This window comes from Felis catus, chromosome C1 (genome assembly GCF_018350175.1).
Source record: "Felis catus isolate Fca126 chromosome C1, F.catus_Fca126_mat1.0, whole genome shotgun sequence".
NCBI classification, from domain to species: Eukaryota; Metazoa; Chordata; class Mammalia; order Carnivora; family Felidae; genus Felis; species Felis catus.
In genome coordinates this window covers 110,579,880-110,796,522 of record NC_058375.1, presented here as the reverse complement: position 1 = coordinate 110,796,522, position 216,643 = coordinate 110,579,880, and the positions used below count along the sequence as shown (strand labels likewise).

Below are 216,643 nucleotides of genomic sequence, written 5' to 3'. Positions count from 1 at the left end.
CTGGTTTAATGCACTCTCACACTTTCAAATACCATTCTTGAAAATGACTCAAAATCTTATCTACACAATGTGACTTCTCTCATAGTTGTACACTTACAGGTCCACAAATATGTCTTACAACCCCCTGAAAAGTAACCGATAGAACACCTTTATTGATTTGTCTCATGTATGTACTGCTGATTTCTGGGTTTGATGAATGGCATCACCATCCTCTCTGCCTGTGGTTTTATTGTTGTTATTTTCCACTTTTCCATCTCCTAACATCACCATATGTACCTCTATACCCCTTTTCCAATGGTTACCATAGCCTTGGCTCAAGCTTTCACTATTTCTTGTCTGGATTAGAGCAGTGCTGTAATGAGTGCCCCCATGTGAATCTCATCCTGCCCCCAATCTGTCCTCCACAGTTATTTTTCTAAAACATTAATCTGAGTCCATTCTTCCCATCCTTGGCGTTCAGTAACTTCAGAATAAATCTCTAAATCCAGTATTCAAGGTCTTAATAATTTAATCCCTCCTACCCAAACATAGGATACTCTCTCAACAGTAGTTTCCACCAAATTTCCATACAGTTTGACTTCCAGAGTTTTGCTCAAGGCTGACATGCCTTCTATAAAGGCCTCAACCTTCAGTGATCATCCGGTAGAGTCCTGCCGATTCTACGCTACCTAACTGGAAAGAAAAGGATTTATTATCTACTACAAGCCTTCCCTGAATTCCTCTCCTCCCTTCTCCTCCACAGGATACTTCCTGGAACTTCTTCAGTACCTCTAATATAGCACTGTCTACTCTGTATTTCTCCTGGAGTAGGCAAAGAAACCACTGATCTTTATATCTCCAATAAACAGGAAGAATTCAATAAATGTTTGCTGAGTCTAGTCACAAACAAGTCAGAGTACATGAGTGAAATCTGAGTTTTCTTTAGTTACTAGGGATAGTCTCTGCTGCTGTATTCATGCATATCTCCAATCCTTCATATCATGTACACTTGAAGGAAAATCCATGGTTGTGTTGCTAGGTTTTAGAATCCCCATCTACTGGGCTTGGTGTGCTGAAGACAACCTCCTGGTGCCCTGGCTGGGATGAATCTTCCATATATCTCAGGTATTCAAGCCCCCTGTCAGTTTCAGGGACTCATTACTCTCTTGGATTCTTGAAAATGATGTTGCCCATACAAGAGAGTTTTGATGGATTGAGCAAAGACACCAACAGGTATGCACCTACTAGGTGGTTATCTAAAGAAAGGGAAGTAACTACTCCCCTTTGCTAACAAAGGGCACAGGTTCTCAATGCAAGTGTCCTGTGGTGGTCAGTCAAGTGTCAGCAGGTGGCCTATAGGTGTTTGTGAAGTAAACAATGCCTTTGGCACTGGACCCCAATGGTTCTCAGTCTGTAAGAGCCTCAGTGGTCCAATGATACTCTTTGCAGTTCCTCTAAGTCCAGAAACTCCCATTGGCCCAGCTCTTCATACAGAGAAACCTAGTCCCTTCTGGTTTGCTCATCTGTAAAGGAAGAATACCGTTAACTATCTCTATCTTTTTGTATAGATTAAATGAACTATAGATATAAAGGATGTGATGTTTTTGAACTTTCTTATATCCATTGTCTTTATGACCTTCATCTGTTTATTACTGAGGCCAGACTCAGCATCTGTCTCCGCCTGGCACCACATTCTGTTCCACTGTCCCTACCCCAAATGCATGTATGCTAGGTGTGGTGGGCAGACACTAGAATGACCTCTCATGATCCTCCTCCTGGTGTTTACCCTTGTATAATTCCTTTCCCTTGAGTATGAGGAGGACCCGTGATTTGTTGTAACCAATAGAATATGACAAAGGTGACGAAATGCCACTCCATGACATGTCATATTCTATGAGACTGTCTTGCTGCCACACCTGATCTAGAGGCTCCTACCTGGGCTGATGAAACAGCCAAGCGACATGGCAAGGGACTGTAGGTGGCTTGTAGGAATTGTAAGCAACCTCTAGGATTTGAGGGTGGCCTCCAGAAAACACTTGCAAGGGCTTAGACCTTCAATCCTACACACCAAGGGAATTAATTCTGCCAACAACCTGGGTGAGCTTTGAAGCTGATTCTTACTTAGTCAAGCTTCTGGATGAGAACTTAGTCCAGTTGATACTTATAATTGTAGACTTTGAAACTATAAGCAGAGAATGAAGCTAAGATACACCTGGGCTCCTGACCCACAGAAGTTGAGATAATACATGTGTTGTTTTAAGCTGCTGAGTTTGTGGTGATTTGTTATTCAGCAATAGCTAACACACTCAGAGTAGAGTGGCGTCTGATCCTAGGGCATCTATTCTATAAGCTGTCCTGAAGGAATATACTGTCCAAACTAGAAGGAATGTAATTGACCAAACTTCTCAATTCTCCAGAATTTGAAAGTAGAATTTGAAATATATAGAAGAAGAGAAGGAACAGAAGCTGAAAAGCTTGAGCATTAATGAAAACCATAAGAAAACTGAGCCAGAAACAGGCTGCAGCCATAGACAGAAAAGAGCAGCATAGAGTTCCCAAGGACAACTGGAAGTCGGGAGAAACCATAGAAGCAGAAACAGATAAGGGCCAATTCATTAGGCAGTGGGTGGGAGATGGACAATTACCTCTTTGAAAGCCAGAGCAACCAGAGCTCCTGGGTGGCTCAGTTGGTTAAGCGTCTGACTCTTGATTTCAGCTCAGGTCGTGATCTGACGATCATTGAGTTCAAGCCCCAGCACTGGGCTCTGTGCTGACAGGATAGAGCCTGCTTGGGATTCTCTGTGTCCTTCTCTCTCTGCCCCTCCCTGTGGTATCTCTCTCTCTCTCTCTCTCTCTCTCTCTCTCTCTCTCTCTCAAAAATAAATAAATAAACATTAAAGAAGAAAAAGAAAGCCAGAGCAGCCAGAGCAACCAGCTGACTCAGTCTCTAAAACTGACCCAGAGGAGGTTTGTGTGTCTTCAACTACAGCATCTGCATATACAGATGAGCCAGAGTGAACCCATCTTCTTTACAGCCATGCCCAACCTGTTGATAAGTTCACATTAACTTGAGTGAGTCTCACTGTAGCAGCCAAACCCTGTCAAGGTGAGGTGTGAACCTGAAGGCAGGCAGTTGAGAGGTGATACAGTGGCCATGCCATCTACAAAGATCCCAGTTGCTGTCTCCTGCTTTGCCAAATTTCATGATCCAAGTTGGCAGCACCAGCTCTAGCCATCTATTACTCTGGTTCCACCCCAGCTGGTCTAGTGCTAAGTGGACTGCAATTCAGTCGAGACACTAACCACCCATTAGTGTAGGCCTCCCCAGGTTGGGGGCAGGGTCCTCCCCAGGCTGCCCTCACTTATTGCCCCCAGCAATAAATTTCAGGGGGTCCCCAGGCCACTTGTACCTCTGACTAATTGGCTACAAATTTGGGGGGTTCCCACAAATTTGTTTAAAAACTCACCAGAATGACTCATGAAACTCAGGAAAGCGCTATAGTTACAGTTTTATTGTCAAGGACACACATACGGTGAGATCTGAGAGGAAGTGCAGATCTTGGATGCCCTCTTCTCACAGAATTGGGGTGCATCACCCTCCCAGTACATCAGTGTGTTCATCAGCCAGGAAACTTCTCTGAACTTCAATGTCTAGAATCTATAGTCGTATTTCACTATGTAAGCATGAGCAATGAAATCATTGGCCGGATGACTGAACTCAATCTCCAGCCCCTTTTCCAACACCAGAGCTGAAAGTCCCAGCCCTCTGCCCCCATCCTAGAGCTATCTAAAGGCCCACCAGGAATCATCTCATTAACATAACAAAGTCACCCTCCTCATCCAGGAGATCCCAAGCTTTTTTGAAGCTTGATGCCAGGAACCCAGCACAAAGACCAGACAAATTATTTATTGTACCACACCATCACATCTGTATTTTAGCCAGGAGTAAGGAGCAAAAAAGGCCCCATCTTTACTGGAAGCTGCACAGGACTATTCCACTAATATCTCAGTGGCTGGAACACAGACACTGTGTTGCAAAAGAGTCTGGGGACTGCAGGTGTTTTCCTTGACAGAAATGTGTCTAGCTAAAAATTGAAGACACCATTTTTAGGAAGGAAGGGAAGATTGGTCATTCAGTAGGCAACTAGTGGTATTTCACAGAACTCATGCAAAGGGTAGAGAGAAACACAAAAGGCAGAAAGAATGTTTTTTTCATTTCAGCCTCTGTGGGAGGTTGAGATGTCAAAGAACCACTAACACAGCTGTGAATAGTTTCCATAGTAACAAATGCCAATGTCATGGCCCCCCAACCCTGAGATCTCGCAGTGGCTGCCAGGAGCAGAGCTGTTAATGTGCCCACATTAGAGGCTAGGTTACTGTCTGTGGTGTTACAAAGGACAAGAGAGATCACCCTGGCAGCCAGAGGAGAAGACAATGGCACATGTCCATTGGACATGTGGACAGACAGGAAGAATGGCCTATGGAGCAGACAGGAAGAATGGGCCACTCATTCCACCAATAGACTAAGTGACAGGCACTCCACAGAGGCTAGTTACACAGAGCCCAATGAAACACTTCCATCACCACCCTCAGAGAACATTATATAAATACAATAAAACTTCCCTGCAGAAGGCTAGGGGCAGAGTCACAGAACAAATAAGTGGTGACCATTATTATGACAATATCTTTACTCCCAGGCCTGTGTGACCATAGAAATCCCAGTGAAGAACCATCATTCAAACACTTTTTATAGAAGAATGTGCCTGAACACTGCCAGTGAGCAGCTGGTGTTTTGGCTAATCCATAGTCCTTCCTCTTAGGAAAGACTCATCTCCACAACCCCACATATGGTGAGGACAATCACATGGTCCTGTCCCCTGACCACCAGGATTGGTATGGGCCCTGCTGGAAGAGTGAATTCTCTCTCATGAACTGGAAACTTATGTGGAGACATGGCAGACATTGAATGAGAATGGAGCCCAGTTATCTCATGGCACCCTTCAAGGTTCTGGTACACAGGATGCCAGAGATGTCTGGGCTCCCACCCTTTCTGGAGTCTGCTCTTTGGGCTCTTCTTTGGGTGCTGTGTGCCTTTGAGTATGTATCTGAATTAGTTTTCTGTGGCTGTTACAAAAAATTACCACAAACAGAAAGAACCCACATTTATTGTCTTACTGTTTCTCAGCTCATTCGTCCAATGTAAATCTCACCTGGTGTCAGGCAGGCTGTTTTCTGGAGGCTTTCCTTGCTCATGTGCCTTGTTGGCAGAATTCAGATCCCTGCGTTGGTAGGACCAAGGTCTTCTTTTCCTACTGCTGTCAGCTGAGGGCTCACATTTCTTGGATCTGGGCTCTTTCTTCATCTTTAAAGCCAGCAATACAAGGGTCCCGCTCATGTTTTGAATCTCTTCTTCTTCTTCCATTTCATCTCTCTGAGCAAGCTGGGAGAAGCTCTCTGCTTTTAGAGACTCATGTGATTAAACTGTACCCACCAGAATAATGCAGGATAATCTCCCCATCTCAGGATTTATACCTTTAATTACATCTGCAAATCCCCTTTTGCCATGTAAGGTTCTAGGGATCGGAGGGTGGGCATCTTTGGTAGGCCATTATTCTATGTACCACGCTACATGTCTAATTAAGTCCTGGGGTTTGGGGATCTGATTTCTACCCTGACTCTGCTTCTAGTCAGCTGTCCGACACCAGACAAGACATTTCCTATCTTTATGCTCTCAGGTCACACCAGGAGTTCATGTTCTGGTAAGCCATGTTGGCAGACCTGCCATACAGGCTGACACAGGGCAGATGGAACAGGTCAGCTCCCTGGAGGAATCAGGGTAGATTGAGTATGAGGGTAAAAGCAGAGTTGCTCCCGAGGAGCCATGGGGGCAACTGGAAAAGCCAGAGAGGAGCAGAAGCATTGGAGCTGGGACATCTCCATTGAGGAAGGAAGAAGCTGGGGTACACCAAAAACCATAAAATACCTAGGAATAAATCCAACCAAAGTGGTGAAAAATCTATACACTGAAAATTATAGAAAATTATAGAAATTGAAGAAGACACACATAAGAAAAGGAAAAATAATCCATGCTCTTGGATAGGAAGAACAAAGATTGTCAAAATGTCAACACTACCCAAAGCAATCTACATATTCAATGCAATCCCTATCAAAATAACACCAGCATTCTTCACAAAGCTAGAACAAATAATCCTACAATTTGTATAGAAGTAAAAAAGACCCCGAATAGCCAAAGCAATCTTGAAAAAGAAAACCAAAGCTGGAGGCATCACAATCCCAGACTTCAAGCTGTATTACAAACCTGTAATCATCAAGACAGTATGGTACTGGCACAAAAACAGACACTCAGACCAATGGAACAGAATAGAGAACCCAGAAATGGACCCACAAATATATGGCCAACTAATTTTTGACAAAGCAGGAGATAATATTGAATGAAATAAACACAGTCTCTTCAGCAAGTGGTGCTGGGAAAACTGGACAGTGACATGCAGAAAAATGAACCTGCTCCACTTTCTTACACCATACACAAAAATAAACTCAAAATGGACAAAAGACCTAAATGTAAGACAGGAAGCCATCAAAATCCTCGAGGAGATAGCAGGCAAAAACCTCTTTGACTTAGGCTGCAGCAACTTCTTACTGAACATGTCTCTGGAGGCAAGGGAAACAAAAGCAAAAATGAACTATTGGGACCTCATCAAAATGAAAAGCTTCTGCATAGAGAAGAAAACAATCAGCAAAAGTAAAAAGCAACCGACGGAATGGGAGAAGATATTTGCAAACAACATATCAGATAAAGGGTTAGTTAGTATCCAAAATCTATAAAGAAGTTATCAAACTCAGCACCCAAAAAACAAATAATCCCATGAGGAAATGGGCAAAAGACATGAATAGACACTTCTCCAAGAAGACATCCTGATGGCTGACAGACACATGAAAAAATGTTCAACATCACTCATCATCAGGGAAATACAAATCAAAAGCACAATGAGATACCACCTCATGCCTGTCAGAATGGCTAACATTAACAACTCAGGCAACAACAGATGTTGGCGAGGATACAGAGAAAGTGGATCTCTTTTGCACTGTTGGTGGGAATGCAAACTGGGGTAGCCACTCTGGACAACAGTATGGAGGTTCCTCAAAAAATTAAAAATAGAACTACCCTATGACCCAGCAATTGCACTACTAGGTATTTATCTAAAGGATACAGGTGTGTTGTTTCGAATGGACACATGCACCCCAATGCTTAGAGCAGTACTATCAACAATATCCAAAGTATGGAAAGAGCCCAAATGTCCATCGATGGATGAATGGATAAAGAAGATGTGGTACATAAAGACAATGGAGTATTACTCGGCAATCAAAAAGAATGAAATCTTGCCATTTGCAACTATGTGGATGGAACTGGAGGGTATTATGCTAAGCAAAATTAGTCAGTCAGAGAAAGACAAATATCATATGACTTCACTCATAATGAGAACTTTAAGATACAAAAAAGATGAACATAAGGGAAGGGAAGCAAAAATAATATAAAAACAGGGAGAGGGAAGAAACATAAGAGACTCTTAAATATAGAGAACAAAAAGAGGGTTACTGGAGGGGTTGTGGGAGGGGGGATGGGCTAAATGGGGAAGAGACATTAAGGAATCTACTCCTGAAATCATTGTTGCACCATATGCTCACTCACTTGGATGTAAATTAAAGAATAAATTAAATTTTAAAAAAGTAAGCTATAAAACGACTTTAGTTTGATATCTATTGGCAATGATAACCCAATAAATTTTTTAAAAACCAAATTCACAAATACATATAGGAACATACCTTAGAGACATTGTGGGTTTGGTCCCAGACCACTTCAATAAAGTGAGCATCTCAATAATAAAAAAAAAAAAAAAAAAAAAAAAAAGATGCTAGGCTACTATGCTGAGTGCCAGTACAATGTTAGTGGGAAGTCAAACAGTATCAGGGCATAGCCATCCTGACAGGCTGCAGAATCAGATATCATACCTACTCCCTCTCCCTAAGGCCTCTTGTGGACTCCATGGGCCTTTTTTTTTTTTTCAACGTTTATTTTATTTTTGGGACAGAGAGAGACACAGCATGAACAGGGGAGGGGCAGAGAGAGAGGGAGACACAGAATCGGAAACAGGCTCCAGGCTCCGAGCCATCAGCCCAGAGCCTGACGCGGGGCTCGAACTCACGGACCGCGAGATTGTGACCTGGCTGAAGTCGGACGCTTAACCGACTGCGCCACCCAGGCGCCCCATCCATGGGCCTTTTTTTCAGATGCTCAGTCTGGACCCTTTTGACTCTTGGTGGCCTCAGACCCTCTGAAAAGTTGGCATATGATTCCATTCCTGGACACATTCCCTACCGCCTCTTTCACCTGCCACACAGAAGCCATGGCCATATAAAAAAGTCCAGTGGGCACTCTCTCCAGGTGCGGAGACTTGCTCCAGGCCCGCCTCCTGCCCCTTCTACAAAGCTTTGTTTGGCAAATCCCCTGGAGTCCCCACTGCTTAACTACTTCCACTGATAATACCTTTGATCAGCTAAGCCAGTTGGAGTCCAGCCCCTTCAGGAAGGAGGTGATCCACAAAATCTACTGGGCCACTGCAGCCTCTCTTGGATCTGGAATAGGGAAAAGCACAGGTGGCTTGCCAGACCTGTCTGGGCCCTTTTTTCCTTCCTGATCCACACATCTCGAAATCACCTGGCTTTCTGTCACACTAGATTGAGCCATCTAGCTCAAAGACCTCTGTTCTAGAGCCTTTTTCCAACAAGCTGGCCTTGAGAAAAACTATCTGCTTTGGGAAAAGGAACTCTTCACCATAGAGGTCACCTTTGGAGGCCTGACTCTCTGGAGTCTAGCATCCTTGTGAAGAGTCCTCAGATGGCTCTAGAGCTGGCAGTCCTGCTTTTCAGCATTTGAGTATACTTCCCTATTTGCTTTCAATCATTTAAAGTTGAAAATTTTAATTCCACCATAGATAATATATAGTGTTATATTGGTTTCAGGTATGCAGTATAGTGATTCAACCAGTCCATACATTACTCAGAGCTTTTCAAGATAAGTGTATTCTTGATCTCCTTCACTTATTTCACCCATCCCCCTACCCACCTCCCCTCTGATAACCATCAGTTTGTTCTCTACAGTAAGAGTCTGTGTTGGTTTGTCTCTCTTTTTGTTCCTTTGTTCATTTGTTTTGTTTCTTAAAATTCCATATATGAGTGAAATCATATGGTATTTGTCTTTCTCTTGACTGGCTTGTTTCACTTAGCATTATACTCTCTAGATCCATCCATGTTGTTGCAAATGGCAAGATTTCCTTCTTTTTTATGGCTGAATTATACTACACTGCCTATATATACTATATCTTCTTTATCCATTCATCTATTGGTGGGCACTTAGGTTGCTCCCATAATTTGGCTATCGTAAACAATGCTGCAATAAATACAGGGATCCATGTATCCCTTTGAATTAGTGTTTTTGTATTCTTTGAGTGCATACCCAGTAGTATGATTACTGGGTCACCGGGTAGTTCTTTTTTTTTTTTTTTTATTTTTTGAGAAACCTCTATAATATCTTCCATAGTGGCTGCATCAGTTTACATTCCCATCAACAATGCATGAGGGTTCTATTTCTCCACATCCTCACCAACACTTGTGTTTCTTGTGTTGTTGATTTTAGCTATTCTGACAGGTGTGAGGTGAAATCTCATTGTAGTTTTGATTTGCATTTCCCTGATGATGAGTGATGTTGAGTATTTTTTCATGTGTCGGTTGGCCATCTGGATGTTTTCTTTGGGGAAATGTCTCTTCATGTCTCCCACCTATTTTTTAATCGGATTCTTTGTTTTATGGATGTTGGGTTGTATAACTTTAAAATATATTTGGGATACTATTTGCTGTGCAGGAACTTTTTATTTTGATGTAGTCCCAATAGTTTGTTTTGCTTTTGTTTCCCTTCCCCCAGAAGACATATCTAGGGAGAAGTTGCTATGGCCCATGTCAAAGAGGTTACTGCTTGTGTTCTCCTCTAGGATTTTTGTGGTTTCAGGTCTCACATTTGGCCCTTAATCCATTTTGAGTTTACTCTTGTGTATTGTGTAAGAAAGTGGTCCAGTTTCATTCTTCTGCATGTTGCTGTCCAGTTTTCTCAACACTATTTGTCAAAGACACTGCCTTTTCCCCCACTGCATATTCTTTCTTGCTGTGTTGAAAATTAATTGGCCACATAACTGTAGGTTTATTTCTGAGCTTTCTATTATTATGTTCCATTGATCTATGCATCTATTTTTTTGTGCCAATACTATTTTGTTTTAACTACTATCGTTTTGTCTGGAAGTCTGAAATTTTATCATGACATTTTAATCTATGTCAATAAGAGCATTTTTGTGGATATAAACAGCTAATTCAGGCATTGGTCAGCTGTTCTGTTTACCCTTCTTGACTTAGTCTCTCCTTTCTTCACTGTTCCTTCGTTATCCCTGATGCTCTTCTGATTCCTCTTTTTCCCGCAGCTCTGACAATGTCCCAGGCCCTCCCATCTACTGTGCCCTTACTCCACCACCCCTCCCCCAAAAGCTGAGCAGGGACCTGACAGACAAGTCTTCTGTGCAAGAAGAATTATCAGAATAATCACGAGCGAGAATATGTCCCATGTTGGCAAGAAAGAAATGGAAATTACTTCAGTTTTGTCCTTGGCCGGATTGGAGTTGCCACCCTGAGGTAGTGTGGCACCAAGGGAATCACAGAGGGAGAGGCAGAGAAGACCTCTGGACACCAGAAGTCACAGCTCCCAAGGGTCTCCTGGATAGAGAAGCTGAAGTAAAAGGAAATAGAAAATTCCAGAGGGGTCAGAGAGACATTTAAAAATATTTCCAAGTGTTGATATTAAGTTTTTTTCTTATTTTATGAATTCTGTGCAGTTAAACAGTTCTAACACAGGTATTCCTGTCTGATCCCAAATAAAAGTGACAATACTGGACTTACCATCTTGTTCCACTATTGCAACCACTTTACCACTACAGCCTTGAATAGCTGAGATGCCTGTAAAGTCAGCACAAATGGGACTAGGAATCTGCCTCTTTCAGGTATCTTTGGACAGTGAAGGAAAGTCAAATGGGCCTATATCCTGGAAAGCTAGAGAACCAGAGAACAACAACAACCAAGTTAGTGAATGTAGCAAGGTCATAGAATATATGGTCAATATATAAACATCAATTCTGTGTCTATATAATAGTGATGAACTTTAAGAAAATGAAATTTAGAAATAATACCATTTATGATAGCAACAAAAATAAAATACTTATGGGTAAACTTAACAAAATACGTATTTACAAAATACTGTATATAAAAAATCTCCAAAGATTGCTGATAGAAACTGAAAAATGAAATAAGTGGAGATACATGCCATGAGTTTGGATTAGTAGACTAAATGTTAAAGGGACAATTTTGCCCACATCAATCTATGGATTCAACATAATCCCAATCAAAATCCCAGCAAGCTCTTGCAGAAATTGACAAGCTGGTTCTAAAGTGTACAAAGAGATACATATGTTTGTATACACATGTAATGGATATACACATTTTAGAATCAGGAGATGCAAAGGACCTAAAACAATCTTTTTTTTTTTTAAATATGCATTTTTGAGAGAGAGAGAGAGGGAGAAAGAGCATGCACATGCACGTGTGCAAGCTGGGGAGGGGCAGAAAAAAGGGGGACAGAGGATCCAAAGCGGGCTTCATGCTGACATTAGAGAGCCTATGTAGGGCTTATACTTGCAAACCATAAAATCATGACTTGGGCCAAAGTTAGATGCTTAACCAGTTGAGCCACACAGGGTCCCCAAGACCTAAAACAATCTTAAAAACAAAGGGTAAAGTCAGAAGACCTATACTACCTGATTTCAAGTCTTTCAAGACTTAGTGTAAAGCTACAGTCATCAGGACAATGAAGTATTGCAGTAAGGATAGCTATGTCATCCAATGGAACAGAATAGAAAATGTAGAAACAAATCCCCCTTCTGTACAATAAATTGCATTTCCAAATTGTGCAAAGGTAATTCAATGGGAATATAATTATCTTTTCAATAACTGTTGTGAGAGCAGTTGCATATTTGAATGGAAAGAAGAATGTTCACTTTTACCTGAAAGTACATGTAATAATTAACTCATGCTGAACTTATAAAAAAGCCCCTTAAATGTGTTCAAAGAAATAAAAATGAAATAAAACTATTATTCCAATGTCTTAGTTGTTATATAAATATTAGTGAAAATGCCTCAGTGTCATATTTAATGGCATATTGTGTGTCAAAGAAGAAGACATTTAAGAAATACTCACCTATCATGCATGGATATAGAATATGTTGTAGTTTTTAATTACAGTGTAGTTGACATATAGTATATTAGTTTCAGGCATACAAAATATAGTGATGCTATAATTATGTATACTACAAAATGGTCACCACAATATAGTTACCATCTGTCATCATACAAAGTTGTTACAATATTATTGACTATATTCCCTATGCCATACTTTTCATCTTTGAGATTTATTTATTTTTGTAACTAGAAGTTTGTACCCTTTACCTACTTCACCTATACACCTATTGCCCATTTGGCAACCATCAGTTTGTTTTCTGTATTTATGAATCTCTTTTCTGTTTTGGTGCTGGTGGCGGTGGTGGTTTTGTTTTTTGGTTCCCACATACAGGTGAAATAATCTGATATTTGTCTTTTACAGTCTTATTTGTTTCACTTAGCATAATACCTTCTAGGTCCATCCAGGTTGTCATGAATGACAAGATTTCATTCATTTTTATGGCTGAGTAATATTCCATTGTGTATATACACCATATCTTCTTTATTCATCTGTTGATGGGCACATACGTTGCTTCCATATATTGACTCTTATAAATAATGCTGCAATGAACATAGGGTTGCAAGTATCTTTTTGAGTTAGTGTTTTCATTTTCTTCTGATAAATACCCAGAAGTAGAATTTCTGGGTCATAAGATATTCTATTTTTAATTTTTTATTAAAATTTTTTTAATGTTTATTTATTTTTGAGAGACAGAGCATGAGCTGGAGAGGGGCAGAGAGAGAGGGAGATACAGAATCCGAAGCAGGCTCTAGGCTCTGAGCTGTCATTACAGAGCCCAACGTGGGGCTTGAACTCACAAACCATGAGATCATGAGCTGAAGTCAGACCCTCAACTGACTGAGCCACCCAGGTGCCCCTATTTTGAATATTTTAAAAGTTTATTTATTTATTTTGAGACAGAGAGAGAGCACGGTAGGGGCAGAGAGAGAGAGGGAGAATTTCAAGCAGGCTCTACACTGCCAGCACAGAGCCTGACGCAGGGCTGGAACTTACAAACCATGAGATCGTGACCTGAGCCAAAATCAAAAGTTGGATGCCTAACCGACTGAGCCACCCAGGCGCCCCTGTTTTTAATTTTTTGAGGGACCTCCATACTGTTTTTCGTAGTGGCTGAAGCAAATTACATTTCCACCAACAGTGCATGAGGGTTCCCCTTTCTCCACATCCTCACCAACACTCTTTGTTTCTTGTGTTGTTGATTTTAGCCATCCTGACAGATGTGAGGTAATATCTCATTGTGGTTTTGATTTGTATTTCCCTGATGAAAGTGATGTTGAACATCTTTTCATGGGTTTGTTGGCCATCTGGATGTCTTCTTTGTAAAAATGTCTATTTATGTCTTCTATTTTTTAATTGGATTATTCGTTTTTTGAGTGTTGAGTTTTGTTTTTAAGTAAACTCTACATCCAATGTGGAGCTCAAACTCAATACCCCCACGATCAAGAGTCACATCAGCTACAGACTGAGACAGCCAGGTGCTCCTGGGTGTTGAGTTTTATAAGTTCTTTATATATTTTGGACACTAATCCTTTATTGGGTATGTCATTTGCAAATACCTTCTCCCATTCTGTAGGCTGCCTTTTAGTTTTGTTGTTTCCTTCACTGTGCAGAAGATTTATTTTTTTATTAAAATTTTTTAAAAGTTTATTTACTTTGAAAGAGAGAGAAAGCAAATGAACTGGAGGAGCAGAGAGAGGCAGAGAGGGAGAGAATCCCAAGCAGGCTCCATACTGCAAGCACAGAACCCTATGTAGGGCTTGAGCCCTTGAACCATGAGATCATGACCTGAGTTGAAATCAGAAGTTGGAGGCCCAAGCCACCCAGGTGCCACAGAAGATTTTTATTTTGATGTAGTCCCAATAGTTTATTTTTGCTTTTGTTTCCTTTCCCTCAGGAGACGTATCTAGGAAGAAATTGCCAAAGCCCATGTCAAAGAGGTTACTGTCTGTGTTCTTTTCTAGAATTTTTATGTTTTTAGGTCTCACATTTAGGTCTTTCATCCATTTTGAGGTTACTTTTGTGTATGGTGTAAGAAAGTGGTCCAGTTTCATTCTTCTGCATGTTGTGGTCCAGTTTTCCCAACATCATTTGTTGAAGAGACAGTCTTTTTACAATTGGATACTCTTTCCTGCTTTGTCAAAGATTGATTGACCATGTATTGTGGGTTCATTTCTGGCTTTCTATCCTATTCTATTGATCTATGTGTCTATTTTTGTGCCAGTACCATACTGTTTTGATTACTACAGTTTTGTAATATAACTTGAAGTCTGGAATTGTGACGACTCTGGCTTTCCTTTTCTTTTTCAAGATTGCTTTGGTATGCAGGGTCTTTTGTGGTACCATATACATCTTAGGATTGTTTATTCTAGCTTTGTGAAAAATGCTCATGTTATTTTGATAGGGATTACACTGAATGTGTAGATGGCTTTGGGTAGTGTAGACATTTTAATAGTATGTTCTTCCAACCCATGAGTAAGGAATGTCTTTCCATTTCGTTGTGTCATCTTCAATTTCTTTCATGAGTGTTTTATAGTTTTCAGGGTACAGGTCTTTCACATCTTTGGTTAGGTTTATTCCTAGGTGTCTTATGTTCTTGGTGCAATTGTAAATGGGATTGATTCCTTAATTTCTCTTTCTGCTGCTTCATTATTGGTTTATAGAAATGCAACAGATTTCTGTATGTTGATTTTGTATCTTATGACTTTACTGAATTCATTTATCAATTCTATCAGTTTTTTGTTAGAAATTTTCAGGTTTTCTATGTATAGCATCATGTCACCTGCAAATAGTGAAAGTTTCAAACTTCCTTGCCATTTTGAATGCCTTTGATTTTTTTAAATGATTTATTATTTCTTAAGTTATTTTTATTTTTTTAAAAAATTTTAAATGTTTATTTATTTTGTAGAGAGAGAGAGAGAGACAGAGTGTGAGTGGGGGAGGGGCACAGAGAGTAGGAGACACAGAATCTGAAGCAGGCTCCAGACTCCAAGCTGTCAGCACAGAGCCTGATGCAGGGATTGAACTCACAAATCATGAGATCATGACCTGAGCCAAAAACAGATGCTCAATCAAGTGAGCCACCCAGGCACCCTTAAGTTATTGGGTTTTTTTTTCATTTATTTATTTATTTATTTATTTATTTATTTATTTATTAGATTTTGGTTTTTTTTACACACAAGAAATAATTCCTTCTAACCACCCACTACTGTGACTCAACTTGTCTATTACATTAGAAATACTGTATTAGTAGAAAGAAAGGGAGAAATTCATTTGGACAATTAGCTAACAATCATTATACTAATCCATTTACACAAGCCTTTATAATACATCTTAAGATATCCCCCACAGAAGTACACCAGAAATTTGGGCTACAAAACAAACATTTATATTGATGCCATATTTTTTACTAATCATCCAGAGTTTTTTTTTTTTTTTTAATTTACATCCAAGTTAACATGTAGTGCAATAATGATTTCAGGCGTAGATTCCAGTGATTCATCCCTATGTATAACACCCAGTGCTCATCCCAACAAGTGTCGACCTTGATGCCCCTTACCCACTTAGCCCATCCCCCCCCCAAAACCCCTCTGGCAAACTTCAGTTTGTTCTCTGTATTTAAGAGTCTCTTGTGTTTTGTTCCCCTCCTTGTTTTTATATTATTTTTATTTCCCTTCCCTTATGTTCATCTGTTTTGTATTTTAATTTCCACATATGAGTGAAGTCATTGATATTTGTCTTTTTCTAATTTTGCTTAGCATGATATACTTTAGCTCCATCCACTTTGTTGCAAATGGAAAGATTTCATTCTTTTTGCTTTCCAAGTAATATTCCATTGTCTATATATACACCACATCTTTTTGTTTTAAATTTATTCATTTTTGAGAGACAGAGTGTGAGCAGGGGAGGGGAAGAGAGAGAAAGGGAGACACAGAATCTGAAGCAGGCTCCAGGCTCTTATCTGTCAGCACAGAGCCCCATGCGGGGCTCGAACCCACAAACTATGAGATCATGACGTGAGCCTAAGTCGGACACTTAACTGAATGAGCCATCCAGGAGCCCCTATACCACATCTTCTTTATCCTTTCATCAGTTGATGGACATTTGGGCTCTTTCCATACTTTGGCTATTGTTGACAGTGCCGTTATAAATATTGGGGTGCATTGCCCTTTTGAAACAGCACACCTGTATCCTTTGGATAAATATCTAATAGTGTAATTTCTGGGTCGTAGGGTTCTACTTATTTTTTAATTAAAAAAATGTTTCTTTATTTATTTTTGAGAGACAGAGAGACAGACAGCAAGAGGGGGAGGGGCAGAGAGAGATGGAGACACAGAATCTGAAGCAGGATCCAGGCCCTGAGCTGTCAGAACAGAGCCCGTCACAGGTCTCAAATCCATGAGCTGTGAGATCATTACCTGAGCCGAAGTTTACTGATGCTTAACCGACTGAGCCACGTACCCCAGGGTAATTCTGTTTTTAATTTTTTGAGGAACCTCCATACTGTTTTCCAGAGTGTCTGGCTGCACCAGTTTGCACTCACACCAGCAGTGCAAAAGGGTTCCTCTTTCTCTGCATCCTCGCCAGCATCTGTTGTTGCCTGAATTGTTTTTTTTTTTTTTAATTTTTTTTTTCAACGTTTATTTATTTTTGGGACAGAGAGAGACAGAGCATGAACGGGGGAGGGGCAGAGAGAGAGGGAGACACAGAATCGGAAACAGGCTCCAGGCTCTGAGCCATCAGCCCAGAGCCTGACGCGGGGCTCGAGCTCACGGACCGTGAGATCGTGACCTGGCTGAAGTCGGACGCTTAACCGACTGCGCCACCCAGGCGCCCCTTGCCTGAATTGTTAATGTTAGCCATTCTGACAGGTGTGAGGTGGTATCACATTGTGGTTTAATTTCTATTTCCCTGTGATAGGTGATGTTGACCATTTTTTCATGTGTCTGTCGGCCATCTGGATGTCTTCTCTATTCGTGTCTTGCCCATTTCTTCACTGGATTATTTGTTTTTTGGGTGTTGAGTTTGATAACTTCTTTATAGATTTTGGATAGTAACAAAGGTATGTGTCATTTGCAAATATCTTCTCCCATTCCATCGGTTGCCTTTTAGTTTTGCTGATTGTTTCCTTTGCCATGCAGAAGCTTTTTATTTTGATGAGGTCCCAATAGTTCATTTTTGCTTTTGTTTCCCTTGCCTCCAGAGACATGTTCAGTAAGAAGTTGCTGCGGCCTAGGTCAAAGAGGTTTTTGCCTGCTTTCTCCTCGAGGATTTTGATGGCTTCCTGTCTTACATTTAGGTCTTTTGTCTATTTTGAGTTTATTTTTGTGTATGGTGTAAGAAAGTGGAGTAGGCTCATTTTTCTGCATGTCACGGTTCAGTTTTCCCAGCACCACTTGCTGAAAGAGACTGTCTTTATTCCATTGGATATTCTTTCTTGCTTTGTCAAAAATTAGTTGGCCATACGTTTGTGGGTCCATTTCTGAGCTCTATTCTGTTCCATTGATCTGAGTGTCTGTTTTTGTGCCAGTACCATACTGTCTTAATGATTACAGCTTTGTAATGCATCTTAAAGTCCAGAATTATGATGCATCCACCTTCAGTTTTCTTTTTCAGGATTGCTTTCGCTATTCGAGGTCTTTTCTGGTTTCGTACAAATTTTAGGATTGTTTGCTCTAGCTCTGTGAAGAATGCTGGTGTTATTTTTATAGGGATTGCATCAAATATGTAGATTGCTTTGGGTAGTATTAATCTTTAACAATGCTTGTTCTTTCAATCCAGGAGCATGGAATTTTTTTCCATTTTTTTTGTGTCTTCTTCAATTTCTTTCATAAGCTTTCTATAGTTTTCAGTGCATAGATTTTTCACCTCTTTGGTTATGTTTATTCCTAGGTATTTTATGGTTTTTGGTGCAATTGTAAATGGGATCAATTCATTGATTTCTTTTTCTGCTGTTTCATTATTGGTGTATAGAAATGCAACCGATATCTGTGCATTAATTTTATATCCTGCGACTTTGCTGAATTCATGGATCAGTTCTAGCAGTTTTTTGGTGGAATCTTTTGGATTTTCCACATAGAATATCATGCTGACTTTAAAGAGTGAAAGTTTGAACCTTGCTGACTGGGAGGCCTTTTATTTCTTTGTGTTGTCTGATTGCTGAGGCTAAGACTGCCAATACTATGTTGAATAACAGTGGCAATACTGGACATCCCTGTAGTGTTCCTGACCTTAGGGGTAAAGCTCTGTTTTTCCCCACTGAGGATGATATTAGCGGTGGGTCTTTCATATATGGCTTTTATGGTCTTGAGGTGTGATCCTTCTATCTCTATTCTCTCGAGGGTTTTTATCGAGAAACGATGCTGTATTTTGTCAAATGCTTTCTCTGCATCTATTGAGAGGGTCATGTGGTTCTTGTCCTTTCTTTTATTAATGTTATGTATCACATTGATTGATTCATGGATATTGAACCAGCCCTGCATCCCAGGTATAAATCCCACTTTATTGTGGTGATTAATTCTTTTACTGTATTGTTGAATCCAGTTGGCTAGTATCTTGTTGAGAATTTTTGCATCCATGTTCATAAGGGAAATTGGTCTGAGTTCTCCTTTTTAGTGGGGACTTTGTCTGGTTTTAGAATCAAGGTAATGTTGGCCTTGTAGATTCAGTTTGAAGTTTTCCTTCCTTTTCTATTTTTTGGAACAGCTTCAAAAAAATAGGTGTTTGACTAATTTTTAAACGTTTGGTAGAATTCCCCTGGAAAGCCATCCGGCCCTGGACTCTTGTTTTTTGGGAGAGTTTTGATTACTAATTCAATTTCTTTACTTGTTATGGGTTTGGTCAAATTTTCTATTTCTTCCTGTTTCAGTTTCAGTAGTTTATATGTTTCTAGGAATTTGTCCATTTCTTCCAGATTGCCCAATTTATTGGCATATTGGCTCATAATATCTCATTATTGTTTGTGTTTCTACAGTGTTGGTTGTGACCTCTCCTCTTTCATTCTTGATTTTATTTATTTGGGTCCTTTTCTTTTTCTTCTTGATCAATCTGGCTAGAGGTTTGTCAGTTTTGTTAATTGTTTCAAAGAACCAGCTCCTGATTTCATTGATTTGTTCTATTGATCTTTTGATTTTGATATCATTGATTTCTGCTCTAATTTCTATTATTTCCCATCCTCTGATGGTTTTGGGTTTTATTTGCTGTTATTTTTTCAGCTCTTTAAGGTGTAAAGTTTTGTTGTGTGTCTGAGACCTTTCTTTCCTCTTTAGGAAGGCCTGGATTGCTATATACTTCCTTCTTATGATTGCCGTTGCTGCATCCCAGAGGTTTTGGGCTGTGGTGTTATCATTGTCATTTTATTCCATGTACTTTTTAATTTCCTCTTTAAGTTCTTGGTTAACTCATATATATTCTTTAGTAGGATGTTCTTTATTCTCCAAGTATTTGTGGTTTTTCCGAATTTTTTCTTGTCATTGATTTTGAGTTTCATAATTAATTGGTTTATATATTTGGGTGTCTTCATGTTGGGGACATAAATGTTTACAATGTTAGATCTTGGTGGATAGACCCCTTAATTATGATATAATGCCCTTCTTCATCTCTTGTTACAGTCTTTATTTAAAAATCTAGTTTGTCTGATATAAGTAAGTATGTCTACTCCAGTTTTCTTTTGGCGACCATTAGCATGAGAGATGGTTCTCTGTCTCCTTAATTTCAATCTGAAGGTGACTTAAGGTCTAAAATAGGTCTCTTGTAAACAGCATATAGGTGAATCTTGTTTTCTTATCCATTCTGATACTCTATGTCTTTTGATTGGAGTGTTTAGTCCATTGACATTTAGAGTGAGTACTGAAAGATATGAATTTATTGCCATTGTGTTGCCTGTAGAGTTGGAGTTTCTGGTGGTATTCTCTTGTTCTTTCTAGTCTTTGTTGCTTTTGGTCTTTTTGTTTTGTTTTGTTTCATCTTTTCTTCCCTCAGAGAGTCCTCCTTAAAATTTCTTGGTCACAAACTCCTTTATTTTTTGTTTGAAAATCTCTTTTTTTCATTAAATTTTTTAAAAAAGTTTGTTAGTTAATTTATTTATTTTTGAGAGAGAGAGAGAGAGAGAGAGAGAGAGAACATGAGCAGGGAGGAGCAGAAAGAGAGGGAGATATAGAATCTGAAGCAGGCTCCGAGCTGTCAGCATAGAACCTAAAGCAGGGCTGAAACTCACAAACTGAGATCATGACCTGAGCCAAAGTCAGATGCTTAACCAACTGAACCACTCAGGCACCCCTTGTCTGGGAAACTCTTTATCTCCCTTCTATTTTGAATTATAGCCTTGCTTGATAAAGAATTCTTGGCTGCATATTTTTCTGATTCAGCAAGTTGAATATATCCTGCCACTCCTTGCTGTCCTGCCAAGTTTCTGTGGATAGTTCTGCTGTGAACCTGATCTGTCTTCCCTTGTATGGTAAGGACCTTTTTTCTTTGTTGCTTTCATAATTCTTTCCTTGTCTGTTTATTTTGTGAATTTGACTATGATATGTCTTGTTGATGGTTGTTTTTTGTTGAATCTAATGGGAGTTCTCAGTGCTTCTTGGACTTTGATGTCTGTGTCTTTCCCCAGATTAGAAAAGTTTTCAGCTGTAATTTGTTCACATAAACCTTCTCCCCTTTTTTCTCTGTCTTCATCTTCTGGGACTCTTATGATTTGGATGTTATTCCTTTTTAATAAGTCACTGAGTTCTCTAATTCTTGTATCATGTTCTTTTGCCTTAGTTTCCCTCTTTTTTCTGCTTCATTATTCTCCATAATTTTGTCTTCTATGTCACTTACTCGCTGCTCTGCTTCATCCATCCTTGCCGTCGTGGCAAAAGCCCCTATCTTTGATTTCTTTTGTTGTCTCTTGTGGGTAGGACGTCCAGCACTATGTTGAATAAAAGTGGTGAGAATGGACATCATTCCTGTCTTGTTCTTGACCATAGAGGAAAAGCTCTCAGTTTTCCTCCATTTAGTATGATGTTACCTGTGGGTTTTTCATATATGGCCTTTATTATGTTGAGATATGGTCCCTCTAAACCTACTTTATTGTGTTTTTTTATCATGAATGAATGTTGTCCTTTGTCAAATGTTTTTTCTGCATCTATTGAAATGATCATATAGTTCTTATTCTTTCTTGTATTAATGTGATGTATCACATTGATTGATTAGCAAATATTGAACCTCAATGGCAACCCAGGAATAAATCCCACATGATCATGGTGGATGATTTTTTTTAATGTATCGTTGGGTTCTGTTTGCTAGTATTTTGTTGAGGATTTTTGCATTGATATTCATCAGAGTTATTGGCCTATAGTTCTCTTTTATGTGTGTGTGTGTCTTTATTTCGTTTTGGTATCAGGGTAATTCTGGCCTCATAGAATGAATTTGGAAGTTTTCCTTCCTTTTCTATCTTTTGGAATAGTTTGAGAAGAAAAGATATTAACTCTTCTTTGTTTTTTATGCTTTTATTTGTTTATTTTGAGAGAGAGAGAGAGAGAGAACATGCAAGTGGGGGAGGGACAGAAAGAGAGGGGAATAGAGAATCCCAAGCAGTCTCTGCATTGACAGCACAGAGCCTGATGCAGGGATTGATCTCATGACAATGAGAGCATTACCTGAACCGAAATCAAGAGTTGGACACTTAACCCACTGAGCCAGCCAGGAGCCCCCGACTTTTCAAATGTTTGGTAAAATTCTTCTGTGAAGCCAACTGGTCCTGGACTTTTGTTTGTTAGGTGTTTTTTGATTACTAACTCAATTTCTTGCTAGTTATTATTCTGTTCAAGTTTTCTATTTCTTCCTGTTTCAGATTTGGGAAGTTATATGTTTCTAGAAATTTACCCATTTCTTCTAGTTTGTCCAATTTGTTGGCATATGGTATTTCATAATATTCTCTTATAATTGTTTGTATTTCTGTGGTGTTGGTTGTTATTTCTTTTCTCTCTTCTGTTGGTTCCTTTCTCTTTCCTTTCTGATAAGTTTGGCTAGAGGGCTATCAACTTTATTAATTTTTTCAAAGAACAACCCCCTGTTTCATTGATCTGTTTTATTGTTTTTTAGTTTCTGTATCATTTGTGTCTTCTCTAATATTTATTATTTCCTTCCTTCTTCTGGCTTTAGATTTTGTTTTTCTTTTTCCAGCTCCTTTAGGTGTAAAGTTAGGTTATTTGAGACTTTTCTTGCTCCTTGAAGTAGTCCTGTATTGCTCTATAATTCCCTCTTAGGGCTGCTTTTGCTGCATCCAAAACATTTTGGATTGTTGTGTTTTTTATTTTCATTTGTTTCCATGTATTTTTTCATTTCTTCTCGTATTTCCTGGCTTACCCATTCATTGTTTAGTAGCATGTTATTGAACTTCCATGTATTTGTGGTCTTTCTGGATTTTTTCTCGTGGTTGACATTTAGTTTCATAGCATTGTGGTCAGAAAAGGAACATGGTAGAACTTCAATCTTCTTATATTGCCTAAGGCCTGTTTTGTGACCCAATATATGATCTATTCTGGAGAATATTGCGTGTGCACTTGAAAAGAATGTGCATTCTGCTGTTTTGGGATGGGAAGTTCTGAGTGTATCTGTTAAGTCTATCTGATCCAGTGTGTCATTCAAAGGCATTGTTTCCTTGCTGATTTTCTGTTTAAAGATTTTCCTTTCTAAATTTTTTATTTTTATTTTTTTATTAAAAATTTTTTTAATGTTCATTTATTTTTGACAGAGAGAGAGAGAGAGAGACAGAGCATGAGTGGGGGGGGGGAGGAAGGGGCAGAGAGAGGGAGACACAGAATCTGAAGCAGGCCCCAGGCTTTGAGCTGTCAGCACAGACGCTGACACGGGGCTCGAACTCACGGACTGCAAGATCAAGACCCAAGGTGAAGTCGGACGCTCGACCAACTGAGCCACCCAGGCGCCCCTCTAAATTTTTTTTAAACGTTTATTCATTTTTTGATACAGAGAGACAGAGCACGAGTGGGGGAGGGGCAGAGAGAGAGGGAGACATAGAATCTGAAACAGGCTCCAGGCTCCGAACTGACAGCACAGAGCCCCACACGGGGCTCAAACTCATGGACCGCGAGACCATGACCTGAGCTGAAGTTGGATGCCCAATGGCTGAGCCACCCAGGTGCCCCAAAAGATTTTACTTTAAGTAATCTCTACACCCAACATGGGGCTTTAACTTACAACCTGAAGATCAAGAGTCGAATGCTTTACCAACTGAGGCAGCTAGGTATCCCTGATTTTTTGTTTAGATGACATGTCCATTGATATAAGTGGTGTATTAAATCCCCCTACTATTATTGTGTTAATATCAATTAGTTCCTTTATGTTTGCTATTAATTGTTTTATATATTTGAGGGCTCTCCTGTTGGGTGCATAAATGTTTACAATTGTTACATGTTTTTGTTGGGTTGTCTCCTTTATAATTATATAGTGCCCTTCTCTGTCTCTTGTGATAGTCTTTTTTTTTAATTAAAAATTATTTTTACATTTATTTATTTTTGGGAGACAGAGAAAGACAGAGCACAAGTGGGGGAGGGGCAAAGAGAGAATGAGATACAGAATCCAAAGCAGGCTCCATGCTCTCAGCTCTGAGGTTACACTTTGTGCTTTTTTTCTTTTTTCGCATAAAAACATATCCTGGAAATAACACCAGCATTCTTCACAGAGCTAGAGCAAATGATCCTGAAATTTGTATGGAACCAGAAAAGACCCTGAATAGCCAAAGAAACCTTGAAAAAGAAAACCAAAGCTGGAGGCATCACAATCCCAGGCTTCAAGATGTATCATAAAGCTGCAATCATCAAGACAGTATGGTACTGACACAAAAACTGTATCTAAAGGAACAGAATAGAGAACCCAGATAGGGACCCACAAATGTATGGCCAACTAATCTTTGATAAAGCAGGAAAGAATATCCAATGGAATAAAGACAGTTTCTTTAGCAAATGATGTTGGGAAAACTGGACAGTGACATGCATAAAAATGAATCTGGACCACTTTCTTACACCATACACAAAAATAAACTCAAAATGGATGAAAGACCTAAACGTCAGACAGGAAGCCATCAAAATCCTAGAGGAGAAAGCAGGCAAAAACTTCTTTGACCTAGGCTGCAGTGACTTCTTACTCAACATGTCTCTGGAGGCAAGGGAAACAAAAGCAAAAATGAACTATTGAGACCTCATCAAAATGAAAAGCTTCTGCATAGAGAAGGAAACAATCAGCAAAAGTAAAAAGCAACAGACGGAATGGGAGAAGATATTTACAAATGACATTTCAGATGAAGGGTTAGTGTCCAAAATCTATAAAGAAGTTATCAAACTCAACACCCAAAAAACAAATAATCCCGTGAGGAAATGGGCAAAAGACATGAATAGACACTTCTCCAAGAAGACATCCTGATGGCCGACAGACACATGAAAAAATGTTCAACATCACTCATCATCAGGGAAATACAAATCAAAACCACAATGAGATACCACCTCACACCTGTCAGAATGGCTAACATTAACAACTCAGGCAACAACAGATGTTGGCGAGGATGTGGAGAAAGTGGATCTCTTTTGCACTGTTGGTGGGAATGCAAACTGGTGCAGCCACTCTGGAAAACAGTATGGAGGTTCCTTAAAAGATTAAAAATAGAACTACCCTATGACCCACCAATTGCACTACTAGGTATTTATCCAAGGGATACAGGTGTGCTGTTTCGAAGGGGCACATGCACCCCAATGTTTATAGCAACGCAATTGACAATAGCCAAAGTATGGAAAGAGCCCAAGTGTCCACCAATGGATGAATGGATAAAGAAGAAGTGGTATATCTACACAATGGAGTATTACTCGACAATCAAAAAGAATGAAATCTTGCCATTTGCAAGTACATGGATGGAAGTGGAGAGTATTAGGCTAAGTGAAATTAGTCAGTCAGAGAAAGACCAATATCGTATGAGTCCACTTATATGAGGACTTTAAGATACAAAAAAGATGAACATAAGGGAAGGGAAGCAAAAATAATATAAACACAGGGAGGGGGACAAAACATAAAAGTTTCTTAAATATAAAGAACAAACTGATGGTTGCTGGAGGGGTTTTAGGAGGGGTGATGATCTAAATGGGTAAGGGGCATTAATCATCATTACACTGTATGCTAACTTGGCTGTAAATTAAACAATAAATAGATAACAAAATATATTAAAAAATAAATCTATACTAAATAATAAGGTCTATTAATTAAAAAATAATAAGGCATCATTTTGGCTAATGTTAAAAAAATTTTTTTAATGTTTATTTATTTTTGAGACAGAGAGAGACAGAGCATGAACGGGGGATGGTCAGAGAGAGAGGGAGACACAGAATCTGAAGCAGGCTCCAGGCTCTGAGCTGTCTGCACAGAGCCCGACGCGGGGCTCAAACTCACAGACTGCGAGATCATGACCTGAGCCGAAGTCGGACGCTCAACCAACTGAGCCACCCAGGCGCCCCTATTTTGGCTAATGTTTAACAAAAGACTAATGTCCAAATATTAGCTCCACAATATCTAGCATTAAATGTGACCAAATTTGAGTTGTAAATGCAATTTTACTCCTGTGGCTGTAAACTAATGTTTGACTAGGCAAATTAAAATGTCACATTTGAAAAATAAATAAATAAATTCTCTATCAGTTATGTTATTTATATCTGTTTTGCTTGGATCTCTGGCTGTGATCTTATAGTGTTTTTTCATTTGGAATAAATTCCTCTGTCTTCTCATTTTGTCTAAGTCTCTGCCATCTTCTCTGTGTTAGAAATCCCAGTTATGTCTCCTCTTCCTGAAAGTAATGGCCTTATGAAGAAGAGAGCCTGTAGTGTGCAGGGTCTGGCACTTCAGGAAATGCCTCTAGCATGTGTTACATGGGCTCTGCTGTTGTGTTCTGGCTGCTCTGTCCTCCAGGCCAGTCATCTGCAGAGGCTCTCCCTGCCTGCTGTGGGCAATGCTTGTTCCTGGCCTGGATGTAGTGAGTTTTAACTAGGTATGCTATGGTCTGCTTGTGAAATGAGACCTGTTACCACCTCTCCTGGAACTGAGGACCTGCAAAACTCTGTTGTTAGGAGACGTGTTGTGGGCAGGAGTTTGTGTGGTCTTCTACAGGAGGGGCCTGCCTTGCTGGGACTGAGCAGGGCAGTTCTATCAGAGCCCAAGGCAGTGGGACTTGGTGTAAGCACATTAGGTAGCCAATGTCTACACTGTGTTGCTTCCTGCAGGTGGATCTGCGTTTCTGTTGAGGGCCATCAGAGAAGAATGGCACTATTCAGCTCCCTTGTTCCCAGAGAGGTGCCTCTGTGAGCACTGCCTCTCAGGGACACTCTCCAAGAAGAGAAGAATGAATAATCTCTCCACTGTGTGTCCCATGTGTTCTTCAGATGGATGTTTCCATGCTGTTGTCACCCATCCTCCAGGGTTGTTTGCCTGCCTTCTCTGTAAGAGCAGTGCAGTGCCTGCAGGGCTCAATCCCAGCCAAGTCTGGGGACCTTTACTTCTCCAGGCTTTAAGCTGCCCTATTTGCAAGGAGGCATGAAATTCAGCCCCTCTTGCTTTCCAAGCCAATCGCTATGGGGAAATATTCTCCCTGTGTATTCGCCTGTGTGCTTTTCACTCTCGCCCTTCTATGTGACCACAGCTCCCCTCCCTCAACAGCAGCCAGGATCCATCTCCTCTCTAAGCTGCTTCACCATACTTTCTACCTTCTTCAATGTGGACTCTTGTCTCCCTTTAGTTCTGGAGCTTGTTCTGTCAGTCTTCAGGCTGATTTCTGGGGTATTTAGGATGATTTGATAGTTACCTAGTTACATTGGTGGGATGAGGTGAGCCTAGGGTCCTCCTTGTCTATCACCATTTTCCTCTCTGACTAGGCTTATTGGGATTTTTTTTTCTCAATTTCTTTTCTGCTACTTTGTTATTAGCATTTGGAAATGCAACAGATTTTTATAGATTAATTTTGTATCATATGACTTTATTAGTTTTAATAATTTTCTTTGGTGGAGTCTCTAAGGTTTTCTACTTCTACTAGCGTGTCACATACAAATACTGACAGTTTTATTTCTTCCTTAACAATTTGGATACTTTTATTTCTTTTTCTTGTCTGACTGCTGTGACTAGGACTTTCAGTAGTATGTTGAATAAAAGTGGTGAGAGGGGACATTCTTGTCTTGTCCCTGACCTTAGGGGAAAAGCTTTCAGTTTTTCACTGATTTTAGTTGTGGGTTTGTCATATATGACCTTTATTATGTTGAGCTTGTTCCCTCTAAATGTGCTTTGTTGAGAATTTTTGAATTTTTTATTATTTATTATTTTTTTAAAACATTATTTATTATTGAGAGACAGAGAGACACAGAGCGTGAGCAGGGGAGGGTCAGAGAGAGGGGGAGACACAGAATCTGAAGCAGGCTCCAGACTCTGAGCTGTCAGCACAGAGCCTGAGGTGGGGCTCGAATTCACAAACCCGAGATCATGAACTGAGCAGAAGTCGGACGCTTAACCATCTGAGCCACCCAGCTGTCCCGAGTTTACTTTTTATCATGAACAGATGTTGAATTTTGTCGAAAGCTTTTTCTGCATCTGTTGAGATGATTACATGATTTCTATCCTTCATTTGTTAATTGATTTGCTGATGCTGAACCATCCTTGCATCTCTGGAATGGATCCCACTTGATTGTGGTGGATGACTTTTTAAAATGTATTGTTGAATTTCATTTGTTAATATTTTGTTGAGGATTTTTGCACCTGTGCTCATCAGGGATATTGGCTTGTAGTTTTTTGTTTTGTTTTGTTTTTGTAGTGTCCTTGTCTGGTTTTGCTATCAGGGTAATGCTGGCCTCCTAGAATGAATTTGGAAGTTTTCCTCACTCTCCTATTTTTTGGAATAGTTTGAGAAGGAGAGGTATTAACTTATCTTTAAATGTTTAGTAGAATTCAGATGTGAAGCCATCTGGTCCTGAACTCTTATTTTTGTTTGTTTATTTATTTAAAAAAATTTTTTTAACATTTATTCATTTTTGTGAGACAGAGAGAGACAGAGCATGAGTGGGGGAGGGGCAGAAAGAATTCAAAGCAGGCTCCAGGCTCTGAGCTGTCAGCACAGAGCCCAATGTGGGGCTCGCACCCATGAACTGTGAGATCATGACCTGAGCTGAAGGCAGACGCTTAACCGACTGAGCCACCCAGGTGCCCCACTGAATTCTTGTTTGTTGGGAGTTTTTTGTACTGATTCAATTTTGTCGGTAGCAATCTGTTCAGATTTTCTTTTCTTTTTTTTTTAACGTTTATTTATTTTTGAGACAGAGAGAGACAGAGCATGAACGGGGGAGGGTCAGAGAGAGAGGGAGACACAGAATCGGAAGCAGGCTCCAGGCTCTGAGCCATCAGCCCAGAGCCCGACGCGGGGCTCGAACTCATGGACTGCGAGATCGTGACCTGAGCTGAAGTCAGACGCCCAACTGACTGAGCCACCCAGGTGCCCCCAGATTTTCTATTTCTTCCTGATTTAGTCTTGGAAGATTGTGTGTTTCTAGGAATTTATCCATTTCTTCTAGGCTTTTATTTATTGGCATACGATTTATCCTAGTAATATCTTATAAAACTTTGTATTTGTGTAGTGTTAGTTGTAATTTCTCCTCTTTCATTACTGATACGATTTATTTTGGTTCTCTTTCTCTCTCTGATGAATCTTTCTAAAGTTTTATCAATTTTGTTTATAGTTTTGAAGAACCTCTCTTAATTCTAGTGATTTTTTCTATTTTTTTTTTTGTTGTTTCTATTTAATTTATTTCCACTCTGATTTTCATTATTTTCTTCCTTCTGTTAGCTTTGGCTTTGTTTGTTCCTCTTTTTCTAGTTACTTTCGGTGTAAGTTTAGATTTTTTTTGAGATTTTTCTTGTTGCTTGAATTAGCCTTCTGTCACTATAAATTTCCCTCCTAGAATTCCTTTTGCTGTATCTCAAAGATTTTGAACCAATGTGTTTCCATTTTCACTTCTCAAGGTATTGTTCACTTCCTCTTTGATTCTTAATTGATCTATTGGCTGTTTAGCAGCATGTTGTTTAGCCTCCATGTGTTTGTGTGTGCGTGTGGTTTTTTTTTGCTTTAGGATTTCTTCTTATAATTGATTTCTAGTTTGAATCTGTTATGGTAAAAAAGATACTTGATATGATTTCAATCTTTTTATGGAGACTTGTTTCATCTTTTTATGGAGACATGTGACCTGCTCTGGAGAATGTTCCATGTGCACTTGAAAAGAGTGTGTATGATGCTGGTTTTTTGGGTGGAATGTTCTGTATACATCTATTAAATCCATCTAGTCTAATGTGTGATTCACAGCCACTCTTTCGTTATTGATTTTCTATCTGGATGATATATCAAAATTGATATGTGAGGTGTTAGAGTCACCCATTATTATTGTATGACCGTCAAGTTCTCCCTTTATGTCTGTTAATAGTTGCTTTATGCATTTAGGTGCTTTTATGTTGGGCGCATAGATATTTACAATTGTTAGATCCTCTATTTGGATTGATTACTTTATCATTATGTATTACCATTCTTTGTCTATTGTTAGCTTTTGTTTTAAGGTCTATTTTGTCAGATATAAGTTTATCTACCCAAGCTTTTTGTCACTTCCATTTGTATGGAGTAGCTTTTCCATCTCTTCTCTTTCAATATGTGTGGGTCTTTAGGTTTGAAGTGAGTGTCTTATTTTTTTTAATTTTTTTTATTAAATTTTTTTTTAACATTTATTTATTTTTGAGACAGAGAGAGACAGAGCATGAACGGGGGAGGGTCAGAGAGAGGGAGACACAGAATCTGAAACAGGCTGCAGGCTCCGAGCTGTCAGCACAGAGCCCGACACGGGGCTCGAACTTACGGACCGCGAGATCTTGACCTGAGCCAAAGTCGGCCGCCCAACCGACTGAGCCACCCAGGCACCCCGAAGTGAGTGTCTTATAAACAGCATAGAGGTGATTCTTTTTTTTTTCTTAATCCATTCAGCCACCCTATGTTGTTTTTTTTTAATTTTTTAATGTTTATTTATTTTTGAGAGAGACAGAGAGACAGAGTGCAAGCAGGGGAGGGGCAGAGAGAGGGAGACACAGAATCTGAAGCAGGCTTCAGGCTCTGAACTGTCTACACAGAGCCCGACTTGGGGCTCGAACTCATGGACTGCAAGATCATGACGTGAGTGGAAGTCAGATGCTTCACCAACTGAGCCACCCAGTCGCCCCCACCCTATGTTTTTTGATTGGAACTTTTAGACCATTTATATTTGAATTAATTATTAATAAGTATGTACTTAGCCATTTTGTTAATTGTTTTCTGGTTGTTTTTGTAGTTCTTCTCTATTCCTCTCTTCTTGCTCTTTTCCATTGTGATTTGATGACTTTTTTAGTGTTATGCTTGGATCTCTTTCTTTTTATTTTTGTGTGTATCTATTATAGGTTTTGGGTTTGTGGTTATGATGAGGTTCATATATGATATCTTATGTATATAGCAATCTATATTAAGTTGATGGTTTTAAAATTTTGAATTCATCCAAAAAGCACTGTATTATTACTCCCTGCCTTCTACAAAAGTACATTTTTTTAGTTGAATAGAAATCTCACTTAGAAAAAAACATTTTCCAAATGTTTATTTGTTTTTGAGAGAGAATGTGCACACATGTGCATGCAAGTGGGGGAGGGACAGAGAGAGAGGGAGACAGAGGATCCGAAGCAGGCTCTGCACTGATAGTAGAGAGCCTGATGTGGGGCTTAAACTCATGAACCTTGAGATCATGACCTGATCTCACTGCACTGGTAGTGTGGAAGTTGCTTGGGATTCTCTCTCTCTCTCTCTCTCTCTCTCTCTCTCTCTCTCCCACTCTCTCTGCTCCTCCCCTGCTTGTGCACTCACTCTCTCTCTCTCTGTCTCTCTCAAAAATAAATAAAATAAAAATAAATAAATAAACTAAGTTTGAAACCAGAGGAGAAGCATGATTTTAACACATTTAGGATATTGAAGTGTTCAAAAGACATTAATGTTATAGCAAGTAAAAATAAAGTGATTGCCCTAACTACAATATGAAGAAAATGTTACAATGAAGATAGTTTGAACAAATGCTATTGGAGGTATTGTTATATCTCACATTCTGTATCTCAAACTTATGTTCCTTATTTGCCACAAAAAATTGAAACAATAAAGAAATGTAGTTAGAGAAAATATACATGTGCTGATAATTGAATTAGACTTGAAGCTTGAAGAATGATCTGGTTTCTCCTTTACATTGAAGGATGATGATAAGATATTGAGATGAAGACAATTCATTTGTCTAGGAAAAGGAATGTATTGTTTCTGTAATCACAGTTCTATTGGTGTGAACTACAATTCGCAATCCAGACCTAATAAAATTCAAAAGACAGACTTGAATGTGAGCTAGCTGTGCACACTGCATTGTAACTTGTATTTGAAGCCATCCTAAACCTACAACTAGCAAGCACACACATTGCAATGTAGTCTTCTTAATTCTGGCGGGAGGGTTATGTGTTACATTTAAATATTAGCAAATAACATTTTAGGAAAGCGTGGTTATGATTTTACTTTACTATGTGTTATGGGCCGATTTGTGTCCTCCACCAAATTCATATATCTTGGAGTCTAAACAGCCGGTCCCTCAGGATGTGACTATATTCAGAGATAGGGTCTTTAAAGCGGTGATATTGTTAAAATGAGGCCATTTAGGGTGGATTCCTGATCCAGACTGATTGGCATCCTTACAAGAAGTGGGGATTAGATCAGAGACACCAAAGGTGCAGGTGCACTGAGGAAAGTTATGTGAAGACACTTCTGCCACCCAAGGGGAGAGCCTTCAGGAGAAACCAAACCTGCTTATACTTTGATCTTGGACTTCCAGCCTCCAAAATTGTGAGATAATAAATCTCTGCTATTTCATCCCTGACGTCAGTGATATTTTGTTTGGCAGCCCGAACAAACTATATACAATATATACATAATAGGTGGTAGAGTTCGTGAAATTTTAGTTTCTGTTGCATGTATGGGTACTGAGTCTCAATGCAAGATGCATTTCTTATTATGGGTTATAGGTCAAAGTGTTGGAAAAACATTGAATTAGAAGAAATGAAGGATTGTTGCCTCGCAGCTCTGAAACAAGCCAGTTAGTTGAACCAGAAACTTGCACTATGCAGACCTGGAGAAACTCTGGCCCTGCCTTTCACAGGGAGAAGCTTAAGTTAGAGAAATGGTCTCCAAAGCTTTGTGCTTCTTCCAAAAATAAGTCTAGAATAGGTTTCCAGGGTGGAGTTTGGGGATGGAATTCACAGGGCCTGTGAACTTGGATAGAAAAAAGATACATATTTATTTTCACTAATGTGTATCTGAAAATAACCTTTTCTATCAATTACAGATGGAAGCAACAGATTTCAGTAATATTAGCAGTACTGGTAACTTTGTCACCAATTGAAATCACCCATGTTTCCACACCATGTCACACAAACTGAACCTTGATATATAGACTACAACCATCATTATATCAAAAGTATATGGGTTTGTAGGTTATCTCCCTGGATCTCGGCTTTCCCTTCTGCATTTGCTGGCTGGCTCTTACCCTGTGATGCCGGAGCAGGCTACAACTTGCTCCTGGGCTCTGTCTGTAGCTGCGTCGTTCGAGGCACGCCTGGTCCAGGCGTCATCCTGAAGAAGGTGCTGGAGGCGCTTAAGGATCTCATCAACGAGGCCTGCTGGGACGTGAGCTCTGCACAGCCTGGACTCCTCCCACGTCTCCCTGGTGCAGCTCACCCTGCCTTCTGAGGACTTCAACATGTACCCACTGCTACCGCAACTTGGCCTTGGGTGTGAACCTCACCGTCATGTCCAAAACACTAAGATGTGATGGCATTGAAGACATCATTACCCTAAGGGCTGGAGATAATACGGACACCCTGGCACTTGTATTCGAAGCTCCAAACCAAGAAAAGGTTTCAGACTATGAATGAAGTTAATGGATTTAGCTGTTGAACAACTCGGAGTTCCAGAACAAGAGGAGCTATGTAGTAAATACGCCTTCTGGTGAATCTGCAAGTGTATGCCGAGATCTCAGTCATACTGGAGATGCTGTTGTAATTTCCTGTGCAAAATATGGAGTGAAGTTTTCTGCAAGTGGAGAAAGAGGAAATAGAAATAGTAAGTTGTCACAAACAGGTAATGCCGATAAAGAGGAAGCTGTTACCATAGAGATGAATTAGCCTGTTCAGCTAACTTTTGCACTGAGATACCTGAACTTCTTTACAAAAACCCAGCACTCTCTCCTACAGTAACACTCAGTATGTCTGCAGATGAACCCCTGCTGCAGAGTATAAAATTGCAGACATGGGACACTTAAAGTACTATTTGGCTCCCAAGATCGAGGATGAAGAATGATCTTAGGCATTCTTAAAATCCAAGAAAATAAAATTAAGCTCTTCGAGAACTGCTTCTGAGATGCCAGCACGTACTCAAGTCTCTTCTGTCTCCGAATTTGTACCTCTCAGTACATATGTAGATATTTTATGTAAATAACCTATTTCTTCCTCCATTCTTTACAGTTTGTTTAAAGAATAAAGTCCGAAGTCAAATCTGGTCTTGCTAACCTAGAAATATCTCTGCCCTAATCTAGAAATACCCATGATTTTCATAACAAAAGGGTTTTGACTCTAAATGCAGTTTTAATTTTTTCAATTTAAATAAAAGTTGTTTGAATTTCAAACATCACAACACAGTGCCTCCATTTGGACCATGGCTGTTGCACGTATCCTAGGGAATTCAGTTCAAGCTACTGTTTTCTAGAAATGTGTTTATTTTTTCTGCCTAGAGGAGCCTGATAAATAATACATTAGATACGGCATTAAAAGTATTCCAAATACAGTAGGTGACAAGATATCTGGGGGGAGAGGATTCATTTGCCAAAATTACTTTGGTGTTCTTCTATCTTTAACTCAAGAAATGAACAGAAGTATAGACCAAATCCTATATATTTAGTTATTTTGCCAATTTTGTTAGCAAAACTAAAACTTTAAGAAGCTTCATGAACCCAAAGCTGTGTGTGTTTTAGAAGCCTAGCAGTGCTATAGGGCAGTGTTTCTTTAGCCTAGGGAACCTTTTCAAAGAATCTTGAAAGATTTAGTAGATATGAATTAAGGCCCAAGGAGTATGTTTGTGCAAAAATAATTTTTCTAGGATAACTAGCCTTTTTGGGGACTTAATCCTAGCAGTTGTGAAACAGATTGTTGAAATGTTCTTACTAATGGTGCCACAAGGCCACAAACTGGCATACTACATATTGAGAATTGCTTCATTAAAGCCTTTTTCCCTGTGTATTTTGGCCTTTGTGGTTTAAATGACTGGTTTCTTTGGTGTAATACCTGGAAGAACTCACAATCCAGTAGGTTACTGTTCATTACCTTCTGTGTGCCTGGGGGGTGGGGAAGGAGATGGAAAAGGGGCCTGATGGGAGTTTTGGGAGTGATGTAACTAACGTATGTAGAATGTGGTGATGGTTCCAAGACTATGCACTTGTCAAACTCCTCCAATTGTACTTTATTGTATGTAAATTATACTTTAATAAATCTGGCTTTTGAAAAGCTTAAAAAACAAAGTATATGGGTTATTAGATTTACTGATTGAACTTGTTATTTAATATATTAATAAAGAAGCACCTATATTACTATGCACAGATTTTAAAAATACATTTTGATAATAACCATATTTGTATATAGTTTGCTCCCTTTGGAGCCCTGTGCATTTTGTCTTAAACCATTTAAGAACATTTTTCTGGCAATGCCCTACAGGCTTCATGAGACTGTCAAAGGGAATCTGTGGCAGATAAATGGTTAAGAAAATCTTCTCTACAGGTATATTCTTTTTTTCTTTTAAGTTTATTTATTCTGAGAGAGACAGAGCATGAGTGGGGGAGGGGCAGAGAGCGAGGAGAGGGAGAATCCCAAGTAGGCTCCATGTGGTCAGTGTGCAGAGGTCCAATTAGGGACTCAAACCAACAAAACCATGAGATCATGACCTGAGCCCAAGTCAAGAGTCAGACACTTAACCTACGACAGGCGCCCCTACAGCTATATTCTTATAGCCTCACAGCCTCCCTGCTACACTTTCCCTGAGTCTTTTTTCATCTGTTTCTTTCAGCTTCTACCCTTTTGGTTACCACCAGGTCTCTCCTTCTGACCAGTTTCTTTTAACCGAGTACTTCCTTGTTCTAACTTTGACTTGATGTCTTCCCACAGCCTGCCTCTTCATTTGCCACCTCTTCCAGTGCAGCTCTCGGGTAGTGTCCTGAACTGGTAACTGGGCCAGGAAACTGACCCCCGGACTGTAACTTCAGGATGGCTGAGCACCTGCCAGAAGAAGGTGCCTTACTCCCAGGGCCAGAAGGCCACCCAAGGAGCTGATGGTCATTTTGAAAAACAGCTAATATTGTCAGCAGCACAAATGGAAACCCTTCTGTTCCAGGCCCCATTGACCTGTTCCTGCCTCCTGAGGATGTTTGGCTTACTTTTGTGGCTTCCCTGATCACATCATTTCATGTTTAGGCACCACCTCCCCCACCCACCCCAACTCTAGCTCATGACCTGAATGTGCAGCCCCATCCATAGCTCTCTAGACTCCGGATGTCCACATTTCCATGGCTTACTTGCATCATCAGTGGCCATATAGAGCGTGTCCATCTCCCACAATGCATCCTTGTACAGCCTGTCTGCCAGTTTCTAGTAATTTGGATCTTCAGCCTCTGGGGTTTCCCTCTGCATACAGCATTTCTGTTCTGGCTTGCCCACCTGACCGACACGTGGTGAATTCCACATTGCACAAAGAACAGAGTGATACCTTCTAGTGGTATCAACCGCCCTCTTTGTGGGAGAGAAGGAGGGCAATTCTACTCCTGCACCACCCCATGTGTAAGTGGCACACTCTGGCCTCTAGAGGGATCCCCATGAATGAGGGAGAGGAGGAGAAGCAGCCTGAGCCTTCTGGGAGTAAGAATCTGGAACATTGAATCACTAGCTGTTTCGGAGAATGGGGCTCAGGTCTTGGCGACATATCCTTATTTCATCGATATCCTTTAGTGTCATCGATATCCTTTACTTGATGTCACCTGTCTGGTTTGTCCTCCCACCAGCCTCTGGCCACTGTCGACATTTATCTATGTGAGGGGCACAGTGTAGATTCTTGATGGCTTAGGCTCAGCCTGGCCTAAGTACCCAAGTACTTGGTACTCAAGGATTCCCTCAACGGAGACTCCAGATTGTGGTCTATAGGTGTCATGGATGTACCAAGAAAGCAACCAGTCAGAACAAATGCATATCCTTAGTCTCATCTGGGCTTCCATCTGGCAATAAACAATGCTCTGTATCATGTTTAGTTGTGTTTTCCTTTTACACTGATTATTAAAAGCACTTTAATATATTATTTTTTTCTCACCTTTTCACTCAGAAATCCTTCAAACACACAGAAGAGTTGAAAGAGCCCGTAATGAACAGCTGTATTCCATCCACCTAAATTCAAACAATATTTAACATTTTTGTAGGACAGTTTTTACCTTTCTATTGTCTTTGCTCCCTCAACCATCCCCTTGTTTGTGGGTGAGGGATTGTGTTTGCTTGTATACGCCCACTTTCTTCCCCCTGGACCATTGGAAGTTAAGTTCAGACATCAAGATACTAAATACTTTATCCTAAAATACTTCCTAAAATACTCCATCCTAAAATACTTCAGTATGCATCTCCTAAGAATAAGAGCTGTCTCTTACAAAATTTCTAAACCATAAAGGTTGCTCTGATGAGCCCCATATCCCCAAAGGACCCAGGCCCTTTGTTATTCGGTAGGGAGACTGGTTTTCTCAGAGGCATGTCAGCATTGGTGGGCCCCAGGTGCCAGGCTGTTGCCTCTGGTTGCTCCCAAGGGCCAGGCACTGGGCCTGACTTTTATGTTCTCTTGGTCCTGGTCCTGATTCCGATTCAGAAGCCAGACACTCAAGGTCTGGGTTTCCCAGGCACAAATAACCCACCCATCCTTCTATCTTATGTTTTAAATGTTATCATTTTGAGTAGGAAATACATTCACATGTTGTAAAAGGGTGAATAGTGAGAAGTCCCCCCCTCTCTTGTCCAATAACCTCTCTATGCTCCTCCCTTGAGGGAAGCAATCTTATCAGCTTCTTGCAAGCCTGTCCCCAGATTGCTTATATGTTTATAAGCCAATATGTGTATATCAGTGGTTCCCTTTCATTACAGAAATAACACATTATGCCCACTGCTCTGCACGTATGTTTATCAGTAACTCTGAAAATATATAATTAAAAGATAAATACAGCCTTAGTTTTTTGAAACCTGTGCTTAAATTCAAACTGCTCTGCTGTACTCAAGTGTCAACAGTTATGTATCTGTAAATATGACAGAGAGTGGTGTTTGCTCAGGGAGCCTTCACCTTACAAAAGGTTTTCCCCAGAGACTCCCGCCAAGCACCACCAATAGAAATCCAATCTCTATCTAATATGAAAGACAATCCTATCTAGTTCCAAACATAATCCTAACTAATACAATACTATCTGTTCCTAGCATGATATATACCACATTAGGTACCCTTTCTAATATGTAATTTAACATATTAGAAGTAGTAGTAGACAGGTCCTACATTTTGGAGCCTGCTGAAATTATTTAAATTTGAAAATCCTAAGCCTGCTTAACCTGCTTACCCTGACTTGTTTCTTCTTTCCCTGGAAACCACAATAAAAGCTCTTGTCCAGGTTTCCCTCTTGTTCTCTTTGAGTCCTGACTGACCTCGTGCTTCCCACATGGCCCTGGAGGGCATAGCATGCTCCTTCCTCTTGGAAACTATAAGAAACTATCTTTTCAATGGTAATAATTTCCTGGTCTGTTGGCCTCACTATACCTAAATAATATTTAAACTTTCATTACAAAAAATTTTTTTAATGTTTATTTATTTTTGAGAGAGAGAGACAGAGAGCAGAAGAGGGGCAGAGAGACAGGGAGACACAGAATCTGAAGCAGGGTCCAGGCTCCAAGCTGTCAGCACAGAGCCCTATGCGGGGCTTAAACTCACAACCGTGAGATCATGACCTGAGCCAAAGTTGGACACTTAACCTACTGAGCCACCTAGGCATCCCTAAACTTACATTTTAAAACAAGTGTGAGGTTTATATAATTAAAGGAAGGCATGGTAACATCTCAATTGAATGTTACTTAGAAGTTATATATCTGTGTAGGTGGGGTACAAGGGAGAATTGCAATGGCCTGTCAACGTATTCGAGATAAATTAAGTTAGATTATTCCCAAGACAAAATGGCAAAATGAGATTCAAAGTCAATGAATCTAATTCATGCTGATTTATCAGGTAAACTGGTCATTTAAAATTGAAAAAGCAGAACTAACCAATTGATTTCTTTTCTCGTAGAAGGGAAATTTACCTATTTTTCTGGTAGTCTTCAGACATTCCTTCTGTTACAGGCAGTAAAGAGCATGGCATCTAGTTTCATCTAGAAAAAGGTATAACTTACAGATTCAACACAGTCTCTATCAAAATCCTGGCTAGGTTTTTTCAGAAATCGACATGCCAAAATTTATATGTAAATACAAGGGGCTCACAATATCCAAAGCAACCTTAAAAAGAACAAGGCTAGAGGACTTGCATTTCCCTATTTTATTTATTTAAAAACAATTTTTTAACGTTTATTTATTGAGCACGAGAGAGAAAGGGCCAGCTGGGGAGGGGCAGAGAGAGAATCCCAAGCAGGTTCTGCACTGTCAGTGTAAGCTTGATGCAGGGCTCAGTCCCATGAACCACAAGATCATGACCTGAAATCAAGAGTCGGATGCTTAACAGACTGAGCCACCCAGATGTCCCTGCATTTCCTTATTTTAAAACTTACTACAAAGCTATGGTGATCAAATTGTGTGGTATTGGCTTAGGATAGGCATATACATCAACGGAGTAGAATTGAGAATCTAAGAATGACCCCTTTCATTGTGGTCAGTTGATTTCTGAAAAGGAAAAGGATGCCAAGATAATTCAATGGGAGAAAGAATAGTCTTTTCAACAAATGGTGCTGGGACACTGGATACCCACATGCTAAAGAATGAAGTTTGGACCCTTTGCTAATATACGCAAAAATTAACTCCCAATGGATCATAAGGCTAAAACTATAAAACTCTTAGATGGAGAGGTCTGAGAAATATAGAAATATGGCTTCATGACTTCAAACTAAGCAAAGTCTTCTTGGGTGTCCATTAGAAAACTAAAAAGACAAGAGCCTAATTAAAAAAAAAAAAGGAAGTAAAAGACGACCCACAGAAATGAAGGATATATTTTCAAATTACAAATCTGATAAGGAACTTACATCCAAAATATGTAAAGAATCATATCTCAATAATAAAAAGACAATCCAATTAAAAAAATAGTCAAAAGATATGAATAACTCTTTTCTAAAGAAAATATGCATGTGAAAAGATACTCAGCATCATTACTCATTGGGGAAATACAAATCAAAAGCACAATGAAATACCACTTTACAACCAGTGTAATGGGTATAGTAAAAGGAAACATAACAAATGTTGGTGAGGATGTGGTGTAATTGGAACCTTCATACACTGCTGGTGGGCATGTAAAATGATGCAGATGTTTTGTAGAAAGACTGTCATTTCTTGAAACAGTGTTATCATATAAATGGAAATTCCACTCTTATGTATATGCCCAGGAGAAATGAAAATATATGTCCACAGAATATTTGCACATAAACTTTCAGTGTTATTCGTAATAGCCTCAAAGTGGAAACAACACGAATGTCCATCAGCTGATAAATGGGTAAATCCAATCTGGTATAGCGATACAATGGAATATTTTTTCAGTTATAAAAAGCAACGAAGTACTACATTTAATGCAATGAAATACTACAAATGGAAGAACCTCAAAAACATTTTTTCCAAGTGAAAGAAAGCAGTCACCAAAGACCACATATTTTATGATTTCATTTATAAGAAGTGTCAAAAAGAGGCATGTCCATGAAGACAGAAAGTAGACTAGTAGGGATGGGAATAAAGAGTTGGTGGGAGATGGGAAATGACTGCTAACAGGTACATTTTAAGGTGTACCATTTTAGGGTGATAAAATGTTCTAAAATTGATTGTGGGTGATGGTTGCACAACTCTGTGAATATACCCCTGGACTGCACACTTAAAGGTGAATTGTAGTCTATGTGAATTATATTACAACAAAGCTTTTTAAAAAAATGTGTAACTTACTTATTTTAGATGCATGAATAAAATATTCATGCCAAAGGGCACAAAACTTCAATTGCATGTTGGAAAGAATGTTTTAAATCCAGGGTAGCCCTTAAGGTTTCATATCACTTAAGTTTTGTATTAGGTTTTATGACATAACATATACTTTATGATATAAAAATAAATAAAAATAATAGGTTCTTGAAAAAAGTTATTCACAGTAGCTTTTTTTTTTTTTTCAGGAGAAACTGAACCTTCTAGATCTTAGTGTCTATCTAGTCCAAATCTATTAGCATAAGTCATTAATCAGTCTTTGTTTTTGTTAATAAAACAAAGGGACCATTTTCTAAGTCCCAGACAGGTCTCTTCACTTAGAATATTATGGGGGGGCAGTGCTTCCCCTGAATCATCACTGGCTTGGTGTTTTCCTTTTTGTCCGTGTTAGTTGTCTTACTCTCTTTATTACAGTCCTCCATGTAAATGTAAAATATCCGTTAAAACCATCTTCTGTAGCCTGTGGAATGGAGGCAGCCTACAGAATGGGAGAAGTTATTTGCAAATGACATATTGGATATCCATTTGCATATTGGATAAAGAACTAATCAAACTCAATCCCCACAACACAAACAATTCAGTGAAGAAACGGGCAGAAGACATGAACAGACACTTTTCCAAAGAAGATATCCAGATGGCTAACAGACACATGAAAAGAAGCTCAACATTACTCTTCATCAGGGAAATACAAATCAAAACCACAATGAGATACCACCTCATACCTGTCAGAATGGCTAAAATTAACAACTCAGGAAACATATGTTGCTGAGGACGTGGAGAAAAGAGAAATATTTTGCACTGTTGGTGGGAATGCAAGTTGGTGCAGCCACTCTGGAAAACAGTAGGGAGTTTCCTTAAAATGTTAAAAATAGAAATACCCTATGACTCAGCAATTGCACTACAAGGTATTTATCCAAAGGATACAAAAATGCTGATTCGAAGGGAAACATGCACCCCAATGTTTATAGCAGTGCTATTGACAATAGCCAAATTATGGAAAGACCCCAAATGCCCATCAACTGATGAAAGGATAAACATGTGATATATATATACAACTGAATATTACTCAGCCGTCAGAAAGAATGGAATCTTGCCTATTGCAACAACGTGGATGGAACTAGAGTATATTATGCTAAGTGAAATAAAACAGTCAGAGAAGGCAAATACTATATGATTTCACTCATACGTGGAATTTAAGAAACAAAACAGGTGAATGTAGGGGAAGGAAAAATAAGATAAAAACAGAGAGGGAGGCAAACCATAACAGACTTTCAAATACAGAGAACAAACTGAGGGCTGCTGGAGGGGGGTTTGGTGGGGGCATGGGCTAAATGGTTGATGGGGCATAAAGGAGGGTACTTGCTGAGATGAGCACTGGGTGTTAAATGTGTGATGAATCACTAAATTCTACTCCTGAAACCATTACTACACTATATGTCAACTAACTTGGATTTAGACTAAAAAATAGTATAAAAATAATAAAAAATGAAACAAAACAAACCATCTTCTGAGAGCTGTAGGAGCAGGAAGTTCTGGAGAAGGAATGTCTAAGACAGGAATATTAGCTACCAGAATGTCTTTGAGTTTCTCTACTTGTGCTGCACACTTCTTCAAGGGAACTTGAAAAACCATTTTGAATTTGCAGTCTTGGTTGCCTGCTCTTCTTTATTATTATTTTTTTCAGGGTTTGCCTTGAGGAAATGGTGTTGTTGCTCATTCTTTTTATGAAGCAAATATAGTAGTGAATTTAAGTCCTAAATGAAATATAAGTTATTGTACCTTGCACTTATAAGAGTCATAGCATTTTGGCAGGCCACTTTGGATTGATTCTTGAGGCAACATATACATTTGAGTGTGTTGTCTGACCATTTACTGAGTAACATATAATCTTTCAGTTTTGAGACAAAGCCAGAGCAAGAGAAGATACTGTAGTTGATTCAACTTTATCATTAGCTACTCTGCCGCTTGAGACTTATGACCCAGCAGATTCAGTGGTTCCCAAAGTATTTCTGATATTTTGATGGATATGATGGAGATTCTGGAAAATCTTAATAAAGAATTTCAGCTTAGACTTCTAGGATTTTAGGCAAAGCAATGCCATCTTGTGAAAACAGATATTCTCTTTTTGAGAAACAGCTCCTGGTTTACTTCTTAGCTTCAGTAGAGACAAAAAGGAAACTCAATTATCATCTGACCTCAGTTTCTTATCCTGATCTGAGTGTTACTGGATCCTTGAGGCCAAAAGGTGTACTGATAATTCAACATCAAGTAGAAATAGAATATATGAGATTGTGCATGAACATGTCCTGAAGGCACAAGTGAGTTGAGTGAGCAAATGGCTTGGACTTGCATGACAGCTACTCCTGCTCTACTGATACCTTTATTTCAACCCACATTATGGCCTTATGTGGAGTTTCCTATAATCAACTGACTGAGAAAGACTAGTTTCCTTCTCAGGACTGGTCTATGTATGGTTCTACATGATTTGCTAGTAATGATTTTAAAGTGTATTTGTTAACGTTAACCTTATAATTTAGACTTTACAGTATATCAAAGGTGGACTGTAATTGATTTAGAAAAGGAAGTGAACATCACCTAGAGAGAGATACAATGACTTCTAGGAGTCAAGGTCTCCTCTTCTTAGGGAGAGCACAGGAGCATCTCTAATGGTATGAGGGCTAGTAGCAGTATGTTTGGCAGATCCAGGATGATGGAATTATTACTATTTCTTGGCATTTTAAATATGAGTGGAAGAGTAAGCATGAATGCCAAATTTTTATTTTGAAAAGTTTAGACTCACAGAAATTTGTGAAAATAATATAGAGATCACATATACATTTCATTTAGCTTCCTTAATATTAACAACCTATATAATGATAGTATAATGATCAAAACCAGGAAATTAAAAATGGCTAGTTAGTAAACCATTGACTTTTCTTAAAATCCCGGCAGCTTTCCCCTAATGTCCTTTTGATGTTTCACGATCCAATCCAGGATCCCACATTTGCATTTACTGTTTGTATCCTTTCGTCTCCTTCAATTTGTTTCCTTATTCTACTCCAATTAATTTCCTTGTCTTTCATAACCTTGACACTTTCCATGAATATTGGTCAAGCATTTCATAAAATATCTCTTGGTGTAGGTTTGTTTGATGTTTTCTCATGATTAGAGTGAGATTATGCATAGGTTGTTGTGCTCTTCTCCGTGCATTGTATCAGGAGGTAAATCATGATCACTTTATTAAGATGGTATCTTCTGGTTTTCTCCAATGTAAAATTACTAAATTTTCCCCTATGTAATTGTTAAACTTCTTGGGGAAGATACTCTGAGATTGTGCTAATATCCTGTTTTGCCCACTGATTGTAGTATTCCTTGGTGAAAATGTTTCCCACAATTATTGCTATGGTATTTGCCTATGGTTATGTAAAACTTTTCTTATTTCCCCTACATTTATAATTGGCATTCTTCCATGAGGAAGGGCTGTCCCTTCTCTTCCATTAATTAATTTATTCATTCATTTATATTAGTATGAAATCATGGATATTTATTTTATTTTGTGAATTATTACCCGATACTATCATTGTTTAGTTTATTTCCCATACTGCCTCAGCTTTGGCCCAAACTCTTTCTGTTTGGCTCTGTGTCCCATTGATATTCCTTCAAATTTATTAAAACACCTCTTTATTTTATCACATCACAACACATTCCATATTCATCCTGTATTTTCCCTTGCATAAGATTTTGAAGGCAGAAGAGATCTATTTCAGGCAGATACAGGGACAATGATGAGTTCTAGACCACTTTGGAGTTGTAGGCAGCTAAGAGAGTCAGTATCAGCCTCCTGGAGGTTCATTCCCTAAGCCTTCCAATAAATGAGGGAGAGAGAGAGAGAGAGAGAGAGAGAGAGAGAGAGAGTGAGCAAGGAGGAGCAGAGAGAAAGGGAGACAGAGGATCTGTAGCGGGCTCTGCTTTGAGAACAGAGAGCCCGATGTAGGGCTTGAACTCACAAACTGTGAGATCATGACCTGAGTTGAAGTCAGACACTTAACTGACTGAGCCACCAGGCACCCTCGATCTTCTGTTACAGAGTCTCTCACAAGGCTGAAATAAAGGTGCTGCTCAGGGCTAGAGTTTCATCTGAAGGTTGATTTGAGAAGAGTCCACTTCCAGGCTCAAGTAGTTGTTGGCAGAATTCAGTTCCTTGTGGCCCGTGGACTGAGAGCACTAATTCCCAGATGACTGTTGGCTGGAGGCCACTGCCGGTAATGTGCCATGTGAACCTTTCCAACATGGCTGCTTATTTCATCAAATGTGCAGAGAAGGCAGTAGAGAGACTCTGCTAGCAAGGTGATGTTACAGTTTCATATAATCTACTCACCAAAATAAACTCCTTTGATGTCCTTAGGATACAACATGCTTCTGTTGCATTCTATTGGTTAGAAGCAAGTTGCTATGCCAGTCCACATTTATGGGAAGGAAACTACATGTGGGTGTGAACACCAGAAGAGGGGGATCACTGGGGCCATTTTGGAGTGTTCTAGCACAGTTGTGTAAACTTCTAATTTTTTTCTTGGACCATCTAAGGTGGAATATTGGTTGACTCAGCCATCTTGTCAGGATCGTATTCAATCCCTTCTGTGAACTAGGAGACTGCTGTCTGGCCTAATCAAAGCTGTGGAAATCATAAAACCTGTAGCGTCCATCTTCATGCATTCAAATAATCTCCCCCAGCAGACCAGGCTGTTTGGACATGCCCTCCACCCCTGAGATTCATCAAGTCTAAGTGGTGTTAGAAGAATTTACTCAAGCCTTTCCTGAGGCCAATTGACACCTTGAGCAGAGTACAGATCAGAGGAACTCTTATTCTACAACTCTAGTATAAGGATTTGTGGGAGATTGATGTTTTCCAAGGGAGAATGGATTTTACCTTCCTCATCCCATCCACACACATTCCCTGACAATAAGGTATGACCTCTAATCTGGAAAGTAAAGAAGAAAGTATTAAACAAACTAAAAAGGGTTTTTTCAACAAATGGTGCCAGGAAAACGATATCCATATTCAGAATAATGAAGTTGGACCCTTACCTAACACCACATACAAAAATTAATTCACCATGTATCAAAGATCTAAATATCATACCTAAGACAATGAAACGGTTAGAAGAAAGCATAGAACAAGAGCTTCACGACATTGTCCTGGACAGGACACCACAGGCACAGTCAGTGACAACAAAAGCAGACAGATTGTACTTCACAAAAATTTAAAAGTTTTGTGCATCAAAAGACGATATCAACAGAACAAAAAGGCAACCCACAGAATGAGAGAAAGTATTTGCAAAACATATATCTGATAAGGGATTAATATCCATAAGGTCTAGAGAACTCCTAAAACTCAACAACAGCAAAACCAAACAACCTCATTAAGAAAATCAACAAAGGACTTGAATAGACATTTCTCCAAAGAAAGACACACAGTTGGCCAACAAGCACATGAAAAGATGATCAATATCACTAATTATCAGGGAAAGGCAAATAAAAACCACAATGAGAATTACCTTCTACTTACTTGGATGATTACTATCAAAAACAAAAGGCAAACCCAATCAATCACAAGGGTTGGAGGATGTGGAGAATTGGAACCCTCATGCAGTGTTGGTGGAAATGTAAAATGGTGTGGCCACTATGGAAAACAGTAGAACAGTTCCTCAAAAACTTAAAAATAAGTGATATGATCTAGCACTCCAACTTCTGGGTATACCTAAAAGGACTTAAAGCAGAATCTCAAGGAGATATTTGTACAGCCATGTTAATGAAAGCATTATTCAGGGTAGCTAAAATACAGAAGCAACCCAAGTGCTCATCAGTGGATAAATGGATGTATATAATGTGGTCTATACATGCAATAGAATATTATCCAGCCTTAAAAAGGAAGGAAATCCTGATATATGCAATAACATGGATGAAACTTGACTACTTTATGCTAAATGAAATAAGCTAGTTACAAAAAAGACAAGTACTATTTGATTCCACTCACATGAAATTCTTAGAATCTTCAAAATCATAGAGACTGAAAGTAGAATGGTGATTGCCAAGGGCTAGGTGGAAGGGGGGAATGGGAAGTTATGGTTTAGGTTTAGGTATAGAGTTTCAGTTTTACAAAATGAAAAGAGCTATGGGGATGGGTGGTAGGGGTGGTTGCACAACATTATGAATGTATTCAATACAACTGAGCTATACACTTAAACATGGTGAAAGTGGAAAATTTTATGTTATTTAGCTCTGTTTCATTAAGGTTTCTTTCTGAGGTTTTAACTTGTTCTTTCGTTTTGAGTATGTTCCTTTGTTTCTTTATTTTGATTGACTCTGTGTTGATTTCTGTGTATTAGACGAAACAGCCATGTGTCCCAATCTTGAAGGAGTGACAGTGTAGCAGATAAAACTTATCATTTAGTCCTGCCCTAGCTCTTGGTCGTTTCTGAAACTTCTATAACTTTTCCAAGCAGTCTGTTTTATTTTTAATAGCTCCCAGTTGTTGAGGGTGTGCTAAGACCAGTGAGTGTCCTAAAGGGAGTATACCATCTAACATCTAGATTCAGGATGTTTGGAAGCCAGATCCTCAGGCAGTAGCTTTTCTTCCTTCCTTCCTCTCTTTCTTCCTTCCTTCCTCCTTTCTTTCTTTCTTTCTTTCTTTCTTTCTTTCTTTCTTTCTTTCCTTCTTTTTTTCTTTCCTTCTTTCTTTTGTAGGCTTCTTGCCCAGCGCAGAGCCCAACATGGGGCTTGAACTCATGACCCTGAGATCAAGACTTGAGCTGAGATCAAAAGTCAGGTGCTTAAACTGATTGAGTCACCCAGGTGCCCCATTCAGGCAGTAGCCTTTAAAGTATGCAAATATATACAGGCCTGTGGGGCCACAAGCATAATTCCTACAGACCACCAACCCAGGTGATCTAGAGATATCTCCTTGGTGGCAGCTGCAAAAATTGGGGCTCTAGACAGGTGTGTAAGTTCCTTTTTGAGAGGTACCAGCAATCTGTAGTGAAGCAGAGGGAGAGCACAAAGATGGTGTCCACTGGCCTAGTTCCCCAAGGGCAGCTCTGTAGCTTCTAGATGCATGCCAGACCTGAAGCCTGCCCCTCAGGCTGAAACTCCTGGGCAAATAAATAGGCTTCTTTCAGAGAAAGAATGGGATTGCATTTCAGTCTGCTGTCTGTGCTGTCTGTCCCGATTGTGGTAGTCTGCAAAAACTGTCTCTCTGATTGTTACAATCCTGTGGGACACAAGAAAGCAAGGAAATTGAAGATGACACAAACAAATGGAAAGCCATTCCATGCTCATAAATTGGTAAAATTAATAGTGTTAAAATATCCATAGTACCCAAAGCCATATACAGATTCAATGTAATCCCTATCAAAATACCAATAGCATTTTTCACAGAACTAGAACAAATAGTCCCAAAGTTTGTATGGAACCATAAAAGACATCAAATAGCCAAAACAATCTTCAGAAAGAAGAACAAACCTGGAGGTATCACAATCCCAGATTTCAAAATTTACTACAAAGCAATAGTATTCAACAAACTATGGCACTGGCACAAAAATAGACACATTAGAGTAATACAACAAAATAGAGAGCCCAGAAATAAGCCCATGCTTGTATAGGCAAGAATACATAATGGGGAAAAGATAGTCTCTTTAATAAGTGGTGTTGGGAAAATAGGACACCCACATACACAAGAATGAAACTGGACCACTTTCTTACACCACATACAGATATAAACTCAAAATGGATTAGAGGCCTAAATGTAAGACTTGAAATTATAAAACTCCTAAAAGAAAACACAGGCAGTAAACTCTGGGCCATCAGCCTTAGCAATATTTACCTGAACCCGTCTCCTCAGGCAACAGAAACAAAAGCAAAATAAACGATTGGGACTACATCAAATTGAAAAGGTTTTGCAGAGCAAAAGAAACCGTCAACGAAACGAAAAGGCAACCTACTGAATGGGAGAAGATATTTGCAAATGATATATCTGATGAGGGGTTAACATTCAAAATATATAAATAATTCATATAAATCAACACCAAAAAACCCCAATATAATTAAAATATAGGCAGAGGACCTGGATAGACATTTTTCCAAAAAAGACATACAGATGGTGAACAGACACATGCTCAACATCACAGTAATCATTAGGGAAACACAAATCAAAACCAGCACCTCACACTAGTCAGAGTGGCTAATCCAAAACTATATAAGAATATACAGCTGTTGGTGAGGATGTGGGGTAAAGGGAACCCTCCTAGGAGCACTGTTGGTGGGAATGTAAGTTGGGTGAGCCACTATGAAGAACAGTATTGAGCTTCCTAAAAAAGTTAAACATAGAAATATCATATGATCCACTAATTCCACTTCTGGGAATTTTCTGCAGAAAACAGTAACACTAATTAGAAAAGATATATGCAACCCTATGTTTTTTGCACCATTGTTTGCAGTAGTCAAATTATGGAAGCAACCTAAGTGTCCACTGATAGATGAATGGATAAGGAAGATGTGGCGTATATATACAAAGGAATGGTACTCAGCCATAAAGAATAGAATCTCGCCATTTGCGACAACATGGATGGAATTCGAGGGTATTATGCTAAGTGAAGTAAGTCAGAGAAAGACAAGTACTTTATGATTTCACTTATATGTGAAATCTAAAAAGCAAAGCAAACAAAACAAAACAAGAAACAGAAGCAGATTCATAAATACAGAGAACACACCAGTGGTTGCCAGAAGGGAGAGGGTCAGGGGGATGGGTGAAATAGGTGAAGGGGATTAAGAGATACAAACTTCCAGTTGTAAGATAAATAATTCACTGGGATGAAAAGTACAGCATAGAGAATATAGGAAATAGCATAATAACTTTGTGTGATGACAGATGGTAACCACACTTATGGTGAGCATTTTGTAATGTATATAATCATTGAATAACTAATATGAAACTAATATAATATTGTATGTGAACTATACTTCAATTGAAAAAATAAAATCTACAATTTAAATAAATGAATGAATGAATAAAGAAACCCCAAACACCCCAAACAAAAATCCAAACTCATAGTTACAAAGAACAGATTGGTAATTACCAGAAACAAGAGGTTGGGGTGGGAGAAATGGGTGGGGAAGAAAAAGAACTCTTTCTCCTTTGGTTGTAGTCCTGTGGAACCCAAAAGTGTGAACCCCACTGGCCATTAGAGCCGGGTGATGTAGAGGTGTCCTCCTGGCAGCAGCTGCAAAAATGAGGGTGCTAGGCAAGTGTAAAAGCTCCTTTCAGGAGATACTGGTGGGGCAGAGCAAGGCAGAGGAAGAGCCTAAAAACTGTGTCCACCAGCCCCTGTCCCCTGGGAGCAGCCCAGGCCCCTGGCTGTTTGCCAAACCAGGAGCTTACCCATCAGGCTGAAGCTTCTGGACAAGCAAATAAGCCTCTTTTAGATAAAGACTGGGGGTGTGTTTCAGTCTGCTGTTTGTGCAGTGCCTTTGAAGTCGTAGTCTGCCCCAAACTCTGATTGTTACAGTCCCAGGGCTCCCAGGATTGGAAAAGCCCTATGGCCTCCAGAGCCAGGCAATCAAGGGGTGTCTCCTAAGCAGTAGCTCCAAAACCAGGGCACCATTCATGTAAAAGCTCTCCTTGGGGAGATCCTGGAGCTCTGGAGCATGGCAGAGGGAGAGTGTGAAGCTGTCTGAATTGGCAGAGGGAGAGAACAAAGATAGTGCCTGCCCGAGAGCAGGCCCCTAGATGTGTGCTAAATTAGATGCCTGGCTCTCAGGTTGACACTTAAAAATTAGCAAGTGAGAGGTGCCCGGGTGGCTCAGTCTGTGGTGTCCGACTTCAGCCCAGGTTATGGTCTCATGGTTCGTGAGTTTGAGCCCCCACATCAGGCTTTGTGCTGACATCTCAGAGGCTGGAGCCTACTTCAGATTCTGTGTCTCCCTCTCTCTGCCTCTCCCCTGCTCACGCTATGTCTCTCTCTGTCTCTCTCTCTCTCTCTCTGAAAAGTAAATAATAATAAAATAAAATAAAATTAGCAAACGAGCCTCATCCACAGAAAGTCTGGATATCTCTTGACCAATTGCCTCGGTGCTGAGCCCTGGGTGAGTCTATGTGAGCCCTTTAAGAGCCATCTCTTAGCTTGGTCTAGCCTTGTGGTTCTTTTGGATATGAGCTTCATTGGTTTTCAAAACTAGATGCTTTGGGGGCTTGTCTCTCAGGTTTAGGTTATAATGATTGGGATACCCAATGTGGGTTCTGAATCCTTTATTCCTTGGGAAGAAGTTCCAGGTTTTGAGTTCCCTCCCTGGTCACTGTGCCAGGGATGGGGTTTATGGTGAGATTGTGCCCCAGTCTCTCCTATCTGTCTCGATGTGGTCCTTCTCTTATTGGCCCTATGTGTAGGAGTCACTCAGTTTCAGGTCTTTTGTTTCGTTTTGTTTTGTTTTGTTTTGTTTTTTCAGAAGAAGATCCTCCACATGTAGCTGTAGATTTGATGTGTCCTTGGGAGCAGGTGAGTTCAGGATCCTCCCAAGTTGCCATCTTGAACCAGAACCTGGTAAATTTTATGTTATATGCATTTTGTCACAATAAAATTTTTTTTGGAGAAAAAGACAGTGACTGCAAAGGAAGGGGCAATGTTCTGTAAGTGTCCTTCATGGGATCTCGAAGTTGCAGAGCTGTGAGGAGCCAGTGCACAGCTAAGGCTGGTTAACAATTAACATAGCTGCCTGTGGATCCCCACAGGACCAGAGGCAGAGCGGCACGAATGCCAGGACAGCATGTTGAGGGCTTGGCAGTGCCTTTGTGGGGACACTTCGACAGTTTCAGCTCTTGCTCTGGAGTAACTGTAGTAGATACGTGGGATGCTCAGAGACATCATGTGAGAACCTCTTATAACAGCCTATGAAGTAGTTGACAGTATCTAATGTTAATGTAACTTCGTAATATTAGAAATGCCCTGGAGCATGTCTACTGTTTTGTATAAGGCGATTCCAGAGAGCCTCTGGCTATGCCTGATATTCCTTTTTATTTCTTTTAATGCTGAAATAAAATTTTAATAAAGATTCTTATTACACTGGGGTACAATAAAATATACCATGACCTTAAGACATTCCAGGAGAGGGGCGCCTGGGTGACTCAGTCGGTTAAGCATCGGACCCTTGATTTTCGCTCAGGTCATGATCTCACAAATTGTGAGACAAAGCCTTGCGTCAGGCTCCGTGCTGTGCAGAGCCTGCTTAGGATCCTCTCTCTTCCTCTTTCTCCGCCCTTCTCCAATTTGTGTGTGTGCACACACACAGGCTCTTTCTCTCTCAAAATAAATAAATAAACTTAAAAAGACAGAGACATTCCAGGAGAAAGAAAAATAAAAGGGAAATTCAGTTGAAGTATACACCTATCACCTTGAATGACAAAAGACAAAGTTCAATTGGCAAGTTAACCTAGTAAGAAGAAAAAGTGAAAACAAACCAACCCCCACCCCAATTCAGTGATTGCATTTATCAAATTAGAGAGAAAGAAAAATGAGGACTCTCAACATAAATACTAGACAGATAAAAATAAGAACCAGATTATACCTTCAAATAAAGAAACTTTTCCAGTGAGGCATGTTTAAGATGGTTTACGCATTCAATAAAGATTCAGTCATATGCACTTTAAACCCAACAGTGTTCTAGGCATAGGAAATACAGTTACAAACAAAACAAATGAAACCCCTGCTCTCAGGGAGGTTAAATTCTTGGAAACAGTGGGTGGAGACATCATATATGCTGTCTAGAAGAAACCTACTTTATTTATTTTTTTTTTCAACGTTTATTTATTTTTGGGACAGAGAGAGACAGAGCATGAACGGGGGAGGGGCAGAGAGAGAGGGAGACACACAATCCGAAACAGGCTCCAGGCTCCGAGCCATCAGCCCAGAGCTCGACGCGGGGCTCGAACTCACGGACCACGAGACCGTGACCTGGCTGAAGTCGGTCGCTTAACCGACTGCGCCACCCAGGCGCCCCGAGAAGAAACCTACTTTAAAGATAAAAGCAAAGTAGGTAAGTTAAAAGTAAATAAAAAAGATTTATGATGCAAACACTAAAAACAAATGGTAAACAAAGTTCCCAGCTGTACCGGCTACATTAAATTAAAAAATAACTTTGGAACAAGGAATATTAGCAAAGATAAAGAGGGATATTACGTTATGATAAGTGGTCCAAGTCACCAAGAAGGCATAACAGTGTTAAGATATCTGTACCTAGCAATGGAAATTTATTATTTTTTTTTAAGTTTATTTATTTATTTTGAGAGAAGAGTGAGAGAGCAAGCAGGGGAGGGGCAGAGAGAGAGAGAATCCCAAGCAGGCTCTGCACCATCAGCATGGGACCTGATGTAGGGCTAGAAACCATGAACCATGAGACCATGACCGAGCCAAAACCAAGACTTGGACACTTATCCAACGGAGTCACCCAGGTGCCCCATAATGGAAATTTAAAATACATGTAAAATAACTAAATAGTGAAATAACTAAAAGAAGAAACAGACAAATTCACTATTATAGTTGGAAACTTTACACAATCCTATCTCAGTTATTGATAGGGAAAAGTACACAGAAAATCAGTAAGAATATAGAAGTCCTGGACACCCCATCAACCAAACTGACTTAACTGAGATTTATAGAATCCAGCAAGAACAGAATACACATTCTTTTCAACAGCACATTGAACATTCACCTCTCTAGATGATATTCTGGGCCATAACACAAACTCTAAAAAATTTAAAACAACTGAAATTATAAAAATTATGTTTTCAAAGCATATTGGAATTAAAGAGGAACAGAAAGACATTTAGACAATCCTTAAATATTTAGAAATTAAAGAATTCATTTATAAATATCCCATAAGTCAAAAGGAAATAAGGGAAATTTAAAAGATATTTTGAACTGAATGAAACTAAAAATGCAAAATATTGAAGTCTGTGGAACGCAGCTAAAGATGTAGCTAGAAGGAAATTTAGAGCATTAAGAAGAAAGGTCTCAAATCAATTATCTAGGCATCTTAAGAAATTAGAAGAGAAGCAAATTATTTAAGAATTAAGAAAAAGGAAATTATTTAAGTAATCTTGACACCTCATGTGGGGCTCAAACTCATGACCCTGAGATCAAGAGTCTCATACTCTTCTGACTGAGCCAGCCAGTCATCCCAAGAAAAGCAAATTAAATCCAAATTTTGCAGAAAGAAGGAAATGAAGACCAAGTTTGAGAGAAAATGAAAATAGAAAATCAATAGAGATAGCCAAAGAAAGGAAAAGCTGGTTCTGTGAGAAGAGCAATTAAAATGCATAAATCTCTAACTAGAGTGATGGGGGGGGGGGAGAGTAAAAAGAGAATACACAAATTACCAATACCAGAATGAGAAAGGTGACATCTTTAGTAATTAAACAGTTATTAAACAGAACAAAAAAAGGACTATTACAAACTTTATGCTTCAAAATTTGACAATTTAGGCTAGAGGTCAGCATGTTATGGTTTCTGGGCTAAATGACCCCATGAGCTAAGAATGGTTTTTACATTTTTAAAAAGGCTATTAGAAGAGGAAGGCAGAGGGGGAGGAGGAGGAGGAAGAGGTGGAGGAGGAGGAGGAGGAAAGAATATGTGACAGAGAATATATATGACCTGCAAAGGCTTTATATTTACTATTTGGTCTTTTATAGAAAATATTTCCTGACACCTGACTTAGGTGAACTAGACAAATTCTTTTTGAAACACTCAAATTACCAGTGATTGCTCAACAAGAAATAGATAGCCTGAATAGTCCTACATGTATTAGGACAGGACTTGTGCTAGGTGAGGTGAGTGAGGCAAAGTGAGGGTGCCAAAGTTAAAGAGGTACTTACTTTCAGGATCTCCCTAATTAAAGAAAGTGAATGCTTCTTAAATGTTGCACCACTCTGGAAAACAGTTTATCAATTTCTTATGGAGTTAAATATATATTTATAATATTATCTTGTAATAGTACCCCTATGTATTTACCTAAAATAAATGAAAACAAATGTTCCTACTAAATGTGTATATGAATGTTTATAGTAGCTCAGTTCATAATCATCAAAACAACCCAAATGCTAAAAAACTGGTGAATGGACAAAGTGTGTTACATCCATTCAATAGAATACTACTGAGTGATAAAAAGGAATGAACTATGCAGGAATGTTTCATGCAATGTGTATGAATCTCACAAAGATTATTCTAAGTGAAAGAAGTCATATTTAAAAGGCTGAATACTGCATGATTTCATTTTTGTAATATTCTGATAATGGCAAAATTATAACGACAGATCAGCAGTTGCCAGAGGCCGAGGTGGTAGGAGGGGTTTGATTACAAAGAGGCAAAGGAGAATTTTGAGGGGCGATGAAATTGTCCCATACTGGGATTGTTGTGGTCATTACACAACTAAATATATTTGTCAAAACACACAGAATTATTTATTAAAATGAGTTAATTCTGCTATATATAAATTATAACAACTCAAAGAAAGGGAAAAATGAGTGAGGCACATATAGAGGATTTCCAGGATATGTTTTTTTTATTATTATTTTAATTTTGAGTATGGTCAGCACACAATGTTAAAACGTTTTTTATCTTTTTTTCCTTTTCAATTAATTTATTTTTAAATTTACATCCAAGTTAGCATATGAACAATGGTTTCAGGAGTAGCTTCCTTAATGCCCCTTACCCATTTAGCCCATCCCCCCTCCCACAACCTCTCCAGCAACCCTCTGTTTGTTCTCCATATTTAAGAGGCTCTTAGGTTTTGTCCCCCTCCCTGTTTTTATATTATTTTTGCTTCCATTCCCATTTGTTCATCTGTTTTGTGTCTTAAATTCCTCATATGAATGAAGTCATATGGTATTTGTCTTTCTCTGACTAATTTCACTAAGCATAAAACCCTCTAGTCCCATCCACATAGCTGCAAATGGCAAGATTTCATTCTTTTTGATCGCCAAGTAATACTCCAGTGTGTGTGTGTGTGTGTGTGTGTGTGTGTGTGTGTGTGTGTATACTACATCTTCTCTATCCATTCATCTGCTGATGGACATTTGGGCTCTTTCCATACTTTGGCTATTGTTGATAGTGCTGCTATAAACATTGGGGTGCATGTGTCCCTTCGAAACAGCACACCTGTATCCCTTGGATAAATACCTAGTAGTGCAATTGCTGGGTCATAGGGTAATTCTATTTTTAATTTTTTGAGGAACCTCCATACTGTTTTCCAGAGTGGCTGCACCAGTTTGCATTCCCACCAACAGTGCAAAAGAGACACGCTTTCTCCACATCCTCGCCAACGTCTGTTGTTGCCTGAGTTGTTAATGTTAGCCATTCTGACAGGTGTGAGGTGGTATCTCATTGTGGTTTTGATTTGTATTTCCCTGATGATGAGTGATGTTGAGCACTTTTTCATGTGTCTGTCAGCCATCAGGATGTCTTCTTGGAGAAGTGTCTATTCATGTCTTTTGCCCATTTCCTCACAGGATTATTTGTTTTTTTGGGTGTTGAGTTTGATAACTTCTTTATAGATTTTGGACACTAACCCTTCATCTGAAATGTTATTTGTAAATATCTTCTCCCATTCCATCTGTTGCTTTTTACTTTTTCTGATTGTTTCCTTCTCTATGCAGAAGCTTTTCATTTTGACGAGGTCTCAATAGTTCATTTTTGCTTTTGTTTCCCTTGCCTCCGGAGATGTGTTAAGAAGTCGCTGCGGCCTAGGTCAAAGAAGTTTTTGCCTGATTTCTCCTCTAGAATTTTGATGGCTTCCTATCTGATGTTTAGGTCTTTCATCCGTTATGAGTTTATTTTTGTGTATGGTGTAAGAAAGTGGTCCAGGTTCATTTTTCTGCATATTGTTGTCTGGTTTTCCCAGCATCATTTGCTGAAGAGACTGTCTTTATTCCATTGGATATTCTTTCCTGCTTTGTCAAAGATTAGTTGGCCATATGTTTGTGGGTCCCTTTCTGGGTTCTCTATTCTGTTCCTTTAGATACAGTTTTTGTGTCAGTACCATACTGTCTTGATGATTGCAGCTTTATAATACATCTTGAAGCCTGGGATTGTGATGCCTCCAGCTTTGGTTTTCTTTTTCAAGGTTTCTTTGGCTATTCAGGGTCTTTTCTGGTTCCATACAAATTTCAGGATTGTTTGTTCTAGCTTTGTGAAGAATGCTGGTGTTATTTCCAGGATATGTTTTTATGTGAAAAACAGAAAAAAAAACACAAAGTGCAAAAGAATATCTATAATATGTCACCTTTTGGATAAAAGAAAGGAAAATAAAAAAATATGTAAGAATACAGAAAACTGGAATAACACTATTAACCAAATGACTCAATTGACATTCTAGAGTGTTCTGTCCAACATGAGCAGGATGTACACTCAAGTGCACCCAGAACATTCACCACAATAAGCTATTTTGTTGTCTGTGAAACAAGTCATAATAAATTCTAATAATTCTAATTGTAGAAAGTATGTTTTCTGACTACAACAGAATAAAATTAGAAATCAATAACATAAAGATATATGGAAAATCTCCAAATATTTGGATATTAAGTAAGTCAAGGAATTTGGGTGAAGTAGTATGCATTTCCAAATCTATGCACTAGTGATTGGCTAAATTTTCCAGGCCTAGAAGGTGGTGCTTGCACGTGAAAGATTATTTGTTAAAACAAAATCTCCCAGATTAAAAAATCTATGTGTAGAAAAGAGAGTAGGGGTACCAGGTGGTTCAGGCAGTTTAAGCATCTGGCTCTTGGTTTCGGCTTAGGTCATGATCTCACGGTTTGTAGGTTCAAGCCCCACATCGGGCTCTGCACTGACAGTATGGAGCCTGCTTGGGATTCTTTCTCTCTCCCTCTCTCTGCACCTCTCCTGATCACTCCTTACCAGAATAAATAAATAAACACTAAAAGAAAGAACAAAGAGTAGAAGGAAATAAATGAAAATTTAGACATGTAGATTTGTTTGGATGATGGAGGTATAGGTTAATTCTGTATCTGAGTTTTCCAAACCTTTTTTTTTTTTTAGCCAATGCGTTGTATTTTTTAATACTGAAAAGCATTACCACAAAAAAGAGAGAGGTAATCAAAGAACTTGTTAGCAGCACTCTGCTGGAGAGGTACCTCCTCCAAGAAGCCTTCCTTGACTCTCCTTGCTGGCTTCATGCCCTTTCTCTGCATACCACCATGGCCCAAGGTGGCCTCTGTCTCAGCCTTTCACCTGTTTTATAATCATCTGTGTCTGTGTCTCTCTCCTCACAGTCTGGTCTCCTTAAGGGCAAAGATTGTTTCAGGCACAGATAAGTGTTTACCAGGTGAAAGAAAGAATGTTACATACACCATTTAACATTAGATATAGCATCTCTATTCCGCATACCATAGATATACCATAGATTTGGTTGGATAAACCATCTCTCCTCCCATCAGGAAACAGGAAATGTGTGGAGAATTCTGTGAGACAGGGCTTTGGAATAGGAACCAAAGGTGTGGCTGCTGGATGTTGGCCACAGAGGCCAGACACTATGTCAAAACCAAGCTTAATCTATCTGATAACAACCAATCAGTGACTTGCTTGATCTGAAAACAAGGGATTTTGGAGGCTTGGGCCATGGATGGCAATTAATAAGTTATAGAGAGTTCCTACAAAGATAATACAAGATGGCCCATGGCCTAAAGGAAGAATCTTTGGGTACTACATAGACAACTGATTTTCCTGTTCAGATCAGCAGGGCCCTAACTGTGCCTGAGCAGGTAAACAGAGGAAGTTCAGCCCAGTCTGATGCCACTGAAGGTGCAACGTGGGTCCATGCTAAGAAAGATTAGTGAGAGTTCTGGAGGGGAAGAATGAGGAATGGAAGAGCTGCCCTGGAATGGAAAAGAACTCAAGTGGTAGGAGGCCCTTCCATGGCCTCTGGCCAACATACTGCATTATTTTAATTCTGTGTGGCCAAAGCTTTTCTCCATCACAGGACACCCACAAGCTGCACCTCAGCGTCACTGCACAGAGCCCAGTGTCAGTTACCCTGGATGCCACTCTGCCCTGCAGATTTGCTCTGTGTCACCTTCAGCTTTTCCTATTCACATCGAACAAACTACAAGTAAAGACTTGTGGGGATCTGTCTGCTTTTCATCTTTAGTATTCTTCTGAGTTTACAACTAGACTGAGTCCTGTGCTATTGTGTGTACCCAGATTTATGTATAAATGTTAAAACACCATCTGGAAAAGCAAATGGCTCTTTGAAGTCTGTGGAGAAGGCACCAGATGGAAGCTTATAAGGCTCTTGCTCCCAAAAGCCCTGCTTCCAAAACATCCTCAAGTATGATTTTTAAAAATATCGTTCAGCAATCCCAGGCTTTGCTATCAATAAAACGTATATGTGGAAGCATGTATCTATGTGTCAGTGTGGAGGGCAGAATAGCAGTCCCCAAATTGTTCGTGCTGTGATCCCCAGAATCGGTAAACATTACCTTACTTGGCAAAAGTGACTTTGCTGATGTGATTAAAGGTATAGACCTTGAGACAGGGAGATTATCCAAATGGGTACAATCTAATCACATGAGTCCTTAAACATTTGAACCTTTCGGGCACCTGGGTGGCTCAGTCGGTTAAGCTTCTGACTTCAGCTCAGGTCATGATCTCACAGTTGGTGAGTTCGAGCTGTGCGTCAGGCTCTGTGCTGACAGCTCGGAGCCTGAAGCCTGTGTCTTTGGATTCTGTGTCTCCCTTTCTCTCTCAGAAATAAACACACACAAAAATTTTCTTTTAAAGTTTGAACCTTTCCAAGTTGTAGTGGGAGAGACACAGTGACAGAAGAGTCAGAGAATGGTAGCATGAGGAGGATTCGGCACCCTGTTACTGGGTGAGCTGCAGGGTGCTTTGTGCATGGACCAGAGAGAAGCCTCTAGCAACTAGGGGCAGCCAGGTGACAGCCAGAAAGGAAATGGGGACCTCAGCCCAAAAGCCACAGGGAACTGAATTCTGCCAAAGCCCGAATGAGCAAGGAAGTGTGTGCTTCCCAGTAGCTTCCAGAGAGGCATGCCACTCTCCCAGCACCTTGGTTTTAGCTAGCAAGACCCATGTTGGATTTCTGACCCAAAGAACTATATGGTAATAAATTTGTGCTATTTTAAGTTTGCGGCAATTTGTTCTCTCAGCAATAGAAAACTAATACAGACTGGGCGCCTGGGTGGCTCATACTCGTGATTTTGGCTCAGGTCATGATCTCATGGTTCATTGGTTCGAGCCCTGCTTGGGATTCTCTCTTTCCCTCTCTGTCTGCCTCTCCCCTGCTTGCGTACGTGCTCTCTCTCTCTCTCTCTTTCAAAATAAACAAATAAATGTTAAAAAAAAAAAGAAAACTAATACAGGCAAGAAATCATATACTGCATTTGTTTAAAAGGTTAAAGCTTCTGAACCAGTGTTTTTCTAATCTGTGGACCACAGCCCATTAATCTTTGGCCTTTACAAGTATTAAATTTTTTGAGGTGTCTTTGTTATACCTCAGTAAAAAAAGAAAAAGGAAAAAATATCACAGTGCATTTCACAGGTTCTTACCCCCAAACTGTACCCATTGTGACAAATATTGGTACCGATTGTGACAACTTAGTGAGGGAGACAGCACAAAGGATGTAGGTGGGCTGCAAATCGTGTGTCCAGCTTCTGTTTACTGAGGCCACTTAATTCAGTAGTAAATAACAACTGGTTTTACCATTAACAAGATGGAGAGAAAGTTTAATTTTAACATTATTGTCATTTATAGCTGTGACACGCAGGAGAATTTTACCTGCAGTTAGCAATGAGGCTTCCCGCTGAGTTTATATGTGAACATCCACATAACTTTTAACCAGATATGTGAGTAGTAGCTTTGTCCTTGAGGGTTCTGCGATGGAATAAATTTGTGAGCAGGAATTAAAGTTATTCCTCATTTTTAGTTTTTGTATTGTTTGTTTTGTTTTTTCTTTGGGTTATATATACATATGAATAGGATAATATTTGACATGATTGAATATGCAAGGGTAAAGTGTTGCTTCACAAAATACTTTCCACTTTTGTAGATATGTTTAACAGTGTTAGGTCATGATGTGAAATGTGTTGCTGTATGTTGTAGTCTGAATACTGTTCTAGGTTGGGCCATTGAAATGCAGTTGCTATGGGTAAAATTTATATCATGATCGAACAATCTGTAGTGTAGGGATTTTTTTTTTTTTTTTTTTTTTTGCTACAACACCGTTTACAAAGGCAAAAATATTAAGAGGAAAAGAATTCCCAGTGGGTAGAGGGTTTTTTTTCAAGGCATCATTGAGGTATAGGCCTCAGGCTACCATGCAGGGTAGAGATTCCTCAGAAACCACATAAAATGATCGTGGAACGTCTGGCCTCCAAATCTCTATTTCTGGTCAGAGTAAGGAGGATACAATTTCTTTCTTTCTTCTTTTTTTTTTAATGTTTATTTATTTTTGAGAGACAGAAAGAGAGAGTGAGAGCCGGGGAGGGGCAGAGAGAGAGAGGGAGACACAGAATCCGAAGCAGGCTTCATGCTCTGAGCTGTCAGCACAGAGCTGGACGCGGGCCTTGAACCCACAGACCGCAAGATCATGACCTGAGCCAAAGTCGGACGCTCAACCAACTGAGCCACCCAGGCACCCCAGGTGGATACAATTTTAGTTGCTCTCTTTACTCCCAGCAAGGGGATCCCTTGCCCATCCAACTTCAGGTCTGCCTGGGCTGGTGTACCCAAGGCCACTCTGTGTGCACTGTCACAGGACCACACTTCTTTGTGGCTTTGGGCTGTGTAAGAAATTACCACAAAACATGGTGGCATTAAAAAAAATAAGAAGTATTATCTTTCATAGTTTCATAGTTTCATAGTTTAACTGGGTGAATCTGGCTTGAGGTCTTTCCCCAGGTCGCAGTTAAGACATGGACAGGGATTGTAGTCATCTGACAACAGGGGGATTGAATTCCAAGAGGCTGCAAAAGCTGATGTTGGCTGTTGGCTGCAGGCCTCATTTCTTGCTCACATAGATGTCTCCTTGGGGTCTCCTTGAGTCTCAACACCAATGTGGCAGTTGGCTTCTCCCAGAGTGAGTAATGCAAGAGAAAGCAAGATGGAAAGTCTCTTATGACTTTACCTCAAAAGACATACTCCATAATTTCCACACTACCCTATTCTTAATGCACTTCATCCATATTCACTACAGGAGGGGACCACACAGGGTGTGAACACCAGGAGGCAAGAGTCCTTGGAGGCCATTTCCAAACCTTCTTACAGACTCCTGAAGCAATCTGATATACAGAGTGCACTAATTTATTTTAGCAGAATAAGGACCTAAATTATAGTTGCCAAGAAGTGATGGAGTTTCCATAAGATTGTAATTCAGATCAGGGGCACCTGGGTGGCTCAGTTGTTTAAGCATCCGACTTCAGCTCAGGTTATGTTCTCCCAGTTCATAGATTCAAGCCCCGCATCAGGCTCTATGCTGATGGTTCTGTGTCTGCCTCTCTCTCTGCCTCTCTCCTGTTCATATTCTGCCTCTCTCTTGCTCTCAAAAATAAATAAAACATTAAAAAAAATTTTTTTAAAAAGAATATAATTGAGATCAGCTTGGGAATGAGAAGATGAACTCATATTAAATTAAACCTATATTAAAAGAACAGTAGGCAATCACTATGACATGGACACCTTATTGAAAAATCCTGGGGCATAGACACGCTTAGAGAAAATCAGGACTTGGAGACCACCCCTCCTACTACAAATGCCAAAGGTGTGAGTGATAATGGTCGGAAATTATACCTCACAGGTGCCATGTGAAAATGCATTGAGCAATAACCTCCGGCTATCGTACCTGCTGCACGTGTACATCTGGCCAAGAAGGATCAGGTGCAGGTAAGTCTCCCAAAGAGCTATTAGTGACGTCTCCCAAGAGGGGTGGGGAGGGAATGGCAAGGAAGAGTCACCTCTGTGCCTGGAGGGCTTGCTCCCTCAGGGGCTTGCGCACACAGGGCATGCCTCCTGCAGAGCTGGTGAGCACCAGGGCTGATCCCTGCATCCTGAGACATGGAACAGCCTTCTTCCCCGAGAACTGTGATTTTTCCCAAAGGTCAGGCTTTCTCTGTAGACCTGAGTGGGCCATGGCTGGTCAGTCTGTGGGAATAGGGCTTCTTATTGGGGGAGAAAGTAAAACTTGTCGGTACCTGTGGACCTCACTACCCACATGCCACTGACCTGTAAAGCAGTCAAGCCAGTGCTCCTGTCTCACAGATGGGGACACGTTTCTAGGTGTTGCCTTTTGGAACTTCATCTGCATTTTCTTATGCCTCTTCTCTTTTCCTCTCCTTTATTTGGCCACATGTTTAAAGTACGTTTTTTTAGAAGTTTTTTTTTTTTAATGTTTATTTGTTTTTGAGAGCGCGAGACAGAGAGCAAAAGGGGAGGGGCAGAGAGAGAGAGGGAGACACAGAATCCAAAGCAGGTTCCAGGCTCTGAGCTGTCAGCACAGACCCTAATGTGGGGCTCGAACTCACAAGCTCTTACATCATGACCTAAGCCGAAGTCGGGTGCTTAACTGACTGAGCCACCCAGGTGCCCCTAAAATATGTTTTGAAAATAAGTTCATTTACTTTTTTTATACAATTAATAGTCATGTGTTTTAAAATTTAAAGGCCATAGAGTGACATAAAAGGATGTAGAGTGAAAGCTTCCTTCCTATCCAGTGGTGGTACATGTCTAACAACTTACTTTCTAAAAATGGTGCCTCATGTAACAATGTGTGTCAACTATACTTAAATAAAAGAAAATTAGAAAAAAGAGGGGTGACTGGGTGGTTCAGTCATGTAAGCATTTGACTCTTTATTTTGGCTTGGGTCATGATCTTATGGTTTGTGAGTTCAAGCCCCACATTGGGCTCTGCACTGACAGTGTGGAGCCTGCTTTGGATTCTCTCTCTCCCTTCTCTCTCTCCTTCTCTGCCACTCACACTGTCTCTGTCTCTTTCAAAAGAAATAACTAAACCTTACAAAAATTAAAAAAAAATCTGTCTCTCCCTCTTCCTCTGCCCTTCCACCATGTGTGTGACCACTTTCCCTCACTCTCTCTCTCTCTGAAAAATAAACATTTGAAAAACAATTATAAAAAGGAAAGAAAAGTGGTTTCTTTCTCCATCAGGATATCTTGGGCTTTTCTGTGTGCAGGTTGGACCCTGAGAGTGAAAGGGAAAGCAGAAATTGCCAGGCCTCTTAAGGTTTGGGCTTGGAAGTCACAGAATGACATGTCCACAGCACTCTCCGGGTCAAAGCAAGTCAAAAGACCAGTCCAGATTTAAGGGGTGAGGTGATAGATTCCACCTCGTGGTGGAAGGAATGGCAAAATCACATTGCAATGGGGAGGTGTGATAGCGGGAGGGGTGGGGCATGCTGCATAAATCAGATGGCCCTGGGTGTTTCTGTTGCCACAGCCCAGGGGCACAGACCTATTAAAAGACTGAGGCCTCATCATAGGATTACAGAACAGATTACAGAATGCTTGCCCTCTCCTTAGTCTTACGACCACATCAACAGGGCTCCTGGGTAATAATGTGGTTTACAGCTAACAGAACTATAACGATCAGACTCTACTTAAGATGCCATTTCTAGGGAAACCCAAAAATAACAGAGGAGAGAAAAACAAGGACACTGGAGGACATGGAGGTCTCTGACATGCACAGCTATGGCAAACAGTAAACACAGCTAACTGCTGGCCAGAAAAACACAAAAGTTCACACTGAGGCCTATTTACCTCATTTCTTTTTACCCGGTACATCATGTGTGGGTTTTAAGCAAAAGTTACAGGCATACAGGCAGATAATTGTGGAATTATCACAATGGGATCCTTAAAGTAACAAGCCAAGGGCTCTAATGGAAAAAGTGGACAATATGCAAGAACTTCTGTGTCCTCATAAGATGTAAAGGCAAGTGGTGCCTGAGCGGCTCAGTTAGTTGAGTGTCAGACTTGGGCTCAGGTCATGATCTTGGAGTTTGAGTTTGAGCCGCGCATTGGTCTCTGTGCTGACAGCTCAGAGTCTGGAGTCTGCTTCAGATTCTGTGTCTCCCTCTCTCTGCCCCTTCCCTGCTTGTGCTCTCTCACTTTCTCTCAAAAAGAAGTAAGGTTAAAAAAAAAAAAAGATGGAAGGGCAAGGGAGCTCTCTGGGGTCTCTTTCTGTAAGGGCACTAACCCCATTCAGGAGGGCCCCACTCTCATGACCTAATCACCTCCCCAAAGCCTCACCTCTAAATGCTATCACACTGACAGTCAGGTTTTACTGTATAAATTTGAGGAGGACACAAATATGCAGTCCATAGCAGATGGTGAAAAGATCAGTGATCTGCTAGGGATTTGGGGGAGAATTGTAGAGGTGAAGCGAGGAGTAGGTTATTATTTTTCGTTAATCTTTAACATTTATGATTTCCCCCTTTTAGATAGATTTGATTTTTAAATATTTTATTTTATTAAAAAATAATTTTTTAAATGTTTATTCATTTTTGAGAGAGAGAGAGAGAGAGACAGACAGACAGAGTGCTGGCAGGGAGGGGCAGAGAGAGAGGGAGGCACAGAATTCCAAGCAGGTTTCAGACCCCCCAAGCTGTCAGCACAGAGCCGGAAGTGGGGCTGAAGCTCAGCACCCTGAGGTCAAGACCCCAGCCCACGACCGAGGCTTAACCGACTGAGGTACCCAGCCGTCCCTACAGAAATTTTTGCACAGCGATTTATACTGGGCAAAAAAATTTTTTTTCCAAAAAAAAAAAAAAAAAAGTAAGCAAATTGCCACTGCCAGTATAATCTAAGCTAAATCGTCTCATAAAACTTAAAAAGTTTTCCTTTTCCCACGCTCCCAGGAACGGTAGTTATCAAAATTTAGGGGTTACGATAGTCTAAGATGCCCAGAAACATTAAGAAATTTTGTGCTTTAGTTGTGCAGCAGTGATTTTAATATAAGGGTTTAAGGAAGTAGCTTCTGAAGCTCCCCAAAGTCCAGGTCGGAAAAAAGGCTGAAACCCCTATTCGGCTTCACCAGCTGGTACAGCTTTGGGTCTCAGCTGTCGGCTCCTAGTCCCACACCCCAGACCGTAAAAGTGCTCTCTTCCCAGCCACACTGCACAGCCAGAGAAAGGAGGGAGGCGGGAACTCCTCGGATACAAGATGGCGACCGCACGACGCTCTAGGCTGCCCCAGCCGCGACTCTGTAGCCGGAAGTCCTCCGGCTCTCGCCAGTAGGAAGCGGAAGTAAAAAGGCAGTAGGCAGCTGGGTTATTGCTTTGCGAGACCGGCTTGTGAGGGGAGCCGCGGGAAAGGCGCGTGTCGGCCGCTCACTGGCGCAGCCGCTGCCGCCGCCGTCACCGCCCCGCCCCGGCGTTGTCGCTGACATCGTCGCGGACGAAGCGTGGCCCCAACATGGGCAGGAAGGGGGACGCGAGCGGCGCGTGTGCCGCGGCTGCGCGGCCGGTGACAGGTACCCCTGGCGTGGCGTGGGGAGGTCTCGTGGACGGGGACAGGGTCTGGGACGTGAGGCGACCTCGTGCCCTGGTCACCTTGAGCTTCCGCTTCTTCCCTGACTCAGTTTCTCCTTCTGTGTACTAGTCCTCCCCCTATTTGTGACTCCTCCGAGTTGCCCTCACTGGTCTTACGGGCAAAGTATAGTTTCTGCGAGAGTGGCCGCGGACTCTCTTGTAGCCCTTTTTGAGCCTTTACTGAAGAGCTTTGAGATCCGTGTGCCCAAGTGCAGAAGGAGGTGGGGGAAGTGCCCTAACTTGAGTTTGGACCACGTCTGACCCTAAGTAGGTTGAGAACCAGCAGTTTGCAGGACTCTGATTGGAGAACAACTTGATCTTTTTGTAGATTTCTGTTTTTTCCCTAAAATGAATCAGGGTGATGCATACTGGTTGCCATTTTCATTTAAGTACGAGGATCTGTTGGCTGGTAATTGGATAATTCGGTTTCACTTTTCGTGTGGGACCTGCCAGAAGATCTGCGTACATCGCCAATAAGTTATGGATGTGAACTGTTCTCCGTTGGCCAAAACCTCTAGATTGTTTTGCATTTCTTGCCAGATATGAGAACTAGCATATTATGTTCATTTGAAGTCTGGGGGTCTTATGTCTTACTGTGAGATACTATATTGGAAACATTCATCAAGCACTTGCCAGCCAGTTTTAGTATGATGTTTGAAGACATTTAAAATAGTTATTTAAGGCCACAAAATAAGGGATGACGGTAGCCTTTCCACTTGACCTGCTTTAGACAAACTTAGTTGGCACTCATTTTTATTAAAGGAAATAAACATTGCTTTGTATAGTTGTGTGGCAGTTGTACAATGCACGCTTACCTTGAGGGGAAGAAATTGAACTATGTAGAAAATTCTTTTAGGTTTTTTTCTGCAGTTACCTGTGATCATTTTCATATCAGATGTATAGTAACTACTTTTATCAAAAATTAGCAAATGGTTTTGCTAATAGCTATAAATACATATTAACTTTAATTATTTGAGAAGTAAAATTATTTCTTGAGGGGTCGTTCCTAGTATTTTCCTCACTGTTAATCTTGTATGTTGATGCTCAGATGGCTATCTATAAACTTGCAAGGTGCAAGTTGGTTTTTTAAGAGATTGTCAGCTATTATCTTCAGTTTAGAAATGGAAAAAGAAAAAGTTGGTGATTTATAATTTTATGCCTCTTTTTTCCAAAAAGTGAAAAGTGTTTGGGGCGCCTGGGTGGCTCAGTTGGTTAAGCGTCCAACTTCGGCTCAGGTCACGATCTCGCAGTGAGTTAGTTCGAGTCCTGGTCGGGCTCTGTGCTGACAGCTCAGAGCCTGGAGCCTGCTTCGGATTCTGTGTCTCCTTCTCTCTCTGCCCCTCCCCGACTTGTGCTCTGTCTCTCTCAAAAATAAATAAATGTAAAAAAAAAGTGAAAAGTGTTTGCCAAACTGCAATTTTTATCAATATTTCCAAAATTTTACTGTAGGTCAGTAAGCAAGAGATAGTCATTGAACTAAGGAAGCTGGGCCACGGACTAGATCTTACAGATATAACATTTGCGCCTAGGACTTATTAAAGAATGTTTTTAATTTACCCATTTTGCCACAAGCATTATAACCTTGGGATTCTGACAACGATTATTTCTTAGACTGTTCATATTTATAAGCAACATTTAAGGACCACTAGGATCGGAGTGTAAGATTCTCATAAAATGAAGGCATTCTCAAACAAAAGGCCGCTTCTGTGAAGCTCTTACTTCTGCTTCTCTAAACAGTCTTTTCTTGTGGTTTTACCTGTTGCATCTAGGCTGCGGGGTCTGGGTAGGAAAGCTCTTCTGTAGTGGCCACTTTCCTCTGTCACCTCCAGCGGTGCTATACCTTGCCCCAAGAACTGTCTCTGTTTTTCAAACAATTCAAGGGGAACGCTAGGCGAGTCTTGGTGCGTAGAATTTTCATTTTAATCTTTAAGTCCTAAGCATCTTTCCTCTTGGTATCAAACTCCTTTCTTTCTATTTGCTTTCATTCATCCTTTAATGAAGACTTTGTTTATTTCATTCTGAGCACCTCCTGTGTTCCAGGCATTATGCTAGGCATTTGACCCTGACAAACAAAATTCCCTGCTTTTTTTTTTTAAATTTATTTTGAGAGAGAGAGAGAGCACAAGCAGGGGAGGAACATAGGGAGGGAGGGAGAGAGAGAGTGTGAATGCACAAGCAGGGGAGGAGGAACATAGAGAGAGAGAGAGAGAGAGAGAGAGAGAGAGAGAGAGAGAATCTCAAGCAGGCTCCTCACTGTGATCCCAGAGCCCGATGCAAGACTCGAACTCCCGAACCGCGAGATCATGACCTGAGCGGAAATCAAGAGTTGGTCACCCAACGGGCTGAACCACCCAGGTGCGCCCCAAATTCCCTGCTCTTGAGGAGCTCACATTCCATCCCCAAAGCCAGCCTGAATACAGATCTGTCAGGCTGGTTGGTCACTTCTCTTGGGTCCCAGCTTCAGGCTGGCATGCTTGGTTTTGGTTTGAAACTGTGCTTTTCTCAGCCACCTGTATCCCAAGGTCTCTGTCCCTAGAAAGTCCTTGGACTTGCCTTGGTTCTCACAAGAAAGCTTTTTGCTTAGTTTGGTTCTGCACAGTATGAATTCTTACCCTTCCAAAGCTTGGGAACCGGGGGAGATAGCATGGTATTGTAGAACTTAAAAACAGGCAGATGTGGGTTCCAAGCATTGCTATTTATTATTTGGGCAAGTTACTTGGCTTCTCCAAGCTTCCATTTTCTTATTTTTAAAGGTGAAATTATAGTGTTTCACCCATTATGCAGCATAGTTATGGAATATCTGCTGTTTGCCAGGTGCTGTGCTATTTGCTGTGGTGAACAAAATAGACATGGCAACCACCCTCCAGGAGCTGCAGTCTCCTGGATAAGTTGTGTGGAAGGACTAGAAGTCATGGTGTATGCAAAGCACCTGACACAGTGCTTGGCCCAGAGCAATTGGTCGGTAATGGCTAATGTTTCCTCAGGGACCTTTTGTCACTTCCAGTTCCCTCACCACTCTATGCATGAAGCCTGCCTGGGGTTACTGACAGTGTTTCAATTTCCTGTCCACGGTCACCTCTTTTGGGACAGCACATGTAGGCCCCTTCAGGAAAAATTGTAAACATAGCTGTAGCACAGTACTGATTGAACGTAGTTCATATATTCTGTCTCCAGTTTAGACGTTTTGTGACTTTTGGGGTTGATTTTTTCCCCCTAATCACAGAATATATATTTCCAATTTTTTGAGACTATGCAGTAACGATGATGTGTTCTTATTCTATAGTTTAGAAGGTGGTTTCTTTTCCTTATAAGAACATGTTTTACTAGAATGGTTAATTCTGCTATAGTACTTGGCACTTCATGAAGTGATTTTCATGTCGCTTTTTCATTCTCACTGTCCAAGTGCGGTAGATACTGATATTCTTATTTCAGAGTCTGGGAGAAGGGCCAGAGATGTTACTAGGGGACTTGCTTATGGTTAAACTGCTAGTAAGTAGCAAAGTCAGTAATTGAAGTAAGTCCCTAACTCTAAACGGTTCTCTCTTTTTCCCAACCATGTTTTTCCGTCATGCAGAGCAGGATTCTGAGGCTGCAGTCTGTGGACCAGTAGGGGAGGGTGTCTAAGAGTTTTTGAGTGGTCTGAAATTGTATCTAAAAGTTTGCATCCTTGCTTGCTCCTCTGCAGGAAATGTCAGTAACTTTTGCTACATTCTGAAAGTCCCCTCCCCAAAATCACTGCTAGCAGGTTTCAGTGTTGGGAGTCTAGTTTGGTTAGCTCTAGTCTTTGCAAATTTTGTGGGTTTTTTTTTTTTTTTTTAGTGCTTATTTATAAATGGGATGTTAATATTTGTTTATATTAATTTGTCAGTCGATTAAATCAATTAAGGTGGCAGTGCCTGAACTAAAGACTCTTAAAAAGCAGCTTTTCTATTTGGTATCTTTTATTTTGCTTTTGCCCATTTGTTCTTTAGAGATATTGTGTGTTATATATGAAGCAGGATGTTGGCACAGATGTTAATGCTTTTTGTAAAAAGAAGATAGTGACTGGTCACCCAGACGATAGCTTTTATAGCCAATATCTCGAGGAATTGGGGTGAGTGAGGTGAGCCTTACCAGACATTAGCATGCGCAAGCATAGCTTTGGCATAGTGTTTCCCACAGATTCATGGCCCCTTTGGGTTCCCATTCAAATGGGTAGAACTTGGATGCTGACTTATATAGCCCACGAAAAACCTGCTAAGGGTTCTGTGAGCAGACTTCTGAGATGAAAAATCAGACCATAGAAGCCCTGCAGCTCGAGGCCTTTTTCTGAAATGATCTAGACACATCAGCATGCTTAAGGACATTGCTGCTGGGAGGTTGGAAGGCCTGCATTGTATGGCCATGCCAATTTACCAGTGACCCCAGCTTCCTTATTTTGTAGATAGGGACCTGTTTAACTTTCCTTCATTCCGGCACTGTTTTATGCATTTACACTGAAGTGTTAGCTTCCTAGGATTGCTGTGACAGTGCATCAAACTGTGTGGCTTATGGCAATAGCAGTTCCTTGCCTTCCAGTTGTGGAGGCTAGACATTCTAAATCATGGTGTCACAGCTCATGTTCTGTCCGAAATCTGTAGGGGAGGGTCTTTCTTTCCCTCTTCCAGCATCTGCTGGCCCTAGGTGTTCTGTGGTTTGCAGCGTGGTTTGCAGCGTGGTTTGCAGTGTAGTTCCGACAAGTGCCTGTCCTCACTGGCACTCTCCCAGTGTCCCTTCACATGGTCTTCCCGCTGTGTGCCTGTCTCTGTGTCCACATTTTCCTTTTTTTTTTTTTTTTAACACCAGTCATATTGGGTTAAGGTTCACCCTAATGACCCAATTTTAACCAGGTTACCTCTGCTAAGATCCTATTTCCAAGTAAGTTCACATTTCAAGGTGCTGAGATTAGGACTTCATAACTTTTGGGGGGTGGGCACCATTTAATACCCATCATTTATGTTTTCATCTAAGCTTTGTTTACTCTCATGCTTCATAAAGTAGAATTATGTGTAAACTGCTGTGCCACCAACTGACTTATACCTCTGTAGAGGCAACCCAGGAAATGCAGTGCAGTCTTTATAGGAAAGCATTCCATGAACTTCACGGCTTTAGTTCTACATCAGTCGCTCAGCAAATATCTGTTGAATTATGGAGATATTAGGTGCTGTTATATTTCAGAAACATTTCCATTTCTGTAATTCTCATGTTATTTTGTGTCTCTAAGTATTAAGATTCAGTTTTAAACATTTCCTGTGGCAAAACCTTTTTTTAAAATTTTCCTTTTTTTAGGAGTTTGCTATAAAATGGAACTTCTGATTGTATTCACTGGACTATGGCTGTTTTCTTCAGTAAAGGCAGATTCAAAAGCCATTACAACCTCTCTTACAACAAAATGGTTTTCCACTCCATTGTTGTTAGAAGTCAGGTAAGAAGACATCTTTTTTTTCTTTCATGTGTTTGAGTAAAAATGTAGGATCTGCTAGTGAATATTCAGGAGCCTTTTAGGCAGCAAGATTGTCATCATCACATGGATTTAGTCAGCACCTCTTTCAGTGTGCACTGTGCTGTGTACTAGTCAGAGGCTGTTATAACACAGAAGCTGTCAGTACCATAGGGTAATCATGATTCATAGAGATACTTAGGGACTTCTTTGGACAAATGTATTGAATTGGTTAAATTATCTTGCAAGAAGGGTATACATGTGGTAATAAAGGAAGAGGGTGTCGTACTTAAAGGAATTTTTCTATTTATTTGAAGAAGGTTTTAAGAGGTGTTTAATGAAAGAGAAAGAAGACAGCTTGGTGAGACGGGAGAAGGAGGGAATGCTCCTTCTAAGAAGCCGGAAGAAGACCTTGGGATAACAAGAGTACAGAGGGGAAGCTGAGGACATAGCTGGGTTTTATCTAAGATGTACATGTTCTACATTTTAACATCTCCAAAATTAGGATGCCTTTTGATGAAATCAAGATGTTACCTTACAAATTAAAATTGGTAGCATTTTCCTTTGTAGAGTTTCATTGAAAACAACGATGTGCCTTAACATCAACAGTGTCTTAAAATTGGTGAAATACAATATAGTCAATGATTTCTTGGGAGATTTTGTATTCCGAATGTACCTTCAAGTTAGTGTTTATAACATAAAAACCAGACACCTCTCTTCGTCAGATTTTTGTTTATAGAGGGAAACTTCTTTTTATTGTATCTGAAATACTATATAGCTAGGACTTGTAGAGGTAGAGAATTGTTCTAAAGCATGAATTTAGGTAGATTGAAGGTCAAGCAGTTGGTAAATCTCACAATTTGATAGTGCGAGAAATTGGAACTGTTGCATTACTTCAGTTAACTTTGGCCTTTCTTTGTACCCTTCAATTTAGAATTAGGTTTTCTGACATTTCCCCCTTAATCCTAGAAAAATGTGAATGAGGAGATTTTGTTAAGATGATTGTGTTGATGAATAGTTGCATCTCCTAAGGAAACGGCTTCATTTGGTATTGATAAGAGGACCTGTGGGAAAGTGGGATGAGTATGAGCCGGTTTTGACTTGCAGAGGAGCCTAATGGATTGTCACTTCTCTGTACCTTCCTTTTCTCAGCAATAAAATGCGCCCCCCCCCCCATTCCTGCTGCATTCATTTCTTAGCAGTGTTATAGTGACTAATTTGATAAGTGGATTGAGCTCCTCCAGTGTCAGAACTTTATTAGATAGAGGGCAGCTGTAAAAGTGAAGTGACTGAAGGTTGTTGAGATCTAAACTGCCTGAGCCAGGACTCTGACAACTGAAATATGCCCCCTCCACCCCTGCCAATCTTATTTTAGATGATTTGTCTGGTATAAATCTAAGTGTTTGAGATTTACTATCATTTTCTAAATAATCTTGTGCAATTAACTGTAACCACTGATATCTTATAATATTCTGCTTGACATTCTTTACTGAGTTACACTCAGTTACTCTCCACACTAATTTTTCAGTTTTTGTGCCTTGTCTCGGAAGATTCTTATGGTGTATACTTATGGGACTTTTGAAAAACTATGTTAAAACTGTCAGCCTTAATTAATCAATTTTGTCCCGTTTCTTTGATCTCTGTGAAGTGAGTAATGTATAATGCTTCCTTCACCAACTTTCCTTTCACAAACATTGCCCCTTTTCATAATTTCCTGGCCATTTGCCATTTTGGTTGACTATTTAGTCCTCTTGTGTGGCTATTTGCAGACAGTTAACCAAGGTAATGGGACTTCTAGGCAACTCAGAAATAAGTTGCACGTATTTGAAATCCTTGATAGTTACCTCCAGAGCTAGCTGAGGCCACCAGTCTTCCCTCCCAGGTCCATGGCAGATATTGATGGCAATCACAGCCCTGTCCATCTGGGTGAGGGTGAAGGGACAGAATATTTCTCTACACATTGAGGCATGCAACTACCACAGATATTTTGCCTTCCTTGCATCTAGTGCTTAGGGACTAAAAATATTCCCGTGTATATTTTTAGACTGGCTTGATCCTAATGAAGCACATGTAGCTTTCTGGTTGTTCATCAATTGATATATGTTTAATTGAAGTAAAACACTGAATATGTTTTGAACAGCCATAGTTACTAACAGAAATACTGTATAAATAAAGTACTATTATTAAAATTGAAACTTATAATCATTTATTGAGTACTAGATAGTGGAATGGCCCAAGAATGTACCATGGTAGAGATATAAATCAAATAGATTTGAGTTTACACTCCAGATTTTTCATTTGCTAATTCTGTGCCCTTAAGCAAATCAATAACCTGTCTGAATTTCAGTTTCTTTATTCTAAAGATGGTTGTAAGTCAGGATGGCTGTGAGGATTTAAGGACATGGGTGAATGTGTCAAGCACAGTGCCTGTCACATAGTAAGCCCTCCTTTTTTTTTTTTTTACATCCTTTTTAAAAAAAAAATTTTTTTTTAAATGTTTATTTCCAAAGGAGAGACAGAGTGTGGGTGGAGGAGGGACAGAGGGAGAGAGATCGAGACATATACACACAGAATCTGAAGCAGGCTCCAGGCTCTGAGCTGTCAGCACAGAGCCCGACATGGGGCTCGAACTCACAAACTGCGAGATCATGACTTGAGCTGCAGTTGGACGCTCAACCGTCTGAGCCACCCAGGCGCCCCTTTTAACATCTTTTTTAATGTGTATTTATTTTTGAGAGAGAGCAAGCACAAGCTGGGGAGGGGCAGGGGAGGGGAGACAGAGTATCTAAAGTGGGCTCTGCACTGATAGCAGAAAGCCTGATGTGGGGCTCAAAACCACGAACCGTGAGATCATGACCTGAACTGAAGTTGGACGTTTAACCGACTGAACTACCTGGGCGCCCCCATAGTAAGCCCTTCTTAAATATTTATTTCCCTTCCTTTTCCTTTTGTTTCTTTAAAAAAAATTTTTTTTAATGTTTATTATTATTGAGAGACAGGGAGAGACAGAGCATGGGCATGGGAGGGACAGAGAGGGGGGAGACACAGAATCTGAAGCAGGCTTCAGGCTCTGAGCTGTCAGCACAGAGCCCGACGTGGGACTTGAACTCACAAACTGCGAGATCATGACCTGAGCCAAAGTCGGATGCTTAACCAACTGAGCCACCCAGGCGCCCCTATTTCCCTTCCCTTTCTAGTTTTGTATGGAAGGAAGACCAATTCTGATCGCCAACAATAACTTTGGAAATCTAGAAAACAAGTTTACTACCAGATTTATGGGCATTCAGGTTGTATATAGTTTTTTTTGTTTGTTTTGTTTTGTTTTGCCATAGATTAAAAACTTTTTATTGTGATGTTTCAGAACATTTTTAAGTAGAATGGTACATTTAATGTGCTCTGCTTCTACCTGTCACCCGTTTTAGCAATTACCAGCTCAAGTCCAGTAACCATCACCACACTACCTTCCTCCCTTCCCCTGCTGGAATATTTTGCAACAAATCCTAGACATCATATAATTTCATCTGAAAAACTATAGATGTTTTACTCAATGGAAAAGGTATAAGAAGCTAAAAACCAATTTAAAATGAAAAGCAAAAAACATAAATGGTAGTAGCATTCCTTTTAATAATAATCTTGTTATTGTCTTACCTTTCTTGGATTAGGTCAGTGTATCTAGTAATTAATTTTTTTAAGATTGTTTGAGAGGCGCCTGGGTGGCTCAGTTGGTTAAGCATCCAACTTTGACTTTGGTTCATGGGTTCAAGCTCTGCATTGGGCTCTGTGCTGACAGCTCAGAGCCTAGAGCCTACTTTGGATTCTGTGTCTCCCTCTCTGCCCCTTCCCTGCTCATGCTCTGTGTTTCTCTGTCTCTCAAAAAAATAAATAAATGTTAAAAAAATTACAAAAGATTGTTTGAAACTTAGATGTTGTAAGACTTATTTATGCAGTGGATGATGAAGAGTATACTTCAAGAAGTTTTCCTGTAATTATATGAAGAACATATATTTATTTGCAGATGGCCTTTGCAGGAAGGTCTTAGTTTTAGTGAATCCTTGTTCTCACTACTACAACATTTGAGTGTATTATCCTCCCCCACTACCTCAAGCATATCTTGTGAATGCAGCTTTAATTTATGAATTCAGGGTTTATTTACATATCATAGTCTGTCTTTGTATATGTTTTCTTAGGCCATAAGTTATTATAAGGTTGTTATGATGCCTATGTCAGTTACTAGAAAGCCTAGAAAAATGCCACATTCAAGGAGGTACTAAATAATTTAATACATTATGATACTGGGTATTTTCAGAAACCTAGTTTCAGAGAGGCTGTGTATTACCAGGAAATGTTTCTTATTTTTCCCATATTTCTGTGTCTAGCTGTGGAGTAGAGTGAGAGTTGTACACCCCAGTGTTGACAAGTAATGGGAAAGCCTTCCTTTGGCTAGGTAAGCTGAGATCAGATGTGTAGTTTGCTTTAAGACAGTGAGAGATCACCACTATGTTAGTATTATGTCTCGGAGGAGAAGATAACCAATTTACATGAATCATTCAGTTAGTAAACACATTTTCTTTTAGGGATTTTAGACTCTTAAATGAAGGGAAATTTAGAATGGCCTTTATTTTAGGTCTGTAGAGTAAAGTCAAGAAAAATTAAGGTGGCATTAAGTTCTAAGACCTGGTTGTTTTTTAGATCAGTGCTAACTTTAAACTGAAATTTGGTGATCTTGAAATTTGGATTTAGGGATGTTAAAAGATTACAACATGCTGCCTTTAGTCTCCTAGAAAATTTTCTAGGGTTCATGTTTTCCTTGGGAGAGGACCTTAGGCAAAACATTTTTTGTTCTTTGTAAGGTCTTTCAGAAAATAAGTGAGCAGAACTGGTACCACAGTTATCAGTTGTTAATTCTACTTCCACTGCGGACAGCTTTTTCACAAATGGGGTTTCATAGGCTTTATTTATATTGGGACTTCCCTGTTACAACATTGTGATTTTAGGTTTCTTAAGGGATACATATTAAGCTATTAATATGAATAAGTGAATAAGCTACTAAGCTAATTAGTTATTAATGGTTAAGCCAGTAAGAGTTATCGTTAGAATATATATTGCTCATGCTTGTGTATAATATAAAGTAAAAGCCAAACTGTTGGCATTTGGACACTTGAAAACCTATTTTTACTCTCTTAGAAATGTAACCTATATTAGAAGATTTTATTAAGTTGTTTCATTTCTGATATTTCCCCCCTTTTCTCCCAGTGAGTTTTTAGCGGAAGACAGTCAAGAGAAATTTTGGAATTTTGTAGAAGCCAGCCAAAATATTGGATCATCTGATCATCACGGTAAAATTGAAGCAGATGCTTCTTTGACTTTGGTATCTGCAAAAATATTAGGAAAAAAAATGGTCTCTTTCACAGTATGTATGGCTTTGCAATTAATGGAAAACATTTTTATCTTTAATGACTAGAGTTGTGATGGTAGCCAGCAGAGCCAACACAAAGTAATACTTTTGAAGCAAAGTTTATTATTTTTTATTTGAAAAATAATTTTTAATTTTTTTTTTTTGAGAGAGACAGAGCACGAGCGGGGGAGGGGCAGAGAGAGAAGGAGACACAGAATCTGAAGTAGGCTCCAGGCTCTGAGCTGTCAGCACAGAGCCTAATGCGGGGCTCGAACTCACAAACCGTGAGATCATGACCTGAGCCGAAGTTGGACGCTTAACCGACTGAGCCACCCAGGTGCCCCTTGAAGCAAAGTTTATAACTTTGCCTGGAAGTACTACCTATGATTTCTTTTCCCCTCTTGTTTTTCTTTTGTGTTGTTTTATTAGAAGTGCTATAGAAATATTGTGTAGAAGTCAAATTCACTCAAAAATCATTTAGTATTAACTTAATCACCATCAGATTTGGTTACTTTTTCTTTTGTTAATGAACTAATTATATAACTGATCTAATTATACAACTGATCTATTATCTATTAGGTTCGTTATCATTAACTAATACCATCCAAAATGTTGCCTGTTCTGCCTGCCAGCCACCTACACCATATACCTACGAGTATCAGGGTGTCAAATTAATGACAGTGTAAACTGTGTTGCTTATTTATGGTTTATAATGTGCATTCACATTTTGTAATTCAATAGAGTATAAACATTACTAGTCAAAGATGCCAATACACAGGTAGCTAAAACCTTGACAGGCCTTGCTGAAAAGGAAATGTGTGAAAACAATGTGACTGCTATTAGTATTTAACTGAATTGAGTCTCAACTGTTGGATTTTTTTGAAAAATAATACAAATTTTAAAAGTCAAGTCTGAATCTCTTTTGTGTGATATTAGCAGAGAAATACGGGACTAAAGAAGAGATGAAATTGGTCCAGTGAGGCATGGGGTAGGGTTTGGGAGTGAGTTTGCAAAGTAGGTGATGTCCTAGCTGAATTCTTCCTGTGGAGGTGGGTAGGAGTTAGTTATCCAGGTAAGTGGGGCAGTTGCAATCCAGGTAGAGGGAATAGTGTGAACAAAGAGAAGAAGAGAGGGGTGCCTGGCTGGCTCAGTTGGTAGAGCATCTGACATTTGATCTCAGGGTCATGAGTTCAGGCCCGATGTTGGGTGTAGAGATCACTTAAATGAATAAAACTTTAAAAAAAAAAGAGAGAGAGGAAGAGTCCAATTAATTTGTGTACTCCAGGGAATTCTAAGCATTTGACAACAGTTCAGGAAGGATAGTGGTAAGATTTTGCTATCATATTCCTTTGTAACACATAGCTTTATACTGTATGAACTATCTTATTTGGATATGTCTACCTGTAGATAATTATTTTGGTTAATGTTCTTTCTTGGCAGGTACTGATTATTCCTATTATCACGCAATATTGGAAACTGCATTTCAGTTTCTGTCACCTCTGCAGCAGAATTTGTTGAAATTTTGTCTATCCCTTCATTCCTACTCGGCTACAATTCAAGCCTTCCAGCAGGTAAGTTCAGTCAGTGCTTACAAGATAATGGTATTTTTTAGGGGTTGTATAACATGATGATTGTTTGTATTGCAGTTATCCTGGCATTGTGTTACAGAGCTGTAACTTTTCTGCCTGAAATTTATGAGGATTTATGATGTTTATAAATAGAAAGCAAAACTGATACTAAATCTTCAGATCTCAGATTTTTTAATTATATAATTTGCGTTTACTTTCATTTAAGAAAAAATAACCACACAAAAACAAAACTATGAGACTTCATTTATACAACATGGCGTAGGGGTAATAGTCTTGCTAAACCATTTGACCATGAATCTGATCACAGCCTGTAGAATGTAAAAGCTGTTCATAGGAAATACAGGGGATGAGAAATATGAAGCAATATCAGAGGGGTAACAGGAAAATCTGGAATGTAGAAAACTTTGTAGTAAAAATAATTTGATTTCTTCAACAAATATAAGGAAAGAAGTAAGGAAGAGCTTCAAGAGAGACTTAAAATATATGTCAGCTTAATGCAATGTGTGGATCTTGTTGGATTTTGAGTTGAACAGACTCCTTAAAAAAAAAAGTAAGAGAATCAAAGATGAGCATACACCCATCATATATTTGATGTGAAAGAAATGTTAATTTTAAGATCACTATTTTATTATAAAGTAAAACAGGCACAGAAAATCATTCACAAGAAATACATGGTGTAATGAACACTTGTAACTTTCGCCCAGGTCATGAAGTAGAACTTTGCCAGGGCCACTGGCAGCCTTTGTGCTCTGTTCTCATGACAGCTGCCTCTCGCCAGCCAAAAAGAACTACTTTCTTAACCTTTGTTGGAATGACTTGCAGTGTTTCTTTATCGTTTTACTGCCCAAGAGTGCATCTCCACACGATAGAATTCAGTCTTGCTGAGTTTTGAAAATTTTGATAATTTTTTGGGGGTGTGGCCCTAAATTCACAGGTTCTAGTTCTAGCGCTTTCTTTTCTTTGAATAACATACACTGTTTGCCCTATAAATTTTTTCACAGTCTGTATTATTGATCACATACTCATGATACAGTTCAACTTTTTCTCTGTCCTCTGTTCCCTGCAAATTGGCAGCTGGATCCAGAGGCAGGGCTTGAACTCATGACCCAGAGATCAAGACCTGAGCTGAGCTCAAGAGTAAGATGCTTATAACCAACTGACCTACCCAGGCACCCACGGTTTTCTTAACTTTTAAAGGCTGGCATGGCTCTCTCTTCTTTTTTTTTTTTTTTAATGTTTACTTTTGAGAGAGAGAGACAGAGTGTGTGTGTGGGGGGGGTGTGGGGGGGGGTGGGGAAGAGAGGAGACACAGAATCTGAAATAGGCTCCAGGCTCTGAGCTGTCAGCACAGAACCCAGCGCAGGGCTCCATCTCATGGACCTTGAGATCATGACCTGATGGCTCCCTCTTCTGTTGATTTTATGTAGTGTGAAAAAAATACGGTGGCTTTAAAAAAACATGGTTGTTTGGTTTTTGAGATTTCCTTTGTTCCTCTCCTGCACTTTCGTTGGATTTTCTCTTTAGTTGTCTCTATATCTCTGTGCTATTCAAATTTTATGGCACCCTGAGCAGTTTCTCCTTACAGTGGGGTCCTGTCTTAGCAGGACTCCAGGCTTATGAGTTTAGAGAGTTGAGAGCAGCTAAAGTGCTGTTCTTTCTTATTTTTTTGTGTTTGTAAGTTTTTATAGTAATTTACCAAAAAATGAAGAATGTAATGAAAAGTTTTAATATCAATTTTTCATAGCAAGTTTACCATTTTTCCACCTCTGAATTATTTTTCTTATGTCTATAGAAAAGGACAATATTAACGTATTACATAAATTACATCAGTGCACACACCAGTGCTTGTCATTATATCCTTTCTTTTCCCATCTGTTTATACTTAGTCTTCTCAGCGTCTCTCATTAAAGCTGCAGATTGACTTGTCTCATGCATTTCACTCTGAACATAAACTCCTGTCTCCTTCAGCCTTTCCCTGGAATATCTAGCTTACTGTGCTTCGTAGATAATTTTACCTTCCATCTATACTCTTTTTTTTGGTCCAGTTGTTTCCTTTTTTTTTTTTTTTTAGAGTCTATGTCATTCTATCTATTTCAGAGAGAGCCTTCAAGTTAATCTGCATATTGTACTTAATGTATGGATATGGACTTAATATACTTAATAGGGATTGTGTAGTTACACTTTGATGCTTAAAATTGATATTTGTAAGCTTGGTTTTCTTTAAGGTACATACCGTATTCCCTGGATATCTTTTGTTCTGTTCTGAGGTAGAATTTTAAAGTTCTGTTTTGGGGCTGGTATGAATACCAACCTCATGCGGTGATATTGGGAGGAGCTAGATGAAATAATATGTGAGAAACAGTGACATGAAAAACTCTTCCTGTCACATTGTAGGAGTTCAGTAGATGTTGATTTTCCTTTTTGTTGATGTCATTTTATTATCATCTAATTACCTGTTTAGAGTATTCATGTCCTTACTCGTCTGTGGTTAGAAATCATGACGAGAGTGTCTTGTGTCTTAAATGGCAGATAGCAGCTGATGAGCCTCCACCAGAAGGATGTAATTCTTTTTTCTCTGTGCATGGAAAGAAGACTTGTGATTTTGACACCCTTGAGACTCTTCTCCTCACAGCGTCTGAAAGGTAAATTGTGTGTTTCTTCACACATACTGTATTTCATTGTGCTTTCTTCCATATCAAGCCCACCCTTCAAATTTCTTACAGGTTTTGTGGTCTGTAGATACAGTGGTTTAGAGTGTGGATTCTGGAATCAGACCAACTAGATTTTTTTTTTTTTTTTTTTTTAAACAAACAACGTTTATTTATTTTTGGGGGGACAGAGAGAGGCAGAGCATGAACGGGGGAGGGGCAAGAGAGAGGGAGACACAGAATCGGAAACAGGCTCCAGGCTCTGAGCCGTCAGCCCAGAGCCCGACGTGGGGCTCGAACTCGCGGACCGTGAGATCGTGACCTGGCTGAAGTCGGACGCTTAACCGACTGCGCCACCCAGGCGCCCCAAGACCAACTAGATTTGAATCCCAGCTCTATCACTTAAAATAGTTTTGTAAACTTAGGCAAATTACTTAACCTTTCTTTCCTACCTCACTTTGAAATAGAGATAATAAGAGTACTTTATGTTCCTGTTATTATTTAGTGATGACTCTCTGTGAGATTACATAGGCTTTGTCATTAGTGTAGTAAAGAATACCCTGTGTATTAAACCAGTGCCTGAAGTAATGATATTAATGATAATGATCTCTCAGAGTATTACTAGTTTCAGACGAAGGAGACTATTTAAAAGATAACAGCAAGCTTAATTTGAATATTAAGTTGGTGATTTAATGGGCTGGCTTTTTGCTTAAAGGTAGGTTTCCTTTGGTGGACAGATATAACAGGTGTCTCTTGCTGTCTGGCTATGGCAGTAACCCCATTGTACCTTCTCTGTAATGCCGTTTTAAATTGGATAACTGACCTCTCTGTGGTGTTGCTCTGCTCTACCAGAGGCCTAAGGGCATTTCAGGTAGGGTAGCTCTTTAGTGAGGTACTCTTCCCAGCACTTGTTCTCTGCCCGTTAAATGGCGGGAGAGCTTTTTACTTAGAATGACAACCAGAAAATGGGGTACGTGTTCCAGCTATGTCCAGGCCGAGGAGTGGACATTGGAGAATGGCTTGCATGGTAAAGTGGTGCTCCCTTGGGGTAAACAAAATTAATTGATTTAAAAAACTCTAACTTGTTAAAACAATAATGCAGACATTTATAAAGAAAAGAATGATGGTGTCTCCTCTTCTGAGAGGTGGTAACTATTTTTAATGGTTTGTCATCATGTTTTAGGCTTTTTTCTGTGGTTATAGATTTATACAGGTAGGTAGGTTTATTTTTACAAGAGGCTTCTTCCCATTAGTACATGTATGTGTACCTCATTATTTTTAATGCATGAAAAATAGCTTATGTAAGAATGTCTCATAGTTTTTTACTGATAGTTTTAAAAGTTGTTTCCTATTTTTTTGTTTGTTATTGTGATAAGGCTATAGTGAATATCCTTACTTCTATCTCTTTACCTTCTGTGAAACAGTTTATTAAGAAATAGTTTATTGTAAAAGGAATGGCAAGTCATAAAGTCTGTGCAATAAGATCTATTGATATCTTGATGCTGATATTAGGGAATTTATTTTGAGGGGCAAGTTTAAAAATTTATGAGGGAAACTTAAATATTAAATCATTTAGTAGGAAGATCATAGTAGTAAAAATGATAGAGGAGGGAGATGCTGTGGTTGGCCAGTTATATGCTTAAAATCATCCTGCCTTTTCACGTTATTTGTGCTTATGTTTTCAGATAGAAGGATAATCTATTTATATAGTAGAATAGCATAATAAAGCCTTAGTACTATGGGATGTGGATATGTATCCTTTTTCTGCCTTTCATCCTTCTCTAGGAATTGGTAACAATTACTAATCAAAGTCTGCATTTTATGGTTAGTATGATGTGCTTTTATTATTTTTAGTCATGAATAAGACTCATATTTGACAGTGTTCTTACTGACTGAAAACTGTTTTGATACTCTGTTTTTAAATTTTTTTTTAATGTTTATTTATTTTTGAGAGAGAGAGAAACAGAGTGTGGGTGGGAGAGGGGCAGAGAGAGAGAGGGAGATACAGAATCAGGCTTCAGGCTCTGAGCTGTCAGCACAGAGCCTGATGCAGGGCTCAAACTCATGAACTGTGAGATCATGACCTGAGCCGAAGTTGGACGCTTAACTGACTGAGCCGCCCAGGCACCCCAATACTCTTTGTATTAAGATGCTTATAATCTTTATTTAAATTATTGCTGCTGTAGCTACATCTTGTACCATTTTTAATTTTTAAGAACTTTTTTTTAAGTTTAAGAGGATGGGTGAAATAGGTGATGGGGATTGGGGGTGCACTTGTGATGAGCCCTGAGTGATTATGGAATTGTTGAATTACTATACTGTACACCTCAAACTAATGTAACTCTGTATGTTAGCTAACTGGAATTAAAATAAAAACCAGAAAAAAAATTAAGCTTCTAATATTTATTTTCAGGCCCAAACCTTTATTGTTCAAAGGAGATCACAGATACCCATCATCTAATCCTGAAAGCCCAGTGGTCATTTTTTACTCTGAGATTGGTTATGAGGAATTTTATAATTTCCACCGCCAACTTATATCAAAAAACAATGCAGGCAAAATCAATTATGTACTCAGACATTATATACTTGTAAGTATTGACTTATGTATGTATTGTGTGTGTGTGTGTGTGTATATATATATATATATACATATATATATATAAAACTTAAAAACATTTTTTTTAATGTTTATTCATTTTTGAGAGAGAGAGACAGCACAAGTGGGGGCGGGGTAGAGAGAGAAGGAGACACAGAATCCGAAACAGGCTCCACAGAGCTGGAACATAGGGCTCACACCCATGAGCTGTGAGATCATGACTGAAGTTGGACGCCTAACCAACTGAGCCACCCAGGTGCCCCTTATAGCTGTTAAAAATCTTGATTTGCCCTGCACGACCTTAGCACATAAGCTAATAATATCCCCCCTTTATAAAATTATTTGATCTACTTTTCATCATATCTGTTATTTGCACATAGGAGGTACTTTGCTTGCCAGTCTGAAGAAATAGGAAATAATTATGCTTAAAAAATGGCTTAATAAAGTGTACATTCTACTTAAAAATGAAACATGTAAATTATATTTTCTAGATTTAATATAATCATCATACTATGGAACTGATTCTTGAATTCCTTTCCAAAAAATTTTTTTTTCCATTCGGAATCTTTTCATTTGATGTAAAAGGGAGGATTTCTAAAGGCATAAAAACAAGCAGAATTGACTAAAATTAAGTTTTTAAAGTCTTTTGTAACATTTAGCAATTAACATATTTATATGTAAACATATTTGCTTTTAAAGTTTCTGTGTCATAATAAGCTCAGTAAAATTGTGTGGTAAGTCCCTATAAGCAAAATACATATTAACAAAATATTTTTTTAAGTTTATTTATTAGGAGAGACAGAGGGAGAGAGGGAGAGCGTGCACAAGCAGGGGAGGGGCAGAGAGAGAGGGGGAGAGAGAGAATCCCAAGCAGGCTCTGTGCTCTCAGCTTGGAGCCAAACATGGGGCTTGAACTCATGAACTGTGAGATTATGACCTGAGCTGAAACCGAGAGTCGGATGCTTAACCAACTGAGCCATCCAGGCACTCCCAAATAAATATTTAAATGAAAATTTGTATGAACAGAAACAGATTTTTTTAAAAAAATTTTTAACGTTTATTTATTTTTGAGAGAGCGAGACAGAGTGCAAACGGGAGGGACAGAGAGAGGGGGAGACATAGAATCTGAATAGACTCCAGGCTCTGAGCTGTCAGCACAGAGCCTGACGTGGGGCTCAAACCCACGAACTGTGAGATCATGACCTGAGCTGAAGTCAGACGCTTAACCAACTGAGCCACTCAGGCACCCCTTGAAACAGATTTTTTTAATACCTAGTTTTGACAACTGCTTTCCAGGCTATATTGCTGTTATTAAAGATTAAAATACCTAAAGCGCCATCCTCATTCAGGATGGTGGTAAGTAAGCCTGTGACAGTTGGTCAGCCCAAACCCAACCTGAAGACTTTTTTTTTTTTTGAAGACATCTAAATTCAATAAAAAATGAATACATCACACACACATAGTCCTATCAAAGTACTTCTGGGTTTGAAACCTCATCGGTATTCCAACCCTGCTTTGTAAGTTCTGGAATTTCCTTTTCTTTTTCTCTATTTCTTCACGTGGTTTGGTTACTTCTGCCCTGTCACTGTCCCTTCATCTGGTTTTGCCTCTGCTTTGGAATTCCCATTCCCATACTTGTGGCAGGATACAAAATCTAAAGGAGGCTGAGATTCCCGTGGAAGTTTTAGCTATATTTTGAATGCATAATCCTAGGTGGTGGCTGTGTGATGTTAACATGTTCACGTCATGTTCATTGTGACATTTAAGAAGCCAGGTGTTAATGGTGGAATACTTACTCTGCTTGCAGAATCCGAGGAAGGAACCTGTTTACCTCTCTGGCTATGGTGTGGAGTTGGCAATTAAGAGCACTGAGTACAAGGCCAAGGATGATACTCAGGTGAAAGGTGAATTTGTGAATTAAGACCAATGTGTTTTATTTTCCTTAAATGTGAGTTAAAGGGAATTTATTTCCTTAATGTAAAAGAATAGATTTAGGAGCATGATGAACCTGTGTTTGAATTCTGGTCCTGTTACCTGTGAGTTGGGTGATAAAGAATAGATTTAGGAGCATGATGAACCTGTGTTTGAATTCTGGTCCTGTTACCTGTGAGTTGGGTGATGTGAAGCAAATTTTGTAGGTCCTAAATTTTCTGTCTGTAAAGTGCAGATAATGGCATGTGCCTCCTAAAGTATTTGTGAAGAGAAAATGAGATGTATAGGTAAAGAATGTAGCATAGTTCTTTGCACAAAAGGTCAATAATTGTAGCTGTTGTTATTGATGATGTGTAATTCACAAATAGCCATTAATTTGTGACCCAGAGTGAAATCCTAAACTATCTTAATGAACAATTTTGTGTTTTTGATTATTTTCCGCACTTGGAATACTTATTGTACTACTCTAGGGTTTTGAATTTATTATTTCAACCACACAAGTTTTATGTGCAGTCTTTCTATTTCTTCCTTGTGAGCTTATTTTATTTTTATTTTTATTTTTTTTTAATATATGAAATTTATTGTCAAATTGGTTTCCATACAACACCCAGTGTGTGAGCTTATTTTAAAGATAAAGACGGTTGGTTTGGGTAAATGGAGGATAGCCTCAACATTCTGTTACCAATAATTATATTTAGGATTAAGTTGCTTAATTGGAAGTTCTTTAGAATTTTGATACTGAAAAATCCACTGTTCATAATTTTAGAGGTATTAATTTTGAGCTTTTGAGATTTTTAACATGTAAAATTTTCCAAAGTTCAAGGGAAAAATACATTCTTACTCTATCCAGGAACACAGGATACATTGAAAAACACATGTATTCTGTCTGTTTAAAAAAAAAAAACACTCTACAAAAGGGTCATTGAGGTATTCAGTGTTTTAAGTAGTATTGTAATTTCAGGTGTTTCTAATTTGTTTTACATTATTCAAATTTTATGAGGTTAATAACATTTTTATTTCCTGTCTGAATGATTAGACATGTATTTGCTTGTGCTTTTATAGGAACGGAGGTAAATGCTACAGTGATTGGTGAGAATGATCCTATTGATGAAGTTCAGGGATTCCTCTTTGGAAAATTAAGGTATGTATATTTTTGGGGGAAATGCCCTTATTCTTTTAAACTTCGAAGCTTCCTTGCATTGTAGGTATCATCTTTCTCATTACTGCCTGAGTTACAGATCTCTCAGTAGTGCTTTATATATGTAACCTGATAGGAAGCAGTTACCACTTAATTTACTGTATAGTTCATGATTTCCAGACATCTGAAGCACATTTTTTGTTTTTTTTTAATTTAATTAATTTATTTAAATTTTATTTATTTTAAAAATTTATATCCAAGTTAGTTAGCATATAGTACAACAATGATTTCAGGAGTAGATTCCTTAGTGCCCCCTCCCTCCCACAACCTCTCCAGTAACACTCTGTTTGTTTTCCATATTTAAGAGTCTCTTATGTTTCATCCCCCTCCCTGTTTTTATATTATTTTTGCTTCCCTTCCCTTATATTCATCTGTTTTGTAACTTAAAGTCTTCATATGAGTGAAGTCATGATATTTGTCTTTCTCTGACTAATTTCGCTTAGCATAACACCCTCCAGTTCCATCCACGTAGTTGCAGATGGCAAGATTTTATTCTTTTTGATTGCCGAGTAATACTCCATTGTATATATGTACCACATCTTCTTTATCCATTCATCCATCGATGGACATTTGGGCTCTTTCCATACTTCGAAGCACATTATTGTTAAATGATATTATGGCTTCCTGCCTATGGCTTTAGTTGATTTTCTTTTCTGGGCCTTGCATTTGATGACATAAAGTTACACATAAAAGGAGACATCTAATTTTTTCACCCAATTTTTCCCAAGAAAATTGACAAAGTATTTTAAAAGGTCATAGCTATTTACTTAAGCTAAACATAGTCTGAAACAATGCAAAAGAGGTGCAGTAGATCTTATACACGTTTAGTTGAAATATATATTAGATTTCACTTTATTTTTTTAATCTTTATTTATTTTTGAGAGAGACAGAGTAAGAGTGGGGGAGGTGCAGAGAAGGGGGGAGACACAGATAAATCTCTGCTGACAGCTCAGAGCCTGACACGGGGCTCAAACTCACAAAACAGCAAGATCATGACCTGAGCCAAAGTTGGACGTTCAATCAACTGAGCCATCCAGGCTCCCTAGATTTCAGTTTATATGAAAGAGGATAGAGATGTTTTCTTGAAGAAAATTTCATAGCCATTTTATGAAAGTTTCAGAGAAATTTATGACTGTAAATTCTTCTTAGTAGTCACTTTAAATGTTGTAGTTATTTCTATTATACTTTGACAATTGTTCAGAGCCTGGACTTCTGCTTTATCTGGAAATCTTAATTAGGACATCTACAGTGGCGTTTTCTCGTTTTTCTTTGTTCGTTTGTTTTTTGTAAAGGAAAGATCATGAAGAAGTATGTGTAGGCCAGTTTCACATACTTGAACTTTAACATTGGGCCCAGTGAAATGACTTAACCAGACTAACAGGTTAGCAAAGATGACTCCGTTCATGTTGAATTTCTGTAGACATGTTGAGTCCATCCCATGCATGGGAATGTTTCATTGTATTTAACATCATTTTGGCTTCATTAGTATGCAGTCAGGTTTCATTTTTATTGGACCCAGCTTTCCAGAATATTTTTTCATATTCATGTTTTTTATGTTTGATTTTTGGATAGCATTATGATCTTATGTATTTAGAGACAAAGGTAGTATGTAGCATATTAAAGACGTTTTCCGTTTTGCACATTCGGAATAGTTATTTAGCTATCTAGAATAATGGGACCATTTTCTGATATGATCATCATGAAGAAGACGTTGTAGTAACTGATTGGAAATGGATTGGTTGGAAGGTGAAGGATCTGAGTAAATATTTTACTTTCTGTATGTGGCATTTAAGAAATTTTTAGTTGCTAGCATTTAAAAGAACAGAATTACTCAACAAGCCATCTGTTGTCTGATCTAAATGATACATATCTGCCTCTGATAACTTCTGTTTTACTAGCTTTAAATAGAATGCACCGTATTTCAAGATAAAACTAAGTGAAACCCAGTGCTCTTGGTTAACTTAAGTTGTATTATTCATGTGATGGAAGGATTTATGGGCATGTAGCTGAAAGAAATCCATCTTGGGACTGGCAGCATTGTATTTCCAGTTTTATTTTGAGAATTTAAAAAGATTGAGGAAAGTGTGGAAAATAATAGAACATATGCATGTGCTCATCACCCAGAATTGATGGTTGTAATTGTACATGCTTTTCTGTTTCAAAGAACTATTTATGAAGTTTTTTTCCAACATATGCCTTCTTTTACTTGAAAGAAATGGTAAAACACTACAGGTAGACTTGGGGTCCCCTTTGTCCCCACTCTCAGTCCCATTCCCTCTCCCTGACATAGAGAATCACTGTAGTGGTGATTCATTTTTTAATCTATAAATTTTATGGTTTAAAAGATGATCATTTTCTGTATTAACTTATTTTTTAAGAAAAATAATTCTGCTCTAATATTTTCCCTTTATTGTAGGAATTTACTTATTGCTAAGGGGAAAATCATGAATATAAAGTTGGAGCCAACTTCTACGTGTGCTTTGAGAAAGAAAAGACATGTTAAAGGACTGATTTTATGTTTCTTTCAGAGACCTGCACCCTGACCTGAAGGGACAGTTGAAGGAACTCAGAAAACATCTTGTGGAGAGCACCAATGAAATGGCTCCTTTAAAAGTTTGGCAATTGCAAGGTAACAAATATGTAGAGGAATCACCGGCCTACTTTTGACTGAATTTTATGGTATTAAAAAACTAATAGAATTTGAATTTAATTTTATTTATTTGCCTGATTCTCAGGGTACCACAGATTTTCAGATAAAGTGATTATGATTAATCAGAAAGGAAAGGAAGTCCTTTTGTAGACAGATTAACAGTATGCAGAAGTATGTATATAAATGAATGCCAGATCTTTCTCTGTGTGAACAGATACTTAAGTTTATAATGTTTGTCTTAGTTTTTCTATTTCTTTATACACATTTCTTGAATAGTGTATCTGTCAAATGTTAAAGACATATTAACATGAAGGGTATGTGTGTTTTTCTGGCCCAAAGGTCTATTTTATCAAACTTTTTTTTTTTAAGCATAATTTACTAAAGACTTTTACTATACTTTGTGGTATATTGTAAATTCATAAAAATGAAAAGGATTTGGGATGGATTTATCCTATGCTAAATGTAAATGTGTTAGTATATCTCTAGTGTTTTATGCAAGTATAGCAAGCAATGTAACAATAAACACTAGGAATTGAACAAAACCTAGAATTAAACCATGGGTGCTCTCTGAAATGGTTGCATTCTAAAACATTCTCAATTGCCAAGACAATAATGAGAAATAAATGTTTTTTTCCCCCTTATTTCTCATTGCATTAGATTAATACACTTAAACTTGACCTTGTTGCAGATCTCAGTTTCCAGACTGCTTCCCGAATCTTGGCTGCTCCTGTTGAATTAGCTTTGGTGGTAATGAAGGATCTTAGTCAAAATTTTCCTACCAAAGCCAGGTAATGAAGAATAAAGCTCTAAGACATTCTTCTCTTTACTATATACCTAATTATCTTCATGTTTACATGAAAAATGAGACAAGTAAAATATGAAAATGCTTAGAAAATTAAAGTTTTAATACCAGCACCATGCCACTGATGACGCTATCTTTCTGGGAAGTTGGCAGTACCGTACACTGTGGGGTTGGAGACCCATGTAGTTGTGTCCTTGGCTCTGCCTTGCTAGCTGTGTGACATTTGCAAATAATTACCTCTCTTCTCATTACCTCACTTCCCCAGCATTAAAATGGAAATAATGATCCCTGCCTCTCAGGATTAGATGAGTTAACAAAATCTGATGTATGCGGATGTAACTAATACAGGGTCTAGCAGCGACTGTGTTTTTCTTCCTGAAGAGTTTTGTATATATCATCTAATTTAAACTCAATGAGGCAGATGAGTTCTATAGGCTGACTTGTTCATGGTGACAGTAAGATTTTGAGTGCAGCTTTTTAAATACTGCTTTCAGTTGTATAATATCCACCACATCTCATAAATCTTTTTAAAAGCCAAATTTTTAGAGACTAACAACTTAAATGGTTGCCAGTGTTTTTCTTGAGTAACTGAATGAGCTGTTTTGACTTCTTATGTGAGATGCTTTATAAATAAGTTTGTTTATTTGGTTAGTCTTGGCAACCATTTCTTAGAAAGACTTATAAATCATATAGTACAATCTCATTTAGTTCAGTATGCTATTGAAGATATACACGTAGGATGCCACCTCCACCAAAAGTGCTTAAGTAGCATGAGCAGTTTGTCACCTTAGTTTAACATTATCCCTTAGTCTGTGAGCAGTAGAGATTGTGTATAGGAATAGAGTTACATATATTTAACCTAAGATCTTTGGAATAACTGCACTTGATTTAAAATGCTGCTATTACTGCTACTTTTCTGTGATGTTGTATGTTGAAGAAAAAATATGTACATCTGAGTGGAGAAATATATTTATTATTTGTAAAGGTGAAGATTTTTTTGTTTTTTTGTATTAAGGAATTTGTTGTTTTACATACAAATATACGGAAATTAACTAAACATCGATAACATTTTTATTTCTTTAGAGCGATAACAAAAACAGCGGTGAGTTCAGAACTTAGAACTGAAGTGGAAGAGAATCAGAAGGTATTACCCAGTGGTCTTTCTGTTTTGTATTGTATTTTTAAAGATGAGGAAATCTGAGTTACATCAATGACATTGAACAAACTTTTACCAAAGATAGTGGTGTTTTATTCATTTCTGTAATCTTTTTTTATGTTTTTAATATTTAAAGTTGAATGTGAATATAATTGAAACATCAGATGGTGCCACCACTTTGTTTAGATAAGCAGCATCCCCCTAACATGACTTACTCTCTGTTTTTAATATGTCTGTCTGTCTGTCTGTCTATCTATCTGTGAGAGAGAAGGAGAGAGAATGTGAGCGAGCAGGGGAGAGGGGCAGAGGGAGAGAGAGAGAATCTTAAGCAAGGCTCCTTGCTCAGCATGGAGCCTGACGTGGGGCTCAATCCCACGATCCTAGGATCATGACCTGAGCCATAATCAAGAGTCAGGTGCTTAACCAACTGAGCCACTCAGGCTTCTGGACTTATTCCCTGTTTTGTCCTCCTTGCTAGAAGCATCTATTTTCAACCCTTAGCTGATTGTTTTGATGTTTATCCCCAGCTTTATCGTAAACTTAAATTAGTGCTTTGTTTTCCAGTTTCAAGTCTTCTGTGTCGGCCTCCTATTACAAGGATGACGTTTAACTTTCTTTCACTGCCCCTCACCCCCAAGTCTGCCACTACTCTGTACTGGCACTTCCCCATCCCTCCACTTTCTCTGTATTTTTATGTTGTGATTTTATTAATTTTTGTTCTGCTCCACTATAGTCTGGTTGTTCTTTATGTCTAGGGCATACCAGTTATCCTGGGACCTTGCTTTAATCTCTTTTGTTGGATCTCCTATTTCTTGGGTTCCTGGTATTCTTTGTTTTTGGTTTACTCCCTTTTTTGGTGCAGTACATCATTCTTCATGAGAAAAGTTGCATTTCAGATTCTGAGAAATCAATTTTCCATTTCTGTTTTTATTGATAGCTTGGCTGAGTATAGAAATCTAGATTGGAAGTCCTTTAGAAGTTTTGTTACTGGACCAAAGTGAGTTGCTTCTTGGTGAGTTACAGACAGAGACCACACCAGGAGGAATTGCCTCACAAGGTCATCTTTATTTGTAGAAATAGGGAGATCACAGGGAATAATTTCCAAAACCATGACTACTCTAACAGAGGTAGGCTGGCTCCTTTATTAGGGCTTGGGATGAATAGTTCCAAGAAGGGGACTTTAACATTGTAATGACGCTGAGGAAGCTGTGGAGCACTTTCTGATTCATCTGCACAGGTGTCATATTTCCTCAAATAGTTTCTTTTCCTTTTCTAGCAATTTGTTAGTTTCTAAGAGATGAACTTGACTGACAGAAACTTTTAGGAATTTCCTGAGTTCAGTGGGTCAGTTTTGAGTTCAGGGGTCAATGGTGACAGTTTGAAGGCATTGCTTCTTAGAATTTTGGTTTCTGTTGTGGTTATTGAGAAGTCTGAAGCCTTGGTATGAGATCTAGTTTTTCTTTCCAGAATCATTCGGGGTGTTGTTTTTGGCTCTAGTAATTTGAATTTTCACAGTGCTATGCCCTTTAAAGAAATCTCTGTACTGTTGAATGGTTGATGGGCCCTTTGAATCTGGAAAATCATTTCCTAGAGTTTTGGGAAGTTTTCTTGATTTATTTCCTTGCATTTTTTCCATCTAGTTTCTCTCTTTTGTTTTCCTGGAATTCTTTATTTTTAAGATGTTGCATTTCCTTGACTAGCTTGGCCTAATTTAAAAAATGTGTATTTTCTTTCCTATTTTCCAATTCTTTTGTGTTTTATTTTAAAACTTTTTAGGGGAGGATTTTCAGCCCCTTTGTTGAGATTTTTTCCTTTAGTTGTCAAATCTTTAATTTCCAAGGGTTATTGTTCTTTGACCTTTTTTTGATGGTGTTCTCATGTCATTTTGAATGTGTCAGTAGTGTATATGTATGTTTTCTTCTCTTTTGTATCTGTTTCCTCTTAAGTTGACTTTCTTTTTGTCTTGGTTTCTTGTCTTTAATGTTAGAGGCTTTCCTCACATGTCTGGTGATTATTGCTCATATTGAAGAGAATGAGGCAGTAGCAGTAAGGAGCTGATGGCAAGCCTTTAGGCTTTTTGACTGTAGGCTATCCTGTTATGGCCATTTCCTAGCTTGTCCCAGTGTGTCAGTCTGAAACTTTTCCTCATGAGCTGTTCAGTCTCCAGAAAAGGATCTTCTGATCCTTTCTTACCTAGAAGGTGAAGTCTGGCTGCTGGAGTGGTAGAAGCCAAGTAGGAAAGAACATTCAGGAGCTTCCACTCAGTCCCCTGTTTTCCATGTGGGATTCCCGCTCTCAGTTGTGTTTCATTTCCCTGAGTTCCCAGATTCTTTCACTCTTTCACAGGGAATGAAAGCGTTCCGTTTTTCTGGAGTGGAGGGACCTTGCTCCGTGAAGTCAACCGGGGAGTCTGGGGGCTCTTATCTTTAAAAAGCTATACATCAGAACTCATTTTTTAGCCTAGTGGTTACCCCCTCTTACCTGTGTTCTTTGTGCTGCCAATTCTTGAGCCTTTTGAGGAGTTCCACAGGGTAACTTGTGGTTTCTGTTGGCTTTCCCCACTGTCAGCCTAGCCTTTAGCTTTCTCAGGGTTGTTAAAACTCTTGCTACTCACATATCTCCTTTCTAGCTTCCAAAATTAGTTGCCCTTTTTCTCTTTTGTTCTCTTTGTTGTTGTGGATTTATAACTCTATAAAAATCCCTTTTTAAAAAACTGACATTTCAATAGAGTTTTAGGAGGGAAAGAAATGCTTGTGTTCAGTCTGTCTTTACCCCAGATTTTTAAAACCTTTACATAGAAGATATTAGTTAAATAGATCTGAGGGGTAAGTAAACCAAATTTATCTCCAATATTTACTAATTTGAAGAAACCTTATTGACATTTTTTATTTACCTTGTTTTTGATTTTCAGAATAGCAATATTAAATATTATCTTACTTTCAGGGCTCCCTCCACCAAGAGGACAAAACATTAAATTACACAGGCTGTAGTACTTCCTAGATACTTTGGGGTTTCTTGATTAAATATTAAAGTATAAAATACAAAAGTATAAAACATGCAAAAATGTGTACAAACATTAAATCTTCAGTGTGATGAATTTTCACAAGTGAAGTTTGCTGTATTACCAGATCTTGAAACGGATATGAGTTATGCTTAGCAGCTCAGAATCTGTGTTTCTTATAGTCAGAGGGTGCTGTACTTATGGCCTGGGTGTGAGTGGACATGGACTTTTTCCTTCCCACGTAAGAAAGGAAATTCCAATTCTGAATTGATGCAGCTTTCCATTTTCCCCTTATTTTACCTGCCATTTAATCCTTCAAGGCAAAGAAGCAAATGTGGCTTCGTCATTGTTTTGTGCTTTACCCATGCAATACTAGACCTTGAAGTTTACTGAGTCTGCAGACTACTGGGACATGAAGGAAGCTCACTGGTCCCTGCCCTTCTTCCCCCAGCCCCATGAGAACTAAAAGTTTAATTTCTGTCCCTAGTATCTGAGTAGTTTCTTCCCTTTGCTGTGTGGAGCGGCTCCCAAGGAAAGAGGAATTAAATGGGAAGGGTAAAAGTCAACAGAGGCTGACACATCCAAGCAGTGTGTCGGATGGGTCGGGCAGGTCTGAAGGGCTGCACAGTCACCTGTGTGCCGTGGCAGCCACCACCTCAGGGAGCAGCAGTTGAGGCGCCCCATGGAGACCAGCGCTTGGAGAGTTAGCTTGCACATAGGTGCTTCCTCGGGGCAGCAACTCAGTTTCTTGATGTGTGTTAGTTTGAAGGTCTCAGGGAGGTGTGGGATTTTGAACCCTTTCAGATTAGGTCTTTGGAGTTCATCAGGAGGCCCAGCTGTTAGTGACTGCTGTTACCACCTTGTTTGGCATCACAAACAGGCAAGAGTAACAGAAGTCTCTTATGAAAAATGATCCTCAGCACTTGGCTTATTTAACCAGTCTCCTTCCTTCTCCTCCTTCTCTGACATTAAACCGTTATATTGATCAAAGTTGGAAGGAGGGAGGGAAGAGAGGTGTATTTTATCACAACCAGCAGTTTCATTACAACAAAATAGATGCTATGAAGGATCTGTGGGAGTACATAAAAGGAAATCTTAACCCATCCTTAGGGTTTCCTATAGTAAATAGGAGGATGCCAACATTTGTACATGTAATAAAGTTAGAAACGTGGAAATTTTTGTTAAACATCCTCTTCTTGCTTCTTAACAATTTTTTTTTTAATATTTCAGTATTTCAAGGGAACTTTAGGATTACAACCTGGAGACTCAGCACTGTTCATCAATGGACTTCACATTGATTTAGATACACAGGATATATTCAGGTATGGATAATGTTTTTCATTTTCTGAAAAGATTTTATAATGTTAGCTTCTTGTGGGGTGCCTGGGTGGCTTAGTTGGTTGTTAGACTTTGGCTCAGGTCATGATCTCATGGCTTGTGAGTTTGAGCCCCACGTCAGGCTCTGTGCTGACAGCTCGGAGCCTGTAGTTTGCTTCCGATTCTGTGTCTCCATCTCTCTTGCTCTCTGCCCCTCCCCCGCTTTCGCTCTGTCTCTCTTTCAAAAATAAATGAGCACTAAAAGAAAAAAAAAATTTATTGTGTTAGCTCCTTGTAACATGTTCAGATTGTGATGGCTTATTACCAGGTGAATGCATTTAGGTAGGCTCATGACTGGGATGGGCAGGATGACACTGTCATTTTTGTTTTAAGTTTATGTATTTATTTTGAGAGAGAGAGAGGGAGGGAGGGAGGGGCAGAGAGAGAGAGAGGGAGAGAGGGAGATAATCCCAGGTAGGCTTCACATTGACTGATGTAGAGCTCAAACTCACAAACCATGAGATCATGACCTGAGCTGAAATCAAGAGTCAGACTGAGCTACCCTGGTGACCCTGTCATTTGATGTATGTTCAAGGTCTTGGACATTTAAGGCCCAAGTCTTTTGAGGGTGCCCTTTTAGAGCTATAGTTTTCCTCTCAACCATAAAAAAAAGAGAGCTCAAGCAGGTTCTTTTACTTCTGGAAACAGTGTGAAGTAGATTTATTCAAAATGCCTATGCATCTGGTGTCTCAGAAGGTGTTCTGTCTTACATATGTTATTTGAGTATCTACCCTTTTTGTGTTGTTAAAATGTGGCTCAGTATTAACTTGTTCTGAATTGGTCTCATGAATTTTTTGCAGGGGGGGTGGGGGAGGAGAGTGGATAGATAGAATTCAGATTTTGTCCTTGGGATTAAGGTTGATACAGTTGACACTGGGTTTCATAATAGTAAAAATAAAAGTTTATTGCTAATGCTTCAGAAGAGCCAGTTCCCACAGTAAGATATTTTTCACATTAATTATTTTCATTGGACTGTTAATGTTCTCATACTGCTTTTTAGAGCTAGTAAAAAGTAAAATGGATGTGGACACTTTAAATAAAGATTGCCCATATATGTTGTTTTTTTTAAATAAAAAATATACACATATCTCTTTAATTTTTCAGGATTTACAAACTGAGTTCTTGCTCATTTAAACAGTTTTAAATAATACCCAGATAAAAGAACTAAGAAAAGTAACATCTTCATCTTTGCTTCTTGTTTCTTCCTCCTCCCCATCTTTTCTACCTTCCCTCAAAAGGTAGAAAAGGTATACCCTCTACATTGGGTATAAATTCCTCTAGACCTTATACTGTGGTCATATGTGTGTGCACCTTGTAAATTGACACTGATGTTGAAGTTTATGTTAAATCTATATAATGTATTTTTTAAAATAGATTTTTAATTATGAGGTAACTGTAGATTTATGTGCAGTTGTAAGAAATACAGAGAGGTTACTGTAGTGTTTTTAAAAAATATGCAGTGTAAAATACAGATGAGGATTATTTCATCCTCAAATTGTGTGTTTATATTTAGAGATAATTTTATACCTGGTATATACATGGATAAGTGTAAATAAACATGCACCAAGAAGCAAGTCCTACGTACTTTGTTTGATGTATTTTGACAAGATGAAGCAAGGGGAAGAGCTCCCTTTTTTGATTTCTTGACTGGTTTGAACAGGGCATTGAGTTTGAATGGATAGTTTTTTCATGGTGAGGTTTTTTTTTTTTTTTTTTTTTTTTTTTTTAAAGCTTTTTCTACTAAATACCTACTTTCCCCCACTCTCCAGTCTGTTTGATGTGTTGAGGAATGAAGCTCGGGTAATGGAAGGTCTGCATAGATTGGGAATAGAAGGTCTTTCTCTGCATAATGTTTTGAAACTGAACATCCAGCCCTCTGAAGCTGACTATGCTGTAGACATCAGGAGTCCTGCTATTTCAGTAGGTATTCCGTTTGAGTGTCCAAGGGCATTCTGGGCAGACATTTTATTATGTCTTTCTCATTTGTGTTTTGTGAGAGGTAAGTTATTTCTATCATCTCCTTTATTGGCATCAAACAGTGATTTACAACAACTGCTTATATGGGACCATGTGTATATAATAGTCTCTCTTTCTTTTTTTTTTTTTTTTTTTTTTTTTAACATTTATTTATTGTTGAGAGACAGAGACAGAGCATGAGCAGGGGAGGGGCAGAGAGAGATGGAGACACAGAATCCGAAGCAGGCTCCAGGCTCCGAGCTGCCAGCACAGAGCCTGATGCCTGGGTCGAACCCACGAACTGTGAGATCATGACCTGAGCTGAAGTCAGACACTTAACTGACTGAGCCACCCAGGTGCCCCAAAGTAATCTCTTAAATGCTCTAAAAGTTGAATTATTATATTTAATGTGGTTAAGACAGTGATTTTTCCAGTTTTGTATCCCCCTAGGATTCAGCTGAACATCTCTTGGGGAAAAAAGAATGCTGAATTTGTATTTTCTCAGTTGCATCCAAGTCTTGTGTAATTTTGTGTAGAATATCATTCTTTGGCTATTATCTTTTTTTTAAACATTTTTTTTAAAGTTTATTTATCCTGAGAGAGAGAGAGAGAGAGAGCGAGAGAGCACGTGCACAAGCAATGGAAGGATAAAGAAGTAGAGAGAGAATCCCATGCAGGCTCTGAACTGACAGTGCAAAGCCCGATGTGGGGCTCGAGCTCACAAACCTATGAGACCATGACCTGAACTGAAACCAAGAGTCAGATGCTTAATTGACTGAGCCACCCAGGTACCCTAGCTAATATCCTTTAAAAGAACTTTGGTTATTGGGGAGCCTGGGTGGCTCAGGCAGGTTAAGTGTTAGGCTCTTGATTTAGGCCCAGGTCATTGTCTCACGGTTTGTGGGTTCGATCCCCGCATTGGGCTCTGCTCTGACAATGCAGAGCCTGCTTCAGTTTCTCTCTCTTCCTGTCTCTGTCCCTCCCTTGTGTGCATGTGCACACACTCCTTCTCCCTTTCTCTCTAAATAAATAAATAAATAAATAAACTTAAAAAAAAAGAACTTTATTTTGTATGTGAAGGATTTATATAGATTTATATCTGCTATATTGATGTCTCCTTGTGCCTGTCCTGGGCACTTGTGGTCAAAGCACAATTAATATTAGCAATGTGCCTGGCCCATCCTGCCTGACCCGTCCTTGGCCCTCCTATCCTTTTTTCTTGGTTTCTATACAGCATTTATCATAGAGAAAGTTTTTCAAAGAAAATTATGTCGAATAAAGATGATCATTATTTGGGGCGCCTGGGTGGCGCAGTTGGTTAAGCGTCCGACTTCAGCCAGGTCACGATCTCGCGGTCCGTGAGTTCGAGCCCCGCATCAGGCTCTGGGCTGATGGCTCGGAGCCTGGAGCCTGTTTCCGATTCTGTGTCTCCCTCTCTCTCTGCCCCTCCCCCGTTCATGCTCTGTCTCTCTCTGTCCCCCAAAAAATAAATAAACAAACGTTGAAAAAAAAAAAAAAAAGATGATCATTATTTGAGTTCTCTCTGGGTAATGTAGGTGTTATTTTGATAAATATTGTTATGTCATTTGTTTTCATGTTAAAAACATTTGAGTTAAAAACAAAGAGTAGGGGCGCCTGGGTGGCGCAGTCGGTTAAGCGTCCGACTTCAGCCAGGTCACGATCTCGCGGTCCGTGAGTTCGATCCCCGCGTTGGGCTCTGGGCTGATGGCTCGGAGCCTGGAGCCTGTTTCCGATTCTGTGTCTCCCTCTCTCTCTGCCCCTCCCCCGTTCATGCTCTGTCTCTCTCTGTCCCAAAAATAAATAAACATTGAAAAAAAAATTAAAAAAAAAAAACAAAGAGTAAAGAGTAAAGACATGAATGTAAGCAACAGCAATATGGCCCATCCCATACTTTCTCTGCCTTAACATTTAATCATTTTGTGTCAAATCTTGTTTTCTTGGAAGAAAACAATGTTTTCATCCAAGTGCTCTTTAGCTCTCTTCCCAGTTCACCGTTTTCTCCCTGCAAGTAATTCCTCTTCAGAAGTACGTATGCATTTCCTACTGTATGTCTTGAAATTTTGAAGAATGCCATGGCAGTATTCTTTGTCCTTTTGTTACTCAGTAGTTTTGTCAGACTTATGAAGGTTGATCCAAAAAGGTTGTTTATCTTCTCATGTTTTATATTTTGCTTATTAAAAAAAATCTTTCATACAGTCACAGTTTAAAATTCAGACATACAAAAGGGTATGTATTGAAAAGTCTCATCACCCAGCTGTTCAGTTTTTGTCCCTAGAAGTAACAGGCATTATCAATTACTTGTGTATCTTTCCTTAAATACTCTATTTACACGAACAAAGTAACATACCCATAGTTTCCCTCCTTGCCCTTTTTGTACAAATGGTACATACTGTTTACAGACTGCTCCCTTTATGGAATTAGGTTGTGCCCAATTTTGCTGCTGTGATAAGCAGTACAATATCTTCTTGTATTTCTCTCTTTGTGCATATATGTGAGAATTTATTTGGAGTAGATGCCTAGAACTGGAGTACTTAGTGGTAGGGTAGTAATAAAGTCTTACTTTATTACCTTGTTTTCCCTAAAGTGACTTTTCCAAGCACCAGTGTTGGGTCAGAGCTTCCATTACTGTATACCCTTGCCTATTGTTGGATATTGACAAACTTTAAACTTTTTCTCAGTTTTTTTTTTTTTTCAACGTTTATTTATTTTTGGGACAGAGAGAGACAGAGCATGAACGGGGGAGGGGCAGAGAGAGAGGGAGACACAGAATCGGAAACAGGCTCCAGGCTCTGAGCCATCAGCCCAGAGCCCGATGCAGGGCTCGAACTCCCGGACCACGAGATCGTGACCTGGCTGAAGTCGGACGCTTAACCGACTGCGCCACCCAGGCGCCCCAACTTTTTCTCAGTTTAATGAGTGTGAAATTTGACTGTGGTTTTAGTTTCTGTTTCTCAGATTATTGGTGAAGATATACTCCTTTCCTTGTATTAATTGCTCTTTTGAATTTCCTCTGTAAGTTTCGTCTCCATGGCTGATTTTCATTTCTCATATGTTGGGGGCCTTTTTTTATTGTTATGTTAAATTTCTATACATTGTCTTGACCCTAGTCCTTTTATTGGTTTTGTAGGTTGCAAATATCTTTTATTCTGTGGCTTGTGCTTTAGTCACTCATTTTTGTACTTGATCTTTGTAATTTTGAAAATGGTGTTTTCCATGTGATTCGTCTTAAAATCATTTCAAGTCTTACGGACAGTTCTAACACTTTTCACTAAGGGCGACTAAAGTGTATGCACCGTGTTTTGTTTTGTTTTTTTCCTCCCTAGTGGATCAACAACCTGGAGGTTGACAGCAGATATAATTCATGGCCTTCTAGTCTACAAGAATTGCTTCGACCCACCTTTCCTGGGGTTATCCGGCAGATCAGGAAAAACTTGCATAACATGGTGAGTAAAACTCATTGTCTAGCCATAAGCTCTGTTTCTCCCTTGACTTCTCCCACTTCTCCTCTACCTTTCAGCCATATAGACTGTTCACTTCTCTCCTATACTAGGTGCTTCTATCACCACTATGACCACTAAATATGTTCTTCTAACTCCATATTAAATCTGAAAGGGTTTTTAAATGTATTTATCACATATAGGGCTGTGAGACGTCACAGTAGCATTACTGCCTCCATCAGGGTGTAAGGAAATGTTACCTTAACCTGAAAGCTTAGGTTGTGTTATTTTAGTTTTATGATAGTTTTACCCAGAAGATGAATATGTTGCTACTCTTTTCCTTTAATGTCTTAATCTCTAAAATTTGATAGTTCAGTTTATTTCCTTAAATAAATCTGTGAACTCCTACTTGTTTTTCTTTATTTCACTGCTTTCAAGAGAGAGAAGAGGTTTCTTAGTTTGCCCTCTTTTTTTCCTCTTATTTCTTCCTTTGCCATTATCTGCTCTTAAAGAGATTAGGGGTCTCCTTCACCAGAACCTGTAAGCGAAACTATCCTCTGGATTTGCCTGACTCTTGAAGCCACTTTTTTCCTTCTCAGTCAAAATTTCATTCTGTTTCTCTTACCCATATATCTGAACTTTATTAAATGAGATTATACATGGATTTGAAGCACATCATGAGACCTTAATACATAATAGCTAGTATTGGGATTTAAAAGTTAAGTTCTAAATGAATTCTTAATTCAGACATGCTTACAATTGAATACACAAAAAGAGGTAATCTCCATTTTCTAAGGTAGGGGAGTTGCTAAAACTTGGGTTTTGTTAGGTGTAGTAGAAGTATGGGTGTTAGGAATCTGGAACACAGTTCCCATGCTATTAGCAGAACACCGTGAGAATTTAGTACTGAATTCTTTGAACATAAAGGAGGGAAACTGCTATTGTGTACCTCCTCTTTTATGTGGTTCAAGAGTAACTCAAAAAGATTACCTTCAAGTGCAAAGAGTAATGGCATTTTCATTGGCCCTGTTACATTTGAATAAATTTCATTTCATATGTTCCTTTCCCCCTTTCCCCTTCACAGGTTTTCATAGTTGATCCTGCTCATGAGACCACAGCAGAGTTGATTAACACAGCTGAGATGTTCCTCACTAATCATATACCACTAAGGTAACACTGGTATTGATTGAATGATATATATCTAATTAGCTGAGGTTTCGTTTGTCATTTTTAAATGCAAGTCTGGTGCCATGGATAATTAATAGTCAGATCATTAATGACCTCTATATCTTTGCTTAGTATGAAGCAGTATCTTTTGAGGCGGAAAATTTCATTCTCAGTGAATAAAGGCTTATACCATTGAATTCTTAATAGCTCATGTAAAAATAATTTGTGGTCTCATCTTGCTTCCCAGTGGAAGGGAGTTTTCCTAGGTAAGTGTCCACATGACAGGGCCTATTTCCCCTTTCGGTGGAGATAAAGAGTTTTGCCAATAACTTTTGTTAGACTGACAAGAACTAAATGTGCATACAGCCTTTTGTAGATGCAGACACATTTATTTCACTTGTGTTGCCAAATCTACCAACAGGGTACTTGAATGGGTGGGTTTTTCACTGTGCTTTTTAAGACCAGTTTTTTAAGGCTTTTACATATACATGCTAAGATATTTTCATTTACATTCCAAATAATGTCTGGGAATTTTATGTGCTGACAAAAATTTGAATTCTTAGAAAACATGAAAATAGAGAAGAAAAGTCTAGCTAACAAATGTTGTGTGTTCTGTACGCAGCACTGAGCTAAATGCTGTGGATAGTATCTAAGCTGTATTCCTACCTTCTTGAAAAAAATACTGTGCATACTTCCAGACTCTTTAAGAAGATATTTGATCAGGGGCTAGGTTGTGTCCTGGTCATAAGTGCTTTAGGATTTCAGGGAAACAAATGATTATGAACTAAGACATTTGGGAGGGGCAAAGGTTTCATGGAACAGTCGGATTTCAGTTAGGCTTTGAAGAAAATAGAGGGGTTTTTTGATGGAAAAGCAGAGATTTTTGTTTAGTGAGATTTTTCATGTAAAACATGAATACCCCCTGGTTTGATGGAGGACTAAACTACTAGATTACAGACAGAGGTGTATTTTGGTTAAAAGGGAAATAAAAGAACACAGAAGTTGGCCCATGTACACAGTGGGCATTAAGTAAATATTTATTGAATTGCATTGAGGGACAAGAAGAGGGAATGAGGTCTTCACGTTGCAAAGGTAGGTGAGAAGTCACTTAACTCATAGGCAGTAGGGAAGCATGCTTGTTCGGTTGGTGGAGAGACCCAAGGCAGAGTGGCTGTTGTTTCAGTCTTTGTCTGTGTTGATGTGGTATACCAGGGCATTGACAGGGGCTGAGGAGAGGAGCGGACAAATCTGGGAGACTCCCTAGTGGTACTTGATGAGAAACTGGGCCTGAGAGAAACAGAAGTCTGCATTTTAGGGCCTAGCTAACAGAAAAACTCTGATGCCCTTTCTAAAAATTGGAAACTTGGAAAGGGGAATTCCTTTGTGAGGAGATACTTAGCCCTTATTTTTGTTTTCATAAGAATTAACAGGTCAATCCTCATGTGATTTCTGTTACAAGTGAGATTTTAAAAAACAAAAACAATTTTCATCTATAAACAAACTCTCTTGCCACTACCATCTACATATACACACACTGTCCACATACCTCAGGAGAGCAGAATGTTTGATATGTGTATTTTCTTCTTCTGTTTTTAGGCTTTACCTTTTTCTCTTTTTAATAGACTTTGTATTTTTTAGAGCAGTGTTAGCTAATTAACTGGTATTAATACATTATTATTAACTAAAGTTCATAGCTTACATTAGGGTTCATTGTTTGCATCGTATATTCCATGGGTTTGACAAGCGTGTGATGACATGTTTCCACCATCACGTAATCATACAGAATAGTTTCATTGCCCTCCAAGTCTCCTGTGCCCTACCTGTTTGTTCTTCCCTCTCAGGCACTGGCAACCACTGGGTTTATTTTACTGTCTCCATTATTTTGCCTTTCCCAGACTCATGATGTAGGTAACTTTATTAGATTGGCTTTTTTTTTTTTCATTTAGCAGTATGATTATAAGGTTTGTTCATGTCTTTTTGTAGCTTGATTCTTCCTTTCTTTTTTAAATGTTTATTTATTTTGAGAGAGAGAAAAAGCAGAAGTGGGGGAGGGATGAAGAGAGGGGGAAAGAATCTTAAGCAGGCTCCATGCACAGCGTGGAGCCTGACTCAGGGCTTGATCTTATGGTCGTGAGGTCATGACTAAAGCTGAAGTCAAGAGTCAGCCACTCAACCAACTGAGCCACTCAGGCACCCCTAGATCATTTATTTTTATTGCCAAATAATATTCCATTATGTAGATGTACTATAGTTTTGTTTGTTTATTTAATCCATTCACCTATTGATAGACATCCTGATTGCTTCCAAGTTTGGGCATTAATGAAGAAAACTGCTATAGACATCTGTGTGCAGGTTTTTGTGTGGATATAAGCTTTCAGCTCATTTGGGTAAATACCAAGGGGCGTGATTGCTTTATCTTAGGGTAAAAAGTATATTTCATTTTATAAGAAATTGCCACGCTGTCTTCCAAAGTGGTTGTGCTACTTTGCGTTCTTACCAGCAATGAATAAGAGTTCCTATAATGAGCTCTACATTCTCTCCAGAATTTGGTGTTGTCAACATTTTGGGTGTTAGCTTTTCTAATAGGTGTGTAGTGGTATCTCATTGTGATTTTATTCTGAAATTCCCAAATGACATGATGTCAAGTGTCTTTTTTTATGCTTATTTGCCAACTCTGTGCCTTGTTTGCTGAGGCGCCAATTCCGATCTTTTGCTTGGTTTTCAACTTTTTTTTTTTTTCAACGTTTATTTATTTTTGGGACAGAGAGAGACAGAGCATGAACGGGGGAGGGGCAGAGAGAGAGGGAGACACAGAATCGGAAACAGGCTCCAGGCTCCGAGCCATCAGCCCAGAGCCCGACGCGGGGCTCGAACTCACGGACTGCGAGATCGTGACCTGGCTGAAGTCGGATGCTTAACCGACTGCGCCACCCAGGCGCCCCACCTGGTTTTCAACTTTTTATTGTGGAGTGTGAAGAGTTCTTTGTATATTTTGGATAACTGTCCTTTGTCAGATATGTGTTTCTCACAGGTTTTCTGTCTGTGGCTTGTCTTCATTCTCTTCTTTCACAGTTTCTTTCACAGGGCAGAAGTTCTTCATTTCAGTGAAGTTTAGCTCCCCCATTTTTTTTTTTTTTTTTTGGTCTTGTCATGGATCCTGTCTTTGCTGTTAGTTCTAGTAAGTCATTGCCCACTTAAGATCACCTAAGTTTTCTGTGTTCTTTTCTAGGAATTTTGTAGTTCTGTGTTTTACATTCATGTTTATGGTCCATTTTGAGTTAATTTTTTGTGAGAGGTATAAGGTCTCTGTATAGATTTGTGTTTTTGCACTGTGAATGTGTCCAGTTTTTCCAGCACCCTTTGTTAATAGACTGTCTGTTCTCACTTCCCTTGGTTTTGCTCCAGTATGTAGGCTATGACTTCTGTATGGGCCAGTGAAAGGCTTTTGGGTTTATTTTTAATCTTATTTTATTTTTGGCCACTTTGTAGATGTGTAATGTATCTTTTTGTGGTTCTTTCCTTTAATCTAAAATTTAAATTGTGATAAACATGAACCTTGGTTGTAGCTTTTTGCCGATGGATAATAGTAAACATTTTCACGTTTTTCATATTGTCTATGTTAAATCTCAAAATCCACTCCCCCCTTTTTATAGATTTTCACATTCTGAAAACATTCATTTCCTCTAATTTTTCTTTAAAAACCATAAAGTCTCCATCTAAAACTAGCAAAACCCTTCACATTAGTGAAGGCCTCATTTCAGTGTGTGAGAACAGTGTGCTTTAACAGTTGAACAGTCCAAGCCACCTTTGGGAACCTCTTTTATTCTGCAAGTGATGAGTGCCTTTACCCGCCATATTAGAGTAGGATGTGAGCCGTGCTTTTCAGTAGAGGAGGTTTTCATTGGAGGAAGCTGCAGTATGTGAATGAGAATCAGAGATGCCATTCCTTTTAACCAGTTGCATTTTTGAGATAAGTTTCTTTTTCTTCTTTTTGCCCTTCCCCCTCTTCCCCAGAATTGGTTTAATCTTTGTGGTTAATGACTCTGAAGATGTTGATGGGATGCAAGATGCTGGAGTGGCTATTCTGAGAGCGTATAATTATGTTGCCCAAGAAGTGGACGATTATCATGCCTTCCAAACTCTGATACATGTATGTTTTCAATCAAAATGGCGAATAATTTTCTTAATCTAACTTCGTCTAAGAAATAGTATGAGTTAAGAGGATTTTATATTTCTGTGAAGAAGTATGATAAATTATTCTTGCAAACTTCATATTTTATATTTAAGGAGTTGTCTTTACTGATTCACCAGTGTTCATAATAGACTGCTGTGGTTTCAACTAAGATAGATTCCTTAGGAGCCCTACTAAGGTATCTTAGTCTTCTGACTTTTGGTAATTTGAAGTCACTAATTTTTTTTGGTAAATGTGATGTTCTTTGCTTGTTTAAAAAAATGTTTGCTTTTCCCCTCTAAGTTCTTTATGATAATTTAATATTCAAATCATAAATTCTGTCTATTTTCTCTATTTTTTTTTTTTACCTTGGAAACTCTGAAATGCCCTGATTTTTATATATACTTAAGATAATTGCTCAAGTTCAAACAAGGAACTCTCTCATTTTTTTCCTGGTTTTGAATATATAAAAAACTTACAAGTAACAATTGTTTTGCTTATAGGTTAGTAGTAATTATTAGAAAACCATCTTTAAAGCATTTCACCTTTTTTTAACCTATAAACATGATGTCAGCATGCTATTTTTTATGTTTGTTGTTTAGAGATTCAGTCCAGAGCATTTTTTATTAAAATGTTCATATATTTATCTGACTATCATATTGAAGACTCACCATTTCCCAGGCCTGGTACTAGCTGCAAGGGATACAGAGAAGTGTAAGACTTCACCCCTGTCCTCAAAGCCCTTACGGTGTGGTGGGGGACACGACCACGCAGATGGTTTAAGCATAGCTCACCCTAGCAACACCACGACTCCCTCCACTAGGGATGTCCTGGTTGTGGAGTGGGAAGTGATCCTAGCTGAGTGCAGGAGGAAAAACAGGCGTGAGTTGAATGATGGCTGCAAATCGGAGGTAGTAATTCCCTGTTGTCAATTCCCTGGGGCTTGAGCAGAGCTGAAAGGGGAACCTAGCCATTGAGGCTACCAGGCCAGGCCATGAGTGTCCAGATTGCAGAGGATTAAACTCCAGATAAAAACGTTCTGGTGCATGTATGTACCATGGGTCTGACCAAGGGGAAAGAAAGTGGCAGGGATACTGGTTGGTGGGCTGTTGTTGGGATCTCTGAGAAGTGATAGCAAGGGGTGCTTAGCAGTGGGGCTACAGAGAAAGAGAAAGAAAGAAAGAAAAAGAGAAAGAACGAAAGAAAGAAAGAAAGAAAAAGAAAGAACGAAAGAAAGAAAGAAATTCAGAAGTTGTTGAGGATGTGTTTTAATGTCTGTTTTTTAAAATTGTGCCTCCCACCTCCCGCCAATATCTGTGTCTATGAAGGAAAGGATAATATGAGTTTTTATTTCTTTTTGTTTATTTTTAATTGCAACAACAAAAATTTTATGTTCATTGTACATAATTTTTGAAAATATTATTAAAGTGAATCGATTTAAAATTTCTCTCTCTCCCCTCTCTAATCCTGTTCCTTTTTTTTTTTTAAATTTTTTTTTTTTAACGTTTATTTATTTTTGAGACAGAGAGAGACAGAGCATGAACGGGGGAGGGTCAGAGAGAGGGAGACACAGAATCTGAAACAGGCTCCAAGCTCTGAGCTGTCAGCACAGAGCCTGACATGGGGCTCGAACTCACGGACCGTGAGATCATGACCTGAGCTGAAGTCGGACGCTTAACCGACTGAGCCACCCAGGCGTCCCTCTAATCCTGTTCCTTAAAGGCAACCACTATTAAAAGGTTGTCTTATATCCTTCTAGGTGTTTAACTATATGTTATATGTATAAAGACATAGTTGTGTTGTTATTTGTTTTATATCTGCTTTTTAAAAACAAGGATTTTTGCTGCATGTATTTTATAACTTATCCCCCTAAACATGATGGCCATAAGTTCGTATTTCAAGGATTATGTAAAGGTATTCAGATTAAAAAAAAATTAACACATTAAAATTTTTTTTAATGTGTATTTAATTTTGAGAGAGAGAGAGACAGAGCATGAGTGGTGGAGGGGCAGAGAAGGAGAGGGAGATACAGAATCCAAAGCAGGCTCCAGGCTCTGAGCTGTCAGCACAGAGTCCAATGTGGGGCTCGAACTCACAAAGTATGAGATCATGACCTGAGCCAAAGTTGGTTGCTTAACCAGCTGAGCCACTCTACATTTGGGCCTTTATGTATGAACTGATTGGATCATTTTAAGAATATATAGTTTCTAATATGAGAAGGCATCTTAAAGAGGTATATGAAAAAGGGATTGCTAATATGTTCCATATGACTTTTTAAGAAAAGTAGCCATATTTCTCTATATTCAGAAATCTTTTGTAATAAACATTCTGAAATTTGGATTTAAAAGTGTGGGGGTTACCCGGTTTTTCTTTCTTCAGATCTATAACAAAGTAAGGACTGGAGAAAAAGTAAAAGTTGAACATGTGGTCAGTGTCCTGGAAAAGAAGTATCCGTATGTCGAAGTGAATAGCATTTTGGGGATTGACTCTGCTTATGATCAGAATCGGAAGGTAAGAACTGCTTTGGCACTTCTCATTGGACCACAATGCTATATTTTCCTTATCTCTTTTTTGGGGGGAATTGTAATTAAAAAAGGTAGTAAAAGTATTTAGGTACTTCTCATTTAACAGTTTAAAAACCAGGTCACTTGTCTGTGTTTGCAAATGAAGTTTATATTTCAATTTTGTAAAGATATCATTGATTTTTAGCTGGCATGTTAACTATTAAATTGAAAAACAAATTTCTTTTTCGCAGTGCAGTGGTAGTACTTTGTGATATATGTAACACATAAAAGCTATTAGAAATATATAATGCATGCTTAGCAGGTTATGATGTATCCTATTGATGTGTATCATTTATTTAGTTGTTTAGGCTAAAGATAAAAATATATTTAGGAATACAATAAACAGAATGGCAAAGTGTGGTAATAAAGATATAGGGAAATATTTTAAATTTTTATTTAAAAATAATACTATTTCTGGGGTGCCTGGGTGGCGCAGTCGGTTAAGCGTCCGACTTCAGCCAGGTCACGATCTCGCGGTCCGTGGGTTCGAGCCCCGCGTCGGGCTCTGGGCTGATGGCTCGGAGCCTGGAGCCTGTTTCCGATTCTGTGTCTCCCTCTCTCTCTCTGCCCCTCCCCCGTTCATGCTCTGTCTCTCTCTGTCCCAAAAATAAATAAAAACGTTGAAAAAAAAAATTTTAAAAATAATACTATTTCTTGTGAGACATGAAATACAGTAAAAGGACCTTTATCGCAAGCAGAAACAAGGTAGTCAGTTTATTGAAAATAAATGTGCAGGCAAGAAATCAAAATACATTTCTGAGATGTTTTATTTAAAAAAAATTTTTTTTAATGTTTATTTATTTTTGACAGAGAGAGAGAGAAACAAAGAGCGAGCAGGGGAGGGGCAGAAAGAGAGGGAGACAGAATCTGAAGCAGACTCCAGGCTCTGAGCTGTCAGCACAGAGCCCAATGCAGGGCTCGAACCCACGAACTGTGAGATCATGACCTGAGCCAAAGTTGGACACTTAACTGACTGAGCCACCCAGGCACCCCTGAGATGTTTTGATTTAAAACAATAAAAGTGTATTTATTTACCAACTTTTTTTTTTTTTTTTTACTTTTGACAAGGCCTTTGGTTCTTTTGTTTGGAGATCTGAGTTGTGATCCCTTTAGAAACTGTACTCATAATGAATTGTTTATACTTTCTTTTTCATCTGGGTACAGAATTCTTCTAGATTTTTATAATCTCCCTCCCAAGTCTTTTATAGTAGTCTTACCCACATCTAGTTTAGCATCACTTATTTTTAGCCTGTCATCTTTTTGAATTTCTAGTCATTTGATTTGTTTTCTTGAGGAGGACCAGCTTTTTCTTTTTGTAATCATATTTTATTGGTTGCATAATATTAAATGATGTTATCTAACTGAGAAAAATATTTGGCTTGGGAACAGATATATCTGATCTTTGGTAAACATTTAGCCCAAATGAGGGGAGAAAAGTGTGTGCATTCTAGAGAGTAGCTCACTAGAGTTAGAGGTCAGCGTGCTTTATTAGCTAGTATTTGTTGCTATTAACTTGGTTAGTTGAGTTTGGTTAAGAGATCTATTCTAAGTTGTTCCAGGTTTTAGAGGGATTGAACAAAACACTATTTAGCAAGAACTATGAGGCTTACGTAAAACATCTTATAGATATAGTGTCTGTTTTATGCAGGTAACAACTTTGATTGCATACAAAGACTCTACCCTTTTTTACTCCTTCCCCATTTGATTTTTTTTTAAGTTTATTTTTTTTTCGAGAGGCGGGGGAGGGGCAGAGACAGAGGGAGAGAGAGAGAATCCCAAGTAGGCACCATGCTTAGTGAGGAACCCCATGTGGGACTCAATCTCGTGAACTGTGAAATCATTTTCTGAGCCAAAATCAGGAGTTGGTTGCTCAGCTGACAGCCACCCAGGCACCCCTCCTGGTTTCTGTTTTTGATGCCACAGTTTATCTCTTTTTATGTTGTGTATTCCTTAACCAAGTATTATAGCTATCGTTATTCTTAATACTTTTGCCCTTTAACTTTTATATTAGAGTTATTAAGTGGTTAACCCAGCGGTTATTAGAATATTCTTTTTGGTTTGTTTGTTTTTGAGAGAGAGAACGTGAGCGTGAGCAGGGGAGAGAGGCAGAGAGAGAGAGTGAGGCAGGGGATCTGAAGCAGGCTTCTTGCTGACAGCAGAGAGCCCAATGTGGAGCTCGAACTCACTAACTGTGGGATCATGACCTGGGCCAAAGTCAGACGCTTAACCAACTGAGCCACCCAGGCGCCCATAGAATATTCTTAATTTAACTATATACCTACCTTTACCAGTGTATTGTATATTTTTGTGTGTTTTTATGTCACTAGTTAATCATCTTTCATTTCACAACTCCTTTCACCATGTCTTGTAAGACAGGTTTAGTGGTGCTGAAGTATCTCACCTTCTGTTTGGGAAAAGTCTTTACCTCTCCTTCATTTCTAAAGGATAACTCTGGCAGGTAGTGTGTTCTTGGTTAGCAGTATTTATCTTTCAGCACTTTGATATCATCCCACTCTTTTGTGGTTGGGAAGGTTTCTTTTGAGAAATCTGCTCCGAGCCTTCCCTGGTAAGGGAAGCATGTTTTCTTTTGCTGCTTTCAAGATTCTATCTTTGTCTTTGATTTTTGACAGTTTTATTATTATGATGTATCTTGCAGAGGATTTCTTTAAGTTGATTTTATTTGGTGACCTATAAGCGTCATGACCTTGATCAAATCTTTCCCTAGATTTGGGGAGTTCTCAGCCATTATTTCTTTAAATAAGGTTTTTTTGTTTTTTTAAAGCTTTTTTCTTAATGTTTGTTTATTTTTGAGAGAGGGATAGAGCCTGAGCAGGGGAGAGGCAGAGAGGGAGACAGAGAATCTGAAGCAGGCTTTTTGCTCTGAGCTGTTAGCACAGAGCCCAATGTGGGGCTTGAACTCACGAGCCATGAGATTATGACCTGAGCTGAAATCAAGCGTTGGACGCTTAACTGACTGAACCACCCAGGTACCCCTGATCTAGTCTGATACTGTTTTTGCTTTTTTTTTTTTTTTTTTGCTTAAATTGTATTTATTTATTTTTATTATGAATAGAATTTATTGTCAAATTGGCTTACATATAACACCCAGTGCTCATCCCAACAACTGCCGTCCTCGATGCCCATCACCCATTTTCCCCTCTCCCCCACCCCCCCCCCCCCCACTCCCCCACCTACCCTCAGTTTGTTCTCTGTATTTAAGAGTCTCTTATGGTTTGCCTCCCTCTCTGTAACTATTTTTTCCTTTCCCTTCCCCCATGGTCTTCTGTTAAGTTTCTCAAGTTCCACATATGAGTGAAAACATGGTATCTGTCCTCTGACTGACTTATTTTACTCAGCATAATACTTTCCAGTTCCATCCATGTTGCTGCAAATGACATGGTTTCATTCTTTCTCATTGCCAGGTAGTATTCTGTTATGTATATAAACCACATCTTCTTTATCCATTCACCAGTTGATGGACATTTAGGCTCTTTCCATAATTTGGCTATTGTTGAAAGTGCTGCTATAAACATTGGGGTACATGTGCCTCTATGCATCAGCGTTCCTGTATCCCTTGGGTAAATTCCTAGCAGTGCTATTGCTGGGTCATAGGGTAGATCTATTTTTAATTTTTTGTGGAACCTCTGCACTGTTTTCCAGAGTGGCTGCACCAGTTTGCATTTCCACCAATAGTGCAAAGGGTTCCTGTTTCTCCACATCCTCACCAGCATCTATAGTCTCCTGATTTGTTCATTTAAACTACTCTGACTGGTGTGAGGTGGTATCTCAGAAAAATCTGGAATGCGTCACAAATTTGAATGTCATCCTTGTGTAGGGGCCATGCTAATCTCTGCATCGTTCCAATTTTAGTGTATGTGCTGCCGAAGCGAGCACTGATCTATTCTGATATTAATGGTATTTCATTTTTCCTTTCATTTGTTGTATTCTTTGGCTCCAGAGTATCTGTTTGGTTCTTTTTTTATGATTTCTCTCTCTTCTTTTTTTTTTTTTTTTAATTTTTTTTAATGTTTATTTATTTTTGAGACAGAGACAGAGCATGAATGGGGGAGGGTCAGAGAGAGAGGGAGACAGAATCCAAAGCAGGCTCCAGGCTCTGAGCTGTCAGCACAGAGCCCGACGTGGGGCTCGAACTCATGGACCGTGAGATCATGACCTGAGCTGAAGTCGGATGCTTAACCGACTAAGCCACCCAGGTGCCCCTGATTTCTCTCACTTCTTGCTAAACTTGTGATTTTGTTTGTGGTTTTTTGATGTTGTTGAATTATCTTCCTGTGTTTTCTTGTAGGTAATTGAATTTCCCTTTAAACAATTTTTTTTGAATTCTTTATTGGGTAAATCACAAATATCTATTTCTTTGAAATTGGTTACTGAAAGATTATTGCAATCCTTTGATGCTATCACGCTTTCTTGATGTTCCTTGTAGTTTTGTGTTGCTTTCTTTGCATTTGAGATAGCAGTCATCTCCTGCAGTCTTTACTAACTGCCTTTGGGAGAGAAGTACTTTCTGTCAGACCTGCTAGGAATTCTGAGGCTTTCTTAGGCCATCTGTGGATACATATGCTCCATACTTGTTCTTTCTTGTACAGAATTCTTAAGCATGTGTAACTTCTCAATTCTACAGTGCCCAAGGCTGGGTGCTGACTGCCTTTCTTTTATTTTCCCCAAGGTGGCCCTAAAGCTCATGTATTTTGTCTGTCTCTGGCCCACGTGTTTGGGCTGGCTTTCTGTGCTTGCTCCCTAGCCATCTGGCAAAATTCACTCTTGCCAACACTGTCAGGAGCATACACATGGAGCTGGCTACAGGGGGAGGGTGAGTGTGGGTGAGGTGAGCCGAGTGCTGTGAGTGTCTGCCTGTAGCCATTTGGTGGGATCTGTGGATGAAGTGTCCACAGTAGCTCATGGGTGGCTTCTTGATGGGAGTCCGTGATAGAGTAATTGGGATCCATCCCCTTTATTTTTTTTATTTTTGAATGTTTATTTCTGAGAGAGAGACAGAGTGCGAGTGGGGGAGGAGCAGAGAGGGAGACACAAAATCTGAAGCAGGCTCCAAGCTCCAAGCTGTCAGCACAGAGCCTGATGCAGGGCTCAAACCCACGAAGCATGAGATCTGAGCCAAAGGTGGATGCTTAACCGACTGAGTCATCCAGGTGCCCTAGGATCCATCCCCTTTAAATGCTTTCTGAGAGTACTGTCTGCAGCCCTCCCCCAGCGTCTTTCTATTCTCAGTCACGCAGCTCACAATTGAGTACTCTCGATGGGGTGAGAGAGAAATGAGCCTCTTTGGCAATGTCCCATATAGCTGGGGAAGTTGAGTGTTTGCTCACTTGTTCTCAGTTACCCCTACAGGAGAAATCATGGGCCCAGTAGATCTCTCTTGCTCCTTTGGCAGAGGGTGGATCTTCTTCTCCAGTGCATCCAATCTCGTATTTTTTTTTGCTCGAGTGGTGTATTGGAACTTCTGTGCTGGAAACCTGGACTTACACAAAGACTGTCTTGTCTGAAGGTGATTGTTTAAGACAGTTTTTTCTAGGGCTCCTCACACTATGGCTGGGAGAAGGTGGAGCCAGTTAATGAGCCAACGTAGGGTCCACAGCTAGGGTTGAAGTCTGTATGCCTGTTACCTGATGCTCAGGTGGGTGAGCCTTCTTCTGGTTTCCTTGGCATATGGTGCTGGATTCCAAGGCTTCCACAAAGGCACTTTTGTTGTGGATAGATACCAAATTGTTGTTCAGGATTGGGGGCCACCAATGAGGGATGTCCTGTTCAGCCACAATACTGATGTCACTTCTGCTTTAGTGTTCAGTCCCCTTGTTTTAAGGTGTATCAGGCCAGGTTTTGGGTTGCAGCTGGTCATGAGATCTACTGAGGGCTGAAGAGCATCCCATTGTTGTATTGCATTCTTCCATTCACTCAGTTGCCTTATGTGGTTTTTAAAATCAAATAAAACTGATGTGGTACCCAGTGATTTTCCAGATAGGCACAAACAGCAAGAGTAGCACTCTGTAAAAAAAGAATAGGTGAAATAAAAGAAGGACCACTTTGGTAATACCAAAGAATTGAGGGAGTTCATGAAGTTTTCTCATATTTTACATTTGGAAAATGTCTAGCTTTATTATTTTTTTTCCCTTAGAGAAATGCTGGATTTTCTCCCAATGTGCTTGCTTGCTTTTTACCACGTTAACATTAGATCTTATGTTGTTTTTTTAAAAAATTTATCTTTAATGTTTTATTTATTTTTGAGAGAGCACAAGTGGGGAGGGTCAGAGAGGGGAATAGAGGATCCAAAGCAGGCTCTGTGCTGACAGCAGAGAGCCTGATGTGGGCCTTGAACTCATGAACCACGAGATCATAACCTGAGCCGAAGTTGGATGCTCAACCGACTGAGCCACTCAGGTGCCTCCAAATTTTTTAATTCAAGTGTAATTAACATACAGTATTATATTAGCTTCAGGTGTACAATATAATGGTTCAACATTACTTGGCGCTCATCATAAGTGATTCTGTTCACCCATCCCCCCACCTGGAAAACGTTTCACTTTAATTTTCTCTCATCCTACGAAGAAGCAGTATATAATTGTCTTTTTATTGTGGATGATTGTATTTTCTTGAAAAATATTAGACATATTGGGAAAAAGGATATTTTTCACATGTGTTGAAATCTTGATTTTACTGAGGAGTCAAATAAATGTATAACAGACCTAGCTCCTCAGTAATTTCCTTAGACTTGGTTCTTTTCCAAGAAAAGAACTGATTAGAGGCCCTTCCCATGTAAGCAGATCATCTTCTTTGTATTTATGCCACTTAATTTCCCAGCTGCTTGGGTAAACATATACTTTCATGACAGGGATGTTGTGAGATTCCCAGAAGTCCTAAGAATCTAATGATTAATAAGATTTTCAAAAGTGTAGGAGTTGTACCTCTGCATATGAAAAAACCCAAGAGAAGATTCTTTTGAAAGTTTTTTAAAGGAGGAATGATTTCATTTAGCAGTTGTTACTACACTTATAAATTTCTGTATCTTTTGTTATAAATCTGAAGCTATGATATCCTCTGTGTATTTGAAAGTGTAATTATTTTTAAAACTAGGCAGTACAATTAAAGTAGAATTTATAAACTGAAGATAAGATAGTCTATAGGTGTATATTTGTATCTTTCAAGCTAGTAAGATAGTGATATTTAATTTCTACCTTATACATAAAGACGTTTTGCATTTGGCATGTTAACTCTGGGTCCTTATTAATCTGTTACCATTTGAATAGCTCATTCATAAGACCTTACCTGTAATTATTAAGGTTTTAAAATTATTTATAATTAACATTTTTAGTTATTGATAGAACTTCTCATATGTATTTTTTAAGTTTGGCTTTTGGTAATTAGGCTACATTCTGTTATTTGGTCTGGTAAGTTATTTATGCTTTGCAGGAAAGAAGGTATATAGTCAAAACATGTCTCTCTCCTGATTTTCACTTAGTTGCCATTTCCAGAGAAAACCAATGTCACTTATTGTCGCTTAGAGTTATAATGTGGGTATTGTTTTGTTTTGTTTTGTTGGGGGGATTATTTTCAAAACTCAGAGTATATTAGAATTGAGTTTTTGATGAATATCTTCGAAATAGTTGAGACATCAAAGAACAGAATTAACATGGTAAGAATTTTGTAAGTGTAAATTTTAAAAGTTTATACTATGGTAGATAGAAATGGCAGAAATGAACCTAGAAGGCCTTTCTCCTTGTGCCATATCAGAGTCCATCTGGTAAGTCTGTCCCATCAGATACTACTGTGGCCAGGTCTGATTAGAAACTAACCAGTCTGTTGCTGCTGCTGATTACCAGTTATCCAGCTGAAGTACTTTTCTATTTGTGATATCTACAATAGAGGCTATATATAATTCTACTATTTTCAGAAAGTATCAGTTAAAAGATGTCTAACAAGAATGTTTTAAGGAATGCTTTTTACATCTTGCGTAGTAATGTGGGTTTTACTCTGGCAAGCTAGTCTTGGGTCTGTGGTTGATATCTAGGGGGAATGAACCTATATTGACAATCAGAGAAGACTCTTCATTGTAGGCTTGTTTGCCTTTTTGTTGGCCTGGCATTTCCCTGGAAAGGAACCTCTTTTGTCTTAGAAGAAGATGAGGTTTAGTATATTTTGGAGCAATTTTTAAGCACTGTCTTCCCATCAGCCTTGTTTTGTTTTTTAAAAGTGTAATTTCTTTGTTAATGACACAGATCCTCTTTAATTTAGATTGGAGTGTAAATATTTCATCTCAGGCTGTCTGCACAGGAGCACTCATAATTTACAGCAGTCTGTCATTGTGCTGCGCATTATGTAGCCTCTAGCCACATGTGGCTTTTTTTTTCTCACATGTGGCTTTTAAAATGGAAATTAATTAATTTTAGGTGCTCAGTAGTTACATGTGGTTAGTGGCTACTGCTTTGGATAGCCAAGATACAGTGTCTCCATCGTTGTTAAAGGGTGTGTTTTTACAATCTTAGCTATAGTATATGTAATTAAGGTTTGGTAGCCTGGACAGCTTCAAAGTACCCTCACCCCCAAATCACTTTCTAATTGGCAAGGTTTTGTGGTTTTACAAAAACTCAATAATTCAATTCCAGATTACCCAGTAGGATATTAATTATGTCACTTCTGACATTTTTAAAATATTTTTAGTTATTTCTTGGTAATTATATTTCTGTTGATTTTGCTTTTTTTGTTAGCACACATATGTATGAAAAATATGCTTTGTTCTGTTTGTCTCACAAAGGACAAAACACGTTGTTTGTGGTCCCTTGTGTTTCAGGAAGCGAGAGGCTACTATGAGCAGACTGGGGTTGGTCCACTGCCTGTTGTTCTGTTCAACGGAATGCCCTTTGAAAAGGAACAGCTAGATCCTGATGAGTTGGAAACCATTACAATGCACAAAATCCTGGAGACCACAACCTTTTTCCAGAGAGCAGTATACTTGGTGAGTGGTATTTCAAGGCTGATTTTGAAAGAGAATGGTTTGCTTATGTTTTTGTAGTCTCTGTAGTAAGCAAGAACATTCTGTAAGTATTTACACCACTTATAGTTGGTTTGTAGACTCCCAGCAAGTTCTGCTATATTGAGAATATTCATGAGACTTTGTGCATTGTATTTGAAACAGCTAAGTTTATTGTTTTCAAGATTAAATGTTTAAATGTTTGTTTAAAACATTTTAAAGTAGTTAGCATTTCTAAGAGACATTTGTTTTACTTGTAAGGAATTTTGACTTAGGAAAGACTCAAATATTTATATACACATACATTTACTGCTGAGACGGGTAATTCACGTGCCATAAAACTCAATCTTTTAAAGTGGAAAGTTCAGTGTTTTTAGTGTATACATAGAGTTTATGCAACTGTCACCTCTGTCTAATGTTAGAACATTATTACCACCCCTCGAAAATCCAACACACTGTAGCATTCACTCTCCCAATTTCCCCTACAGTAGCCCCTGGCAACCACAAATATATTTTCTTCATGGATTTGCCTATTTGAGACATTTAATATAAATGGAATCATTGAATATGTGGTCTTATATGTCTGATTTCTTTCACTTAGCATAATGTTTTTAAGGTTTATCCCTGATGGAGCATGTATCAGTACTTCATTTCTTTTTATGGCCAAATAATAGTTCCTAGAATGGATGTACCACATTTTAAAAATCCATTCATCAGTTGATGTATATTTAGGTTTCCATTTTTTGGCTACTGTGAATAATGCTGCCGTAGACAATCAAACACAAGTTTTTGTGTAGACGTGTTCTTATTTGTCTTGTGTGTCCATTCTACGTAGAAGTGGAATTGCCTATTTATGTAGTAATTCTGTTTTCAACAGTTTGAGGAACTGCTCGACTGTTTTCCAAAGGGGCAGCACCAAAGCATTATACTTTGCTACCAACAATGTGTGCAGGTTCTATCTACTTTTTCCACATTCTAGCCAACAATCGATACTGGGTGTTTCTTTGATTATATCCTAATGGGTATGAAGTGGTATTGCATTGTGGTTTTGACTTGCATTACTCAAACATGAATAAGGTTGAGCTTTGTTTCCCATGTTTATTGAACACTTATATCTTTTTTGGAGAAATGTCTATTAAAATTATTTGCCTGTGTTTAATTGGGCTACTTGTTTTGTTACTGTTATGAGTTCTGTATGTGTTCTGGGTACCAATCCCTTATGTATAGGATTTGCCAATATTTTCTGTAATTTCATGGTTTGTCTTTTCACTTTCTTGGTGGTGTCTTCTAAAGCACAGATGTTTTAAATTTTGATTAGGTCCAATTTGTTTTTTTTTTTCTTTTGTTCCTTGTGCTGTTTGTGCCGTATGTACAAAATTATTGCTTAATTCTGGGCCTCGAAGATTTATCCCTGTGTTTCTTCTGTTTTATAGTTTTTCCTCTTAAATTTAGTTCTTGGATGTATTTTCAGTTAGTTTTTTTATATGGTGTGAGGTAGGAGTCCACTTTTTTTTTTTTTTTTTTTTTAATCCTATCCAATTTGGCATGCAACTGGATGTCTTTTGGGATGATATTCAGTTGTCCCAATACTATTTATTGAAAAGAATACTCTTCTCACATTAAATTGTCATGGCACCCTTGTCAAAATTAAATTGAACATTAATGTATAGGTTTATTTATTTTATTATATTTTTTTAGAAAGAAAGTGCATGAACAGGGGAGAGGGGCAGAGGGAGAGAGAAGCTTAAGCAGGCTCCACACTGAGTGTGGAGCCCAATGCAGGGCTTGGTTACATGACCCTGGGATCATGACCTGAGCCGAAATCAAGAGTCAGGTGCTCAACCGAGTCAGCCAGGTGCTCCAATGTATAGATTTATTTTTGAACTGTCTTGTTTTCCATTCATCTATATATTTGTTCTTATGTAAATACCTCACGGTCCTTTTTTTTTTCCCCCTCACAGTCTTGACTACCATTGTAATCAAGTATGAACTTTCCAACTTTGGGTTTTTCTTTCTCTTTTTTACTTTTTTAAAAGATTATTTGGCTTGTCTGTGTCCCCTTCATTTTTTTTATGAATTGTAGGAGTAGCTTGTCAGTATCTGCCAAAAGGGACCATTTGGTTTTGATAAGAATTGCATTGAATCTATAGATCAGTTTGAGGAGTATTGACATCTTGGCAATATTGAATTTTCTAACCCATGAACCCAGGATGTATTTCCATTTATTTAGGTCTTGTTATTCTTTCAGTGATGTTTTGTAGTTTCCAATGAAGGAGTCTACACTTTTTTCATTAAATTTATTTGTTAGTATTTTGTCCTTTTGATGCTATAAGTGGAATTATTTCCTTAATTTAATATTTTTAAAACTTTTAAAATGTTTATTTTGAGAGAGAGGGAGGTGGGAGGGAGACACTTTGTGAGTTGGGGAGAGGCAGAGAGAGAGGAGAGACAATCCCAGGCAGGCTTCACACTCTCAGCATAGAGTCAAATGTGGGGCTCAAAATCACAGAACCATGAGATCATGATACATGCTGAAATCAGGAGTTGGATGCTTAACTGACTGAGCCACCCAGGTGCCCCTTAATTTAATTTTTGGATCATTCATTGATAGTGAATAGAAATAAAATTGATTTTTGTGTATTGATGTTATATGCTGCAATCTTGTTGAACTCATTTTATTCTAATAGCCTTTTTTTTTTTTAAACTTTCTATGTGGAAAATATTGTCATCTTACAGATGATGACAAAAGCATGTCATCTAACATAGTATTGATTCTTCCTTTTCAATCAGGATGTCTTTCTCTTCTTCTCCTTCTGCTCCTCCTCCTCCTGCTCTTCCTCCTCCTCCTCCTCCTTCTCCTCCTCCTCTTTCTCTTCCTCCTTCTCTTCCTCCTCCTCCTCCTTTTTCTCCTCCTCCTTCTCTTTCTCCTCCTCCTTCTCTTTCTTCTCCTCCTTCTTTCTCCTCCTCCTTCTCTTTCTCCTCTTCCTTCTCCTCCTTCTCCTCCTCTTCCCCCTCCTCCTCCTCCCCCTCCTCCCCCTCCTCCCCCTCCTCCCCCTCCTGCCCCTCCTGCCCCTCCTCCCTCTCCTTCTCCTCCTCCCTCTCCTTCTCCTCCTTCTCCTCCTCTTCCTCCTCCTCCTCCTGCCCCTCCTCCCCCTCCTCCCCCTCCTGCCCCTCCTGCCCCTCCTCCCTCTCCTTCTCCTCCTCCCTCTCCTCCTCCCCCTCCTCCCCCTCCTCCTCCTCCTCCCTCTCCTCCCCCTCCTCCTCCCTCTCCTCCCCCTCCTCCTCCCTCTCCTCCCCCTCCTCCTCCTCCTCCCCCCTCCCTCTCCCTCCCCCTCCTCATCCTCCCCCCTCCTCATCCTCCCCCCTCCTCCTCCCCCCTCCCTCTCCCTCCCCCTCCTCATCCTCCCCCCTCCTCCTCCTCCTCCCTCACCCTTCTCCTCCTCGTCCTCCCCCTCCTCATCCTCCCCCTCCTCCTCCTCTCCCTCCTTACTCCTTCTCCTCTTCTCCTCCTCCTCCTCCTCTTCCTCCTCCTCCTCCTCCTCCTCCTCCTCCTCTTCTCTTTCTCCTCCTTGTCTTTCTCCTCCTCCTTGTCTTTCTCCTCCTCCTTGTCTTTCTCCTCCTCCTTGTCTTTCTCCTCCTCCTTCTCTTCCTTCTCCTCCTTCTCCTCCTCTTCCTCCTTCTCCTCCCCCTCCTCCTTCTCCTCCCCCTCCTCCTTCTCCTCCCCTCCTCCTCCTGCTTCTTCTCTTCCTCCCTCTCCTCCCCCTCCTCCTCCTCCTCCTCCTTCTCCTTCTCCTCCTCTTCTCTTTCTCTTCCTCTTCCTCCTTCTCTTCCTCCTCCTCCTTTTTCTCCTCCTCCTCCTTTTTCTCCTCCTCCTTCTCTTTCTCCTCCTCCTTCTCTTTCTCCTCCTCCTTCTCTTTCTCCTCTTCCTTCTCCTCCTTCTCCTCCTCTTCCCCCTCCTCCTCCTTCTTCTGCTTCTCGTCCTCCCTCTCCTTCTCCTCCTCCCTCTCCTTCTCCTCCTCCCTCTCCTTCTCCTCCTCCCTCTCCTTCTCCTCCTCCCTCTCCTTCTCCTCCTCCCTCTCCTTCTCCTCCTCCCTCTCCTTCTCCTCCTCCCTCTCCTTCTCCTCCTCCCTCTCCTTCTCCTCCTCCCTCCCTCTCCCTTCTCCTCCTCCTCCTCCCCCTCCTCCTCCTCCCCCCTCCTCCTCCCCCCTCCTCCTCCCCCCTCCTCCTCCCCCCTCCTCCTCCTCCTCCTCCCTCTCCCTTCTCCTCCTCGTCCTCCTCCTCCTCCCCCCTCCTCCTCCTCTCCCTCCTTCCTCCTTCTCCTCTTCTCCTACTCCTCCTCTTCTCTTTCTCCTCCTTCTCTTTGTCCTCCTCCTTCTCTTTTTCCTCCTCCTTCTCTTTCTCCTCCTCCTTCTCTTTCTCCTCCTCCTTCTCTTTCTCCTCCTCCTCCTCTTCCTCCTCCTCCTCCTCTTCCTCCTCTTCCTCCTCTTCCTCCTCTTCCTCCTCCTCCTCCTTTTCCTCCCCTCCTCCTCCTGCTTCTTCTCTTCCTCCCTCTCCTCCCCCTCCTCCTCCTTCTCCTCCCCCCCTCCTCCTCCTCATCCTCTTCCTCCTCCTTCTCTTCTTCCTCCTCCTCCTCATCCTCTTCCTCCTCCTTCTCCTTCACCCCCTCCTCCTCCTCTTCCTCCTCCTCCTCTTCCTCCTCCTCCTCTTCCTCCTCCTCCTCTTCCTCCTCCTCTTCCTCCTCCTCTTCCTCCTCCTCTTCCTCCTCCTCCTCCTCCTCCTCCTCCTCCTCTTCCTTCTCCTCCTCCTCCTCCTTCTCCTCCTTTTCTTCTCTTCTCTTCTTCCTCCTCCTCCTCCTTCTCCTCTTCCTCCTGTGTAATTGCCTGGCTAGAACTTCCTAGTAGGATACTGAATAAAAGTACTGTAAATGGACAACCTTGTTTTCTTCCTGATGTTAGGGGGGAAAGCTTTACTTTTTCACCTGTAAGTATATTAGCCATGGGTTTTTGTGGATTCCCTTTGTCAGTTCATGGAAGTTTTCTTCTGTTCTTTGTTTATTGAATTTTTTTAATCATCAAAGTGTGTTAGATTTTGTCAAATTCTTTTTTTGTGGTGATCCTGTGGTTTTGTCCTTTATCTATTGATATGGTATATTATGATTTTTATGTAATGTTTTTATAGTTTTTTTTTTTTTTTAATGTTTAATTTTTGGGAGAGACAGAGACAGAGTGTGAGTGGGGTAGGGGCAGAGAGAGAGGGAGACTCAGAATCTGAAGCATGCTCCAGGCTCTGAGCTGGCAGCACAGAGCCTGTCGCAGAGCTTGAACTTGAAAACTGCAAGATTGTGACTTGAGCTGAAGTCTGTCACTCAATTGACTGAGCCACCCAGGCACCCCTATAGTTGTTAAATTTTTTATACCAACTTAATTTCACTAGTGTACCAAGTCCTTGCTCTTATATAGCTCTGTTTATTCCCCACATTATGTTGTTATTGTCATACAAATTATATCTTTATTATATGCCCATCAGTATCAGTTTATAAGCGTTGCCTTTTATTGTTGTCGCATAAGTGAAATAGAAAAAAGAGTTACAAACAAAAATACATTCAGACCCTTTTTATATTTACCTATATAGTTACGTTTACTTGTACTCTTTTTTTTTTTTTTTTTTTTGGTAGGGATTCAGTTTATTATCTTGTGTGCCTTTTCATTTTCAGGGAATCTCCTTACTGTTTATTTTGGGTTACATATGCCAGTGAAAAATTCTTTGTTTTTGTTTTTCTGGGAATGTGTTTGTTTATCCTTCACTTTTGAGTGATAGTTTGCCTGGATATGGAATTCTTGGTTGACTGTCTCTTCCTTTTAGCACTTTTAATATGTCATTCCATTGCCATTTGATCTCTGGGTTCTCTTGGAAATTAGCTGTTAATCTTATGAGGTTAAGAGTCTCTTTTCTGTTTTCAGGATCCTTTCTTTGTGTTTCACTTTTGACATGTCATTAATTATGTCTAGGTATGGAACTATGAGTTTTCCTACTGGAGTACATTACATTTCTTAAATATCAAAATTAGGAGCTCTCCAGTCATTATTTCTTCTAGTAGTATTTCTGCCTGTAATGACTTCTGACACCAAACTACTCAGAGTTAGGCCAAATTTGACAGTTTAAGGACACAGTTTCCCACAAGCATGCCCTCACTTCAGACAGACAGTGGGCACAAGTTTGGGGGTCCCCCGGTCACCCTTAATAAGTATGAACTGGATAAAAATGCAGGGGTACATAATATCCTCCTCAGTTTTGGTAATTTGCTAGAAGAGCTTACAGAGCTCAGGATAATGCTATGCTTACAATTTGTGTTACGATGATACAGTAATGCAAATGTGAACCAGCCAAAGGGTGAGGTGCATAGGACAAGGTTTGGGAAGGTTCCAAACAAAGATTGTGTTATCTTCTCCCCATGAAGTCAGGATACATTATCCTTCCTGTTCATTGGTGTGTGGTAATGCATGGGGTATGGCCAGCCAAGGAAGCTCAGCCCAGTTTTGGTGTCCAGAGTTTTTACGGGGGCTTCCTATGTAGCCATGATTGATTGTCATTGGCTATGTAATTGAATTCCATCTCTAGCCCCTCTTTGCTGTTGCCGGAGTTCAGACTGATACTATAGCCCCAAACCTCTAATCGCATGGTTGGTCTTTCTGCCTTGGGCAGCCTTCATTGAATTGTTTCATTAGTGTGAACTGTTGAAAGGCCCACCATGAGTCACCTTATTAGTATAAGTCTGAGGGGCCTACCATGAATAACAAAGATGTCACTCCTATTACTCAGGAAACTCCAGGATTAAGAGATTACTTTAACAAGGGAGCCAGACAAATTCTTTATTACACAACTGTCTCTTTCTTCCTTCTTCTCCTTCTGGACAGATAGGTATATTGATACTCTGTAGCATCCCACAAGTCTCTTCCTTTCTGTTCCTTAGACTGGGTAATCTCAGTTGACATATCTTCAAGTTTACTGAGGTGTTTTTTTTTCCCTGTCAGCTAAAATCTGCTATTGAGTCCTTCTAGTGGATATTTAATTTCAGTTATTGTATGTTTAAGTCTGGTTTTTCTATTTGGTCCGTTTCCATAATTTCTTTCTCTTTAATAAAGAGACTCTGGTGAGTCGTAAGTCCCAAAGTTTCCTTTAGTTTGTGAGACAGGATTTCCTTTAGTTTTTTGGATATATTTAAAATAGCTGATTTAAGGTCTTTGTGGAGTAAGTCCAATACTTGGGCTATTTTAGGAACTATATATACTAACTGTTCTTTTCCTTAGTGTGGGCCATATAGTCATTTTTTTTTTTGTATGTCTTTTAAATTTTTGTTGATAACTGGGCATTTTCATTAATATAATGTGACACTTCTAGAAATCAGGGTCTCTGCCTTACCAGGGTCTGTTGTTGGAGTGGTTGTTTTGTGACTTTCCCGTGCTAATTCTTTAAAGTCTGTATTCTTTGTCCCATGTAGCGTAAGTCTCTGCTTGTTAACTTATTGGTCAGCTAATGAATAAACAGAGATTTTCTTAAATTCGAGAGTCTAAGAAAGTCTCCTGTTTTTCCCCAGGAGTGTTTGTATACATGTTGGGGTGCTCCTTGAGCCTTCCCCAGGCAGTTTACAACTCTGCCGTAGCCTTCAGTTCTTGCTTGAACAGTGTCAGGTTAGTCAGAAGTGAGAGCGTTAGGGCCTTCTAAGATTTTTCTTGAGCTTAAACACATCCCTGGACACTGTGCATGTGGCCTTTTAGATTCCAAGGAATATGTGAGAGCCTTTCAAAACCTGTTATGGACATCTCATTCCCAAGCTTTTTCTTTTATGTTTTTGCCACTTCATGTGAGTCCAACGTTTGTCACCACTTCAAGCAACTGAGATATTAAGCAATTGCTCCTGATTCTTTTGACAAAGATACCTAGGAAAAAGCTGTTGGCACAGTATGATCTAATTCAGCTCAACTGGAGAGAGCACCTGGGAATATTTCTAGTCTGCTGGTATTTACATTTATTTCAGAGTTACTGGTTTTCTTGAAAAAAAAAAAAAACCAGCTGGGAGAGGTAGATAGCAATAGGGCAAGTTAAAGTGTCTTGAAGGTTATTTTTGCTACCAGGATTTAGCCATATTTTGAATAAAGGTATTTGGAATTTTGTAAGCCTTTGGTTAATTTCCAGAGTTTGGAAAAAAATTGATGATTTTTTTCTAGTGTCCTTGATGATTTTTTTGTTTTTTGTTTTTTGAGGAGGGGCTTTCAGAGATCATCACTCTATCATTCTGCTGAATGTCACTCTCACATACAGTATTTTTATCGTAGTAAAATATATAAAGCATAAAAGTTTATCATTTTAACCACTTTAAATTATGCATAGAGATATAATAAGCACATTCAGTATCATGCAGCATTTACCAGTATCCATCACCAGAATATTTGATCATCTCAAACAGCAACCGTTTACCCATTAAATAATAATTCCTCATTGCTGGCTTCTGTCAGCTACTGATAACTACTCTCCTGCTTTTTGTGTTTATGAGTTTGCCTCTTCTAGAGGGCATCATAGAATATTTGTCATTGTTGTGTCTTATTTTAAGGTTCATATGTGTTGTAGCATGTCAGAATTTATTTCCTTCCTATAAAATGGAATGATATGTATATACTACATTTTATTTATCCATTCATGTTTTGGACATTTGGGTTGTTTCCACCTTTTGGCTAGTTCACAATGCTGCTGTGAACATTGGTGTATAAATATCTGTTCAAGTCTTTGCTTTCATTTCTTTTGGGTATATACCTAGGAAAATTGCTGGATTTTATGTATATTCTATCTTTTAACATTTTGAGGAACTACTGGACTGGTTTTTATAGCAGCCATACCATTTCACATTTTTACCAACAAATACACAAAAATTTCATTATTTCCACATCCTTACTGACAGTTGTTAATTTCTGTTATTAAAAAATAATGTATTATTTTTTTAATTTAGAGAGAGAGAGGGGTGCCCGGGTGGCTCAGTTGGTTAAGCAGCTGACTTTGGCTCAGGTCATGATTTCACGGTTCATGGGTTCAAGCCCCAGGTTGGACTCTGTGCTGACAGCTCAAAGCCTAGAGCCTGCTTTGGATTTTGACTCTCTCTCTGCCCTTCCTCTGCTTCCGCTCTGTCTCTCTCTCTCAAAAAAATAAACATTGAAAAAAATTTTAATTTAGAGAGAGGGAGCTGGGGAAAGAGAAGAGGGGGAGGGGCGGGGATAAGGGATCTTAAGCAGGTTCCAAGCTTAGCACAGATCCCGAGTAGAGCTCCATCCCACAACCCTGGGATCATGACCTGAGCCAAAATCAAGAGCCTGATACTCAAGGGACTGAGCTACCTAGGTATCCCTACTTTCTATTATTTTGATAATGGCCATTCTAGTTTGTGTGAAGTGGTATCCTATTGTGGTTTTTATTTGCATTTCCTTAAGGACTAAAGAGACTGAGCATCTTTTCATTTGCTTATTGGCCATATGTGTATCTTCTTTGAAGAAATGTCTATTCAAGTCCTTTATTCATTTTCAAATTAGGCTTTTTTTTTTTTTTTTTTTTTTGTAGTTGAAGTGTAGAGTTTCTTACATATTTTGGATATTTACCCCTTATCAGATGTGATTTGCAAATATTTTCTTTCATTCTGTTGTCTTCTTCACTTTTTTGATAGTGTCCTTTGATGCACAAAAGTTTTGAGTTTTGTTGAAGTCCAGTTTACCTGTTTTTTCTTTTGTTGACTGTGATTTTGGTGTGCCGAGAAGTCATTGTCAAATCCAATGTCTTGAAGATTTTCTCCAAAGTTTTCTTCCAAGAATTTTATAGTTGCAGCCTTGATCTATTTTGAGTTAATTTTTGTGCATGGTGTAAGGGTCTCACTTCATTCTTTTGCATGTGGGTATCCAGTTTTTCCAGCAGCACCATGTGTTGAAAAGACCAGAAATATATTTTTAAAAGAAGCTATTTATTGTGCTGATTGTTAGTGCATTTATTAAAACAAGCCCAAAAAACATAAAAAGTGTTGGCTAAATTCTATTACATGTCTCCTTATGAATGAGGACCTATCCTGGTAGTTTACTAGGGAATTTATTATTCATGGAGCTACTGAAATAAAATATGAAAATGTAGTTTTTATTTGAATGCATTTGGCTTAATTTTCCAAAGTTAAGAATAGTCTAGAAGAATTGATAATTACTTTCTTTGTTCAAGTGATATTAATAAAAAGATGAAAGATAATTCAAACATTTTTGTTTTCCGGCATCCACTTAAACCATTTCTTTTACAACATTGTTGGATGTAAAAATTCAGAAGAGTTTTCTGTTTTTAGACACCAACATACCTATTGTTTAAAAGAATGGTCATTTTCAAATATTCCCTTTTTGAATGCTAGTTTTCCTCTGTTTTTCCTTATATTGCCAGTGAGAAGTTTGGTTTGGTCTAGCTAAAGAAAGTTTTGTTTTAAATATTATGACATAAGTCATATGTGCTCCTGTACATATTTAGAAGATACTAAATTGGGGAGAATATTCAAGTGTGTAAAGTAAAAATGAAAGTTCTTCCCTTCATCTCAGTCCTTAGAGAAATAACTCTTTGTGACTTCATGTATGTTGAAATATATGTTTACATTTGTATTTTTTAGCTTACCTTTCTAATTGAATACATTTTAGCTTTGTGTTTCTGAACATACAGCTCTATGTCAGTACTTTTAGATTGCTGCATAGTTTTTTAAGAACGAGCAATAATTGGGGCGCCTGGGTGGCTTAGTCATGTAAGTGTCTGACTTGATCTCAGCTCAGGTCATGATCTCACAGTTCATGGGTTTGAATCCTGTGTTGGGCTCTCCACTGATGACACAGAGTCCGCTTGGGATTCTCTCTCTCTTCCTCTCTCTCTGCCCCCCTCACTTGCATGCTGGCTCATGTGCTCTCTCTCTGTCTGTCTCTCTCTCTCAAAACAAATAAATAAACTTAAAAAAAAAAAAAGAATGAACAATCATTTATTTCATCCCCTGATATTGCACATTGCTTGTAAAGTTGTACTGTTATAAATAGTGCTGCAGCGAATAGTCTCATATGTGTATCTTTGTACCTTATTATTTTTTTTTTTTTGAGAAATATCAATTTTTGGAATTGTTTTGTCAAAGGGTATGATACATTTAAAATTTTGAATTAGAGTCACTGTAAACAGGTACAATATGCAGATGGTATGAAATTCAAAATGTGTATAGAGGTATAAATGAAGAGAAACTTACCCATTCACTCCTATTTGCCTGCCATTCATCTTCTCTTAGAAATAATCATTGTGTGTGTGTGTGTGTGTGTGTGTGTATAGACAGGCTGCATCAAAAGTTATGTACGTTTAAAATTTTGACAGATGTTGCCAAATTGCTTTCCCTCAGCTGGCTAGGCTTCTAACTGGAATCAATTCAGATTTATAATAGAGACCAAAGTTGTATACATGGGGGTGTACATCTCTACTAAGTCATCTAGTACCTCTGTAAGTCTGTTGGGTTGTATGGATGGTTCGTAGACTCATTATTAGTTTATAGTTTGAGAATTTGCATATGATTTCTCTTTCTTGGGATAATCAGTAGCCACAGAAGATGACTGATTGGAGTTTTTTAGACTTGACTGTGTATATTTGATTCACATCTATCTCTTCCTTGAAAATCGCTTTAGAATATGGTTTTGTATGAAATATTTTGAGTGTGAGAACTTGCAAGTTTCCATAGCCATTTACGCTTCTCTTTGAGATCACTTCATGGAGTACAAGTATTTCTGTATATCTGAGAGGCATGAAAAGGAAGAGAAAACGATAAGTGATTTTTCCTCCCTGCTGTGTAATTGTGACTCTGGAAACGTAGCATTACTTGGATGCCTGAGGTTGCAAAAAGCTTGTAGTGATTTTTATAAAATACGTTAAGTGCTTAAGAGAAGGCATTTGCCTTTTTCCTTTGGAGAGAGGCTAACTATGAGCAGATCTTAGGATGGATTTTTTTTTTTTTATGTTAACTTTTATCTAGTTTGTAGAGTTTGCCTATTTCTGGGGGAAGAACAGTGATGTGTGGAGAGACCACAGAAACATGGGTTTGCATTTCATATTTGGATCCCCTTAGCTCTTTGAGTAAGGTATGTCACCTTTCTATACCTCAGCTTCCATCTTTAAAATGGATGTCACTAACATTGGCTTCGTGTTGATGCAGAGTTAAAGGTAATGTACATAAATAACATGTCAAGCTGTGCTTGGCAGTAATAGGGACCTATAACATGAGAACTTCAGTTTTTGGCTCTTACCAGTATAAAGTTAATGCTTTTTAGTGCCTAATAAATGATTATTGCTGTAATTGGTTTAATGCTCGTTCCACTCCCACCAGTTCTTTTTTTCCTTTTAGGGTGAATTGTCCCATGATCAGGATGTGGTAGAGTATATCATGAATCAGCCAAATGTTGTTCCACGAATCAATTCGAGGATTTTGACATCTGAGCGAGAATACCTGGATTTAACAGCAACCAGTAAGGATCATTTCAGGAAGAACTTTGGACCTTTTTTGATTTATGTTTCAGAACCTTTGCATCTGTTGGATTGTAATGTTCAGAAGATAACCTAAGATTGTGACACAATCTTATGTTTTAATTCATAATATTAGCCTCTAAATTCACAAGAATTTTCTCCAAGTTTATATAGATAAATCCTTGTAAGCTTTGAAAAAATCCATTGTCTTTTAAATGCCGGTTAAACAGGCCTTGGGTGATGAGACTACATCTGTATTTTTTTTTTTTTTTTACAGTTGTAGAGCTGTTAAGCAGCTGTCTTTTCTTCATCTTTGTTCTAGAATCAGCCAGCAGTGATGTGGACGAACACCTCAGGTGGTTTTACTCTGAGAAGCTAGGAATATCTGTCTAAAAATAAACCTTCATTGAGACATAGTGTACATGCCACAAAACTCAGCCTTTTGAAAACTTACACATTTTAAAGCACACAGTTTTAACGTATTCTCAGTTGTCTAATCATCACTGTCTAATTTTAGAATATATATCATTGCCCCAAGAAGAAATCATGTAACCATTAGTAGCTACTCTCCATTTCCCCTCACAACCGCTGACCTAGTGTCTGTTTCTAAGGGAGTTTTCTACTGGATATGCCATATAATTCAAGTTTTCTGTGACTGGCTTCTTTCACTCAGCATAAAGTTATTAAGGTTTACCCATGTTGCAGCATGTCTCAGTACCTCATGCCTTTTTATGGCTGATGTTTTCTTATATGGACAGTCCACATTTGGCTTACCTAATCCTCAGTTGATGGATGTTTGCGTTGTTTCCACAAGAATACCTTTCCAGAGGTAGTTGTGTGAACAGTGTCTTCCTTCTGCCTTTCCTTGTGACTCTGAAGGCCACTTCAGCAAATAGTTGGAAATGAGGTGGAGCTGTTGTCACTCGCCCTGGGGATGTCACTGGGTGAGAAAGATAAGCATAACAGAGAAGTCCAAGCCAAGGGCCTTTGCTGCTGTGGTGGGTGTGATGCACACAGCTCCAGGTGTGGTTGTTCCTTTATGGCAGCTGTCTTTAATCAACTTGAAACCAAATTCCTTTTAGAGGAAGAGGGACATCTCTCTGCTTCTGTTTGAAAAAGGAAGTGGTTAGAGAGTGAGATAAACTGTTTCTTCATAGTTAGGTTTTAGCTTTTTACCACAAGTTTGAATAGAGCAAATCAAGCAGTATTATGAGTCTTTGTTCTAACTTTTTGTTGTTTCCATCATTTAAAATTAAACTGTAAAGAGCTCTTTTTGGAGTACTCCTGAATAAGGAGCACAACAGTTCAGTGTTTTGGGGTACCTTTCTCCACTAAATGTTGTAGCGCTCAGCTGTGAAGTGATGCTGGTTCACAGGGCCGAAAATGCAGTTTGCCTCATGAACATGTTGGAGCTGTCCTTGGAGGAGCAGCCGGCATCCTTCTGACCCAGTGGTCCTAGCTCTGTTATTACCTACCCTGCCCTTGGCCTTTGTTGTCCTGGGACCTTCTTAGAAGGATACTAAGTTTCAAGGCTTTAAGTCTTTTGGAGCCTTTTCCCCTCCCCTGCATGATGTCATGAGCTCTTACTTCGCATTTCTTTCCTTTTATTCGAATCCTGACTGGAAGGATAGTAGGCCCCAGGCATAGTTGGTTGAGTGAAAGGACAGATGGTGCATGGGTGGACACACATAGGTGGTGGGGTGGATAAGCCAGCTGTGCTTGGAGGATGGTGAGAGAAGAGTGGCATTTGTGTTGGAACACAGTAATGCAGAAGATTGGGGACATTCTTGGACATAGAGGGTTTATTATACAGAACAGAGACCATTTTGTAGGTAGGAAGAAATTACTGGGTAGTTCAGATCAAATAAATGAGTCGATGAAACTGGGATTTTAGCTAGAGTAACCCAAGGAAAAATGGTTGATAAGAGCAATGGCCAGAGGCCATTAGTTGGAGAAGAGACTTGTCTAAAAAGAATGAAAATGACCTTTTGTTTGTATTAAAGCTAAAATTGTATTATTTTGTTAGACGTGTAAAAAATGAAAGTCAGAGTCTTAAATCTTCTCTCCCATCATTCTCCCTTTTGCCCTCCATCGCCCAGTGGTATGGGGAAGGGCTTACTCAGGTGTGTCCACTATGGAAGGGAGACAAGGAGTTAGGGGATCTTATTAAGAGATTGGTTTCTAGTTGTAGAGTCACAGGGGTGGAATAGAATAAATATAAACCGTTAAAGTGGTGCATGTATGTATATACATACATGAAAGTTATATGGGATGTGTCCATTTTTTATTAACTTTGTGTCTTAAAATGTGATTAATGGGTAGGTGTCTTGTGAACTTGTTCAGTAAACATGAAACAACATATTTCACTTATGTGTTTTTTATAAATCTTGTATTATGGTCAAATCAGTTTATTATTTGAATATTAACATTGGATTGAATTAGGCATGTTAATTATAAATCTGTTTCAATTTTTTTTTCAGATAACTTTTTTGTGGATGACTATGCCAGATTTACTGTCTTGGATTCCCAAGGCAAAACTGCTGCTATAGCCAATAGTATGAACTATCTGACAAAGAAAGGTAATCCATTTCTGGCTTATCTTGGATTCAGCATTTTTTTTTTTTTTTTTTAGTATTTGTAGAAGTAATTGAATCTTTAAGTGTATTGGAGATTCCATAATTTCTTTCATTATTTCTTACAATGATTTGAATTTAGGAAATACCTATTTAAAATTCTTTTGTATGTTTTTGAAAAGTCAAATGTTTTTATAAATTTATATTAGATATTAAGGTTAAATGAAACTTATTTTCGTGATTTTAAAATGAAAACATTTATGATGTAAACATTGGTTAATGGATTACAAATTAGTTTGACTTACCTCTTCAGTGACAACACTGATTTAATTTTTTTAGGGTTTATAGGATAAACTTGGTTCTAGGAATCCTTGTGCATACTTTAAAACTGATTTTAATACGGAATCAGCTAGTTAGCCTAAGTTATGTGAAATGATATTTTAATGGCAGACAGATGTTTTCCCCCTCTAGCCACTTATTACTCCTTCAGAGCACTGACTGTCATTTAAGGCAGCTCTTTTTTTTAAATGCTTATTTATGTATTTTGAGAGTGAGAGAGAGAGAGAGAGAGAGAATGCCCATGCCTATGCAAGCGGGGGAGGACTGGGAGGGAGGGAGGGAGGGAGGGAGAGAGAGAGAGAGAGAGAGAGAGAGAGAGAAGCCCAAGCAGGCTCTGTGCTAAAATTCATAAACTGTGAGATCATTGCCCCTAGGCAGCTATTTTTATCTATGCTTTAGTCTTCTCCTAGAGAGAATTTCTGGCTTCCTAGATCTATGTGAATAAAAACAATTGCTCCATTTGGTTCAAGAAAATTGGTTCTGAGGGGCCCTGGAACAGTGCTGTACCATTAGGGGGACTATGGAGCAGAGAGAAGATTGATCATGTTAGACACTATTTAAAATTTTGACTTTACGGTAGGCATCAGTTATAGCAATGACATTTTCTTCTACTCTTTTTCCTTTACCTCTGTCTAGGAATGTCCTCCAAGGAAATCTATGGTAACTTTAAACTTTAGAATGTTTTGTTTCTTTTCTTAATTATCTTATGTGGTTTCAGGCAGCATTGTGATTTAGAATTTATTGATACTTTATTGTGACCTTTCTAGAACCTGTGGATAACAGTAGATAATTTTTCAAATGCAGACAAAATTTGTGTAAATGTTTGCAAAGAATTCTATTTCAGAAAGTTACAAATCCATATGATTCAAGACTATGATCTGTTACCCACATGTTTCATTGTACATGCTAACAGATGCCTAAACCATAGTAGAATTAATAAGTGCATGTTCCTAGCTTGTAATTAAGCCAATTGGAAGGTTACCCTGCTTTCGTTCTAGTAGAGAAATTTCACTACTTCTGCTTTGTATTTTTATTAAACATCATTTTCTTATTTTTTGCATGGTTTTCAGAAATTATTTGGCTTAAGAACAATACTGAAATGTGGAATGTGCTTTTTTCCCTCCGACTCAGTATGTTGTTTTCTTTTTATACAGATGATTCCTTCATTAGGCCTGTAACTTTTTGGATTGTTGGAGATTTTGATAGCCCTTCTGGAAGACAGTTACTGTATGATGCTATTAAACATCAGGCAAGTGTCTACACCTCCACTCTGTGTACTGATGTTACTGTTCTGTGCGGAAGGCAGCTGTCCTGCTGTCTTAGTGCTTGAGGGAAAGGAGCATTGTTTCTTCGAAGGTCTGTCTTCTGGTGAGAAAAGGGAGGAGACTACAGTGTTCAGACTTTATTTAAGGGAATAGATTCTTTTTTTTTTTTCTTTTAATGTTTATTTTTCAGAGAGAGTGAGAGTGGGGGAGGGGCAGAGAGAGACGGAGACAGAGGATCTGAAGTGGGCTCTGCATTTTCAGCACAGAGCCCACTGTGGAGCTCGAACTCATAGACTGTGAGATCATGACCTGAGCTGAAGTCAGATGCTTAACCGACTGAGCCACCCAGGCGCCCTGAGAATTGAAATTAAAAAAAATATATATTTTAACTGAAGTAAAATATAGGATCAAAAGAAGTGCATAAATCATAAGATACATAGTGTCTCAAAGGGAACACCCAGGTGGCCACCGTCTCAGTCAAGAAATAGAGAATTATTGAATTCCTGAAAGCCATCACCCTGCCCCCTGTTCCCTCTTCTTGATTATTTTTTACTTTATTTAAATGGAATCTTATATATGTTTGTTTATTTTCTTTACTCAGCATTTTGAGATTTATCCATGATATTACCAATAGTGGTAGTTAGTTCTTTTTCGCTGTGCTGTATTGTATGTCTATACCACAAAGTTTTGTTTGTTTGTTTAATCTATTTCATGGACAATGTCATCTTTTTCTAGTTAGGGGCTATTCTGAAGAAGCTGCTATGACTATTTTTGTATTTGTCTTTAGATAACACATTAGTATGGATTTTTGTTGCTTATGGTCATGACACAAGGTTTTATGGGTCCCAGATCTCTTCTCCCAAACGGATTATTGTCTTTTTAATCAGGGAGAGATCAATTTTTACTAGGAATCTGGAAAGGCCATGTGAACAAAGAGGTGTTTGAACAGAAGCCTGAAGATTGGTTTGGGCTGAGGGAAGGAAAGATGGGATAGACTTGGAATTTGCATGCCAACATAAAGCATGGAGTATGTTACAATAATACAAAGTGTTTTGGGGAATACAGGACTCTGATGGTCTGTAATGGAGCTGTATTTTCAGGGATGGTAAGAAATGAAAGGTAGGCTGGGGACCAGTTCATGTAGGGGTTTGAAAGCCTGGCTATAGCATTTTAATTTTATTCTCTGTGCAGAAGAGAACTGCTGAACACTTTTAAGAGAGATTGTATTTGCTACTTACTGGACTATGACTGATGTTAATGCCACTTTTTAATTTTAAAACATCTACCATATAACTCTTATTTCCCCTTTTGTAAATAGAAATCCAGTAACAATGTTAGAATAAGCATGATCAATAATCCTAGTGAAGATATAAGTTATAAGAACACTCAGATCTCCAGAGCCATCTGGGCAGCTCTCCAAACACAGACGTCCAACTCTGCTAAGAACTTCATCACAAAAATGGCCAAGGAGGAGACTGCAGAGGCCTTGGCTGCAGGAGCTGACATCGGGGGGTTCTCTGTTGGGGTAAGTCTTTGTGTGTTGCATAGGGCTGCCTTGTTCTGTTACTTTCCACAGAAGTTCACTCCCGTAGGCTGATGCATCTTGTTCATGATCGGCATTTTTTATTTTAGTACTGAGTTTCAGAGGATTTCTTTTAGTTTGGAAGAATCTTTCCAAGAAATAACAATTCTGCCACATTCTGTTCACTACTTTTAATATTTTTAAATAAAGTTTCATATCTTATATGATTCATATAGGTTTATATTTTATATAGTTTTTAAAAGATGAGCAATGTTTTGATTTGTCTATATAGCAAAATGATTGAAGTTTCTTAAAAGTTAGGGGTTTATGTGTTCTTGATGTGTTCTGATATAGGCCCACATGTATTCATCATGTAAGTTACTTACCTTTTGAACTGTTTTGTAGTTTTCAAAAAAAAAATTTTTTTTTTAATGTTTATTTTTGAGAGAGAGACAGACAAAGTGTGAGCCGGGGAGTGTCAGAGAGAGAGGGAGACACAGAATCTGAAGCAGGCTTCAGGCTCTGAGCTATCAGCACAGAGCCCGACGTGGGGCTCGAACTCACGAACTATGAGATCATGACCGGAGCTGAAGTCGGATGCCCAACTGACTAAGCCACCCAGGCGGCCCTGGACTGTTTTGTAGTTTTAAAATTCTTATAAAATGATGGTGTACTTGATGTTTCAGTCAGAAAAAAGACCCTTGAAATTAGCAAGATTTTAAAATGCAGAATAAAGGTGTGATGAATAATTTGCCAGTTGAACAATCACATAAAAGAATAGGAACAGAAAATAAGCATTACTTGATAAGTGGGAGGGTGGGGGAAAATGGGAAGAGTGAAGAATTGAAACATCATAATGTTAATTATTAAAATTTTGTTCTGACTTTCCATTAAAAGAGTATTTTGTGATTTATTCATTATGATTATTCATTTTTATGGCTTGCTTAATAACAATTACTTTTCCTTAATAACAATTACTTTCCTAGGGCATGGATTTCAGTCTTTTTAAAGAGGTCTTTGAGTCTTCCAAAATGGATTTCATTTTGTCTCATGCCATGTACTGCAGGGATGTTCTGAAGCTGAAGAAGGGACAGAGGGCAGTGATCAGCAATGGAAGGGTGAGGATTTTGTTCTGAGACAAACTTGACCTCAAATTAGATCAGTGAACAGTGTTGGCGGTGTTCCCTGAAGCTAGTAAACTAACTTTTCAAACAGAGTCACTCTTTTCCTGAGGGGAATGGGGCTTATGCAGTGCTGATGATAATTTCTGCACCCTGATTTCAGAGGAGGCTTGCTTTTGTTACAAGTGTTCTTGTGTAAAACCTTCCCACTGTTTATTATGTCCTGTCCTGTGTATAGTGACGAGAGTGTGGTGTCTCTCAGAGAATAAGCTGATAAAGTTTTGATCTGTGAAGTATTCATCCCCTGTGGGGACCGTGTTCATAGTTGTGCAGTCTCTGTGAACTCATTGGTGCAGGCTTATTAGACTCTTTCATGCATATCTGCAGCCATAGACATGAGACTCGGGGGGCCAGGGGGGCATACCAAACTCTTAGCACAGAGGGTGAAATCTCTGCTGTCTGTCACTCACCACACTGCATCTCTTAAAAACATCTTCAAAACTTCACCGCACTGCATTTAGTTTTATTATTTATATCCAGTGAGAATTAATGAAAACTTTATTGCTATTTTGTTTTACTTCAGAGTTGCTGACTAAAAATATTGTGACATATACAAGTGTACACTCTGTGTGGTTGAGGAATTGATAAATAACTGGATGAATTGATTTGGGTTTAATTTTTGCCTTTTTCATTGATTTTATTAGATGTATACATGTCTTGGGTCTTTACCCTGATAGGCTTCTAAGATAGCCAGACGACCACAGAGGGCTTCTTTACAGCTTGCTGATTCTAGCACTGACCATGCTGCTCCTCTTCACAGATCATTGGGCCGCTGGACGACGGTGAACTCTTTAATCAAGACGATTTCCACCTCCTAGAAAATATCATCTTAAAAACTTCAGGACAGAAAATCAAATCCCATATTCAACAGCTTCGGGTAGAAGAAGATGTGTACGTTTTGCCATGGAAGAAATTAATTAGTGCATACCATAGGGGCTGGGTTAATTGAACATTCCTTGTGCTTTCTATTTCATGGTGTTTTATTTTCAGCTTGAACATATAATAATGCTTTTCAGTTCAGGTGTTTACTTTTGCTTCTGTTGAAACAAGTTAATTTATTTAAAGAACTGAAGTAGGTCTCTTCGTTTTGTTTTTTCTTGGTTGTGGAAAATTTCAAACATATGCGAAAGTAGAGGGGTGAGGTGAGGTTTTTTTTTTAGTTTTTTTTTTTTTTTTTTAACCTTGGAATACTTTTGTAAAGAGGTACTTTCCCTCATTTGTTTTATTTTGTTCAGGAAAGGAAAGTAGGCTAAATGCTTCTTTTCCTTTATTTATTAGCATAGAATAATGAGTTGTTTCTCTTGTATCCTGCATAGGTGATGAATTGGTTATTGTGGTTTTTAATATTTATTTTAATTTTTTCAGTGTTCTTGTTAGCTAATGTATTTTAATGAGTTATTTCTCAATGGGAAGAAAATGAATTATTTAACTGGTCCACGTCCCTGGTGTGGACCCATAGGTCCGTTATGGACCCATAACGAGGGCCCATAGGTCATATACACATGGTTCTTGTATTAAATATTAAATGAATGTAGTAGGAGGGATATATTTTATGTTTAATTTTTTGAGGAACCATCATGTTTTCCCACAGAGGACGTACCATTTTACTTTCCCATCAGTAATGTGTAAGGGTTCCAATTTCTCCACATCCTCATCAATACTTGTTATTTTTGGGGTTTTTTTGGTAATACTCTAATGGATCTGAAGTGGTATCTCTTTGTGGTTTGATTTGCACTTCCCTAACAATTAGTGATGACATCTGAATATCTTTGGAAAAATATCCATTCAGTGCTTTGTACCTTGTTTTTTTTTAAGTAATCTCTCCACCCAGTGTGGGGCTCCAGCTCACAACCCAGAGATCAAGACTTTCATGCCCACTGAGCCAGCCAAGTGCCCCTACTTTGCACATTTTTAATTGTGTGTTTTTTTATTATTGACTTATAGGAGTTCTGTGGAAATATGTAAATATTTGGGCTATTGATCTTTTATAGATAGATGAGATGCAAATATTTTGTCCCATTCTGTGAGTTGTATTTTCACTCATTTGTAGTGTTCTTTGATGAGTAGTTGGAGGATACGCAATTTAAAAGTTCTGTTTTTTTTCTTCATCTCTTTCACATACCCTCATGCCACAGGGTTTAAGATACATGTCTTAGTGAAGAACTGACCTCGATAGCTGCCAGAGTAGTCCCTTTGCCAAGCCTTATGTGATAGGGGAAGGAATCTTTTTTCATCTCAGTCAGTAGTGGGGCTACAGATAAGGAGGTTTCCTTCTACCTCAGTGGCTCTTCAGTGATACCCCTTGTTCTGGCCTATGGAACACTTCTCTGATGCAGGCTAGGAGGTGTTCCCATGTCTCGAAGCCATCATGTCACGGGCATAGGCTTGGTGTGGTGTGTCCTTGGACCACTCCCTCTCTGTGTGAAGTCTTTGTGGACTACATGATTGCCAGACTGTGCACCAGAGACTTGCCTTTTACTAAAGAGAAGTGGCTCTGGGTCTCTCCTAGGTGGATTGAGGGAAATAAGGTAGTCCCAGGGCTACCTAAAGATAAACTAAAACTATCTGGGCTCTCAGAATTAACCTTGCTTGCCTAGGGCTTTCAGTAGTGCCATAGCTGCGCCACCTTGGAGTGGCCCGCTTTGACAGCCACACCTTGCACTCATGGCCCAGACCTGCAGCCACAAGGCCATCCTTAGCTTTCTGAAGCTCAGCTCTGGGCTGTTTGATCAGGGTGCTTTGTGAACTTTTAGGGAGTTTGTTGTTTGCCTGCTCAGCCAAGTCCATACAACCCAGCATCCCTTGGCGTGTTTTGTGACAGTGTTGACACATCACAGGAAACAAGTGGCCTGGATTATATGTATTCAGAGTCAGTAGTGAGAAGTACCAGAGAGGTAGTTTGATATAGCTGTTTGGTTCAGTGAGAAAATGTATAGGCTTGATTCCAGTTCACATAGTTACAGGTGTTTTTTAGAATTCTTAGAATTCAGTGCTTGGTTCAGCAGATTTGACCTTTTTTATAAGTCTCCTGATTTAGTTCAAGATCTTTCTTAGTTAGAAATCAACTTTAGAAGGGTCAGGGAAAGCAGAAATACTTTTCTACATTGTTTACTGCAGCGCTGATTGTAATAGTGAAATAGGAAGCAACCTGGATGTTCGCTAGCCAGTTGGTGATTATGACCTATCCATAAACATATTAGTGAAAATATTGATGCACCCTGTGTTTATTAACTAACAAAAATATGTTTGTAGTATATGTTTGCAATATATTGTTAAATGAAGAAGCAGGTTACTAAATAATATAATCCCACTTATGATTATATATGTATTTATATATGTTTAAAAATATAGAAGAATTATGAACCAAAATGTCATCAGTGCTTAACTCTTGATAAGGGCATTATATGTATATCGGTTTTCTCATTTTTTTCTGAATTCTTTCCAGTGAATTGTTACTCTAATAATCATAAAAACTATTAGAGGTATTTAGCAGCGGGTGAGGGAGAAGGTAAATACCACAAACTGACAGTCTGTTATGGGATGGGCCCTGAGCTTGGTGCTTTCTGTTGAGCTGGTGCAATGTTTACAAGAGCCATACCAAGTAGGTACTACTATCCCCATTTCACATATGGGCAAATCGGTGTCTTCTTTCAAGGTTATGAAACTACTCAGTTACAAAATCGTACTTTTTCTCATGCATGCCTGTTGGTAAAAAGTTCGTACATTCTTCAAACCATCTTGTTGGTATTCACTACTTAGGCTGATTATATCATGTTCAGCAATAATTGGAAAAACCTTCGGTGAAAGAGATGCTAAATCTTCACCAACCATGTCTTTCAGGGCAAGTGACTTGGTCATGAAGGTGGATGCCCTCCTGTCGGCTCAACCAAAAGGAGATGCAAGAATCGAGTACCAGTTTTTTGAAGACAGACATAGGTACAGAGTTAATGTTGAATTCATGCATATTCTTGAATAAACTCTTAAGGTTGCCTGTATCTCATCTCCTTTATTTTTCCATGTGAAGTGTGTACATAGTTCTTACTGGAATGGCAAATTTGTCCACTGTGTATTTTTCATATATACGCATTTTCATATGCAGAATTCATAAAGGGATCTTGGTTGCATAAACACTGACGTTTATTTCTAAATCTGAAATTTATTTAGACAGTACCCTTTTAGAAAACAGAAAGCATTTAATGACAGATCAGTTGTAATTTTCTGATAAGAATAAACGCAGGTTGTTGGAACACTTGTATCATTCATCTTTTACTGAAAATGGTTTTGTTTTCAATAAAAAAAATAAGTTTAGTATTATGAAGTTCTTGCCTTTTGTTTTTTTTAGTTTTTTATTTGAAAAGTTTCAAAGCTGCTGAATAGTTGAAAGATTATTACAGTGAACACCCAAATATCTTCAACCTGGGTTCACTGGTTGTTAACATTGTGCCACATTTATCTGTCATCTACCTGTGGGTCGTGTATGTATGTATAGTATATACAACGTGTATGTTTGTGAACAAGCATACATGCACTCACATTTTTCCTGAACCATTTGAAGGTCCGTTTCAGACATCATTACACATCATGTCTGAATTCCTCAGCATGTGTCTCCTGAACACTTGGGGTATCTCTACCATTAGCATATTTCAGAGATTTAGCCTTGATACGGTGATAGTAAGTAGCACACAGTCCTATTCACATTTCTCTAAGGCCCCTGTAATGACCTTTGAAAATGGTTTTGTTCTTTGATTTGGTCCAGATCACACATTGCAGTCCTTTGCTGTGTGTCTCTGTAGTCTCCTTAAATCCAGAACTGTTCCCTGCTTTTTGTTTTTATTTTATTTTATTTTTTGTTGTTGTTTTTTTGTTTTTTTTGTCTCTTATGACCCTTTTTTCTAACAGTCCAGGCCAGTTATTTTGTGGAATGTCCCATAGTCTGGGTTGTTTTCTCATGATTAGACTTAAGATTAACTTGTCTTTAGAAAGAACCTCTACAGTTGATATATGTAGCCAGGCAGGTTATATATCTTGATATATCTAGATATACCACTAAAACCTTAGAGGTTTTAGATACAGATGCCTGCTTCCTGCTCCTTTATGATTCTAATTTAATTAGTCTGGGGTAGATTGGACTTTGGTTTAGTTGACCCATGCTTTCTGATATCCAGTCCTTGTGGGGATCAAATCTGACTGGACTGTTTGATCCAGGCTAGAATGGAGAATCTGTTAGAAACCAGATGATTTCTGAAGCTGGTGCTGCTGGTCTGGAGCCACATTTTGAGAACACCTGTAGTAGAGTTAAAAAAAAAAAAAAACAAAAAACGGTTATTTTAGAATAATTATTGGCGGCTGAAATTGTTAATTTTGTCAAAAATTGAAATTATCTGCTTTGATACAGGCACAAAGCTGTTCCGATGGTTATTTCCAAAACTGTTAGGATTTGAAATAACCTTCATCACCATTTAAATTATACTTACACGGTTTTTTTAGTTAACATTTTATTTTGTACTTTTGTTTTCCTCCCACTGGGTAAATATTCTTGCACAGAATAGTAGTGGTTAGCGCCGGAACTACATTAAAACATTGTTCAGCACAAAGATAGGCACTGATTTGACCAGTTAAGATTTTGGAAAATTGGATGTGTTTTGGAATTCTTTCACCTTTATTCCTTTTCAAAATGTATCAGAAGTTCTTGCTTCTCTTAAGTCATCTAAGTCAATGTGACTTCATAGGGAGGCTGTGTAGCTGGAAACCACAGATGGGAAGATGCAGGTTCTCCCCCAGAAATCTTGGGGGTACAAATTGCAATCTAACCAGCTGCTGTGTTTTACTTATTAAGACAAAATATGTATAACTTAATATCCTTGTAAATTGGCTTAATTCTTCTGAACTTGTGATTAACAGTACATATTATCCAGAAAAATATTTTTTTATTATTTTCTTTAACGTTTATTCATTTTTGAGAGACAGAGAACACGAGTGGGGGAGGGGCAGAGAGAGAGAGGAAGACACAGAATCCAAAGGAGGCTCCAGGCTCTGAGCTGTCAGCAAAGAGCCCAACTTGGGGCTCGAACTCACGAACCGTGAGATCATGACCTGAGCCGAAGTTGGAGGCTTAACCAACTGAGCCACCCAGGTGCCCTGAATTTTGCTAATTTTTAAATGAGAAAACTGGCAATATTTTTTTTTTTTTAAATGTTTGTTTATTTTTGAGAGAGATACAGAGTCGAGTGAGGCAGGGGCAGAGAGAGGGAGACACAGAATCTGAAGCAGGCTCCAGGCTCTGAGCTGTCAGTACAGAGCCTGATATGGGGCTTGAACCCACTAACCGTGAGATCATGACCTGAGCTAAAGTCGGATGCTCAACTGACTGAGCCACCCAGACACCCCATCCAGAAAAATATTTGTGTCCTGTGACTCAGTAATCTCATGTCTAGGACTTTGTTCACTCCAACAAAATTTCCAGTGTGAAAAAAAGTATATGTACGAAGTTACAGGCTGCAAGCCATCTAAATGTCCAGCAATAAGAAATAGCTTGGGTAAACATGGCAGATTCACAGGGTAAATAGAAGATTTTTTCCTATTCAAGATATTTGATGTGTAACAGTATGGAAAAATCATGATAAGGTGGTGGGGGAAGGAAGGAAATTGTTATAAAATTGCTACTATCTTTATACAGGCATTTGAGAAGGTCTACAGAGAAAAATGCCACAGAATGGTTGGGTTGGGGTGGCAAGATTTTATGCTTCTTTCTTTTTTCTCTCACAAGTTTTCTGTAATGTTCTTTGTATTTAAAAAATCCGTTATTTCTTCTCTCCTCATACCCTTCTCGTCAAGAAAAAAGAATTGGCATGTTTGTAATTGTCAAAAACAAACATCAGCTTTTAGCAGTTTTTGGTTAAATACAATTTCAAGCTGGTTTTCCTCTATTAACACATATCTTTTGGTTCATTTTGAGTGAATTTGAATCTTCAGGTTTTGCAAACTTTGAGGTAGATGTAATAACAGAGTTAACCACCATGTAGCCTTATTGTTTTAGATCTAAAGTGTTTTTGGAAATGCTGAGAGGGCTGATAGCTTATGTTGGCCTTAAAAAAACAAAGTTAACTTTGTTTCCTGTTTTCCATGAGATTCACGTTTTGTCTTTTTGATCTCTGTAGTGCAATTAAAATGAGGCCGAAAGAAGGGGAGACGTACTTTGACGTCGTGGCTGTCATTGACCCTGTCACCAGAGAAGCACAGAGACTTGCCCCGTTGCTCTTGGTAGGCATGGCTTCTGAGGCTGTTCTCATCTCTATCTGAAGTGGTCACAGGTCCTGTGACTCTCTGAGAGTCTTATTGTTCCCGTAGTTATCTTCACAGGGCATTGGAAAATGCCACAGGGCATCATGGCAGAGCAAGTGTCTTCATACAAATTGGTAGTGGCTCTGGAAACATCCTTCTAACCTTAGGATGTTGGTACAAGTTTGGTTGGTTTCCTCATGTACTAAAAAAAAAAAAATCCTTTTTACAGCAAGATGTCTTTTTTTTTTTCTTTAATGTTTATTTTTGAGACAGAGAGAGAGCACAAGTAGGGAATGGGCAGAGACAGAGAGGGAGACAGAGAATTCACAGCAGGCTCCAGGCTCTGAGCTGTCAGCACAGAGCCCGACATGGGGCTTGAACTCATGAACTGTGAGATTATGACCTGAGCCAAAGTTGGACGCTTAACCAGCTGAGCCACACAGGTGTCCCAGAGCAAGATGTCTTTTAATTAACTTTATTTATGCCATGTTTTGATTTATAAGGAATAAGAGGTAAAAAGATAAATGAATGTTGCTTTATCATTTTCCTTTTTTAAAACTAGCAATTTAAAAATTGTAGCATGTCTTGTACATTTGTATAAGATACTACAGTTTTAAGAAAATTTAGGAGCTCTGCCAAAAATACAGTTGCTTCAACATTTTTTTTTGAGTTGTATTTCTTTTTTAAGGTAAAGTTTTATTGATGTGTAATCAGCTAACCTTTTTGTGGGTGTGTGTATATATATGCATTTTTCTCACTGTAGTATGTAAACTGCACTGATGAACCTTTAAAATTTTCCTTGTGTAGGGGTGCCTGGGTGGCTCAGTTGGTTAAGCACCTGACTTCAGTTCAGGTCATGATCTCACAGTTCATGGGTTCGAGCCCTGCATCGGGCTCTGTACTGACAGCTCAGAGCCTGGAGCCTGCTTCAGATTCTGTGTCTCCCTCTCTCTGTGTCCCTTCCCTGTTCATGCTCTCTCTCTCTCTCTCTCAAAAATAAATACACATTAGAAAAATTTAAAAATTTTTCTTCTGTAGACAGCTCTCCATTATCCATCAGTTGCCTCAACACATGGGGAACAGTAATTTGCAGTAGCCCACTTGCTATGTTTTTGCCAAATGAAATGTATGTGTGATTTAGATTGTGCCCCAGAGTTGTGATTTCCAGAAATTTCTCCATTGCAGGCTATTATTCTCTTTCTGTCTTTCTTGAGATATTAAGATGTGTTCTCTCAACTCAGTGTCAGAGTGATAAATTTCTGAAGAGAAAATGTAAATATTTTGTCTCAAATATCATTTAGTTTCACTATAGGAAAATGTGTTTTGTCTCTTGTTTGCACTTTTAGGTTTTAACCCAGCTGATCAACATGAATCTAAGAGTGTTTATGAACTGCCAGTCAAAACTTTCTGACATGCCTTTAAAAAGGTAAAACAAAGCTCTTTAAGAAATCAGTTGAAAACGTGGTACTGAATCTGAAAGCTGGTATTGCATGTTAAGGATCAAATGGGCTTATAGCTGGACTTCATGTTTGAAAAGATCATTTACTGAATGTTTAGTTTTGCTAAATTTCTGCTTTAATCAGAAGTTCTGAGAACTTAGCGTGGGCATGGAAGCATTTAGGTGGCGTTAACCCAAGCTACCGTGTGTGCCTGCCTGCCTTTCCTTCTTTCCTTCTTTCCTTCTTTCCTTCTTTCCTTCTTTCCTTCTTTCCTTCCTGCCCTTCCTTCCTTCCTTCCTTCCTTCCTTCCTTCCTTCCTTCCTTCCTTCCTTCCTTCCTTCTTTCCTTCCTTCCTTCCTTCCTTCCTTCCTTCCTTCCTTCCTTCCTTCCTTCTTTCCTTCCTTCCTTCCTTCCTTCTTCTTTCCTTCCTTCCTCCTTCCTTCCTGCCTTTCCTTCTTTTCTTCCTGCCTACCTGCCTGCCTGCCTTCCTCTTTCCTTCCTTCCTTCCTTCCTTCCTTCCTTCCTTCCTTCCTTCCTTCCTTCCTTCCTTCTTCCCTGCCTCCATCCCTCTCTCAGAATTATGTCATTGTTTAATTTTAAACATTTGGATCAATGTAGCTATTAAATTTACCTAGTTAAAAAAATGTGCTGTGGTGCAAGAAGAAACTTGCCTGTCTTTTTTTATCTTAAAAGTGGAGCAGAATTATTTCAAGTTGTAGTATATTTGTCAGAGGAAACTTGGTGAGGTCCATTTGCATGTGTCTTGAGAAGGAGGGCAGGCTTAGCTGTGTGTTGTCTAAACCTTGGAATGGTCATTTATGAAAAAAATTATATAAAAAGCAGTTAATAGTAATAGGGTAGCGTCTTCTGGGTCTGTGGGAAATTCCTTATATGCAAATGTGCTGTGTTTTATAAATTAGATTCTAAGTGAATTCAGATATTGTTTCAAAGTCACTCAATGGCTCTCAGCTTCCACTGTTGTCCTTGAACAGGAGAAATGTTTAAACTATTGTGCATAGTGTTTCCAGGGCCCACCTGAGAACCCAGTCACCATTTAGGACTTTGTGTTTAAGAGAAAAATAAGTGTTTTTCTCATTGAAGGGAAACATGTGCTTAGGAAATCTTGTGCCTCTAACAGCAGCCACCCTTAGCAGTCCCAGAAAGAATGACCTTTCCTCTCATTTGTGACCCTCATGCCCTTATCTTGCATCTGCAACAGCCACAGGAGGCATAATTAGGTCAAGAGATGGTTTTGGAAACACTTTTCCCAGTGTGGGGGGCTACCTTTCCAAATATAGTTTGTTTTGATTTGTGTGGATGCCTGGCAACCTAAGGACCGTGGATATATTAAAAAGGCTCAATTTTTTTTTTCTTTACAATTTCAGCTTTTACCGTTATGTCTTAGAACCAGAGATTTCTTTCACTCCAGACAATAGCTTTGCTAAGGGTCCAATAGCAAAATTTTTGGATATGCCACAGTCTCCTCTGTTCACCCTGAATTTGAACACACCTGAGAGTTGGATGGTGGAGTCTGTCAGAACACCATATGATCTTGATAATATTTATTTAGAAGAGGTAAGAATATCATTGCTTCTATGTATATAATCATGTGTACAACCTTTTTTTAAGAAGTGGTGGTAGTTTCTGACTGAACAGACTGGATCTCAGTCAGGCAGGACTCTGAGATGTCCGTGTTCATGTGTGATTGTATTTTTAACAGCTTCATTGAGATTTTTTCACATATCATAAAATTTACCCTTTTAAAGTATATATAGTTCAGTAGTTTTAGAATATTCACAAATTTTGCAGTCATCACCACTAGATAGAAACTCCATACCCATTAGCAGTCACTTCCCATGCTCCCTGACCCCTGGCCACCACTAATCTACATTCTATCTCTATGGATTTGCCTGTTCTGACTTTTCATCTTAAGAGAATTGTACATTTTTGTGACTGGCTTCTTTCACTTTAAATTATTATTTTCAGGATTCATCAATGTTGTGGCATGTATTAGTATTTAATTCTTTTTTATTGCCAGGTAATACTGTATGGACATACCATGTTCTATTTATCCATTCATTGATAGACATTTGGTTTGTTTCCACTTTTTGGCTATTATAAATAGTGCCGCTGAGAACATTCATGTTCCAGGTTTTTGTAGATGTGCTTTTATTTCTCTTAGAATTGGTGGATCATATGGTAATTCTACGTGTAATTGTTTGAGGGATTGCCAGACTGTTTTCCAAGGGTGACTGCACCATTTTCCATTCCTGCCCATGATGTTGAACATTTTTTCATGTGTATATTGGCTATTTGTATATCATCTTTGGGGAGAAATGTCTGTTTAAATCCTTTGCCTATTTTAAAAAATTTGCTTATGGGGCGCCTGGGTGGCGCAGTCGGTTAAGTGTCCGACTCCAGCCAGGTCACGATCTCGCGGTCCGTGAGTTCGAGCCCCGCGTCAGGCTCTGGGCTGATGGCTCAGAGCCTGGAGCCTGTTTCAGATTCTGTGTCTCCCTCTCTCTCTGCCCCTCCCCCGTTCATGCTCTATCTCTCTCTGTCCCAAAAATAAATAAACGTTGAAAAAAAAATTAAAAAAAAAAATTTGCTTACCATTTTGTGGAGGGAGTCATAAGAGTTCTTTGTATATTCTGGAAACAAGTCCCTTATCAAATATATGGTTGGTAAATAATCTCTTTCATTTTCTTAGCTATCTCACTTTCTGGAAAATGTCCTCTGAAGCACAAATATTTCTAATCTCAATGAAATCTAAATGACCTTTTCTTTTGTTGCTTGTGCTTTTGGTAGTATACCTAAGAAACCAACACTTAACCCCAGGTGACAAAGATTTACTCCTGTGTTTTCTTATGAGACTTTCAAAGTTTTAAACTCTTACATTGAGGTCTTTTATTCATTTTGAGTTAATTTTTGTATATGATGTGAAGTACGGTTATAGCTTTATTCTTTGCGTGTGAATATCCATTTGTCACAGCACCGTTTGTTGAAAAGACTGTTCTGTCTCCACTGAATAGTCTTGGTACCTTAGCCAGATATCTGTTAGCCCTAAATATGAATTCAATTCTGGACTCTCAGATCTATTTCCTTGATTTGTGTGTCTGTTCTTAGGCCACACTTGTCTTATTGTAGCTTTATTGTGAGTTTTGAAATTGATAAGTGAGTTTTCCAGTTTTATTCCTCATTTTCAAAATAGTTTTGACTGTTTTGGGTTCTTTGTATTTTGGAATCAGCTTGTTAATATCTGTAGAAAATGCTGTTGGGATTTTGATAGAGAGTGCATTAAATTCCTAGATCAATTTGAAGAATATTACCATCTTAACATTAAGTTTTCTGATCCATGAACATGGGATGTCTTTCCATTTATTTAGGTCTTTAATTTCTTTTAACAGTGTTTTGTAGTTCTTATTATACAAGCCTATAAAAGATCATGTCATCTGCAAATAGAGGTAGTTTTATTTTTTTCTTTCCAAACAAGATGTCTTTTAAATTTTCTTGCCTAATTGGGAAATATTTAAGTTACCAGTTCAGTCTCTTTTTGTGGATTTGTTTAGATTTTCTATCTTGTCTTAAGTCAGTTTTGTGTCTCAGGAATTTATCCCTTTTATCTAGGTTACAGCTTGTTGGCTTACAGTTGGTTATAGCATTTTCTTACAGTGAGCTGGCTCTTCCTCTCTTTTTTTGTGGTCAGTCTCACTAAAAGTTTGTCGGTTTGTTGATATTTTTGAAGAACCAGCTTTTGGCTTTGGTGATTTTTCTGTTTTCCTGTTCTTTTTTTCACTCATTTTCATATAACTTAAGGTAAGTGGTCCTTTTCCCCCAGTCCATTTTCAAAGACCGAGAGCTCACAAGAGTTGTTTGCTGATGTCTCTTCATAGCCCTCACTCTCTGTACCTAGTTCAGAGTGTATTAACGAAGGAATCAAAACATATGGTCTTTACTTACAAGGAGCTTACAGCATCTCAGGGCCTCCTTCCTTTCTAAGACATCTGTCTCTGTGTCTACCCTAAATATATTCTACAATTGAAGCCTGTTTGCTCATTCTGTCTTCTTCAGAATTGGGAGAACAGGAACTCGAAGGTAGTTATTAGAGAAATTCTCAGCCCTCTTATCATTAGAGTGAAGAAGAATCCCTCAGGTGCTAAGTTAGGGGTGAGTGTTGTGTACACACTTGCCTTATTCCCTGCCTCAAACTTGTCTACCATATTTATAACAAACAGGAAGTGGAGTTGTTGCCCTTGAAGAATGAACTTTTGCTGAGAAGATTATAAAATGGCCACAAAAAGCACTAAAGAGCAGTGCAAGTAGGCACAGAACAGATGCAGAGTAGCTCTCTTCCATGTCCTTAGAATTTTTGCTGTTCTTTCCTAGACTTTCTCTGGTTTCTCTGTATCCACTAAAAACACAGAGCCTAGGACTTGGTGCTTTCGTGGAGGTGTACTCCTTAGCTTTCCTTATTAAACTTTTAGAATTTAGTGTAGCAGTAATATTAAGCTCCAAATAGTGTGTTATTAGCATTAGATAGGATGACAGAGCCAAGTCTGAACCAGCTTGGGATAAAAAAAATCCTTTCATCAGCCAAAGCCAGGCTGTCCCAAACCTTGCAATTATATATTCTGCAAGGAATCAGTAATAATTTAGGCAGTTGGTGTGGAACATGAATTTTATGCCATTATGGAGCCCTCAAATACATTTGGATATTTGGATTTAGAACAGCAATATTTTGGGGCACCAGAGTGGCTCAGTTGGTTAAGTGTCCGACTTTGGCTCAGGTCATGATCTTGCAGTTTGTGAGTTCGAGCCTGGCATTGGGCTCTGTGCTGACAGCTCAGAGCCTGGAGCCTGCTTTGGATTCTGTGTTTCCCTCTCTCGCTGCCCCTCCCCTGCTTGTGCTTGCTCTCTCTCTCTCCCTCTCAAAAAAATATTTTTTAAAAAATTAAAAAAAAAAATAGCAGTCTTTTCAGCTATATCCTAAAGGCCAAGATAAATTTACATTTTTTCTCTGCGGTTTCTGTTTCTCATTTTTTCATTTTCTCATGGAAGTTAGTCCTGGTAGTATTCTTTTCTGTTTTCTTTATTATTTAGCTTTTAGATCTGTTCATTCTTTTGGCAGGTTTTTTTTTTTTTTTTTTAACATGCTTTTACCAATACTACCTTCCTAGATGGCAGTCTTATCCTCTCATCTGTACAAAAACCTCCTTATTGTGTTTTTTTTTCCTCTTTCCAGCCCATCTGAGTTTTGAACATTGTAAACAGTTGTTGACCACCAGCACAGTCAAGATACAGAGCATTTCCATCGCCCCAGAAAGTTCTCTTGTGCCCCTTTGCAGGCAGTCCCCTCCCTTTCCTGCCACTATAGTTTTGCCTGTCCATGAATTTCTTAGAAATATGACCATAGAGTATGCAGCCCTTTATGTCTGGCTTTGTTCACTTTGCACAGTGCATTTGAAATCCATGTTGTTGCATGTGTCAATAGTTTGTTTCTTTTTATTGCCAAGTAGTTTTCAAGTGATTTAATTCTGCTATTGCAGGTGGATAGTATAGTGGCCGCTGAGTATGAACTGGAGTACCTCTTACTAGAAGGTCACTGCTATGACATTACCACAGGCCAGCCCCCACGAGGACTGCAGTTTACATTAGGAACTTCGGCCAACCCAGTCATTGTGGATACCATTGTTATGGCCAATCTGGTAAATAATCATCAGTACATCACATGGTGGTAATTGAGTCATGCTAATTTGGGCAGTATGATTTATGATGGAGCAGTTTGCATTCTGAACATAAGTGGGATTAAAGTTCATAATTGACAGTTTGGTCAATATAAAAATCATAAGTTTACTTAAATTTATACATTGGAATTATATGTCAGCCTAAAAAAAATGCTAACATATTCTGAATGTTCTGCTCTAATCAAATTGGCCCCTGCAAATGCATAGCTTATGAGCTGACAGCATTTTTCTTGGCTTTGGAGCTTTATAGCTTCTTCATACATGACACATAAAATATAAGTGACTGATACTTCAGAAAAGGAAGTAACTGTTCCTCAGAAATAGCATTTTGATGAGAACTAAAATTTGTCTTTCTTCTTACCCTAGGGCTACTTTCAGTTAAAGGCCAACCCAGGAGCTTGGATTCTCAGATTAAGGAAGGGTCGTTCTGAAGATATTTATAGAATATACAGGTAAGATTAAGTGATGGAGGTGCTTTTTTTTTTTTCCCAGAACATTTTGCAGAGAATCAGCTTCAATTGAGTTCTACACTGGCAGTTAGCCAGGGAATAAGAATCTAATTTATGTGTGATGAAACAATGTTTTTCTGGGAAATTGAGTATAGAAGAATTGGCAGGGTATGATTAGTTAATAAGTTGTATAAACAGTAATAAATATAGCTAAGTTTCACTCTTTAGTCTTTCCCTTGTGCTAGCGGTATCTCCGAATCAGATCATTCTGTCACTGCGATGAAAACCATATGTAGATGAGAAATTGAGTCCTTTCGAAAAAAGAGAAAAGAAATGACGAACAGTTAAACTTTTTTACCTAGACAGTGTATTTCTCCACGCTGGGTGAGTCGCAGATGCACAGCATGTGTAAGGTGTGACTGTGAAATCTGGGTGCCAGCGCTGGCTTTCCTGGTCTGTGGTAGTAAGGAAGTACTTCCAGAGCATTTCCTCAGTAGCCAGGGTTCTACCTTTAGGTTTGCTATAAATGGCTATTAGTTTAAAAAAAATTATATAGCCTTTTAAAAAGTGTAATCTGAATTTTGCTAAATACAATTTAAATTAGTTTTAAGCTCTGTGAAGAGACTTTGTGTCAATTTTTTAGGGAGGGATTTCCATTAGACTGTACTTAAAACACCCTCTTGTTGTGTCATCTTAGTTTTAGAAGATTTACCCGACATTTGTGAAAGCAGTGTGGATTCTTGAAGCTATTATAATAACGTATTCATTGTAAATACCATTCCTCTAAGTAATGTTTTCTCCACATATGGTTTTGCAGAATTTAATCCTGTCATAAGTTTACTTGTTCTTCTGAACCTTGTCCCTTCTGCCTTCTGTGTGCCCTTTCCCTAGCCATTCTTTCCCCTTCTCTTGGAGTGTGGAGACCTCCTCTCTTCCTCCTGTCTAGACCTCCCTTCCTCTTGGATATTCCTAGTCTCTGGAGCATTTCATGCTCCCCCATGAGAATCTTACCTTTCCTGAGAACTCTGCTCTCTGTGGGATGACAGTGAATGCAGTGAATTTATATTTTATCGTGGCTTTCTGCACTTAACATCTTGAAAATTGGTACCTGGAAGTTCTAGGCATTACAATTGACTGGGGATATTTTATTTTTAATTTAAAGTTTTTCTTCTTCTGCCCCAGATCTGCCTGAAAATAGCTTTTTATAGTTCTTCCTCCAGAGTATGGGCCCCAGATGGAGTTACAGGGCCTAGACTTGGCTGATTGTGTACCTCCAGGCAGAAGGATAGAGTAGACAACTTTACAGAACTCTGAAGTAGAGCCATGCTTTGTCACCTGTCCATGAAAGACTAGAAGTGATGTGTTTCCAGTGATGGTTCAGTGGCTCATGTCCCTGGGCACTCCTTTATTGCTCGTGGTGAGCATGGCTCAGACTTAGTAAATACAGGTGTTAAGTGCGCCAGCACTGGGAGCCTCTCACTCTCTGAAAGGTAATTTAAAGGGGAGACCCAAGAAGAAAGTCTGGGCTGTGACGGATTGGAATGCTCAATGTTTGAAGGATAGAGGTTCTGACAAGTGCTTCTGTGTAGTTTGAAGGGACTTGCTACAGTTTGCGGGAAAATAATTTGTTCTGAAAAACTCCTTTATGATAAAGATGATGGACAAATATGGCATTTTGATATCAGACTCCTTACTGCATTTCAAGAATTGTGATTTATAACATCTGCCTTACTCTTTCCCTTTGTTTTCTCTCGAAGCCATGATGGCACAGATTCTCCTCCCGATGCTGATGAAGTTGTTGTCGTCCTCAACAACTTCAAGAGCAAAATTATTAAAGTGAAGGTGAGCTTGGAAATACTAAGGCAGCGACTTTTATAGTGGGTAAAAGTAGCAGTATTCTGGCATTAAGTAGCTCTCATCTAGAAGTAGATGGATTTAACTGATAATAATGCTATCACTGTGATCATTGTTTTACAGCTTCTATGCGTATCAAATCATCACATTGTATGCCTGAAGTTTACACAATATTGTGTGTCAGTTGTCTCTCAGTAAAGCTGGTGGGGAAGAAAAGAAACTGGTCTAAGGCTTTAATTCACCTTTGGGATTTTACTGTAGGGTTTATAAGAATGCTTCTTTACGTGTGAAACGTCTTTCATAAATATACATTTGTGGCTTTCTTCAACTGAGAGATTGCACCTTTTGAGTAATCTCAGTGAGCGATACAAATCTCAGATATTCTGGTGTTTACATAGCCACAATTCACATTATTGCTGACTGTTCTCAGAAAACTGGGAAGAATGACACTGAAAATTTCAACAATGGTAATTGGTAGCCCTATTTTATTTCTTTTCATGTCTCAGAATTTTAAAGTTCTTAGTGCCTTAAATTCAAGTAAAAGGTATTACAGAATAAACAATCATTACGCACAGTAAAATCTAAAGCAGACCACACACAGAAGAGTAGAAAACTGCTCCCTGTGCTGGTGAGAAGATTCAACCCATCTTTATCCTGGTGAATCCTGAAAACAGGCTGTGGCGCGAAGTGACTCTGTCCTGACGGGTAGCTCTCCTGTGGGCTGCACTCTCCCTGGAACAGCTGTCAGCTGGGTGGATGATGTTGCTAGTTTTGCTCAGACTCTGTTTCCTATACAGTTGAATTTGAGGTTCTTTGACCATTTTTCAGACTACAGTTATTACTGAATTACAAGAGGTTTCTGTCTCATCACCTGAGGCGTTAATGTGGTATGTGAAAGATCATTCTGTTGAACTGGTCTAGACTGTAGGTGGGCCGTGCCTGCCCGTGGCACAGCTTTCTTTCGCCAGAATATGGGCACCAGATTGAGTTATGGGGCCTAGACTTGGCTGTAGGAAGTAGGGGCTTCATCCCCTACTGTTCATGGTACCCCTCACGTACGGTTGCAGGTTCAGAAAAAGGCAGACATGGTGAACGAAGACCTGCTGAGTGACGGAACTAATGAAAATGAATCTGGATTTTGGGACTCCTTCAAATGGTAAATTGGCACTATTAAAAAAAAAAAAGTAATATTTTTAAGGAAAAGTATAAGCCCCATCCCTCCCCTCTTTTGAGTGTAAGAATCCCATATGGACCTTTCAGAGTCTGTACTCTGCAGCAAATCTTGCACTTCCACTTAGAGTAGATGGGTGTTGCCCACAATGAATGAAGGAGGTTGATGTCCCCCCACGGGGTAGTTACTTCTTGACTCTTACTGCATGGTGCCTGTCCTTCAGAGAGCTTAGTTTACTTTCCATTGAGTGGATTGCATTCTGTGGAGTAGCCTATGTTCAGTTTGTTTCTGAAGCTACGTGGGGCCTTGCAGGCAGCATCCTTTTCATTATCCTGGGGTGGCTTGGCTCCCTTGTGCCCTCCCAGGGCGCCATTGATGCTTCGCCACCTCCCCTTGCATCACCCTCTAGGGAAGGAATAGGATGGGTAACACGGTCTCTGTAGCTCTCCCCTTAAAGGGCTGTGTGTCTATACTAGCAGTTCAAGTGTTCTTGTTTTTACCTTTATTGTTACAGGGGCTTTACAGGAGGACAGAAGACTGAGGAAGTGAAACAGGATAAAGATGACATAATTAATATTTTCTCCGTGGCATCCGGCCATCTCTATGAAAGATTTCTTCGGTTAGTCATGTTGATTATTTCAGTACATTATGAATGAGTTTGTCACAGTGTTCTTATTTAGAGAGTAAGAGAGTAAATGTTTCATGGCATTCTATCCATTGTGCTTCTGTATATATGAAGCACTCTGAGGACTGTGAATACAGAATTGTATTTGTTTTGATCTGCCAATCTCATAAATTCCAGCTGTATCATAAATGTATATGTGTGGATATTACAAGGCTATAAACCTTTAATACCACTGCGCACACATTATAAATAATGGTGTTTAATTGGCCACCAAGCATTGCTTAACCCAGAAACTAGGAAGTTAGCACAGAGAGTAGAAGTGGAACAGGGCTGTGGACCTGTCGCCTAGAGATTCATAGGGGTGTAGAGCCAGGAGTGATCTTAGTTCTCAAAGAACACCTCTGTTATACAGACAGATTCAGAGGGTGAAGGGACTTGCCTGAGGTCACACAGCCAGAGCCAAGGAGAGGCCACAGCCATGTGCTGGTTGACACAGCGGCTGCTGGGGGAAGGCTTGGCTGGGAATATGCTCCTTTGCTTAAGAGTGACTTTCCTAATGCCAGGTTCATTTTACTTTTAATTTTCCATGACAAATCTAGTATGGCAAATAATTAAACTGTCATTTTACTCAGGTTCAACCTTCTATTTCCAAGAAATAATAACTGACCTAAAATAGTAATGTCAAATGTTAGTAATAACTCAATTTAATTAAATTCCTTGATTCAGTGTGTTTTTGTCTGTTTTCGTAGTAAGGAAATCCTGACGCTGTAGCCACTTGCCATCCGCTGACCTCTTCCTGCTCTCCTCCCTAGCAGTGTCTCCAGGATAGGCTGTGGGGGGCAGTGCAGCCACATACAGCTGCTGCGGCTTTCCAGTTTTCTTTTCATAGTCATGTAGTCTGTTAGCTACAACCTCCGTTATTCGTTTGTAGCATAATTAATACGGCAGTTCATGAAGCAGAGTATTTAAAGATGTAACATGATTAAAACATCTGCCTTTGTCAGTTAGGTATATTTTTATAGGTGAGAAATACCCTTTCTTTTCCATTCAGTGATAATTTTATAATGAGTGCAGTTTTTCATTTTCCATTACTAAGGGTCTCTTTTTTAAAGCCATCAGCTCTGCTGTGAAAAATATTCAGCGGTCTTATGATCAGCTCTGCTCAATTTTGTTGAGATTAAAAAGCATTGGAAAATTAATATTGATTATTATTTGCTTTTGTTTGACAGTATAATGATGCTGTCAGTACTGAAGAATACCAGGACTCCTGTGAAATTCTGGTTCTTGAAGAATTATCTGTCCCCCACATTTAAGGTTTGTTCTCAGGGGAGAGGAAAGGAGACATTAAGGAGATATGATGGTATAATATACTTCTTACTGCTTCTCTGTTATTTGTGTAACTTAAAAATCTTTCCTTTCTTGGGTTTCCGTAGCTCAGCTGCATACTTTGTGTTGATTAGTCTTCTAGCCTAGACTATTTAGGGGGAACAGTCATCATAAAACCAAACATAAAATTATTGTGACCTGAGGAGAATCTGTATCTTTGTATTTTTTTTTTTTTTAATTTTTAAAAAAATTTTTAGAGAGTGAGAGAGTGCAAGCAGGAGAGAGGGGCTGTGGGAGGAAGGGAGAGGGAGAGAATCTTAAGCAGGCTCTACAGTCAGTGCGGAGCCCAACGTGAGGCTCAGTCCCGCAACCCTGGGATCCGTGAGCTGACGCACAACCAACTGAGCCACCCAGGTGCCCCTGAATCTTTTGTTTTGATGAAATAATGTTGTCTTTCTCTGAGCATGTATATTCTAATTTAATTAGAAAGCATAGTGCTGGTTTCCAGTGGGGAGGATTATTCATTGTCTCATGGACAACAGTGATCTCTGGAAGTGTTGTTTCATCTGTGCACCATGAAAAACAGATTTGGGAAGTTTTCTGCTTTATTTATTAGTTAGTATTTGTCACCTAAATTTGACTTGTTTGTGTCTTTTGTTGTTGTGGTTCTATAGATGTTACTAAACAACTTTTATTTTATTCAGTAATTCACTTCTGGTCCCCTGAAGGTACTTGTATTTACGATCTAAAAACTTAAAAACAAATTTGTTCAGAATATTTGGATCTGCCGTGTCATTCCCTGGGTTAGGCCCAGGTCTGAGAAAGCCTTTGAGTCAAGCTCAAAAAATGTTTTACTGTAAATTAAGTTCATTTCCATAAAACACACACACACACAAACCTAAAAGCCTTCATTGAAAGATTTGTCCTTTCATGTGATAATTAGAAGTCCTAAAGAAATGGGGGGTTTGACAAGTTTATATGTATTCTTTTAGTCACAGGTGAGTCACGGTCAGATTTCTGTATTCAACTGCCGTTATGGTAAATATGTTTTACTTGTGCTGTCATCATGGTGACTGACTTCCATTAGAGAGCCGATTTTCTTCATCTGAGTAAATGGTTGTCTGTTGTTCCCTATGTGCCAAAATAGGAGTTCATACCTTATATGGCAAATGAGTATAACTTCCAATATGAGCTTGTTCAATACAAATGGCCCCGGTGGCTTCATCAGCAGACTGAGAAACAACGCATCATTTGGGGTTACAAGATCCTCTTCTTGGACGTGCTGTTCCCACTGGTTGTTGACAAATTCCTGTTTGTGGATGCTGATCAGGTAAGCTCTTAGAAGCCAGGTTTAAACAGTTTGTATTAAAGCCGTTAGACTTCCTTCTCCTTTTTAAATGATTTTACTTTTCTGGTTACAGAAAAATACATGCCTCTGTGACATTATTTAAAATATATGAAAAGGTACACCCAGGTGTGATCACTTTTACAGTTTGCATTTGAGGTATCTCCTTTTAATCTTTTTTTCTATGCCTCTATACATCATACATGCAGTCTTGTGTCTTAATTCATTTAACACACAGACTAAAAACTGGAAGATTGAGGTTTAACAGTGCTTGCTATCATCTCCAATTATTTACCCAAAAGCTAGGAGTTATCAGCATGGGTAAGACAGAGGAAGTTCTACCAGATAGATGCCTAGCTTTGATAGTTTGCAGCTCTTCAGATACTCTTCCTCCTGTCAAGATTTGACTTAAAACGAACACACTGTGATTTTAGAGCATACACACTCAAAAAGTGTTAATATAGTTCTCCTTTACAATCTTCCCCTTTTCCCTGAGCCGGCTGAAACCTGAGGTGATCATTTGAATGGAAATGATAGAATGTGTGCAAAGGTCATGCGGCCAGAAACTTCATCCATCTTTTTGGGATTCCCTGCCTCCTTCAGCTCACTGTGTCACAACCAGCTTGACCAGCATGTTTTCTAGGTTCTTATATAAGCACACTTACCTTTGTTGAGCACTTGCTCTGTGTCAGTTATCATTCCGCATGTGTTCATATGTTAATTCATGTAATCCTGTGAGGTCTCCATTTTACAGATGGGGAAACTCCATCACAGAAGCTAAGCAGTGTAAATTTGTTTTACTGCCACCTTTTCGAATACTTAGAATACTGTGTGCCAACCACTATGCAAAGTGTCTTACATGTTAGTGAAGGCAGCCCACTAATCAGTGAAGGAATCTGGGCTTAGCCTGGGTCTGCTGCTGGAGCCTGTGCCGGTAACCTCAGAGCTGCCCTCTATAATGTCTCAGTGAGACAATCTGTGTTTTAAGGAAACTGCTGTCTGCATGGCTGTTTAACAAATGACTTGTGATTTTTTTTCTCCAGATTGTCCGAACAGATCTGAAAGAGTTAAGAGATTTCAATTTGGATGGCGCTCCTTATGGCTATACTCCCTTTTGTGATAGCCGAAAAGAAATGGATGGATACAGATTCTGGAAATCAGGGTACTGGGCCAGTCATTTGGCTGGGCGAAAGTATCATATCAGGTACTGAAAAAGGAGTACTCTCCAAAGCTGTTTGATTTTCTTTTCTCAAAAAATTAGTTTTACATATTTGAAATTATGAATAGGTAATATGTTATTAATGTGGCTCAAATATAAAAATTATAAAAAATATACTGTGAAAAGGCCTCCCAATTCTGTTTTCTACCCAGTTCCTACTCCTATAACAGATAACATCATCTATTAATTTACTGCAGTATGTCCTTCCAGAGTTTCTTGATTCTTTTTAATTTTTTTTTTTAATATTTATTTTGAGAGAAAGAGTGCATAAGTAGGGGAGATGCAGAGATAGAGGGAGAGAGAGAATCCCAGGCAGGCTCGAACTCATGAACCATGAGGTCATGACCTGAGCTGAAATCAAGAGTCAGATGTTCAACCGAGCCCCTCAGATGCCCCTAGAGTTTCTTGATTCTTACATCTTTTTTTTTTTTTACACAAAATATACCATCATATTTTCAGTTTTGTGCCTTTTTTTTTTTTTACTATAGTAGATCTTCTATCAATGTGTTGAGAGACCTTCTTTCTTAACATCTGCATTTTATTGCAGTATATGTAGGTTATTTGTGGTCTTTTGCTGTGACATACAGTGTTGCAGTGAATAAATACATCATTTGGTATATTTCAAATATATCTGTAGGACAAATTCCTAGAAGTAGAACTCCTAGGTCAGACTGTGTACCATTGCATTATCTGTTCTTGGCAGAATGTGGTTTGGAAGATCTGGAAGGTCTGGGATGTGTAGGAAGCAGCATTTACAGAGAATAAAAGTTGGGGTCTGGGGATTTCTTTATCATTAGTTATGTCCTTGGTCCAGAAGATCCGTAACAGTGTGGATGTTTTTTTTTTCCCCAGCAACATCTAAAACATTATCAGGCTATTTTTGGCTGATGGTCAGCTTTTATTATCTAATCTGCTGACGTTTGGTAGAAGTTTTCTGTTGTCAGAGACTTAAGGCAGCTAAATAAGGAAGGCAATTAAGAAAGAGTGACAAAGTGAGCTTATGGCAGAGTATGTGTTTTGCAGTAATTTCCTGCCATCTTTGAAGAAGAACATGCTGACCCTGAGCTCCACTGGAGGCCACAGCTTACCTTTTCACAGAGAGGGCAGAATGTTTACCTGGTGACCATTATTCATTGGGGTTATTCTTTGTCATAATCCATGGTTATAACAAGTAGTTCTTCTCTATCCAGTGCACTATATGTCGTGGATCTAAAGAAGTTTAGGAAAATAGCTGCTGGTGACAGACTCAGGGGACAGTACCAAGGTCTGAGTCAGGATCCTAACAGCCTTTCAAATCTTGATCAAGTAAGTGGCTATTTTTTTGGTTAACACTTGCAGTGATGGGTTATGTCAGAAATTGAATTTATTATTTTCCTCTCAGTTTTCTCCTCTGTTGGAACAGTGTTTTGTTTCTTCATGGACAGGAGTGTGTGTGTGTGTGTGTGTGTGTGTGTGTGTGTGTGTGTGTGACATTTTTGTCCTCAACAGAATGCATAGTAGTGAAAAAATGTCATAGGCCTAATGATGTTGGTTTGGAAGGGAGATGGAAAGGAGGATGCTACCTCCTCAAACCATTACCATGTTGTTTAATTTTGCACCCAAGATAACCTGATAAATGTGTTTTCCTGCTTGCTAGGGGAAATCTGTTTCTCTTTAGAGACTAACTAGCAAGGATTCACAGTGTATAGTTTCACAGTTTCCCTCTTTTCTGTTGGAAACCATGGTGTTTTTTTAAGAAGTTTATCTGAATCAATTTTTTAATGCTCAACATTTTTCAGAAGTAAGCTTTTAGTTTGTTTTGGATACCTACTTTCACATATTTTGTTTTGCTAAAGTCTGCATTAAACATTTTAAAACTTTCATTGTGATATTTAGCACCCATAAAAGAAAACATACAAAACAAAACTATACCAATATATACATATTCACATGCACCAGTGAATTACCACAGATCTAATGCCCATATATGACCATCCAGTTCAACAAGTAGAACATTACTAAAATCCTGCAGCTACCATTCTTAATAAAAGTATCCAGCATCCTGACCTTTGTGGTAATCACCCCATGCTTTTCTATATAGAATTACTACTTTAACGTGTATCCTTAATACTGTGGTTTAGTGTTGCCTGTTTTTTTTTTTTTTTTCTCCCTACCTCAGTTGTATCTTAAAAGATAAACTCTTTTAAGTCTGATTTCTTTTGCTCAACATTATGTTTGTGTGATCCATCCCTGTTGGTGTGTGTAGAGGTACTACGTTTTGTTTATTCTACATTTGGGTTGTTTTCCATTTTTGTCTTCCGTGGATAATGCTGCTGTGATCTTTCATGCACCTATGTTGCTGCACATGTACACATATTTCAGTTGTGTGTTCAGCTACATGTATATTTGCTGGGTTACCAGATTTGTATATTTATCTTTACTAGATGATCCCAGACAATTTTCCAAAGTAGTTCTAACTTATATACCCATCAGCTGTGTAAGGATTCCTGGTGCTCCATGTTTTGACCAGTATTTATTGTCAGTCTGTTAATTTGGTACATGTGAACTGCCATCCCTTGTGGCTTTCATTTGGAGAGTTTATCACATTTATATCTAATATAAAATTATTAGTGAAGTAGGATTAACATCTGCCATTTTAATTCCCTTGTTTCTCCTGTATATTTTTGACTTACTTTCTCAGTGGTTGTCCTGATGATTATCATTAACACTTATTTATGACAGTTTAGTTTGGATTAATAATAACTTAATAGTATACAAAAACTTTGTTCCTATGGAGCTGTGGTTCCCCCCCTTCCCTGCTTACTTTCATTATCATACAGTTTGCATGTTTATACATTTTATGCCTGTCAACACAGATTTATAATTATTACTGTTTGTAATTATTTTTAAACCGGGGGCAGGGGGAAGGAGCTCTAAACCAGAAATACATCGATATTATCTTTTATATTTACCTACTTACCTTTACTGCTTTTTATTTCTTCATGTGGATTTGAGTTACTGTCTAGTGCCCTTTCATTTCAGCCAGAGGACTCACTTTAGTATTTCTGATAGAATGGCTCTGGAGCTACAAACTTCTTAGGTAATATGTAAATTTCTCCTTCATTTTTTTCATGAATAGTTTTGCTTGGATATAAAATTCTTGCTTGACAGTTTTTTTTCTTCTCATATTTTTCTTTGAATATATTGTCTCACCGCCTTTTAGCTTCCATGTTTTGTGATGAGAAATTAGCTGTTAATCTTGAGAATCCCTTATCTGACGAGTCGCCATCTCTAGTCTTTTGGGAGTTTGATTATGATGTTGGGTCTCTTGAGTTTATCCTACTTAGAGTCCATTGAGCTTCTTGAATGTATAGACTAATGTTTTTCACCAAATTTGAGAAGTTCTATTTCTTTAAGTATTATTTCTGCCTCTTTCTCTATCCTCTTGGGACCCCCATTGTGTGCGTTAGTATATTTGATGGTTTCCCACAGTTCTCTGAGGCTCTGTTTATTTTTCTTCATTGTTCTTTCTGCTCCTGGATAATCTCAAGACTGGATAATCTCAACTGATTTATCTTCACTTGACCTGATTATCTTTTCTGCTGCTAAAACCTGTGGTTGAACCTATCTAGTGAATTTTCATTTATTGAAGCTATTGTGTTTTCAACAGATTTTTCTGTTTGGTTCTTTTGTATAATTTGGCTAATTTGTATAATTTGTATAATTAATTTATTAATCGTCTCTAATTTTTTGGAACATCATTCACATACTTGCCTTTAGTTCTGTTAGACATGATTTCCTTTGTTCCTATTCGAACATATTTAAGATACCTGATATAAATTCCTTGTGTCTAGGCCTCCACAAGTATAGTTTCTATTGATTGCTTTTTCATCCTATATATGGGTTTTGTATATTTGGTATTTTGCATGTCCCATTTTCATTGAAAACTGAACATTTCAAGTAATGTAGTGTGACAACTCTGGAAATCCGTTTTCCCTCCTTCCCAGGGTTCGTTGCTGGTGCTTATTGTAGTAGTTGTTTGTTTTTGGACTTCTAAACCAGTTCTGTGAAGTCTGCATATTTGGTATGGCTGCTTAGCTTAGTCGTCAGCTAAAATTGGACAGAGATTTCTTAAGTGTTCAAAACCACAAAGATTTCCAGTCTTTGCCAGAGGCCTCTGGGTGCCTTTGGGACACATCCTCAACAGTCAGCCAGGCAGTTTACAACTGTACCTTAGTCTGCACTTCTCTGTTGCATAGGGCTTCAAGATCAACAAGAGGTGAGAGTTTATGGCTTTATTAGGGCTTTCTTACTTATGTACGCAACACAGAGCATGCTCAGAGCCTTACACGTATTATTCTCATGGCCTTTTGTCTTCCCAGGAATCTGTCTTTTCTTTTCACAGCCTTCTATGGTTATCTCATTCTTCAGTATTTCTCGTTAAGATTTTTGTTTAATGTATTCTTTGCTCCATCTCAGACAGCCTCAGAAAGCTTAACACATTTTTCAAGGGCTGCCAAGGAGAAGCTTTTAGCATGGGGTAAGTTCAAGTGAGATTGAATATAGACAGGCCTATACAGTACGGTCTTCAAATGATGGCTCTACTTTTGGAATGAACTTTGAAAGACCTCCAGCCTTGTTCTCCTTACTCCAGTATGGCAGTGCAGGCTGTTATTTTTTGAGACTAATGGGGAACAGGAGAATGGGAATAGAAGTCCAAATGCCTCAAAGTTCACTGTTCTTATCAACATTCAACCATTTTTTGTTGACTTGTAGGTGCTCCTTGGGTTGCTGCAAGCCTTTGGTTAATTTTTGGAGTTCTGAAAAAAGTTGATTCAATTTTTATCACTTTTTTGGTTGCTTTTATCAAAAGGCAGACTTTCAGAGCTCCTTACTCTGCCATTTTTGTTGGCGTTGCTCCTCATTGTGGTCTTCTTTTGCATTTCCATAATTTAATGAAGTTGAGTACCATTTTGTGTATTTATGGTCATTTAAATATTCTCTTGTGATATGCTTATTTAAATACAGTAAAACCTTGGTTTTCAAGCATAATTCATTCCAGAAACATGCTTGTAATGCAAAACACTCGTATATCAAAGCAAATTTCAAGAACCATTGACTTAGTTGTAATCATGTGACATTCAGCATTGCATATTACTCGTATTGCAAGACATTGCTTGTTTATCAGGTTAAAATTCATTAGAAATGTTTGCTCTTCTTACAGAACACTCGCGGAACAAGTTACTCACAATCCAAGGTTTTACTGTGTTTAGATTATTTGAAATTTTTCTTCTTGATTTATGGGCATTCTTTATGTGTACTAATAGTGTAACCTTTGTTGTATATGTTGCAAAACTTTCTACTTGAACCCTCTTAATGGTATCTTTTGTTTTCAGGCTGGTCAGTATTTTCTTCTATGGTTAATGCTTTTTGACCCCTATTAAGGTCACAAAGACATTTTTAAAATATGAGCTTTATTTTTTTTCGCATTCAAACCTATATTCCAGTAGAAATTTGTTTTATATATGGTGTGAGATAGAGTTCAACTTTCACTTTTTTGTGCATATACAGTTACATCAGTTTGTTGTTGGTCTTGTTAAATGAAATGCACTGCTCTGCAATGCCATCTTTGCCAGATATGAGGTACTCATGTATGCGTGGATCTGTTTCTGGGTCTTCTAGTTTTTGACTCACCTGTTTGTCTATTTTAACATCCTACAAAAATCTCAAATACTCTAGTTCTATATATAATAAGTCATGATATCCAGTAAGTCAAATCCTCCCACCTCATTCTTCAAGAGTGTCTTAGAGTACTTTTTTGTCTTTTATTTCCTCATATACATTTTAGAATGAGCTTGTCAAGTTTAGGAGGAAAAAAACATTTACTAGGATTTTATTTTTTTATTTATTTATGTCTTAAAAATTTTTTGTTTATTGTGATATTTTGACATTTTTTTATATGTTTATTTTTGAGAGAGAGAGAGAGTGTGTGAGTGGGGGAGGAGCAGAGAGAGAGGGAGACACAGAATCCGAAGCAGGCTCCAGGATCTGAGCTGTCAGTGTCAGCACAGAGCCCGACACAGGGCTCGAACTCATGAACTGTGCGAGATCATGACCTAAGCTAAAGTCAGACGCTCAACTGACTGAGCCACCCAAGTTGCCCCTAGGATTTTATATTTGGGTTGTGTTTAATTTCTCATTTTTTTCCTCATAGAGATCTTAGATCTTATATATCTCTGTTAAAAGTTATTTTTAAAAATTTTTGTTTCCATTTGTTGCTGGTATCTAGAATTGCAGTTGATTTTTGTTCATTGTTGTATTCGGCTACCCTACTAATCTGTATATACTTTTGTATTTTCTGTATATGTAAGCATATCATTTACAAATAATGGCAATTTTACTTTTTCTTTTCTAATTTCACATAATTTTTTTTTTTTTTTGCTTTTGCTGTTTACTGGGACTTCCATAATGTTGAACAGAAATGTTGATAGTGGACATTCTTGACTCAAAAGCAAAGTTTTCAGCATTTCACCACTAAGTATGATGTTTATTGTAGATATTTTTTAGATATTGTAGATACTTCCTCTTATTCAGATTAAGGAAGTTCCTTTTATTCCTAGTTTCCTACTTTATTTTTTATTTTATTTTTCATTTGGGGCCTGGCCTGGCCCTCCCTGCATGTCCTACTTTGCCCTGCCAACCACTTGGTGGCTCCACAGCCCTGCGACCCCGCCTCTCCTTACGTGCCCCATGCTTCAGGCCCCAGGCCACACCACTAGAAGTCTAGTTTGGTACTTAAAAAAAATCACTTGTGTTAAATTTTTTATGTTTTTGATATCTGCTGAGATGTATTTTCTCTTTTAGTATTTTAGTATCTTTAGTATTTTCTCTTTTATTCTGTAAGTGTAGTTTAATTATATACCTAAATATAATTTCTGAATTATATAATCCAGCTTGGTCATGATTTATTCTTTTTTATATATTTCTGGATTTTTTGTGCTTAATATTTATTTAAGGATTTTGTATTTATGTTTTTGTGTGACATAATAGCTTGTAATATCTCTGTCAGATTTTGGTGTTGAGGCTATATTGGCTTACTAAAATGAGTTGGGTTTTGTTTTTTTCTTTTTTCATTTACCAGTAATGGTTTGTGTAAGATTGACCTTATTTCTTTCTTAAATGTTTGGTAGAATTCACTAGTGAAGCCTAATAGAAATTTCTTTGTGTTTAAATTATGACTTCAGTTTCTTTAAGAGTTATGGGATTGTAGGGGTGCCTGGGTGGCTCAGTTGGTTGAGTGTCTGACTTTGGCTTAGGTCATGATCTCATAGCTCGTGAATTCGAGCTCCATGTCAAGCTCTGTGCTGACAGCTCAGAGCCTGGAGCTTGCTTCAGATTCTGTGTCTCCCTCTCTCTCTGCCCCAACCCACTCTCATTCTGTCTCTGTCTCTCTCAAAAATAAATAAACATTAAAAAAAAATAAAAAAAAAAGAGTTATGGGACTGTTGACATTTTCTATTACTACTTTAATCAATGTTTTTGTTAAGGTGTCGCTAAATTTACTAACATATCATCATGAAGTTGTTTATACTACCCTCTCATTTTTTAAACAAAATTTTTAATGTTTATTTTTGAGAGAGAGATAGACACAGAGCATGAGTGGGAGTGGGGGGGGGGTGGCAGAGAGAGAGGGAGACACAGAATCTGAAGCAGGCTCCAGGCTCTGAGCTGTCGGCACAGAGCTTGACATGGGACTTGAACTCACCGACTGCGAGATTATGACCTGAGCCACCCAGGTGCCCCGTACTACCCGCTCATTTTTTAAAATTGAGATGTAGGGGCTCCTGAGTGGCTCAGTCAGTTGAGCATCCAACTTAGGCTCAGGGCATGATTTCACAGTTTGTGAGCTCAAGCCCCACATTGGACTCCCCCATATTGGACTGACAGCTCAGAGCCTGGAGCTTGCTTTGGATTCTGTGTCTGCCTCTCCCCCACTCATGCTCTGTTCTCTCTCAAAAATAAATTAACATTAAAAAATACTTAAGTAAAATTGAGATATAATTTATATAGCGCAACATGTTCAGATTGTAAGTGCACTGTATAATCAGTTTTGGAAAATGCTTTCATCACTTCAATTAAAGTCTGCTGGATCTATATTGATGTCTTCTGTCTCTCTCTCTTTCTCTATCTTTTATAATTTGCTGACATTGTTTACTGTGCTTTCTCTTTTTTGCCTTTATCACCTCACTGGGAATTAAAGAAACATCTTTTAGGGGCACCTGGGTGGCTTAGTCAGTTGAGTGTCCAGCTCTTGATTTCAGCTCAGATCATGATCTCACAGTTCTTGAGATCAAGCCCCACATCGGGCTCCATGCTGACTGTACAGAGCCTGCTTAGGATTCTCTCTCTGTCCCTTTCTCTGTGTGTCTCTCTCTCCTCTGTCCCTCTTCTGCTTGCATGTGCGTACTCACTCTTGCTCAAAATGAATATACATTAAAAAAAAAGAAACATCTTTTAATGTTTTTCATCCTGTTTCTTTTCTGTTTCATTAATTTGTTCCTTATTGTGCTTACCTTTTACTTTATTTAATTTGTTGATTTTTTTTCCTAATTTCCTGAGATGTTTAGTTCATAATTTTTAGTCTTTCTAATATATGCATTTGAAATGATCAGATTCTATCTCAGCAAGACTTTGGCTGCATTGCACATGTTTTATATGTAGCATTTTCCTTGTCATTTGGTACAATGTATTTCTAGTTTCCAGTGTGATGTCTTTGACTCTTTTTTTTAAATTTTTTTTTTTTTTAACGTTTATTTACTTTTGGGACAGAGAGAGACAGAGCATGAACGGGGGAGGGGCAGAGAGAGAGGGAGACACAGAATCGGAAGCAGGCTCCAGGCTCTGAGCCATCAGCCCAGAGCCTGACGCGGGGCTCGAACCCACGGACCGCGAAATCGTGACCTGAGCCGAAGTCGGATGCTTAACCGACTGAGCCACCCAGGCGCCCCGTCTTTGACTCTTAAGTAATGTAGAAGTGATTCCAAATACACAGGGATTTTCTAGTTACATTTTTGCTATTAATTTGTAGCTCAGTGGCTTTATGATTTGAGGATTTCTTCTGTATGATTTCAGACATTTGAAATTTGTGGAGATTTACTTTTAGACCCAAATGTCATCAGTTTTGGTAAACATTTCATTTGTTTTTTTGTATTCTGTAGATATTAGGTATAGTCCATTTGGTCATATTATGTGTTTTTGTCTGTTTTTCTATTAGTTACTGAGGGAATTGTATTAAAATATTTTTCTGTATTGTGATATCTTCCTCATCTCTGGTTTTGTCAAATTTTGCTTTATGTGTTTTGAGACTATACCATTAGGTACCTAAAACTTAGAAGCATATATATCCTACAACTGAATTTTTAATGATTTTTGTTGGGGGAACCTTCACCCAATATTAGTACATCTATGCCAGCTTTCCTTTTGGTTATTGTTAAATGGTATATTGTTTTTATCCTTCTATTTTCAATTTTTTCTATCCTTATATTTTAGTTCTATTAAAAAAATTTTTTTTGGGGCGCCTGGGTGGCGCAGTCGGTTAAGCGTCCGACTTCAGCCAGGTCACGATCTCGCGGTCCGTGAGTTCGAGCCCCACGTCGGGCTCTGGGCTGATGGCTCAGAGCCTGGAGCCTGTTTCCAATTCTGTGTCTCCCTCTCTCTCTGCCCCTCCCCCGTTCATGCTCTGTCTCTCTCTGTCCCAAAAATAAATAAACGTTGAAAAAAAAAAAAATTAAAAAAAAAAATTTTTTTTAACATTTATTCATTTTTGAGAGACAGAGACAATGGGGGAGGGGCAGAGAGAGAGGGAGACACAGAATCCAAAGCAGGCTCCAGGCTCTGAGCTGTCAGCACAGAGCCCAATGCAGGGCTTGAACCCACAAACTGTGAGATCATGACCTGAGCTGAAGTTGCACGCTTAACCAACTAAGCCACCCACGCACCCCAGTTCCATTTCTTATAAATAGGCTTATATCTGTTGGTTTTTATATTTTGTATAAGTCATTTAATTTGAACATTTAGTCCATTTATAGTTAATGTAATCACCAGTAAGACTGGCTTTTCTAGTGTTTCTGCTTATTTTATGTGTTCTGTTTCTTTTTTCTCCTTAGTTTCCTTCAGATGGAGAGTTTTTTATAATTCCATCTTCCCTCTACTAGCTTGAACTATACACTTTTTTTTAAAGATTTTTAAATTTTTAAGTAATCTCTACACCCAGTGTGGAGCTCAAACTCACAACCCAAAGAACGGGAGTCACATGCTCCACTGACTGAGCCAGCCAGGAGCCCCTTGAACTATATACTTTTTTGCAGTTCTTTTAATGATTATCCTAGAGGTTACAGTATGCACTCCTGACTTTGCAAAGGCTAATACTAGTTGGTATATTTGCACCTACCACACAGTGCAAAAACATTAGAACAGTGCTTTTCAAACTTCAGCATACATAAAAGATTCACCTGGAGAACTTATTGAAGCATTAATTCCTGGGTCCCATTCGCATGGGCCAGTTCAGTAGGTGTATGCATGGTTGGGCCTAAGAGCCGACATTCCTAGCAGACTCCTTGCTGCATCTGCATAACCTCAGGTTGAGTAATACTGGCCTTAGAATTCACTGACTCCATTTATCCTTATCCCAGCCTGAATGGCTGTTGCTGTGGATTTTAGATATCTCTGTATTTTAAACCTCAGAAGTTCTTCTCCTACAATGGGATTGTTATCTATTTAGATTTGCTCATGTGGTTACCCTACAATCTTCTCTGCATTTCTGAGCTTCCATATAGGATTATTTTCCTTCTGCCTAAAGAATATCCTTTAATTTTCCTGAGTGTAAGTTCACTAGTAACAATATTTTTCAATTTTTCTCATCTATAAGTGTCTTTATCTGTAATATTAGGTATAATTCAGGTAACACAAAATTTATCACTTTAACCATTTTTGAGTGGACGGTTCAGTGGTGTTAAGTGAATTCACAGTGTTGTGCAGCTGTCCATCTCCAGAAGTTTTTCATCATCCCAGACCAAAACTCTGTATCCATTAAATGGCAACTCCACCTTCCTTCCTCCCTCCAGTCCCTGACAACCTCTATTCTGTTTTCTGTCTGTATGAACTTTCAGAATCATATAATATTTTTCCTTTTTGTGCCTGGCTTATTTTACTTCGTATAATGTTTTCAGGTTTCATCCATGTCATAGCAGCTTTCAGAATTTCCTTCCTGTTAAGCTGAAAGAATTTTCCTGTGTGTGTGCGTGTGTGTGTGTACACACACACACCATATTTTGTATATCCATTCATCTGTTGATGGACATTTGGCTTATTTCCATCTTTTGACTGTTGTGAATAATGCCTCTGTGAACATTGGTGTACAAGTATCTGTTTGAGTCCCTGCTTTCTTTTGTGCATATATCCAGAAGTGGAATTTCTGGATCATATTGGTTGTGTCTTAAGATAGTGCAACATTTTATTGTGTCAAACTCAAAAGTTTTCCTGAGAAAAAGCTTCAAAGCATACAGTTGGCTTGAAAACATGTAAGCTTCATCCACTTGGGATCAAGCCTCAGTTGACAAGGTTGATTTGGAGCATCCTTTATGCAAATTGTGAAGTATCAAAACCACACTCTATGATTAGTTAACTTTCTTTTTTTTTTTTTTTAAATTAAAAAAAATTTTTTTTTTCCACGTTTTTATTTATTTTTGGGACAGAGAGAGACAGAGCATAAACGGGGGAGGGGCAGAGAGAGGGAGACACAGAATCGGGAACAGGCTCCAGGCTCCGAGCCATCAGCCCAGAGCCTGACGCGGGGCTCGAACTCACAGACCGCGAGATCGTGACCTGGCTGAAGTCGGACGCTTAACCGACTGCGCCACCCAGGCGCCCCTGATTAGTTAACTTTCAAGAAGCACTAGTATTTTTCTTAGAATTGCCCTCATGGAGAGAAGTCTAGGTGTAGGTTATTTGTGAGTTTTAAGCTAAAGTTTTTCAGGTGCTTATCATAGGTAGATGTTTTAGAAGTCCTCTAAACTGTAGTTTTACAAAAAATCACAAATAAGTATTTTAGCTTCTCACAGGTTTTTAGTAGACCCTTTCAGTTCTAAAAAATTGTGATTGGTATGTGATATGTAATGAGCAGCCATTACCACTAATTTGCTCTGAGTTTATTTCAGTTTCCCTCAGAACTTGAGAGTATTGTGTCTTATTTTCTTTTTACCAAACAGGATTTGCCCAATAACATGATCCATCAGGTGCCAATTAAATCACTCCCTCAAGAATGGCTTTGGTGTGAAACATGGTGTGATGATGCCTCTAAGAAAAGGGCTAAAACAATAGATTTGGTAAGCTGTCTGTGGTTCTTTTCTACATCTTATTCCAGTGTGATTTATGACTAGATCGTTATTAACACACAGATTCTTCTTTAGTCTTCTCTGTAGTTGTGCAGTTGGGGGACTGTAGCACATCCTGTAGTAACATCCACAGATCTCTGCTGCGTGCAGCAGGCAGCCAGGTTCTCTGGTGTCTGATGGGGCTGTTTCACTACTTACAATCAGTGAAGTTACTACTTGTCCATGGATTATCTCTGTGCCTTGTAATTTTATCAAAGGAACTTTCAGTTCCTGCTTTCCAGTCATTTTCCACAATTTTGTAGAAGCTTTATGTGACCCACTACCACATTGCTTCTGCTGGTCTCTCATTTGGTTCTTCAGTATTGTTCTTTTTGTTCAGTTGGGACTTAGAATCCAAGAACAGACGCATCTTTGAATTCTGTATAATGTGCCCTGTCTTCAGCTTGGTTGAAGCATGTGATTTGGGTTTTACAGTGTAATAATCCAATGACCAAAGAGCCCAAGCTGGAAGCAGCTGTTCGAATTGTCCCAGAGTGGCAGGACTATGACCAAGAGATCAAGCAGCTACAGACCCAGTTCCAGAGGGAGAAAGAGACAGGAATGCTGGACAAGAAGACAACACAGGAGCCACGCTGGGAAGGTAGGTCCAGCGGTCAGCCTTAGGGAAGTACTTATTTGCATTTCTGATTTGTGTTTGTTGCAAAAACAACAGAATAATGAATAAAAGGAATCTCAGCCCTTCCATCCTAACATCAACCAGTGTATATTTTTACTTTCCTTTTTTAGTTGGCCTTCTAAACGTATGTATTAATACAGTTGCTGCCCCCTTTTCTTTTCCCTTATTTTATTTTATTTTATCTTTTTGAGAAAAGGTGCGTTGAGAATTCTGTTATTTAGGCTCATGAATTTTGTGATATATAAGCTAAGCCTGACATTACTTTGGGGATCTTTTGTCAGATTCCTTGGTTTTTTATTAAATCTGTCCAGGCATTATTAAATGAACATATTTAGGGTCAAGACAAAGTGTATATTGATTTTGAAAAAAAAAGTGTTCTTTCAAAGAAGAATATTGGAGTGGACTTATTTAATTTAGGCTAAGAATAGAAGGGACTAAATCTTCATGTAATATTTTCCCCACTCTTATGTAAATCTCTAATGGTATACAGTTGACAAAAATCATTAGAATACAATAGTGACCATTTGTAAACTATTAATAAGCTGAATTCTGGATTTTTAACATTATTCAGCTCAAAACTAATTCTAAGAAGTCAGTTACAGAACATGGATCTTGAGTGATTCACCTAATCATCCCGAAGACTGTACTATGTTGTTAAGTATCATAAAATAATAATAATAAAATAAAAATAATAAAAATAATTCAAATTCGCTATTAACACCTGAAGGATTTCTATCGATACGTGGGTAAATAATGTACAATTCTGTTCAAATAAGAGGAAAACACAAATAAATGAAGTTGAGAAAACAGCAGTCACATTAAAGGAATCTGTTGTTAATAAATATTCCCTTGAGGGGCACCTGGGTGGCTCAGTTGGTTAAACGCCCAACTTTGGCTCCGGTCATGATCTCATGGCTTGTGAGTTCGAGCTCCGCGTTGGGCTCTATGCTGACAGCCTGGAGCCTGCTTCAGATTCTGTGTCTCCCTCCCTCTCTGCCCCTCCCCTGCTCGTGCTCTCTCTCTCTCTCTCAAAAATAAACATTAAAAAAATATATATATATACACTCCATTGAAAAAATGTGCATATTGATACTGATAATGCTATTTGTTGGGAAGATGATGAGGAAAGTGCTCTGGGTCTACCTTGCCAAAGCTCTGTATATTAGAACAGTCCTTGTTAAAAAGCAGAAACCATTAACATGTTTATACCCTCAGTAATTCCTTTCTTGAGAGTTTACCTTAAATAAGTTCACATAAGAAAAAAGTAATAAAAATGGAGAAATTTATTATAAACCAAAATTACTTTTTTTAATTATTATTTTTTTTTAATGTTTATTTTTGAGAGAGAGAGTGCTAGTGGGGGAGGGACAGAGAGAGAGGAAGACGCAGAATCTGAAGCAGGCTCCAGGCTCTGAGCTGTCAGCGTAGGGCCTGATGCGGGCTCAAACCCATGAAACATGAGATCATGACCTGAGCTGAGTCAGACACTTAACTGACTGAGCCACCCAGGTGCCCCTAAACCAAAATTATTTTTTTAAGTTTATTTTTTTATTTTGAGAGAGAGTGTATGTGTGAGCAAGTGGGGGAGTGGCAGAGAGGGAGAGAGAATCCCAAGCAGGCTCCGTGCCATCAGCACAGAGCCCTATGTGAGGCTCGATCCCATGAACCATGAGATCATGACCTGAGCCAAAGTCAAGAGTTAGATGCTTAACTGACTGAACCACCCAGGCTCCCCAGTAAACCAAAATTATTAAAAACAGTTTAAACATCCAAGAATAGAGAGTGGTAAATGAGCTACATTTTTACTTAGGAAAATGTGTTTGTGTGTTATTAAATGAAAAAAGAAGAATCTTGACTAAAAATATGTATATTTTTACCAGAAGTAAAGATTGTATTTGTGAAACAGTTCTGCTGGAATAGGGATATGCAGGTGGTTTCAGTGTTTTTAAAAACAAAAAGGTCTTTTTTGTTTTGTTTTTGCTTTCAAAATATAATACAAACACTCCACACCAAAGCTTCTAAAAATTTCAAAATAGAGATAAAATGGAGGTGGGGCCACAATTAATAGGTTACAGTACCAGAAGAAATATTCAGTCTGTATTTTTGTCACTTGAGGATAAAACCATTTTATTTTCAATTGTTCTCCTTTTCCATAGGACCTCAGAAACGAGAAGAATTATGATCTTCACAGGAGGACAGGAAATTGCACCATTTGACAAACACTTTTTGTATTAAATGCTAGTTTTTTCTGATCTGTCTTTACAACTGCTGATAAACTGGCTGGGCAGGCGTGCCACACCTTTTGATTCTGAGCATTTGATTTTGACTTCTACACGCCAGTGGGCTCTGGATCTTTGGAGTCAAGGCTCTATTGGATTTGTACCTCAGAGGAAGACAAGTGGCTGATCTTTTGGGACTCTGTAAAGAGCAGTCTTCTAACCAGAAGGGAAAATGGCAGAGGCAACTGGAAGAAAATGAGTCCTGTGGTGCCCACACCAAGAGCACATACATGCTGCATCACCATGGGAAGCCGACCCGCCAGAGCCGCCATGTTCTTCCTTACCTCAGTTTACTGACAGCGGAGCTCAGTCTGCAGCCTGCGCTGTGGTGGCAGAAGCTTTGTCCGAGGTCCACACACCTTGAGGTTTATGCCAGTGCGTCCTGTGTCCTTGTGTTCTCTTCCCCAGCAGTGGGTTCATTGTTAAATGGAAACCCAACCAACAATCATGTGTCTTTGAGATTGGCTCCAGGCAATTAATTTGGGGACAAGATGGGGTGGGTTGGGATGAGGGTAGGAAACATATCAGGAGTAGGAGGACTTTAGGGTATTTTGGGGGAGGTGAAGAAGACAGAAATTGGCCATTCCCTGTTATAAACCGTCAGTACCACGTGACTAATTTAAAATGAAAACATTATTCTTATTCCCCACCCAACCCCAGTAAACTTCTTAGGAAATTGTTTTGTAAATAATTTTTCTGTTTGTGAAAGTCTTTACTTTTTCTTCCCACTTTCTTAAAAAAAAAAAAAGTCTGTTATTGATTTCCTCACTGGATACAGCCATAGTGAGCCCCTCTGGTGATCCATCTTGAGGGGCTCCAGTCTCCCTCGGGAAGGTCATCACATCATCCACCTTCTGCTCCTCTGGGTGGGGGGCAGGGGGTTCTTTCTCAGACCCAGGCAAAGTTGGCTTTGACTTTTCTCTACTCAGGACTCCCAGAGCTGAGAAGAGAAGAGATGTTGACTGTAATCCGTGTTCCTCTGTACGTGGTCCTCTATTCCTTTTAGTTCAGTGCTGTGGGCTGCCTCTGGTTTGCTGAAATTGCCGGCACACCACTCTTCTGACAGCACATAGTTGCATCTTGAAGCAGCATCAGCCCTGCTCTTAATGTCTTTACTTCAGTGGCCCAGAGTGGCCTTTCTGGAGTGGCCTCTCCTGGTGAGCGGGCAGTGTTGGGAGGCACCCAGAGGGAGTCTTCTGGTGTGTTTTCCGCCTACATGGGCGTGAGGCTCTAGGGCCTTCCCTCTGTCTGCCCAGGCTGCAGGGTACACAAGAACACTCCTGTGGACTGTGCCTCCTTCCATTGCAAACCATTTTTCTCCCTAATATTTTGCCTGCTTTTTACAAATGTGAGGAGGGGCTGCAAATGATAGCTGATTCCTCACTCTTCTAAGCCAGGGAACATAGGTTTTCAGTCTTTTTTAGAAATCAAAGTCTTATGGCAAATATCAAGTAATTTATTTTTTTCTATAGTCACATAAGCAAAAGTTAGCTTAGGAGTCTCTCAGTCAGTCAGAAGGAGCTTTTATAATTCCATTAAAAGTTGGAAAGAAGGGAGCTCAAATTTTTAGATAAATGGATCCAAGACTGAAAAGGTCCCTCAGAGTCATTGCTGTTGACAAAGGCTGTAGCTTGATTCCCCCCCTGCCCTGCCGCTCACTTGTCAGAGCAGCTGAAGGGATAGAATCAATGAGAACAAAAAACATTTGTTTAGCCTCATCTTGGATCGAAGAAAAGCTGTCAGAGAGCCTTTTGCCACCACCACTTCAGTCTACACCCGTGAACAGAACTGTGTACTTTCCAAGTTGATTTTCTGGGAGATTGAGTGGGAAATACTAAAGTCAATGGGGTGTGCTTTTTAAATACTGGTTCCCTTGGGACATGGAGCATGCCACCTTTCTCCATGTCTTTCCTCTAGGTCTCTTATGCATATTCCATGTGAGGAACGTACAGTGTGATATCTGTTCTCCGTGTAGTGTGTGTCCTCACTGCTCTTGTCCATCACCACCCTAAGCACAAGTCTTATCAGTAGTTGTTTCTAAGTGTGTAAGACCTCGTTTGCTTTTGAAGTGGTGTAGGGCCTTCCTTCCTTCTCTTGGTTCATGTGGCAACAGTATCTTTTCAGGATGAACCTCTAATGTCCTAGGAAATGATAATACCACTAAAATTTGGTCTTGGTCAGCTTTGTCCATTGACTCTACTGTGCGAAAGCAAATTGTGACCCAAAAGACAGAGATTTTTTTCCCAAGAAGCAAGAATTGATGGCACTGAAATGCTCAAGGTTCTGGAAACTGTTCACAGTGCATCGTTTTTAACCATCATTTTTATGGAACGGGATTTGTTGTCTCTCATCATGCCATAATGGGAAATTTTCTTTATGAATCAGGGCCAGTGTGATGTGAAATAATGTGACATGTCCGAATGACATGCAACATGTGAGTTTTTGTGTTCTATGAACAGTGGTATTTGAGACCAAACCCCATTCACACAGTCTGCTGCTGGAGCTGAGAAGGCATGCCTATGTGTGTTTTACAATTGAACTCAGTACTGACCACACCGAGAATGATGACACATTAGTTTCCCATAAGGATGATAAGGTGTCGAATCTCAAGATGTGGCGTTTCTAACGGAAACATGCAGATGTTTGCCTACCTACTATGTGTATATGCCTCGCGGTAGGCCCTTGCTTCATGAACTCAGCTCGTGGGAGAGCAAAGATTTTACATATGTTTCAGAAATCGTTTCCAGGAACGGAGCTTAATGAACTCTGCTCTCCTCCAGTCCTCATGCTGTGAACCATGTGGAGGCTGTGCTTGAAGGAACTTCTGTCTGGTTGCAGGACGTGGTCCCTGAACGAAGGTCTGGAAGCTGGCGGTGTGAGTGGGGTTTTCAGAAGGGACGGGCTCAGCTAATAGGAAGGAAATTCCTTTGTCCTTTAGCTGGGAATCATACTTGACTGCCACTGTAATTTGGAACAAGTCAGACACCACCCTCCTACGATTGAGTAAAATTCCTCTTACCTTACATCTCCCCTGTGAGTAAACTCGGGTACTTGAAAGTAGCCCTTTTCTAAAATTGCCATGAATGAGTCACAAGGGAATTTCTAGCGTGTTTTTCTGATTCCAATGTTAATGCTAATGGTGTCAGATTTCATGGAGATGGAAATGTTCTGCTAAATCACCTGGTAAACTGGTAGATCATTTGGTAAATGGAAAGTTTTTCTTGGCAACAACAAATGGAAGGTGCATTGTGCACAAAGTAATTTAAGTATATATTCAACTGTTGTATAATTTTAATAATTTTTTAAGTATTTGATTTTATGGGGACATTTTTGTGGGATGATTAGAGTTAAATATAGCTGTCATGTGTCTAGTTTGGTGGGATAACATTTTTTACTTAAATTCATGTTTCCCTGTCTTGTTGTAGTGGGGGAAGATCTCAATCACAACTTTGGTAATTGCCTGATTGAATTTAAGCAAATTTGACTTCATTAACTCAGGTTGTAATTAATATTTCAGACTATCTGGAGGATACCAATTTCTCTTTCATTTGCTATTTGATCTCTTGATCTAATTCAGAAATGACACTTGTGGGTAGTAGTGAGTCAGTGCACTAAGTAGATGGTCTCTCCCCTTCAGGGTGCCATTGAGTGCTGACAGTTTATAAAACGAAACCACAAAATCAGCTTCAAGCAGCGGCATGCTCCCCAAAAGTAGCACATTAAGCTTAAACTCCCTGATACTGATTTTGCAAGCAAGAGGCTGTCTCCTGAATCTTAAATTACCTAGCAACATAGAGGCCAAATGTGGAAGATTTAAGAAGAAACAAGTTGGGGTATGAGCTAAGGCCTTCATCCCACCTGTAATTTATGCATTGCCTTATTCGTCATTATTTAGATGTCCAGAGAAGTGGGCATAAATCCTCGTCAGAGTAAAAGTAGCAAAATTCAAGGCAAATGATTTGGGAAAAAGATTATCAAGCACCATGTTTTCTAACCAGTTATCCTTGATGATAATGAGGTAAACATAGAAAAAATGAAAAATACTAGAATTTTTAAAGGAAAGTATGTATTTAGAAAGCCTTCTTTATAACTATTCTGTTTTACTGTAATCCTGCTCGTTAAATGCAACATAGGTGCAGGTGCTGCCCCTTGCTTGGGAACAAGTACCGGGGCCCTAGGTGTCTGCAGAGCCCTCTGCACCCGAAGTGAGTGGAGAATGAATTTCCTGGTACTGTAATGAAAATAAGGTCTGCTCAACACAATAAACTTTTACTTGTCTTCTTTAAAACTGTCTGGTTGGTCATTCGGCTTTTATGTTTAGGAAGGACATATCATTAGAGCTCAAAATCCCACCCTTTCATCTGACAGAAGAAGCAAGCCTGCAGGAAGGAGAGCTTTACCTGCACATTTGGTCTGGGGATGGAGCTGGGTCCAGTTCCACCAATTCTCACAATAGCACCCATGCCTCTTGAAGGTTGCCAGCCTTGGAGAACTGCCACAGGCAGGATCTTGTAGGCAAGCTGCCCCAGGGGAGCTCACCATAATGGGCAGGGTGGCAGAGTTTGAAGATTTTGCAGATTCTTTAAACTATTCTGGGGCCGTACTTGAAGATATGGTTCCTGACATTCAAATGCTCATTGGACACTGCCAGCCAGTGTATGGAGTGCTCCTGCTGAGGTGGAGGTCAGGGAGGGGGACTTGGTGGCTGTGAGAAGGCAGCAGAGGGCCCCTCAGGTGGAAGAGAGGAGGGATTTCTTTGGTAGTCAGGAAAAGCTTCTACAAGGAGATGATGCTTAAAATGACGTCTGAGGAATTATCCAGGTAGGGTGTGGGAGGTGGGGATAGAGGGAGGAGCAGGAGCTAGTTTGTCTCATTTAGGGAGCTGCAAGTGAACCTAGAGTCCATAGCCAGGAGAGAAATTCTGAGGCAGGGATCTGAGTTTGATCCCAGGGCCACAAGAAAGCCTGAGTGGTTTTTAACTGGGTACTGACAGGAAGTTGGCTTTTTCTTGTAATAAACTTTACTGGTAAATAGCACATTAGGCCCAAGTACACAAACATACATCTTGGTAGGTTTTCAAGGTGAACAGACTTAACCATCATCAAGATAAGTAAAAAGAAAATTGGATTTTTTTAAAGTTTATTTAGTTTTGAGAGAGGGAGCTAGAGCGTGTGTGAGCTGGGGAGAGGCAGAGAGAGAATCCGAGGCAGAGAGAGAATCCAAGGCAGGCTCTGCACTGGGGCTTGAGCTCATGAACCGTGAGATCATGACCGGAACTGAAATCAAATGCGATGCTCAACCGACTGAGCCACCCAGGGGCCCCAAGGAGGTTGAATTTTATTTTAAACAACATTTAAACATCTGGCTTCCTGTAATGGCCAGAGTGTCTTGTATCAGACTAACTCTCCTACCGATAATTATATACATTTTATATACATTTTTGAAATGCACTGTAAATTTTGAAATGCACTGTAAAGTGAGGAAAGTGACCAGAGACAAGCAAAACTGGCAGGGACTCATCCACTGAAAGAAGAGTAACACACTGGACAAGATCACATTTAAGTGACGGTTCCTCACGTAGCCCCACAGGGAATACAAAAAGTGGCAATCTCACAAGGTTGGGGAGCCAACTCAGAATTCAGGGTTGTTGGAGCAGCTTGGAAATTGAAAGGGAAATCCCAGAAAGAGGAAAACACAGAGCCTTGAGTTCACCTGTCATACTCCCCTCCAATTCTTGGTTGACTCCTCCTAAATTATGCATGAGTTGGGTAGGATTCCAGAGAGCCCAACAGAAAGCAACTGGAAGTCTGGAGAAGGTCAGCAGAGATTTCAGCAGATGTCTGGTGCTGGAGAGGGAAAGTTTGGAATTTATGACCTACCAGGTTAGAGAGACATAGTGAATTTTGGGGGCTTTCATTGAAAACCTGGAAAGCCATGCTTTAGAATGAGAACCACATCTGAGAACACTGGTTGAGGCCCTAGGACTAAGGGCAAAACTAAAACAGACCCACTCTACTAAAGCCTAAAATTGAGCCTTCAAAAAAATCAAGGCAATCTGCTAGTAACTTGACTGCCTACTAAACAAAACTCAACAATTCAAAGTCTCCACACTGTATCACCCAGAATATCCAGTATACAATTACAAATCAGGAGCCATCAGAAGAAATGTATGACGCACAACAAAGAAAAAAATCAAACAAATCCCCCAATAAGCAAGATGTTGAAATTACTGAATAAGAATTTTAAAATAATTATAAATACCTTAAAGGATCTATAGAAAAGGACAGACACAAAGATGAAGATGTGGAGAATTTTACAAGAGACATACAATTTTTAAAAGTCTCATGGATGGGCTTACAATATTAAACACTGCAAAAGAAAGGATCAGTGAATGTGAAGACAGGCTAATAGATATTATCCAAGTTGAATAGCAAAGAGGGAAAAAAAAAACAGATAAATGAACAGAGATGTAACAACTTGTGAGGCAATAGTGAAAATATAAAATATGCTAAGTGGAACACTAGAGGAAAAAGAAAATATTTGGAGGAAAAGAAACAAGCAAAATGTTTCAGAGAAATATTAGCTAAAAATTTTCAAAATGTGATTAAAATATCAATATCCAAAAACCTCAGTGACCCTCTGTAATAGTTTTTAAAAAAATTCTAAAACCAGTTTTGAGGCCTTGGCCAGAGACCAGTGAATTATCTTGAGCATCCAATTAAGTTCATACCATCAACCACTTTACTGGTTGGATATGCACATTCTGGGCCACTGTACACCCACCCTAATCGCCCAAAACCATATACCAGACAGCCAGGGGCAGCTCCCAAGCCCCAGAGCCCACTGGAATTGTTCAAATTAGCTAGTCCTAATCTTTTTTACCCTTCCTTGCCCATTCATTCCTGGGGAAACCATTATAAAAATTCTTTCCCACAGTTCCTATCTTGCCTTTTTCTTCAAGACCAACTCTAGTGTTTCCCCTGAGTGATCCTGCATGGTGTGAACTGTGAGCATCACAGAACTCTGACACTCTTCAGGTTTCTAACCATATGTCACCCCACCACCCAAAAGCAGGATAAGTATACAGGCCACACCTTAGGCACATCTTAGTCAAATGCTGAATACCAGAGATAAAATCTTTTCAAAGTAGCCAGGAAAAATAAAAAAGACACATGATACACAAGAACAGCAATAGGAATGACAGTTGACTTTTCAGCAGGAAAAAAACAGATGACAGCAGAATAACATTTTTAAAGTGCTGAAAGAAGGCAAAGCTGTTTTAGCATTCTATGTGTGGGGGAAATGTTCTCTGAGAATGAAAATGAAATAAAACATTTCCGAATAATTGAATGCAAATAGAATTCATTCCCAGTAGATCTGGACTATAAAAAATGGTAAAGATCCCTCAGGCTAAAAGGGAAATGATGCCAGATAGAAATTCAGATCAACAGGAAAGAATGGAGAGTACTGGAAATAGTAAATATGCAGGTAAATATACTTTTTTTTTCTTTAAGGTATTATTGATTGCTTAAACCAAAATTGATACCTATATGTCATAGGTATAATAGTTATATAGATAGAAGTAAAATATATGACAATTGCACAAAAGATGGGAGTTATAAGATTCTTATGTTATATGTGAATTGGTGTGATAGTAATGCAAGATAAACTGATAAGCTGAGGAAGCATATTGTTTTCCCTAGAGTAACCATTAAAAACCAAATATGAAGTTATAGCCCTCCCCAACCAAATGGGAGATAAAATTCAGTGCTCAAATTTTTTAAATAATAAAAAAAAAAAACCTATAATAATCAACCCAATAGAGGCAAGAAAGGAGGAACAAAGGAACAAGTACAGAGGAGATAAATACTAAACTAACAGCTAAACAGCAGACTTTAAACTGAAAAAAATCAAGATTTGCATCATATATTAATAGTTTTAAATATTCTAAGTAAAAGGCAGAGATTTTTAGATTGTGTTTTAAAAAATAATTTACAAGAATTAACAGTTAATAGAAATAGGTTGAAATTAAGAAATATACCACACAAACATAAGAAAACTGGTGTGGCTATGTTAATGTCAGGCAAAGTGAAATTTAAGACATTACCAGAGGATTACAAAAAGGACATTCTATAATGATAAAAGTCAATCAAGAAGACATTAACAATCCTAAATATATATGTACCTAATGACATTAACTTACAATGTATATGGGGTCAATCACTATTAAACTGGGAAAAGCTATTGCAATAAACTATTTTGGAACTCTGGAACATGTTTGGACACTTACAACAACCAGCATAGTGCTTCATGAAGAAGCTTCTGATCTTGTGTGAATGGCATGCATGAACTAACTACCACTTCCTATTTTTTTGGCACCACTTTGGCCATGGGGACAGCAGCCTGTGTTCTTGGAGTAGATGGATGGTGCTGGTGTGGACAGAGATGACCTTGTTCTCAAAATATTTGGATCCATACATTTGAGCTGGTCTAGTGATATGTGAGGAACTGGCACAGATACTTGCCTTGGTTTGGGCCCTCAGTAGCAGTGGCTTACACTGGTGTCATCCTTCAGGAGATTTACAGAGACAGGACCCTCTTCTTTTCCTTGTTGGAGACAGACATTTAAAGAAATTGTTCTCAGGTCACTGCTTGACTACAGAGACAATGGGATAGAAACTTCAGGAACCACACAAAAGGAATACATACTTTGCAAAAATAGTTTGGGAAAGTCACAATCATATGGCTTTGTCCTCAATAAACAAATATCATCAACCCCTGAGGATTGGGAAAATCAGATTTCCAGATTTAGCATATTATAAAATCCAGAATGTCCATTTCTTAAAAAAAAAAAAAAAAAAAAAAAAAAAAAAACAAGTGAAAAACATAAAGAAACAGAAAAATATGGCTCACCCACAGGAAAAAAAGGATTTGACAGAACTATCCTTGAAAAAGCCCAGACATTGGAATTATTAAAGACATTGAATCAACTGATTTAATATGCTCGATGAGCTAAAGGAATCCATGGACAGAAAACTAATGGAAATCAGGAAAATGACATAAGAACAAAATGAAAATATATTAAAAAAAATAGAAATGATAAACAAGTAACCAAATTGTGCAGCTGACAAGTACACTAAGTGACATAAAATGTTCACTGAGGGTATTCAAAGGCAGATGTGTATATGAGCAGGCAGAAAAAAAAGACCAGAGAATTAAAGACTAGGACAGTTGAAATTATCCAGTTTGGTGGGGGGGGGGGGGGGGGGGGGGGGGGGGCGGTGCAGAAAGAAAAATGAAGAATCTGAGGGATTAATGGGACACTATCAAGTGTACCAACATATGCATTGTAGGAGTCCTAGGAGGAGAAGAAAGTGCAGAAAAAGTATCTGAGGAAGAGATTGCCACAATCTGTTGAAGGACATGAATCTACACATCCAAGAAGCTTAATGAACTCAAAGCAGGATACATTCAGAGATCCACACCAAGACATAAGTCAAATTGTTGAAACCAAAGACAGAATTTTGAAAGCAGCAAGAGAGAAGCAGCTCATCAAGTACAAGATCAGACTAATAACCAAATTCTCACCAGAAACCATGGAAACCAGAAGGCAGTGGGATGACATTTATGTCCTTTAAAAACAAAAACAAAACCCCTCTCAACCAAGAATTCTATTATCTGGCAAAACTATCTTTGAAGAAATTAAGATACTTCTAGATAAACAAAAGCTGTAAGATGTCATTAACAGTAGACCTGCCTTACAAGAAATGCCATTAGGGAATATTTCTGGCTGAAACTCAGACAGTAACTCAAAGCCATAAGAACACTGGTAAATGTAACTACATAGACAAATATAAAAACCTCATTTACTTTTAGTTTATAACTCATCTTTTTTCTTTTTTTAAAAAAATTTTCTTTTTTAAAAAATGTTTTATTTATTTTAGAGAGAGCATGAGTGGGGGAGGGGCAGAAGGAGAGAGGAACAGAGGATCTGAAGCGGGCTCTGCTCTGAGAGTAGTTAGCCTGATGCAGGGCTTGAACTCATGAACCGAGAGATCATGACCTGAGTCGAAGTTAGGTGCTCAACTGACTGAGCCACCCAGGCACCCCTCATCTGTTTTCCTATATGATTTAAAGGCAAATACATAAAACAGTACTTGAAAATGTATATTAATGAGCACAAAATGTATAAGGATGTAATTGGCAAAATAATAGGAGAAGGAGAGAAGTATATAGGAGCAGAATATATACTATGGAAACCAAGTTGCTATTCAAACTAAGTTGTTATAAATAAGTTTAAGATGTTAATTGTAATTCCTGACATAACCACTAGGAAATAATTTTTAAATATATAGAAAAGTAAAGTAAAGAAGAAAATAGAACATACACTTCAAAATTTTAAGTAAACATAAAAAAAATGAATAACAGATTAATTGAGGAACAAAACGTGTGGCATACGGAAAACAAAAAGCTAAATGGCCGAAGTAGATCATGTCTTATCTGTATTTACTCCAAATGCAATGGGTTAAGCTCCCTTATTAATAGACAGAGACTCGCAGATTGGGGGAAAAAACTCATCAACTATCTACATGTTGTCAACAAGAGACTTAAAATACAAAGACACAAAAAAGTTGAAAGTAAAACGATAAAAAAAAGATATCTCATGCAAATAGTAACCAAAAGAGAGCTAGAGAGACTTATGTTATCTAACAAAATAGGCTTTAATTAAAAAAATTTACAAGAGATGAAGAAGGACATTATAGGAGCTCCTGGGTGGTTCAGGGTGTTGAATATCTGACCCTTGATCTCGACTCAGGTCATGATCCCCATGGTTCATGGGATCAAGCCCTGCATTGGGCTCTGCACTGACAATGTGGAGCCTGCTTGGGATTCTCTGTCTCCCTTTCTCTCTTCCCCTCCCCTGTTCTCTCTCTCTCTCAAACTAAATAAACTTAAAAAGAAAAGAAGGACATTATATATTGATAAAGTATTTAAGAAGATATAACAATGACAAACTTGACCACACATAACAAAAGGGCCCCAAAATATATGACGCAAAATTGGACAGAATTAAAGGGAGAAATACAGTTTTACAGTAACAGGCGGACACTTCAGTGCCCATTTTCAAAAATGGATAGGTCAGACAGAAGATTAATGACATAAAGAGGACTTTAACAACAACCTAAAACAAGTGGACCTAACAGGCATAAACAGAACACTCCCACAACAGTACAGCACGTAATCTTCTCAAGTGCACATGGAACATCGTCCCAGACACACAAAAACATTCTTCATGAGTTTTAAAAGACTGAAATCATATAAAGTATCTTCTGATGGCAATGGAATAAAACTAGATATCAATAATTGAAAGAAACTGGAAATTTCAGAGTAATAAAATCCACAGAAATTAACAGACTTTTAACGAATGGGTAAAAAAAAGTCACTAGGGGAATTTTTAAAAATATAATATTCCAAAATTTGTGGGAAGCAGTGCTAAGAGGGAAATTTTTAACAGTAAATGCCTGCATTAGAAAGGAAGAGAATCTCAAGTTAATATCCTAACTGTAAACCTTAAGGAACTAGAAAAAAGAAGAGCCAACTAAAGCAGAAGGAAGGAAACAATAAAGATTAGAGCAGATATACATGGGTTAAAGAGTAGAAAACCAGGGGTACCTGGGTGGCTCAAGCAGTTAAGTTTCCAATTTCAGCTCAGGTCTTGATCTCATGGTTCATGAGTCCCACCCCTACATTGGGATCTCTACTGTCAATGCAGAGCCCACTTCAGATCCTCTGTCCCCCCCCCCCCCCGCCGCTCTCTAACCCTCCCCTACTCTCTCTCAAAAATAAACAAACTTTAGAAAAGAGAGTAGAAAAACAACAGAGAAAATCAATGATGCCAAAAGTTTGTTCTTTGCAAGTATTGACAAACCCTTAGGTTCAGGGAGAGAGAGGGGTGAAGGGTAAGAGGGAGAAAGAAGACTTAATTAAAATCAGAAATGAAGTGGGGACATTATTACTTAAATAACAGAAATAAAGTGGATTATAAGAAAATACTATGAACAATTATAAGCCAGCAGTTGAATAACTAAGATTAAAAGGAAAAATGTTTATAAACACACAAATTACCAAAACTGATTCAAGAAAAAACAGAATTTAGACTAGGCATATAACAAGTAAATAGATTTAATCAGTGACCTACAACCTCCCAACAAAGAAAAGCCTAGGAACCAGTGGCTTACTGGTGAGTTCTACCAAATATTTAAGATGAATTAAAACCAATCCTTCTCAAACTCTTGCCCAAAAAATGAAGTAGGGAGGGAACCCTTCCTAACTCATTCTATGAGGCTAGCATTGCCCTGACAGCAAAATGGGACAAAGACACCCCAAGAAAACCAAAGTCCAATATCCCTTATGAATAGATGCAAATGCCCCCATAAAAGATAACCAAATGGAATGCCAGTAGATAAGGACTATACTCCATGAGCAAGTGGGATTTATCCCCAGGGCAAGTGTGGTTCAATGTATGAAAATTATTCACTGTAATATACCACGTTGATAGAAAGAAGCAAGGAAAAACACCACATGATCTCAACTTGTGCAAAAAAAAAAAAAGTCATCTGATAAAATCCACTTCCCTTTCATGACAAAACACTCAATAAACTAGGAGTAGATGGAAATGTTCATTATGTGATAAAGGCCACATATGAAAAACCAGCAGCTGGGGCGCATGGGTGGCTCAGTCGGTTAAGCGGCCGACTTCGGCTCAGGTCATGATCTCGCGGTCCGTGCGTTTGAGCCCCGCGTCGGGCTCTGTGCTGACAGCTCGGAGCCTGGAGCCTGTTTCAGATTCTGTGTCTCCCTCTCTCTGACCCTCCCCCGTTCATACTCTGTCTCTCTCTGTCTCAAAAATAAAAATAAAAACGTTAAAAAAAAATTAAAAAAAAAATCCCAGCAGCTAATATCACACTCACTGGTGAAAGTCTGAAAGCTTTTCTCCTAAGATCAAGAACAATATGAGAATGCCCACTTTGTCACTATTCATTATAGTGCTGCCAGTACCAATAGGAAAGAAAAAAAAATGGTTACCAAACTGGAAAAGAAGAGGTAGTTACGTCTGTTTGCAGACAACACAATATGTAGAAAACTTCTAAGGAACCCACAAAGAAGGTTGAATTTAGTGATGTTGTAGGATACAAAATTGACAGACAAAAATCAGTTGTATCTCTATACACCAGGAATGAACAACCCAAAAAGGAAATTAAGAAAACCTTTACATTTACATAGCATCAAAATAATAAAATTCTTAGGAATAAACTTACCAAGGGGGAGAAATACTGTACACTGAAAACTGAAATTCATTGCTGATGGAAATTAAATAAGACCTAAACAAATGGAATAATGACATGTCACATTAGAGGACTGGAAGACTTAATATTGTTAAAATGACAGTACTTCCCAAATTTATCTGTAGATTTAAAGCAAATCCTTATCAAAATCCCCACTGGGATTTTCTACAAAAATAGAAAAACTCACCCTAAAATTCATATAGAATTTCAAGGGACTCTGTATAACCAAAGCAACCTTGATAAAGAAGAACAAAGTAGGAGGACTCACACTTTGCTTACTGCAAAGCTACCACAGTCAAAACAGTGACACCATCATAAGAATAGAGATATAGACTGATGGAATAGAATAGAGATGCTAGAAATAAACCCTTACATTTATGATTGATTTTTGACAAGAGTGTCAAGACAATGTAAAGGAGTAAAGGCAGTGTTTTTAAAAAATGGTGCTGAGACAAATGTATAGCCACATGCGAAAGAATGGAGTTGAATCCTACCAAGTTAGTGATAGATCATTGGTTGTTTGTTTGTTTTTGAGAAAGAGAGAGAGAGAGAGAGAGAGAGAATGAGTGGGGGAGGGGGAGAGAGAGAGGGGGACAGAGGATCCTGAGCAGGCTCTGTGGTGACAGCAGTGAGTCCAATGTGGGGCTCGAACTCATGAACTGAGATCATGACCTGAGCTGAAGCTGGAAGCTCAACCGACTGAGCCCCCCAGGGGCCCCCCAAGTTAGTGATAGTTTCTTAATCATGACACCAAAAGCACAGATAACAAAAGAAAAAATTGGACTTCATCAAAATTTTAAGAGTTTGTCCATCAAGGGACACTATCAAGAGAGTGAAAAGACAAGCCACAGAACAGAAATAATATTTGTAGATTATATATCTGATAAGGGGTTAGTATCCAGAATAAAGAAACTCTTACAATTCAACAACAAAAAAAAAGCAAACAAAAACCTACTTAATTACAAAATGGGTAAAATGCTGGAATAGACACTTCTCCAAAGAAGAGACACAAATTGCCACTAAGCACAACAAAATATCCTCAAATGTCCTAATTAACCATGAGGAAAATGCAAATCAAAACCCAATTTAAACGTCTCCAACCAGGAGGGGGACCTGGGTCGCCCAGTCGGGTAAGCATTCCAACTCTTGATTTTGGCTCAGCTCATGATCTCATGGTTCGTGGGATAGAGTCCCAGGTGGGGCTCTTCCTCTCTCTCTGTCCCTCCCCCATTTGCTCTCTCTCTCAAAGTAAATAAACATTAAAAAAATTCCAACCATAATTATGTACTAATCTGTGTCTATTTTCAGTTCTGTCAATTATTGTTCCATGTAATTTTGTTACATTTTTTATTGTGGTAAAATACACATACCATAACATTTACTATTTTAACCATTTTTACATGTAAAATTTAGTGGCATTAAGTACATTCACAACGTTGTGCATCCAATACCATTATCCATCTCCAAAACTTTTCATCATCCTATACCAAAACTGTACCCATTAAACAACTCCCCACTGTCTCCTGCCCTAGCCCCTCATCACCTCTATTCCACTTTCAGTCTTTATGAATTTGATCCTTTTAGGTACCTCTTATAAGGGGAATTACACAATATCCTTTTGTGTATGCCTTATTTCATTTAACATAATGTCCTCAATATTGATCTATGCTGTAGTATGTCTTAGTTATCTCAAGCTTCCGTAACTAAATACCACAGATTGTTTAAACAACAGAAATTAATTTCTTACAGTTGTGAAGTCTGAAAGCCTGAGATCACAGTGCTGGCATGGTCAGGTTCTGCTGATCATGGCCATCTCTTTGCTGTGTCCTCAGATGGCCGAGAGAGAGAGAGAGAGTCCCCATGTCCCTTTCTCTTCTTATAAAGACAGTAATCCCATCATGAGGTCCCTACCCTAATGATGTCATCTAAACCTAATTATCTCCCAAAGGCCCTATCTCCAAATAACATCACATTGGGGATTAGGGCTTCAAAATATGAATTTTGGCAGTGGGGACAGAATTCAGTCCACAGCATAGTGTGTATCAGAATATAGTTCCTTTTCAAGCTTGCAGAATATTTCTTTATAAAGCATTTTATCCATTCATCTGTCATCGACTTTTGGTTTGCTTCTGTCTTTGGGCTATTATGAATAATGATGCTATGAATATTGGTGTACAGCTATCTAGTTGAGTCCCTGCTCTCAATTCTTTTGAGTAAACATCTAGAACTGGAATTGCTGGATCATATGGTCATTCTATATAACTTTTTAAGGAACTGGCACATGATTTTCTAGAGCAGCTGTACCATATTACATGCCTATTGGCAATGCACAAGTGTTTCAATTTCCCCACATCTTTATCAATGCTTGTTTTCCTTTTTTGCAATAGCCATTCTGTTGGGTGTGAAGTGGTATCTCATTGTGGTTTTGATTTGTATTTCCCTAATGACAAATGATGCTGAGCATCTTTTCATGTGCTTATTGGTCATTTGAATATATTCCTTGGAAAAATGCCTTTGCCTATTAAAAAATTTCTGGGTTTTTAAAATTATGAATCAACAGGGTTCTTTATATACTCTGGATACAAGACTCTCATCAGATATATGATTTGGAAATATTATCTCTCATTCTGCAGGTGTCCTTTCACTTTTGACAGTGTCTTTTGGAGAAAACAACTTTAATTTCAATTGTGTTAAATTTATCTATTTTTTTTCTGTTGCTCATGCATTTTGTCTTATCTAAGAATCCATTGCCAAATTCAAGGACATGAAGATTTACTTCTACACTTTCCTTCTAGGGAGTTTTATAGTTTTTAGCACTTACATTTAGGTCTTTTATCCATTTTGAGTTAATTTTTATTATGGTGTAAGGTAAGGGTTTAACTTAATTATTTTGCACATGGCTTTTCATTTGTCCCAGCACCATTTGTTGAGAAGATTATTCCTTCCCCCATTAAATAGTCTTGACTTTGGGGAACCTAGGTGGCTCAGTCAGTTGAGCATCCAACTCTTGATTTCGGCTCAGCTCATGGTCCTGGGGTCCCAGGGTCATGGGATTGAGCCCCACATTGGGCTCCATGCTGAGCATGGAGCCTGCTTAAGATTCTCTCTCTCTCTCTCTCTCTCTCTCTCTCTCTCTCTCTCTCTCTCAGGGTGCCTTGGTGGCTAGGTCGGTTCAATGTCCAACTTTGGCTCAGGTCATGATCTCATGGTTTGTGGGTTTGAGTCCCATGTCAGACTCTGTGCTGACAGCTCAGAGCCTGGAACCTGCCTCAGATTCTGGATCTCCCTCTCTCTCTGCCCCTCATGCTCTGTTACTCTCATGCTCTCTCTCTCAAAAATAAACATTAATTTTTTTTAAATAAAAAGTAAAAAAGATTCTCTCCCTCCCTCCCTCTCACTCTCTTTTTTTCTCTCTCTCTCCATCTGCCTGTCTCTTCCACTCACATGCTCTCTTTCTAAAATAAAAAAAGTTTCAACATCATTGTTTAAGCTCATTTGAATATATACATTATTTCTTTTTTTTAACATTGTTTTTAAAGTTTATTTATTTATTTTGAGAGAGCAAAAGCATGCATGCAAGGAGGGGAGGGGCAGAGAGAGAGGGAGAGAATCCCAAGCAGGTTCCACATTGTCAGCACAGAGCCTGATGTGAGGCTTGATCCCATGAACCGTGAGATCATGAACTGAGCCAAGATCAAGAGTCAGACACTTAACTGACTTGAGCCATCCAGGTGCCCCATCAGGGTTTATTTCTGGATTCTCCATTCTATTTCATTCATCTGTATGTCTGTCTTAAGACAGTACCACACTATTTTGATTATTTTTGCTTTATAGGTAGTTTTGACAAAGAAATGTGAGTCCTCCTACTTTGTTCTTCTTTATGAAGACTATTTTGCTACTCTCAGTCCCATAAAGTTCATACAAATTTTAGAATAGCTTGTCAATCTCTGACAAAAAAAGGCAGCTGGGATTCCTATAAGGATTGTGTTGAATCCGTAGATTAATTTGTGGGATATTGCTATTTTAACAATATTAGTTCTTCCAGCCCATGAACAAGGATATCTTTCCATGTATTTAGATTTTTAATTTCTTTTAACAGTGTTGTACCATTTTCAGAATGTAAGTTTTGCACTTATTTTGCTAAATGTGCGAAGTATTTTATTCCTTTGGATGCTGTTGTAAATGACATTTTTTTCTTAACTTCATTTTCAGATTGTTCATTGCAAATTTCTACAAATACAATTGATTTTGTATATTGAGCTTGTATTATGTAACTTTACTGAACTAGTTTAATAGCTTTTAGTGGATTTCTTCAGGATTTTCTAGATATAAGATCACATCATCCATAAATATAGTTTTACTTTCTTCCTTTCAATTCTGGATATCCTTATTTCTATTGCCTAATTTCCCTGGCTAGAACTGTCAGTACAATTTTGAATAGAATTGGTGGTTGTGAACATCCTTGCCTTGTTCCTGATCTTAGTGGGGAAAACATTCTGTCTTTCAACATTAAGCATGATGTTAGCTATTAGTTTTTCATAGATGCCCTTTATCAAGCTGAATAAGTTCCCTTATTTTTCTAGTTTGTTGAGCTTTTATCATGAAATTTGTTGGATTTTGTCAAATGTTTTTTCTATGTCTATTGAAATAATCATGTGTTTTTTGTTTTTTATTGATATGGCATATTTTAGTAATGAATGTTTAGATGTCAAACCAACCTTAAATTCCTGTGATAAATCCCATTTGGTTAGAGAGTATAATTCTCTCTCTCTTTTTTTTTAAACATTTATTTATTTTTGAGAGAAAGAGAGAATGAGACAGAGGAGGGGCAGAGAGAGGGAAACACAGAATCTGAAGCAGGCTCCAGGCTCTGAGCTGTTGACACAGAGCCCGAGACAGGACTTGAACTCACAGACTGTGAGATCATGACCTGAGCCCAAGTTGGGTACTTAACTGACTGAGCCACCCAGGTGCCCTGTGGTCATGGATATAATTCTTTTTATACGTTGCTGGATTGGGTTTGCTAGTATTTTGTTGAATATTTTTTCTGTCTATTTCATAAGAGATATTGGTCTGCAGATTTTTCTCTTGTAATGTCTTTGATTTTGGTATCAGGGTAATACTGGATTCCTTTTAAATGGGAATTAGAAAATTTTTTTTGTGAGTAAAATAAATTCAAATTTACAATGTGGTTACCAAAGACTATGAACTATATATATATATATATATATATATATATATATATATATATATTTAATTTTTTTTTCAACGTTTATTTATTTTTGGGACAGAGAAAGACAGAGCATGAACGGGGGAGGGGCAGAGAGAGAGGGAGACACAGAATCGGAAACAGGCTCCAGGCTCCGAGCCATCAGCCCAGAGCCCGACACGGGGCTCGAACTCACGGACCGCGAGATCGTGACCTGGCTGAAGTCGGACGCTTAACCGACTGCGCCACCCAGGCGCCCCTGAAATATATTTTTAATAAAACTCAAAACAGAATAAGGTTGATAATCAGCAAAGCAAGGGAAGAATGTGATCAAATTATCCAATCACATAAGTAATACTTGTTATTGTATAAAACCTGACGGATACAGGGAAAAAAGAGAAAAAAAATTCTACTACCAGAGATTACTGTTAACATTTTAATATATTTGCATATACATTCACATAGACATATATATCAAAAGTAGGCCAAATTGTATGTACTACTTTTTAAAATACAGTTTTACTTTTAGCAATTTTATACATGAATGGAGTTATACCTCTTTGGATGCTTTATGGTGTATATAAGAGGAAATACTCCTTGGGTGGGCATATCTAATAAGAAAACATACTAGTTCACACATCAGAAATCAGAGTGAGGGCTGTCTTCCAGCTGAGTGATTTAGGTGTTCAAAGATACATTAAAATCCCAGGTCTTCTCATCTCTCTGCTCTGCCAGTCACAGCATCAGCTTGGTACTAAGATAGTCATCCACAGCATTTGGTGCTGTTTCCTTATCCACATGGTGGAGAACGTGGCTTCCCAGTGACAAATTTCTCTTTCATGTCAGGAGAGAACTTTCCAGAACACTGGGCAAGATTCTTCTGTTCTGGAGCCATCCAATAGGTCTCAGTCAAGCCCAACCCTTGAGCTGAGGTCAATTCCCCAAGTGCCTTTTCAGATAGGACTGGGAAAAGTAGGAGTGATTATTGGTAAGTCCATCACATTGTCTATCATGAAAGTTTAAAAATCAAATAGTACTTAAAAATGTATATGAAAGATCAGCAGGTTGAACTTGTGTTGTGTAACTTTACTGAACCAGTACTGGCCCATTCTGCTCCACCCAGAGGCAAATATATTTCAACACTTTAAGTTATATTTTTCCAGTATTCCTCTCCAGATTTCTCAAGAATATACTTCTATAGTGTTATTTCTTGATACTCAGGGTGATTGAGGATTTAACTCTTCCGTAATAACATCTCCTGCTTGCCCACTTTCCCTCATACATCATTAAGTACAGTAGCTTTATGTTATGTTATATTATTATTATGTTTTTTTTTCAACGTTTATTTATTTTTGGGACAGAGAGAGACAGAGCATGAACAGGGGAGGGGCAGAGAGAGAGGGAGACACAGAATCGGAAACAGGCTCCAGGCTCTGAGCCATCAGCCCAGAGCCTGACGCGGGGCTCGAACTCACGGACCGCGAGATTGTGACCTGGCTGAAGTCGGACGCTTAACCGACTGCGCCACCCAGGCGCCTGTTATTATTATGTTTTATGTTACATTATGTTGTTAGGTTTTACGTTATGTTATGTTTTGTGTCCCCCAAAATTCATGTTTAAGCCCTAACCCACAATGTGATTTGATTGTATTTGGAGATAGGGTCTTAAAGAGGTATCTTAGGTTAAATGAATGAGTGGGCTCTAACCCACTCCTAGTTTTGTTGATTTGATCAACTACTTTTTTGGTTTCTGTATCATTTGTTTCTTCTATAATCTTTATTACTTCCCTTCTGCTGGCTTTGGGCTTTATTTGCTGCTCTTTTTCCAGCTCCTTTAGGTATTAGGTTAGATTGTGTATTTGAGACTTTTTTTGCTTCTAGATGAGGGCCTGTATTGCTATATACTTCCCTTTTATGCCTTTGGGATAATTGCCTTTGCTGCATCCCAAAGATTTTGGATACTAAATAAAGCCATGTATTTTAAGTTTCTACTTTAATTCCCTAGTTAACCCATTCATTCTTTAACGGGATATCTTTTAATCTCCATGTATTTGTAACCTCCACACTCCCCCCGCCCCCACCCCGCCTGTCATTCCTCTGCAGTGTGTGCTTTGATTTGTTTGTTAAAATAAGCCTGGAGCCCCTGGCTGGCTCTGACAGTTAAGCATCCAACTCTTGGTTTGGGCTCAGGTCATGATCCTGCAGTTTGTTAGTTTGGACCCCAAGTTGGGCTCTGTGCTGTCAGTGTGGAGCCTGCTTGAGATTCTCTTTCCCCTGCTTCCTCTCTGCCCCTCCCCCGCCCCTGTCTCTCAAAATAAATAAATAAACTTAAAAAAAAGCCTCGTCCAAAAAAAAAAAAAAAAAGAAAAGGAAAAGGAACAACAACAACAAAAAAGACCCAGACAAAAAACTATAAGCCTAATTCCAAAGAAAAAGAAAGAATGAAAGAAGAAAAAGAAAAAAAAATAGAAGCTTGATCCAAAAAATGAGAAAAGGAAACAAAGAAATAAAAGAACAAAGAACTATAAGCCTGATTAGAGAGAGAGAGAGAGAGAAAGCCTGGTTCTAGTTCCACCAGAACTGAAGTCAATGCTTTGGAGCACTCTATGATCAGTAGACTTGGTATATATGGGGGGCCTGTGTGCCTTGTGTCCTCTGGGGGAGAGGCCCAATGTGCTGGCTCACAGACCTGCCCTAGTAAAGATGCAGCTACAGGGCACAGAGGGGCAGGGTTTGGTACAAGCAGCTTCAGCCTCCCCTGGGAGCACAGCGTTGCTTGCTGGTGGGTGGCGGAAGATGGCATCACCCCACCCTCTCATCCCCAGGAGGAAAGCCCACGCCTGCCGCTGTTCAGGTAGCCCTCACAGACAAGTGGACAATCTCCCCTCCTGTGTCCCAGGCTTCCATTAGATTCCTGCCCTCAACACTTCTGCGCTGGGCCATTGACCCGCCTGGTGCCACAGCTCTCCTGTGTTTTATTTCTGGCACATGGCCAGGATTCAAAACTCCAAATCTTAAAGGGCCTGGCAAAGCCTGGACCCACTCCCCTCCTCCAGAGGAGAGCCTCACAGTGTTGTGCCTGGTGTCGTTCTGTCCCAGAAAAGCAGTTACACAGCCACCCCCAGTTGCCTGGGGAATATGGTGAAGCACAGTGAAGAGCTGTGACCAGGCTATCTGCCTTCTGCATGAACCTCTGTCCCCAGTTGAAAGGCTGCTCAAAGGCATCAGCCAGGTCTTTTGTCCTTGGAGGGGCAATATAACCTCTTCCAAATGTAGTCCTGGATGGGGAGAATTTTCTCCCACTGCAATCCAGGAGATCCATGCACTACTCTGTCTGACGTCTGCTCTCAGGTCTCTGCCTTCCTTCTCTCCAGGAGCATCACTGTCTGTCTGGATTGACTCGGGTGAATGGTGGGGACTTCCAAAACCTCAGAATTTCAGCTCCACTGTTTGCATAAACTTGCAATAGTCAATTTTTAAAAAATTGGGCTATTTGTATTTTTCTTACTGAGTTCTAAGAGCTATTTTTAAATATTAGATACAAGTCCTTTGTCAAATACATGACTTGCAGATATTTTATTCTCATTTGTGGCTTGCCTTTTCATTTTTGTAACTTTTTTAGCTTTTAAAAATCTTTTAATTTTGAAATAACTCACAGGAAGTTGCAAAAATAGTACGGCGACTCTCATTGATCCTTCCCCCACCTTCCACTAATGGTGCCATGTTGTGTAATTGCAGTGTAGTGTTGAACTAAGAAAACTGACATGACATAGTACTGTTATTTAGACTATGGACCTTATTCTATATTTATTGGTTTTTATATGCACTCATTTGTGTGTGTGTGTGTGTGTGTGTGTGTGTGTGTGTGTGTAGTTCTGTGAAATTTGATCTCTTATATGGCTTTGTAACCACCACCACTGTCAACATACGGAACAGTTCCGTCACCATGAAAAAGTCCCCTTGTATTATCCTGTAGAGTTGCTTTTATTTCCAAAACTCCTGCCCCTGTCCTTTACTGACCATTAATCCGTCCTTCGTTGCTATGGTTTGGTTATTTCCAAAATGTTGTGTGGTGTCATACAGAAAATGAAATCATATGGCATGAACCCTTTTGATATTGACATTTTCCCACTAAGCAGAATTCTCTTGAGATCCATCTAAGTCGTGTGTATTAATGGTTACTTTTTATTGCTGAGTACTAGTCCATTGTGTGGATGCACCAGAGACTTCTTTTTTTAAGTTTTTATTTGTTTATTTTGAGAGACAGAGAGAGTGGGCAGGGGAGGGGCAGAGAGAGAAAGGGTGATAGTGGATCCAATGTGGGATCTGTGCTGACAGCAGAGAGCTTGATGTGGGGCTCAAACTCATGAACTGTGAGATCATGACCAGAGCCGAAGTCGGATGCTTAACTGACTAAGCCACCAAGGTGCCCCCCCCTTCCCCCCCCACCGCCCCACAGAGATTGTCTTTTTAACCATTCACTCACTGAAAGGCATTGGGTTGTTGTCATGTTTTGGCTATTATGAATAAAGTTGGATGGCCACTTGTGTATAGGTTTTTGGGTAAAACATAAGTTTTCATTTTATGGGGGATAAATTTCTTTCTTTCTTTCTTTCTTTCTTTCTTTCTTTCTTTCTTTCTTTCAACGTTTATTTATTTTTGGGACAGAGAGAGACAGAGCATGAACAGGGGAGGGGCAGAGAGAGAGGGAGACACAGAATTGGAAACAAGCTCCAGGCTCTGAGCCATCAGCCCAGAGCCTGACTCGGGGCTCGAACTCACGGACCGCGAGACCGTGACCTGGCTGAAGTCGGACGCTTAACCGACTGCGCCACCCAGGCGCCCCTATGGGGGATAAATTTCAAGAATGCAATTGCTAGAGGGGCGCCTGGGTGGCTCAGTCGGTTAAGCGGCTGACTTCAGCTCAGGTCACGATCTCGCGGTCCGTGAGTTCGAGCCTCGCATCGGGCTCTGTGATGACGGCTCAGAGCCTGGAGCCTGTTTCGGATTCTGTCTCTCCCTCTCTCTGACCCCCCCCCCCCCCCATTCATGCTCTGTCTCTCTCTGTCTCAAAAATAAATAAATGTTTAAAAAAAATTAAAAAAAAAGAATGCAATTGCTAGGTTGTTTTGCAAGTGCATTTTTATGCTTATTAAAAAAAGAACCATCAAACTATTTTCCACACTGTACCAGACTGTACAAAATGGCTGTACCATTTTACATTCCCATCAGAAATGTATGAGAAATGATTTCTTTGCTTCCTCACTGGCATTTGATAGTATCACTATTTTTAATTTTAGCTATTCTAAACTAATAGTGTAGTGATAGCTCATTTTGGATATCATCCTCTCAGCTTATTTCATGGAACAAAAATGTTAATTTTGATGAAGTTCAATTTATTCAGTTTTCTTTGTGTCATGTCTCAGGACACTTTGCTTTGCTCTAGGTCCTGAAAATTTTCTGCTATGTTTTTCTTAATATTTTAAAATAGTTTTACATTTTATATTTAAACCCATGTCCACTTAGAGTTAATTTTTTAATAAGGCATGAGACTTAGGTCGATGTTCACGTTTTTGCCAATGGATGTCCAGTTGCCCTGGCATCATGTGTTGAAAAGCATATACTTTCTCCATTGAACTAATATGTGCCTTTGTAAAAATATCACTTGGGTGAATTTGTGTGAATCTACTTAGGGTTCCATATTTCTGGAGCAGTCTATGTTCTTCCACTGTGGTTTTGTAGTGTGTGTGTGTGTGTGTGTGTGTGTATGCCCCTTTCAATAGCACAGTTATTTACTGTAGTTATACAGTTAGTTTTAACATCAGTTCAGGTGGTTCCTTTCTATTTTTGTTTTTCAAAATAGTTTTAGCTATTTTAGTTCTTTTAACCATCCATTTACATTTAAAAACTATCTTATCTACAAAATATCTACAAACACATTTTTTTGGCATTTTGACAGAATTGAATTAATCTATTTTGATAGATCAAGTATATAAATTTGGGGAGGATTGGCATCTTTACTATGTGAATGTTCCAATCCATGAACATAGAATGTCTCTCCATTTATTTAAAGCTTCTTTGACTTCTGTCATCAATGTTTTGTAATTTCCAGCATAAAGTTTTATGTATGTTTTGTAACATTTGTAGGTAAATGTTTAACGTTTTGAATGGATTGTAAATGGTTTTGTGTTTTGAACTCTGGTTTTCACTTTTTTGTTCCTAGGATATAGAAATACAATTGATTTATGTTTGTTCATCTTGTATCTTGCAACCTTGCTAAAATCACTTGTTCTAGGAATTTTATTTTTAAAAGATGACTTAAGATTTTCTATGTAGATAATCATGTTGTTTGCAAATGGGGACAGTTTTATTTCTTCCTCTCTCATATGTGCACAATTTTATTGCATTTTTTGCTTTGTTGTCCTGGTTAGGATTTCTAGTACTATGTTGCATAAGACTTGTGAGAACCATGTTCCTGATCTTAAGGGAAAAGTATTCAATCTTTTACTGTTAAATATGATATTGGCTGTAAGACTCTTTTTGTAGGTGCTTTTTATCAAGTTGAGGAATTTCCTCTTTATTTCTAGTTTTCTGAGAGCTTTTGTCATGAATGGATAGTGAATTTTGTAAAATTCTTTTTCTACATCAATTGATATAATTATGTGTGTTTTCTTTTTTAGCCTTCTGATACAGTGTATTATATTGCTTGCTTTCAAATATTGAACCAGCCTTGTACCCCTTGAATAAATCCCAGTTAAGCATGGCACATAATTTTTTAAAAATATTTCTCAACTACGTTTGCTAATAGTTTGTTTAGGAGTTTTATATTTAAGTTCATGAGACATATTGGCCTATAGTTTTCTTTTTTTAAAAAAATATAGGGGCGCCTAGGTGGCGCAGTCGGTTAAGCGTCCGACTTCAGCCAGGTCACGATCTCGCGGTCCGTGAGTTCGAGCCCCGCGTCGGGCTCTGGGCTGATGGCTCGGAGCCTGGAGCCTGTTTCAGATTCTGTGTCTCCCTCTCTCTCTGCCCCTCCCCTGTTCATGCTCTGTCTCTCTCTGTCCCAAAAATAAATTAAAAAAAAAAAAGTTGAAAAAAAAATATGGTCTTTGGTTTTGGTTTCAGGGCCTCATAAAATGAGTTAGGAAATGTTCCCTTCTATTTTCTGGAAGAGATTGCCTGGAATTGGTGCTAATTCTTTAAATGTTGAATGATGAATGTCTCCAGGGAAACTATCAAGGTATGGAGATTTCTTTTTTGGAAGTGATTATAAATTCAACTTCTTTAATAAACATAGGATATATTCGGGTTATCTATTTCATTCTGGGCATGTTTTGATAGTTTGTGACTCTCTAGGAATTGGCACATTTCATCTAAGTTGTTGAATTTATGTGGGTAGAGTTTTCATAATATTTCCTTTTTATACTTTCAATGGCTGCAGCATCTATATTGATATCCCCCCTTTCATTCCTAATATTGGTAACTTGTGTCTTTTCTCTTTCTATTTTTATCAATTTTATTCAATATTTATCAATTTAATTGATCTTTTCAAAAGCTGCTTTTTTTCCTCTATTTTTTTCCTATTTTCAGTTTCATTGATTTCTGCTCTTATTTTTATTATTTCCTTCCATCTTCTTGCTTTGGGTTTTTTCCCTCTTCTTTTCCTAGTTTCTTGAGGAGGGAACTTAGATTACTAATATGAACCTTTTCTCTTTTCTAATATAAGCATTTAGCACTATGTATTTCCCTCTCAGTACTGCTTTAGACATATCCCACCAATTCAGATATGTTGTGTTTTTTTTTTATGTTTAATTATTTTGAGAGAAAGAGAGAGAGAGAGGGAGAGGGAGGGGCAGAGAGGGAGAGACAGAATTCTAAGCAGGCTCTATGCTATCAGTGTGGAGCCCAAAGTGGGGTTCTGTCTCGTGATTGTGAGATCATGACCTGAGCCAAAATCAAAAATAGGATGCTTAACTGACTGATCCAGATGCGCTGATAAGTTGTGTTTTCATTTTCATTCAGTTTTATGTGTTTTTTATTTTGTTTGATGCTTCCTCTTTGATTCATGAGTTATATACCAGTGTGTAGTTCAGTTACCAAGTGTTTGAAGATTTTCCTGTTATTGATTTCTACTTTAACTCTATTATGGCCAGGAATATACTCCATATGATTTCAATTTTTAAAAATTGTTAAGGTTTGCTCTATGACCCAGGAAATGGTCTATCTTGGTGAATATTTCATGGACACTTGAAGATCATGTATATTCTGTTGTTGGCTAGAATGTCCTATAAATGTCAATTAAATTCTGTTGGTCAGTTCTTCCATATCTTTACTGATTGCCTGTCTTGTTGTTCCATCCATTGTAGAGACTGGAGTGTTCAAGTCCCCAGCTATGGCTGTGGATTTGTCTACTTTTTCTTTTAGCTTCATGTATTTTGAGGGTCTGTTGTTTGGTGCACATATATTTAAGATTATGATGTCTTTCCAGTGGAGCGATTCTTTTATCTTGTAATATTTTTCTTTGTCATGAAAAATTTTTTCTTTGAAATTTATTCTATGTGATATTAACATATAACCACTCCTGCTATTTTTAAAAATAATATTTGAAGGATGTATCTTTTTCTATTCATTAACTTTCAACCTATCTATAGGTAAGTTTGAAATGAGTATCTTATAGATAGCATGTAGTTGGGTTGTGTTTTTTATAATCCATTTTGCCAATCTGTCTTTTAATTGGTATATTTAAACCATTTACATTTAAAGTAATTGTTGCTATGTTAGGGCTTAGGCCTTTCACAATATTATTTGTTTTGTGTTTTTTTCCTTCGTTTTTTATTCCTTTGCTTTTCTTTTCTTGCCTTCCTGTGGGTTACCTGAGCATTTTTTAGAATTCCGTCTTGATTTACTTGTATGAATATAATTTTTAAACCTTAGTTCAAATAAAGAAGCTCAAAGGAGGTGATTGTTATGCACATATCCAAATTAGAGATTTAGGGATCATCAATATTTCCAATATTTTCAATATTTCTTATATTTTCCTATTTGTTCCTTCTGTTTCTTGTTCATCTCTGTTCCTTTTATCATGCTTGCCTCTGGGTTACTTGAACATTCTGGGGGACCTATGTTATGATTTCTTTGTAGTTTTTTTGAGTGCGTCTCTGTGTATACTTCTATTTTAGGGGTTTCTCCAGGTCTGACAATATACATACACAACCGATTAAACTACTCTTACCAGCGTTTTACTGATGCTGAGAAAGTATAGAAAACTTACTTCCATTTAAGTACTTTTAATTTCTCCACTTTTAAAATATAGTTGTTGTAAGTATTTCCTCTCTATATATCGAGCATCACGTCAGATCATGTTAAAATTTTTACTTCAACCATCAAACACAATTTGAAAAACTTATGAGGAGAAGGATATTTACCCTTATTTTTTATGCATTTCATTGTTCTTTCTTTTTTCTTTTTGATGTTCCAAAATTCTTTCTGTTATCATTTCCTTTCTGTTTGGAGAATGACTTTAGTCATTTTTAGAAGTAGGTCCACTGGTGACAAATTCTTGTAAGCATTTCTCTGCCTAAGAGTGACTCCTTCATTTCTAACGGATATATTATCTGCATGTAGTTTGGCATTGACAATTCTTTTCTGTCAGCACTTGAAAAATGTCGTGTCATTCCTTTGGTCTCCTTGGATTCAGATAAGAAATTTGCTGTCATTTGAAGTGTTTTTCTTTTTTTTTTTTTTATTAAAAAAAATTTTTTTTTCAACGTTTATTTATTTTTTTGGGGGACAGAGAGAGACAGAGCATGAACGGGGGAGGGTCAGAGAGTGAAGTGTTTTTCTTTAGACAATGAATTATTTCTTTCTAGCCACTGTCAGAATTTTTTCTTTGTCTTTAGTTTTCAGAAGTTTGATTATGATATGTCTTGGGTGGATTTATTTAGGTTTGCTCTTTTGGACTTATTCACTTCTTGAATGAATAGGTTTATGCTTTTCACCAAATTTTGGAAATATTCAACCATTATGTCTTCAAATATATATGTATATATATTTTTTTGTTCCACACTTTCTCTTCTCTTCTTGGAACATTAACGACACAAATGTTAGACTTTTGTTATTACCCCATAGGTCTCTGAGGCTCTCTGTTCATTTTTTCCTCCATCTATTCTCTCTTTGTTGGTCAGACTGAATCAATTCTATTGATCAACAGATCAGTATTCTTTCATATCTTATCTCCAGTCTATTATTGAGCCCATCCAATGATTTTTTAATTTTGATTATTTGATTTTTTAATTCTATAATTCCTCTATGTTTCTTTTTATATTTTCTATTTCTTTACTCAGATTTTTTATTTTTACGTGTTTCAAAAATATTCGTGATTGCTTATTGAAGCATTCTTATGATGGTTGCTTCAAAATCTTTGCCAGATAATTCCAACATTTGAGTCCATCTCAGTGTTAGCATTCGTTGATTGTCTTTTCCCCTTCTAGTTGTGATTTTCCTGGTACTTGGTATGATGAGTGATTTTAAAAATTAAAAAAATTATTTTATTTTATTTTATATTTTAGAGAGACAGAGAGAGCAAGCAGGGGAGAGGGGGAGAGGCGGGAGGGGGGAGAGGGAGAATCTCAAGCAGGCTCTATGCTCAGTGTTGAGCCTGATGCTGGGCTCAATCCCACGATCTCTGAACTGAAGTAAAGGGTCAGATGCTCAACCAACTGAGCCACCAGGTGCCCCTGATGAGTGGTTTTTTACTGTATTCTGGACATTGTGAGTATTATGTCCTGAGACTCTGGATCATATTGAAATAATCTATTTTAGCAAATAGTCATTCTGTTTAGGTTAGTGTGATGGTCTTGGCCTACTTTTGTGGGCTGTGGTTCCAATGACAATTTCATTTCTGAGTCCTTGCAATGCTATTCTGGTCTACTTTGTATGTATGCTATTCAAAGGCTGCTCTGAAAAACCTGGGTCAACCAGCTGTCTGTGCAAAATATCCTATACAGGTTTAGAGAATCCCTTTCCCCAGTTCTGTTCTCTCAAAAATCCTCCCACCATTCTCTAGCTTGGAGAGTGAGGGGCATTTCCTGCCACTGCTAGGTCCAAGCTTCCCATGTTTTCCACTGACACTACCCACAGAGGAGGAATCTCTAGGGCTTCAGCCACTGCTGAATCATGGGTGGAAGTGAGACAGACCCCCCCTTGGTTAACACAGCCAGCAGTGGGGGAGGAAAATGCCCCAGGTTATCTGCTGTTGCTGTGCTGCCATAAACTATTTGCTGCCCCAGAGTGAGGGATTTCAGTCCAGAATCACCACTCAGTCTGCTGGTGCCACACCTGGAGGGGAGGAAAACATTCCATGCAGGGTCACAGATGTTAGTGGGCAAGGAGAAGTCTCTCTATTCCTTCTCCACTGACTGACCTGTCGACAGGGCAACAAAGTACTGTCTCTGGACTGGCCAGGGCTCTCTGCTACCATTCAGTCACCAACCTGCCTTCCATCTTTCAGAGTCCTTGTTTTGGACTGAATGTTTGTGTCTTCCTCCAAATTCATATGTTCAAGTCCTAATTCCTGGTGTGATGGTATTTGGAGGTGTGATGGTATCTGGGAGGTGATTAAGATGGGGTCATGAAGCTGGAGCCCCCCGATGGGATAAGTGCCCTTGTACAACTGGGAGGACAACAACTCTCCTTCTCCTCATAAGGATGCACTGAGGAAAGACCATGTAAGAATGCATCAAGAAGCCAGCTGTTGGGGCGCTTGGGTGGCTAATTCGGTTAAGCAGCCAACCTCGGCTTAGGTCATTATCTCGTGGTCTGTGAGTTCGAGTCCTGCGTCTGGCTCTGTGCTGACAGCTCAGAGCCTAGAACCTGCTTCAGATTTTGTGTCTCCCTCTCTCTGACCCTCCTCTGCTCATGCTGTCTCTCTTTCAAGAATAAACATTAAAAAAATTTTAAAAAGAAGAAGAAGAAGAAGAAGAAGAAGAAGAAGAAGAAGAAAAGACAGCTCTCTGCAACCAGGAAGAGGGCTCTCAGCAGACACTGAATCTGCTGGCACCTTGATGTTGGACTTCCCAGCCTCCAGAACTGTGAGAAATAAAAGTCTGTTGTTTAAGCTACCAGTCTGTGGTATTCCGCTGTGGCCCTCTGAGCTGACTGCAACACCCCTCTTGTGATTGTCAGCTGTGTTACATCCAGGTTTTTAGGTGTACGTGGTGGAAGGAATTGGGAGAAATAGTGTCTATGAAGTTTCATTGACAGAGTAGAAGTTTTTGATTTTTATAAAATCAGATTTATGGATTTTTTTCCTGTTATAGTACATGCTCTCTGTGTCATATTTAAGGCATTTTTGGCAAACCCAAGATTGCTGTATTGCTGCATAATAAATAACCCCCAAACTTAGTGGCTTAAAACAATAAACATTTGTTATTTTCACAAGGGTCAGGAGTTTGGGAACACCTTGGCTGGGTAGTTGTGGCTCAGTCTCTCATGAGGATGCAATCATCTTAAGGCTTGATGAAGTAAATATCTATTTCTAAACTCACTCATGTGATTGAAGGCAGGCCTTCCGTTCCTCACCATATGGACCTCTCTCCTCACAGCAGACATGCTGCCCTCTCCACAGAGCAACCTCATGACATGCAGGTGGCTTTCCCCAGAATGAATATGGGGAGAGAGACAGATACAGAAGGATGATGGAGAGGGGGAGAACCCAAGATGGAAACTGTAGTCTTTTAATTGCCTAATCTTGGAAGTGACATTTTATCACTTCTGCCATATCTGTTTGCTAGAGGTGATTAAGTCTGTCCACATTCAGGGCGAGGGGGATTAAACTCCACATCTTGACAAAAGGAAGATCAGAGAGTTTGTGAACATCTCTCTTGAAAAAAAATGTTTTGAGAGTGGGGAGGGACAGAGAGAAAGGGTGACAGAAGATCTGAAGCAGGCTCTACACTGACAACAGAGAACCTGATGTGGGGCTCGAACTCACAGACCGTGAGATCATAACCTGAGCCCAAGTCAGATGCTCAATTGACTGAACCACCCATGTGCCCCTGTGAACATTTCTTTAAAACCAACATGACCACTAAATTTTTCTTCTGTTTTCTTCTACAAGTTTTACACATTTAGCTCATACACCTACGATCCATTCCAAGTTAATTTTTGTATATGGTGTGAGGTATTGAGTCCTTCCCCTCCTCTGCCCTCCCCTCCCCTCCCTTCTCCTCCTCTTCCCTCCCCTCCTCCTCAGCCGCCTTCTTCTTCTTCTTCTTCTCCTCCTCCTCCTCCTCCTCCTCCTTTGTGTATAAGGTTATTTGTTGAAAATCTTTTCTCCATAGAATTGCCTTAGCATCTTTGTTGATAATTAACTGACTGTATATTTGTGGGTCTATTTTGTTGCATTTAGCTGTGTCTGTCTTCACATCCATATCACACTGTGTCAATTTCTGTGGCTTTCTGAAATCAAGTAGTGTAAGTTCTTTTAGTTCTTCTTCAGAGACATTTTGGCTATTTTAGGTCTTTTGAATTTCCACATAAATTTTGTCAATTGCTACAAAAAGTCTTGCTGGGATTTTGATTAGGATTTCATTACTCTTTGATCAATCTGGGGAGAACTGACATCTTTACGATAATGAGTCTTCAAACCATGAACACAGCTTATCTCTCCATTTGTGTAGGTCTTCTTTAATTTATCTCAGCAATGTTTTGTGGTTTATGGTATACGGGTCTTGCACATTTTTTGTTATATTGGTGGGGACTGGAGGCACCGAAGAGCCTGGGCCAGAGAGCCAAGCATGCCTCTTGAGAATGAGGTTTGGACTGTAGAGATCCTTCCTCCTCTCATTCGGCCCAGAACAGCGACAGTCATGAGGGAAATGCCAGATGGTCAAAGGAATGAAAGAATGAACAAATGGGTGTATTCCTGGGGTCAAAGTCCACAAATTGACTTCTGATGGTCCTCTTAGTTTGGACTGGTGGAATAATCCTGAGCCTGGAGCTTCAGATGGATTCTGATATAGCTGCATAGTGACTGTCAGTTAGAAGGGGGCTGGGGAGTCTCTGCTGAGTTGTGAGGTCTGCCACCCCCACCCCCTCCCAGGGAAGTCATCTTCCTAGGGCTCTTGTGTGGCAGCTCAGTTGCCACATATTGTGCCAGGCACCTTACAGATGCCAATTCATTAATCTTCATGATCCCCCGACTTAGGTAGATGCTATTTTTATTGCCATTTTGTCAGGTGGGGAAACTGAGACACAGGAATTTAGGAGCTTTGTGTAATTAATTGCTCACAATTACACAACTGGAAGGTAGTGGGGTGTGTCACAAATGCTTGTTGCACCTGGATACGCCTAAAAACATGGACCAACACAGAAAATGTGTTGTAGAACACCTCTGTGCTACATCCTTCTGAAATTTTAAATTTTGAACTATGTCTTATACAAAGGAGAGTGTAAAAAATATATCTGTTCAGTCTAAAGATTCATAATAAAACAATACATCTCTCCTAGGTTGTGAAGGAGAACATTCCAGGTAACTTAGAAACAACTCCTCTCCTCCTCATGTACCCCTCCCTGATCCTAACCTCCTCGCTCTACTAGAGGTTATATTTCTCTCTTTTTTTAGACATTTTTTTTAACATTTATTTTTGAGAGACGGAGCACAAGTGGGGGAGGGGCAGAGAGAGAGAGGGACACACAAGATCGGAAGCAGGTTCCAGGCTCTGAGCTGTCAGCACAGAGCCCGACATGGGGCTCAAACCCATGATCTGTGAGATCATGACCCAAGCCAAAGTTGGACGCTTAACCAACTGAGACACCCAGGCACCCTGAGGTTGTCATACTTCTAAAAGTATTAATCATTGCTTTTCTTTACAGTTTTCCCTACTGGGTATGTAAGTAATGCAATGTATTAGGTTGAACCATATGAAATTGAATATAGATGATTTCACATGGTTTAACCCAAGCATTTTCAGGGGGCAATATTGTTTCGTGGGGGTGAAAATTGGCTCTTGGTTGGGGACAAGCAAAAAAATACCTAGACAACACTGGTTTATGGTGCCCCAAAGAGCCACAATATAGGAACAGACATACAGCGTATCTGCGGAATTAAAATTTCATGGGAGGTTGACGTTTTAGGAAAAAAAAAATCTCTAAAAAGTCTCCTTTGGCAGGTGATAAAGAAAAATAGGTTGAGAAACACCGTCTTAACATTATTTAGTTTTACCTGTTTTTCGAACTTTATGTAAATGAACTTTAGAAAAATCCTGTGCATGCGTCAGGTATGTGGACATTTAGTTTTGAGGTTCGTGCACGTGGGTGCAGCCTGTTTGCTAGTTTTCTTGCCGTAAACTAGTCCACCGTGGGAACATGCAAGCTGGCTCGCCCCCTGCCTTTCCAGTGAATGACCATTCGGGTTGTTTTCAGGTCTTTTGGCTATTGTAAACCTTGTTTTACACGGGTCCTGGTGTGCTTGTGGTCATTTCTCTTGGGTACATACTGGAAGGAGAGGAATCCTGGGCTGTGAGGCACCTCTGTTAGATATCCACCTTTATTAGATGTCAAGAGGAGGTCCCGTGATTGCTGCATTTTGCATTTCCACTAGCTGTGTATGAAAATTCTTTTTTTCCCCGTAAGTCTTTCCTAACACTCTATACTTACAGAGATTTTAATTTTTGCTAATTTAGTGGTGGGAAATTGCATATCATTGTTTTAATTTGTGCTTCTTTGAAAACGAAATTGGATATCTTCTCCCACATTTACTGGGCCTCTTAGGAAGTAGCAAGTTTTAGGTTTTACGCCATTGAGTTAACGTTTTTCCTTGTTGATTCAGACTTAAAATATATATATATATATGTGTATATACATATATATGTACATATACACGTATATACACATGTATACATATACACGTATATACATATACATATATATACACATCATATATATACATTTATATATATAATTTATATACATTTATATACATTTATGTATGTATATATATAAATACGTGTATATATGTATTCTGAGTATGAATCATTTTTTAAGTATATGTATTGCAACTATTGTTTTCCCCTCTTAACCGACTGAGCTACCCAGGTGCCCCTGTTGTTTTCATTTTTTTATGGTGTCTTTTAAAGACGAGAACTTCTCAATTTTAATGGAGACATTTTCTAAATAGCAATCTTTTTCTTTTGGTTTATGCTCTCTTTTGTTTAGAAAATCTTTCCTTACCCCAAGGCCCTAAAGAATCTACTCTGTATGCCCGTTTAAGTCTCACTGATATGCTTTCCCTATTGATACTTGGAGATTTTCACACCTTTTCACTGCCCCACACCTCTTGGCGACGCCTCCGTGAGGCTGGCCTTGTTGAGAGAGAGAGAGAGGGACACACAGGACCGGAAGCAGGTTCCAGGCTCTTGAGCGGGTGAAATGAGCCTTGTTGAGCGGGTGAAATGAGGCCCCGGGCATCCCTCTCTCTGCCTCCCGCGCGGGGGCGCTGCTCCCGGCCCGGTCGCAGGCGTGGCGTAGACAGGCTCGGCCACCACGAGCTGACCTTCCGCGGCCGGCAGGTGGCGCCCGCGTCCCGCGCTCCTGCACAGCCTGTGTCCTCCCAGGAGCATCTGGCAGCTGCTTCTTGCTGTGTCATCTTGGGCTCTGCCTCTCCTGTTTCTATCTTCAAAACAGGACAGCTTTCAGAGCTTTTATGATGATTTAAGATTATGGTGGCAACAGCTGGAGATGGGAGCAGCTGGTTCTCTGCAGTCCCCACCACTCCCTATTGTCTTATGCTCAGCGCTGCTCTCATTTATTCATCTCGCCAGGCACCTGAAGGCATGTGACTTTGAGATCTCCCTTGTCAGACTTTGGCCCACTTAGATGGAGAGGAATTCAGGGCTGTGTGAGTCAAACGTTGCTTTAAAATTTTTATTCTGGTGATACCTCTAAGTGGTTTAGAAAAATCTGAAAAGCATAGGAAAACAAGATAAATAGCCTATGTTTTTTCAAGTCAAAAATAAATACTGTGAATATTGTTTTTTTCCCTTCTTTCTGTGTAGTCTATTCTTTTAAATGTCTTTATATAAAGCATCTACTGTGCCCCCTGTTGTGTTCGAGAATGGGGCGAGCTCTGGAGGGCTGGCTCCCTGGGATTGCAGAGACCCAGGACAGACACTAGTCCAGCCCAGGTGTGTGGACAGCATCTGGTTCATTGCTGGACAGAGTCTGGTCTTGGTTTCTGTGTCAAGTGGCACAGGACGGGCCTGACGGCTGTCCCCACAGTCCTTCAGGGTCTGGTCCCCGGCAGTGGTGGGACCACAAGCAGCAGGAACTGCCGGTTTGCGTCCCACCAGCAGGGTCCCTTTCCTGCCTCCTCATGGTGTCCTGTGAGGTGTCTCCTGTGAGGTGATGGCCATTCGAGCATCCGGGGGCATCCCCATGCACACATGGGGTTCTGGGAGTGGGAGGCACCTGTGCTGTATGCTAGTGACCACCCAGACCCAGGTTCCCGCCTCGGTAGCTGCTGCCCTGGCCCAGGACCCACCGCTGCTTTGCAGATCTTTCTTGATTCTTTTGGCCTCTGGGTTCTGAGGACTGGCCAGGTGGAGGAGCGAGGGGAGGGGAAGTTCCTGAGCAGTTGGACGTGGGGTTGCTCAGCCCAAGGGGATGCAGATCCATCTGCTAAACACAGTGGGGCTATGCACTCCAGGTTGTGACCGTCTCCATACTAAATGACACTCCAGCCCTTTTGAGGACCCTGCCCTGGCAAAGGGGGGCTCTAGTATCACATGGAAATCACTGGGAGCAGGTGGAGTCCCATCGGATTGTGAGGTCTGAGAAGTTGTGCGGCACCCAGTAGGCTCGTACATCCTGTTAGTAACTAATGGCAGTTATTTCAGAATGTAATAAAAATAGTTCTCTTTCAATTGATGTATATGGCTTCCAAGCAGCTACTGTTATTAGCATATACACACTTGTTAAATGTTTTGGAGATACGAAGGGCTCTGTGATCTCAGACAGCTGAGAACCTCTGGTTTAGATGCTTCCGCCTAGGACTAGTGGCCACAGGTGTGTGTGGTTTGGCAGTTCTCTCTACACAAGAGGACACCAGAAGCGCCCAGAGCAGGGGTGGAGACCCCAGAGGTCTGGGCCTGCAGAGGGAAAGAGAATTCCAAGCAGGCTCCAGGCTCATCATAGAGCCTGACATGGGGCTCGGACTCATGACTGTGAGATCATGACCTGAGCCGAAATCAAGAGTCAGATGCATGGGGGCACCTGGGTGGCTCAGTTGGTTAAGTGTCTAATTCTTGGTTTTAGCTCAGGGCATGATCTCACAGTTTGTGAGTTCGAGCCCCTCATCGGGCTCTGTGCTGACAGCACAGAGCCTGCTTGGGATCCTCTCTCTCTGCCCCTCCCTCGCTCAATCTCTCTCTCTCTCTCTCTAAATAAAAAACTTAAAACTATTAAGAAAAAAAAGAGTCGGACGCTTAACCGGGTGAGCCACCAAGGTGCCTCTGGGTGTGATTTTTATCTACACCTAGCAGTGTTGGATAGCTGATGAAGTTCAGCTGGGTCTGAGAAGCTTGGAGAAACCACGGGACATGGATTTGTCAGAGGGTTTGCACAGAGCTGTGCTGGATACATGCAGAACAGGAGCACGCCGGCCCCGTGCAGCTGGCAACAGCCCTCTGCTCTTGTAGGCCCTGTGTCCACAGCGAGAAGCAGCCCAGCCTTCCAGTGGTTGAATGTCAGGCTACCCAAAAGCAGTTGCACAGCGTGTGTTAAAATTAAAATCCATCTATGTTCAGGCCCAGCCATCGTGATAGAAATAAAGCGCTGTGGATAAAATCAGCATTGGCCACAGAGCAGAGCACAGTGTCCGCCCCTCTGCCAGGGATGGCTGAGCAAATGACAGTCATCTGCACCTGGAACATTAGGAAGCCACGACAGAGACTGCACAAATGCCTGAGTGGAAGATTCCAGAGGGATTTGTAGAAGCTGAGTGAGAAAATAAAGATGCACAAAGTGTGGAACAGGATCCCACTTTGTGAAGCAAACCAACCAAGACATATGGATAGATGTACAAAAGTATTCGTATGCATATATATGCTTATTATCAAAGGAAAACAGATGTTTTTATGTAATTAAAGGTGTGTTTACCATACGAGGAAGGCCGAATGGGATTGCAAGTGGTTCTGTTGCAAGTTTAGTGGCGGCAACCATGTTTTGTACTCATCCAGTCTGTGGGGTCAGGCGCTTCACAAGGGCTCCACTGGGCACTTTCCACTTGGTGTCAGATGTCAGCTGGGGTCACAGTCATCTGGGCTGGTGCACCCACATTCCAAAGCGGTGCACACACATGGCTGGCTCATAGCTACAGGCTTTGGTTGTTTTCTAAGTGGGCCTATCTATGGCACTGCTTGAGTATCTTTCTTCATGGCAACTTCTAGGGCCAGAGGGAGAGAGAACTGTTGTAGCCAGAAAGTAGCCACAGATAATAGTGAGAGAATGTGTGTGGCCGTGTTCCAATAAAGGTGCATTGACAAAAATGGGCTGTGGGCCAGATTTGGCCCGTGGGCTATAGTTTGCCGACACACAGCCTTGAGGTCCATGCTTAATACTCTGGCTTTTCCTCAGAGCCACTGGAGGGTCTTGAGCAGAGAAGTAACTTGGCATGGCTCAGAGCAGCCATGTGTGGATGACACGTGGAGGGTCTAGAGGGAAGCCAGGACCCAGGGAGGAGGCCTGTGTCATGACCTGTGGGACCAAGGTGCTGGTGTTGGGACTTTGAAGCTAGATGCAGATTGGTTGATTGACTCACCGAGAGAGAAAGACAAATCAAGATACCTCATTAGCCCTCAGACCTGTGTGACCATCATGAGCCTGGGGCCAAGGAGCTCCATGGTGGGGGTGGGGGTGGGGGTGAAGGTCGAGTTGGCCACTCTTGAGTGTGATGGGGTAGCTGAGGCTGGAGATAGAGGACCACCTTTCATAGGAGTGCACGCCAATTCTACCCAAGATGGAGGCCACGTATTTGTGTGTGGAGGGTGCCCAGGGCCACGAAGCCTGAGGGCAGAGGGCTGGCCTCCCAGGAAGCTGCCTGTGGCTTTCAGCAGAGTGTGTGGAAATTTGTGGGGTCCAGGGAGCAGGGAGGCCACTCCTGCAGGGACTGCCCATCGGTGGCCCTCTGCCTCAAATGGTGATCCCTGACATTTGGTACTTCTCTGTAAAAACAAATATGTACACATGCCAATAAAAATGTGGGATTTTCGATTCAAGCTAGTGACTCATGTTCTGTAGCTGCTGGTCAGTGTTATGTTTAAGTGAAACTACAGATCCAGCATCTCCCTCCAACTTCTGAAAATTTTCTAAGGTGCATAAAGCGAGAAAGGTTGAAAACTGACACCCATACACCCACTACGTAGATTCAACACTCCGCTTTCGCGCCAGCGGTGGCACACCTGAAGCCTGTCCTTTTCTCTGCTATAAATCTTCCTCACTTCCTTCTCTGTCTGCCTTTGAGTCTCTGCCAAAGCACACTTGATGGTGGCTGGCCCCCTTGAATGGCAAACTCTGAGTAAATCACCTTTGCCTGTTCTCATTTGGGTGGTCTTTGTTTATTTCCACAATGGGATTATAATGTTCTTCGGAGTGAAAGCTATGAAGTGAATCTACCTTGTAAAACCAGAGAAGAAATTGTGGTCCCCATATTGGACCCAGAGGCTTGGAAGATAAGAAGATGTTGTGAGTGGAGTGGGGGGTGGGGAAAGGGGCATGATTTGGGGCTGGCAGTGCTGGAGGGCCCCTACTCTGCCAGGCCCAGCTGCAAGGGTATAGAGCTGGGCTGGGGAGGCTGTGCTCTGTGGACATTTTACTTGCCGCTCTCCAGCCCCATCCTGACTGTCCAGAACAAACCCCAGGCTATGTGGGCACCATCTGTCTGCTCAGACGCTGTAACAAATACCACAGACCGAGGGGCTTAAACAACAGAAATGTATTTCTCCCAGTTCTGGAGGCTGGACATCCAACATCAAGGTGCTGGCAGGGTGGTTTCCCCTAAGGCCTCCCCCCCTGGCTTGCAGATGGCCACCTCCTGCCTGGGTTCTCATTTGGCCTTTTCTCAGTGGGCACGCATCCCAGTGTCTCCCCGCCTGCACCCCCCCTCCCCCACCTTCTTACAGGGACACCAGACCTCCTGGATTAGGGCCTCATCCTTATAACGTCTGGAAAGGCCCTATTTCCGAATACGGTCACTTGGGAGATTAGGGTTTCAACCTATGAACTTGGGGGGCACATAATTCAGTCTATAACAGGTACCAAGGGCAGACAGCTGCTTCCTTCTAGAGGGAGGGAACAACAGCCCCAACGCATCCACAAGCAACCCACCTTTGGAGGACTAACCACTCACTGGTTTATTCTCTGCCACACCCCTGTTCACAGGTTGTCCCACTCCTTGCCTGCAGTGGCCACTGTCTGTCTCTGTCTGGAGTGGAGGTGACCCTGTAGAACATGTGTTCTCACTTTAGGCTCATGCTGGGCCTCCTAGTGGCAGTGAACCCTGAACCTGTGTGCATATTTTGTGGGGATGTGCGTCTGTGTCTTTTCCATTTTCCAGGGCGAAAACCAACAGCTTTCACTTCATTCTCTGAGGCATCGGGTCCAAAAGACAACATTGGCCATTGCTCTTGGTGGCAGGCGGGCTGGGCCTAGATCTGGTGACCCAACATAAAACTCTGAAGGGAGCGCGGCTCTGCATGGGACCCTTCAGCATGCCGTGTGGCTGAAGATACTGTCTCCTTGTCTGCGGTACAGAGACATCAGGAACATGCCCACTCGTCACATACAAGGACGCTTGAAGTCCACCTTCCATCTTATTTTGTCCTCCCAACAATCTGGGTACCAGGCAGGTGCCTTTTCTAACAGACGCAGATTTCAGAGGAGGAAACTAAGGTTATAATTGGCCCAAAGTCATTCCTCTAGGAACCAAGACCTTCTGGCTTTTGATCCAGGGGCTCCACTGCTCCCCACTGCATATAATCTATTTTTTTTTTTAGTTTATTTATTTTGAGAGAGAGAGAGAGAGAGAGAATCCCAAGCAGGCTCTGCACTGTGAGCACAGAGCCTGCTGTGGGGCTCAATCTCATGAACCATGAGATCATGATCAAGAGTTAGATGCTTAACCGTCTGAGCCCCCCAGGTGCCCATGCACATACTCTTTAAATAAGCTACTTTGTTTGGCTGGCCGGCAGGTTTTGTCTATATTTCAAGGCACATTTGGAACTAATGAGTCCAACTCTACTTCATGTAACTTATGAAGTATTTGTCCATTTCTCACCAGAGGCCAAAAGCTCACCATCTGGATCATAATGCTCACACTTTCAAGCCAAGAACAGAGCACTGA

General features: G+C 39.2%; 1 protein-coding gene and 1 non-coding gene across 3 annotated transcripts; one reads left to right on the top strand and one right to left on the bottom strand.

Annotated features, from left to right (window-relative positions):
- Nucleotides 1-66,086: 66,086 nt before the first annotated feature.
- UGGT1 (UDP-glucose glycoprotein glucosyltransferase 1) lies at nucleotides 66,087-179,981 on the top strand. Of its 2 annotated transcripts, XM_045033557.1 has the most exons (41): nucleotides 66,087-66,314; nucleotides 71,680-71,815; nucleotides 77,084-77,166; nucleotides 78,666-78,796; nucleotides 81,344-81,456; nucleotides 83,876-84,050; nucleotides 85,866-85,962; nucleotides 87,053-87,131; nucleotides 89,717-89,817; nucleotides 90,527-90,626; nucleotides 91,724-91,784; nucleotides 96,028-96,119; nucleotides 97,944-98,094; nucleotides 101,475-101,594; nucleotides 102,673-102,758; nucleotides 106,770-106,905; nucleotides 109,306-109,437; nucleotides 118,312-118,476; nucleotides 130,916-131,036; nucleotides 133,515-133,613; nucleotides 134,583-134,606; nucleotides 135,101-135,195; nucleotides 136,530-136,736; nucleotides 137,720-137,851; nucleotides 138,675-138,805; nucleotides 141,755-141,850; nucleotides 145,072-145,174; nucleotides 146,542-146,621; nucleotides 148,020-148,209; nucleotides 152,181-152,339; nucleotides 152,745-152,830; nucleotides 154,585-154,669; nucleotides 155,749-155,837; nucleotides 156,367-156,471; nucleotides 157,707-157,791; nucleotides 158,951-159,133; nucleotides 160,192-160,352; nucleotides 161,558-161,672; nucleotides 172,613-172,729; nucleotides 173,213-173,378; nucleotides 175,571-179,981. In XM_045033557.1, the coding sequence occupies exons 1-41, from the start codon at nucleotides 66,257-66,259 to the stop codon at nucleotides 175,594-175,596; spliced, it is 4,671 nt and encodes a 1,556-aa protein (XP_044889492.1). In that variant the 5' UTR covers nucleotides 66,087-66,256; the 3' UTR covers nucleotides 175,597-179,981. The 2 variants fall into 2 exon arrangements, with proteins under 2 accessions (XP_044889492.1, XP_044889493.1); XM_045033558.1 differs by lacking the exon at nucleotides 134,583-134,606.
- On the bottom strand, nucleotides 113,281-113,384 carry LOC111562042. Its single transcript, XR_002745102.2, has one exon. It is a non-coding gene; the product is annotated as a U6 spliceosomal RNA (small nuclear RNA).
- Nucleotides 179,982-216,643: the final 36,662 nt, after the last annotated feature.

What these genes read in the sequence shown, in the direction of transcription:
- UGGT1 (XM_045033557.1), top strand. Translation starts at nt 66,257, where the DNA reads ATGGGCAGGAAGGGGGACGCGAGCGGCGCGTGTGCCGCGGCTGCGCGG. An exon ending in CAATTCAAGCCTTCCAGCAG is followed by an intron (nt 78,797 to 81,343) that starts GTAAGTTCAGTC and finishes CTTAAATGGCAG; the next exon opens with ATAGCAGCTGATGAGCCTCC. An exon ending in AAGTGGAAGAGAATCAGAAG is followed by an intron (nt 91,785 to 96,027) that starts GTATTACCCAGT and finishes TTAATATTTCAG; the next exon opens with TATTTCAAGGGAACTTTAGG.